Below are 247,276 nucleotides of genomic sequence, written 5' to 3'. Positions count from 1 at the left end.
TCAAATTGCTTCACCTCCTCAATCTGCTGGCCATCTATCACAAACTCATCACTTTTGAAAATGTTATGTTTTTTTTTGTTACAGATAAGCGCGGTAGGTTTAAACTAGATGATGTGCTGTTACCAATGGAGAAACACGCAAGTCCTACTTGGGCATGTTGAGTGAAGTTGCTGAGACAATTTATTTTGCAATGTACATAGACGTTGAAGCAGAATGACATAAAATGTCTACAAAAGACAAACTATTTAATCAGATGGACAATCAGATAAAAGTTGAATCTCATATAAACTTCTCCGTAGTCCACTTGCCCATCGTACATAGTCTAGTTATTACATTTATACATAAAACACCAATTTGTATTAATTTATGCACAATTGATAGGTTTTCCATGTTTGATATTTTCAGTCACCATACTCCATCTCTTTGCTAGCTCCCCAAGTGGACTACTGACTTTGGATTGCGAGAAAAATGCTTAACGCGGCCGTCTATGGAAAGCCGTCCGGTTTTCTGGCCTACTAAAATTAGCAATATTGTAATGCATCTTTAAGTGTAACTGGCTTGTGATTGGTCGTCAAGATCTCGTGATAATATAAATTCCCTCGGGCACGTGCCATTACCCCTAACTATACAGTTTGCACAACTAGCTGTGGAATTTACTTCGCTTTGTGTTGGCGCGAAAATTTACCTCTCACTTGGTTCATGGAAGTACGCATGCTTGGTGCTTGAGGTTAGATTGGATTGATAACAAATAGATGTCGAGTATGATGCACAGTGTGTGTTAATAGACTACCCCGTAGTCCACTTGCCCATTGTGCATACTCTGGATATTGTATTTAAGCTTAAAACTCTGATTTAATTAATGTGTGCACAATTGATAGATTTTCACATCTGATCAGTCACCCTACTCCCTGTGTTTGTTAGCTTCCCAAGTGGACTACTGACATTGCCTTGCGGTTAAGATTTTTAACACGGGACTCTATGGAGAGTTAGGCCAATTTCTGGCCTAACTAAAGAAAGGAGTCAGTCAACGAAATAAGCAAGTCGGCCATCATAGACCATGTGTCCGGGCATGTGCCACAGCAAAATCATTTGATTGATTGGGAGAGAGCAAAAGTTATTGACAAAGACTCTGGCAAGAAAACCAAATGGATCACACAAGTCATGTGGATTAGAAAACGGAGGGACAACGTCATCAACCGCGATGAAGGGACATACTCACTGAATCGTGTATACGAGTAACACGAACTGGACACTGGAAATGAGATTAGGATTGTTGCTGGTTTATCGCATTACTGATGAAGTCTTCGATCGGAACGTGAGTAAATTATTGGACTTGTTAAACATAATTTACCAATAGTATAGAATTGTACACTGTTCAGCACAGTTAAGCTTACCATCATTGGGTCTGAATCTGAATTCCTGTTAAGTGTTTTTATCTTTTGAAGATGAAGTGTTTTATATACTTAGCATTACAGGGATTGGACTGAAGTGACTGAAGCAGAAACAAGAAATGTCTTTAAAAAAGACAATGCCTCCAAGATACCAGTGGGCACCTTTTGTTATTAGTTAAGGAGACACTTATAATGCTAGCTTTAAGGTAACGCTATTAGATATAGATTTTTGTCTGATTGAAATATGTGAGTCCATTCTGTCCTGATTACAAGACTGAAAATTTTATTTTAATCGGATATTCGGTTACCAAAATATGGCCTGTCAAAATGCCGCGAAACCAAGAAGTTGGCAACAAATTTCCTTTATTTTTGTTATGCAATGTTGTCAGGTAGGCCTTATTTTCTAATTATATATGCAAGAATTATACAAAGTGAAATGTTCAGATCGGCTACAAAATAATATATAAAACCCATGGATGCCTTTGGCAAATTTCCATTTGCATAATTAATTAGGGCCCTAATCAACTTTTCTAATAAGTGGCCCTAATTGATTATGCAAATTGAAATTTGTCAAAACGCAACCGTAATTTTGTAGTATAGTGTGTGTTCTACCCATGTACCATGCCTCAGTACCATAGCTCTTTTAATTGTATCTGAAATCTTTACTTTGCATAATTCATGCATGTAATTAGAAAATCATCTGGCAAATGGACTTGTCAAAAATATAGAAAATAAAAAGAATTACCAAAATTTACAATTTACAATGAATTTACAATTTTATAAAAAGAAAGTTGTTGCCAATGTTTTGTTTTGGTTTCGCTCCATTTTGACAGGCAATATCTCGAGAACCGAATGTAATCTACAGGGCATAAGCTTTAACATATTATTTAAATAGAAAGAAAATCTAAATTTGTGCATTAGCTAATAGGGCCACGGTCACCTAAAGCCATCTTGCAATCTTGCAGATAATTCTGATGTATGAAATAAGACCTTCAAACTTTCAGATATGAAGAGTTCCAGATGCAGGCAGCCGTTTCTGTTTTCTTTTTTAAATATAGGCCTAAGTTGTATCAAGAGTCATTTCTCGTGGAATTTTTAACTGAAAATTACGATTGTAACGTTTCAGAATAACAAATTTTCGTATCAGATTCTTTTATGCTTGTTTATTACATTTTGTATTCAGGACTAAAATAATATTAATATTATTATATTTAGGGGGGTCTTTTCATAGGCCATTACCTTTTTGTATATGTAATTGAATAAAAAATCAAAAACATTATCATGATTATTGTTTTGTTTTGTTTCCTTCATTTGTGCTTTGTCTTGCATGGGAAGGGCCAATATCAACACCTTGTTTGTAAGAAGTATTGTGTGGGGAAAGATGATTCTTGCATTTTATTTTTTATTTTTATCTTAACAAACAAAAAGCAAATTTCTTAGTCATAGTCTTGAAACGGTCATGGGTATACATGCAAAAATATTGCAACACAGTACTCAGTAGAAAGTAAAAAAACTGACATACATACCACTAACATGACCAACCACGCATGGGAATTGGGGAAGCAAATACTTGAAAACGAATTATTTCGAATTATATCAACGCAATAAAATTGCAATACTTCAGTACATGTATTTGAACAGCAATGAAGCCGGCCATAGGCGCGGCTAGGCGTATCATACCATACATAGCAGTTCAAATGCATCATGATCATGATTGTGGCCTAGTCGAGCTAGGCCTGCATGACTCGCCGCGGCACAAAAATACCTCCAATTTTGCACAAAACAATCAATGATGTCAAATTATCACATCCAAAGTGTCGCCATGAACGTCAGCTTCAACTTCTCCAGCCAAAGTTTTTGCATTAATAATCAGGTTTCATGTAATCATGAAATAACCTTGTTTGATGTGTATTCCCATTGCCACAGCATAACGGTTTTCCAACTTGTCTTCTACGATAAAACTGCTGAAGAGCGCTGAGGCTACAACCTATAATTAAAGACCGAATTAAAAAAAGACTAGTTTGCGTCTGACGTCATGACAAAGGCGCGCCGTGATTGGTTGCTGACCTGCGCAGTATGGCATTTTTGGTCTGGTTGACAGGACGCCATACGCAAGCTAGTCTTTTTTAATTCAGTTTTCAATTATACAACATATGAGCTTGAAAAATATTCTAATGCAAAATTTATGAACTTGATAGACCCACGCCATTGGCGCCACGTGCTAGATGTTTCTAGAATCCCTATAGAATAAGATTAATTTTAATGCTAATTTATTGCACATGCTGAGGAAGCGTGATTACCTTTTTGAACATTCGGAAATGGCGATAGGCGAATTTATGTATGGCGCAGAGAGGTGCGGGATATATATTGGGCTCTCAATATTGGGCGGAAATTAATAGAGTACTTGTCAGAAAATAATATGTACAATCGGCCTACATGCCGAGCAATGTGCGGCATTTTAGGTGTCAATTTCAAAGCAAACTACCTCCTGCGGAGGCAGAAAAATTAAAAACAGACCATTCACGGAAAGCGATAATAAAACATACGTCACTTTTTATATTTACGATGTTGCCACATTTTCGACTTATAGAGGTTCTTTTAACAGTCATAACTATCTAGTTATGAGGTACAGGGGTATAGAACGGAGGCATGGGACATGATCGATGAATATAATTATGAGATTCTCATTGCATACACAGTACGGGGACTTTGCATGTTGGTCCGATAGCTGTATCGTTTTAATCTATGGCGTCAGGCTGACAACTTTGATATGCAACACATTGCGGGAAGTTGAAAAGTGGTTAGCCTTACCTAAGAAAAAAATGTTTGATTGGCATTTAAAAAATAGGGTAGGTAGGTAGGAATTTCTTTTTACACACGATTTTAAAGCTGTATATTACGTTTGATAAAGGCCTTTGAACTATCCTTCTTCTTTTTTTGAATTTTATTTTTTTAATCGTTTTTTTTTCCAAATTCTAATGGAACGATTTTTTGCAATCGAGCAACAACTGTATGTTGCCATACAATACACAACAGCGCCCGCAAAAGCCATGTAGTCACCAGATTTCTGTTTGCAAATAGAGGGCTTATTTATTATGACTGAAAAGTCCCAGTTGAAAAATTAATGCTGTAATTGATTAAATTAGACACCATTTTGACTTACTTCAGCAAAGAAAGTGAATCAAATTGATGTCTTATACGACTAATTATTTTGTAGAAAATTGACAAATTTATTTTTTCAGTGAACCCTATAACTCTGACTTATATCATTATAATATTCCTACTTCGGAGTTGATTTACCTCGAATAAATTGTTTAGGATAAAAAAATATCATCATTTGTAAATTATAGATCAATTCTAATTCTTTAGTTGAAACTAACTGGCAACAAAAATCAACTTAAGTCTTTAGCAATCACGATAATCAAGTATTTGAAATTGATATTTCTATGCAAAGACACCTTCATGTTTACTGTCGGTTGCTGGATACTAGAGTTGTAAACGTTCAAGATTGTATCAAGACTTTTGGGACACTCTGTACCTATTACTATTATTCAATATGAAAAGTTTGAACCGAGCAACTGTCCCCTATTTGTTTGTTTGTTTGTTTTTTATTTGGCAAGATCATTAGAATACAAAAACAAATGATAGAGACAGAAAAAGCATTACAAACACATCAATGTGACAAATTAATTAAAGCTTAATTTATTCAGCCACAAAAACATTTGGGATCAGGACACACAGACAAAAAAAGATAAGCTGAAGCCGGATAACCCATTAAGCCCACAGAAAAGGCAAGCTTATTTCCGATGGGGTCCAAGAAAAGATGAGAGAACAAATGGGAAACAAACAAAATGCCTATAGTGAAATCTGACATCTCTTGAGTGAGAGTTGCTGGCCAGATGATGTTTGATACATTGTTTGAATGCAGAATTGGTAGGCAATCCCTTGATGGGAGTGCATTCCAGTTGAAAATGCCTTTTACCCTAGGAACAATGAAATTAGTTTCCCTTGATTTGGTTCCATAAGAGTGAGCATTTTATGTTCCAGTGAAATACTGATGAAGGTAAAAGTTCACTTTTACAATGGTAGATGTTAAAGGCTTGATTAATCCTCAGGTGTTTAACGCTGTCACAAACTTTCAACAGATACACAAGGTTTAGCTCATGTTGCCCAATGTGATTTCTGGAAGAAAGTTTCAGGATGTAACGAGCAACCTTATTTTGAGTCATTTGCAGTTTATTTTTACAACAGTAATCCATGTTTGATTGAGAATGTGAGAATGCTGGTAGAGGAACTTGAGGCGACCAGAAACTGTTTTGATGACAGAGTTATCCATGCTTTCACAGATAATGTATTGTCTATTTAAACACCAAGATAGTTGACACTGGCCTGAGGTTTGATAACATGACCATCATAGGCAACGCAGAAGTCAGAAACTTTCTTAAACGTCGCCTTGATACCAAAGAGTATACACTCTGTCTTGCCAACGTGAAGAGACAGTTTATTGTTGACCAACCACTGATTACAGGATTTAAGACCAGAGACAAGCATATCAGCAACAGGATTCGGGTCTTTGTCATATACAATGATAACACTGTCGTCCGCATAGAGCAGCAACTTGCTCTGCACTGAAATCAACATGTCGTAGCTGTAACACAACTACAACAAGGGGTACAGCAACGCATAGGTTAAAGTTTGGAGAGATGATTTTATTCCATCAATGCAGACACAGATATGACTGAAAGCAACCAGAGCTGATGCCCATAGCTTCAAGCTTATTACATAATATACTATGGTTGATACTATCGAATGCTTTCTGGACATCCAGATACATCATTCCAACATAATTTCCTTGAGAAATTTGGTATTTGACAAAGTCGGTTAAGTATATAAAGCAAGTCTCTGTTGACAATCCTGGCTGAAAACCAGAATGATATTCAAAATAAGATCTTTACCAGTGGACTTCGGTTGTATATATAAATGCGCATATATAAATGCGCACGTGACATCTACAAGTCGCCATACCGTATTAAACGATATAAGGTACCCGGATGTACATAAACTCCCCGTGCAAAAGTATAGGGGAAAATGACAGGTCGCAAGGAAAATTGCTTTTGCAAAATAGTGGCATTGATTGCAAAGGGTAAAATAACTAGACCCGAAAGATAAACTCTTTATTAACGTTTTCCATCAAAAAAAAAAAAAAATTAACTACGGAAAAGCTAGATATAGCTGATTTACAAACTTATATTTCATAATTTCCGTGCTAAATGGGCGTGCCAATTGGCCATATCTATGACGTAGTGCTGGTTTCATACTATCATGCTGCTTGCCGCCGAGCGGCGTGACACACGCGCATTGTAGACAAACAGACACAATCAAGACTTGTGAATGGCTGATAAGTCATGCCTCTTGTCGCAACGGCATGAAAGTATGAAAGGGTACATGATTGGCTTTAAGGTCAGAACTGTGCAGGCGGCGGATGACTTGATCGAGCCGGACTTGTGAAACCGCCCGGCCGTATGGCATTTTCCAATATAGTCGGTTAATTTTGTGGGGTTCATTATCGAACCCCAACGGTTTTAGCTTGTATTTATATTATTTATCAACATAGGCCTATTTGTTTGTGATATTTCAAGCGTTTTAAAATTTCAAAATAATCCCATTCAATTACACGGTTGACGATGAAAATTTACTGAATTTAGAGAATGCAATGCGGCCACCACCTGGAACTGTGGTCGCAATTTCAGTGATTGACAGTGAGGTAACACGAACATGGCACTGGCCTTCTGGTCACGTGCGCATTTATATATGCGCATTTATATAACAACCGAAGTCCACTGTTTACGTGTCAAATAATCCTCAACCTGTACATAAACACTCTTTTCCAAGATCTTTGAAACATATTTAGAACACTCACTGGACGGTAGTTACCAACATCGAATTTACTCGAAAAAAAACACACGACTGGATGAAATTCTCCCTGTTTCATTGCATACGGGAAGTGCCCATATTTTGGGGTGTTAATTTTTGTATTTTCATACCCAAACACTCATTTTACGAATTACAGCAATTGGAAAAATACCGACTTTTCCATTAAAAACCCAGATAGATATAATGTTGATCAGTGTCTCATTCTTGGGAAAAGGTAGTCTATGTCCTTTGAAGTGATGCAACCAATATTATGAAACCCGAGTCATAAAAGGAATAATTTTTGTCACAACATTAATCACGTTTTTTACAATTCAAAACATTGTTGCTCAAACTGGTCATTTGCTTCTTTTCAGTTTAAACGAAAATCAGATATTGCGCCCAGCAATTATTTCAGGTCTTGAAGCTGTTGATTTGGCTTTACCAAATCACTTAAAGCCATATTATAACATTTTCATACAAAATAGATTAGTATTTCTTTGCCACAAAATGTTAGCTTTTACTGTCAGATATATCCCCTTTTAATTTTGAGCCGAACAACTAAGGCAAAGAAAGAAAATTGGAATTCACTACCAACGCCGATACGTATCACTCCTTCGGTCGTGTTATGGTACGATCCTTTGTTGTGTAGATCACCGTACCGCGCGGCATGTACGTACTGTGTTATGAACATCGCGTATACATGCGTTTGACTAATATTACCATCGTAATAATAAAACGACGGTTCCTGCGTTTTATTCAAAATCTCGGATTTTGACAAAACTACAACACTACGGTCTTGATATTTGCAGGGTATGTTGGTAAAGTGCAATAATCGTGTAAAAAACCCAGAATTTTGAAAACTATTGAGGGCGTCCTCCTCAGCAAATGTTATAATATGGCTTTAATTGTTTTCCAAAAGTATGGAGGCTCTCCTTATCGTAGCCGTGACAAAATTTAGAATTAGGATTAAATGAATTGCTTTTTAGTCTTCGTCATTGAACACTTCATTGAGCATGCTCTTGTTTGCAACTACCCATTCTTCAAATGTCTTGGTTCCAGGATCCAGATGTCGGGTGAGAGCCAGGTTTAATTCATAGTTTCCACTTTGGTAGAAGTCAAATAGTCCCGCCAATTCATCTGCACCAGGGAAGCCCAGCCGAGAAAATTGCTCGAGGTCGGTCTAGGTCGAAAAAAAAATGTAGATAGATAAATGAATAGGTAAGCCTAGATAGATAAATAACATAAGTAAATAAACTGTACATTAATTAACAACCCAAGCAAGGTCGATGTTCAACAACACATATTTCGATGTTATTATATTGTCGCAAGATCCAGATTAAGACTTACAAGTCGACAAATAATACAAGCCTACATTAATGGCCCAAAGATGCATCAAAGATGCGCATGCATCTATACATCTATCATTGTCACTGACGTAGAATGAATATTTGTTTTTCATCCCCACCCGCTTCAATTTCTGTGATTTTTCAGATTATTATTATTATTATGTTTTTAGATTTGTCAAGAAAAGACTTTGAATGGTTCAGGAACACTTAGTTTATTAGAATTAAGAACCACCTTCTCAAGGTGGGTAACAACGATGATATGTGGTTAACAACGACGATGATTAAATTATTATCATTATCATCATCATCATCGTCGCCGCTAATATCGGCACTGCTATGGGGTAATTGGAGAGCCTTTAAGGGTCCGTAATCCGATCGACAGCCTCACCCCCATTTTTATTTATCTAAACAGAGATGTTGGTATAAAAAAGCTCATATTTTTCTCATCATCTGCTTATGCTGTGAACAAAAACGTAGTGATTTGTGGTTACCACACCGGAAGTGAAAGAAATATCCCATGGGGCATTGTTATACACGTTTCTGCTTCCAATATCAAAACCGCTGCAGCAATGCAACTCGAAATTTGGAAACGAGTTGTAAAATCAATCTAAGGTCGTGTTCACATATAAATTATTTACCCGGGACCCGAGTTAATCCGGGTTGTACCCGGGTCCCGGGTTGAAAAAAATTCTGTTCACACTATAACCACTCTCATGAAGAAAATTGACCCGGGTTGATTATTTTGGCTAAAGCCTACTGGAAAATGCAGGCGTGTACATATTCTGTCATTGACTATTACTGGTATAATAACAGGCTCCCGGCCTAATTATGCTCATTTTTTATTTTATTTTCTAATTTCACCTTATGTAATCTTAGTTACTTCTTGTAGCTGTTTTGGGTTAAAAACTCACAAAAATAATTGTTACTTCTTGATTCGATAATACTAGTAATTTGTTTGCATGAAATAACTTTCTTATCTCAGGAATAGATGTTTATTGATTTTATTGCCAAATAACTGAATCATTCTTTTCCCAGTGTAGACAGAAACAATAGAAAGGGAATGATAATGGTTGTGTTTACTTCTAGTAATGCGGGTCAAACAGTGAATTTCTGTTCACACTACAATTGACCCGGGTCATACCCGGGTTTGACCCGGGTTTTAACCTGCTCATTCCTAGGTTGAAAAATATTGACCCGGGTCGATTTTTTTGAGGTTTTTTCCTGTTCACACTTATAATCAACCCGGGTCTAACCCGGGTTATACCCGGGACCCAGGGCAAAACAGGCATAGTGTGAACACGTCCTTAGATAGAAAATAGAACATGAAAAATCGGACCACGCCTCTTTAAGGGAGGTGAAATGAGCGTGAACCTGGTTTGGATGCAGAGGGAGTGTGCCTGTAACAGACACAGCCACCAGAAAAGGACCAGCTCAGATCGCGCGCCAAATAAGTTTGCAGTCCAGAAATTTCATTTTTTTCTCAGCCTTGCAAAAAATAGGCAGAGGTGGCAATCGAACCCGGGACCTGTGTGTTGTAAAACCTACTGCGTTACCACTGAGCCAACTGACAATTAGCTATGAGAAGTTTGATAGTAATCCTTGATATTGCTGAATAGAATAAATCAATACTGATAGGTCTATTTATCTAATATACGATGCTATTCAAATTGGCCTATAAACTAGGAATATAATGTGAAATGACAATCAATCGATCAATCAATCAAGTTGTCAAGTTATCAACAATCAATAATAAACCGACGTAGGTCTATCATGGAATATTACTAACTAGGCCTACTAACTAATATACCAAATAAATAAAGTCAATAAATAAGTCAGTAAATAAATAAATAGGCATAGGCCTAAATAAATAAATAAATACATAATGCAGAATGCAGTTAGTATTTTAGTTGCAAAATTCAAACATTCTATTCACACATTCTATTATAATTTTCTGCTATACACGCAAAGGACCTGTACCTTTAATATGTCCGCGCCTAATCAATAATGAGTCTTTCACCATGCTCACACACCATGTTAAACTATTGTATCCCTGTATAGTATTATCTACTGACCAAGTCCTAACAAGTCAATGAAATGGATGCTATAACGTACCCAATCAAGCGAACATATCAAGGTCATATCAGGGCGTTATACAAAGAATGGTCAAAGGTCAACGTTTCCAAAGAAGTATAGTAATAGATGTAGACACAAGCTTTCGTGCGGGAAACATAAACACATAGTCGTCAGTCGTGTGGTTTTTATGAGATTTGATACGGCGCTGAAGTCTATGGCCCAAAATCAGTACCAGACCCGGTTACCAGACGGCAATGTGTGTGTTGTTACAAGGAATACAAACTCATTTTAACAATAAGTGAACCACATAGAGGAATACGACATCTATCGTGAGCCAATCTGCATTCTGTTGCCTGCAAAAGCCGACGATCAGGTAAAAATTCTAAAAGCAGCGTGACTAGATATTTGCGTTAATTTCAAGATACGTGTAAAACGCATTGAAAACGCCAAATTGCAGTCATAAAATATATAATATTAGTAAATCACCCAATCGAATGTTAACGTAGGTATGTGGAAAAGAACTGCAATAACAATAACAAACTATGTGCCCAAAGAGTTGTCTTTGGCATGTCGCTTTTTTGGAATATCACCAAAAATATCAAATTTTGGAAAAACGCCCCAAAATTTAAAACAAACAAGAACCTTCCAAAATAAATATATATTAGCACTCGGCGGCCCAGTCACTACCTGCCGCTGTGATTTGGGGTAACTCATTGCTTCCCCTCTCTAGATACCGGTACTTCAAGGTCGCTCATACCCCAGCCCTTAAAGACCACGGACCTGTTTATTAGGCACAACATCCTTTTTGGTCCTATAGTGCTATCGGTGCCCGAAGAGATACCGATGGCACTATTTTTCGTACCCTGAACATTTGTACAGTACATTCGTTTTTTTATTTAAATGAAAAACAACAACACAATGCATATGTTAATTATTATGCTTGATACAATGTATTACATCTCCAGGGGGTGATTTTAAGAGTCATCGGTACCTAACCGGGCACCGATAATTCTATAGGACCAAATTCGATGTGGTGCCTTCCCAGCAAACACAAAAACGTTTTAAAAACGTTTTAAATAAGTTATATTTTGGCTTTTGGTTTAGATAAAAACGTTTTAATAACATTAAAATGTCGGGTTATATAAAGGTCATGATAACGTTTTAAAACGTTTTGTATGAAAACACACTACAACAATATTTTCAAATGTGTTCAAAAAATGTTATTGTAAACTATTTTTGCAAACGTTTTTGCCAAATATTGTGTCAATACTTAAATAACATTATGTTAAATTATTTGACCCCAGCAAACACAGAAATGTTCTTAAATTGTTTTTTTCAAAACCTTTTAATAACATTTAAATGTCGGGTTATTAAAGGTCATGAAAACGTTTTTAAAACGTTATTGAAAATGTTTTGGGCAAACATTTTTCGCAAAATATTTTTTCAACCCCAAAATAACATTGTTTAGAATGTTTTGTATCAAGTTTTCAAGAATGTTTTTGGAATGTTATTAAAACGTTTTTATACCCTTTATATAACCCGACATTTAAACGTTTTCTGTAAAACATTTTTGTTTGCTGAGCAGTAAATTATCAAAAATGTTTTTAAGGTTATGAAAACGTTTTATACTCTTAATATACCCTTTATATAACCCGACATTTAAACGTTTTCTGACAACCTTTTATAACCTTTTGCGAATGATGTCGAAAACGTTTTGTGTTTGCTGGGTTAGTCTGCACTTGTTTAGAACACTAACCTTTGAAGGGCGAAATACTTTGGGTGCCAAATGCCTACTCAATATGTTAGCCATTCGTTTAACAGTGATCTTGTCTCCTGCGAATGGAATAATCCTGCCGTAATATCGGTCTGGACATCGAAAGATAGAGGAAACAGCTTTGCCGGCCTCTGAAGCAGCTAGCAATCCGAAAGGTGTATCGATTGGTATTGCTGAAATCGAGGAAATACTAAGGTAAGGAAAGGACAGTGGCGATGCAAACAGGTTTTCATTCATGCGGCATTTGCAATTACAATGATTACGAGAAGAGTCAAAATAATGTCACATTACTTTGCAAAACGCATCACATGTGTAGGCTCTCATTCCAATTTAATCTTAATCCAAATGCACCATTTTCTGCATTGCTCATAAATTATATAACTGTGTAATGGTCCTTATCCCATAAGAGGCAAACGCGGTTAAAGTGAATGAAGACCTGAAAAAACTCTAGATGTGGTCGTACTTCTGCAATGTTTTGCTTTGTTGGTTTTTGTTTTGTTTCATTTTAAGCATATCGTCATAAAAATACATCCAATCTAATTTTGCCGTAATTGATTGTTGAAATGTCTGCTGGACCATCTGGTCATCTGGTGATATATGTATTTTTTGACTTCTATATGTTTATCATAAGATTTGTCAGAGCAACCGCCATTATAAAACCTACCAAGGGCAAAAGAACCATCATGTTGAAGCTTTGGTTTCAACGGACCCGCGAGCAGATTCTCCATGTAGAACGAATAACGAACACTTGTGCAACGTATTTCAGATTCTAACATGTATTTTTCGATTTCAGCTTTGCCTGCTATGAGCGGATTTTGGTCTGTTGTGCTTTGAAACAAACTGAAGATCAGATGCTGAATACCAGACTCTATGCATGCATCTACAAGAGCCTTGCCCTGAAAAAAGACAGAATTATTATCTACAAAGTATCTCGTACATATTAAAAAAGATTATTTATTAGCTATACATATAGCTCTCAGAAGTGCGTGTATGACGTTAGAATGAGCTGTCAAATTATGTTCCCAACCACGGATCAGTGATTCGGGAGAGTATTAGATACCTTTCGTTTGAAGCAAATCGGACATTCTCATAATACATCAATTTATATTTTCTTTATATCCCATTGTTTTTTCAATAATCAATATATGATTAATGAGCTATTAGATAATAAGCATTTATGCAAATTAGAACTAATTGCAAAAACCAAATTTGAACTGAGCCAATGTGCGGGGCTTGATCCTTTGAGATATTATATTTTTTGTATTCAATTCTGTATTTATTTAAAGAAATAATTTGCTTGGCGGGTATCGCTGATAAAAAACGATATGAAATCTGGTTGTTACGTGTTACACCTGATGTTATTAACCATACCTGTTTTACTTCACGATTTTTGTCTCGATGGTCATCGTAAATTGTGACACCAAAAACACCATAGCAACCCGACAAGGCGTCCAGAAGCGTGGAAGGATCGTCCAAACTCGCATTCACCACTTCAGCACCTGAAATAGTGTAATGATGTTGGTATTACCCCTGTATTGCCGAGTGTTAATAATATGTTTTTATTTTGACTAGCATGACTAGGGGAACCCATGATTTCGGGGGCCGGACCCCCAACGAAAGCCGGTCGAGTGCAGATCCTTCGGAACACGCTCCCTAACCCTAACCCTAACTAACCTCATCGTGACATCATCCAAGCAGCAAAGTTCATTTCCCATTGAAAAGCGTTACCCGACGGATTGCAGCCGACCATTCTGAACGCTGACGCAGCCGCTGAACAAAAACAACTCAATTGTGATAATTACATATTAATTCATTGAACAAATAAAAAGGCTACCAAAGTTCGTTTCTGTGTTATGGTTATCACTTGGTAAAGTATTCAATCAAATGACCATAAAAAGGTTTATATAATTAGTGACTCTAAACACAAATGGAAAAAGTAAAGTAAACGTATGTTACCGAATGCAACATATATGGGCAAACTTATTGAACAAATCTGATTTGATCGCGAAACCGCGAGTAAAACAATCGATGTACTTTAAATTTTGAGCAGAATTTTGCCTGGGATCCGCGGGAACTTGGTCCCAAACACCAGGCGCGTGCGAGATCATAGGGGCAATACCGGGTCAATGTTTTGTACTAAAAGTGAATAACATCATGTAGGACCTGAAATGGCCGCTAAATGCGCCTATTGTCTAGACCTAAGATACATACACTTAAATCGTGACGCACCAAGTGAGAGTCCCACTTTCGCGTCAACAAAAGGCGCAGTACTATTATACGCTCGTAGCTGTGTAGCAATCACAAGCCAGATCCAGTTAAAGATGTGGATAATCTATGTGCACAACGATGTTTTATATAAAATGTAAAAGCCAGAGTAGGCTATGCACAACGGGCAGGTGGGCTACGGAGAAGTCTACTCAGAGACGGCCACAGACGGTTTGTGAGTGGTTCTAAGTTCTTGGTCAACTCGGGTGCTGAATCTGAATCTTTTATGTGTACTTTGATCCAAAAATAAAACGAATCAAATCAAATAAATAATAAACGAGGGTGTACAATTCCAAAGCATATGCAAATAATCTCTTCAGCTTAAGTTGTTACAAACTTACCTAGATCCGCGAGTTGCTGTGCTTTCTCGCCATTTGGATTTCTAGTAACTGCTCTCACTTTGAATGATTTGGGATCGTTCAAAAGTGCCCTTGCAACTGAGCCTCCCTGGGTACCAGTAGCACCAAATACAGCAATCAGTTTAACCATGTTGAATTTATCCTTTAATGGCAGCGATGGAACTACACAACGTTACAGTTGGATTTGTAGTCGAATAAAATGGGCGTTACAGAGCTTGCATGAATGCAGAGTTTGGCGTAACATCGCGGACTTTGTTCAGTCATAAACATAATGAGTAATATTATCAGTAATAATATGAGCTAGTTAAACTATGTAAACAGGCGTATGTATAAAGTTGGATGAAATATTATTTATATTTAGTTAAATGAAACATAAAAGCAAATTGTTGTTGTATCAACGAAGCAACATCCCATCATGCCACAATATGTGACTGGACACCACGAATCAGCCGTAAAGTCGGCCCCGGTCAATTTTGTTTTATTTCGTGTTTAGAAAATATGTATCATATGGTTGAAATGGTATATCATTTGACTTCAAACGATATGGTTTGTTGAACTCTGTTCCTTCAAGTCAGAGCTACTCCTGACGAAAGCTTGACAGTTCTAAACTTGTCCGACGACGAACCCGCTAAAAACCCACTAATTATATTAATTTAGATAGTGAAAATTGATATTTTGGCTGCTTCGACCAACAATACCTCGTTGTGTGTAGATTATTCATTATTTAGACGAATTGTCTTTTAACAGGCGTGACATGCGCATGCCGCATACCTTGGCTGATGATATATGATTGATGAGTACAACCTGATTGTAGTGCAGGGCGATGTATTCAAAAATAATAATAATCTTTTGCTATGGTAGTCATGGTAGTTAATCCTGTTACACCATCACCATGATCACTTCTTCGACGAATTGCCTTTTAACAGACGTGACATGCGCATGCCGCATACCTTAGCTGAACATGTCATAAGTCCTAAGAGCATCCATATAAGACATTCTCGTGTACTGAAAACTGTGTACTTAGTAAAAGCATTGAATTTGAAATTCACAAGTCAGATTGATGACCTTGAAGCTGCCATAGTATGAGATCGATCATTGACCAATAACGAAGATATAAATACTAGAGAAAACAAAATGCTTTGATCAACGTCAAAACAGCAATCGACATTGCGTCAATTGAATCTGACCCTCATTTTGACATTTTCTTTCTAATTCAGTCGCAATTAACCTAATAAAGGGTTCACAAAAAATAACTCCCCCCCTAAAATGACAAGACATTTCTTTGCATAACTTGACATACATTTCGTTGATTTGAAAAATCTAAAAACCTGTGAATAAAGGAATCATTTTCATACCCTCCCAAAGTTCTTTTCTTAAAGAATCTTTTTGTTTTGGCCAAAAAAAATCACATTTTCCAAAATTGATGCTTTCAGAAAAAGTTGCACTTTTCCACATCCTATACATTTAATGTACAAAAACATTCTCGATATCAATGTTTTGATTGATTTAATGGTGTTTTTGTTTTCTTTAAATTTTATGTATACGATTACCCAGTCACCCATGCAATCATCTTGCAGTATAAAACAATGACTAATTGACATGTACGGGGTTTTTCTAGAAGATTTTATTGAGCCGGTGTTTCAAAAATGGTAAAATCAATTTAGGAGTTACAAAACGTTTCTTTGCATAACTTAACATTCATTTTGTTGATTTGAACAATTTAAAAACCCGTGAATAGAGGCATCTTTTTGCTACCCTACCAAAGTTATCTGTTCTCAAAATCTTTTTGTTTTGGTCAAAAAGAATCACATTTTTCAAAAATGATGCTTTAAAAAAAGCTGCGCTTTTCAACATCCCATACATGTAATGTACAAAACTTTCTCGGTATTAATGTTACGATTTATTTAATTGGTTTTTTTCCTTCACCTTTTTGTCTCTGAACTCTTAGTCACCCATGCAACGATCACGTAGTGCAAAAAAAATGATTTGTTGAAGCGAATTTTGACATAAATGAGGATGTTGAAAAGTGCAACTTTTTCTGAAAGCATCATTTTAAGAAAACGTGATTATTTTTGGCCAAAACAAAAAGATTTTCAGCCGAAAGAATGTTGGGAGGGTAGAAAAACAATTCCTTTATTCACAAGTTTTTAAATTTTTCAAATCCACGAAATGTATGTCAAGTTATGCAAAAAAATATTTTGTAATTTTAGGGGGGAGTTATTTTTTGTGAACCCTTTATATTTGAAAAGGTCAATGCACATTTTGTTGCCTTCCCATTCATTGCGATAGTGTATATATGTCACACACCGTCGACGTCCTATACGATAAATATAAATTTAATACTCCGTTGGTGAGCGACGGGCGAGTGGTAGTGAGCGACAGGCGAGTGGTATTTCACTGAACGCAAGAAAAGGAGTTCTATCTGATTGGCTAGCAATCGATCGCTTAGGTCGCTCAGTAGTCAACTACAAACTCATGCATTCAATTCGATTGAAATCGATTATTCTATTATTGACGAAGATAAAGAGCGTGATAGTGTGTCAATAATGTACATTGTATTGCACCTGGTTTTACCAGCATTCCTTTATAAAATAATTTTCTCAAAGAGTTGAATATTATCAACATTTTTACCCAGGATTTCAAATTTTTACCCGCAAATTGCAGTTAAACATATCCACAGCAAAATACCGGTCCTCACTAATTAGTACATTTAATTTCCAGTTAGTACATTTAAACGAAACCTGTGATTTACGTGACAACAAATAAAATTTTCTTACAATAGAAATATCATATGGGATACTGATATGGTAGGCCGCAACCGCCACAACGTGGAGCTGCTACGCGTAGCTGACTTTTTGTTCCGTGGAGCCAAATTGACCAATCATGTTAGAGTTTTTCATTACTCGGAGGTAAAACTGACCAATCAAGTACGACTTACTCATTACGTGAAGCGAATTTAGTCATTAAGAATTTGCCAGACGAGCTTCACGTAGTTGCAAGATATCCTCGGTCACGATAGTTATGATTCAAAAAGTAATTTATGAAAAGTACGAACCGACTTATTATTAAGATGGACATGCACTCACAAGAAACTCATACAGTATTGTACACAACTATATAGCTAGGCAAAGTGGTGGTAAACCATGCACACAATTCTGCGATCTGCAGTGTATCGCCGGGAGCTGATTTGTACATCTTGCGCGGCGTGGCCTGCGGAATTCGACCTTCAGCAAACCAGTTCGGATTTACTTTATATACTAGTAGTAGGCCATACATACTGTAGTTACGGTACTGCCCGTTTTCCTATGTATACACAATACTCAGTGCGCTCACCATTGACGCGTGACCTAGTGTATGTTAGAAGTATTATGCCATTGCCTATATGACGTCACTGTGTAAAAAATAACCAGTCAATATTTAAAGTATTCTCTGAAATTCTAGAAAATATAGTTTAGTAACATTTCCTAAATTTTTAGCTAATTTAGTTGTTTGGAAATATTGGTACTTTTGTGTTTTAGGAAGGATATGTAAACGACAGATAACACCAAAAAATATGAACAAATTATTTCTAAACCGTGTTAAGTCTGCAAACCATTATGCTTCTCATTTTCAAGAACGCTGGTTAACAATAAGCAGACTATTGTCTCATTTCGTAAACAAAAGCCCAGACAGTATTGTTACCTTGCGTTCGCTTTATAATCATTCACCCAACTGAAACTATAATACCAGCTCATTGTTCATTGCACAGGTAAAACAGACTCAAGTGCAGTGTGTATTTAACCAGAGAAGATCTGATGTAACATAGTTGAGCTGTTTTCATTGAGTGTTATCTTGGTTTAATAGCTTTTAATGGGGTTTAAGTCCTTCAAAGGTCGTGGCGAATTCTATTGTAGACATGACTGCATCATGATTATTTTAAAGTCAACAACATTCAACAATATGATCACCGTGATAGTATGACAGTATCAGTACCGTGGGTGTCAGTGATCCTGGACTGACACAGTAGACAAATAAACAAACACGCCACACACATGGCACATGCATGCAAGGTAACATTGACTATACACTAATCAAACAATGGTATTGATCCTGTACAACTGTTTGTGGTTTATTTACATTCGATTCATTTAAAATCCACATAGTAAACATTAATTTTGGCAAGAGTTTTTCTCTCTGGAACGATGATGCATCAACTGGCTCCGCGTAATGAAAAGATCTAACATGATTGGTCAATTTAGCTCCGCGAAGCGAAAAGTAAGCTACGCGTAGCAGCTCCACGTTGTAGCGGTTACGGCCAGCCATATACTGATCATGCGAAAATCGTAAAACATAGAATAGAAACAGTGTGGCCGGCTCTCAAAATCTCAAATTGTATGCATAGCCTGAGTCGCACGGCCTATCTCGAACAAAATAGCTCAAAATCACCATGCGTAGTTGTTGAAAAACGTGAGGATTTATCGTACTACCACGGCAATTTTTAATACGAAGATATAGGGATGATGACGGTGTGTGTCAAGCAGGTATAATATGTTTAAGTCTACCATGTGGTTCAATTTAGTTTTAACATTTTGTCGTAGTGGTATGAAAATTATACGGTTTGATTAGTATTTTTGGGGATTTGCCATTTGGTCTAATACCATTTGGGCTAATATCCAGTTCGTCTACATCCATTTCGTCTAAACCCATTAGGTCTATAACAACTACGTCCAATAATCATTTGGTCCTTTAACCATTTGGTCCGACAACCATTTGGTCCGATAACCATTTAGTCTAATAATCAATAAGTCTAAAACCATTTAGTCTAACAACCATTTAGTCTAATAGCCATTTGGTCTATAACCAATAGGTCTAATAGCCATTTGGTCTAATACCCATTTGGTCTACAAACCATTTAGTCTTACAAGCATTTAGTTTATTAATAAATAGACGAAATGGTATTAGACTAACTGGTTATTAGACCATACGAGTATTAAACTTAACGATTATTAGACCAAACGGTTATTAGACCAAATGGTTATTAAAGAAATATTAGACCAAATGGTTATTAGACTATATGGTTAGTAGACATACCGGTTATTAGACCAAACAATATTAGACTAAATGGCTATTAGACTATATGATTATTAGACTAAGTGGCAATTAGCCTTTCTGGTAATAGACCAATTGAATATAGACTAAACGGGAATTAGACGAAATGGTATTAGACCAAATGGCAATGGACCGTATTTTTGAATTGAAGCAAACACAGTGAACTAAAAATATCATATGACCTCACAAATATCTTATATTACGTCTAATCTTTCGCCACATGGAGTGCGAATTTCAAACGGGGTTAAATGAATTTGTAACTCTATAGAATAAGGTGTATTTTAATAAAATAAAACACATTTCAAAAATATCAACATTTAAATGTAGAACAGTGTGTGTATTTTAATACACTATTTAATACACAATGAGTATATTTTAATATCAATTAAAACAGCACGCAGACATTACACAATAAATTGGAGGTCGTCGGACATTGGACATTGAATACTGGAAATCATCAAAATCTGATGTTTATCAGACGACAACAAACATGCTTAAAGTTGAAATGAAGTTTAGATAAATAAAAATAAAAGAGGTAGTGTGAAAGATACTGGCATTTTAAAACTAATCTTGATAAAGCAATGTGTCGTTATAGCAACATAAGGCTGGCCATTTGTCTTGTGCTTCTTGTGGTATAGGTTCACAAAGGTAAATATTTTAGGTGATCTTAATAATTACGATAATTTGTGTTAAATTTGGCCCCAAAATAGTGAGTTTTGGTACATCGATGGGTACAAATTTCTTGAAAAATTGGTATATTGATGGGTCCACTTATAAATTCTCAGCGGCATACCTCTACTCAAAGTACCCCCTGTGGCCTGATATTGAAGACAAAATAAGATATTTTACATCAAACTGTAATTTCTTTTTTCAAGTAGAGAAATTAGCTACATGCACCTGAATGGGGTTTCAACTTTGTCATTACATTAGTGCTTTTTCCCTCGTTATTTGCCAAATTTCATTTCAAAAATACCTAATGACTTATCCTGCACTTTTAAAGGGGCATTTCGTGATCCACAGCCTCATCCCCCACTTTTCTCAAAAAAGTTGAGATTTTTATATCACTGGAAACCTCTGGCTACATAATGTTTATGTACAAAATATTTCTTGCAGATTAATTCGTTTTGCAAAAAGATCGGGAAATGTGAATTTCGTTCTGGTGCACCAGAACGAAATTACAACGCATTGTCTATGGAGCAGTGTAATACACATAATCATGCATAACTCGCAAACGCAAAATCGGAATCAACTGAACATTTGGGAATAGGCTTTTTTCGTGGATATGTACTGAAAAATGTCATAAAAAGAGGATGCTAGGATCACGAAACACTCCTTTAAGTACTATATACACAATTGTTTTTCACACTTTCGCTGGTATCACTGAATGGGCCATTAACAATTAAATTCAACACATGCCCCTCTGATGAACATATCCTACTCAGGACAATATCCATGAGGTGTAAATGAAGCTAAATGGAGTGGCAACAGATAATTTAAAGCTATAATAATTAGTACTTGTTTTAGTTATTGATTAATAGTTTCATCTTTAGATTATAGTCACTTTATAGTAGCCGTGCACATATTCCTTATAATATTTTCCTTCACCCCAACCGTTACCAATTACATGTACACATGAAGGAGTGAACGTGAGTACTTGGATAGATCTTGCAGGCGGGTAAATAAGTTTTACATTTTTGCTTTTTAAAATTGAATCGATATTGAACCTTTTTATTGTGAATATTAGCAGCCTAAGGACGAATATGTGACATTTAATGATCTTTTAATGAGCTATGTTGACTACTTACATAAGCCCTTGATAGAAAAATATATCACCCTTCATTAAAAGGGCATTTCGTGATCCACAGCGTCATCCCCCCACTTTTCTCAAAACAAGTTGAGATTTTTATATCACTGGAAACCTCTGGCTACATAATGTTTATGTACAAAATATTTCTTGCAGATTAATTCGTTTAGCAAAGATATCGTGAAATTTGAATTTCGTTGTGGTGCACCAGAACGAAATTACAACGCATTGTCTATGGAGCAGTGTAATACACATAATCATGCATAACCCGCGAACGCAAAATCGGAATCAACCGAAATTTTGGGAATAGGGTTTTTTCGTGGATATCTACTGAAAAATGATATAAATAGAGGATGCTAGGATCACGAAATACTCCTTTAACAGGTGTATTGTTCCATATCGCTTGTCTGTAAGCTCATGAAATGGAACAATCCATTTTTTAATGTGGGATGTTTTTCTACCATTAGTCCTGACTTTCCAAGGATTCATTAATAGCGTCTTTGTTTGCTTTCACCCATTCTTCAAAAGATGGCATTCCTGGATCCAAGTGCCAGGTAAGCTTAAGATTTCTATCTGGATTTCCACGACGGTAGAAATCAAACATGGCGGCTAAATCATCCGCACCAGGGAATCCTAGTCTGCTGTACTGGTCAAGGGGCATCTACACGGATAAAATAAAATTCATTAGCATTAATCATATCGATATACAGCGTCTGTCGCAAAATAACAAATTTTGAACTTATTATACAATAATTTTTGACAAGAAAGGGTTTTTTTGTCAGAAGGTATGTATCAACTATATAATGTCATCTTTTATAATTGGTTGGGAGGTTTCGTTTTAAGATTCAACACAATTACAGCTTCATGTCGTTTTTTTACTTGTAGTGTTCTGAGGGGATTTCCCTTATACATAAAATTAAACACAATATTTATGATTAAATAGGTGAGCATGGTTAAACACAATATATTAAATTGCAATTCAGGTGAAAAATAAATTGTGATGTTCATTTTAATCATGCTAACAAAAGTCAACTATTAATCTACCTTAATTTTTTCAATCAATTACTAGTCGGATAAACTCAAAAGTAGTTCACATTGTAATGCAATTCAGTCTAAAGAGGTGTGACTCGATCGACAGCCTCATCCCACATTTTGTGTTCATCAAAACTGAGATTTTGATAAGAACGCTCACATTTTTCTCATTACCACAACTCAAAATTTGGTTCCATATTGTTTTAATGATAGTCATCAATGTAAGATAGAAAACAGAACATAAAATATTGGACCACGCCCGGATGATTTCTGGACAGTTTACTGTCACGCCAATAATTAGTAGCTCTATGTAAATCGCACTCGTTGGGATACACCCAACATGTGCTATAACATAATACACATGGATGTATCCTGGATTAAGTCCAAAATGAGAAACACTCATGGACTTCATTGATATTCAAAATAAGAAATGGGTCATACTTCATGTTTTTGTATCATATTTTGTGACACAAGCTGCAGTTCAAACTATACAAGAATCATGACGTGATTCATGTGATTAGCATCTTTATCCCTTACTTATATTCGTGTATTGTATGCATTTAAAGTTTATATGTTCCCATTTGCTAATCTAGGTTCGCCACTGTTTCTTAACACTATTTCGTTCTGTTTTCTATCTTACTTCGCCCATTAAAACAATATATTTGACCAACTACAGTGTCCTTAAATACAAACATGATGTTACATAAACAAAAGATACATAAACTTTTAAAAAACTTAAAAAATGCTAATGTATGTGCAAAAAGAGGTTAACAGTTTTGTGTTCCTCTGTTCTTCTTTTCTTTTTATTCTTGTTCAATGTTTTAAAAATAAAAACTATGCCAAGACAAAAACCCAAACAACTTCTTTTATTCAACAATTTATACTCACATCAGTTGCTTTGAATTTCTTTGGAGAAAGGTATTTGTTAAGAATTTTGGCATATTCAGCAACGGTTTTCTTATCTCCTGTCAAACCTATTGCTCTCCCTAAGTATTTGGTTGGACAACGGAAAATTGCGGCAACGGCTTGTCCCGCAGCAGAGCTAGAGACCATATCCATAGGTTGGTCACCCATTGGTATGACTGATAAAAATAGACAACAACAATAATAATATAATAATAATAATAATAATAAAATAACAATAATAATAATAATAATAATAATAATAATAATAATAATAATAATAATAATAATAATAATAATAATGATATAATAATAATAATAATAATAATAATAATAATAATAATAATAATACTACTACTAATAATAATACTAATATAATAATAATAATAATAATAATAATAATAATAATAATAATAATAATAATAATAATATAGATAATAATATTAATAGTTTTTTTGATAATAGAATGGGTGGCGCTCTTGCAAAGTACCATCCAAAATGTCAATACTCTTCGTTTATAACCATGATAACAGTCACCAAAAGACTTGGGCAATTGTAGGGTCATGCTTTTCACTCAATTTTTGTAGGGCAAAATGCTCTGGGGTAAGACCGACCATCGCCATGCTAACACGTCTAGGGGTGAGGCTTGTGAATCGCCCGGGTGAATCGCAACGACGTTTTGTTTTTTGATAATTTCAGTTTTACCGTTATTTTTCATTTAAGAACAAGATCCCGCAAAATCGGCATGCTAGTCGAGATGTTAGTATAAGATTTTAACCGGAATCTCTTTTTGGCTTAAATGCATTCATTTTTGAAAATTCAATTTGTGTGTGTAGTGTACCTTCGTGAAGACGCCATATGGGATTGTTTGTACTTAGTTGTATGGTAAAATATTGCTGCCATTTTTATACAGCACAGAAGGACACAATTTTAAAAAGTGATCTTGACTTTCAATCTAAAATTATAATTATTTGAAGTTGACACATTACTTAGAAGTTATTGATAAGCTAAAGTAAGAAAATAAACAAATTCTTACCAAGTTGATATCCTCCGTCATATTGCCTCTGTGGCTTCATCATGCCAATTATATTTTCCATATAGAAAGAATATCTGACACTAGTACACGGCACCCCAGATTCAAACATATATTTCTCAATTACGCCTTTAGCGTCAAAGTGAGGACACTTAACACCGATGGCATCTTCAACATTTTCCAGCAGACTGAAGACGAGATGCTTCACCCCAGCAGCTTTACAGGCATCAACTAAGTCTTTCCCCTATGTAAATAATAATAAAATCCCGTATCAGTAAAAGTAGATTGATTTTGTCTTTATGGCGTGATGGAAGTAAGAGTTTGAAAGAGCAATGAGTTGGTGGGATTTAGAAAAGTTTAAACCTTTAGAACTTTATTAAATTAATCAAGATTGGCTTTGGTGAAATACAGGCTATAGTAAAAAGGATTATGTAATTTAGAAAATAGTATTAGGCAAACATGCAACTTATTGCACTTATTGATTGTATAGAATTTTACTTGGTCGTCAAGGTTATTTCGTAATCTACTACATAAGCTTTGTTTCAATAAAATCGGTGGTCTACAAGCGAAGATATGGTCAATTATGCAATGTAGTCTTAAAACAGTTTGGGCCACTGTTGTGTCCTTGTGTCGAATCCTGAACCATCTGGTCAGTGATCTTAAATTTGGTAATTATAAATTAAACAATGGGGCATAGCGTTTGAGCCCGAACTAGTAAAGAAACCAAGATAAGTATTTCTGCCAGCCAAGATGTTACCGATTCCACTTCTTATAACATTGTTGCCATGATCTCGGTTATTTGTTTCTAACAAGAGATATTGCTATCGTATTCTTTTTATAGTAACAGTCCGTATACTTATTATGCATGGTGATATTAATAAGTATGTACCTTTGCCTAAAGCATAAATCAGTCCAGGACAGTTTCAAATATGGAACATAAGCTCAGTACAAATAATCATAATAATATAATGTTTATGCAATTATTTTTTCTATGCCAATGGTTTTGTATAATCCCGATGTCCATTCATGTTTCAATTGAATTAATGATGGAAGTTAAATTATAAATTAAACAAAGAATGTATCGTACCTGTTGAATTTCGCGATCGGAATTCATATGTTCCCAGGAATTAGTAACGCCGAAGACACCATGGCATCCTTCCACAGCACTGGACAGAGTAGAAGCGTCATCAAGGCTAGCTTGTACTACCTCCACACCTATGGGTAAAGAACATTATGTTTATCTCTGTTTATTTGTTTGCTACATTAGTATGATTAGTTCCGTCCGTAAGAAAAGCATAGAAAATCCATGGTCCAGACCGATGCAAACTGTACAAGCCAGTCCAGTCTATAGCCGGGTGGGGCTTCGTAGTGTAAGACAACATATAGAGGACTAATAGCAAGACATAGAAAAAAGCAAAGAAGGCTAATCCCAAAAATCAAACAACAATTTTCGTCGATAAGATAAGATATTTGAAAATAATTGTAATTTCTAAGCTGTCCAACGATTATGACGTCTCCATACTTGGTTGTTTCGTTATCACAAGTATGTATATTTGGCGAGGGTAAAGCGTACGTAAAGAAAAGATGTTCAATTATACTCACCTAATGCTGCTAGAGCTTTAGCTTTCGGACTTTCTGCATTTCTTGTCACAGCTCGCACTGTAAAGTTCTTCTTGTCCTTTAACAGAGCCCTGAGCACAGATCCGCCCTGTGTTCCGGTAGCTCCAAAAACTACGACAACATTAGCCATGATTAATTCTAATTCTGTATCAAAATGAAGTAAATCTATTATTTTGTTAAATTGAGTAAATCATATACTGATTTCTCGTGTTGACACACCTCGTGTGGATGGAAGTATGCTTCCAGACAGACAGGGCGAAATGGACTTTGATCCGAACAAGACTTGCATGTTATCTATATCAAGTGTGAACTCCGCATAATAAGCAAATACCTGTCGATGATTTGGCGATTTATGCTACTAGTTTATGCTGATAACATCACTTGAGTATGTTTATAAACACACACTCTTCTTCACGTCACAAAAAGTAACTACTCCCAGGTAGCTACCCCTTTTAGAAGCCCACAAATAAAGAATGAAATGTTCGAGCTGAAATACTGAAAACTACACGTAGGAGCTCAAATTTTTTGCTCATTTGTATACCTCACTTGTGTCAATAATAGTTCTCAACTTGTTTCCATGGTAACGATATTGGGACAATTGGCACAAACGATGATCAAATTATGCAGACCATAACAGGGCCTTGTTTCTATTATTCAGTTAGTATCGGATATAAGTGGCAGTGTGAACGAGCGTCGGAAATAGTTCTATCGGACACAATGTGCCTTTATATCCGACGATTTATTGCCGAAGCCGATTATAGTCCGGTAATAGTAATTACGTCAGTGTAGACAGCACTCTTGGGCTGTCGGGGATAACTGTGACCTTTCACCTTGGTACATGAAGAATGTATAACCAAAGCCGGCTTCTCAGTGCCTCTTTTAGACGAGAAGAGCTGCATTAGTCATATAATATAAGAGCAGCAGAGGTGTTCTCTACAAGGTTTTAATGTGCATCCCCCCAGGACTCTACCAAACCAACTTTTTTAGTTTCCTTTTATGGTCCGACACATTCAAGATGTTAACAAAAAATATTTCCCGGCACTCCGGTCATATTCAAGGTTAAAGGTCAACACAGTGGTCAAATTTCAAAGTTGCTCAAATCTAGTTAAGAAGCACACCAAATTATTTCTCTCATTGCAAGGATTCAGAAAAAGTATAGTTTGACCTACCTGCGACATGCCGTTCTTGAGTTATAAGCAAAAAGGTCAAATTTGGGGTGGTGGTCAGTTTTTTTGGCCACACAGGGGCCAAAAATTCAAAATGCTCCGATTTGAACGAAATTGGAATTCTTGTTTACCAAATAATTTAAATTCCCAAAATCTAATTAATATTGCAAATGAAATTAGAAAAGGGTTTTAAAAAGTACAAGAAATTGACGTGATGCATTTCAACTTACCGATATTTGACACCTACAATAACTGAGAAGGTGTTCTAATGAATTTGAATGCGTCCCAAATTGAGACGCTGTAATACTAAAGTACTATATTTTAGTTTTAAATTCTCTATCTGGTTCCACTTTGGCAATAACATCTGTATGAAACAAAAGGCATGTTTATGGACATTTACACCAACAATTCAAAAGCTGTATTTGTATTGTCAGACATTGAACCTTTTCAAGTGCCATTGTCGTAGCTAAGCTCTTCTCGGCGGAAGTTGTTGTCGATAGCCTTGTATCTACCCATCTACATTTGAAAGTGTGGTATACACCGTTACAAAAAAAACCTGGGGATTATAGTTATCTGCAGAGCAGAGCGGTGAAATATTCTCGACCGATAATATAAAAGACGAGTCATGGTGTGATGAATTGCCACACGCAGGCTTTTCACACTTAAAATTTGATGTCAAACTACAACGTAATGGGTAGTCTAACGATACGTGTATATTCAGACATAGCCTAGGTCTTGATTCAGAACATTTCTACTACGGTAGGTTTCTCCAGTTTTCTAGAATTTTTAACTTTAATCTCTTGATTTTCAGTTTCTGTACAACAGAGAAACTAAAACAGAACTTCAAAAGGCCCATTGTTATATTTTTCATAACTATATTGCAATGCGAACATAATGTCATGATACATTTTGAACCCCATCCTTAAGGTTACAGGACCATTTCTGCGTCAATGGATTCACTCTATAATTATAAAAAACATTTGATAAATCAAAGAGTCCTTGGAGTAAAAGATTGTAGTGTAATGATTGACAGAAACAATTTCAATCAATTTTGATCACAAAACAAACGTTTTATATCAAAACCCAGAAAAAGAATAAGGCCATATAATTATTGAAATATCTTTTGTTAATTTAGAATGATGTCATGAAGTCGTAAAATGTACGGTCAAATTCCAAGAACCACAACCAAATATTGCGACGCAGATATTTCCCGACTTATGCAGTTTTATCATCTTATCGGTGTCTTCATTATTTGTTTGAGATCTTACTCACACGTTCATGCTTTCTTGATGTGCCCTGAGTAATTCAATTTGATCATTTATCTTTGTTTACAATTTCAAGCTATTTCATGCGAGATATGAAGGATGGAAAACCTCCGAGTTCAAGTAATCACGCAAGAGTTTGTGTATAAACACATTGATGTCAATTAAGTGGATCAGTGCAGAAAGAACCCTGTTGCCTGGAGAAAGTGAGTGATTGGTGAAAGCAGCATCATATTGGAATTTGTCACCTGTGTAAGGATTTTATACGCAAAGGATATATAAATTCAAGTCAAGAGTGGACTTCGCTGAACAGTGATCTTTGCAGGACAAGTGAATCAGGATATGCACTAGTCGTCCAGAACATTGATTGCAACAGAACTTTGTAATCAACAACAAGAAGGATGCTGCTGGATAAGTAACAGCCCTAAACAGTGTATGTTATATGTAATTTTGTTTATTTGCAAAAATAATTGTTAAATCATACTTTACTTTTCATTAATGATTCAGATATTGTTAACTTAATCAAAGCTTTGTTATGCATTCCTAAGTGATTATGGGTAAAAGGTGTTTTTGGCTTTGAGTCATTAACGACTCGTAACACTACGAGTCATAAAAAATTATTTTATTATTTTTATTTAAAAAAACACAACAAGAACGATTTTTACCAAAATGTCAACCAATTTGGTGAAGTTGGTAAAAATTAAAAGTTTCCTTCTAGATATTTATAGGCCTATCCAGTTTTTGAAAAAGGTTTTTATCTGCATTTTCACAAAATCTGAGCATTTTATACCAAACTTTGACGTCACAGATGGATTCGCTAAGTGTTTGCCATTCTTAATATGTATACTTTTATATCATACTTTAGACCAACAATTTAGCAGTTATGAGGCCCAAAAGTTTTCAAAATTAAGATTAACCTTAACTGCAACGTTATGAATACTGCGTAACCTTAATCTCGCAAGGAAAAGTAAATCTATAATACGATGCGCCTCCAGCGGTTGCTCTTGCCAGTCAAATATTTGACCTCCAAGGTCGACATCGCCGTTCTAGTCACCATTTAATTTTCACGCGATTGTCATGATAATGTTGAAAGCAGTTCCACGAAGGTTACCATGTGATCAATAGATAGCAAATGAATCTACTATAATTGTTAATTGCTGTTTTACATGTTTTAGTGATGTGATGTGCCCTCAGTAATTTAATTTAATTATTTAACTTTGTTTACAAGCTGAAAGTATGTCATGAGAAATAGGAGACCAGGGGAAGCACCTTGGAAGTGATCATGCAAGAGTTTGTGTGTTACGACATGTTTTAGGGGGAAAGCCTTAAATGCTGTAAACAAAGTGAATCAGAGTTATTAATATCATAGGGGACTTTCCGTATTGCTCAATGTTCAGAGTATTGCACCATAGAGAAAAACACACAGGAAGTGATGTAATGAGAAAGGTTAATGTGTATAATTAATCTTGAGAAATCCCAAGCTTGCATCATCAGTGAAGATGTGAATGAAATAATGGTTTATTAATAGATTTCTGGTGTATACAAATCTGGAGGCTTGAATTTGAACTTTACAGAATGTCATGGGAGATTGTAAACTCCACATGTGTGTGATAAAGAAACCTGTTCCCTGGAGAAAGAGAGAATGGTGAAAGAAACACCATTTTTGGAGAAAGCAGCGCGAAGGAGATATATTTTGGAGAAAGCAGTGCAAGAAGATAAGTAATAGGAGAAAGCAGCATCATTTTTGTGTGAGGATTTCATACGCAAGGATATTTATAAATGCAAGTGTACACTGGACTTCGCTGATTTTCAAGAAGACCGCTGGTTAAGTACTGATAGAATAAAACTGATTGTGTGATTTTATTGAATATGCAATATTGTTGTTATATGTACCAGTTATACTTTGTTTTCAATGAAAGACTTAGATGTTGTTAGCTTAATCAAACAGTATATTTGTGTTGTGCATTCGTGTGAGTTCGGGTAAAAGGTGATTTTGGCCTTGAGTCCAGTACGACTCGTAACAGTGTGCAATCATTAACACCATGTAGCATCATTATTATTGACATTTAAACACAAAATGTCATGTATTCGTAATATACGCGGGCTTTAGATGTCGACTTTCACCATGGTGCACTGTGTATTTCGGCCACTCCCCAGCAAACTCTGGAGACGCACCGAATTGCATTTGCGGTTCTTTTCTACCATAATTTTTGTCTTTGTGTCCACTTAGTTTGGGAATATTGAGCGAAAGCACAAAACAAAAGTAATTAAATTAAAATTCAACACTACTTGTCTATTTCGCTTACCGGGAGCGCTTTCAAGGAACTTCCTCGTCGTCAGCCGATGTTGTTAGCTCTGATGTTTTCTTGGAAACGGCTGGAGACCAACCTGATCAGGTGACTTCACACTTGATGATGTCACCGAAGTGGGAAGTTTCCTGCCCCTGGTGACGCTGGGTTTGATCTAATTCCAATCCCGTGTCTCGGTTCAATGAAGGTCCTTGCTTCTTGATCTGGATAGCTTCCAGTACCCTCCTGGGAAATTCTTATGTTTCTTTCTCCAGTACTACGTTGTCCCAGCCTATTTGATGCATGTTTTGCTCGCTTTTACATGTTTTTGTACTGACGATTTGGAGCCAGCGGCTTTAGACTTGTGTTCCACAAGTCTCTTTTCCAGCTTCCTGTCCGTCTCTCCGATGTATGTGGCGTGACAATCTGCACATGCAATTTTGTAGACTGTTCCCGACTGTTTCAACTTCGGGGAGACTAAGGTCTGACGTAATCATGGTAATGTCTGATGTTGTTTAAATGCAGTAGGAACATTTGCTGTATTAAACACTCTACGTAGTCTTTCAGAGGTGCCTTCAGTGTAAGGTAAGGTGACAGTGAAGGCGGACACAGTTTCCTGTGAGTTGGATTTATTTTTCTTTTCGCGAGTGCGTAAGAAGGTCCAATCTCTGTATCCACAACTACGGAGCGCTGACTTGATGTGCGATACCTCCTCTTCCTTATCCGAAGGATTCGTCACTATTTCATCAACGTTCTGACCACACTTAATTTGATGAAAATTCTTGATTTTAAAAGTATATAAAAAGTACAATAATATACAATTTACTTCATTTTTGGCTGAAGATGTTTTAAATAATATGTTGCATAATAGTTTTCAAAACTAAATTGGGGACTTGGTTAACAAAAATTATGCGCGATGTTAAAGTGTCCCATGGAAAACATGTCGAGTAGCAGTAATTAGCAATAAGGTTATGGTTACTCATCTCATACATTTTTTGTCTATATAGTTTAGTGCGCCAAATAACATTGAAATAATTGTGTTAATCATAATATAAATGAATTACATATCAAAATCAATTTGGCTGGCTGGATGAAATTACATGTCATCAATAAAATGATACTAGGAATTCAGTGATGTCAAAGAAATATTTGATATGTATAAATTCAACATTTCTGTTTTTATTAAATGGTTCCTGTGAAGTTGACATAGTCACACGCGGAGGCGCCCTTTGCTATATTGCTAAGTTGTCTAATTTAGCAAACGCCTGTCCGTCCGTCAGCACACGGTGTTCATGGAGCGCCGCTTGATTAATATCGGATTTTTGTGTCCCTGCATTCTAAATCAATGCAAAACGTTGTACTTAAGAGAGGTCGGTTTATAGCGTTTAAGAATATTGCCGTGCGATTTGCAGGATATGTATTTGTTTCTAATAAATGCGCAAATCATCACAGCTGGGTTCAATAGTGCATGTTTTGTGAAATAAGTGCGTGATTTCCACTAGGGCCTTGAGCTGAGTGCCACCGATTTATCAAAGGCTTCTTGCAGATTTGAGGTTATAGAGTGTAGAAACGCAGTTTGTTAATAACCTAACAGGATAACTAAAGAGATCTTATCTCGAAAATGATCGTAGCAGATGTATATTTGGTTGCTTTATAAATACCATCTTGACAATACCGACAGAAAGGAAGTATCACAAAAATAGGAACAACTGAAAATCTGTGCCTCATCATTACAATCCGATTTGTAGATACTTGCATCTTGTCTACACCACCTAGCTGAGGGAGGAGACAATTGTGCTATTCCTACATAAATCGGATGCAAGTACTCAATGTTTTGCTTAAGATGCATTCATCACCAATAACCGTACTGTTGTAGCGCCGATCGACGTATCTTTCTTGTTTAGACTACTTGCATTGGCAATTACTATTCCATAAGATGCTGGAATATGCATTTAGCAATTCATCTTGGTGATCTTCAGTATTAATAACCAATCCAGGTTAAAAATATCTGAAACGGATGTTGCTGAGTACGGGCTGACAAAAAGTCAGTTCGTGCACATTGTTTGCTAGCACACTGGAATATTTTGTGCAGGCATTTACAGCGGAGAGAAATTCTCCTTTTAACAAATTTTCTAGTAGAAGTCGTGATAGACCTAAAGAAAAGGAAAGACCAAAGAAAAAGGAGCAGTCTAAATCAAAACCATCTAAAGAAGAAAGCAGCACTAGTGGCACTAGTAGACCAAAGCGACGGCGTTTAGAAAGAATGGGCGTCTATCCAGAAGGACAGGATGGATGTCCAAACTGTTATAAGTGTCTTCTTATAGTCTTTAACATTATATTAGGGGTAAGCATGAGACGTTTTCTAGTTATGCATGAAATATTATGTTAAGTTTTAAGTGTCTGGCACAGTAATCTTTATTGTGTTTGAAATGTGTTTATTTTAATCGAATACATACTAAAGTCCTATAGTGGTATACTATCTGTAGCTTTGGTCCCACTTTTGCAATCACTTTTTTGTGATTATATATATTTGTGGTTAAAAAACAAACCTTTACGAAATGCTTGAGTATTTGTAAGTTGGTTGGTTTGTACAAACATGTTATTTAAAGTGAAACAATACGGCTAACCTACTAACAGATCACATTTTTGACAAGGTCACTTAAAAATTATAGTGCTTTGCATAAACTAATTTGGGTCCGTATGCATAAAACAAGCTAGACTAGACTTGGAGAGGGACTCTTTTACCCTTTTTCCCTCCTCAACGCTAGCAAAGTACAAACATTAATATGCAGCCGTTAAGCTACATTATTTGCCCGTAACAGTATCTACAATTATCATGATTATACCAAAAAGTTCCTTCTTCGTATATAGGAATAATCTCCATACTTAGCCAGGTCTAAAGATAGACTTGGTGAAACTTGTTTTGTGTAAAGGAATTTTGCAGTTTATTCATTCCGTTTGATAAAAGACTCATATACAACAACAGTCAAGTGTCCTGCGAATGTGAACACTTTTAACATCTAGCGAAAAGATCTAGCACACCAGCATAATTGCCTGATAATATTTTATTTGTTTTGTTACCTTGTTGCTGTGTGCGCGCATTTGCATCATTTTTTATTAAGAAGCTCTAATCATAACTAATACGACTATATAATACACTGTCAGCATAATGAAATAAAGCTGATTAAAGATTTGTCCATATAAATACAACTTTACATAGCTGTATTCTGTTGTTTCATAATGTGTTGTTTTGATGCAGTGTGTTGATGAACTATTGCATTAGTCAACACGTCTCAATAATAATCATCTTGTGTGTACAAATGACAACATAACGACACATGCCTAATTCCTTTTGTTAACATAAAATTGATATCATCTTAGATATTGTTATTAATAATATATAGGAACAGCACTGTAGCTCACATCATTATTAAAATCTACAGGCATTCCTTTGAAGAAAATATATGAAATGCGATGTTAAACGTACCCCAACAAAATTTTAAAGTGCAAAATATATGCACACATTGGCCAGAGGATTTGAAACATCGCTGAAAAAAGAAGAATTTAGCAAACTGTAAGTTGAACATCTGTCCAATATCTTGTCGCTTTCACATTACGTACTGGATGGCAATGTCTTTTTCGCATGAAATAAGAAAGATTATGCTAATCAGTGGGATGAAAGGTGATACCTACCTGTGGTTACAAAGCTTACAATGGCGCAATCATGGAAAACCGTTTGAACGCAGAGACGAAGAAACTTTAGTCCATAAAATATCCAGATGCCTTAACAACGGTAGCCAAATAGCCAAATTGTTTTTTGAAAATAGGTGTGTCGGGTGGGAGAAATTACCAGCCTAGAAGACAAAAGTCCTTCTGGTCACGTGGCTAACACATAAGGCAAAGGATGGTCTCGAATCACTCCAAATGAGCTTCTTGCGTGGTTATTACGTGTTTTTTACGCGTGACCTTTTTATTGCAACTGAAAGTCCCCAAACACCTTCCATCCCATTGATTAGCCTAATCATGAAGGTAATAGTACCTTCATGGCCTAATCCCACTTATTTCATACAAAGAACATTTCAATCTAGCAGATACTGTAAAATCGACAGGGGATAATGGGTGAATGTTCAGCTTACAGTTTGCCGAATTCTTCCCCTTTCTGCGGTGTTGCAATACTTTTGTAATTGTCTACACTCTTAAACCTTGTCAGTTGACCAATGATTTAATTCCAATAGACTTGATGTACTACAAGACTATAAAATGTAATTTCCATTGACATATTTCATTGATGGAAGCAACGATGACGAGGATAATTACATTAGATGAAAAGATTTGAAATGTTGTCTTAATTTGTCTTTGAAATTCTTAAAAGTCATTACCCATTAATTTAAATCTCTACTACCTTCATGCTCAGATACTCAGTGTATGTTTCCATATATTATTCTTGACCAAATTATTGCAGTGATAAATCTTGTCAGTTGATCAATGATCTGACTGAAATAGACTTGATGTACAAGGCTATGTAGCTACGTGTTATCGATATATTTCTTTGACGGTAATAACAGATGACAAACATATTACATTTGATTAAAAAGAATGCATTTGAAATGAATAAGAGTTTTACTTCAATCCCTCATTTCAAATTATCGGTTTTGGTTTCTCTTTTGTTCAGATATCAAAACTCAAGGGATTAGAAAACTGGAGATGAACTGGTCTGCAATCATAACACTATTGTGCTGGGAGGACACAGTAGGGTACATAACCATACGTATATAGTGGCCTATTGGGCTAAGCATAATTATTATCGGATATCTACCACCGCGGGCGGTAGTTGATGCTCTATTCTGTCGTAGGTGGCATACTTTCATATCACCGTATAATAATAGCCCGAGTTCTACAGTCCCGCGGCCTAAAAACCATGTGCGTATATTGAGGGGAAGGGCTTTGTTTGTTTTTTATGAAACATTAACGATTCAGAATGATGGAGATGATATGATTATGAATTAGTTTATTGTCCCGGTAAGCACAACTCATACCCTCTTACCTAGGCTCCTCTCTCCCCCACCTATTATAACCAACTCTTCCCTAGCCCAAGTCTTCTTCCTCCTCCTTGCCTCCCCTTACATTCGATATCTCCTCTACCCTACTTTTGAATCCAGAAAAATACAGAACTAGTTTTTTTTTGGATTAAAAAATATTATCCTGTTTTGCCAAATGAAACATAACTAAATCCTACTCCTTTAATTAGTCCTAACTGGCATTGAAAGTAAAATTTTAATATTTGGTCAATTTTTGGCAATAAGGGCAAAAAACATGCATTTTAGGGTGTTTTCGACCTTTTTCACATTTCCAATCTTTTTCATAACCAATTAGCAAACATAACATATAATATTAAAATTATGAGCTAACTCTTACTCCATACTCAAGATTTTGAATGCTTAGACCTGTGCCAAGTCTTACAATTTTGTGACTACAATTGTAAGAAAACATGCAAAATTGCATGTTTTTGGACCAATTGCAAAAATATTAAAATTTGACTTTTATTGCCAGTTAGGACTAACTAAAGGATTAGGATTTAGCTATGTTTCATTTGGCAAAACAGGATAATATATTTTTAATCCCAAAAAATTAGTTCTGTATTTTTCTGAAATGGGGAGTAAACACTATTCTACCACTACCACCACTCTCGAGCTCTCCTTACCTTCCCGTTCCACTTCCAATGCTCTCTCCCATCTGTTTCTCTTTCGCCCCTCCCTCCCCCCCCCACACCCCCGGCTTTCCCCCCCCCCATCTCTCTCTCTTCTCATTTCCGGGCTAATTTCTTCGAGCAATAAATATCTCAGTGGAATGGAATAAAAGTCTACCTAGTCTATACTGTACTGGAAGTGATATAGCTTCAATCGATCAATCTTCAATCGATCCCCATGTATACGATATGCATATGAATAGACACTTGAGTAGGCTTCAAGCGTGTATTCTTTTATAATCTGGGTTGAAATATTTCGATGGTCTATATTTGGTCACCGAGATATAAGCTATGGCTAATTTGGAAATCGAACCCACGCTTTTAAATGTATAGATTGACTTGTTCGACTTATCTGCCCGTGAATATTGCACTGCGAAATTTAAATATTTCTTTTGTATACTTAGATCAGGTAACTACAGGTGATAATCTTCCTCACACGTTTATATAACAAACTGAAATGAAAATCGAATCTCCTTGCTACAAATTTTAAGTTACTAGCAAAGGGTAGGAACAAAGATATCGATAATCATGTCAGTCAAGGACTTAGGCAGGATAATAGGAAACCATGTGACCGAAACTAAAAGCAAAACTAAAACTCAATATTTGAAATGAGGGATACTCATAAAAATACTTATAAGTCATTATTACTATTTGAAATTGGAACAAATCCGAGATAATCAGTAGGTCTATATGTTTACACGATGGCTTTACCCATCATGGCCATCATTATGAATTCAGAAGATTAAACCTACTATGCATTACAAAATATTGAACTTGTTGACTGTATAGATCAAATAAGAGGATTAGACGAGATATACGACCCTCCCTCATTAATCGTATGTAGTCTTTATCCAATTAACTAGACACAGTAATCCGCTTTAAGAGAGATTTAGCACCAGCTGATTATATATCCATAGATTGAAGTTGGACAGACCATGCAGTGGTTGCTTGTTTGTTGCTTGTTTTTGAGCACTTCTCGATTGTCTGATTTATATTTTTAGTGTTTATGAGTTATTGCTTATCGTATAAAATCTTTTGTTGAGGGCGTAAGGTTTGTCCTTTGAAATACTTTAAACGACGATGTAAAAGAATTGATTTATTTTAGGATTTAAGAAAATAATGAAATGACCGAAATTAAAAAAAGTACACATGAACAGGGGTTGATATTTCAAATACCAGCCAAGGTAGGAAAAAACAGGTCATTTTGCATATTTCTCTTGCTGTATTCTTTTACATAAATAAAGAAACAGTTTCGAATTCAAAAATAAATAATAGTGTTTTCTTTGTGGTTGATCACGAAAGATCTCCAGCTGACGCTTTTGCTAGTAAAGAAAACTATCAATGCCACTTTCGATTCAAATACTAAGCGGGCAAATCTCTACAAAATCATCAAGTAATCACCCAATACAGCAAAATCAAAAGTAGTTTACTCATCAGGATTCAAATAGGAAAATGTGCAAAATCTTAAAATCAATCACATATTACAATATTATTCCAAGATAAATTCAATCAAGAACAATTTGATAATGGTGCTTTCAATCTTTCTACACCAAGTAGAAAAGAAAAAACGTAACATGCGCACGTCCTCACATATTAACGAGAGCAAATATATATTGCGAGTAATATCTGATATGGGATTTACAAGTGTTGAGAGGTTCGGAGTGTATTGCCATTGGCGTATGTATAACACAGTATCAAAAGTCGAGACTTCTTGATATGCTTTAGGTCTTATAAAATTATAAATCCAAGAAACAGTCATGATCCAATTATCTGGCGAAGTAATATATAGGGACGAAAGCCATTGTTTTCTTCGGTTTGAGGGATTTGTGTATTCAAGATAAGTTGAAAGTCAAAAAGCCATATTATTTATAAAATTGTACACACCCAAACAATATATCTAACTGTTTAAATACATCATACAAATGAAAGTATGGAACAACAGATGAAGTCCTAAAAACTGTAAAAGCATAGATATTCCAAGCAATGTTGAAGTAATATCTGGATTTATGATTATATCAGGATCTGACAAAAGTTCTACTGATCACGCCCGGACTCTAACAATGGTACAAAATGAGTTATGGACTGGCTTCCCATAAATCTAAATAATCACCGAACCCATGTTTTTGTAAAACAAAAGAACTTGATTAGTCCAGCAGTAGAAGTAGATCAAAGACAAGTTACCAAAGTCTCCGATAGCACCATAAAAGATAATAATGTTTGCTTGAGTGTACATTCTTATTCGACCAAAACTAGTTTTACTCGTGAATCCCTCCTGTGAATGTAACATCCCTGTAATGGATTAATCGTGCATCCTGCAAAGTATACATGTGTTATAGGGCATCCAAAGGTTGGGAAGAGCGTCTCACAAACTTTCCACATGATGTTAGTTTTATTACAAAACCAGACCATACGTAAAAATGTCTCTTGATAACTTACCTTGACATATCATTAATCTCAATTCAAAAACATTTTACAGAATGGAGGTGATTAGTTAGTTTATTTACAATGAGTAAGTCAGAACAACTAATGTTCTCCGCAGTAAAAACAATTACGTTTTCTTACGTAGTATTTTAATGAAAGTGATAATATAAAACAAGAGTAAATTGGCATTTAGTCGTAGAATATGTCTATTTGTCTATATTTATTAAATATGTTTTTCGTAATTGACAGATTCACAGTTCACTGACCAAAATCAAATATCATAATATGACGATGGAGGTAAAAAGACTCTGACGAACATCAAGTATTAATACCATCTGAAAATGAGATGATTCAAAACAATTTATAAAGAACTCATCTTAAGTTATAATTATACAAATTAAAGCAAACAAATGATTAAACAGTGTTTGTTTGATATCACAGTATAGTGAATAGTTATAATATAATAGAGAGGCGGCAAAACCAAGAAATTATGAGATTATGAGAGGCAGTAACTAGATTTTAGATACCTGATGTTTAGCTTCTATAATTTCTTTTGGCAAACTATTCCATAGCCTAGGACCAAGTGTTAGAACATCAGTGATTTAATGGATATCAGTACGATAATTCTCTTTCTTTCTGGTATTATAATTGTGAATCGACTTCATATTTATGAACAAGTTGTCAAATGATCTTGGTAATAAACTCATATGATATTTGTACATAAATATACCCAGTTCTTTATTAAATACTTGACATATATTAAGTAAATTGTACTTATCGAACAGTGGTTTGGTGTGGCATATGCAAAGATACGAACTATTTGTTATATTTCTAACTGCTCTTTTTTTGGAGCTTCACAATTCTGTTTAAATTATAGTTATTACCGGAACCCCAAAATATTATATGTACTGGATGGGATTAAAAGTACCCCAACAAAATTAGTATGCGAAAAATGTATGCACACACTGGTCAACATAGCCAAAGGTATTGCAACATCGCTGAAGAAAGTAGAATTCGGCAAAATGAAAGTTGAAGATTCATCCAATATTCTGTCGATTTCACATTACGTACTGGATGGCAATTTTACTTATTTCTTTTGCTGTATTCTTTTACATAAATTAAGAAACAGTTTAAAAAAGGTAAATTTCATAAATAAATAACAATGTGTTCTTTGCTGTCGATTAAGAAAGATCTTAAGCTGACGCTCTTGCTAGTAAACAAAACTATCAATGCCACTTTAGGTCCAAACACTAAGCGGGAAAATCTCTACAAAATCATCAAGCAATCACCCAAAAACAGCAAAATATAAAATAATTTGCTCATCAGGATTAAAATAGGAAAATGTGCAAAATCTTAAAATCAATCACATATATTATTCCAAGATAAATTCAATCAAGAACAATTTGATAATGGTGCTTTCAATCTTTCTACACCAAGTAGAAAAGAAAAACGTAACATGCGCACGTCCTCACATAACGAGAGCAAATATATATTGCGAGTAATATCTGATATGGGATTTACAAGTGTTGAGAGGTTCGGAATGTATTGCTATTGGTGTATGTATAACACAGTATCAAAGGTCGGGACTTCTTGATATCCTTAAGGGCCTATTAAATTATAAATGAAAAGAATACAGTCATGATCTAATTATCTGACGAAGTAATATATAGGAACGAAGGCCAGTTATGGATCTATTATTTTCTTTTTCGGTTTGAGGATTTGTGTATTTAAGACAAGTTTGGACACAAACCAATATTATTTATAAAATTGTACATACCCAAACCATATATCTAAATGTTTAAATACACAATACATCATAAAAATGAAAGTATGGAACAACAGATAAAGTCCTAAAACTGTAGAAGCATAGACATTCCAAGCAATGTTGAAGTATCTGGATTATATCAGGTTCTGACAAAAGTTCTGCTGATCACGGTCGGACTCTAACAATGGTACAAAATGAGTTATGGACTGGCTTCCCATAAATCTAAATAATCATCGAATAAAACGAAAGAACTTGATCAGTCCAGGAGAAGAAGTAGATCAAAGACAAGTTACCAATGCCCTACAAGTATTGCTCATATTTCAAGTCTCTGATAGCACCATAAAAGATAATAATGTTTGCTTGAGTGTACATTCTTATTCGACTAAAACTAGTTTTACTCGTGAATCCCTCCTGTGAACGTGATATTCCCGTAATGGATTAATCGTGCATCCTGCAAAGTACACATGTATTATAGGGCATCCAAAGGTTGGGAAGAGCGTCTCACAAACTTTCCACATGACGATAGTTACTTAGTTTTATCACAAAACCAGACCATACGGCAAAAATGTCTCTTGATAACTTACCTTGACATAACTGAATATTTTCCTCCGGACTGTTGCTGATAAATAAATGAAGAGATTTCATATTTCCAGTCCAAAAAAAAACCAGTACTCACTGTGGACGTTTCGAAGTGTTGAGAAAGAAGTCTGCTAGACTTCGAAACGTCCACAGTGAGTACTGTTTTTTTGGAACTAGAAATATAAAATTTCTTCATTTATTTACCATGACATATTATTAAAAATTATCGAGTCAAAACAATTCTACAGAATCAAGGTAATTAATAAGTTTATTTACAATGAGCAAGTGAAAACAACTAATATTCTCCGCAGAAAAAAACCCCAATTACGATTGCGTTTTCTTATGTAGTATTGGAATGGAAGTAATTATATATAACAAGAGTAAATTGATACTTAGTCGTAGAATATGTCCATTTATTAAATATGTTCAACGTAATTGACAGATTCAAAGTTGACTGACCAAAATCAAATGTTACAATATTGTAAACTTTCACGAAGATGGAGGTAAAAAGACTCTGACGAACAACAAGTATTAACACCATCTAAAAGGCGATCCAATACTAACCACACGGGAGCACTGCTTGGCATGTTGGTTAATCATTTTCACACGGAAGATTAAAAATGGAAATTCAAAATTTCGGAATTAAGTTATGGAAACTATTCAGATAAAGCACTAGACTCGATACTCTCGATTGATATTGTAGACTGAGATTGATATTAAATATTCTTAATTGCGTAGGTTAAACCTGTTAAACCTATGTTATACATATACTAATTTCAAGCAGGAAAAGATTTACGACTATTAAAGAAATATTTGTAAGGTGGTAAGAGTGGAGCGTGCCTTTCTACGCAATATGATATTTAGCGGCATTAGTGCTTCACCCCATTAAGTGAGTGCTCGTCAGTAGAAGGAATTTTGAAATTAAGCCAGACTCATGGCTAAATTGGGCATGACCATTAAGATTAGGATGGGGGATATATAAATGGGTAAATTGATAGATAGGGAGGCTCTATTAATCCGGGGCTGTGAAACAAACGAGCAATCCATGCAGAGTATATAGCAATGGAGGTTCCGGAAGGATGTGCTTACTGTGTTAAATGCTTGCTCTACATGCTTAACGCCATTCTTGTGGTAAGTCTAACAGGTCGTATCAATTGTAGCTATTAATAATATATAAATTTACTTGTGGGATCATTTATTATTTCTATGTTTATAGTGATATTTTTTTAAATAAATTTCTGCAACCTTGCATATTGGTACTACACAAGTCTGTAGGTACATTGTAGGTCGTGATTTGATAGAATGTGCATTGTGATTATTGGTATCAGCTTATAATTGCAATGCGATCATCTTTAATTTCGTGAAAGGAAGTTTTAAATTACGATTTATTGTGAATAATGTCAATATAATACAACCCCTTATTAGAGGGCTATACTATGGACATATTTTTTGTACTTAATTAATAGACACAATAGTTAGTTGACGTCAAGTGCGAGCATGTAGATAATTGTCTATTGAGTCTTAAATCGTTTTACTTTACATTTTCTCGATCTAATCATTTTCAAGCAATTACTATACAATTGTATTAATAGACAGAAACAAAGTCACCAAGTTAAGGTTAATAGTGCTTCGTTTTACAATGCGCTATATCACTAATATAAGTCAAGTGAATATGGTCATACTTAATATGCGCACACACTCTTTTCAGTATGTATACCCATAGAACATCACCGTAAGATTCACACTCGTCCCGACACCCTCATGCACCATCTGCATCAAACACACCCCATAGTGTGTCGATCCTACTCTCACCGCACATACAACCCACACACCCCTACACACCCCCACACCCCCACACACCCCTACATACCGGAGGACCGTTCTCAGGAAGGCGCGTTATATAAACATTGCAGTTTGAATGCCATGTATACAAAAGGAGTATTTCGTGATCCTAGCATCCTCTTTTTAGTAGATATCCACGAAAAAAGCTTATTCCCAAAATTTCACTTGATTCTGATTTTGCGTTCACGAGTTATGCATGATTATGTGTATTACACTGCTCCATAGACAATGTGTTGTAATTTCGTTCTGGTATACCAGAACGAAATTCAAATTTCATGATATCTTTACCAAACAAATTAATCTGCAAGAATTGTTTTGTACATAAACATTATGTAGCCAGAGGTTTCCAGTGATATAAAAATCTCAACTTTTTTGAGAAAAGTGGGGGGATGATGCTGTGGATCACGAAATACCCTTTTAATCAATTATGTCAAGCGAATGTGGACAGATATATTAGCACACCCCAACACTTACGAAACTCACACCAAAAGACCTCCACTTTACATATCGTAGCGCCCCATGCAGTGGAGTTGCGTTTTCAGGAAAGCAAACATTAACTAAATAAGTACATTATGTTATTCAAATATATTAAGCGGGTGTGGATATACGTATGAGCACACAGACACCCATACCACTCGTGAATTTATCCCACCTACCTCACCTAACCCCACACCTACCCGCCTACTTTCCCAAATTGTCATACAATTGTTAGTTTTTTATGTAGTGGAGATCCGTCCCAGGTAAATGCACATTAGATAACAAAACTTAGTAGGAGACAATCAAAAGTGCAGAACATTTAATATTCACAAACTTGCGACAAACTTTGGTCTTAATAATGAATTAATTGTTTTATTATCCCGAATTCAAGTTGTCGTAATAATATAGCCTACATCTTTGAATTACGTTTGTCATCATCAGACTGAGGTGAACCCAGAATGAATAGTTGTACTTTTACAATTACTGTAGTATATACATGAACCACACCGTATGTCACGCGCACCACGGGTTAATTATTTCCCAGCATACCACAGACCCTGTCTACTTGACGTGAATCACAGTAGTTGTCCAACGTATTCGTCATGTATAGGCTAATGGCTATGTTCATGTCATTAGCATATTCTACAATGTATACAACAGAAACTATATTGTATATTAATTAAGGCATGGGATTTACGTGATTAAAAGAGCTAGACATAATTTAGAAGTGTTTAAGTATTTTTTGTTGAAATTGATTACATAGATAATCTTCAAAAGTTAATTATGAATGCTTCCATTGTTTTCTTAACCTTTCATAAATGACGGGTTTAATTCCCAATCCGCTGCTAGTGTTGTCTATATCCTCATATCTCATTTTCTTTATCAAAAATGCCTTCAGCAAAAGTATTATCAGTGTTCGGCCTAAATAGATGGATGTAAAAGAGCCATGTCATTTGTGTAATAGGATAAGCGTAACTTGATGGCTGGATTGTAAATGGTATAAGTACACATGCACAAGTGTTAGGAATGCCACAGACAAAGCTGCCAAAGGCTGTTTGTGTCTATAATTAGGCCTATCGACATACAGAGAAAGGTATATATTGCTGAGTTTGAATGGGAATGTATATTGAAATGTTTAGACAAAATGCCTATTTAGAGTGCATGGTGAGGTAACAGCAGTGATCACAAAGACACGGACATATCAATGTGTAAGAAGACCATCAGTCGCCAATTAGTTTAGTCTTGCTAGCCGTCAACATGGGGGCCAGAGAAGGATGTGTATGGTGTATGACTGGTGTATTGTACATCTGCAACACAATACTATGGGTAAGAGATATCCACCATTAAATCACTGCTTTCATCTTGATTGTTTTAGTTACACAATTAATATATCTTTCATCATCAGCAGACAAATGTTTAATTTCTTTAGTGTTATCATGTATCATTTTGAAGTATTGTGAACTCCATTACCCAGAGTTTCTTGGAGAGATTTCTCAGCATGGTATAACACTATTGCTGGCAAACATAAGGATGTGTGAATACAATGTATCAAGTTCCACCATCATGAGTCTGGCTATTCAATCATCCATCACTAAAGTTAGAAAGTGTATGAAGTTTCGACAACAAAACCAAGATGATTGTAATAGATGATGATGATCACCTCAGGAAAAATCTGGTAACCAGAGATATACCTCGTGGTTAGGATATGCCAAATATAAAAAGACGTTACGGTAATAGCTGACAGAGGTTGGCTATTTTACTTCTACTGTGGCATCTCGCTAAATGCCATTACTTCAAACATCATTGATCTCTTCAGACATTACATGGCATTTTACTTGGGTCGTCTCGAGTGTCTTAGAGACCAGATTAGACAAGTCACGCTTTGCCAACGGTAGATAGATAGATACAGAACAAGGCCTGGGATAGATACCGTCGTTGCAACTATGGTATAAAATAAAATATCTCAATCGAATCATTATTGTAGATGTAGAATTCACTCAATAATCAGCATCATGTGGATCGAGAAGATATCGTGACGACAGAGTGACGACTATTTCATCATTTGTGGCAATTTCCTCTCAGTTTGCACCCATAAACTTTCAAAAGTTGAGTATTAGTCAACCGGATTGTATATAACAGCCGTGATGGGATTAGAAGATGCCGGTGAAGGATGTATATTTTGTATAAAGTGTCTTCTAACTTTATTCAATGTAATACTAGGGGTAAGTTCAATAATAGCATATTGTGATACTCAAATGTATCAAGATTTATTGTTTCACTTCCTTTGTGCATACTCTGCAAATAACTCAACTGCTGAGTAAAAAGGGAATAGAGCAAGAAAATGAGTGATTTGAACTTAATGTGGAATAAATTGTACTCATAATGAGTAAAATATAATCAATATTGAGTTCCATTTGGGTATAATTTTGTTGCTTTGTTCCCGTTTTACTGAACATGGAGCAATTGTTGCTATTTTCTATTTTATTTAGAGCGTACTTTTTGTCCTCTCAGTTTTGGTGGTACTAATAAAAGTAACAACTTAAAGTACCAGGCTATCTTTTTGTAATTTAGGAAATAAGTAAATTAGCAACTTGAGTGATGTAACCCAATTTTGTGTTTGCCCAAAAATGTATTGAACTGAAAATGTAATTATTTGCTTAATGGATTTCAGTAATGGGCAATATTTTATGTGAAAATCGCAAGAGGAATTTAGATGGTGATGCCACTATTCTGCAATTTTGAAACAAAAATTGTAGATCGTCACACACAGTTTAATTAAAATTTCGTGTATGATGGTAACCAAAATGATACACTGATGATTCAGCCATTTTTGGTTTTTAATTTTGAGTTTGTGAGTTCTGATCTGTGTTCCAATTTGTTTCAACGCAAAGATACTAATTAAAGAAGCTATAACAAATCACTGAATTATGATTCAGAAGCCCCTATTTAGTGCTCACCGGATATTTTGGTAAACTATTTTTGGAAATAATGTACAGATAGTCAGATACATACATTTTGCAGGATTTTTCTCGTATTGTTGCACGTAATTTGCAACCTTGGTGCAAGCCAATTTAGTATGCGCTGATATTTACAAAGCCGTTTAAAACATTTTTCCAAATATTGAATTCTTTTATTCATTTGAAGTAATTGAAAGTAAATAATAAGATCTGAGCTATGGAAAAAATTTAGATCTGAATTATTATTACTATTTTATTTAATTATTATTTTCAAATACACTTTTTAAATGTTGTTTTTAGCCAACTTGAACACGACACCTTTTCAATTCATTTGCAATTTATCTAGTAAATGAACGCAAATTGTTTGAATAAGTTGAAAAGTTCATGACGTAATTATATTGTTTACCAATATGATTTAATTACACGTGAGATGCGTCATATTAAAATAAACTTTAACCGAATTATGAGAGTTTGAAATAGCACTACACTATGGCCCAGCAATGTGTATAAATAAATGTGATACTTGGTAGGTCGAATGGTGCCTCAGGCGATATGGACGTATACGCTTCACTCTGTCATGTCTCTAGTAACTTACGATACGAACGACTGATAATCCCCAGTAATCATCTTTCACTCTTCCTTATTATTCTGGATATTAACTTCCTGTTACAAAAACTGTATAGCATCTATCATGTCTATCAAACTATCAAATCTGTTCTCCTTCAGACAATGGCCAACATGATTTGGTATCTTCTTACCTTAGGGTTTGGTGTGTAAACTTGAAATCCGTTAAATTGAATACACACTTAAGATTACTATACCAGTAATGACGAGATGGTCTTTCATTTTCACTAATGATGATTAAAAAGTTTGGTAAACCTTCCCGCAATTAGGCTATCTTGTCTGTGAAGTATTTCAAGCAATCTATGAAGACATAATGAATGTTAAAGTAAGTCAGTGGCAATAGCATTGCGGAAAGAATCATTCCCATCATTACTAGATTCTATAGGCACAAAACTTACCTTACCAGTAAATTTTGTCACTTATGTTTCGTTTTGAAAACGTCCTTATTTGGTGTGTATTTTCTGTTTTGCCATAAAACCAGTTTTACCTGAAAAACAACAATACCTGACTGTAAAATATAGAAAATCCACTGATGAGTAGAAAAAAGATTCGCCCACCAACTCTGTATAAAGGTATACATTGAAATTGAAAATAAAGTAATAATCAAATGTTGCGTCCCTTACAATGGTCATTTACACTGGTCTGGACATTGAGAACCAAAGCACTGCAGGCTTAGTCTTTAACAAGGTATTTAGGGGCACACTATTTGATTTCCAGGGGAGGCATGGGGGTTATTTGGGGGAAAACAAAATCCATTTCGCCCCACTGATGAGTAAAAAAACAAAATTTTGCCCCAGCCAACTCTGTATAACTACAAGGTATAAAGGTATACAATACTGTTGTATTCTGATACGCTAATATTTGTGCGGTAAAACTTACAGATTTCGTTGTGGTGCACTAAATATAATAACTATTCGTATTTTGCACTTTGTTGGTATTTGATACTTGTATGTTGCAATGTTAGCGCAGTATGGTATCTATGTGTTGCACGGACCAGGGATATGAGACACACAGATTTGATATTTTGGCGCTGCTCGTTACCTTGTGTTGTACTTCTGACGTTGTATCTGTGGTTTGTTAACTACAATGTGATGCTGAGCTTGGATTGTGGTATTTTCCCCATGAAGTCTATTGAATTCCTTCGATATTTATACTTACTAGTCAGATGACATCAGAGCAGTATATCCACGATGTATTTGTACTTAAACAGTATACTTAGGTTATATTTATAAATGTGCTTTTATTAATACGCACGTGACTCATGGGCATGACATACCAAGACCAGCAAGCGTGACAAAATCCTCATGCATTGATCACTATACAGAAAAGCATAGGAACTCTGTAGATAAATATCATCAAATTTAAGTATTAATTGAATAGTAAAATTATGACACATGAGGGATTCCAAATTTGTAATATGTTATCAAAAACAACATTTTGAAAGTATTTGACGACGGAAAAAAATTCAACGACAGAAACGTTTACAATATAGCCACAAAGTTGAACAAAATAGACAATTTAGCTGCACAGTAGTCTCGTGTTGTTCCGCCTTTGCATTCAGATGTATAGGAAAAGCGCCCGCTTCAGAAGGTCACTTCGTGGAGGTGGTCACGTGCGTATTTATAAAACCGCATTTATAAATATAACCGAAGTACACTGTAAAATTTAAAGAGTATTATAGAAAAATTGATACATTTCCCAGTTTCATAAGTATAAAAACACACCTCCAGGTGGTGTATGACGTGCAGTCCCTAAATTCAGTAAATTTTCATCGTCAACCGTGTAATTGAATGGGATTATTTTGAAATTTTAAAACGCTTGAAATATCACAAACAAATAGGCCTATGTTGATAAATAATATAAATACAAGCTAAAACCGTTGGGGTTCGATAATGAACCCCACAAAACTAACCGAGTATATGGAAAATGCCATACGGCCGGGCGGTTTCATGAGTTGCCGGCTCGATCATGTCATCCGCCGCCTGCACACCTCTATACCATATAAGTACCAGTATGAGAAGCATATGTAACTGGCTGATTAATATCCTTATCATCATCATCAGTCGGCTGCGGAGCAGGCGACTACAAGCTTTCTCCAACTAATGCGATCTTGGGCAAGCGAAACAATTTTGTTTGGCTGCAGCATCCCTTCAGTATCTCCCAGGAGGTGCTGGACATACTGTAAGTACAGTGTGCGCGGCCGTCCCGGTTTCCTTTTCCCATGTGGTGGAATATAAAGCGCATATTCTTTCACAGGCTCGCCATCTTCAAGACGCAGTATATGGCCGAGAAATTTGAGTTGATGAATCTTGACTCTGGCAACCAGTGGAGTGGTGTTGGTCAGGTTGTAGATGGTTTCGTTTGGAATCCGATCCACACGCTTGATGTTTAACAGGACTCTGTAGCAAGATGTTGCAAATGCATTGATCTTGTTTTCCATGTCCTTGGTAATTACCCATGACTCGCACCCGTACAGAAAGACAGTAACACACGTTGTCTGAAACAGCTTGATTTTTGTTTCGATTGGCAGGGACGGGCTTCTCCAAAGGCGTTCCAGTTTCCAGAAAGCTGCCCAGGCTAGTGCTTTTCTTCTTTTAGGTCTCCAACACTAGAGCCCATCTTGGAACCCAAATACCTGAAGTCTGTGACATGGTTGATGGTACTACCATAGACTTCAAGTGCTGGTTGGGCGTTACAGTTTGCAGTCATATATTCTGTCTTAGGTGCGCTGATTACAAGGCCTAGATCTGCTGCTGCAGTTGCACTCCTAGTAAGCTGTGACTGGGCCCGGTCTATGGAAGATTCCAGCAGGACAATATCATCAGCAAAATCCAGGTCATTCAGCATCTTGGCAGGATACCTGCATGACCGACGTGGGTAGGTAACAATTCCAGAGTCAATTCCAGAAGTTGATTTCATCAGAAGGTAGTCTACCAGGATAATAAACAGGAATGGTGCCAACACATCACCCTGAAGCACTCCAGTTGTTACTTGGAAAGGCTCTGAGATACTGCCATCTACCATAACGGCACTATTGGAGTCTTTGTAGAGCACCTGGATGGCATTGACCACAACCTTTGGTATTCCATAATGCCGCAGCACTGAAAACATGACGGACCTGTTGATGGAGTCGAAGGCTTTTTTGAAGTCCACAAAAGTGACTGTTAAGGGAAGTTGGTACTCCTTGAAGCCTTCCATGATCCTCCTCAAAATGTGTATTTGCTGAGCACAGCTGCGACCAGATCTAAAGCCAGCCTGGTTGCTTCTCAGTAAAGGATCAATGTGGGGTCGGATCCTGTTCAGAAGGATCTTGTTGTACACTTTTGCGGCAATGGACATAAGCGAAATACCACGGTAGTTTGTCATGAGAGAGAGGTCACCTTTCTTTGGTAGAGGAATGATTACATTCGTAACCCATTGACGTGGTGGTGTCAGCGTTGAGAATACTTCCATACAGAATTCGAGAATCATATCAATCATGCTATCCCCTCCTCCCTGAAGTGCTTCTGCCGCGGAGGTGGTCACGTGCGTATTTATAAAAGCGCATTTATAAATATAACCGAAGTACACTGTTAAATTAAACAAAACATTGACACATTTCCCAGTTTCATAAGTATAAAAACACCCTCTATACCATATAAGATAGTTTAATCACTAGCATGAGATGCATGCAACTTGCTGATTAATATCCTTCTATTTAATAGGTAAGCGAGATACACGGGCTTCGTTCTACCACAAAAGATTGCTGAGAATATAAATGAAGATAATGAAAAGCGTGTCTGTATAATATTTATATAGAATGAATTTGCAACGGCTAACATTTGAGACTGATTGTACCCTATGCAATTGCCGAGTGTTGTGAAAACATACATTAGATATCGAGAGCTCAGTGCCAGGTCTATACAAATATATTACATAATAATTATACAAAGATAATCATGGTAAGCATCCACAGTATCTTCAATTCAGACATGAGATGAGAAGAGTATCTTGGTTTTGATGTACTCCATGAAAGTATCTAATAGGACGGAATGTAATTCCAGGGCTTAGAGCCAGTCTACAATCCGATGTTTCTCATTTATTGGAAAAATTAAACAGCCATTTCTACCTTTTAAAGACTTTGGCGACAGAAGTGACCGACTCAGAATATAACACAATGCATTATCCAGGGCGTTAACTGGGTTTTTGTTTTGGGAAACAAGTAACATTGGATTTTGGACATAGCCACTTCTGGCGCTAAGCCCTAGTATGTTCCACATGGAGACTTTCCCGGAGTCCATTAAAACCAAGATACTCATGTGTGGAACCATACACATAGTGGGTGATTACCATGTCTACCTTGTACAATTTTCGCTGCAATGATGTTACCTTAAAGCATGTTTAAAGCATCACTCTAAATGATGTAAATAATAAATAATGTTCAGTGGTACACTTCAGCCAACAAGGGAACCATATTCAACTGCCTGATTAATATACCAATACTCAGAATGCGATATAGCGGGCTTTACATAAATAAAAACTTGATGAAAAGCGCCTGTGAACCTTCTTTTCAAATCGTACACATGTCTTACCAGATTTTACTCACTAACAAGGCATGTCCAGTTCTATACCATCGCGTATACCAGTAATCTCAGTTTACAGTAGCCATGTGAAGTCAGTAACCCATAATTGATTTATTAACCCAATAGAAGTTGTTCGTTATTCATTTCCTATTGATTTCCTATGGCGTTCATCATGCAGCACACAGCTGCTTTCATATGTTTCAATTACAATCGAGACATTATATCCAGTGTTAGGTATATACATTGTATATTTCTTAAATGTACACTGAAGTTTTAGTCATATTCGTTTTTGTACCAAATAAAAGTGGCAAAGAAACCAGTGCCCCCGGTCACGACAGGCAGTTGGTACATTGCGATCCGTTGTTACATTTCGCCAAATGCCAGTAAAAGAGTTCTGATTTATGGTCTTTTTAAAACCAAATTTATTTGGCTCACTTTAGCACTAAGAAAAGCACATTTTTGAGCGCACTTTCCCTAAGTAATTCTGGGAGAGGATTAATGGGATGGCTTTTAATGTACCGACGTTCTTAAAAAAAAATCTTTTGGACGTCGGTACATTTCCGATTTTATGTCCCTCCCTGGTCTCGAAATATCCAACCAAATGTATGCGATTTTCACCGGATTTTCTGATGAAATTTTAACCCACCAAGTTTTAAAGAGTCCAACAATTGATTTGACTGAAACATATGGTGGGTTCACCCACCATAATTGTCGACTGTAATGGTTAGCGTTACCCCCGGAAAGGGCGGTGGGTTAACAATGGTGTCACTACAATGAGCGCAAAGGATGGATCTACGATTAGTTTGAGTCATTTGGCATTTTGGGTGAAAACACAAGTGTTTCTATATGCTGTATGAAAAATGGGTGGGTAAGACGAGAGTTAATGCACTGATACGGCACTGTCAAAGGCATAATAAACATAATGATAACGTAATAAATACACCTATACAGATTTTTTTTAATAGACAGCTACAGTCTCTCCATAAAATATGTTATTTTTTTAAATAAAAGAATATGCATGTAAATCATATTATGTTGCCTGTACATGGTTAGAGGCGTAACGAAAGGCGGGGTTACTGTACTCTCAAAATTGATGTATAAGTTGAAGTTCTCTTGCTTCATTATGGAATAAGATGGATTCAGTGATTAGTATGCTGCGTTATTGTGTTTAGGAGTAAGCTTCCATGGGTAATAATTAGGTTAATTTAGTGCACATAGAGGGCGAGAACGTGTGGTTTCACGTAAGTGGTTCATTACGGTGTAAACATTTGGACTTCTGGAATTATTATACAGCGACAGACTATATACGGATGCTTTCAAAGTCCTTGACCGAATTTTCCTGCATAAAAAATGCTCAAATGGCAAATAATTTTAGCCATAATGCCTTTTGGTCTGAATCTTGATACACACATTTGTGAAAAATCGTTAGATTATTGTTAATCGAAACAAATGCACTAAATTCACGCGAGTACATACATGCCTACCACAATGTCCTTGAGATTGTTTTGAATTGGATACTTCCACAATGAACCAATTACAAAAAGTGAAAAGGAAAAAAATTTCTGTTAAAAGGTTACCTAGAGCTGGTATTATCGGTTTCTTTTGTCGCTTTTGATGTGGAAAATTTGGTGTTTTTTTTATTTGTTTTGTTTGCGTTCAATCTTATGGTCTTGCTTTGTTTTTCATGCCCCTTACTACTTTTTATGTAATGTATTTTATTATTATTAATATTATTATTAATCAACACTTATATGGCGCTCTAACAAAGAGCACAGCGCCTTACAAAATATACAGGCAAAAATGAAGCAAGAAATAAATACAACCAACATTAGTACAAATGTGTTTTAAGCAAACGCTTGAAAGCAGGCACATACACCGCCTCCCTCAACTGGATAGGCAACTCATTCCATTTTAATAAGATTACTCACTTATTTGAAGTATGCACTATTATTATATTTAATGTGTCTTATGATATACACACATGTATATTTTTGGCGAGTAACAACAATGAATCAAAAAATTAAATAATAACGACAGATCTGGTCTGCATACATGTGATATCAGGAATTATTTTGTTCGTATTGATTTAGCATTGTGTCAAATCGTTTCAGAACACTCATACCTTAGCATTGTACGGTCAAGTGGAATTGGAAAACAGAATGTCATGTGTGCATCTTCTATCATGTCAATCAACGAGATCGCACAACCTGCACATTAGGAAAAGTGACCGGCTGCTTGTGTACACTCGAAATAACACAGTATTTAGTATGTTGAAAGATAAACCTCGTACATGGGTTTCTTTCACGGTATACCATCTATTCTAATGATGAGAGTACAGAATAGTATTGCATTTTGTATAGTAACTTCAAGAACTTGAAAGCTGAGCGTAATAGATGGAAAATTATATTAATGTAGTACAAGGTATGATTATGTTATTGGCACCTTTATCAATAGGAATATTTGCATAGTGTTTGTTATGAACGAAATATGATTATAAATTGAATAAAGATTCCCATTACAATTGGTGACAACCCCCCGAAACAACTTTCACCGAAAGTCTCTGGTGTTCATTGTGCGCAGAGTGTTCAGGGCTGATCGTAGAACGTTGAGTCCTTTCTCGATCTCTTTCACCTATGTCACACGGATATACAGATTCGCTAAATAAGAATTTTAAGGTAGAAAAATATTTTAAGTCTATAACCCAACGCTACCTTGGTAAGATAAGGATTATACTTTGTTAAATGACTTCACGATCTCGAAAGCTGAGCGCAAAAAGAGGAGATATATGAACAAACGATTACATACGTTGAATGAAGATTCCATACAAATGGTGACAAACCCCGAAAAACAACTTTCCGCGAAGTTCTCTGGTGTTCATTGCCGTCAAAGACATTGTGCCCAGAGTGCTAGAGTAGCTGTGATTTGACCCTTAAATATAAGAGCTTTATGCTAGAAGATTACGCGTTTTACGTGTTTTAGGAAGTCTGTAACCCTACGCTGCAATGCTAAGAAAATGATTATTTTGTTAAGTGACCGAATGCTTGTGTATATACACTCGAAATAATACATATAGCTTTAGCATGTTTCTTTCACGGTTCATCATCTTCTATAAATAGAGAATATAGAATAGTATTACATTTATAAAGTAACTTCGCGATCTCGAAAGCTGAGCGCAATACATGATATCTTTGCATACTGTTTGATATGAACACAGTCGAATGAAGATTTCCATTAGAAATGGCGACCAAACCCCGAAACAACTTTCATCGAAGGTACATTGCCGTCAAGCTCATTGTGCGCAGACCGCGCATGCAGCTGTAATTTGACCTCTCAAGCACCTTTGGGTCCTTTCTCCCCCTTTTAGGTCACAAGAATCTAATGATTTCTGGAGCTGTAAGATAGAAGAATACACTCAAGTGCTTTACAGGAAATCTTTAACCCCACGCTGCCTTGTTAAGACAAGGATTATTTTGCAAAGTTTAAACATTAAATCTTTAATGGTCCTTAAGTAAGTGCTCGACTTAATAGAAATGCACCAGGGAAAATTAAATGAAATCTGCCTGTGGCGGGAAAGCAAATGACATCATTTCATCGCATGCTCATTTGGAGCATAAACCTGACGTCACAGACTACACGTTTGCACTGTAACGCCTGCCTATTTGTGTAATGTCCCCGCGGCTGTCATTGATAGAACATTGAGTTTGTAAAGAAATGCCGATTGCTGTCGAATTATGATATGATACCAGGTCAGTGTTTGTGGGACTTTCATACAAAATCCAAATTTGTTATTGAACATCCCTGGTCGAAGATCAATGGAAGGCGATAATAGAAAAGAGATAGTGGTACTATTCGCCAAAATAAAGGACTTTATTTATTTTCCTTTAAATGATTAGCGTCGAAAAGTTTATAAAAGGGTATTTATTATGTAATGTATTACATGTATAACGTTACTCATAAAACAATGTGTGCATTGTTTGGAAATCATTTTAACAGACTTACAACATAGTTCTTTGCTGCATTCATAATATGTGGATCTTTGATTAATACAAAGTATGCATATATGCCTACATCATATAATATGCGGAACTAAATGCTTTGGGAGTTAGCTAAAAGCAAGGATCTAAACCAGACATGACAGGGATAGGTGAAGAAGCACGTACATATAAATTACGGCCAATTGAATACTCTGGCTGATTGAATCCGTAGCAAACATTGCGTCTGAGCCGGTATAACAATGTTTTACCATGAATATTGAATTATTTACATCTCTAGATATTGGCATTTTTGTGGCAATTTTCAAAAATTATTGTTAATCCCCAGATGATAGGTGAATACGCTAATACTTGCTCGTCTTCCGGCCGGGCGGGTCCGTCTTACGGTTGCTTGATAGCTCGTATTTAGCCCTGGGCGTACAAGCTAGAAGTTGGGTGATGAAGACGGTGGGCGCCATTTGAATCAAGGGACCACTTCTTATACCAATAACTATGATACTAGTACCATGACTGTGAATCTAATAAGCATATCAGTTTATAGAAAAGAGATTATGGGAGGATTATCAAATAGAAATTTCAAATGTATGGTATAATCCTGGAGTATAATGTAAGGCAAAAATGTTTCAAGGATAGATCAAATCCTGTTTTGCTGTCTCTATTTTCTTTTCAACATAACGCGGATATCATATCACAAAGATAAAGTGCTCAAGCAAACACAGTTTATAATGCTACTATGTACAAAACAAATTACATTAAGTGATTACCACTGTACGTAAATGTCATAATAATAAAGTGTTTGTCATCGATAAAGATGCTCAACTATTTAAATCTCTTTCGGTAGATGCGGCCGACTGAAGGCATGAGGTTAATTTCATATACATAGAAAGATAAAACGTGAAATTTACAATAACGAAAATGGGTCTTGTGAAATCTTATTTAGGTTATGGCGTACAATTAAATCTGAGGGATTTAACTTGGTCAGAATGCGATATGAAGCGTAATTATATTTTCATGTTATTGATTGATATATATTGGGTAGTTGAATAATACAGGGTGTGTATGAGTAGGCCTATAGATGAAATAACAAATATTTATACAATACAACAAGATAAGTAAAATGATCCCCGATGCAAATGAAACTTTCAATGAAAATGAATATGGAATGAATAGTAGAATTTGATCAGAACTATAAATTGTGGGATATGCTGTGACGACGGGAGTTCATTACAATTAGTAAGTTTTTAACGGGTTCGCCGTCGGCGAACAAGTTTGGAACGGTCAAGCTTCCGTTAGGAGTAGCTCTGACTTCTTCAGGACAATAACTACATAAGCGCTGAAAAGAACCATTCACTGACAACTGCTTATCAACAGTGAACAAACAAACCTCGCCTATCTGCTAATGTAATGTAAAGGTTTTTGGTGGCTCTGGAAAGAGCAGTTTTGCAAAGAGTTTGCAAGAAAGTAGGTTGCCCCGTACCTCGTTATGTGATTATTAAAGAAACAGGCTACCCCTTGCCTATGAGGTCGGTGAACATAAAGACTGACGTCAGATGATCACTTGACTCAGAACTGTTTTACCATTTTGTTTACAGAGTAGCTTCTACGCCATCATATTGTAGGTTTTCAACCTGATGGGTAAATGACGAGAGGTAAATGCTTTCCTTTTGGTCCTTTTAGATCAATCTCTCCGTACAGGTATCAAATTCCAATTCGACCCGTCCTTCAGAGCCTCCCTTCACCTGGAAATCAACACATATACCCTCATTGTATTTAATTATGACATATAAAGCGATTGGTGATTCGGTGAATGCATTTATATAGGCCAGTTCAGTCGTCGTCAATTGAATAGGTCAATATCATATAGCTAATTATGTACCTCATGTTTACCATTAATACTTACAATGTAACCTGTCAGACGATATAATAGACTTCGTGTATTATCCCTATGAACATAACTAGAGTACCTACACATTATTCCAAAGTCATACCGTATTCCCTTTGTACCTTTGAAGGGTTATTCGGAAATATAAAGAAGTTAAATTTATCGCCAATGAACCAATTAAAGCGATTCATAAATATATAAATATATTTAATCTTTTATATTCTAACCTAGAAACACAATTGTTTGTAGCCTACTTTACGGTAGATCAGATTGAAAATATGTTATAATTTGTTTTACAAATGACGCTTTGTTTATCAAAATCAACTTAAAGTGCCTTCAGCACCTGCACCATTGTACACATACCGACACGATCTAGAAAATAATCTTGGGACCTTGTTAGCGCACATCAGAGCTAACGGCATTCATCACTATTGTACACTTGATAAATAATGGGACGAGGAGTGGGCAAATCTAAAGGTTGGCAACTGCTTTGGGCTGTTTAATGAATTGAAGTGAAGGGATTCAAGTGTTTTGTTGTTGTTAATGACCTACATAATAATATACATTGTATCTTAATATTGCAATCTTGGAAGAAAATTGTGGAATACTTTTAAAATTATTTAATCACATCATCCATTCATTCCACGACTGTGCTGTGACCTGTCCAGAACTTAAAAGCTTATACATTTTGTGCTTCATAATAGTGTGTGGTTTGTATCATTTTTATTCAAAGACGGCAGCAGTGTGGGTTTACCATCTTCAGCGTATCCCCAAATTATTATTATTGCATGCGTTCTTATTCTTGTTTGTGCTCTTGCTGTCGCTACTGGACTACTGCTATAATACTTATATGAAAATCACTGAATTGCATACCATTCCCAAAATCGCCGGGACAGTGTATCATTCACTTTATGTGATTGTACTTCCTATGATTGTATGCCGCTGTAAAGATTCCTAAGGCATTGGTAGCAAATCTCTCCAAAACCGAGACCCATATTCTTGATTGAAAATGTGCCACGATTGGAATAATCATTATGTTATTCTGAGAGTAAGAAAGAAGACCAATACTGAGCAACAACGATGCAACCATTGCATTATGTTACATGCTTTTAGTATTAAAACAATATTAACAATTAATAATAAGAGGAATTTAAGGGGGTACTACACCACTGGCCAATTTTGTGCCTATTTTTGCATTTTTCTCAAATATTATAGTACATTGGTGACAAGTAAGATATGTATATTATAGGGGCAAGGGCTACAACTACTGTACTGAAAATTCAGCCACTCAAAGCAAGTAGTTATTGATTTATTGATCAAATAATTTGGTTTTCCCTAATATTTGACTGTAACTCCACAACTGTTGTCTGTGCTAAAATAAAATGTACAGTGCAGTAGTTGTATACATGTATAAACATTACAAATATGCCAAAAAATCAGGTTTGAAAAAAAAAAAAAGATCTGTTGTTCCTAAATCGTTTTTCTTGTGCACCATTTAGAGGTTATTTTACGTTTGGCGATTGAGAAATCCCTCTATTTTAGTATTTGTTATTATTATTATTATTATTATTATTATTTGTGGGATAGGCTTTTACGACGGGAATTCATAACAATTAGTGGGTTTTTAGCGGGTTCGCCGTCGGACAAGTTTAGAACTGTCAAGCTTTCGTCAGGAGTAGCTCTGACTTCTTCAGGACAAAGTACCTAAGATTGAGACATGTAGACCGCCCTTGTCTACTGATGACTCTGAAAAGAGTCGTTCACTGAAGACTGCCCCTTGTCAACAGAGAACAAGCAGATCTCGCCTATCTGCTAATATAAAGGTTTTGGTGGCTCTGAAAAGAGCCGTTTGCTGAAGACTGCCCCTTGTCTACAGAAACAAGCAGATCTCGCCTATCTGCTGATTTTGTAAGTTTTGGTGGCTCTGAAAAGAGCCGTTTGCTGAAGACTGTCCCTTGTCAACAGAAACAAGCAGATCTCACCTATCTGCAGATTTTGTAAGTTTTGGTGGCTCTGAAAAGAGCCGTTTGCTGAAACAAAACGTACAAAATCAGCAGATAGGCGAGATCTGCTTGTTTCTGTAGACAAGGGGCAGTCTTCAGCAAACGGCTCTTTTCAGAGCCACCAAAACCTTTATATTAGCAGATAGGCGAGATCTGCTTGTTCTCTGTTGACAAGGTGCAGTCTTCAGTGAACGACTCTTTTCAGAGTCATCAGTAGACAAGGGACGGTCTACATTTCTCAATCTTAGGTACTTTGTCCTGAAGAAGTCAGAGCTACTCCTGACGAAAGCTTGACAGTTCTAAACTTGTCCGACGGCGAACCCGCTAAAAACCCACTAATTATTATTATTATTATTATTATTATTATTATTATTATTATTATTATTAGTAGTAGTAGTAGTAGTAGTAGTAGTAGTAGTAGTAGTAGTAGTAGTCGTAGTCGTAGTCGTAGTCGTAGTCGTAGTAGTAGTAGTAGTAGTAGTAGTAGTAGTAGAAGAAGTAGTAGTAGTAGTAGTATATGTGCTTTGGTGAATTAATATGAATATGAATATTCTAAATATTTTAATTTGTTACAAACAATATATTAATTATCTCATCAATATAAAAACCATTCCGCCATTAATTTCTGTCTCTCTTACTCAGTTCAGGGATGTGTGTCACATCCCTGCTCAGTTCTGTCACTTGCAATATAACATTCTTCTTCTTTTATAACATACCAATAACATGACAAAGCAGGCTTCCGGTGTCGAACATGAAGCTTACAATACTAGACATGAAATATTAGACAGTCTGCGAGACAGCATCAAAGGATTAACTTATCTTTTTGCTAGCGTGTTTTAATTCAACTCAATCTTTCATCAGATATTAGTTGACCTTTCATATTAAATATTACCGGAACTTAAAAGCCTACATACAACATAATATACCCATATAGGAAAAACGAATCGGGCGTATCGAGGATGGCAACAAACATAAAATAATGATAAATTCACATCAACAACCTCATATTTATAACAACTGCATAGAGATCATGCAATGTTTACAAATTAGACGCGTATTCACGATGACAGACGTCACTTAACAGTTGCACTTGTAAACAAGGTGTGACTGGCAACGCCAGCTTATTAAATACTTATTTCAAAGAATGTCATACGCGAAATTGATATGATGAAAATATTGTGAACAATTATTGTCGGTCACTACCATTGGTGATTTCAACCATATATCCCATGTAGGATAAATCTGTTAATTTACGAGAGTATCCAGTGCAATGTTACTGGAGTACAGCGCAGCACTGCAAACCCGTGGGTGTTAAGTGATTGTATTCAGAGGATAACATTGTGTGCTGTATTTTGTCCTTAATTAAATCACGAACGATATCCCAGATCCATGTACATATGAAATATATGAGACGCAACTGAAGCGTAAAAATTAATTTAAATGTTAAGCATGTTAAACTAGCAGAGCTTTTCTTCGTTATAGATAGTCATTATGCAAAGTTAGTTTTAAATATTTTAAGGTTTGGGTACAGAATTGGCAAATAAACAATTTTGAAACAGAGCAAAATCTCCCCTTCAGATTCATCAAAACCATACTGAGAACACCACTGGGCATTACGTTTAAATTATGAAATGAGTAGAAACATTTGACGTGGCTAGAATTCGATATTAAAGCTAGCTAATTCGACAAGGTGTTGTAGACTGCTGCGCATTAATGTGTGGTAATGCGAGTTCAAGCCCCGGCGCAGTCACGTAAGTTTGTTCTAGAGGAAAATTAGAGCTAGATGGTAATTTCCCTGTACGCCACACACCGACACCGCCTGGCTAATAATTATTTGGTGCAGAAGGGACACTAAAATGAATACACGGGATCGATACACGTGAATTGCTATGCACGATTTTGATATCAGACGAAAATCTTCTGATACCGGGTTAGAAAATGATGAATATCTCCGTCATGATTTTTTTCTCAAGAAACCAGATTTGGTCTCATAAACTTGGAAATACGTGTTGAACAGATATGATAGTCGCTAGAATGCGCTTTGAAAATTGGCCGTGCGCTTTGAACTCAAAATTTGACCATTTTATATTGCGTTGGTCCTGTTATGGACTACAGCGTGCAGCGTGTAGTACAGCTGCACTCACTGTAGGCAGTATAAAAGTCGATGTCCATTGACCTTAATGGGGTATACAAGCTTAATCACGCACAACCAAGATCGATTACCCGGCTATTGTGAGTAGCCTTAGTTATGTCCCTCGACTAATTATTAGTTTAAAAAGAGCTTTAAAGGTTTGAACTAAATGGCTAATCGTGGCTGTGGATTTAACCTACCATGGCGATTCCTGCCATGAAGATATAGGGTCGATGACACTGTGCGCCAGGTAATCGAAGCAAGCAAGTCAGTCACAATAGAGTGCTTTTGAACTGATTTAACTGGCTTACACACGTAGAAGTATAAGCGTTGGTGTCAGAATCTACCAACGACGTAAACTCTTACTCTAAACTAAAACGTTTAATTCTGATCTTATTTTGACTTCAACATTTTTAATTGTTGGAATCTTCCACAGCCCGGGCCCAGGCGCAGCTTACTAGGACTGCAACTGCAGCAGCAGATCTAGGCCTTGTCATCAGCGCACATAAGACAGAATATATGACTGCAAACTGTAACGCCTAACCAGCACTTGAAGTCTATGGTAGTACCATCAACCATGTCACAGACTTTAAGTACTTGGGTTCCAAGATGGGCTCTAGTGCTGGAGACCTAAAAAGAAGAAAAGCACTAGCCTGGGCAGCTTTCTTGAAACTGGAACGCCTTTGGAGAAGCCCATCCTGCCAATCGAAACAGAAATCAAGCTGTTTGAGACAACTTGTGTTACTGTCTTTCTGTACGGGTGTGAGTCATGGGTAATCACCAAGGACATGGAAAACAAAATCAATGCCTTTGCAACATCTTGCTACAGAGTCATGTTAAACATCAAGCGTGTGGATCGGATTCCAAATGAAACCATCTACAATCTGACCAACACCACTCCACTGGTTGCCAGAGTCAAGATTCATCAACTAAAATTTTCGGCCATATACTGCGTCTTGAAGACGACGAGCCTGTGAAAGAATATGTCCTTTATATTCCACCACATGGGAAGAGGAAACCGGGACGGCTGCGCACACTGTACTTACAGTATGTCCAGCACCTCCTGGGAGATACTGAAGGGATGTTGCAGCCAAACAAATTTGTTTCGCTTGCCCAAGATCGCAATAGTTGGAGAAAGCTTGTAGTCGCCTGCTCCGCAGCCGACTGATGATGATGATGAAAACAGTCATTTTAAAGAAAAGTTGAACAATGATGGCGCTATTTATCTAATATCTTGTTTGCATCTTTACAAGGGGTAGACACTTGTACAATAGTATTAGACCATTAGAAAAAAGACCAACAAATGGCAAGAAAAATTTCAAACAACTTTTTATCATGAAGTATAAGGAATAACCCTTATTATTTGGCTAATTTGATTTTAAAATATACTAAGATAGCGCCCTCAACTGGCACACAAATGTATAGTTTCTAGAATACAAATTACCACAAAAAGCAGAAAAAGGTGAATAATTTGATATAGAAACAAAAATCTTTGTTTAAAATAGCTAAAAAATATATGTGTATATTAGTGTGATAGCTGTTGGTATTGTCCACGTCTAGAATTGTACATTATATAATGTTTTGTTAGAAAAAATAATAAACGATTTCATCAAACAACCGATTCGCAAGATGCTGTCAACTACCAAATCGCAATAGTTTAAAATAAGTGCTAACATTAAAGCGACTTGGGATAATTGCGGGACCATTCTTTGCACTCATATTAAGGATAACAATATCAAACTACTGTCCCCGCGTATAGGATGAGATAGTAAGGGTGCGTGGTGGGTTGGATTCTGCAGCTTCAGCATAATTTAATCTACGGGCTATTGATTTCAAACTTGTTATTTTGATTAGAATAGTGATTTCCTTTCATATTTAGCAAAAATAATTGTGTGCAAATTGCAAGTTTCTAAGATATTTTAGCCGGAAGGAAAATGACATGTATTTTATGTGTTTTGGAGAGCGTACTCCCATAATGACATCATATGCCTAAAGACATGATATGAAGACTGTACCTATTTTGGTATCAATTGATAGAGGAGACACATAGCTATATGTTGATATCAAAAACAGCGCGAAAGTTACCGTGATACTAATTATACGATCGTTTGCTTATTTTTGCTTCATATATTCCACAGTGTGCTGGAGCGGGAATCCTAGGTTTTGCACTATGGCTTCGGTACAACTCTGGTTACTTTCAAGACCTACCGGACGTAGAAAATACCAGTTTTGAAGCTTTTTACATAGGATGTTATATACTCATGGGTGCTGGTGGCGTCATCATGCTTGTAGGAATATTGGGTTGTTGTGGTGCATGTAAAGAAAGCATGTGTTTATTAGTCGTGGTAAGTAAACTTGTTCATACAAGAGACAGTTCGGAAATACCATTCCAATATCCATCCACGTGTTATCTTTCCGGCAAGTGCTTGTGCAGCGCCTCCTTGCACAAATATTCCGCCAGATAAACTCACCGACAATAGAGAATTAAATAACGAGATTAAATTTGGCTAGCAAGTTTTAAACATTAACCTGAAGGAAATCAGTATATAGACTAACTGCAAAATTGCAGACCGTGAGTATTCACCTTTTCGATAAAACCCCATAATCCCCAAACACCTCTGATGTCGTCACTCCGATGCGCACATTGTTACTGCGCACTTCACGATTTGACGACATCCCATGCCTACCACGCAAAGGTTTATGGGATTTACCAAAAAGGTGAATTAAATATTCTGTAGTTAATATCTATAATTGAAGACCGAATTAAAAAGACTAGTTTGCTTCTAACGTCAGGACAAAGGCGTGGCGTGATTGGTTGCTGACCTGCGCAGTACGGCATTTTAAATTCAGTCTTCAATTATAATCTTGTATGCAAAAGATAGTGTGTCCCAGATAAACGTCTGCTAAGTATATTTTATAGATAAATCAAGAATTAAAGATAATTGCATAAACACGAAATTCCTCAAATTTATACTATTTACACCACAACTTTTGAATAAATAACAGCTTCACCATATTTTTATTGACAGTATTTCGTTATCCTTTTCGTCATTTTCTGCGGGGAGATTGGAGGCAGCGTGTGGTGCTATTTATTACGGGACGACCTAGGGACTACACTGACAGACGAAATTGATAAATGGGTTACAGAAAAGTACAAAGACGATGCATCAATACAGTTAGCGGTAGATAACATTCAAAAATATGTAAGTGATGGATAATAGGTTTCAGTGTTGACAGCACAGAACGTAACAAATATGTATGGATATACTCATAATCATTTCGATTTCAGATCTCAGTTAAAATGTTCATTGTTATTTTGATACCTTTGATATTCTCATTCGGAATAAAGATCAAATTATATACTAATACATTTACGGTGTGCAAAAAAACTTCCTTTAAGTAACCATGCATGATGTCTGACAACATAATTGAAAATAACAATTCGTTCATGAAGCTTATATATGTCAGCCAAACTTTAAAGTATGATAACCTAAGTTGGTAAAATGTATGTTACTCTCTCGAAAGACCGGCATATAAATTAATATAAACCACAGAAAACAGGTTATATTATTTTCTTCTAAATCATGTTGGCCTTTATCTGGCTTTAAAAGCTTTAGGCTGGCCCTTGATCAGCTTTAAGACCATTAATAGTACACATCTCTTTATATGTTCATTCTTTTGGAACTGGTAGGAAGTAATTACATACCTACGGCAGGTGTACTAATGAGGTAACGAAGCACCAATGACGTGTGGTGTTCCTATAACATGTTTTCGTTAGTTAAAATTATGGAAAATTTCTCGGCTGTTTATTTTAGACTACATAAGTATAACGCGTTAACATCAATTAGAGAATATGTGTTTTGATAACTGTTCATCTGGTTGCATTCAAGCAATTTATATACGTACATAAGAGATCAAAGCATACATCAAAGTCGATTTCTAGTACACCTGTCTGGTAAACTAGAGTAAATGAGTTCAAGTTATGAATATCATAATAAACTGATTACGATTTCACAGCACAAGAAATGTAATAAGTCTCTCTTTACTTTATGATGAATCACTGACGTGCTTTCGGAATTATAATAGTCGTAAGTCTACTTTCTATTTACATGAAGTAGAATACATTTTCCAAATGTTTGGGTAAAACTTGAATATATCCGGCCCGGAAGGTACGAAAGTTAAATGATTTTCCACTCCATAGTAATGACCCCCCCCAAAAAAAAAAACAACAACAACAACACAAAAACCCTTGCGCTCTGTTCCCTTAAATCATGTAAATAGACCATATAACCCATGTCAGAACTAATATTCGATATTTCCCTGATACCAGCCCGAAAAGACTATGTACATGTAATTGTATTGTAAAAGGTTTACAAAGATTCACTACCAAAATTAATGTACTTATTTAAGACTAAGCATCCCATTACATGACCAATCTATATATAATAAATGTTGTGCGTGCCTTAACCGGTAAATTGTTGGACAATCTACAGACTAAAATAATAAGACATGGTGTCCGTTGGTGTCCTATATTTTGTACGTGCCCTAACCAGTAAATTGTTGGGCAATCTACAGACTAACAATTAGACATGATGGCCCTTGGATAATTGCACCTGCGCATATCAACATATTTGACCAAAAAACAACTCTACTTACCAGGAAATCAAGTCTACCAAAAACATAAACATTCAGGCTAACAAACCGAATCTCTCAAGGTGAAATAGAATAGAGGTTTTTCTTTGACTTTTACTGTAAATCGTAATGCATTAATTTGTAATTTAATATTATTCTTTTTTTTTTTTTCAGTTACAATGCTGCGGCGCACATGGGCCACATGATTACCCTGATTCAGGACAAAAAGTTCCAGAATCCTGTGGTAGAAACTGTACGGTGGCAGTAGGGGTATGTACAGAAGAAGAGGCCATACGAGAAGTGGTAGGTTGTCGCTGTAAATGATATACTACTATAGTGTACAATGTTCTACTTACCAAGTAGTTTTACAGCTACATACAATTCCAATATTACCAGGCACAATTTTCCAGCACACCAAACAATGTACTACGATTGCAAAACACCTAATTTCTCTGACAAATTGGTTCTCGGCTGACAATAGTTTTGGAGACCACTATTAAGCGGGTCCTATTTAGTCGGGCTAGATGAATTGTAGAATAACATATTCTGTTATTTCTCCATGCCTTCGAATGTCTAGTTTATTTAATTACCCTCGGATATCTTGTTTAATTAATTACAATAATAATAATTATAATTAATAATAATAATAATCAGCTTTCAGCTGCGAGTTTGTTTGAAAAAACCATGAATAATAATAACAAAAACAAAAACAACAACAACAAAAACAGCAATAACAACAACAATAATAATAACATTGCAACACCATTGTAAAATAGCCTATTTAACAAGTGTGAGAGCAATGTAATTGTTCCACTCGTTGCGATAACCATATAAAGCACCCCTTCTAATGCGTGAGCAGTGTTATATTTTTTTCCTGACAATACTAGAGCAATAGTCTACTTAATAAGTACAAGAGTAATGTAATTTTACTACTCCTTACAATACCAATGCAACATAGCCTACTTAACAAGTGCGTGAGCAATGTAATTTTTCCACTCACTGCAATACAAATGTAATATAGCCTACTTAACAAGTGCGTAAGCAATGCAATTTTACCACTCCTTGCAATACCAATGCAATATAGCCTACTTAACAAGTGCGTGAGCAATGTAATTTCATCCACTCCTTGCAATACCAATGCAATATAGCCTACTTAACAAGTGCGTGAGCAATGTAATTTTATCACTCCTTACAATACCAATGCAACATAGCCTATTTAACAAGTGCGTGAGCAATGTAATTGTACCAACCCTTGCAATACCAATGTAAAATATCCTACTTAACAAGTGCGTGAGCAATGTAATTTTACCATTCCTTGCAATTCTAATGCAATATAGCCTACTTAACAAGTGCGTGAGCAATGTAATTTTACCACTCCTTGCAATACCAATGCAACATAGCCTACTGAACAAGTGCGTGAGCAATGTAATTTTACCATTCCTTGCAATTCCAATGTAACATAGCCTACTTAACAAGTGCGTGAGCAATGTAATTTTACGCCTACTTGCAATACCAATTGCAACATGGCCTACTTAACAAGTGCGTGAGCAATGTAATTTTACCATTCCTTGCAATTCCAATGTAACATAGCCTACTTAACAAGTGCGTGAGCAATGTAATTTTACGCCTACTTGCAATACCAATTGCAACATAGCCTACTTAACAAGTGCGTGAGCAATGTAATTTTACCATTCCTTGCAATACCAATGTAACATAGCCTACTTAACAAGTGCGTGAGCAATGTACTGTTACCATTCCTTGCAATTCCAATGTAACATAGCCTACTTAACAAGTGCGTGAGCAATGTAATTTTACGCCTACTTGCAATACCAATTGCAACATAGCCTACTTAACAAGTGCGTGAGCAATGTAATTTTACCACTCCTTACAATTCCAATGTAACATAGCCTACTTAACAAGTGCGTGAGCAATGTAATTTTACGCCTACTTGCAATACCAATTGCAACATAGCCTACTTAACAAGTGCGTGAGCAATGTAATTTTACCATTCCTTGCAATTCCAATGTAACATAGCCTACTTAACAAGTGCGTGAGTAATGTAATTTTACGCCTACTTGCAATACCAATTGCAACATAGCCTACTTAACAAGTGCGTGAGCAATGTAATTTTACCACTCCTTGCAATACCAATGCAACATAGCCTACTTAACAAGTGTGTGAGCAATGTAATTTTTCCACTCATTGCAATACCAATGTAACATATCGTAGCCTACTTCATGTACTTAAAGTTCTAATAGCGTTGGCCAAGCTAACTGGCCAGTTTGTGTAGTAACTAATACCAGCAATTACTAAATGTTTATACTAGGCACAATTTTCCAGCACACTAAACAATGTACTAAGGTTGCAAAACACCTAATTTCTGTGACAAATTGGTTCTCGGCTGACAATAGTTTTGGAGAGCACTATTAAGCGGGTCCTATTTAGTCGGGCTAGATGCATTGTAGAATAACATATTCTGTTATTTTTCCATGCCTTCGAATGTCTTGTTTAATTAATTACCCTCGTATATCTTGTTTAATTAATTACAATAATAATAATTATAATTAATAATAATAATAATCAGCTTTTAGATGCGAGTTTGTTTGAAAAAACCATGAATAATAACAACAACAACAACAACAACAACAACAACAACAACAACAACAACAACAACAATAATAACAACAATAATAACAACAATAATAACATTGCAACACCATCGTAAAATACTAGTAGCCTATTTAACAAGTGTGAGAGCAATGTAATTGTTCCACTCGTTGCGATAACCATGTAAAACACCCTTCTAATGCGTGAACAGTGTTATATTTTTTTCCTGACAATACCAGAGCAATAGTCTACTTAATAAGTACAAGAGTAATGTAATTTTACTACTCCTTACAATACCAATGCAACATAGCCTACTTTACAAGTGTGTGAGCAATGTAATTTTACCATTCCTTGCAAAACCAATGTAACATAGCCTACTTAACAAGTGCGTGAGCAATGTAATTTTACCACTCCTTGCAATACCAATGCAACATAGCCTACTGAACAAGTGCGTGAGCAATGTAATTTTACCATTCCTTGCAAAACCAATGTAACATAGCCTACTTAACAAGTGCGTGAGCAATGTAATTTTACCACTCCTTGCAATACCAATGCAACATAGCCTACTTAACAAGTGTGTGAGCAATGTAATTTTACCATTCCTTGCAAAACCAATGTAACATAGCCTACTTAACAAGTGCGTGAGCAATGTAATTTTACCACTCCTTGCAATACCAATGCAACATAGCCTACTGAACAAGTGCGTGAGCAATGTAATTTTTCCACTCCTTACAATACCAATGCAACATAGCCTACTTAACAAGTGCGTGAGCAATGTAATTTTACCATTCCTTACAATACCAATGTAACATAGCCTACTTAACAAGTGCGTGAGCAATGCAATTTTACCACCCCTTGCAATACCAATGTAAAATAGCCTACTTAACAAGTGCGTGAGCAATGTAATTTTACCACTCCTTACAATACCAATGTAACATAGCCTACTTAACAAGTGCGTGAGCAATATAATTTTACGCCTACTTGCAATACCAATTGCAACATAGCCTACTGAACAAGTGCGTGGGCAATGTAATTTTACCACTCCTTACAATACCAATGGAACATAGCCTACTTAACAAGTGCGTAAGCAATGCAATTTTACCACCCCTTGCAATACCAATGTAAAATAGCCTACTTAACAAGTACGTGAGCAATGTAATTTTACCACTCCTTACAATACCAATGCAACATAGCCTACTTAACAAGTGTGTGAGCAATGTAATTTTACCACCCCTTGCAATACCAATGCAACATGGCCTACTTAACAAGTGTGTGAGCAATGTAATTTTACCACTCCTTGCAAAACCAATGTAACATAGCCTACTAAACAAGTGCGACAGCAATGTAATTTTACCATTCCTTGCAATTCCAATGTAACATAGCCTACTTAACAAGTGCGTGAGCAATGTAATTTTACGCCTACTTGCAATACCAATTGCAACATAGCCTACTTAACAAGTGCGTGAGCAATGTAATTTTACGCCTACTTGCAATACCAATGCAACATGGCCTACTTAACAAGTGCGTGAGCAATGTAATTTTACCATTCCTTGCAATTCCAATGTAACATAGCCTACTTAACAAGTGCGTGAGCAATGTAATTTTACGCCTACTTGCAATACCAATTGCAACATAGCCTACTTAACAAGTGCGTGAGCAATGTAATTTTACGCCTACTTGCAATACCAATGCAACATGGCCTACTTAACAAGTGCGTGAGCAATGTAATTTTCTTGTCTTGTAACACATTGATTGAAATCCAGTATGTATAAAAGTCCACTTGTAACAAATTCATTGCTGGAGAGTGACTTTTGAAAAAAATAAATGGGCTTAATCAAGGAAAGTGTGTGGTTTATATTACATAGCAGTATGCTTATCAACATTATACATACCTGTGTGCTTTATTTTGTATTATCATACTAGTGGTAATCTCATTCCAACATTGTTGTGTTTGTATATGATTTAAAAAACCTCCCAAGTCCAGCAGTTAAAATGAACCCCCACAAAGTTCCTGAAATGCTAATCGTCATACCTAATACAGTTTAACCCACTCATTTGCACGTAAAACTTACCATATTCACTAGGTAAATCTAACTGTAGGAATTAAAATGATACACAGGTTTTTTTCTCAAAATCACTTCCCATGGACTTGGATGGGTTTTGAATTCATGTATTCAATTTCTTGTTAAGTTTGCTATGTTCCATTGTTATTGCAAGGAGTGGTAAAATATCATTGCTCACACATTTGTTATGAAGGCTATGTTTATTGGTATTGTACGGAGTGGTAAAATTACATTGCTTATGCACTTGTTAAGTAGGCTATGTATAATTGCAAAGAGTGGTGAAATTATATGACATAATTATGTGAGTAATTTCTGCTGTCTTACCGTTTTGAATTGTGCAAATTACCATAACTAGCAAACAAGTGCGAAATCAATGTAATTTTACCGCTGTTTGCAAATTTGCAACACCATTGTAAAATAGCCTTATTAACAGTGCGAGAGCAATCTAATTGTACCACTCACTGCGATAACCATGTAAAACACCACTACTAATGCGTTCGCAATACCAATGAAACATAACCTACTTAACAAGTGCGTGAGCAATGTACTGTTACCACTCCTTGCAATACCAATGTAAAATGGACTACTTAACAATATTGCGAGCGCAATGTAATTTTACCACTCCTTGCAATACCAATGCAACATAACACAATACTTAACAAGGGCGAGAGCAATGTAATGTTGCAACTCCTTACATTACCAGTGTAAAATTCTTTAGTAGCCTACTCAACAATTGCGAGAGCAATGTAATGTTATCATTCCTTGAAAGTGCGAGAGCAATGTAATTTTACGCTTCCTTGTAATACCAATATAACATAGCCTACTTAACAAGTGCATGATCAATGTAATTTTACCATTCCTTGCAATACCAATGTAAAATAGACTACTCAACAATTGCGAGAGCAATGTAATTTTATCATTCCTTGAAATTCCATTGAAAAATACCCTACATTACAAGTTCGTAAGCAATATAATACCACTCCTTGCAATACAAGTGCGTGAGTAATTACATTGCTTACGCACTTGTTAAATATAGGCTAATGTACATTAGTATGGCAAGGATTGGTAAAATTACATTGCTCATGCACTTGTTAAGTAGGCTACCCAGCAAAACACAAAAACGTTTTAAAAACGTTTTAATAAGTTATATTTTGGCTTTTGGTTTTACATAAAAACGTTTTAATAACATTAAAATGTCGGGTTATATAAAGGTCATGAAAACGTTTTAAAACGTTTTGTATGAAAACACACTACAACAATATTTTAAAAATGTTTTCAAAAATGTTATTGTAAACTATTTTTGCAAACATTCTTTGCAAAATATTTTGTCAACACTTAAATAACATTATGTTAAAACATTTGCACTCAGCAAACACAGAAATGTTCTTAAAATGTTTTTTTTTTTTTCAAAACGTTTTAATAACATTTAAATGTCGGGTTATATAAAGGTCATAAAAACGTTTTTAAAACGTTATTGCAAATATTTTGGGCAAACATTTTCGCAAAATATTTTTCAACCCCAAAATAACATTCTGTTTAGAATGTTTTGTATCAAGTTTTCAAGAATGTTTTTGGAATGTTATTAAAACGATTTTATACCCTTTATATAACCCGACATTTAAACGTTTTCTGTAAAACATTTTTGTTTGCTGAGCAGTAGATTATCAAAAAAACGTTTTTTTAAGGTTATGAAAACGTTTTATACTCTTAATATACCCTTTATATAACCCGACATTTAAACGTTTCCTGACAACCTTTTATAACCTTTTGCGAATCATGTCGAAAACGTTTTGTGTTTGCTGGGTATGTATAATTACAGAGTGGTAAAATTATATGCCATATGTGAGTAATGTAATTTTTACCATTCCTTGCAATACCAATGTAACATAGCCTACTTAACAAGTGCGTGAGCAATGTAATTTTACCACTCTTTGCAATTTCCATTGTAAAAAACGAGTTCAATTTAATTTTGCTCTAAATACACTAAGCTATCCCACTACTGATCATTTCTAATGTTTACTTTTTATTTGACCAACAGGGTTGCCAAGACAAAATAACGTCACTGGTAATGCAGAATTTGATGGTTCTTGCAGGAGTATGTATAGCTGTAGCATTAGCACAAGTAAGAGCAAACACCTTATATATACACACGTACACATCTCATTTATTAAAATAGTAGAATACATCAAAATAATGAATAAGCTACCTCCCGTAAAAGTTAGTGTATTTTTTAAATCAAACTGAGGGCGACGGAGAAGACAAACTGGAAGAAACTGATAGAATTGCAAAATGAGGAAAATAAATTAAAGAAAAGACGAAAAGAATTAAGGCAGCCAAATTAGATGGACCACGTAGCCCAAGATAGAAAGAGACAATGATTGACAATCTAAGAAAGATAAATGTAAAAAACTAAACCAAAGAATGTATTAGCAATGTGTAAAACAGGCACATTGACTATTTCTGACTTGACCGAGGAACATGAGGGACTGGGAAATGACACTTAATAAAAATTGCTTTAAAAAGGAATGGGGCGCCAATGGGAGCTTTGATGTGACGTGCTGAAACGTAACCGTTTGGGTAAATAGGCCGCATCTTTAGTGATGTGATAACTTTATTCTGTTAAAGATATGGTTATTGTTGTTTGTTTTGTTTCAGATCCTAGCTATGGTGTTAGCGATCATCCTTTGTCGATATATCTGGCTTGATGAGCATTATGACTACGAATCGTGTTCAACCATTTGAACAACGACCATAACAAGAACAATTCCATGTTGTTTATTTTGTCTGTAATTAGTTGGAACACTCTTCCAATTCTCGAACATTATGACTCTTTTATTTCAATTGAAACTCTGCCGGTGGTATTGAAAATGTAACAGATTTCAATGATGTTCATGAATTAGGGACTTGAACGTTTGTATATTAATTTATAAAGATATTGGGATTTTTTAAATGTACATATTTGCCAAACAAAATAAGAAAATGGTATGCTCAAGATAACTGCCAACAAACGTTTTTTCAGGTAACAAATAGCGTGTTTATATTAAATATACCGTAGAGGCCCAGTTTTGAGCACATCGTTTAAGACAGGTCTTACACATTATATATACCAGTCTCGGTCCTAGCCTTCTTGTGCTCCTTCATCTGTAACTAAACATAATGTCGAAGGAGCACACGCATGCTAGGACCGAGACTACGTACGGTACATTCCCGATACGACTGGTGTTTTAGTGATTAGTTTCCAGACAATTTTGTGACCGCGCAGAATTTATATACGCCAAAGTACCGTATTATCTGCTCCCACTATAAACACCAAAATATTTGCACATGAATTAGGTATACCCCATTACAGCTTTTCACGGAACAGGGTTTATACTCAAGGTATATAGCCTTCCAGGTGTTGGTCGGAATTTCCGATTAGTTTTAACTGGGTTGAATTATTTATGTTCATTCCTTCCTTTCAACATTGTACTAAGTTATTATTGCTGCATGCGACAATGACCCGCCTAATTGAAGGCAAATTAACAACAACAAAACATCACAGCAGAATAATGATGAGTTATATATAGCTATTAAGCGATCAAAGGTGATGCAAGATTTTTTTTAAGGATGTTATACTAATTCTTTATGTAAGTAATATCGCCGACGTTGTTTTCTGTTATTTGAGTCGTCATATTAAAGGTAAAGGTACTTCAGTTTATACTTCAGAGCAACAAATAAGGTGTCAAAATTAGCATAAAATGCTATAAGTGTATTGGTTTGCTCAAAACCTTTTTTTTTTTACTCATCGCTACTTTTTTTTAAAGTGTACATTGTAACAATACATATTTGCGTTCTCTTAGGTGAAATTGAAGTACTACCTTGACAGACAACATCCCAGGGCGTATATGCCTTGATAGACTATGTCAAGTGACAAATAAAATGAGTCACGAAATAAGAGGGAGTCTGACGGTGTATTAATGGTGAGAAACATATTTCTAATGAATTTTTATACGAGTTCTAGTGGATAGTGTGTCATGTTAACATAGGTTGGTCCTCAACCAACCGTAGTGCTATGCAAATTCGTTGTAGTTATATCGGTTCTGGTTTTGTGGCCTCAGTAATCTCACTATGTATCGTCATATGCTCTTTGAAGGAAGGGAAAACAAGACGAAAGTTGATCCATTTAGATATGGAAATTGCAATATCAATCGTTTCATTAGCACAACTGATTATGTTGTGTATGAAGTATGAACTAGGTAATATTTTATACCAGTAGGACTGTAAATAAATGTATAGTAAGTTCTGTAACGTAGCAATAAACCTTTATGTGAATTGACAGGTTTGTATACTTTTTGTATTGTTAGCTATTTAATATTTGAAATAGGGAAATATTTCTATTGTTTCATTGTATAGATCTTTTTAAAATATCACTATCATCTTTGTAGGCGTATCTCTGTATTGTTACAAGTCGTGTTACATGGTATTATTGGTGGTAGTGGTATTTGCAGAACAGGCGAGGATATAAAGACCTTGTCTTAACATTATGATAAAAAGATAAAAAAATCCTCAAAAGCTTAGTGCTTTTAAAAGTGCTCAATTGTAATCCATATTACATTCGCTCATGCAATCAGTAATATCATACGAAAAATGAGCACCAAGCAATAATGGGTTATTCTAGTTGAAATCCAAACACCCCCATGGAAAACGTGACATTAATCTTCCACACAAGGAGTATTATGAGGGTACCTGAATGAGCGACTCCATTTGAAATCTACACCCCCTGTGTGGATGATTAAAATCTTGTTTTCCACACGAGTATAGATTTCAACTGGAATAACCAATGTACTTTGTTGATTTCAAAAAAGTGTAAATATTTGTAAATATTTCAAACATTTTATTACATCCATATCTTGTGATAAAATTTGAATTTAATGTAGATCAATAAATAAAGACATCTTGTCAATAACATAACGGTGTGGCTGGTTTCGAGCTACTAAAACTCATGAAAATGTGTGGTTAGCGTCCAGTGAAGATTACACTACAAACATTTTGCACACATTTACTCAACCTTTTGTAACTATGTAACAATTCAATATTGTTGAGTTAATTTTGCTGTAGAGGATTACTAAAGATGTGGCATGTAGTTCATATTTGATCAACAACTGAAATATAGCATATTCACTGAAAGCTTTATCCAACTTTTTGCAGTGTATATCACCAATTAGAACCTACAAAACTACTTTAGTTTCTCTGACCATGAAATTCCTTAGCCATGTCCTTCTTTAAACATCTAGAATGAAGGTTTATTGGTATTTTCATACCCTTTCCAGATTTTTGACAGTCTTTACGGGCCAATCCTATTACACTCAATAATATATAGCACACAATTCATATACAGAATATCATAGCAAAATATTTATTCATTACCTGGAAGCAAACAGTTGGAAAATAAGAGAGTACATGTTTTATGCAAATTGAGTACATATCTGAGTAAACATTTCATGTAATTAGTATAAAATGTATGAAACATTTGGATTCTTTATAAATTGCACAAAAGCAACAACATAATGGACTTATTTGGGAATGTTCATTACAACACATCATTTTTCAGTGTTATATTATGCTACATGCAATAAAGTACCATTCAATGTACTTCAATTAAAAATTAATTCATATTAACCTCATCTTTTCTGCAGCTAATAAGATCTGCAGAAATATAATATTTTATATAAACGTTCTTGTAAATTACGGTAAGTGTCAATTACTTAAACCAATGTCTACAGTCCACTATTCTTGTTTCATAACAAGTCTGGGTAACAATTGTAGGGTGCAAATATATAACAAATTTCTTGGTGTGTATCATTTTAGCCCACTTCAGTTTAGTGGCATATCGACTGCTCAGTGTCAGAAGTGGGTAAGTGCAACAGCTGTCCTGTAATTATTTGACAATTAACACGCAGTATTATTTTGTAAATTAAATCTAATACTGGAACTAAAATTTGCAACTCACTTTGCTAAGTTGCGTCCGAAAACTCCGGACTTCGTCAGGCATCTGATTGATGATGTTGTGATGCCGTCAGGTGTTGTGTTAGTTCCAGTATTAGATTTAATTTACAAAATAATGTTTTGAACTACTGGATGAATAATCTACACCAAGATAACACACAGTATATTGTACTCGCCTACATATGACAGCTTTGCCCCTACATACTCCTGGCACTGAGCAGTCGATATACTGATCGTTTCAGTTTCAGTTTTATACCAGGCAACATGTTTGGATGGACTATAAGGCTGGGATGCTTTATTAATCAGACATTGAATGAAAAAAAAAAGACTTTGCATAAGAAATAAAAGCAAAGATGTGATGTGATTGGTTGCTGTCCTGCACAGTACAGCATTTTCCAAAACTAACTATAATCCGGTCAATTGCACACCATAATCAAGTTGTATTTTGATTCAAATAAGGTGAAAAAGAAGATACACATTGCAACATTTGTCCAACGTCTCCCCGTCCACCCATACAACACTGCTGGTAAAACAATATCTGGATGCCACTTGAAAGGTTCTGTAGTGCACTAAAAATTGCCTTTGTTACAGGTGTGTTAGTCTGAATCTCCCATTTTTTTTAATGCATTGATACCCTATCAATAAAAAAAGGAATAGATAAGGTTCTTGCATTTTTTAGACATTTTGTTTGCTTTTGGACTACTAAACTTTGTGTTCTTTTCATAGTATTGGTAGTTACAATATGTGGACTGTGAAAGCTCTCAGATTATCAAACATTTGGAGTAACATATACAAACAGCTTCCACAGTTACTTTGCATTCTATCATACTTAAAGTCAAGTTAAACGACTCAATGCATTAATGTTGTATTGATGCTGTATCATGTCTTGCTTGAAGTATGATGCAATCATTCATCATCAATTCTAAAGTTTGCATTTTTGCAGCCTTTTAATCTGGTTGACTACAGAAGATGTAATAAAATCTTGTAAGGATGTTACTTCATCTTTTCTGGGTTGACAGAGTATAATACAACTCTTTTTTGAGATATTAACATTGCTGCAGCTGTACGTACATATTTTTCACTCTTAATAGGTTTTGAATGACAGGCCTACTACAGGCCAGATTGACAACAGCGGTTATAAGATCATTATCAGAACTATACTGGAATGAGGATGATTACAATAAAACCATATCAAATATTATGTATCTCTCAAGATAATATAACACAATATTATAACACAATATAGATAAAAATATACACATGAAAAATAGTTTCTAATTCATACCACAACATTTGAAATATTGCAAAAAGAAAATATATCTCAAATTTTCCATTTCATGTCTAAATGTAACAACCTTTTTCTGTAAACTACTTTTGAGCTTTGGCTTGGAGGAATTATTCATTTGTTTAGATCAACACTCGTGGATCTTTTAGATATAGAAAATATATCAATAAAGAACAAAATTACATAAGCCTCAGAAAGTCCTATGCCATGATTCTGATCATTTTTAGTACACTACTTTTTGACTAATTGGACAAGCTAATTCTTCAGACAATTTTAAGGCAAGATTGGTGTTGAGCATGCTTGATTTGTCACTGCTCAACATTTCATAAACCAAGTTAGGAAAAAATACAGATACTGTAATTTGTACTTACTTAAAGGCCCATCAGCAATTCACTCTTTCGGAAAATCGTAAAAATCTCGTTTTGCATCTTGTTAGTAACATAGATGTGCTTACATTGCCTGCTGGTGGTTAAGCCAAAAGCCGCATATTAAAGAATAGTACATTTTATATGAAACTGCAATTTCTCTACTTAAGTAGATAAATTAGCTACATGCATATGAATGGGGCTTCAACTTTGGTAATACTGCTGTTTTCCTTGTTTTTTGCTAAATTTTTCATTTCAAAAATATCCAATAACCATTTTATTGATTTATCCTTCACTTGTAAGCAATTTATATACAAGTTCAAAGTGTAAACAAAAATTGTTTACACTTTCGCTGGGATCACTGAATGGGCCTTTAACCAATATGTTTCATTCACAGTGAGTACTGTTACTTTTGTAGGTCAGCTATTTCCATTTCATTACTCCAGCTTGGCAATCTCCTCAAAGTATGCTCCCAGAAGTTTGGTCTGCAAGCAGAAAACAAGAAAATATCCATTTTATGCTCTTTGCAATACTCAGGTGGGTAAAACGAACCAATGACATATATGATCTTATCAAGTTGAATGAGTTGTTTGTTGCTAATATAGATTTTACAGCCAATAATAGCGCTCAACTTCATTGTGTTTTATTGTTCTGAGCAACACTAACATAACATGACCATATCTTTGGAACTGTAGGTCCAATTGTGATTGTGTTTTCATCAAATTAAAGCTCCTAAAATTAATTTAATGAACCTAAAAACTGAATTTTGCTTAACAAACGAATCATTTTGCTTGATTGCATTACATATTTTTGCTGATGAGTGTCACACCCATGTGTAATCGCCGTTAAACGGAGATGCAATTTAGGACTATACAAACATGGTCATCTGAATCCAAACTGAAGGACGTTTTCCACCATTTTGTTTGTGTATTTTAGTGTGTATGGATTTTACTAGCAACTGCTGACATTATATCTCATGTACGATAGAGGACGTAATTTGCAAATACATTAGACATGTCCTTTCAATCACCCATTTCAGAGTGGTCCATGGTTTAAATGTAAAGTGCGAGTGTGTGTTCTCATTTGCAAGCAAACACACCACACATATAAATGTGTTACAGTAATATTGCAAACTTACCCCATTTTGGTAGTTAGAGATGTTAAACTTTTCATTCTGGGAATGTGCCCCATCATCGCAGGCTCCTACAGGCAAGAGCATGACATTCTTTCCTGTTGCATTCTGTAGGATCAAGGTCACTGGAATGCTGCCACCTTCACGGGTCATATCTGGTTCAACCCCATGAACTACAAACACAAAGTAAGTATGGGTATTACAACATATTGGTGACATATTGTTATCAACATCAATCAGAACTGGATGTAGCAAGGTTTGGAATTAGAAGTATACTAGTATCTTAATAAGAATTTCAAAGTGAAAGTAAATGTTTAGATTATCATGACGTATAGATCACACCAAAGGACAATTATGTGCAAATATTTAAAGTATGTTTAAGTTTAGAGGTGCAGTAATAAATGCTGATCTAAAGTCAAACCAATAAACAATGACCAATTCAGAAATGCACAGCTCCGTACAAAAATGTCAAAGCTGTGACTGCATTAACTGACAATGCTTAACTAGGCTTAACAAACATGGGTATATTGCCATGGCAGACATCATGATAGTGTTTATTCGATATTAACTCACTAGTTAATTAGTAATTAGAAATTTTAAAAGGGGGCATATTAGCTAGTAATTTTCTTACACACTCTATGTACCTATGTTTGTCATGTGAGGGAAAACAGACAGATAGAATTTGGACTAGTTAGTGTCTCTATGAACATTCACTCTAAAACACACAAAATTCTAGTATAATTTAGAAAAACATGTGTGCAAATTGGTACCATAACAAAACTTCAGACTTCCAAATATTTCTGTGCATTGTTAAATTCTTAACTGACACTCCATGCACCTGATTAAATATTAAGCACATTTTGAAATAAAGACTTGACAAAAAACTTGGATAACTTGAGAGGTTATTCATCATCATTCAAGCATCAACATTAATTAATATTCATAAATAATTTGCATGAGGGATTGGTTTATACCTCTTTTAGTAGCATTTATTCCAGCTTGGAAGTGAGGATGGTTAAAATCAGTGACCCAACTTGCTGCCCCTTCATCATGAGTGATTCTGTATATTTAGCAACATGAATTTAATGTAAATAAATGAAAGATGTTTGAAAAGAAAAATATTAACCATCTTTTTTAAATGTTATGGTCAATATGTCAGTTATCATGATGAGAGTGAACTGTTTCCCTCACAGGTCACTAACAATCATTTTACCTTTGAATATATCATTTCGACCATAACAGTGATCAAAATGGTTAATATTGATTTTTCTGTCATTAACCCATACATAAATCTTTGAATTGATAAATCACATGTCATTGGTCAGTTATGAGGATGTACATTGTACACTTTGTCAAAATTTTGAGCAAACTGCAGAGCTGCCAACATTGCAACATGTAAATGCAGAAGATTTCTGTGAAGTAGCTTAGGATGTGGCGCTCTCGCACCAAGGGAGGCGGGCCTGCGTGGGATCAGCACCCCCGAAAGCTCCTGGATGTTAGCTTTTTGAGACCCTTAAAAATGCCTTTCCAAGGCTGCTCAAACTTTTTTTTGCAAAATGACGGGACAGAGGGCGTATAATTGATTTTGTTTTGATTTTTTAGCCAGATGGCTGTAAATGAAGAAGATTTAGCCAGATGGCTGCAAATGCAGAAGATTTAATATGTTTTGCAGAAGACAGAAGATTGTCAGCAAATGAGGAAGTCTTCTGCAGGATCAAGAAGGGTTGGCAGCTGATAGCATAAACTGATAGCATATAAATCCTCTAAATTGACCCCTCAAATGATGTCCTCTTATGTACCGCATGTTGTGGCTTGGTGGCTGACAATGATGGATTTATCAAGCTTTTATAATTTATGTATGAGTTATGATTGACAGTGATATGCAGTTTGTATATGTTACTTCAATGTCACATAGCCAGACTGCATTTTATGTTCTCTATGGTGTGGATGTTAACCAGAGGTGATATTTTGACTGGTTTTGTTCCAACAGGTATGCTGATGGGATATATATACTGATCAGGATACAGCTTCTTGTATGCCAAACTATCTTTTAAAACAAATTCTGGAAAAATTAGCTTTCACAAATACCATGGGAGGAAAGCTATTGAATAAATACCATTGGATAAAACCAGTCATAACATCGTCCTCCACCAGAGACACAGGGTATGACATACCAGCTTTAGTTGCTTTGATTCCAGCTTGGTAATGAGGGTGACTGAAATCAGTCATCCAAGGTTCACCACCATGATACATGTATGCACTGTGAAAAATTGCAATAGATTCAGGTGTACAAGAAATTAAACTTATCTTTAATATAAAATCTGCAAAATTATCTAAATCTATGAATCTTCACACCCATGGCTATTTAATAAAAAAGGTCAAGAAAATATCAATTGTTTGCTTGTCCACAGAGGTAAGGTCGTTCACTTTGATTATCTTTTTTCTTTAAAATAATTTTTTTACCACAGCCAAAAAAGCTATAATTATCCATAATATACAATTTCAGTCAAATTTGAATGTTGATATTCTAAATCTGCCATATTGGATTGTCTCCCACAGGGGCCAAAAAAGTATACCTCCAGCATTATTTGGCAAAAGCTCAAAATCAAAAATGATTGCCACCTGTAAGTTTGAGAATTACAACGGTTTGCGCATGCAGTGCTTAGTGCATGCATACCCATCACACCACATTACAGGCATCAGTCTATTGGATGCATGGTGGAATACTTTATTTCCTCCCTGAGTATCGGGCAAACATGGCACAGTTCAGAACCTCTATTCTGTCCTTTTTGAGAATAGTAGGCCTACCAAATGCTAATTATGTGGGTGTGTTTGTTGGTAGTTATTATAGAAGTTCAAGTACATATTCCAACAAGGATCTGTGCTCCATATATCCCATTCACTATCTGTTTCCTACACTATTCACATACAAATGCCCAAGTCCACTACCTCATTGGGCAGGAAAAACCTCCTATGTGCTTTTGAACAACAAAACTGCCAACAGGTTACATAGGAGGTTTTGCTTTAAACATGTTCAGGGGCCAATGACACATGTTTTTCCTGCCCAGCGACGACTATTTGTTTTAGCACCCAAATGATACAAAGCTGTAACCTGGTCATTATTAGTGACTAAAAAGAAAACCTAAGATGTGGATCAATATATTACTCTATTCACAAGTAGAGAATTGCTGGAGTTTCTATTTGTCCCAATGTGAAAACAGTCTTATCAATGGAACCTACATGGTATCTTACAAAGATAGGAATCAATTTATCCAATTGGGGGTTCTTCTCCTGAGTAAACTAACATATATTTATATTAGAATCTTACTTGAGTTTGTTTGGTGATTTCCTGTCTTTGTGGATTTGCTCTAAGTACTTGACAACCAATGCCTCAATCTCAGCAGGCTTCTGATCCGGCACGATACGCATTGAGAACTTTCCTACCACTTTCCGTGGGATCACTGTTTTGGCACCTGCGCCATCAAATGCTCCCTCGATACCTTTAAAATTTGCCCAGAAAAATGACAGCATCAGCAATATTCAAATTAATGTTCATACACATTAGTAATATCACACAGCAGTTATTCAAACATGAACACAAATAATTGAGTACAGTAGGGAGATTTCATGATCAAGGATTTGTGTTCACATATCAAAACATAGAGGTAATATTTGTTTTTGTGTTACACACCTGCTTAACACGTCATACCGTCACGCATGACTCGGTATATTGTGAGGTCGTAAAATCACACTCACCGCCTAAGCCACAATATTATGAGTTGTGCATAAGGTGATAGCACAATCTTGGGTAAGGGAAATAAACAATATATTTACTTCATAAACATTAAAAATGATTACTCCTCATAAACAGTTTTAAAATCACCCACAACTTTCATGGTGAATAATTGAATACCTTTCTCATGCCATGGCACCATCTTGCAATGTACAGGGAAAGGAAATGCCCAGATGTGAGCTGTGTAGTTCTTGCAGATTCTTAACGTACAATTTCTCTTTATCAGGAATTCTTTATTACATTTGCTTGATTCCAATCAATGAAATAACTGTAATTTCAAATTTCTTGATAATGTAAAATATATAATGAGCAGCAATGGCAATCATAATACCGGACATAAGAATTTATATGTTTTTGAATAAAAAAGAGAATTTAACTCTCATCCGCTTTTAGGACCAGCAATGAAGCGATATTGAGGCAACAGACTTTTGTAATTTTGAACTCAGGAGATGTAATAATTGCTATAGACCCTATTTATGAACGCTCTCTTACCATGGATGGATAGTGATGGGTAACGCCATCTATGCTGTAACAGCTTGGCCTTGGAATCATGGAGTAGTTTGCCAGTGCCAATCTCTCCCTTGTAGGCATCCTGTAACATGAAAGGAGAACAAGCACACAAGTTAATAACAAGTTACAAGAGCAAAGGGAACCACCTTTATTGATCCCTGCTACTATCACAAATGTGGTTATGATCCCATGTCATGGAAGCAAGGTGTAGCCTCTTGAGCGCACCTTGTCATGCAAAGATGTTGATAATTAGGAATGCCTTCCATAGTAACGCTAAATAGTCTGTGGGCTGGTAGAGCTAATAGACTAACAACAAAACCCCCTTCTTTTTTCAAATTTCCTTTACTCTTTCTCTAATTTGTTCCTGAATGGAATTTCTCCGATGCTAGAACATGGTGGAAGTGTACAAATTAAAGTCAACAGAGCCGGTAGAAGCATTTAAATTTAGGGGGATGCGCAAATAGTGTTCTGGTTTTAGTGGACCAAACATTTGTGCCTGAAGCATGCAAAAATGTAGGTAAATTTTGTATCTATTAGGATTTTTAGGTGGGGATGTCCACGATGGAAAAGTTTAGGAGGGGTCATGTTCCCCCTGTTTCTCTTGCCTATGAAAGTTAAAATGACTTAAAAAAAAAAATATCACACATCAGTCAGAGCTAACCTTTACTGCAATTAGACACACACTTTTGATTTGCTAAAGTCTTTGGTTTTTTTATACCTTCTGGCAAACAGGTTGTCATATTTACAGTAATACATAATTATGGATAAACAGAAGAATAGATAAGTACACAGAAAAGCAGTCCTTCATGTTTATCTCAGGTTTCACTTGCTCTTGAAATATAATATCTGTCATGACGTCTCATTATCAATATAATCAAGTCCAGAACATTTGATATTAATATCTTTAGCTTTACGTTTGAAACACTATGATGACATACAAACATAATTTCTTTAAATTTCCTACAACTAATCTTACCAGACTAAAATCAATTGGACCATACAACTTTTCTTCCTCTGGAGTAAGTTCAGCCACCGAGTCATATACACCAGGTACTTTGATGCGTCCATTCTCATCAACAAGACTGCCTAGAAGAGCTATCAGATCTGCCATGCCTTCATGACTATAGGAAAACAAAATCAAAGCCGTAATTTGTATGTATAAAACATTGATATGCTCAAAGACAACTACTTTCCATTCAATTTTCCTTGTGGTCTGTGTCTATTATTGAAATCTGACCTTAAAAATTTGGGCTAGATTATATTGTCCTACCACAAGGGTGTTAACTTAATGCTTGAATAAATTCTGAGAACTCAAATCAAGACCAGACTAATAAATCAAGGCTAAAGCAATAGCTATTTAAACTGACTGAACCCCTAGAAGGTGCAGAGATCTGGTTTATGTTTTCAGGGTCAAATTTTGGACAGGCAGTTTTGGTTGAAAAGGCACTTGTCAAATCCTGGCTAAGACCCTGCCTACCACACAAACCATCCTAAAATTTTAGCCCTTTCTGGCCCTTTTCCACATCGATAGATTGAAAAATTAATTTTAACTTGATATTAATATCTCTTTCTTTGGCTTAAATATCAGGATTGACCTCATTCAAAACGTGATAGTTCTTTTATTCATTATTAGATCAGTTGTGATTTAAAGTAGCTTATGGAGTTTCACAACATCCCACTAGTCATACTTATTGGAGAATAAGTCTCATACAATAGTGGGCTTCCACTGTAACAAACCTACAACTACTTTATATCAACTTTTTTGCCTACTTACACTGATCCGCCATACACACCAGAGTGTAAATCTCTTGCAGAGCATTCCACCTCAGCAAAGAAGTAGCAGATGCCTCTATAGGGGAAACAAATCATGACACAAACATTTGATTACATTATATAAATTAAAACGGGGAAAAAACTTGGACAGACCTTCCAAATCTAAGATCAAATAATAATTGGCAAACATTTTACACTGTATACCAAAATGGTTGATCGATTCTTTCTTTTATGATATTTTCATCCTTCATCCTTTTGTTTGAAACTTCTTCCTCTAGTCGTCCTGTACCTCATTGTTGAGTATTATTGCATGGGCTTTACATTCATAGCTAACCAATGAAACTATGCACAATCCTGAAACCTAAGATTAATTGCGATATCAGAACCAGGGGTGGCCCTTCTCTTTTTGAATAGCTCCGACACTTAACATGCACACGGATGACTCCTTGAAGATATTCTATATTACATAAAAAGCAAAGCTCTCCAATTTATTCACCATATTCACTTACCTTAGTCCATATGTGATACAAGGTTTGGTTGTGCCTAGCCAATAGTTGTCAGATATGCATACATAGTCAACATCCTAAACAGAATGAAAATAGTCAACATTACTTGTCATCTCTGCATTTCTAACCACACTGATTTACAGGAAGGATACACAGAGTATTTAAACTTGCAAATTCTCTACTTGTGGATATGGTCAAAAACTGTATGGAGGATTTGGAAGACAAATGCCTGTAGAGTTAGACATGGCAGAATAAACAACCATCTCTTGAAAACTAGGGAATGAAAAAAACAAGACCTGTAAAACTGTATAACCCTGGCATAACATTACATGCAATATTTATTACACAATAGGGAGATATATAGTCTGTATATCTACCTCGAGTCACCGGCACTAGCTTTGAAGTTCCGCTTGTGTTGCATTGGCTTAGCGTTGTTTCTTGTGTGTACATACGCACCAGTTTGATCGTGTGCATAAAAGTATGTACACGCACCAAGTCACGCTAAGCTAACACAGAACACTCTGAACTTCAAAACTAGTGCTGGTGACTCAAGGTAGATATATAGACTATAGTCAGATGTTTTTTACGGGTAGCAGCTTCTTCATTTTCATCTTAACACATTTTAACTTGTGAAAGATAACATAATATAGTTCTAGTATAAGGTAAGTTTTCCCATACCAATTTATCCTGCCCATGAACATATAAAATGATCATCTCAATGTAGCCAGTGTCGGTGCCTGTGTGTAAACAATTTCTATCCTATATTATCTTTTATGCTAAGATGAGAACAAAAATCATGCTCATTAATATTATGACACTGAAGTTACCATAGGAGATGCATTTACTTCTTTAAGCTCAAGAGATAGGACCTAATATGAATGAGGTTATAACAACAAATTCGACCTCTTGTCATTTCTATATCAATTTATACCTTAAAGAATGTGTCCTTCTTCTTGTTGATGAGCTCTTCCAATCCTTCTGATCCGGACTCTTCCATACCTTCAAAGCAGAACTGTAATGTTGAATGAAAAAGTTGTTTACAGTACTACATGTACATGATTATTGGAAATACTTGTAATATTCTTAATGTTTCTACACTCGCCAGCAGAGATAAACTCAGAAAGTTGCATCTGAAATCACCTGTCACTCAAAGTAGAAACCTGCTATGATTGGCCGTGATGATTGACCCAGTACATTATTGGATCTGGGTCACCATACCTGTGACATCCTTTGAGTGCAGAAACTTGTCATGCTCTAGAGAGTTTATCTCTTCCAGCACCTGTAAGGCATATTTCCATTCACTTCATGTACCAATCAAAAAACTTATTTTGAATTTCTTGTGGTTGCTGCACATCTTTTCAGCATACTTCATTTTGGCATTTCCCTTGACAAGTTTTTAAAGAAATAATTTCTACTAAACAATGGTGCTTGGTCAAAAACATCCTTATTGTAATCATTATTATTTGATTATTTGATCTAAATGTAACTTAATTGTTTCAAGTGATTTGCCACATTTGGACTGTGGAAAGGAACAACTAATTTCATTATCATCAAATGGGAAAAGTCTTGATCAAGAACATTTTGTTAGCATTAACATTTTGGTGGATGCGGAATAAAATTCCATACTAAAAACAAAATCAATGGAACTTTTCATACTCTCTAATTAATATTAGTTTATGCAAATAACATAATAAATCAAATTATATTATCAAGTCTGGTACAAACCCCAAGGAAAAAAGTTCAGGTATAACCTTTGATTTTATCATTAGTATTCACCTTAATATTGATGGGAATGTCCCTTTTCAGAGTTTGGTAAGCTTCTATTGCATTGATCCAGCATAGCACTGGACCTTTGTCATCCGTTGAGCCACGCCCATATAGTTTGCCATCTTTTTCGGTGAGGACAAATGGTTCAGTATCCCAGCCATCGGACTGAAGAAAAGAAAAATTAATGTTGCAAATTGGTAAGAAACTAAAAATAAATCAAAGTATAATTATACAGAGCCACAATATTATTCAGAGCAGGTCAAATATTTTGCTTAAAAGAATGCAATGCAACGTTGATCAAATTGGTTTACCTATAATTTGATCAGCTTGTAATCAGCAGTAATTGTTATGCTTTTACCATTAATGCCAAAAAGCAAACCCATGTTAAGAGTGATATAGTTGAATCGCAACATATATTTTAGAGAAAAGTTTCATTATTTGCCAAAATTGGAATTTACATGTAACATGATCAAAATGAATGAGTCTAATGCTGTTAATATTGATTCTGAGTTATTGTATGTATATGGTCAATTCCAGCCAAAGCGGGCCAAAATTCTCTCTGGGGGCCATTTTGAAAATGTTTTCCTTTTCAATTCTAGACTTATCAAATGAGACGATCATGTCTAGTGAATCATCAGGTGGAAGTGCCATCGGATTGAAAAATAACTTTTCTTGCTAGACCAAATAAAGTGTTAAATGCGCATATGCATGTTACCCATTTAATTCAAGCATTTTTCACCTGTTGTACGCCATAAAATTTCACTTTCTTTAATATCTTTCAATATTTTATGTGTGACTCATATACACTAGAAATCGGTGAAGACTTTGAACGTAAAATAGAATTTTATTACATATATCTACAAAGAAATATTTTGGTTATTACAAATTTTAAGAAAGAACCAGGTGTACAGTTAAGATTGTGTCAATTCTTGAACTCTTTCCAAAGTGGCTGTCATTTAACATTACTGTATTATTTCGAAAGATTAGAATAAATGCTTCATATAAATATAAAGTTAGATTTTGTATCTCGTCGCAGGATGAGGATCTCGGATGGATTCGTGGGTAACAGCGTCTGGAAAATAGCAATTCCTATTAATTTTTTAAAATAAAAATAAAAAATACTTTTCCGTATGTCAATAATTCAGGCTGCAATGGCACTAAAATGAATTTTAATCAACAAACAAACTACATGGAATATTTAGAATGGATCATTATAGCATTTTGGGTATAAAAATTTTGAGAATAATGAAGTTGCCAAATTCAAATAGACAGAGCAAACAGTTTTATATTATTATTTTAGTAAAATCATTCCATATTTTCATGCAGCAATATTCTATTAACTCGTGTTTGACAGTTCCTATGAACTAAAAAACTATCAATACATTGTTAACTATAATTTAAGGAGGGATTCGTGGGTAACCAAAATGTTCGTGGGTAACACATATTGGAATGTATGTATTGGTAAGCGGCAAAATAGAAAATATTACAGAAGGTTGGAAACCACCATGCGGTTATTCATCCATTGTGCCCGGTGTCGTCACTTAACATTCAAAGGCGTAACGCATGATCGTTCCCTAAGTCAAAAATACCCCCCTATTTTGCGCGGTTTCAAGAACATTTTCGTCATTTTTACCCTATTTTACACAAAACGGGTACAAATTAGCCTTAAAAAATACCCCTATTTTTTGCATTTCAAGTACACTTTTACAAAAGTACCCCTTTTTTAACATTTCAAGAACACACACAAAAACACTTGTTCCGATTCATTATCTTTTCTGAGGAGAACTGGTTTTTTTAAAATATATAAATGAGGAAAATAACAGAAAAATATATACAAATACATCTAGTGTGTGTTTTTTATGATACAGTTATCAACAATGAAATCTTTGCTCCCGTTTTTTTTTGTTATTGTTTTGTTTTGTTTTTGCAAAATAAAGCTTGAATGTGACCAATACATAAACTGACTGACAAAAATTACGAACTCTGGCATTTGCCACAAATTCCCGGGATGAATTCCCTCACTCAAACCACTATATCATCCCCCAAAACCTCAAATGAAATAGTTAGCGATTTGCGGTTTTCGCCCTGCTGACTACAACTTCAGAAGGTTCAGAAGGAACAATTCCTTTATGATCAGGTGCCATTTCGAAGAGTTTGTGGCCCGGTTTGTGGGTACCAGTTTGTCAAGGCTCCGGAGGCCGGGCGCGTCATTCATAAAGCCGATGAAAAAAGTCCCATGGGATCAGTGGCCAAACTGGGTAAGTCCCCAGTGACGTAATCGGTGTAAGCGTGTTGCTGAATATTTAGGCCGGGATATTAGGAAGGCAAAAAAGTTTCACAAAAGTGAAATCCGGGAGTAAATTGAGCGAGAAATGGTACGATTTCTTGGGATTTCAACATTATCATGATTCACAAAAATATACCCTATGGTTTAATATCGAGTACAAAGTAGTCAAAAAAAACCCTATTTTTAAACATCGCGAACATAAAATGTTCGCGAACATAGTTTAAAAATAACCCCTTTTTTCGCAAAATTGGGAACGATCATGCGTACACATAGTCAATGTTAAGTGACGACACCGGGCCATTGTGTTTCAATGATTCCCGTTTCTCTAACCAATTGCATTTACCCAAAAATGGTAATTTAGGATAATCAATCAAAACTTCATGATACAGCTTCAGTACCTTCAAGAGGACGCTATTAAACAGGACTGTTTTGGAACCTATTTCGCATGTTTTCAAAATGTTAAGATGCATAAGAAACATATAATTTACGAGTAAATCCTTGGATTAAGTGGGTAACGCCGAATTGTGGGTAAAGCTATAAGTACTATAGTACTGTTTGGGGTTTATGCGTTTCTTAGGTGTATAAACTGTAAGTACTGTCAAAATTATAGCATACCCATGGCTTGAATATGTGCTGATTTAAACTTAAAATAAACAATCTCCTTATTTTTCAAGGTTAGCATCTATTCGGGATTTGTGGGTAACAAAAGTTTAAACCGTCGTAGATTCTTTTTTAAAGCGGTGAACGTATTTTTACGATTTACAATTTTAAGCGCTTGTCAAACTAAATTCAGTGTCCAAAGTTATTAAATGTTAATTTAAGTTATGGCAATTATATTTGCTGGACTCGTGGGTAACAGTTGATACGTGGGTAACGTCAAATTTGATTTTATGGAATTTTATGGGTAAAATGTATTTGCATAAAATAATCACTTGGACCTCAGAATTATAGAACGAAACTTCGTTTCATGATATAGTCATTTATGGCATATTCACTTAACATTTTTCAGAACGATCATTTTATTTTTTGATACGCTGGTAACAAAATTATTAGCCAAAGTGACTTAATGGCCTCTAGAGTCCACAAACTTTGGTGGAATTCAATCGCTTTTACATATGATGAGAGATCATGCAAACGCTCTTTCTAACGGTAATAATTTCATTTTGATTGAAGGACATTCAATGACATATATGGTGCTTTATCTTTGAATTCGTGGGTAACGCCAATTCATTTAAGCTATCATAACTTGTCCCCTGGTATGACTTGCTAGTAAAGGCCTATATGCACAAAGAGAGCACATTGAACGTGACATGATATGCTCCATCAATAACGTGATTTCCTTTATTAATGACATTTTAACGTGGAAAGTTAACATAGAGAGAATTTTGTCCCGCTTTCGCTGGAATTGACCATATATATGATATGATTATATAAAAACAGGTGATACATATAAATTATGATTTACTTAGTTTTAAAGTTAGAGAATCAACCATAATTTTGTTTGGACACTTACTTTGACATTTTTAATATAAGAATCTGAATGGATAATGAACAATATTCAAAATTGAAAATTGTTGACAATAGACTCATTCCTCTTGCATTTGTTTTGACCGTGTATGCAAATTAAGAATCATTACCAATTTTGCTGGTTGAACATCAAGATGTCCATAAATGCAGACAGTTTTCTTCTTTGGGTCGTTACCAAGGTAACCCAGTATGACTGGTGGAAGCGGAATTTCTGATCCATCTGGTTGTTTTTGCATTCCAACCTCCTCCAAAGTAACTACACCACCTAAATCAGTCAACATCTATAAAAAATAAATGCATTTATTTATTTCCTTATCCTCACTAGTCTAAACTAGAATTACGAGGTTCATAAGATCAGAAAGAAGACCGGCATATTTGTTTTAAAAATTGAGGTTTTAGCTCAGATTTGCCCACTACACCATGGTCATCCAAGTACCCAAAACCTTTTAGTTAAGCCCAAGTTTAACTTCCAAAATATTGACTTTTCAAAACTTTAGTCACTATTGCATGTATTAGGAACATCCCCCCAGCTGAAGACCGAAGGTTTTGGTTACAACATTAGGGATTCCATCCACCGAAAAGTGAGTTTTTCTGGTTGACCAGATTTAGTTATTCATAATTTACATATGTACAGAAAACACCTTATTAAAAACACTGTACTGACCACATAATCTGAAGCTAAATCAGAACATGTCATGCATTTGACCATTTGTACAAGTTTGTACAAGTGGCCAGAGGTGGCTTTGGGCTCAAGCTCCATGGATTAACACCAGAAAAGTTTAAAAAATCAGCCTATCTAGGCACATTTCAGCAACTTTTGGAATGCTCCAAGCCCCTGGGGTCCAAGGTTAACTTCCAGCAAATGTATTTTTAAATTCAGTTTAATTAGAAGGTTTTTTTTATTTTTATTTTTTATTTATAACATTCGGCGAAACGCCAGGCTAAACCCAATATTGACAAGCAATAAATTGAAGGGATGCCTATACATGAATAACATCAAAAACAAACATAGTTTGTAGTTCCAATTTATACCTTAGCAACAATCTCAACCATCCTTCTGACCTCTGACCTTGTCTCAGGCCATGTTGATACACTTTTGACAGCAACTGCATCAGCAAGGCGCTTGATGTACTTTCCCTCATTTTCATCAACCAACCTGAAGCAAAACATGTATGGTACAATTGTAATATAATGATCAAATCAAAACTTTGAGCTACATTATGTAAACTTTCCAAACAGCATGCCAAAATTAGAATATTAAGAATATGGCCTTTATATTCCACCACATAGGAAGAGGAAACTGGGATGGCTGCCCACACAGTATTTGTAGTACGTCCAGCACTTCCTGGGAGATACTGAAGGGATGCTGCCGCCAAACAAAATTGTTTCGCTTGCCCAAGATCGCAACAGCTGGAGAAAGCTTGTAGTCACTCCACAAGCGACTGATGATGATGATACCAAAATTGCTTTCCCCCTCCCTCCTCACCCTGGCAAAAAAAGCCCCCCCCTTTGCACAAGCCAAAACTTGCACACCTTCAAAAGTCAATATATGTGCAATAATTACAGTTAGGAAGGGTAAAATGGGAGACGGGCATGGGATTTTATGGTAAGCCAAAAATGGGGGGGGGGGAATTATTTGGCACCCATTTTATATGGGTCAGGTTTTCAATAAGATCATCTAAATAGGCATAAGAAGAAAGTACAGAAATGTTCTAAAATGATTTTAAATTTTTTTTTTGGCTTGCCAACAAGTCTTGCCCCTTGGGCTCACTATTATTGCACCTAGCCCATAATAATAATATTAAAAAACAAATTATAAACATAACCTTAAGGGGGTACTACACCCATGCCCAATTTTGTGCCTATTTTTATGTTTTTCTCACAAATTATAGCGCATCGGTGATAAGTAAGATATGTATATTATAGTAGGGATGACCAGCACATGAACCCACTCCTTTGGACACCTTTTATGTTTACCATGCAAGAATGAACACATACACAATATGAATGGAGCTATACACACAGTAGTACCTCATATTAGCCTGTTTGTAATTTTGGCAAAAACACGTTTTGATAAAGTCCAAATATGCACCCTAAATATCCATCAATAAATCTATAACTTGGCCAATCACTTAACAGGAAGTTCCCATCTACTGTAGCCAACTTTATGATTTGAGATACCCATAGTTTTCCTCCCACAGTATAAAAGAGTGATTTTAATGTAAATTTTCACCAAATTCCAAGATATATTAGGTGAGTAAAGTTTTTGTATACTATACTATATATATTTATCTAATTCCATGTGCAGTTTCATAAAATTTCATTACTATTTAGGGGTGCATATTGGGTGATGAAATTAAATAAAAATTTAGACCCTCTTTAATCGGATTCAGAATTATGCAGTACCGTAGGCCTATGCACAATGTACTCTGCAATGACCATGGTAATATCTTAAAATTGCACATGAAATTGGTTCAATATTGTTATTATAATATACAAAACTTGACTCATCCAATATAACTTGGAATTTAGAGAAAATTTGCAGTAAAATCAAATTTTGATGCAGATATACTGTAGCTTTCACTTCAGCTAGCGGTCTAGTTCATATGCCTAACACTCCATGGGAAACTGAACACATGGATGAGTCTCATGTGTAAAAAATTTATCACCAAATTTTGACAACTTGTTATTTAAGTAAAAAAACATGTAAAATTAAGTTCTGTAGTGACAAATTTTTATGCAAGGTTTCCGAATTTTGCACTTTCTTGGGCCTTGGATGCAAAATTCGGAAACCTCGCACAAAAAAATCGTCACTACAAATCAACTTTATTACATGTTTTGTGACTTAAATAACAAGCTGTCAAAATTTGGTGATACATTTTTTGGGTCAAATTTGTTCACAATTTTTCTTCCATGACTACCATCTTGGATTTGTACAAAGAAATATAGAACAAAAAGGCTATTTCACAAGACCAGATCTCCGAATGCATTTATGAAAACCCGTATTTATAAATGATTTCTTCTTGTAAGTATTTGTATAAATCATGTAATCCATTTTCAAGGGTTACAGAAAAGGTGTTTTTTTTATTGATGGTTGCATGGGTGCCTGAAGGATCGGAGACAGAAAGGTGAAGGAAAAAAAAAAAGAATTTAACCTTAACATGAATATCGAGAACATTTATTTGTAATGTGGTAAAGTGCAATTTTTTCTGAAAGTATCATTTTTGGAAAATGTGATTATTTTTGACCAAAAATATTGTGTTTGCAAATGAAAAAACTTTAGGAGGGTTAAAAAACGATTCCTCTATTCACAGCTTTTTGAATTTTCCAAATCGACAAAATGTATGTCAAGTTATGTTTTGTAATTCTAGGGGGGGGGGAGTTAATTCTTTTGAACCCTGTAAAACCAACTTGAGAACACACAATCGTCGGTCATTTCTAAAAATGAATCGCTTTTGCAGAAAACTGAATCGCATGCATGATCAGTGTACAAAATCGCTGTCGTATGCGCATAATTCGCTGTTTTTTAAAAGCGACATGATTGTAGGCCTCGTGCAGTTGTAAACAACAAGGATTCTGTCTAGCATGAGTATAAACTCAGCTTTACAAAATGACTAATTTACATTTTGGTACAAAAGGCCGTGTTCATGTACCGTTACTCAGCCAAACATGGGAATGTTAAGGGATATCCTATCTTCACATGTTAATTTTCTCTACCAGCAGAGATACAAACAGCGAACGTCTACTACGCCAATAACGCTGCACTATAATAAAATGCAGAAACCTTTGACGAGCGCGACGTGATGTTGCAAATTCGGAGCTACCAACAACGCGAACGGCGCACAGTTCATTCATAAATTTCCACTCGGCAACAGCAGATTGCCTCAGCAGCCAATCAGAGACAAGTGCGTCCAACGCAGTTAATACGCGATGTATACTTAAAATACGCGCTCGTTAAAGGTTTACTGCATTTGATTTTAGTCACTATTTTGACTTTCCTATTCCATGTATTCGGCGAGGATGACATTCACATTGACCATTGTCTTGACAATTTTGACACGTCTGACTTTGACATCATGTTTTCACTCGTATGTAATGTATAATTATTAATTATGCTTAACTTACTTGAACAGTTTAGTGAGAAATTCATCTGCCATCTTCACTGAGATCCTTTTTCTTTTATTGGGTTAAATTAGGCTGAAAATTAGGATTTTAGGTAAGCTTACAAATTTTACAGGAAGTATTGCCACATCCAAAGAAGCTCGTGACATCCGTTAAAGACAGCCGTCTCCCTTTAAACAGATTATGGGCGCACACCATATAGGGCACACACCACTAAATAATCGTCCCATTGAAATACACGGGAAAATACAAGAAAGTAAGTTTGTTTTTCTACCCCATGTAACAACATTTTTAATATTTTGATCAAACCAGTGTCTTAAATAAAGATTAAACTTTTATTTAAATTTAATTTTTTTTTCTAGTTTAGACAAATTTAAAAGATACGAACTCCTGAACAGCGCCATCCCGAATTTCAGCCGACACGCTCGCCTCCTTACCAGTTCCGGCCATGATATTGTTCCGAGGGCCTATTACCCATGCACATTCGATTCAGAAAATTTTCTGAACAGATATGTAATGTTGAGCTCCTATTCTATCTTTTTATCAAAACAACCAAGAGTCACTCAAATTTGGTTCCCTCAGGACGCCGATATATTTCGCATAGGTGCTATTTTTTACCGGAACTATGAAGGGTTACACCAAATGCGGAAGGATTTGGTGTAGTGCACCCTTATAAGAAAAAATATTTTTGATATTCTTTATTTTTGGAATCAGTGGTCAACATCCTAAAAAAGTGTAATTGCTTTTATCGCTAGTCACTCCAAAGTTATAAAACAGGGCTCCAAACAAGCTGGGACTGAGTGAAAATATGATACTTTTCGCAATTTTCAGCATTCAAGGGCCAGAGCAACATTTGGACCATGTTAAACTGTATTTATAATCTCATTAACATCAGGAAAGTGACTTTGTTTACAAAAATATATGTACAATCACAAATTTAACATGACCGAAAAGCGACATATGTGATCATTTCACCCCCCCCCCACTCTTAGATCATGCATAATATAAAGACGTGTCAATAGGCATATGCCTTAAGTTTGGGGGGGGTGTTATGGTTAGATAGAACGGTAATTTGACACTCTAGAATGTTAAATTTCCAAGTTGCGTGTATTATTTTGCAAGATCTAAAATTAAGAAACCCATCATTAGAATTAATTGATAAATTTCTCTCTTGGGAATTGAACATTTGGTCATGAGATAAAAATGCCGTTATTTTGTCATCATTAGGCCATAATATAGTATGCTTTGACTTTAAATGTCTATTGAGACCCAATTAAAGTTTCAGTGATTATTTTCAAAACGGTTATAATTGAGTTTTGATCTTATAATTACATTTTGCATCAAAATAATTCCAAAGATGTTTAATTTTTTCAGCACCGAGATAACCAAAAGTGACCACTTCTATGATATTGGGGCCAAAATAGCTCAATTTCAAGCACGGTCTTAAATTGTCAATTCGACGGGAACTTGCGTTTTGAAGCTAATTTCTCGTGCGTTTAAGAATGAAATCGCGTATTTGTAGACGGAAATAGAAAAACAGACTTTTTTTCTTTGCAAAGACATCAGTTTCAGTCAAAAATCTCAACTTTTGGCACTTAAAATCAGGTATTAATCATGTACATAGCATTTAAAAATGAGTCTTCGAAGGGCACACACCACTAAATAATCGTCCCATTGAAATACACGGGAAAATACAAGAAAGTAAGTTTGTTTTTCTACCCCATGTAACAACATTTTTAATATTTTGATCAAACCAGTGTCTTAAATAAAGATTAAACTTTTATTTAAATTTAATTTTTTGGGACAAGTTAAGACAAACTTAAAAGATACGAACTCCTGAACAGCGCCATCCCGAATTTCAGCCGACACGCTCGCCTCCTTACCAGTCCCGGCCATGATATTGTTCCGAGGGCCTATTACCCATGCACATTCGATTCAGAAAATTTTCTGAACAGATATGTAATGTTGAGCTCCTATTCTATCTTCTTTATCAAAACAACCAAGAGTCACTCAAATTTGGTTCCCTCGGGACGCCGATATATTTCGCATAGGTGCTATTTTTTACCGGAACTATGAAGGGTTACACCAAATGCGGAAGGATTTGGTGTAGTGCACCCTATACAGCGTCCCATTGAAACAAATGTGAAAACACGCCTTAAGTTCTTGGTAAGGGAATGATCCATACAACCCCCCCCCCCCCCCAATGTTGACGTCTGTATGTGCATGGGTTTCTGACCAAATTAACCTCATTTTGGCAATTTTAGCCTAAAAAATGTAAATTTTGCCCTCTTCGGGCGAATTTATCCACTTTTGCACCATATTTCACAAGTTTAGCTTCAATATGGCAATAGGCCCTACCTCTTGATGAAACAATTTTTTTTTTTTTTTATGAGGGAAATCATCTTCTAATATAAATAACAAAAGAAAAGACAAATTGGTATTTTCTAGGAAATTAATGTTACTATAAATTATATAAGCCCATGTAGGCCTACAAACCATTAGGGATTTCGCGAGTGCCCCCCGGCCCCGTGTCCCCAAGACAGACTTGGGAAATGGGCTATAAAATTGGGACTTTTTGTCCAGTCATGATTGTTGGAAATCCAGACTTTTTAAGTTTTATTATGTGTCCGAAGGTGAAAACACCCAGCAGAAGTAAAATATCAGAAATCTTCAATGTGAGAGGCACATTTTGACAATTCCGAGGCTTTAAGGGCTCGGATAGCAACGTATAATTTTTTTTCTGGGACATGAGTACATCAGACATATCTAATTGCATTCTGAATCCTTCTGAATATCAAATGCTTTAAATTAATGCTTTATCATGTTTTGAGGCATGGCGACAGGAAAACCACAATCAGATTGACACATGAGAGGTTATACTGAATTGCAAATCGTCCAGTCTGAAGTGGATCAATGCTGGTGTCCCACAAGGATCCATCCTTGGTCCCCTCCTGTTTATAATAATTATTCATTGATGACATCTCTCAGAGGCTGACAAATACTTCCATCTTGTATGCTGACGATGTTACCCTGATGAACTTTATCGAGTCTAGACTACAGACAAGCTGCTGCTGCATCTCTCAACAAAAACCTATAGAGATCGAAATATGGGCCTCTACAGGGAATATACCGGTACTTTTTGGAGCAGCTAAATGCCAATCCATCACAGTTTCCAACCGCAGAGACTCTGTCGGCAGTCATCCTCTAGCCTCCAATTATTTAGTACAAAGCTCTCAGAGGCAGATAGTGTGGAACTTCTTGGTTTCACCCTCAGTAGAGATTTATCTTGGAACGCTCTTATAACTAAGATGGCAAAGACCGCGGCCCAGCGCACTGGTCTCCTCCGCCGTGCTGCACCCTACTTGGTGCCTGATCAGAGAGGCATAATTTATAAGAGTATGGTCAGATCTAAGATGGAGTATGCCCGGGGGAGTATGCCTTGTATGCCTAACCTTGTTAGTCATGAGCGCTCTTTCATTCCATCTACAGCCCGCACATGGAATGCACTTCCGCCTCACAGGCCTGGAATTGTGAAACGGACCAGCTTCAAAAAAGGAGGTTAATAGCTATCTAGGCGCCAACCCGTCAGCTTTATCGTAATGATATGTCTTGACATAAATTAGAAAACAAAAACACAAAAAAAAACCCACCAACAAAATGTATGTAAAATTAGAGTCTACAAATTAATACTTTTTGTTGCCTTTTGGCAACTTTTTATTTTTTTCTGATTTTTATTTTTATTACAGTTTGACTTTTCAGTTTTGAAATCTTGGGTATTAAAAAAAATGAACAAAAAAATGTCCCGTATTCTTTTTTTGTTGTAAACAGACCTGTCCCTGTGTTATATGCTGGCTACGAAAAGGAGCTTGTGTCGCGTGACAAACATCATGCTATACTATTCAGTAATCCCAGCGAAGGTGTAAAAAATTAAAATTGTTTATAAATTCCCTAAGAGTGAAAGATAAGTCGTTAAAATTGTCATTGGGTATTTGTGCTATGATAACTTTGCAGAGGCCATAAAAACGAAGAAAAAACAACAGTATCGACAAAGTTGATGCCCCATTAAATACATGTTAAATACATTTTCTACTTATGTATAGAAATTACAAATTCATGTAAAATGTCCCATTTTATCTTACACGGCTTTCAGCTTAAAGTGGAAGCCCCACTTTTGGTTCAAGTTCCTTGGGGAATGAATCAAGGTTAAAATTTATCCATGTAAATTCTTTTCTGTCTGTCATCAAAGTAACAGGTGTATTGTGAGTTCTTCTGTGGAGAACTAGCCAAGCGGGGCTACCTGTTTAACCACTTCCAGATGAGAGGCGATGATGAGTTTTGTGGTATGAGCTTTGCCCTGATAGCTCGAAGTTGAACGGTCTGCAAATGGCACAGTATCTCTCTATGGCTATTCAACTCAGCAAAATCAATGGTCAGCCTTATTAAATAAAGAAACTCAAAAAAGACATTTTCGCATATTTTATACTTTTTATTTTTCAATTCATTTTTATCTTTTGGTACATTGGACTTTTCCATAAAGGGCAAATCAAATGGATATTTAGCCTAGTCTGGAATTCTGAAATTCCATTGAGGGGTATCATAGAGGTTTTCTAGAAATACCCAAATAAAAAGTTAAAAAAATAAATATTTGGATTTTTTCAATTGACTACCAAAAAAGGTCTGGAATTACATTTAAGGCATGCCGTATAGGATTTCTAGATTCACACAAATAAAAATGTATGAATTCGCCAATTGACCAAAATATTTGATGCATTTATTGTCAACCAAAGGCAAAACTCGGACTGAAGAACCAGACAAGCCAATATGCCAAGCAAATACAGAATAAATAAACTTGGATTCTGGGGGGTTAGGTTACGATTTATTTTTGGAATAGACCATTATAACATTTGACAGACCGAGGATTGCAGCGATCCAAAGCTTGCAGAAAACCATTGACAAAATACAGGGTGCTCAAAAACTCAACAAATCGCAAAAATTAATTAAATGTTGAAATCAACTCGCATTTAGTTTTTAGCTATATTTTTTCGTTGCTTATTTAATTTCTATGCAATTAGCAAACATTAAAATAAGGAGAAACGATCTAATGACAGAACTAATTATGTAGTACAGTTACAAAGCTCATTCACGACTGTGTGTAAAATAAGCCTGTTTTTATATGCCTTCCTTTCGGATTGCCCTCGATTTAACCATGCAGATTAAAAGATCACAACGTGCGCTTTCCTGAGAATGGATCTTCCACATTTTCATTGTAACTTCTATCATGATGAATGACATAACAATTAACATGCATAATGACGTTTTCAAAATTTATTCCAGCTTGGCCATTTCTTCGAAGTACGCTCCCAAAAGTTTGACCTGTAAAAAAAGGAAGACAAATAAACCACGGTTATTAATATGCTTCAATTTACACAAATAGGCCTAAAGAAAAAACGCTGAAAAGGAGGGAAATGATGAAAAAACAAGGCACGCATTGAATAAAATATACCATAAAACATAGAACTAAGAAGCTCTAAGACAAACAGTATTAGAAGATAAGAGGGGTGGGTAATTTTTAGTATATCGTCTACTACGCTAGTTGCCCAAGTAATTTTTTTGTAATTTTGAGAATTAACAAAGTATAAAATGCATGGTTCAAGCATGCATTTAAACACCAATCTTTGCACAAGAACAAATGACAATGATACAAACTAAAGGAGAATAATCCGAAATAATTAGGGTGATAACATAACCGATGCATGTTTGAAAAATTGTTGGTACTTTGTCTCAGAATTACAAAAAATGAGTTAGGCAATTATCGTAGCAGGGTGACGATATGAAAATTTAATATGAGAGAAAAATGGTAAACCAAATATAAGCTGATGCAGTTACAAACATGTAGTAGTTACTAGTTAATGTGTGTGATACCGATTGCCTTTCTTACCCCATTCATGTAATTTGATATATTAAATTTCTCATTCTGTGAGTGAGCGCCGTCATCACAAGCTCCGATTGGTAAAAGCAGCACATTTTTGTTGATTGCATTCTGAAACATTAATGTGACTGGTATGCTACATCCTTCACGCGTCATGTCGGGCTCAACACCATAAACTAGGATTTAAAAAATGAAGAATGAATAAATATATCATGAATTTTAAACGACTGGGGTACGTCGGTATGGATGGCGGAAAGCTTCAAAATACGCCTAAGAATACGCCTAAGAATACGCCTAAGAATACGCCTAACCTTAGACGTCTAAGATGCATTCTTAGGCGTCTAAGATGCAATCTTAGGCGTCTAAGAAATTCGCGGTAGACTTAAATCAACGAATCACAGGACTAGAAATCCCAAACAACCAATCATCTTAGGCGTATTCAATTATTGACCAATGAAATCTTTTGACGCCTAAGATTTTACACGCCTAAGAATTCTTACACGTCTAAGATTGACCATTTGACCGTGACTAGTGGTGGACGGTATCGCAAATTCGATCAAAACGTACAACGGACGCTGTGCGTTAGAGAATTTTTCGAACAATGGCTGGGTGGTGTGTTTTTAATAAACTCATTTTCTCTCCTTAGCCACCCGGGTCAATCCCAAAGAGAAAGGGGTGATGGGGTGGGAGGGGGATAGGGTACATGTTCTCCCACCTTTCGGCACAATGGCCCATTGTTTTGTTCTTTTCAGCCACTTTTTGAAAATTCAGGCGGAACAATGTATTTTACATAATAGGCTTTTTTTTCATTTGAACATAATCTAGCAGTTGATGTTGTTGTTGCAAACTGATAAAACTTAAATTTGTTTTAAATATTTTGTTTTTCTGATGACTTGCAGTTAATGTAAGATTTTTATTTGTGTGGCTATAGTGTAAATGATGATGATGATAATGATGATGATGATGATGGTGTTGTTGTTGTTGTTGTTGTTGTTGTTGTTGATGATGATGATGATGATGATGATGATGATGATGATGATGATGGATAATACAAATGATGTCAGATGATTATTAGAGTCGTGGTGGTGATGATGATGGCAGTGATGAGGGATTAAATTTAGTATGAAATTTTCACCTCCCCCGCACTCCACCCAGTCAATGTTGTTTTGATACTGAGATAGGAACGGACTAGTATTGGCTCCAACATTGATTAGGGGAGGGGTTGCAAGCAATATGAAACATTGATGATGTTTGCCACTCATGTTACTTGTGATGTTTAAACAAAGAGCACGTGTCGATGGTGTCAACCTGCTCACTTTTCATGTATGTTTTTTCTTAACACGTATGCTATGATTGAGCCAAAATACACAGTTAAGAGACCTCGATACCTCCATTCAACAAGAAAGTTAACCTGACGGTGTAGGGTATGATGCGTTTATATCCAATACGTTCAGAGGTCAAGTTATTATTGCACACACATTATAAGGTCAACCAACTATGTCTTTATAATTCGAACAGCGTGTGACATATTTTCGCCAACTTCGGGCCCCCAGGCCAAGGCCAAATCGTGTTTTATAATTGAAGAGATCAGATATGCATAATTTCAGTCTGCAAAGTGCAAGAAGACAAGAGGTCAAATTTTCTATGTTAAAAATAGAATCATGGAGGTATATAAATATATGCTAGGCATGTTTGTTCCTCTTTGTTGTTTGTGTATTAATTTTTATCATCATCATCATCATCATCATCATCATCATCATCATCATCATCATCATCATCATATCATCATCGTCGTCGTCGTCGTCGTCGCCGTCATCATGCTCATCAACATTAATACCTGACTACTACTAGCCACACCAAAACAGCACACCAAACCAACGAAAATAAAATCAAACCAATTAATCAATGTTGCTGCAAGTCCTCAGAGAAAATCACATTGGTGATACCGTCCATCACTAAAATATCAATCTTAGACGTGTAAGAATTCTTAGGCGTGTAAAATCTTAGGCGTCTAAGATTTCATTGGTCAATAATTGAATACGCCTAAGATGATTGGTTGTTTGGGATTTCTGGTCCTGTGATTCGTTGATTTAAGTCTACCGCGAATTTCTTAGACGCCTAAGATTGTATCTTAGACGCCTAAGAATGCATCTTAGACGTCTAAGATTGCATCTTAGACGTCTAAGGTTAGGCGTATTCTTAGGCGTATTCTTAGGCGTGTTTTGAAGGTTTCCGCCATCCATACGTCGGGGTGTGTAACGATGAGTGCTTGTTTGTGGGTATGGTATATTGTATTCTCTAAATGTAAAAGAGGCGTTTGGTAAATAAATGCGTGACCACACTTGCACTTTACTGAGAGCATATCGCTTCATTAACTTGATTCTCATATTTTTTCAAGCTTTTATAATTATCATAATGTATTAATTCCTGAGTTTTCATATTGAGATGAATTGATTTTATTCCTAGTTATAATGAAAATAGAACGATGGTGTAGATTATTTTGATATGATTAGATTCTCAACCAGTTGAATAAATCACATTATTATTGGTCAATTTAAAAACCTTTTGGTGGAATTGCAGTTAAATATATGTGTTGAAAGAATATGATAATTGTATCTTAGTGGATTGAAATTCCAGTTAGTGTATTGAAAACAAAAACTGACGACAAATTGAATTTTCTTGTGTTGGCAACGTTGAAGAGGGCAATGAGCATGGGCAGATCGTAAAAATAAGTAATTTCAGAAATGCCACATTCGTAATGGGGGAAGGATCGTGTATTTATTTTTTTATCGTATAGGGTGGTGTGCTAAGCCTGAGTCGATCGGCCTATCTCGAACAAACTCGCCATGTGTGGCCGTTGAAGAACTAGTGGATTCGCCCTACTATCATGGTAATTTTTGACACGAAAATATACATGTAGGGATGATGACGCTGTGCAGGGTATGATATAATTATTACCGGCTTTAATTGCTTTGATTCCAGCTTGGTAGTGAGGGTGATTAAAATCAGTCATCCAGGATTCACCACCGTGGAACATGTACGCACTGCAAAGATATTTGTTTAATATTAACAGTATTCAAGACTATTCAAGATCATCGAAGTCAATTATCCACACCAACTCTTACTTTCAATGATAAAAACAGTAATTGAGGGATGGACTAACCTCTAATAACCGAACAGCAGACTTGTTTCGAGTCATGACTCTTGCTTCAATACAAAACAGCAGACGTGACTCGACTCGATTTTTTTTCAATTTTGATCATAAGAAGTTAATTTTACATGGTAAGAAATGGAATTTTAAAACTTTTTGAAAAATATTGAAATAAAAAGTATACCAATGCATTGATATGAATGTGTACAAGGGGGAAAACATTAGTGATCAAAACCATAAAAATCTTAATATCAGGAGGGCCAGCCAACATCGGGGTGGGGACAAAACTTCTCAAGGGGCTATTAGCAGTGGGTGCTCGCTGCTGCTATTCCACCTAGATAGGGGCTGACCTATACATATCAATATAAGTTCGCATTTGTAATATAAACTGAGGCATCAAAAGTATAGGTGCAAAAATCTAAAACGGGGTCAGCCTACCCTATGCTATGTATGCACAAGCTGTGAATATTTATCTATGAGGTCTACTTAATTAAATACATACATGTACAAATGGTTTCTTACTTGAGTTTGTTGGGTGAATTTCTACCTTGGTGAACGTTCTCTAGATATTTTACCACCAACGATTCCACGTTTTTGAGAGTTTGATTAGGTACGAGACGAATTGAGAATTTTCCTGTGACTTTACGTGGGATCACTGTTTTGGCTCCTGCTCCATCAAATGCTCCCTCGATGCCTGCGTTCAAAAATATCAAAACAGGTATTCATTTACTTCCAAGCAATTTCTTCACTCGTCGTTTCTTGCCAAAGAGGAAACAGAGGACTGGCTTAAAGGGGAAAAAACGTTGGCCAGTCGCATGCACTTATTCTGAATAAAATGTAACTTTACACCGGGGTTTACCCGGGGGGCACTTCAATATGAAATGGATATAGGTGTAGGGCTGGCACTTTCGCACTAAGGGGCATTCGGTTAGAGCAAAATGTAAAAAATATGGGGTCATCGGGTGAGAGCATGATTTTTGGCATTCAGTGAGAGCAAAATGTAAAAAATATGAGGTCATTGGGTGAGAACATGACCTTTTTTTTAAAAGGAATCTTTGCTTGAGAGCCGAAAAAGCGCCACAGAAACCTCGAAAATCGAATTTCTAGTTCTAAATGGCTTCAAATTTCTTTGTTTTTTCAAAATAAGTAACAAAATCAGTGATAAATGAAAGATGCTGTTCAAATTGAACTTGTAAGGGTCTTTGGGTGACAGATCAAATGGAAAAATAGGGGGTCTTCGGGTGACAGAGCATGTGTTCGTAAAAAATATGGGGTCTTTGGGTGACAGCGATGCTTCAAAGGGGGTCTTAACAGCCCTACATACGCGTCACCTCCAAAGTGGGAGGCCCCCCCCGGGGGGGGGGGGGTTACACCACCTGCTCCTGAAGGTCACCTGAATCATTTTGCATTGAGGGATATGATGCAATAAAATCCCTGTCTAGTGGGTGAATGTCACTAATCTGGCCTCATAAAAATAATGTTACTGGATTAAATGGACTTAAACATGCTACATTTCCAGATGTGTTGCTTCCACTTCCACGGGCGATTGGTATTTCACCAAACGCAAGAAAAGGAGTCCTATCTGATTGGCTAGAAATCGATCGCTAGATCGCTCAGTGGTAAAGTACAAACTCAAAATGTATTCAATTCTATTGAAATCAATATTCTATTATTGACACAAATAAAGAATGCTTACATATGCATTGTGTTATAGACTTGTGATTTAATATTCTATACAAGCACATGGATCTTAGCTGAATGGGCTAAACGTGTTCATGTATATACATGTAATTGTAATTCTCAAACAGTTAAATATATCACAATTTTGATGAACGATTTAAAAATCGTTACGGATAAAATGCAGTAAAATATATCCACAGCAAACAGCAATCGCCGCTAATTAGTGTATTGCATTTCAAGTTAGTGTATTGGAAACAAAACCTGGGTTTTACCTGACAACAAATCGAATTTTCTTGTAATAGCAACATCATAATTATGGAGTACTGAGCATGCGCAAATCGTAATAATGTGTAGAATAGAAACTCTGTGGTATCTCACATGATAGTCATATCGTGTAAATGGTATGCTTAGCCTGAGTCGCTCGGCCTATCTCGGACAAAATCGCCATGCGTAGCTGTTGAAAAACGAGAGGATTCGCCGTACTATCATGGCAATTTTTGACACGAAGATATAGGGATGATGACGCTGTGTCCCGATTCTAGAAACTTACCATGAATTGAAAGTGACGGATGACGCCATCTATGCTGTAGTAATTTCTCTTTGGAATCATGGAGAAGTTTGTCAGTACCGATTTCCTTCTTGTACGTGTCCTGTCAAAATAAAAACAAAATAGGACACATCGTTTCTATTATCATAAGCCTACCAGTGGGAATTACAGATAATCAAAAATACAAAATGAGTGCTAATGAAATTGAAGATTGAAATAAAGATTATAATACATTAAATGAAATTAAATGGTTGTAAAGTAACTCAGTTATAGGGGAACATGTCGCGGTATAATTACAATCTCACCAAACTGAAATCGATGGGACCATAGAGTTTTTCTTCCTCTGGAGTAAGTTCAGCCACTGAGTCATATACACCAGGTACTTTGATGCGTCCATTCTCATCAACAAGACTGCCTAGAAGAGCTATCAGATCTGCCATGCCTTCATGACTATAGGAAAACAAAATGGTGCAGCCCTGGTAGGTATTTATTTAAATAACTCAATAACATTTGTTGAAGAAAGTAAACAAAAATGGAAGTTACATATGATTAAATATAATTATGCAAATTTTTTTTATCAAAAGGCAATGCGAAATGCATGCTTTTTTGAATGGCCAAATTTAATACTACCTTTTTCAAAAAAAGGAAAGACAACAACAACAACAAGTAATATACAACGACAAACGATACCAAAATAAACACCGTATCGAAAAGCAGAAGAAAATTTCAGTATAAGTGCGTGGAACCCCATGCACGAATGATTGGGCTTTCGTTGTATTAGACGCATGCATGGATTTATCGTTTGATTGAATTACAAATTAATCAACTTATTAAATTAGTTAAAATAATTAACAATTAATTAATTTTATTATTATTTAATTTATTTGTTTTTTCTAAATACTCCCATGCATTTCACACGGCATAAGCTTTGATCAGCTGATAGATAGATGGTCGATACCCTAATTTAATATGCAGGGCTTTGCACCTGTGTTGCATACCGACACATTCCTCTCTAGACGTAGCACTGAGAAAAGTTATTAGTGGTATTCCGAAAAAGAATAAAGTGCCTCACATCGAGCTTGATTTTTTGTGTGTGAGTGTGTGAAGGACCTAATAAAAAGTTATTTATGGCCTACTCATTATAATACCGCAACAATATAGGTAATAAAACTAAAAGTAGGCCTATATCTTTCAAATTATTTCGTTCCCGGGATATCGTTACGCGCTTAACGACAATAAGTGATGTGGTGGAGATTTGTTGCGCAACATTTTTGACCAAAATCTTGTCATGGAATAATTGGTAGGAAAAGGCACTATCTCATTAGCATGAGCTGCATTGTTATTTAAATAGCGTATTGTTATTTAAATTTGGCCTCAGCTCGTATAGATGGCGCTAGTCATGGCATGCAGACGGAGCCTGTTCGAACCAGTGGAAGTGTACAGGCATGTTTAATTGATGCATAAATCACCGTTCTGTATATAGGTATAAGCTGGTATATTTTGTACACGATTTCTTTATACAACAATGGGGGCAATATTAAATGTATTAAGTTTATAAAATGTGACAGTGACGTGCCTTTTTTATTGTCTGTAGTGCAGAGCTCCGCCGACTGAAGCAGCTTGAAGCTATAGATGGTGCCAGCGTGGCCATCCCTGGCTGCATAGTAGAATTCAATTCCAATAATATTGAATTATATCAGATTCATTTCAAGCAAACACCATTGGTCTGCTTTTGAAAAGAAATGTTAATTCCCAAAGATATATAATCGAGTATCACAATGTCATTATATTATGTCAAAACAGCCGTAGATCTTAAAATGGTCAAGGACATTGGTTACGTAATTTCCACAACGGCGTTTGGTGATAGACCTATGAATAAGGGATGAAGTGGTCTTCATTTCTGATCGGTCAGATGTGGTGTAAAAGATTTTGACTTGAAATACCTACTTGTATTTCATACCTTCTCGAATTTCCATCGCATTATTGACAACAAGTCCTAATTTCGACATTTGCTATTGTAAAAAGTCATTCCCTTCTCAAATTAGCAGACTTTCAATAAAAAACATATCTCTGGTGCCTAATGGAAATACCAGTCCGCCATTACGGGTGCAGAGGTCAGTGGTCTCAGCTCTTAAAGCGGGCGCACTTTCAAGCTTGGTACTCGCATTGAACAGACAAAGTTCGCATACTGAATGGCGGCTTTATTTGTCAACCGTAATTAACATGATCAAGGGGTCGAACATAACCGATTCATAACCGATCAATAACTGGACTCATTTTCTACCAAGCAAACCAGCGGGATTTGTCATTGCTTTGCGTGTTTAATAGAACAACCGTGAGTTAAGTGTCACCCCCTTGATCTTGTTTCAAACTTTCGTAATGAATCGGCTGCCTTGGGATAAAGCAGTCGCTTTCTTGTGTTTCTGGCAGATTTACTGCTGCACTGTAGGCCTACTATTGTCGCATGTTTCACGAATTTATCAACCAAAATGATGAAGTCATGGTCAATAGATCTCAATCTTGAAGAATGAAGAAGTTTTGCCAGAAAAAGGTAAGTCCCTTTCATAAAATGTTTGTATTATGCCGAGTGGTTTTACAGTACTCTGCCGAGCCTACATGGGTGAGCAACGGGACCCCGGGAACGGGACCTACAGAAACCCCCGGCAGAGACCCCAACTGGTGCATGTTAGAATGTTGGGCAGAAATTTACACTAAGTAAGCCTTGCATTTGGTATAAAATACACTTTAAACAAATTTACACGGCAGAGGCTTACATAGGCCAATATACAAGAATAAATCTGGGCCCATGGTACGGCAGATGGAATTTGTGATGAACATTGAACACTAGTTCGCAAGGCAAACTTAAAAAACGGGCAAACAGACACATCATTTATCGGTATGACATTTTCGTTATTGGTGATGCCCTACGGTATGGGTTCCCTGTACTAATTGAACACGGCCTAATTGCGCCAAACTGCTATACGGATAGGACTAATTGTGCAATGTTGTAAAAATACATGTAGTTCGGACTCGGACGGTTATTCACAGATTTAAATGCAGGTTTAAAGATAAAACATGCATAATATTAATGATAGGCCTACAATGCACGGGTTGTATGAGATTCTAGGTCTACAATGAAATAAATGCAATTCATGATGTATAATGAATTTATCGTTTAGGTTATTTGCACGTTTGCATTCCAACTTGCTTACTTGCTTTTCCATCTTATGTTAACCAAAACAAGGCTAACATAAACAACCTGTACCTGTACGTGCTGAATCTCCTTGAATTTACATTCTCTCTTTTTGCCAAATGTTCCCAACATGCATGCAACCAAAACCAGCTTGCAATGTGGAGCTTTAAACTCCTTGTTAGTAAACAACAAAAACTAACCCATACACGTGGGGTTTGGCATTTTGATTCCAAAAATACCAGTCACTTGTTATTGATATTATTACTTAGTGGGCAAATTGAAACAAACCCTGGCCCTCAAGTTTTGGAGTACAAATGTGGCGTTTGCCAGTCAGAGGTTGGTAATGATGCTCAAGCGTTAATCTGTGACAAGTGTAACTTCTGGTGTCACACCGAGTGTGTTGGTTTATCTGATCAAAATTATAATGACCTGATGAACACATCTGGTAGTTTTTCCTGGGTGTGCTATCAATGTGGCTGTCCAAATTTTGATAGCTCTCTTTTTGGAACCAGATCCATAGAGTTGTCAAATCCATTCTCAACACTAAGTGATTCTATCATTGACATTCCAGGTGGTGATTACCCCAAAACATCCACCCCAACTGATACAAACCATGAGCAACAATTCAGGAGTTTTTCTCCTCCCAAAAACCGTAGCAACAAAATCAAGACAATGATTATAAACTGTAATGGGCTGAAAGGTCAAAAGAAACAGGCAGCCTTTCGTGCCTCAGTGGATCATCACAATCCTGATATCATCCTGGGCTGTGAGTCAAAAATCAGTCAAGATATGGCTACATATTCCATATTCCCAGACAATTACGCCATTTACAGGAAAGATAGAGACTCAAACGGGGGAGGCGTATTTATTGCTGTCAGAGACACTCTCATAACTGCTGACATACCAGACTTAGACTCAAACTGTGAAGTAGTGTGGGCAAGCTTACAGTTTTCAGACACCAAATCACTGTATATTGCCAGCTACTATGGCCCACAAACTAACAAAGCTAAATCCCTTGAAGAATTAGCCAAGTCCTTGTCTACTGTGTACTCTAAACAGAGATCTAAGCTCCCAAATGTCATCATCGGGGGCGATTTCAACTTCGCTGACATAAATTGGGATTCATGGACAACCACCAACCCAAAAACAGCTAGTGAACACAGAAGCTTCTTGAGCTTTTTACTTGAAAACTCACTCTCCCAACTTGTCACAAAGGTCACTAGACCTATATCCAATAGTATATTGGATTTGATCACCACCACAAATCCACACTTGGTGAGCAACATCATTGTGAGCTCAGGTATATCGGACCACGATATAGTCACCTTTGACATAAACATGAAACCAAAATACCAGGTTAAACCACCCAGGAAAATTTATAACTTCCTGAAAGCTGATGAAAGTGTTTTAAATGAAAAGGTAGCAGCATTCACACAGGAGTTTCTTGCATCAAATCCCTCTCTAAATACTGTGGACACAAACTGGGAGAAAATAAGAAATTGCTTGTATGAAATCATGAATGACCATGTCCCATGGAAAATGAGTAATGGGAAACGTCATCTCCCTTGGATCACTCGTGACATCAAGCGATGCATGCGGAAAAGAGACACTCTCTACAGCAAGGCACGTAAACATCCAAGTGACCAATCCTGGAGAACATTCCGCCAATATCGGAACAAAGTGACCTCATTGGTTCACAACGCACACCAAGAATACGTCAACAACATCATTGGTGCCAACATTGTAGAGAAACCAAAATCCTTCTGGTCATACGTGAAGCTCATGCGAACTGAAAATCTTGGAGTACCAACACTCAGAACTGACACAAAACTCTGCACAACTGACAAAGATAAAGCTGAAGCTCTCAACACACACTTCAAATCTGTCTTCACTTGTGAACCAAAGACCAACATACCTGATAAGGGGATCTCACCTCATCCATCAATATCGGTGCTCACCATAGGCTTGGAGGGAGTGGAAAACAACTTTCATCACTGAACCCAACCAAGGCTTGTGGACCAGATGAACTGCCTGCCAAGCTCTTGAAGATGGTCGCACATGAACTAGCACCTGCACTCAGATTTCTTTTTCACCAATCCTACACCCTGGGCTGCGTACCAACCCAATGGAAACAAGCTCTGGTCACCGGTATACACAAGAAAGGTCTAAAATCCGACCCTGCAAATTACAGACCCATTTCACTTACTTGCCTGTGTTGCAAAATAATGGAACACATTGTACTCAGCCATGTTTCCAAGCATCTCAACGCAAATAACATCTTGCTTGACTCTCAACACGGGTTTAGGGAGAGGCTGTCAACGGTAACACAACTAATTACATCTTGCCATGACTGGTCTTACACTCTCCAAAATCGCGGCCAAGCTGACGTAGTGTTGCTAGACTTTAGCAAGGCGTTTGATAAAGTTCCACATCATCGTTTATCCGCCAAACTAAACTTCTACGGCATCAGAGGTCCGACTTTGGAATGGGTCAACTCCTTTCTGCACAACAGAGTACAAGCTGTGTCAGTAAACGGTTCTCACTCCAGCTGGGGCAATGTTACATCAGGTGTACCCCAAGGATCGGTACTTGGACCAGCCCTCTTCCTGTTGTACATTAATGATATCCAAGAGAAGATCCAGTCAAGTATGCGCCTGTTTGCAGACGACAGTATTGTGTATCGGGAGATTAAGAGCGAAGAAGACCATCGCATCCTGCAGAGAGATCTTGAAGTCCTCGCTGACTGGTCGTCCACCTGGCTTATGCAGTTTAACATCAGCAAGTGTGCCATTCTCTCCATCACCAAGAAACGCAAACCAAGCATCTTCCAATATAACATCCTTGGACAGCCACTTGTGAGAGCAGACCAGCACGAGTATCTCGGCGTTACCATCTCGCATGGGTGGAAGCTCTATAGTCCGAAGGTTCTTTATTCCGACGGTTCTTTAGTCCGAAGGTTCTTTAATCCGACGGTTCTTTATTACGAAGGTTCTTTATTCCGACGGTTCTTTATTTCGAAGGTTCTATAGTCCGAATTTTAAAAAAGGTTCCCTAATCCGAATATTAAAAGAGGTTCTTTAATCCGAATTTTAAAAACGGTTCTCTAGTCCGAATATGAAAATAGGCTCTATAGTACGAATTTAAAAAAAGGTTCTCTAGTCCGAATATAGAAATAGGTTCTCTAATCCGAATTTGAAAAAAGGTTCTCTGGTCCGAAATTGCAAAACGGTTCTATATTCCGAAACGGATACCGTGTTCTTTAGTCCGAATTGGTAAACGGGTTCTATAGTCCGAATTTGATTTTTATCATTTGTTTCAGTGTCAAATCATCACTTGTTAAATACAAATCCGCTGAAACTCAACATGGTTGGTTTCTCTGGATATTTTCTGTAGCGTACATTGACGTTCACCTTTATTCTGGTGATATTTTCTTCATTTTTATCCGTTTTTCATTCCATTATAATATTATATACTAGTAATACTATACGATGTATTCGGGCATTGTCGAGTTCAAATTTTCATAGCGCCATCCCGCCATGTAAATGCTGCGGCTGTTTCATTTAAACAAATTAGTTTACAGAATAGTTAAAGTAGGCCTATAGTTTTATCTTGCGATTGGGGGGGCGTGCCCGGGGTGTAAAATATTTCAATGTACGGGTAGTCTTGTGATTAAATGATCATCATTTTCGACCAGTTCTCCACCCTGCCCTGAAAACCCGTTTCTGGAATTTTTCAATCCGAGGGTCTACTTCATTAAAAAATTGTGTTATACAACTTTTAGTAGCGTCATCTCGTTTGCCATACTGCTTTAGTATTATCTAGCTAGTGGGCGTAGTATATGTTAATGTTTTAAAAATTCGGACTATAGAACCTTTTTACTGATTCGGACTAAAGAATACGGTATCCGTTTCGGACTATAGAACCGTTTTACAATTTCGGACTACAGAACCCTTTTTTGAATTCGGATTATAGAGCCTATTTCTATATTCGGACTATAGAACCCTTTTTAAAATTCGGACTATAGAGCCTATTTCTATATTCGGACTATAGAACCCTTTTTCAAATTCGGACTATAGAGACTTTTTTCATATTCGGACTAGAGAACCGGTTTTAAAATTCGGACTATAGAACCTTCGACATAAAGAACCGTCGGAATAAAGAACCTCTTTTCAATTTTTTTTCGGACTAGAGAACCTCTTTTTAAATTCGGACTAACGAATGCTATGAACACGTGTTCGGACTAGGGAACCTTCGGACTAAAGAACCTTCGGATTATAGAACCTTCGGATTATAGAGCAGTCCCCCTCGCATGATCTCCAATGGAGCGACCACTGCAGTAAAATCACCAAGAAAGCGAGTCGCACCTTGGGTTTGCTACGCCGCACCTTATCTCCCTGTAATCAAGACGTCAAAGCCAGAGCCTACCAGGCGCTTGTACGCCCTCAGCTTGACTACGCCGCTGAAGCCTGGAACCCGTATACCATCACTGTAGTTAATCGCATTGAGCAAGTTCAGCGAGCTGCAGCACGGTTTGTCTTCAGAGACTTCAGAAGAACTACATCTGTGTCAAGCTTGATCAACACCTTGGGCTGGGACCAACTTCATACCAGGCGCCTGGCATCACAGCTGACCATGTTCTATAAGATCCAACATGGCCTGGTCAACATACAACTGCCGCACATTATCCAACCAGCAACCTACATAGGTAGACACGACCATCAATTGAAATATTCCATACCAGAAGCCACCATAGACTGCTACAAATATGCATACTATCCTAGAGCCGTAAGATTGTGGAACCAACTACCATCAGCGACAGTGTTAGCACCATCTTTAGCCACTTTCAAGGAAGCCGCCCTACCAGCTGTGAGGGGGATGAAGGTACCTGTTGGCTCAAGACTCCTGTAAACCACCACAGCAAGTATGTTTTATCCCGCACCCTAAGTTTTTCGTTTGGTATGGTCGTTACTTTTTCTTCACCTACACTTTTCTGCACTTTGCCTGTTGACGTCACTTCTGCACCATCCTAGTATAGCTTTTAAAGCTGCAAAAGGATTCACCTTTGAAGATTGAAGATTAGGACCCCGTAATAAGCTGGGGAAATTCAAAACAGACATCCCGGGACAGACTCAGTCTTCGCACTGGCAAAGTCTATGGAAACCAGACATTGGCACCAATTTATTAGGCCAAATAAAAAAATAAACATGTTTCACGTCCCCTCCCGCTTCCTTTTTGAGGTTTCCTCGATCAAATATTTTTTATTTTTTGAAATTCAGTTATAACTTTTCAAAAAATATGTCTAGGAAGTTAAGATGCTTTCTATAGTCTTGTTAAGATACAAGAAACATTTTAGGAAGGTTTTGTGATCATTAGAGGGGGTGTAACTCTCAGAACAACAAATAAAAAAGGGCCTCCTCCTTTTTCCAGGCATTATTGTATATGCTAAAACAGCTCTAAGTATGGGTATTTACACCAATTTTGTGATAAAAAATAGAAAATAAAAAGCCCCCTCTTCCTGCTTTTTTTCGAAAACCCGGACGTGAAACATGTTTTATTTTTTACTTGGCCTTACATGATAAAATAGCGGATGAATATAAGGCCCTATAGGCCTACACCGGTCTACACTGCCGATGCAAAAACTCATGTAAATATTGAGTGCAAAGCGGTGCAAAAGAGATGCATAATGTACTGAAAATCTGACGATATATCCGGGCGATATAATAAAAATGAACTTAACATTCTTGTACCATGGCCTGTACACATCAGAAAATGAACAGAAACATATATATATATATGTAGGCTTATAAACAAATGATCATATTTCTATTTTGCATATATTTTAGATTCATCCAATGACAGCGATATACATGAATTGCACTATTCAGAGAACATTCATGGAAGAAACTTGGAGTATTAATTATTGTCTGCATGGATCCAAGTATAATCAAGAAATCAGGGAAGAAAAGGTAAGCCAGTGCAAAGAGATATTTCATTATGACTGCCCCAGGTGGACCGTCCACAAGGGAGTAAATCGACCCCAATGGTAAACATGGTAAAAATATTTTGAGGTAGTGAGTTTGACATGGGTTTTGTTTTAGATCTACTCGTTATTCGAACTCTTAGACCTACAAGTCGTTTTGTATGCCTGTTTTGTAGGTTTAGATCCGATATTACAGGAGGGAATGATATGCCTTAGCCTGAGTATTTTATACCTCATAATGAGATTTGATGTCATCTGCTGCCTGTTGATTTTCTAACAATAAGCATAAGTGACAATGCCGTAGGCCTAAACATTATTTTCAAGGTCTACACCCATGCATTCGTCCTTTTGCCGGACCAGATAAAAAGTAAATACATTTAAACGAAATTGATTGGATACTATTCTTCCAAGACGAAGAGAAAGTTTAGTTGTCATCGAATCACTCTGTACTTATTCAATCCTGTGTAACTGTTTCATTTATTATATCGTTTAATTTAAGAGAATTGTTTATTTTGTTACCTGCTACTATAAATGTTATTAATTATTACAGGTAAATAACGTGGCCATTTATACTTTTAAAATCGGACTTTATAGGCCCCACTCTTGGAAATGTGTCCGATAAAAATCTTTGATTTTTGTGTATCAATATACAACTATATTTTGTACTTACACGGATCCGCCATATACTCCAGAATGCAGATCTCTAGCTGCACATTCTATTTCAACGAAGAAGTATGCAATGCCCCTATGTAAAGTTTAAAAGGTAAAATAAAATTTAAAACGATGTATTATCAATTATAATTTGTTACGATTCAAATTGCCATGTTCCAATATTTATCCAATATTTATCCTTAAATAATTATTAGAATTTGAATATAGCTTATGATAGCTATCTAATTTTATTACTCCATAGAATAATCTATGTAAATGGAAAAGCTCTTGAATTGGATCAGTGTGGTGTGTGTATATATCCTTTTTCGGGAAGGGGTGGGGGTCCAAGTGGAAGAACGTGCATCATTTGGCCCTGTTTTACTGTGATAATTAAAAAAAATCAATTGTACACTATTTTAGCTCAAAATTAAGGTGAAAATTTGTGTTAACAGGCCAATTTTCAATTTTACATTATTTTTGTGTAAAATAAGATTGAAAGTTTGTGTTTACCAGTCACATTCGAATTTCACATTGGGAACGAGGAGGGTAGAGGGGTTGAAATTTCATTTTGGATGGTGGTTTTATAAGACCACACTGAATACCATGTTCACTTACCTTAGTCCATATGTGATACAAGGTTTGGTTGTGCCTAGCCAATAGTTGTCAGATATGCATACATAGTCAACATCCTAATGAAAGCAATGAAATTGGGGAAAAAGTTCGTGATAAGCAACAATATTTTTATACTGCTATCTGCATAATTTTTACATTAATTTGTCAAAATGTGTCGTTTAAAAACTCAATTGAAAAGTATAATGTACCGAAAAGAAGGTGTCTTTCTTGTTATGTATGAGCTCCTCCAATCCTTCTGATCCGGACTCTTCCATACCTTCAAAGCAAAACTGTATCATAGAAAAACAAATCAAATAATTTCAGTTTAAAATGAGGTAAAAATACAAAATACAATTGCTACAAGGGGTATTCTATGATCGCTCTTTCTCAGTATTAACATTAAAATGATGATATAATTTTTCTGTTTAAAAACCTAAGACAATAAACCTCCAACGCATACAATATCTGTGATTGCATTCACTCAAAAGATTCAAACACCAAGGAATTTACAGCGTAGATCCATGCCATGAATCATTCGGTGTGGGGAATTGCTAATTTGGATATAAAAACACTTACCTTAATATTGATGGGAATGTCCCTTTTCAGAGTTTGGTAAGCTTCTATTGCATTGATCCAGCATAGCACTGGACCTTTGTCATCCGTTGAGCCACGCCCATATAGTTTGCCATCTTTTTTGGTTAAGACAAATGGCTCGGTATCCCAGCCATCAGACTGTAAGTAAAATTGTCACATAATATGGCTGTAGCAATAGTTGAAATGTCTGGAATGTTTAGGATTGATCAGTGATTTATTTAATAAATGAACAACTGAATTACAAAAATGAGCGACCTATAGCGCATTCCGAGTACATCCTAGCATCTTAAAATATTTATAAGCATATTTTGATTTACACCTCTGGTCCAATTTACAATGTAACACATTGTTACGTTCGATCAAAATAGCTCATTATGTAAGGAAAGATGCAGTTTTGAAAGTTGCACTTTGGTTCAACGAACTCTCACAAAGCATACATTCTGGTGCATAATGTAATGTAAGTTCTGCATGCTTTGTGAGAGTTGAATGGACCGAAGTGCAGACTCCACGGGCAGACTCTTACGGCATTTTTCATACGCAACAATGTATGAAATTGTTAGTTATTGGAGATGTGTTAAACAAAATCAGCTATCGAAAACTTTTCAAAATGGTTAATTTCTTAAAAAGAAAATCGATTTATTTTGAGAAAGTAATAGGAGACATTTAGAACTTGTCAACCCTTTATAAGTGCTACATATTCACCAATTTTGCTGGTTGAACATCAAGATGTCCATAAATGCAGACAGTATTCTTCTTTGGATCGTTACCAAGGTAACCCAGTATCACCGGTGGTAGTGGAATTTCTGATCCATCTGGTTGTTTTTGCATTCCAACCTCTTCCAAAGTAACTACACCACCTAAATCGGTCAACATCTGAAGGCACATAAATTAACGTAATAGTTTTAAAAGTAATTGTGCCATCATGACAGGGATTACTCACTGAACTCGATTAATCATGTTTAGCTGAAATGGTCGTTATTTGCTATGATGGGTCTGCTTTCGGAACAAAGTACTCTTCTACACAAAACACAGTACACATGGCTCTGAAAAGAGCCGTGCAAATTGTCCAAATTGTGTTCCCTTTTTATGGGGGTGGGGTGCAGGGGCGTAGTGGGCCCGGTCCCCCTGGATCCACTCCTGATCCGAGTTTAATGGTGCGACGATTTCTTATTTTCTAACTGGGGATATGGCAATGTAGGCATATGTGAATTGCAGCCATGCGCCATTCATGCATATAAGTTCCGTATCGTTGATATTGTCAAACTTGTTTCAAAAAGAATATTACCTTAGCAGTGGTTTCAACCATTCTTCGGACCTCTGACCTTGTCTCGGGCCAGGTTGATACACTTTTGATAGCTACGGCATCAGCAAGACGCTTGACATACTTGTCTTCATTTTCATCAACCAACCTGAAGCATTAAACAAAATGTTAGATCGTTTTGGAACAGGATTTTATAAGAAACCGTTATACCGCACCGTTAACATATTAAATTGATGGTAAATTTTAGGAGTTTGGTTACCCACGCTCGTTGTTGAAGAGCGTTAAAATAATCATGTTAATTGTACCACTATTGACACTGACGTTTCGTTGTCTACTCCCGGTGTCTACTATACCTCAGTTTTAGGAGCACAATTAAACCGACTCCTCATAAAGACGATGGGTCGACTTTTTCAAGAAAAATAGTGTAAGGTTATATAGATTGTCGTATTGCACTCTCGTGGGGGTGGTTCTTCCAAAAATCGTACGGGGATGTGACACGCAGACTTTTGGATACTGACTTTCAATCTACTTTTTGTAATTTTTTGCTATCCAATGATCAGTATACCAATTTTCAACAAAGCACCCGAATTTATACTAATTGGGTGCTTTTATGGGCATTTTTGTCATTATTATGTTTTGATGGATCCAAGTGTGTGAAAATATTGGATCTAACACATAGATAGTGATAAAATTGGATTCTTTACGCCCAATATTTATCGGTCTCGCTATGAGTTTTGAAATATAGGACTCGACTACGTCTCGTCCAATATTATAAAACTCATAGCTCGACCAATAAATATGGGCTCAATCAATCCACTTTTATATCATTATTATGTTTTCATGAATCCAAGTGTGAGAAAATATTAGATCCGAAACATAATAATGATAAAATTGGATGCTTTACGCCCAATATTTATATGGGCTCAATCGATCCAATTTTATATCAAAATGCGCCCAATACAATAGTGAGCGCATTGGTCTCCACTTAAAACCCACCCATCGATCTACAAATCACTGAAAAGGTACCGTGGCACATCCATTCCCTGTAGGCCTATACCTTCAACCAGGGAGACCTACCGGGATTGTACTTATCTCACCTTGAAGTACATAACACACATAAATAGCGTACTCACTATTACAACTCATAGCCCAATCAAATTAAGGGATCTGGAATGAGCGTTTTGAGCGTTTCGACAGTATTTTTTATGGAACATGAGAGCACCTCAGACGTATCGAATTGCATTCTGAATACGAAACATGTCTTTCTGATATCAAATAATTTTCATTTTTGAAAATCACGATATAATACAAATTTTATGACAAATTATAAAAATTTGATATTTTTCAAATTTTTGATATATAACAGTCCTCGAAGTAAATTTTATAAATCTAATGATATATTCTTAAAGTGTATGTAGCTGGGAGGAAAAAGCCGACGATCAATTGAAAATTTTGACCTTTCATATTGAAGATATGGATTTTTCCCCAAAAGACCTAATTTTTTTGGTGTTTTGGGAAAAAAAATCCATATCTTCAATACGAAAGGTCAAAATTTTCAATTGATCGTCGGTTTTTCATCCCAGCTACATACACTTTAAGTATAAATCATTAGATTTATAAAGTTTACTTCGAGTACTGTTAAATATTAAAAATATCAATTTTTAATGATTTGCCATAAAATGTGTATTACATTGCGAATTTCAAAAATCAAAATTATTTGATATCAGAATGACATTCTTCGTATTCAGAATGCAATTCGATATGTCTGATGTGCTCTAATGTCCCACAATAAATACTGTCCAAACGTTCATACCCCCACCCTTAAGGAATCACCTACCACTAATTGCAACAGAAACCATTTAATCACCCTTCATTTCAGAAAAGTATATTTTAAGGACATTAATAAAAGTCCAAGTAGTGGAAGAGTGCCTAATTTGCATAAATCCAAAAATGGCCGCTTATGCAGGGCTGGCAAATTTCAAATTTGGTCTATTGTGATGCAAGCAAGACGTTGGTATAGGCCAAGTTTTAAACAAGATTTGACCAACTTTGAATTTTCACCCCTTTATAAGCGGCCATGTTGGATATATGCAAATTAGGCACGGTTCCACTACTTGGAAGTTTTGATATTTTCTTTAATATACTTTTCTTAAATGAATAGTGATTAAATGGTTTCTCTTACAATTAGTGGTGGGTTAAGCCCTGATTTTCCTTAATTTGTTTGGCCTAATAGCTATAGACCTATGTATAATCTAGACTTACTGAATTAGTGTTGAATCTAATGCTATAGTAGTCATCAACATGATCAAATGGCCAAAAGATAAATGACGGACTATTAAACCGAATAATCGCAATTGTCAGTCGGTACAAGTATAATGCCAGAAGTATAACAAATACAATATGCTACCAGTAGTGATATCTCATGGTTGAATCTATATGATCTATACCTCAGAATCAAATTACCTTATCGGTATCGGTATATATGCCAGATTTATATTTGAGCTTAATAATCAGTGATAACAACTTACCGAAAGAAATCTGCGAGAAATTCATTTGCCATTTTAAACAGCTATAGCTACGTTAAAGCTATGTTCATTATACTTCATTTGCTTTCAGGAAAGACCTTTGTTGTTTAGTATTGCCAAGGGTATTGTCTTGACATAACCTTGCATCGCGGTGCAAAGTACATCCGTTACAGGTCAATGCCTAGATCCATATCATAAACGGCCTTCAAAGAAGAGAATTTCCTTTAAAAAGGAAGGTGCGGATTTTTTTTCTATCCCAGCATTTTTTTATACTACAATGTATTTTTTATTTGGATGATACGCGCTGTTTAGAATATTTAAAAATATCACAAGGTACTGTTTCAATTTATTTGTATCATTATAGGGTTATAAATATGGGTGACCTAGGCCTATACAGGCCTACATGTAGTTGAGACTTTTGGTTCTTCCAATACTGTCAGATTTTGAAATTATACCGTCTTTCAAGGTGGATATTTAATAGCCATCAAGAACCCCCAACCTTGACTGAATCTTGTACCTTGCTCCAATTTAAGTTGCATCCATCAAATGCAAAGTTGTTATTTTGTTAATTTTGATTGTGTCATTTTCACATGACTTAAAGACCCATTCATGATCCCAACGCAAGTGTAAAAAAATTTAAATTGTTTATAAATTGCTTAAAAGTGAAGGATAAGTCATTCAAATTGTCATTTGGTATTTTTGAAATGACAAATTTGGCAAAAAACGAAGAAAACAGCAGTTCTGACGAAGTTGAAGTCCCATTCAAATACATGTAGCTAACTTAGATACTGTCAGTATCTAAATTACAGATTCGTGTAAAATGTCTTGTTTTGTCTTAAATACATGGCTTTCGGCTGAACCACTCGCAGGCTATGTTAGCACATCTATAACAATGACAATGGTACCAAAATCTGAATTTTGATGATTTTTACGGTCGTCCGGATGAGCAAATCACTGAATGGGCCTTTAATTAATGTATCTAGAATGACATGGTGTTCTACATATACTCTTTTGTTTTCATATTAGATAGATTATATTTCCATTTGCAATCCATCATAATGATCATTTATATCATGTAAACTTATTTCTATCAAATTATTATAAACATATCATGGTTTAGCTTTAATTTGAAAGGTACTTAAATTACATTAGTATCTCATTGATGAATACACCTGTGTCTTTTGCTTTTCAAGTTTAAAAGTACTTTAAATGTTTATCTCTTTATTGTTTATTGCATCAATTCGATGGAAGTTTTAAGTTGTGTATACTTAAGCAAATTCAAGGGATTTCTCCCAAAAAGACCTTAAATTTGTAGGTGTTTTTGTGAAAAAATGTATGTCTTCAATACGAAAGGTCAAAATTTCATATGCGGCTTTTCCTTCCAGCTATATACACTTTAAGTATATATCATTAGATATGTCAAAATATATAAAAAAATACAAAGTTTTAAAACTTTGCCATGTATTATATGCTCCCACAAAAAAGTACTGTGCAAAAGTGATTATGTATCTTTAAGATTTGTCATTGAGTAAAGGCTTAGTAACCATTTATATAAAAATGGTATAAAAACGTTTTAATAACATTCAAAAACATTTTTGAAAACTTGATGCAAAACATTCTAAATAGAATGTTATTTAAGTGTTGTCAAAATATGTTGCAAAATGTTTGCCAAAAATATTTTACAATAACGTTTTAAAAACGTTTTCCTGATCTTTATATAGGGCCTAACCCGACATTTAAATGTTAGCTACATTTATAGGTGCTGGCCAAGGTTTCCGTCTTTGCTATATCTGTAGATATTCCGTCAGCAGAAATGACATGACCAAGATATTGGACCTGCCGTTGAAAGAGATGGCATTTCGATGGCTTCAGTTTCAGCACATACTCCTGTAGTCATCAAAACACGGCATCTAGACGCTGAAGGTGCTCCTCGAAGGAGGCAGAATAGTCGGTGATATCATCCAGGTCGGGATCCAGGTACACCAGACATTCCTTAAGATTCATGTCGCTTATGCAGCATTCTATGAGGCGTTGAAATGTTGCCGGAGCGTTAGTAAGGCCAAAGAACATCCGGTTGCATTCATAAAACCCTAGCGGAGCGGTGAACGCCGACTTCGCCTTATTCTCCTTAGCCATCTCGATTTGCCAGTATCCAGTGACGAAAACCAACGGGCGCCATGGAGTGCACATGTAACGTGTCCTCGATCCGGGGAAGAGGAAAATTAACCTTGATGGTCTTCCGATTCAGCTCGCGAAAATCAATACAGACGCGAAGAAGAAATCCATCTTTATCCTGAACTATAGGGTCCACAAGTTATAAGTTCCCCCTTAATACCTTTTTTCATAAATCGAAAAATATTTTACGAAATGTAAAAGTGTAAAAAGGTATGTAGCCTTATTTGTTTTACACATGTGGACCAAATTATAGTGTCACACGTCATTGCGTTCAGTCAAAATGGTTCATTATGTAAAAAGAGACTGTTTTTAACGTTGTTAAAAGTGGCATCTGAGTCCATAAGAGTCAACTCTCAAACAATACAATAGTCAGGCCTATTCATGTGTTTGTTAAGGAAAACCTGACTGTTATGGACTCAGGTGCAATTTTTAAAACGGTCTATTTTTTTACACAATTAGCCACTGTGGCTGAACGCAATGACGTGTGACGCCATAAAAAGGTCCACATGTGTAAAACAAATGAGGCTACATCAAACCTTTTACAATTTTACATTTTGTAAAATATTTTTCGATTTATTTTAAAAAGTATTAGGGGGAACTTATAAGTTGTGGACCCTTTAGTAGGATTCCGATATAAGAGAGACATACGGGCTGTGTGAATGCCGGGTGGCACCTGCAGCAACCATGTCCGAAGATGTTGTCGGACCTCATGGTATTTTGCCGGTGGAATGCGCCTGTGTCGCAGTTTGAAGGTGTTGAATCAGTCATCATGGTCATGCGAATATTATGTCGGTTGGAGCTGAGCTGACCAATATAATGCTAAAAAGTAAGCATTAAAATGAGCAGAAATTTGCATAACTGTGGCTAAATTTGGATTGGTCATGAATAGTAATATCAAATTCTGCAAATCCTAATTTCAACCATCATAGCTGTCGCTAAGAACTGAGTCGCTCTTGCGAAGAAAAAATGACGTTTTCTTGCGGCGAATTTAGTACATATCTCTATGGGGATTTATTTGGTGGTGTGATATCTCATACGTTGTGAGAAGACAGTCTCCCATTTGCAGAGAAGTGCTGCTTCTGTTCCTGACCCAGGTCTATCTTATTCAGATGTACAGCTTGGTTGCCATGTTTTGGGGGTGTTGATACTGTCTAAACAGTCTTGTCATTTGTTGACGTTGTAGTCGTCTCACTTGGAAGATCACGGGGTATCCCAGACGTACTGCAACCCGGGACTGCAACTTGCTGTAGTGCTGTTGATGCATATGTGCTGTCAGAAGGTGTACAGTTTCTGCAAACTGTGCAATGTTGTTATTTTGAATAGGCTTGTTTTTTTTTCAATCTCTCCAATTGGCCTTCTGCTCCAGACTGAGGGTGCCTACGAGGCCGATAAGAGTTTTGTTGTACCGCTCACACTGACCATGCATTTCCCATTGGGTGGTAAGGCGTCGTCCTACTTTTCGTAATGCCTTTAAGGTGGTACAAGTCGGCGATGACTTTGGAAGTAATGTTCCGTCCCTGGTCGGAATGCAGACGAGTTAACACCAGAGAGATAAACATTTAAAGTACTTTCAAACTTGAAAAGCAAAAGACACATTTGTCAGTAGCGGCATTATGGGAGGGGAGGTGCCCCCGGTGCAATTCAAAACTACGAACATTTTCAGCTTTTGCGGCAATTTTGCGCAAAATTGGTTGATTTTGCCCACCCCCTCAAATTCAATTGTCTGCAATGGTGTGTTCACGAGATGAGATATTAGTTACCTTTCACATTAAAGCTAAACCATGATCTGTTCAGAATAGTTTGAAAATACAAAATTAAATTTACTACTTGATCATGATGATGGATTGCAAATGGAAATATAATTTAATATGAAACCAAAAGCGTACACGCAGAATACAATATAATTTTAGATAAATCATGTGAAAATGACACCATGAACAAAATAATAACTTAGCATGTGATGGAAGCAAGTTATATTGGAAGAAGGTACAAGATTCAGTCAAGTTGCGGCGGGGGGATTCTTTACGGCTATTACATATACAATCTACAAACATTGATGTCTTTTACTTTACTTCTCCTTGTAATACCATTGTAAAATATTTAACTTATGGTCAGGTCGGGTTTCGCACTGGACGAAACTTGAAGAACAGTCATTCAACGTTAAAAGTATAACACATAAGCTCATAAACAGTAAAACACAACTTTTAATACATCATTCAATATAATACTTTTTGTCTCATCAAATTCTAAACGTTAGCAAGTCCGTGAGCAATGTAATTTTACCACTCCTTGTAATTATAACCTACTAACAAGTGCGTAACGAATATTATTCTACCACTGCTTGCAATACAAATGTAACATAACCTACTTAACAAGTGCGTGGGTAATGTAATTTTACCACTCACAGCAATACCAATGTAACATAACCTATTTAACAAGTGTGTGAGCAATGTGATTCTACTACTCCTTGAAGAGGTTGTAAAAATTATATATAAGCAATATAATTTTACAACTTCTGTCAATACCAATGAAATGGTTTTTTTTTTTTTGTATTTTTGAAATTTAGATATTTATATCTAGTTCTTAAAAAACATTTTTGCCCAAGAATGTTTTTGTTACGTTACAAAAAAAAAAACCACCGTTTTTTAATTTTCTCCAAAATTGAGCATTTTTGCGCAAATTTGACATCACAGATGGATTTTTACAGATGTAATTTTACCACTCTTTGCAATACCAATGTAATATAGCTTACTTATAGCAAGTGCGATAGTAATGTAATTTTACCACTGTTTGCAATACCAATGTAAAGCAACTTTCTCCGTTCGTGAGCAATAATAATTTTACCACTCTTTGCAATACCAATGTATCATAGCCTACTTAACAAGTGCGTGAGCAATGTAATTTTACCACTCCTTGCAATACCAATGCACCATAGCCTACTTAACAAGTGCGAGAGCAATGTAATTTTACCATTCCTTACAATGCCAATGTATCATAGCCTACTTAACAAGTGCGTGAGCAATGTAATTTTACCACTCCTTGCAATACCAATGCACCATAGCCTACTTAACAAGTGCGAGAGCAATGTAATTTTACCACTCCTTACAATACCAATGTATCATAGCCTACTTAACAAGTGCGTGAGCAATGTAATTTTACCACTCCTTGCAATGCCAATGTAACATAACCTACTTAACAAGTACGTGAGCAATGTAATTTTACCATTCCTTACAATGCCAATGTATCATAGCCTAAGTTAACAAGTTCGTGGGAAATGTAATTTTACCACTCCTTACAATACCAATGCAACATGGCCTACTTAACAAGTGCGTGAGCAATGTAATTTTACCACCCCTTGCAATACCAATGTAACATAACCTACTTAACAAGTGCGTGGGTAATGTAATGTACACCTCCTTGCAATACCAATGTAAATACTTAACAAGTTTGTGAACAATTTAATTTTATAAGTGCGTGAGAGCATTGTAATTTTACCACTATTTTAAATATATGACCTACTCAACAAGCATGAGCAAAGAACAAGAACAAATTGCTCAGTATTTTTTTACTCTTTGCAATGCAAATGTAACATAGCTTACTTAGCAAGGGCGATAGTAATGCAATATTACCACTGTTTGCAATACCAATGTAAAGCAGCTTACTTAACAAGTTCGTGAGCAATATAACACTCATTGCAATACCTATGTGAGATAAGCAACGTAACCCTTTTCATAATAATTTTAACCACAAAACACTCAAAACGTAAAGTCGTTTTAAAACTACTCCAGCTTGCCCACTTCTTCGAAGTACGCTCCCAAAAGTTTGACCTGAAAAAGGCAGATAAAGAATGAATAACCTAGATTACGCAACATAAAGAAAATAATAAGGTTACTTGGATAAGTTTAATTTTTTAATTTCAACTTGAAAAGAACAAGAGAAGAAGTGCTGAATAGAGGGGAAACAAAGAAAAGAGAAAACAAATCAGCTGACAGCAACAGAATGACTGCATAAAACCATGAAAGAAGGCTAAGGGTGAACCATAAACATTATTAAAGCAGAATAAGAAGAGGGAATACCGGGAGGCAATAAACGTTAAAAATGGATTTGCACATTGTTAGCGTATAGAACATTTAAAGCCATATTGTATCATTTCCATAAAAAATAGATTAGTATTTCTTTTCCAAAACTACAAGTCTTGATTTTTGCAAGGTAGGCTTACGATAGTATAATAAAGTACATTACAATCGTGTAAAAACAGAATTTAGAGGGCGTCCTCCTTAGTAAATGTTACAAATATGGCTTTAATATACCGCTTTGTTTTCTTACCCCATTCATGTAATTTGATATATTAAATTTCTCATTCTGCGAGTGAGCGCCGTCATCACTAGCTCCGATTGGTAAAAGCATGACATTTTTGTTGATTGCATTCTGAAACATTAATGCAACTGGTATAGTGTAGTCACCAGAGGGGGTTCCCATGCACCGAGTGCTTTTTTTTCTAACTTACATTTTTGTAATCCTGAAGGTGTCTAGTAAATGAATTTTGATGTTCCCAAAATTAAATATTGTCCCATGGGGTTCATTTGGCGGCCATCTTGGATTCCGACAAAATTCAATTAAATTGACATAACTTTTGAACTAGACATCATAGGAAGACAAATGACCCCATTTTTCGGGATAATGTGGACATGAGCAACCAATTAAAAGGGTTATTTTCATAATTTAAACATGTTGGATACATTAAAATTCAAAACATTATGTCCCATGGCGTTCATTTGGCGGCCATCTTGGATTCCGACAAAATTAAATGAAATTGACATAACTTTTGAACTAGACATCATAGGAAGACAAATGACCCCCATTTTTCGGGATAATGTGGACATGAGCAATCAATTAAAAGGGTTATTTTCATGATTTAAACATGTTGGATACATTAAAATGCAAAATATTACTAAAAATAGTATCTTCAAGGCATACTCGTCTGTATATAGGAGCTCTTTTTGGTACATTGAGAAGGATATTTTTATGTTATTGATTTATTTACTATTTTCTCTTCTAGGTGCATGACTTAACTTATTATTAGCTAGAACTGGTGTTAGTGAACTAAATATCGTAGCATAGTTATAGTGAAGTGGTGGATAATCATGCCAAAACGCAAGGGTGATAAAGGTACCGAGTCAGACTCACTGCAGAAACGTCCACCTGTAAATTGTATTTTGCATGTGAGTGGTATTGAGCATCTAGATTATACACCGCTCAGTAAAGTAAGGGGCTCCGCCACTGACAAGCTGGCTCAGCTACGTGACATTTGCGACAAAAGACACACTGAACCTCATGATTCACCCTATCGCATGGATGATGTCTCTAATCACATTCCGGAGAGTCTTGCTGGTGTAGATTTATATAGAAATAATTGGATATCATCGAGGCTGCTACCAAAACTTTACTGAAAATCAATATCGTTTGAAATGTAGTGCTAATGAAGCTTCAACATCACAATCCTCTCGTAACCGTAAATTACAATTATCAACTGTCATGCGACTGTTCCCTCCACAATGTATCTTTTGTGAAAGACTGGAAATGAAAGTGTCTGGAAAGACTGAGAGATGCATCAAATTCCCAGCATTCAAGGACAAAGGCGGAGCATTTAAGGAGCCTAATTGGAAACAGATTGAGCCTAGGACTACATCGTCTACATAGCATGGTGCAAGGTGAGGACCTGTTTGCAAGAGAGGCGAATTTCCACTATTCCTGTCGCGATTCTTTCAACACGCAGTACACAACTTACCTGCGTGATGAAGCGAAAGCGACAATTGAAACAGAGCAGGATCGTAAAGTTGCTGCACATCTGCTGGCATTCACTGTTGTCCTTGATTTCATTCAAGACCGAGTTGTTGGGCAGAAGGAGGTTAAGTTACTTACATCGCTGAATCTTCTGTATAATCATACAAGAGTTTGAAAGAAGTGGCTTCCCCAATCTAGAGTACAGAAGTGACAAGCTGAAGGTCCGACTTGAGAACCATGATATTCATGACTCGATCACCTTTGCCAAGTTTTATCCGGGTGACAAAGGCTATATCACCTACAACCTGGTCTACGGCGCCATCATCTCTGTCGCAGACGCGGTGACTTCTTCATATAAGCTGGGGTTCAAAGATAAGTATAAGGATGTGGCCCTGTTTCTTCTACCAAGCACATGCTGCACTAGTATCGGGCACCTCTATAGAAGCAAACAACTCACCACTATCTTCAGTAAGCTGGGTCACTGTGAGACATGCAACTTCGCCTTAGGAACCAGAGACAGTGCTGGCTAAGGTTTCCACATAATACTCCGCAGATCATTATCAGCAAGGGAAACGACGTGTTTCATCTTGTATGGGACAATCTAAACAAAACAATGACGAATATCCATGGCTAGAATGTTGTGAACAGCACTGGTGGGATAATGATACAAGATGTGAAACCCGGGTTTGATACCACTAACCAGGATCGAACTCTCCCTCTCTACGCGCGGAGCAAGGTGCGCTCCCTAAAGGTAGATACACCCGAGACCATGGCTCCTGATCCTGTTCACATCTGTGGAAGCTATTGGGAGAAGCAACCTGTCCCAGGGTTTGGTGGCTGATCTCATTACCAGTGGCTGCCTACGTAGTGTATTGACAGGGAAGGCATATGCAAAAGCACTGTTCTGCCTCTAAACAGTCGGTGAAGCCGGTGAAGCGCTTGTTAATTAAGCGATTCATTGAGGAGGAGAACGTTGAAGTCACCAACCCCAAGACCTTGCTGAATCTTGTACAGACATGTACTCCTCGTGACACCCTCGACCTCGCTTTACAGGACCCCTCCACTTTTACCATGATTGTGAAGTATGTCACATATGAAGACAAGGACATACTCCTGTCCCACTTGGATGGTGAAGGGGTGATGGATAGGGGTGAAATAGTCGATAGTTGACTTTCTTTGGGGTTTCACACCGGTAGCTGAGAGGATCAAGAAGCCACCAAACCCTGGGACAGGCTGCTTCTCCCCACTGCTTCCCGTGTAAATGACCAGACACGATATTCTTTGAGATGCATGTTGAGTACATTTCGCTATTTATCATGGGCGGAGTGAACACGGTTCCCTCAGGAAATTTGGGCCCGACTTGACTACAGATATGAACAGAAGCCATGGTCTCGGGTATATCTACGCTCGTAGAGAGGGAGAGTCCGATATCCTGGTTAGTAGTGGTATCAAACCCGGGTTTCACATCTTGTATCATTATCCCACCAGTGCTGTTCACCACGTTTGGCCCATGAATATTTGTCATTGTTTTGTTTAGATTGTCCCATTCGAGATGAAACACATCCTTTCCCTCGCTGGTAATGATCTGCAGAGTAAGAGATGTGGAAACCTCATCAAGATCCTTGGCCAGCACTGTCTCAAGTTCCAAGGCGAAGTTATATGTCTCAGTGTCACAGTTATATCCAGCTTAGGCAATAGAAACAAATTAGTTCGATCTTTCGATCGACCATCGATGTTTGGTCGATCCTTATTATTTATGAAATAAATAAATTTACTATTGCTAATTGTAATAAAATAGTAATCTGTGCCTGTAGCGATATTGACCAATGTGAATTTAGCGTTAATTCCGATTAATTAGTTGATAGTTCATTAATAACAAGCATCGAAGCAGCATCGACGGTCGATCAGTGGCGGCGCCAGGAAATTTTTTCGGGGGGCATTAGGGGGCAAAGTGAATTTCAGGGGGCAAAATCAACAAAGTTTGCGCAAAATTACCGTAAAAAGTGAAAATTTTCGTAATTTTGGGTTTTTCTGGGGGGCAACAGGGGGCAAGAGTTCTGACTGGGGGGGGCATTTGCCCCCCCATGCCCCCCCGTGGCGCCGCCACTGCGGTCGATCCAAAGATCGAACATATTTGTTTCTGGTGCCTTACTGAGAATAGCGGCAAGTTGTTTGCTTCTGTAGAGGTGCCGGATGATAGTGCAGAGCAGTATGTGCTTTGGTAGTTTCCAATCACCGCGTCTGCGGCAGAGATGCTGCCGCTGTAGACCAGGTTGTTGGTGATATACCCTTTGTCACCTAGATGAAATTTGGCATAGGCGATCGAGTCATGGATAATGTGGTTCTCAAGTAGGACCTTCAGCTTCTCATTCGCCTCTCTTGCAAAGCGGTCCTCACCTAGCACCATGCTATGTAGACGATGTATGTAGTCCTAGTTCTAGTGCCAGAGGCTCAATCTGTTTCCAAGTAGGCTCCTTAAATGCTCCGTATTTGTCCTTGAATACTGGGAATTTGATGCGTCTCTCAGTCTTTCCAGACACTCTAATTTCCAGTAAAAAGATACATTGTGTGGGGTACAGTCGCATGACAGTTGATAATTGTAATTTACGGTTACGAGAGGATTGCGATGTCGAAGCTTCATTAGCACTACATTTCAAACGATATTGATTTTCAGTAAAGTTTTGGTAGCAGCCTCGATGATATCCAATTGTTTCTATATAAATCTACACCAGCAAGACTCTCCGGAATGTGATTACAGACATCATCCATGCGATAGGGTGAATCATGAGGTTCAATGTGTCTTTTGTCGCAAATGTCATGTAGTTGAGCCAGCTTGTCAGTGGCGGAGCCCCTTACTTTACTGAGCGGTGTATAATCTAGATGCTCAATACCACTCACATGCAAAATACAATTTACAGGTGGACGTTTCTGCAGTGAGTCTGACTCGGTACCTTTATCACCCTTGCGTTTTGGCATGATATTATCCACCACTTCACTATAACTATGCTACGATATTTAGTTCACTAACACCAGTTCTAGCTAATAATAAGTTAAGTCATGCACCTAGAAGAGAAAATAGTAAATAAATCAATAACATCAAAATATCCTTCTCAATGTACCAAAAAGAGCTCCTATTATATACAGACGAGTATGCCTTGCAGATACTATTTTTAGTAATATTTTGCATTTTAATGTATCCAACATGTTTAAATCATGAAAATAACCCTTTTAATTGGTTGCTCATGTCCACATTATCCCGAAAAATGGGGTCATTTGTGTTCCTATGATGTCTAGTTCAAAAGTTATGTCAATTTAATTGAATTTTGTCGGAATCCAAGATGGCCGCCAAATGAACCCCATGGGACAATATTTAATTTTGGGAACATCAAAATTCATTTACTAGACACCTTCAGAATTACACAAATGTAAGTTAGAAAAAAAAAAGCACTCGGTGCATGGGAACCCCCTCTGGTGACTACACAATTCCTTATTTTCTAATTCGTTCCTCAAACGCTAATAAATTATTTTCATTGCCGCCTTCGCTCTTATTTGCGACCCCGCACCCCGCACCCCGCACACCATTCTGAAATAGAAACATTAAGCATAATGACAATACGTATAGTGGAAATCCGAACTTCGGTGCAAGCGATGGGCAGACCCACGAACATGAAAGAGTCCCTGCTGATTGTAGTCAGCTCAGTAAAAGGATACAGGGACTTACCGGTCTCCTATGATACACCAACCTATGATCTACGCTCCTTTCTTCCCAGCATATCTTCAACTCCCAGTCTTACCACCAAACTTGTTCCATGTAGGCCTACACTTCTTGTATCACGTGTATCGGCATATCTTGACCATGATGCCTCGGGTTTCCAAATTTGTTTCCTCTCCTGATTCTCTGCACTCCGATAACATCTTCCGACACGGGGGATCCTCTTATCCAATTCATATTATCTGTAACGAGATTCTTAGATCACGGTATAATCTATAAATTCAAAATAATTTGCAAGAAAATATTTTCATTCGAAAAGTAAACGAACGGTCTACTCTGCTTGCTGCGAATTCGGTCAGTGAACACGCCTGTTCACCAGCATCTCAGCCCTCGCTAATATGCATTCATATTCAAATAACCCGCTCACGCTTGACCAATAAAAATACATTTATTTTCTAATTCGTTCCTCAAACGCTAATAAATTATTTTCATTGCCGCCTTCGCTCTTATTTGCGACCCCGCACCCCGCACCCCGCACACCATTCTGAAATAGAAACATTAAGCATAATGACAATACGTATAGTGGAAATCCGAACTTCGGTGCAAGCGATGGGCAGACCCACGCGCTCACCCACTTCAGGCACTAAAGAACGGGCAGTAGATACAGTTTTCCGTACTTGAGACTAAGTTAGCCATTTTATTATATTATTAATATTTGCATATCTATTACAAAACTTCATTGGATTCAACATTTTTACCTAAGATACTTTCTTATTTCTTTCAACAATACAATACATCTCTTCTGTACTACAAACCCAAATTTAAGGAAACAGACAGCCTGTTCTCCATGGAGTCTTTGATATAGCCATCCTTGGCAGTCTCTGAGCGCCAGCGTCCGTGCTTCTTAAATAACCTGTCTGGGACCCCAAGAGAAGCTGCTGCCGATGCTCCACCGGTTTCTCAGACTGTGTAGACCAAAATGCTTGGGGTCTACACCTATAGAACGTAGCGCGTCTTTGAACAATTCAAGGCATCTAGAATATGAAAGATGATTATTACCAGCTCTCAATCTGTATGTATTAACAGCTTTACAGAAATTTAAAGGTCTAATAAGAAAACCTTCGTCTGATTCGTCATTTAATTGCGCAATACTACAGTACTTTCTTAGCATACTTACAGGGCATGTTAATGAATTCGTTGCAGCCACAAGCACATTTGCCCCTTGTCTGTAAATATCAGTTTTGCTTTTAACAATGAAGATGTTAGCATGTGAATCATATATCTGAACATCGCACCTGCGTATATTAATTAATTCTTCATGACGCAGAAAACCTGCATAGGACAAAAGTATCATAGTACACAAGCGAATATCCATTAAATTATCTGAATTTCCAAACTTATTAACAATTGCCTTCAGAATTTCTGGAGTAATCGGTTCCTTCTTTACTATGGGTTTGACTAACCTTCTCTTTAATCCTTGAAGCACATTATGTAAGAATTTACTATCACATGGATTTCGATTGCATTCTGGTAAACAATCGTGACGCCATTTTATACTGTAGAATGTTGCCTCTATTCTGGAATATGGAGCTTTCTCATTGTATAAATGAATGAAGTAACGACTAATGTCATTGATATCTGCAGGTATTGAGGTTACCTTATTCTGTTCACACCAATTCTCCCATGCGGAAAATGTTTTATCATATTTATAAGCAGTACTAGATGCCCTGGAGGCTTTCAGAATCTCACTCAATGTCGACTTGTATTGTTTATCTTCTTCGTCTCTGTAACATTAAAAGAGAAAACAAAATGCGAATCCCTTCTTTAACACCTTTCACTGCTTCTCATCGATATGGTATGATTTGATACCCGAGATCTTACCAATACTGAGATCATCCTTCACATATTTTTCCCTGCCATTGCCACTCGGCTCCTTGGTATTGCTATGCAGCTTCTCTACTATACAGTATGCTATATCAGCTTATTACCATGCGGTTAAGCTACCTATCTATTATCATTGCACCTCCTTACCGTGCAGAAAGTCTGATACAAAGCACTTCAGATTTTAGCAATGGGGATCCAAAAATTGATTTCTTATTCCTCCCTTGCACAAACACTCCCTTGGGGTCTGAAAACTTCATGACGTACTTAACCAGTTTACTGAACGAGCTATGCTGAGAGAAAAGTAGAGGCCAGAACGGTGCTGAAGGCCATGCCGGAATGACCAACGTACCTTCTGCATGACATGATCTTAAATGCCTCAAGACATCCCCGACAAGATAAGTGGGTGGAACTAGCCAATTGTTTTCGGCTCTCCAATCACACGCAAATGCATCTACATGCTGGACGCATGGGGTCCAATATTTAGAATTGAACTTTGGAAGCCTAGTATTAAGCTCATCGGCAAATCGATCAACCGTATGTGGTCCCCATATATTGTCTATAAACTGAAAAAATTGTGGTGAGACTCCCCAGTCATCAAAATCTATCTCTCGGCTGATTTCATCAGCGCGTGCATTTTGGTCTCTAGGAACCCATTGTACTTCCAAACTGATGCAATGCTGCATACAAAACTCAAAAATATTCAAGCTTAACTGTAAAAGCTCTTCTACCATGCTACCTTTGTTCACTACTGAAACAACTCCTTTGTTATCTGTAAATAGTTTCACTACTTTACCGGATAAGTTCGGTGCAAATGCTTGCAAAGATAAGAATACCGCCTTTAACTCTCTCCAAGTGGAGCTTTTCAATTGTTCATCTGAATCCCAATTCCGTTGTGAAATCATCTCACCAGAACAACTTGTGGACCATGCACCGCAACCTATACTACTTGCATCTGTATAAACGAGAACATTTGGAATAGAATATTCAAACAACATACGTTTGTTCATTTTCTGTACTCTAGCTTTCCAGAACACCAACTCTTCTATCACTTTGCTCGTACTACTTATTCTATATATATGGTCCCAGTATATTCTGTTTGCTATCTCTAGATGTAAAAATCTTGATTTTAGCTGTGAAACCCCTCCTACAACTGGGCCAAGTGATATTATCTTGCCTGTTACAGAGGCCAATTTACGAGCACAAACTAAAGGAAACCGTTTCTGCACGTCAACTATAGAATTCAGAAGGTCTTGAATTCTCCTGTCTGTTATCTTAATAGAGCATTCGGCTGAATCCCATTCTAATCCCAGCCATGTCAGATATTGTGTTGGTTTCCAGACTGATTTTTCAACGTTAGGCACTAACCCGGCTGCTATGAGATCATTCTTTACCTTCTCTGAGATCTTACCACAAAGCTCCTCTGACTGAGCCCTACACCAACCGTCATCTAAGTAGAGAACTACAAAGAATCCTTGTTTACGCCAGTGTTTCACTAAAGGTCTTAAGCATTTTGTAAACAAAAATGGCGCCGTTGAACAGCCAAATGGGAGAACGAGGAAGGAGTAATATTTTGTACAACCACCCTCTGACCATGCAAAACTTAGATACTTGCAATGATCAGGGTATATTTCTATGTGATGATATCCAGATTTCAGGTCAAACGAAAATAAAAAATCGCCTTTCTCTAAAAATGACGCTGCTACTTTCCAATCTTCAAACTTGATTTTATCTTTCCATAGGAACTGATTCACATACCTTAGGTCTAAAATCAAACGTTTCTTACCAGATTTTTGAACCGAAACTGAGAGTGGGTTCACTACTAAGGGGATTTCATTGCATTCGGATATCAACCCTTTATCCAAAAGCTCTGCAATAGCTTGAGAAACAAATTCCGAATTTTGAAATGCTGACTTATTGTTCTTTAACACATTCCTTGGTGGAGTAGATATAAGAGGAAGTTTGTATCCGTTACTAATTATGTCTAATACAACTGGGTTTGCACCAATATTCTTCCAAAAGCCAATAGCTGCCTTTAATCTACCTTTTACGATAGGTTCATCGTTACCTTGCTCATAGTCATAATAATTCTCAACGTAAAAATCCATATCGTACCCAAAGTTCGAAGTTTCTTGATCGGTACTCTCACCAAACAAAGGATCTGTAAAATATATACCAAGCACGAAGCCGTGTTATTGTTATTTAAAATTATTACTTCGCATAATTATTACAATTCTACATACTTGTGTAACGCTACATTTCAAGCATCTCCTCTTTTAATTTACCTTGGGACAAAATGTTACTTCCACTGATTGGAGGTGCCAGCATTGTCTCCTTTTGTGGCGTTGAACCCCTGCTGTGCGCACCCTCTCCTCCAATGTCCTGTTTTTCCACAGTTGAAACAGATGTCCGTTTGTTTAGGACCATATCCCCATCTGGTTGTGGTGTTTGCTGGATACCCAGCATAATGTCTACGGTTGTATTGTAGGCCACGAAAAAGATCAGACCCAGTACTATGCATGCCATCCACTGGAAATGCCACGCCCTGCCCATGCTGCCGCTGACGCTTTGCTGGGGCCGTATTGGTTTTGTTACCCCGCTTCTTACGCACTGCTCTTGCTTGGGCTTGTCTAATCCTTTTCTCATCATCGGAATCGCTTGCGAGGTCATCACTGAGGTACTCATCCACTGCAGCCCAACCTAATCAAACCATTGAAACAAAATTCAATAGAAAAAAGAACACGCTTCAGCGTCTTTGCTGAATAACGCTTGTTAATCGGGAACTATTGAAAACATAGTATCGATTGAATACATTATAACGCCTGATCCAAACTGATCTGTGTTTGGCTCATTGAACCATTCTCGTTCATTATGAAATACCATCATTACTGGGTATTATAATAACTAGTATTAATAGTTCTATCGATCCTATCGCTTTGCGATAATACAGCATTCACAATTGCGAAACTATACGGATACGGACATAAAGCATTTTATTTATGTTTTAATTACTAACCTGCGGCACTTTTATCAGCAATTCTGATTAACTTATTTCGTTTCTTCAACGATGCCACCGCTTCCTTAACTAACGGTGTAGCGCTAACGCTGTCACCTTGATCCAGAGACTTCTCTGCCCTCTCTAGCTTTTCTAGAACCCCTGCGTTAAAATCAAACTGCGATTTATTGCCTTTAAAGTTGAGAGTAAGCTCTGACGCTCTCTTTATCTGCAATACCTGCTCCTCTGTATTTTCTTGTTTCTTACTCGTCTCCTGTCGCAAACTGTTTAGCGATGAATCCAAATAGCCCTTAAAGTCGTGAAGAGCCTCTTTAATAGTATCCCCCACAAGCTTGAGAGATACTGGCTTATCCTTGGTAGGAACTTGTGAACTTGTTCCAGCCGAGCTATCTTTTTCTGACATCTTTCTATGGCTATCACTACACACAACGAACGGTCTACTCTGCTTGCTGCGAATTCGGTCAGTGAACACGCCTGTTCACCAGCATCTCAGCCCTCGCTAATATGCATTCATATTCAAATAACCCGCTCACGCTTGACCAATAAAAATACATTTCACGCGTCATATCGGGCTCAACACCATGAACTAGGATTTAAGAAAATGAGGAAGAATAAAATATCATTAATTATAACAAACGGGATGCGTGCGTGGGAGAGTGTTTGTTTGTGAGGGAGTGGGGGTGTTGGGGTGTGTGGTGGGATGGAGATGGCGTGATGTCGGTTTAGAAGAGATACACTCTAAATTACAAGGATTTAAAAAAATCCTTAAGACTGTAGTTAGGGACCAATCAATTTTAGATTTAAAATTAATCTTATAGATTTGAATTTTAAATCTTAAAGATTTAATTTTAAATCTTAAAGATTTAATTTTAAATCTTAAAGATTTAATTTTAAATCTAGCACTTGATTGGTCCCTAATCACAGTCCCTTGGGATTTATTTTGAATCCTTGAAATTTAGAGTGTATGATATGTCCGATTATAAATATTACATTTGACGCATATTGACGATCATTGCAGAATTTGTAACTTTCATACTCAAAAAGTCAAATTTCCTCGAAGCTACATCTCCTTATTACGGATCTCGCTGTTACACATCCATTGTCGGCGATTTTGTACGTAAACGTCACTTTCATGTCTCGTAAAACGATTAGTACGACCTCCCTAGCGTAGCATGGATTTTAGTGTGAGGGGGTAAAGCCAAAATTTCATCCCTATTTGTCAATTTTTGTCACACTTTTTGTCATTTTAAGGGCTCTTTTATACCGTCCCCATTTTCTTCCTGAAAAAAAATCTGTGAGGGGCAATTCCCCCCCTGCTCCCACTGGATACGCCGCTGCCTAGTAGTAGGCCTATACATGTAGATTAAATTGAAATTTCAAGTATATGCCCTATTATGATTACGCAGTGGTGGTACCAGAAATTTGAGAGGGGGGGGGGCATGATGAGAAGTCAAATTTATCACGTACCCACGTACCCATTCCCCATTCATTCCCGTGTATATGACATACCTGCTTTAGTTGCTTTGATTCCAGCTTGATAATGAGGGTGATTAAAATCAGTCACCCAGGCGTCTCCACCGTTAACCATGTAAGCACTGTAAGATATTGGTTTATAAACAGGATTCAAGAATATTCAAGATAAAGTCAATTATCCACGACCCAACTCATACTTAAACAATGATAAAAAACTAATGGAATAAACTTCTCAGACTTGTCGTCAAGTCTTGCCCCGGGTACTGACTCTTGATTCAATAAATATAGATGTAACTCGACTCGATTAACATGATTAAGTTTCTCAATTTTCCCAATGGAAATTGTTCAGTGACTCAACTTGACTCCTCAAACTTGAAAAAGCTCGAATGACTCCACGTGAATTTTCGTGACTCGACTAGGCATACAAGTCTGCACCAGCGTGAAACAGTGGATGCTCACTGCCACTATATGAGTAGGGGTTGACGTAACTATATACCATGTATGCATCATTAAATGAACTATGAGGCCGAGTTAATACATAATAGTGTATGTCTTATGGTTTCAGGTGTATGTAGGCCTATATGGTGAACAATAAAAAGTTTCTTACTTGAGTTTGTTGGGTGAATTTCTGCCTTGGTGAACCTTTTCTAGATACTTAAGCACCAACGACTCTACGTTTTTGAGAGTTTGATTAGGTACGAGACGAATTGAGAATTTTCCTGTGACTTTACGTGGGATCACTGTTTTGGCTCCTGCCCCATCAAATGCTCCCTCGATGCCTGCGTTCAAAATGTTAAAAAAGGGTATCAAGTGAGAAACTCAATTCGGTCACCGCAGTTTGCAAAAGAGGGCTAATAACAGAGCAGTGATTTAACTTCATGTAAGTCTCCATGTAAATATTGCGATTTTAGAAACCTACCATGAATTGAAAGTGATGGATGACGCCATCTATGCTGCAGTAGTTTTTCTTTGGATTCGTGGAGTAGTTTGCTTGTGCCGATTTGCTGTTTATAGGTGTCCTGTCAAAATAGGAATAGGACAAATATGTTGCTATAATGGCGCTGGGGTTTCCATGTAATCAGAAATGCAAAATGAGAACTAGTCTTCAGGGTCTATCAGAATGATTGGTACCCGTCAATATCCAGTGACCAAGACTGCCACATCAAAATGCAGCATAACATCCACCTTATTTGTAGATTTATGTAACAAAAGGTTATACAATTATTAATTGTAGTTGTATCAAGATGATCTAATTTTGAATTGGAAAGAAACATACAACAAAGGTGATGGGTACCAATCATTTTGATACACCCTGTATACTACTAATATAATTGCTAATGAAATAATTGGATAAAGGTAGTGTCATCCATGCAATGTCACGGATATATGTTTCAATCTTACCAGACTGAAATCGATGGGCTCATACAACTTTCCTTCCTCTGGGGTAAGCTCTGCCACAGAGCTATATATGCCAGGTACTTTGATGCGTCCATTCTCATCAACAAGGCTGTCCAGAAGAGCTATCAGATCTGTCATGCTTTCAAAACTGCAACACAATGTTATGTTTACTAAGCATATTGCATTAGTTTATAACAACAGAATTAAAAACAACAAAATTATACAGGCAAAGGTATATACCCAATACAATCTCAGGGAGGTAAATAACAGGTTAACTGGCTGGGCCAATGCTCACCGAGTAAATTCAACCTGCCCATTGGCCAAAAAGTGCCCACCCAGTAAATATTTTTACCCCCTAAATATGGGCACCAAACACTGGCTAATCGTAAAATTATATTATAATTTCAAACCTAATTTAGACCAAAATTGATGGTTAAAATTCAAGTTTCCTTGACAGGAAGTTGTTTCAAGATAATCAAAATGCAATATCAAATTTATTACATATAGTCCTATTAATTTTATTGGTTTATTAACACATTAACCTCATGGTAAAACATTAAAACCTTACGATAGATTTGTGGCGAATAAACATTATTTCCATTCGTCAAATAAATGGTTCAGGGGGTAAAATTTAAAATAAAGGATTGATAAAAAGATGAAATTATACATAATAATCTGATAATAAAGCAGTCAACTAATATTGCAATGTATGAATGTGTAAAGATAGGAGAAATAACAAAAAGAGAGGCTGCAAGAAAATGGAGAGACGGGGAGAGGAAAAGAGAGGGGGAGAGAAAGAGAGAGGGAGAGAAAGAGAGGGGGGAGGGAAAGCGAGAGAGAGAGAGAGAGAGATTAGGAAGAGAAAAGGATACTATAGTGGCAAGAGGGAGAGACAGTCTCTTAAGGTGGGGAGAATGAAATTTATTTTGCTTCATATTATCTACAAAATTATGTTCATAGCACATCTCACGACACAGCTATCTTAAAATGAAATATAAATTTGATTTATTGTTACACTACAAATCATAATAAAAGCTTTTATCGAGTTTGAATCCTGCTTTATGTAAAGCAAGTATACAAGAAACTCATATACAAGATAAAAGCTATTATAGCTTGGTGCTTTCTTTGGTGAAAAACATGCTAAATATTGTCATGTTCGAGTGACAATTAAACACGTATCAACTACAGGGTGATTAAAAATAAGTGAACTAGCGCAAAGAATCGATTAACTTTACGTTAGAACCAAGTTGAACTTTCCAATTGTTGAAAATTTCTTTAAATGCTGTACTCAATGTACTCATACGACATTCCGTTTTTGAGTTATGACACAAAAACGAAATTTAGATGAAATATTTTGCATTCGGTAGAGACATGTCTCTGCCGAATGCAAAATATTTCATCTAAATTTCGTTTTTGTCTCATAACTCAAAAATGGAATGTCGTATGAGCTTCTCATTGCACACGATTTGAGAGTGGATTATATGCTTTGGAATCATAACAAAATTGTTGATAAAGAAATTGGTTTCTTTAGGAAGTGGTCACTGGAATCACCCCTATGCTAAAATACACACATTTCGCAATTATAGCTCTAAACTGCTCTAAAATGTCGTTTTTGTCCCATAACTCAAAAACAGAATGTTGTATGATCTTCATATTTCACAGGATTTGGAGGTAGACCATGTACTTAGGAATCATAATACAATTGTTGATAAAGAAATTGGTTGGTTCAGGAGTGGACACTGAAACACCCCATACCCTAACATACACGCATTTAATGAAATTTTTATGCTATATCTCAAAACCGAGAAATCGTATCGCGGCTCTAAGGTGCATGATTCCGAGTTGTTTAATTTATTTTTGAAATTAATATTTAAAGTTCACCTTCATAGCACTTGTCAGATAGGTGAACGAACGTTACAAAACAGAAAAATGAGTTTTAATTAAACATTAAAACCGCATGTACGTTAAGATTGTAAGGAAGTCAATAATAAACTACGACTATCTTCAGTAGATAGCATTAACTTGTTTTTGACATGATGTAACAACTATCTTCAGCAGATTTGTGCTTCACATTTTTGTGTATGGAGTGTGTTTATAATGTGGGGGGGGTGCGTGCGAGGTGTTGGGCGTGGGATGTATGTGAGGTAGGGCGGAGGGAGTTTGTAGGACTATTATAAGATCACATTTAAATCGGAAAGTATTTCATTTGGGGGCTTTTGGGAAAGAAAGAAAGAAATAATTTAATTAATTAATCAAACGTAGAGAAAGAAAGGAAGAAAGAAAGACAGAAAAAATAAATCAAAAATGTATACTTCATGTATTTATAATAAACAAATATTTTCACCGGGTTCACCGTCGCAAATAATAAATGAAACAGAAAAAGTAATACCGCCTGGGAATCGAACCCAGGACCTCATGTTTATAAGACCTATGCCTTAACCACTCGGCCACGTGAGCTTCGTGATTAAGCTGCTTGCAATTTGAACATATAAGCGGTCACTTCAACCTTTTTCCACGTTCATGTTTTTATTTATGTCAAATGTCTTTCGTTCATTCATTCATTCATTCATTCATTCATTTTTCTTTCCTTCTTTCTTTTCTTTTTTTTCTTTCCTTTTTCTTTATTTCTTTATTTCTTTCTTTCTTTCTTTCTTTCTTTCTTTCTTTCTTTCTTTCTTTCTTTCTTTCTTTCTTTCTTTCTTTCTTTCTTTCTTTATTTTTAATACAAAGAAAGAAAAAAAAAGAAGCATTGAAAATAATGAATGCATAATTTAGCGATGATTCACGCAATTAAAACACGAATAGTCAAAGGGTGTAAAGTGTAAACCCATAATGGTAATCTGTAATGGTAAACTGCTGCATTGAATAGCGTGCATACTGAGCAGTTTGCCCTGCATTGATATTAATATATACGTATAGATATTTATTTCAATTCAAAATGGCAAACTGTTAACAAATGTCATAAATGCGATCAATTTGTCATTCCTTTTGTATTCAAACATTCTCAATTGGTGTAGCCAAGGTAAACGAACGTCAGGCTCCATGAGATACGGCCTAAAAACCATAAAATGTGGATTTTGGACCATTTTGTCATTATGGTAAACTGATCCACTTTGCCATTTGCACTATGCAGCTTTACACTTTCCCCGATACCTGACTACTATAAAAGACCAAAACTGATTACTTCGATTGCGAAATGGCAGCGTGGCGCAACGGCTTAGTCCTTCGACTGGTAATCTTTTTGACTATTCATTGATGCGAATGGTTCGAGTCCCCGTGGTGGTCGAATTTTTTCTTTAAGTGTATTCAATTGTTGTTTTCTTTTTTCTTTTTTTTCTCACCGCAAAAGCGTATCTTATTAAAAATAATATTCAGAAATGAGTTGTTTCAAATTGTTACATCACAATCTTTCTGATTCGTGCGGATAAGCCTATACTCAGCAAACGCAAGTTTTACAGAAAACATTTACATGTTGGATTATATTATAAAGGGTACAGAACGTTTTAATAAAATTCAAAAACATTTTGGAAAACATGCTGCAAAACATTGTAATATTTTTTTAAAACTATATTTGTAGTGTTTTTGAATTATGAGACAAACACGAGATTTTAGTCATAATTACGAAATGTGTGTAATTTAGCATAGGAGGTGTTTTCAGTGACCCTTCCCTAAATAATCCAACATCTTTATCAACAATTTTATTGTGATTCAAAGGGATATTATATACTCCCAAATCGTGTGCAATATGACGCTCATACAACATTTTGTTTTTAAGTTATGGGACAAAAATAACATTTTAGAGCAGTTTAGAGCCATAATTACGAAACGTGTGTTGTTTAGCATAGGGGGTGGTTTCAGTGACCACTCCCTAAATAAAACAATTTCTTTATTAACAATTTTGTTATGATTTCAAAGCATATAATCCACTCTCAAATCGTGTGCAATATGAAGCTCATACGACATTCCGTTTTTGAGTTATGACACAAAAACGAAATTTAGATGAAATATTTTGCATTCGGTAGAGACAATCAACGAAAAAAGTCTTGAAACGCTTGCGTGTAAATAACGGAAAACTGTCACCCCTCTCCCCGTGCAATGTTGAGAAATACCAAAGTCTTCAGCGGTTTCCCAATGTGTTCCAACATTGATTGATGGGGAGAGGGAAATAAATCATTGTTGTAGATGTCATGCTTGTTCCCAGGCAAAATATACGTCATTTCCATGATCATATGAAATTCTGCACGGAATTTCGACAGAGTGTACCAAGCGTTCCAAGGACTTTTTTCGTAGATTGTCTCTGCCGAATGCAAAATATTTCATCTAAATTTCGTTTTTGTCTCATAACTCAAAATGGAATGTCGTATGAGCTTCTCATTGCACACGATTTGAGAGTGGATTATATGCTTTGGAATCATAACAAAATTGTTGATAAAGAAATTGGTTTCTTTAGGAAGTGGTCACTGGAATCACCCCCTATGCTAAAATACACACATTTCGCAATTATAGCTCTAAACTGCTCTAAAATGTCGTTTTTGTCCCATAACTCAAAAACAGAATGTTGTATGATCTTCATATTTCACAGGATTTGGAGGTAGACCATGTACTTAGGAATCATAATACAATTGTTGATAAAGAAATTTGTTGGTTCAGGGAGTGGACACTGAAACACCCCATACCCTAACATACACGCATTTAATGAAATTTTTATGCTATATCTCAAAACCGAGAAATCGTATCGCGGCTCTAAGGTGCATGATTCCGAGTTGTTTAATTTATTTTTGAAATTAATATTTAAAGTTCACCTTCATAGCACTTGTCAGATAGGTGAACGAACGTTACAAAACAGAAAAATGAGTTTTAATTAAACATTAAAACCGCATGTACGTTAAGATTGTAAGGAAGTCAATAATAAACTACGACTATCTTCAGTAGATAGCATTAACTTGTTTTTGACATGATGTAACAACTATCTTCAGCAGATTTGTGCTTCACATTTTTGTGTATGGGGTGTGTGTATAATGTGGGGGGTGCGTGCGAGGTGTTGGGCGTGGGATGTATGTGAGGTAGGGCGGAGGAGTTTGTAGGACTATTATAAGATCACATTTAAATCGGAAAGTATTTCATTTGGGGGCTTTTGGGAAAGAAAGAAAGAAATAATTTAATTAATTAATCAAACGTAGAGAAAGAAAGGAAGAAAGAAAGACAGAAAAAATAAATCAAAAATGTATACTTCATGTATTTATAATAAACAAATATTTTCACCGGGTTCACCGTCGCAAATAATAAATGAAACAGAAAAAGTAATACCGCCTGGGAATCGAACCCAGGACCTCATGTTTACAAGACCTATGCCTTAACCACTCGGCCACGTGAGCTTCGTGATTAAGCTGCTTGCAATTTGAACATATAAGCGGTCACTTCAACCTTTTTCCACGTTCATGTTTTTATTTATGTCAAATGTCTTTCGTTCATTCATTCATTCATTCATTCATTCATTTTTCTTTCCTTCTTTCTTTCTTTTTTCTTTCTTTTCTTTTTTCTTTCTTTCTTTCTTTCTTTCTTTCTTTCTTTCTTTCTTTCTTTCTTTCTTTCTTTCTTTCTTTATTTTTAATACAAAGAAAGAAAAAAAAAGCATTGAAAATAATGAATGCATAATTTAGCGATGATTCACGCAATTAAAACACGAATAGTCAAAGGGTGTAAAGTGTAAACCCATAATGGTAATCTGTAATGGTAAACTGCTGCATTGAATAGCGTGCATACTGAGCAGTTTGCCCTGCATTGATATTAATATATACGTATAGATATTTATTTCAATTCAAAATGGCAAACTGTTAACAAATGTCATAAATGCGATCAATTTGTCATTCCTTTTGTATTCAAACATTCTCAATTGGTGTAGCCAAGGTAAACGAACGTCAGGCTCCATGAGATACGGCCTAAAAACCATAAAATGTGGATTTTGGACCATTTTGTCATTATGGTAAACTGATCCACTTTGCCATTTGCACTATGCAGCTTTACACTTTCCCCGATACCTGACTACTATAAAAGACCAAAACTGATTACTTCGATTGCGAAATGGCAGCGTGGCGCAACGGCTTAGTCCTTCGACTGGTAATCTTTTGACTATTCATTGATGCGAATGGTTCGAGTCCCCGTGGTGGTCGAATTTTTTCTTTAAGTGTATTCAATTGTTGTTTTCTTTTTTTTTTTTCTCACCGCAAAAGCGTATCTTATTAAAAATAATATTCAGAAATGAGTTGTTTCAAATTGTTACATCACAATCTTTCTGATTCGTTCGGATAAGCCTATACTCAGCAAACGCAAGTTTTACAGAAAACATTTACATGTTGGATTATATTATAAAGGGTACAGAACGTTTTAATAAAATTCAAAAACATTTTGGAAAACATGCTGCAAAACATTGTAATATTTTTTTAAAACTATATTTGTAGTGTTTTTGAATTATGAGACAAACACGAGATTTTAGTCATAATTACGAAATGTGTGTAATTTAGCATAGGAGGTGTTTTCAGTGACCATTCCTAAATAATCCAACATCTTTATCAACAATTTTATTGTGATTCAAAGGGATATTATATACTCCCAAATCGTGTGCAATATGACGCTCATACAACATTTTGTTTTTTAAGTTATGGGACAAAAATGACATTTTAGAGCAGTTTAGAGCCATAATTACGAAACGTGTGTTGTTTTAGCATAGGGGGAGTGGTTTCAGTGACCACTCCTAAATAAAACAATTTCTTTATTAACAATTTTGTTATGATTTCAAAATAATCCACTCTCAAATCGTGTGCAATATGAAGCTCATACGACATTCCGTTTTTGAGTTATGACACAAAAAAACGAAATTTAGATTTGAGAATTATATTTGAATTCAAAATTGTTGATAAAGAAATTGTCTTTTAGGAAGTGTCACCGAATCACCCCTCATGCTAAAAACACACATTTCGCAATTATAGCTCTAAACTGCTTCTAAAATGTCGTTTTTGTCCCATAACTCAAAAACAGAATGTTGTATGATCTTCATATTTCACAGGATTTGGAGGTAGACTCATGTACTTAGGAATCATAAGACAATGGTTGATAAAGAAATTGGTTGGTTCAGGGCGTGGACACTGAAACACCCCATACTCTAACATACACGCATTTAATGAAATTTTTATGCTATATCTCAAAACCGAGAAATCGTATCGCGGCTCTAAGGTGCATGATTCCGAGTTGTTTAATTTATTTTTGAAATTAATATTTAAAGTTCACCTTCATAGCACTTGTCAGATAGGTGAACGAACGTTACAAAACAGAAAAATGAGTTTTAATTAAACATTAAAACCGCATGTACGTTAAGATTGTAAGGAAGTCAATAATAAACTACGACTATCTTCAGTAGATAGCATTAACTTGTTTTTGACATGATGTAACAACTATCTTCAGCAGATTTGTGCTTCACATTTTTGTGTATGGGGTGTGTGTATAATGTGGGGGGGGGGTGCGTGCGAGGTGTTGGGCGTGGGATGTATGTGAGGTAGGGCGGAGGGAGTTTGTAGGACTATTATAAGATCACATTTAAATCGGAAAGTATTTCATTTGGGGGCTTTTGGGAAAGAAAGAAAGAAATAATTTAATTAATTAATCAAACGTAGAGAAAGAAAGGAAGAAAGAAAGACAGAAAAAATAAATCAAAAATGTATACTTCATGTATTTATAATAAACAAATATTTTCACCGGGTTCACCGTCGCAAATAATAAATGAAACAGAAAAGTAATACCGCCTGGGAATCGAACCCAGGACCTCATGTTTACAAGACCTATGCCTTAACCACTCGGCCACGTGAGCTTCGTGATTAAGCTGCTTGCAATTTGAACATATAAGCGGTCACTTCAACCTTTTTCCACGTTCATGTTTTTATTTATGTCAAATGTCTTTCGTTCATTCATTCATTCATTCATTCATTCATTTTTCTTTCCTTCTTTCTTTCTTTTTTCTTTCCTTTTTTCTTTATTTCTTTCTTTCTTTCTTTCTTTCTTTCTTTCTTTCTTTCTTTCTTTCTTTCTTTCTTTATTTCTTTATTTTTAATACAAAGAAAGAAAAAAAAGAAGCATTGAAAATAATGAATGCATAATTTAGCGATGATTCACGCAATTAAAACACGAATAGTCAAAGGGTGTAAAGTGTAAACCCATAATGGTAATCTGTAATGGTAAACTGCTGCATTGAATAGCGTGCATACTGAGCAGTTTGCCCTGCATTGATATTAATATATACGTATAGATATTTATTTCAATTCAAAATGGCAAACTGTTAACAAATGTCATAAATGCGATCAATTTGTCATTCCTTTTGTATTCAAACATTCTCAATTGGTGTAGCCAAGGTAAACGAACGTCAGGCTCCATGAGATACGGCCTAAAAACCATAAAATGTGGATTTTGGACCATTTTGTCATTATGGTAAACTGATCCACTTTGCCATTTGCACTATGCAGCTTTACACTTTCCCCGATACCTGACTACTATAAAAGACCAAAACTGATTACTTCGATTGCGAAATGGCAGCGTGGCGCAACGGCTTAGTCCTTCGACTGGTAATCTTTTGACTATTCATTGATGCGAATGGTTCGAGTCCCCGTGGTGGTCGAATTTTTTTTCTTTAAGTGTATTCAATTGTTGTTTTCTTTTTTCTTTTTTTTCTCACCGCAAAAGCGTATCTTATTAAAAATAATATTCAGAAATGAGTTGTTTCAAATTGTTACATCACAATCTTTCTGATTCGTTCGGATAAGCCTATACTCAGCAAACGCAAGTTTTACAGAAAACATTTACATGTTGGATTATATTATAAAGGGTACAGAACGTTTTAATAAAATTCAAAAACATTTTGGAAAACATGCTGCAAAACATTGTAATATTTTTTAAAACTATATTTGTAGTGTTTTTGAATTATGATACAAACACGAGATTTTAGTCATAATTACGAAATGTGTGTAATTTAGCATAGGAGGTGTTTTCAGTGACCATTCCTAAATAATCAACATCTTTATCAACAATTTTATTGTGATTCAAAGGGATATTATATACTCCCAAATCGTGTGCAATATGACGCTCATACAACATTTTGTTTTTAAGTTATGGGACAAAAATAACATTTTAGAGCAGTTTAGAGCCATAATTACGAAACGTGTGTTGTTTAGCATAGGGGGTGGTTTCAGTGACCACTCCCTAAATAAAACAATTTCTTTATTAACAATTTTGTTATGATTTCAAAGCATATAATCCACTCTCAAATCGTGTGCAATATGAAGCTCATACGACATTCCGTTTTTGAGTTATGACACAAAAACGAAATTTAGATGAAATATTTTGCATTCGGTAGAGACAATCAACGAAAAAGTCTTGAAACGCTTGCGTGTAAATAACGGAAAACTGTCACCCCTCTCCCCGTGCAATGTTGAGAAATACCAAAGTCTTCAGCGGTTTCCCAATGTGTTCCAACATTGATTGATGGGGAGAGGGAAGGTAAATCATTGTTGTAGATGTCATGCTTGTTCCCAGGCAAAATATACGTCATTTCCATGATCATATGAAATTCTGCACGGAATTTCGACAGAGTGTACCAAGCGTTCCAAGGACTTTTTTCGTAGATTGTCTCTGCCGAATGCAAAATATTTCATCTAAATTTCGTTTTTGTCTCATAACTCAAAATGGAATGTCGTATGAGCTTCTCATTGCACACGATTTGAGAGTGGATTATATGCTTTGGAATCATAACAAAATTGTTGATAAAGAAATTGGTTTCTTTAGGAAGTGGTCACTGGAATCACCCCTATGCTAAAATACACACATTTCGCAATTATAGCTCTAAACTGCTCTAAAATGTCGTTTTTGTCCCATAACTCAAAAACAGAATGTTGTATGATCTTCATATTTCACAGGATTTGGAGGTAGACCATGTACTTAGGAATCATAATACAATTGTTGATAAAGAAATTGGTTGGTTCAGGGAGTGGACACTGAAACACCCCATACCCTAACATACACGCATTTAATGAAATTTTTATGCTATATCTCAAAACCGAGAAATCGTATCGCGGCTCTAAGGTGCATGATTCCGAGTTGTTTAATTTATTTCTGAAATTAATATTTAAAGTTCACCTTCATAGCACTTGTCAGATAGGTGAACGAACGTTACAAAACAGAAAAATGAGTTTTAATTAAACATTAAAACCGCATGTACGTTAAGATTGTAAGGAAGTCAATAATAAACTACGACTATCTTCAGTAGATAGCATTAACTTGTTTTTGACATGATGTAACAACTATCTTCAGCAGATTTGTGCTTCACATTTTTGTGTATGGGGGTGTGTATAATGTGGGGGGTGCGTGCGAGGTGTTGGGCGTGGGATGTATGTGAGGTAGGGCGGAGGGAGTTTGTAGGACTATTATAAGATCACATTTAAATCGGAAAGTATTTCATTTGGGGGCTTTTGGGAAAGAAAGAAAGAAATAATTTAATTAATTAATCAAACGTAGAGAAAGAAAGGAAGAAAGAAAGAAAGAAAAAATAAATCAAAAATGTATACTTCATGTATTTATAATAAACAAATATTTTCACCGGGTTCACCGTCGCAAATAATAAATGAAACAGAAAAAGTAATACCGCCTGGGAATCGAACCCAGGACCTCATGTTTACAAGACCTATGCCTTAACCACTCGGCCACGTGAGCTTCGTGATTAAGCTGCTTGCAATTTGAACATATAAGCGGTCACTTCAACCTTTTTCCACGTTCATGTTTTTATTTATGTCAAATGTCTTTCGTTCATTCATTCATTCATTCATTCATTCATTTTTCTTTCCTTCTTTCTTTCTTTTTTCTTTCCTTTTTTCTTTCTTTCTTTCTTTCTTTCTTTCTTTCTTTCTTTCTTTCTTTCTTTCTTTCTTTCTTTATTTATTTTTAATACAAAGAAAGAAAAAAAAGAAGCATTGAAAATAATGAATGCATAATTTAGCGATGATTCACGCAATTAAAACACGAATAGTCAAAGGGTGTAAAGTGTAAACCCATAATGGTAATCTGTAATGGTAAACTGCTGCATTGAATAGCGTGCATACTGAGCAGTTTGCCCTGCATTGATATTAATATATACGTATAGATATTTATTTCAATTCAAAATGGCAAACTGTTAACAAATGTCATAAATGCGATCAATTTGTCATTCCTTTTGTATTCAAACATTCTCAATTGGTGTAGCCAAGGTAAACGAACGTCAGGCTCCATGAGATACGGCCTAAAAACCATAAAATGTGGATTTTGGACCATTTTGTCATTATGGTAAACTGATCCACTTTGCCATTTGCACTATGCAGCTTTACACTTTCCCCGATACCTGACTACTATAAAAGACCAAAACTGATTACTTCGATTGCGAAATGGCAGCGTGGCGCAACGGCTTAGTCCTTCGACTGGTAATCTTTTGACTATTCATTGATGCGAATGGTTCGAGTCCCCGTGGTGGTCGAATTTTTTTCTTTAAGTGTATTCAATTGTTGTTTTCTTTTTTCTTTTTTTTCTCACCGCAAAAGCGTATCTTATTAAAAATAATATTCAGAAATGAGTTGTTTCAAATTGTTACATCACAATCTTTCTGATTCGTTCGGATAAGCCTATACTCAGCAAACGCAAGTTTTACAGAAAACATTTACATGTTGGATTATATTATAAAGGGTACAGAACGTTTTAATAAAATTCAAAAACATTTTGGAAAACATGCTGCAAAACATTGTAATATTTTTTAAAACTATATTTGTAGTGTTTTTGAATTATGAGACAAACACGAGATTTTAGTCATAATTACGAAATGTGTGTAATTTAGCATAGGAGGTGTTTTCAGTGACCATTCCTAAATAATCAACATCTTTATCAACAATTTTATTGTGATTCAAAGGGATATTATATACTCCCAAATCGTGTGCAATATGACGCTCATACAACATTTTGTTTTTAAGTTATGGGACAAAAATGACATTTTAGAGCAGTTTAGAGCCATAATTACGAAACGTTGTTGTTTAGCATCGGAGAGAGTTTCATGTCTCTGCCGAATGCAAAATTTATTTCATCTAAATTTTGTTTTTATGATTTCAAAATGGAATGTCGTATGAGCTCTCAAATCATTGCAATATGATTTGAGAGTGGATTATATGTTTTTGAGAATCAAAACAAAATTGTTGATAAAGAAATATTTTGAAGTGGTCACTGAATCACCCTGCCTATGCTAAAATACACACATTTCGCAATTATAGCTCTAAACTGTTTCTAAAATGTCGTTTTTGTCCCATAACTCAAAAACAGAATGTTGTATGATCTTCATATTTCACAGGATTTGGAGGTAGACTCATGTACTTAGGAATCATAATACAATTGTTGATAAAGAAATTGGTTGGTTCAGGAGTGGACACTGAAACACCCCATACCCTAACATACACGCATTTAATGAAATTTTTATGCTATATCTCAAAACCGAGAAATCGTATCGCGGCTCTAAGGTGCATGATTCCGAGTTGTTTAATTTATTTTTGAAATTAATATTTAAAGTTCACCTTCATAGCACTTGTCAGATAGGTGAACGAACGTTACAAAACAGAAAAATGAGTTTTAATTAAACATTAAAACCGCATGTACGTTAAGATTGTAAGGAAGTCAATAATAAACTACGACTATCTTCAGTAGATAGCATTAACTTGTTTTTGACATGATGTAACAACTATCTTCAGCAGATTTGTGCTTCACATTTTTTTGTATGGGGTGTGTGTATAATGTGGGGGGGGTGCGTGCGAGGTGTTGGGCGTGGGATGTATGTGAGGTAGGGCGGAGGGAGTTTGTAGGACTATTATAAGATCACATTTAAATCGGAAAGTATTTCATTTGGGGGCTTTTGGGAAAGAAAGAAAGAAATAATTTAATTAATTAATCAAACGTAGAGAAAGAAAGGAAGAAAGAAAGACAGAAAAAATAAATAAAAAATGTATACTTCATGTATTTATAATAAACAAATATTTTCACCGGGTTCACCGTCGCAAATAATAAATGAAACAGAAAAAGTAATACCGCCTGGGAATCGAACCCAGGACCTCATGTTTACAAGACCTATGCCTTAACCACTCGGCCACGTGAGCTTCGTGATTAAGCTGCTTGCAATTTGAACATATAAGCGGTCACTTCAACCTTTTTCCACGTTCATGTTTTTATTTATGTCAAATGTCTTTCGTTCATTCATTCATTCATTCATTCATTCATTCATTCATTTTTCTTTCTTTCTTTCTTTCTTTTTTCTTTCTTTTCTTTTTTTTTCTTTCTTTCTTTCTTTCTTTTTTCTTTCTTTCTTTCTTTCTTTCTTTCTTTATTTTTAATACAAAGAAAGAAAAAAAGAAGCATTGAAAATAATGAATGCATAATTTAGCGATGATTCACGCAATTAAAACACGAATAGTCAAAGGGTGTAAAGTGTAAACCCATAATGGTAATCTGTAATGGTAAACTGCTGCATTGAATAGCGTGCATACTGAGCAGTTTGCCCTGCATTGATATTAATATATACGTATAGATATTTATTTCAATTCAAAATGGCAAACTGTTAACAAATGTCATAAATGCGATCAATTTGTCATTCCTTTTGTATTCAAACATTCTCAATTGGTGTAGCCAAGGTAAACGAACGTCAGGCTCCATGAGATACGGCCTAAAAGCATAAAATGTGGATTTTGGACCATTTTGTCATTATGGTAAACTGATCCACTTTGCCATTTGCACTATGCAGCTTTACACTTTCCCCGATACCTGACTACTATAAAAGACCAAAACTGATTACTTCGATTGCGAAATGGCAGCGTGGCGCAACGGCTTAGTCCTTCGACTGGTAATCTTTTGACTATTCATTGATGCGAATGGTTCGAGTCCCCGTGGTGGTCGAATTTTTTTCTTTAAGTGTATTCAATAATTGTTGTTTTCTTTTTTCTTTTTTTTCTCACCGCAAAAGCGTATCTTATTAAAAATAATATTCAGAAATGAGTTGTTTCAAATTGTTACATCACAATCTTTCTGATTCGTTCGGATAAGCCTATACTCAGCAAACGCAAGTTTTACAGAAAACATTTACATGTTGGATTATATTATAAAGGGTACAGAACGTTTTAATAAAATTCAAAAACATTTTGGAAAACATGCTGCAAAACATTGTAATATTTTTTAAAACTATATTTGTAGTGTTTTTGAATTATGAGACAAACACGAGATTTTAGTCATAATTACGAAATGTGTGTAATTTAGCATAGGAGGTGTTTTCAGTTACCATTCCCTAAATAACCCAACATCTTTATCAACAATTTTATTGTGATTCAAAGGGATATTATATACTCCCAAATCGTGTGCAATATGACGCTCATACAACATTTTGTTTTTAAGTTATGGGACCAAAATGACATTTTAGAGCAGTTTAGAGCCATAATTACGAAACGTGTGTTGTTTAGCATAGAAATTAGTTTTCAGTGACCACTAAAACCTAAATAAAACAATTTCTTTATTAACAATTTTGTTATGATTCTCGAATGCAAAATATTTCATCTAAATTTCTGCTTTTGTCTCATAACTCAAAAATGAATGTCAATATGAGCTTCGACATTGCACACGATTTGAGAGATTATATGCTTTGGAATCATAACAAAATTGTTGATAAAGAAATTGGTTGCTTTTAGGAAGTGGTCACTGAATCACCCCTATGCTAAAAACACATTTCGCAATTATAGCTCTAAACTGTTCTAAAATGTCGTTTTTGTCCCATAACTCAAAAACAGAATGTTGTATGATCTTCATATTTCACAGGATTTGGAGGTAGACCATGTACTTAGGAATCATAATACAATTGTTGATAAAGAAATTGGTTGGTTCAGGAGTGGACACTGAAACACCCCATACCCTAACATACACGCATTTAATGAAATTTTTATGCTATATCTCAAAACCGAGAAATCGTATCGCGGCTCTAAGGTGCATGATTCCGAGTTGTTTAATTTATTTTTGAAATTAATATTTAAAGTTCACCTTCATAGCACTTGTCAGATAGGTGAACGAACGTTACAAAACAGAAAAATGAGTTTTAATTAAACATTAAAACCGCATGTACGTTAAGATTGTAAGGAAGTCAATAATAAACTACGACTATCTTCAGTAGATAGCATTAACTTGTTTTTGACATGATGTAACAACTATCTTCAGCAGATTTGTGCTTCACATTTTTGTGTATGGGGGTGTGTATAATGTGGGGGGTGCGTGCGAGGTGTTGGGCGTGGGATGTATGTGAGGTAGGGCGGAGGGAGTTTGTAGGACTATTATAAGATCACATTTAAATCGGAAAGTATTTCATTTGGGGCTTTTGGGAAAGAAAGAAAGAAATAATTTAATTAATTAATCAAACGTAGAGAAAGAAAGGAAGAAAGAAAGACAGAAAAATAAATCAAAATGTATACTTCATGTATTTATAATAAACAAATATTTTCACCGGGTTCACCGTCGCAAATAATAAATGAAACAGAAAAAGTAATACCGCCTGGGAATCGAACCCAGGACCTCATGTTTACAAGACCTATGCCTTAACCACTCGGCCACGTGAGCTTCGTGATTAAGCTGCTTGCAATTTGAACATAATAAGCGGTCACTTCAACCTTTTTCCACGTTCATGTTTTTATTTATGTCAAATGTCTTTCGTTCATTCATTCATTCATTCATTCATTCATTTTTCTTTCCTTCTTTCTTTCTTTTTTCTTTCCTTTTTTCTTTCTTTCTTTCTTTCTTTCTTTTTTTTTTTTTTTCTTTCTTTCTTTCTTTTTTTTTTTCTTTCTTTCTTTCTTTCTTTCTTTCTTTCTTTATTTATTTTAATACAAAGAAAGAAAAAAGAAGCATTGAAAATAATGAATGCATAATTTAGCGATGATTCACGCAATTAAAACACGAATAGTCAAAGGGTGTAAAGTGTAAACCCATAATGGTAATCTGTAATGGTAAACTGCTGCATTGAATAGCGTGCATACTGAGCAGTTTGCCCTGCATTGATATTAATATATACGTATAGATATTTATTTCAATTCAAAATGGCAAACTGTTAACAAATGTCATAAATGCGATCAATTTGTCATTCCTTTTGTATTCAAACATTCTCAATTGGTGTAGCCAAGGTAAACGAACGTCAGGCTCCATGAGATACGGCCTAAAAACCATAAAATGTGGATTTTGGACCATTTTGTCATTATGGTAAACTGATCCACTTTGCCATTTGCACTATGCAGCTTTACACTTTCCCCGATACCTGACTACTATAAAAGACCAAAACTGATTACTTCGATTGCGAAATGGCAGCGTGGCGCAACGGCTTAGTCCTTCGACTGGTAATCTTTTGACTATTCATTGATGCGAATGGTTCGAGTCCCCGTGGTGGTCGAATTTTTTTCTTTAAGTGTATTCAATTGTTGTTTTTTTTTCTTTTTTTCTCACCGCAAAAGCGTATCTTATTAAAAATAATATTCAGAAATGAGTTGTTTCAAATTGTTACATCACAATCTTTCTGATTCGTTCGGATAAGCCTATACTCAGCAAACGCAAGTTTTACAGAAAACATTTACATGTTGGATTATATTATAAAGGGTACAGAACGTTTTAATAAAATTCAAAAACATTTTGGAAAACATGCTGCAAAACATTGTAATATTTTTTTAAAACTATATTTGTAGTGTTTTTGAATTATGAGACAAACACGAGATTTTAGTCATAATTACGAAATGTGTGTAATTTAGCATAGGAGGTGTTTTCAGTGACCATTCCCTAAATAATCCAACATCTTTATCAACAATTTTATTGTGATTCAAAGGGATATTATATACTCCCAAATCGTGTGCAATATGACGCTCATACAACATTTTGTTTTTAAGTTATGGGACAAAAATGACATTTTAGAGCAGTTTAGAGCCATAATTACGAAACGTGTGTTGTTTAGCATAGGGGGTGGTTTCAGTGACCACTCCCTAAATAAAACAATTTCTTTATTAACAATTTTGTTATGATTTCAAAGCATATAATCCACTCTCAAATCGTGTGCAATATGAAGCTCATACGACATTCCGTTTTTGAGTTATGACACAAAAACGAAATTTAGATGAAATATTTTGCATTCGGTAGAGACAATCAACGAAAAAAGTCTTGAAACGCTTGCGTGTAAATAACGGAAAACTGTCACCCCCTCTCCCCGTGCAATGTTGAGAAATACCAAAGTCTTCAGCGGTTTCCCAATGTGTTCCAACATTGATTGATGGGGAGAGGGAAGGGTAAATCATTGTTGTAGATGTCATGCTTGTTCCCAGGCAAAATATACGTCATTTCCATGATCATATGAAATTCTGCACGGAATTTCGACAGAGTGTACCAAGCGTTCCAAGGACTTTTTTCGTAGATTGCAGGTACCAGTGATGTTCACCCCCTGCATAAACAAAGACAGGTATATCATAATTGGAACCAGCAAACAACAGCTGCATTTTTTAGCTCGAATTTAAGACCTCATTCGTTGAAATTGTTCAAGAAATAAAGACACGCCGATCCAAAACGCCAAGGAAGATGCCAATATAAAAGTTGCAGTTTGCTCCATTACATGCCCTATTGATTTGTACCCAAAGCGTTCGAGAACAAGAGAACTAACGTCATGCTTCCATTGATTAGTAAAACTAAATTAGTAGCGTTGTGCTTTCATTGATTATAAAAGTGTAACTTTTTGCTTCTTCATTAGAATTAAGGTCACCGTTTCTTTAATTCCCTACCAATTTCAACAAAAAGGTCTTACATCAGAGATAAAGAGTACAGGTATTGTCTGCTTGTTTTAATTTGGACCTATTTGTCTTTATTTAGGATACATAGGGTGAACACAACTGGTCCATTCTTTGGCTTAATGTATAATCATGTATTTGAATGAGAGCACTTAACATCATGAACATACACAATGCGCAATAAAGACACCAGAATCTGAAACCGACTTAAACGTATACTCCAACTCATGTTTTTCTATTCCCAATATATCCAACTGGCTGAATATTCTGTAATTCACTCCACTTCAATTTGCACGCATTACCTTTTTTGTCATAAAATCAAAACGGTTGCTAAGTCCGTCATTTTTGCACACAAGGTCATTGTCATTTATAACAGTTTAAGGGGGTACTACACCCATTGCATTGTTTTTGCATTTTTTTGCATTTTGTAAAGAAATGAGAAAAAGAAATTGGACAAAGTGGTATGCAAAATGAAGGGGCAAATCTTCTCGTTCAATTGGTGGCATCAGTATCAATGACGCGTACATGCTTCTAATGGTATAAGCCAAAAAGTGGTACATCACTGATGTTTTAAATTCACTTCATTTTGGAAAGCTTACTATCAACGGATTTGGTTAAAATTTTGGATATGTGTTGCTAACACATTAGGGAAATAATGTTGATATGTAAAATGGGAATAAGTGGTCCCTGATTTCTTTTATGACTTCATGAACTTGGTGCTCCACAACTATCAAAAAACGAACCGGTTAAAATGCTTCTATTTTCAATGTTGAGCTATATTTTGTATTTTGAACTTGCGACACTATTTCACTGAAACTTAATTAAACCATAGGTAACAGGTTATCACAACCACACTACAGCAATGTTGAAAAAGATTGTATTTTTTGTCACCTATACCACCATATTAGGTAGTTTTCCGTAAGCTTCATTTTTGTGATTTTGGTAACTATTTTATATTTATTTGCCCAATCCATCTCAACTAGGCAATCTAAATTGTACTCACCATTTACATCCCAAGGTATTTTAGTATATCCACCTCACACATTTCCATTATATATCCAGTAACAGACAAAATATCAAAATTGATGCCTCATTATGACATGTATGATATCACAGACTATCACATGTATGCCTGAATTTGACCTGAACCAATTGACCTATAACCTGACCTTTGATGACCTTATAGCCTTTTTTAATCTCTTTTCCTAACAACACATTATGGAAAATACATACATGGTGTAGTATTAAATTGTCTATGTGGAAGAGATTAGGCCTATTTAATTTATTCAGTGTTATAATCAGTGAGTACATTTCTATAGATAGTATAACAAAGGATTTAATGTATTCTATTCATGTATTCTACTTGGACATGTTCAATAGAATAAATTATGGTTTGTTATGAAACACACATCTCAGTTACTAGGTTACAGTAAACAAAAAATATATAGGGCTAAAAATGATTTTCTAAAATGGTTTAAAATCACTTTGTAGGTAGAGATATTTTATAAGTTTAGGACATGAGATGATGAACATATTTATGTAGTTCATAGATTTGCAAGAAAAAAAAGAAGAGGGGTACTGATTAAAATCAGGGTATTATTCCCCCTTAAATATAAAGAATTCAGCCTGGTTCCAAAATAAAGATGGCTTCTGTGACTCGCCCTGTACAACAGATGTCATGTCAACTATCAAAGTGTATGGTGTTTAAAATAATGTTCAAATGTTCATGATCTCAAGGGTAGGCTATATAAACAGTGCAACGCTACCAAAATTTATATTTGTAACAAACAATTGTATATTATGTACTTACACAGATCCGCCATACACTCCAGAATGCAGGTCTCTAGCTGCACATTCTATTTCAAGGAAGAAGTAGGCAGAGCCCCTAAAGTAAAATAAATCAGTTCGATATACACTATTGAAAATGGCCCGTTTTTAAGTTTGCATGATTTTTTTTTATTTCACAGCAATCTTCCTTTAAAAAAAAACACTTAAATTTCACATAATTATATCTTCAATACAGGAATTTCTTTTTCAGTGTGTCTCGAAAATGACCGTAAAACTATATAATACAGGATGTATCGAAAATGACCATTAACTTGTAGTTTTAAGGTTTAAAGTTAACCCGCTAGTTGAGTAAACGGGAGCGGTTAGTAAACGGGAGAGGTTGATTTTAACTTTATCCCAACAAACATAAAACATTAATGTTAGAAGAGTTTGCAAGAAAACGTTTCAATTTCGGGTTATAATGAGTATAAAACATGTAAGCAACTTGTTTCAAAGTTGCAGCAAAACATTTTAAGCGAGCCCGTGTTGTTAATAGCTAGGCCTACAATATAGCCAGGATTTATTTGCGGGGGCCGCAGAATTTCATAAATGTGGACTTTCAAAGTTCCACTAAAGTGGGCTCACCCACCCTAACATTTAATCTTTTCGGGCTATACTGAACAGTTGAACGACTCTGTTGGCTACATTTTAACATTCCCTTTGAAAAGTTGACTTTTTTGCAAAACTATCACCCAATGACCCCCCTTTCATCAGCTTACACCCAATGATCCCCCGAAATGGCTTCAAGGCCTTTGCTTTGACCAAGTTTCCAAATGGGGACACAGACGGCTGCACGGCGCGCGACACAACGGTGCTTCGTGGCCATTCAAAAAGGTGGCGGCAAAAACTTAGAGTGTACCCCCTTCCCACATTCCTGTATCCGCCACTGTTTCAGAGAAGCAGTCAGTCACGTATATGCCCAGACAAACAAGTGGTATGTCTATGCGTATATGTACATAGGCCTACGCGCGGTAAGCCAACATTAAGTGCGTCCATACCATGCGCCGCAATGCGCGTGAAACTGAACCATATACTCCAGAATGCAGATCTCTAGCTGCACATTCTATTTCAACGAAGAAGTATGCAATGCCTCTATGTAAAGTTTAAAACGTAAAATAAAATTTAAAACGATGTATTAGGCCTATCATTCATAATTTGTTACGATTCAAATTGCCATGTTCAAATATTTATCCAATATTGATCCTTAAATAATTATTAGAATTTGAACATAGCTTATGATAGCTATCTAATTTTATTACTCCATAGAATAATCTACGTAAATGGAAAAGCTCTTGAATTGGATCAGTGTGGTCTGTGTAGGCCTATATATCCTTTTTCGGGAAGGAAAAAGTTCTTCCAAGTGAGAGAACGTGCATCATTTTGGCCCTGTTTTACTGTGATAATTAAAAAAAAAATCAATTGTGCACTATTTTAGCTCAAAATTAAGGTGAAAATTTGTGTTAACAGGCCAATTTTCAATTGTACATTATTTTTGCGTAAAATAAGATTGATATTGTGTGTTTACCAGTCACATTCGAATTTCACATTGGGAACGAGGAGGATAGAGGGGTTGAAATTTCAATTTGGATGGTGGTTTTATAAGACCACACTGAATACCATGTTCACTTACCGCAATCCGTATGTGATACAAGGTTTGGTTGTGCCTAGCCAATAGTTGTCAGATATGCATACATAGTCAACATCCTAAAGAAAGCAATGAAATTGGGGAAAAAGTTCGTGATAAGCAACAATATTTTTATACTGCTATCTGCATAATGTTTACATTATTTTGTAAAAATGCGTCGTTTAAAAACTCAATTGAAAAGTATAATGTACCGAAAAGAAGGTGTCCTTCTTGTTATGGATGAGCTCCTCCAATCCTTCTGATCCGGACTCTTCCATACCTTCAAAGCAAAACTGTATCATAGAAAAACAAATCAAATAGGCTAATTTCAGTTTAAAATGAGGTAAAAATACAATTGTTACAAGGGGTATTCTATGATCGCTCTTTCTCAGTATTAACATTAAAATGATGATATAATTTTTCTGTTTTAAAACCTAAGACAATAAACCTAGTTAACCTCCAACGCATACAATATCTGTGATTGCATTCACTCAAAAGATTCAAACACCAAGGAATTTACAGCGTAGATCCATGCCATGAATCATTCGGTCTGGGGAATTGCTAATTTGGATATATTAAAAACACTTACCTTAATATTGATGGGAATGTCCCTTTTCAGAGTTTGGTAAGCTTCTATTGCATTGATCCAGCATAGCACTGGACCTTTGTCATCCGTTGAGCCACGCCCATATAGTTTGCCATCTTTTTTGGTTAGGACAAATGGCTCGGTATCCCAGCCATCAGACTGTAAGTAAAATTGTCACATAATATGGCTGTAGCAATAGTTGAAATGTCTGGAATGTTTAGGATTGATCAGTGATTGATTTAATAAATGAACAACTGAATTACAAAAATGTGTGACCTATAGTGCATTCCGAGTACATCCTAGCATCTTAAAATATTTATAAGCATATTTTGATTTACACCTCTGGTCCACTTTACAATGTAACACATTGTTACGTTCGATCAAAATAGCTCATTATGTAAGGAAAGATGCAGTTTTGAAAGTTGCACTTTGGTTCAACGAATTCTCACAAAGCATACATTCTGGTGCAGAATGTAATGTAAATTCTGCATGCTTTGTGAGAGTTGAATGGACCGAAGTGCAGACTCCCGGGCAGACTCTTACGGCATTTTTCATACGCAACAATGTATGACATTGTTAGCTATCGAAAACTTTTCAAACTGGTTAATTTCTTGAAAAGAAAATCGATTTATTTTGAGACAGTAATAGGAGAAATTTAGAACTTGTCAACCCTTTATAAGTGCTACATATTCACCAATTTTGCTGGTTGAACATCAAGATGTCCATAAATGCAGACAGTATTCTTCTTTGGATCGTTACCAAGGTAACCCAGTATCACCGGTGGTAGTGGAATTTCTGATCCATCTGGTTGTTTTTGCATTCCAACCTCTTCCAAAGTAACTACACCACCTAAATCGGTCAACATCTGAAGGCACATAAATTAACGTAATAGTTTTAAAAGTAATTGTGCCATCATGACAGGGATTACTCACTGAACTCGATTTAATCATGTTTAGCTGAAATGGTCGTTATTTGCTATGATGGGTCTGCTTTCGGAACAAAGTACTCTTCTACACAAAACACAGTACACATGGCTCTGAACAGAGCCGTGCAAATTGTCCAAATTGTGTTCCCTTTTTATGGGGGTGGGGTGGAGGCCGGAGGGGGGTAGTAGGCCCGGGCCCCCTGGACCCACTCCTGATCCGAGTTTAATGGTGCGACGATTTCTTATTTTCTAATTGGGGATATGCCAATGTAGGCCTATGTGAATTGCAGCCATGCGCCATTCATGCATATTTATAAGTTCCGTATCGTTGATATTGTCAAACTTGTTTCAAAAAGAATATTACCTTAGCAGTGGTTTCAACCATTCTTCGGACCTCTGACCTTGTCTCGGGCCAGGTTGATACACTTTTGATAGCTACGGCATCAGCAAGACGCTTGACATACTTGTCTTCATTTTCATCAACCAACCTGAAGCATGAAACAAAATGTTAGATCGTTTTGGAACAGGATTTTATAAGAAACCGTTATACCGCACCGTTAACATATTAAATTGATGGTAAATTTGAGGAGTTTGGTTACCCACGCACGTTGTTGAAGAGCGTTAAAATAATCATGTTAATTGTACCACTATTGACACTGACGTTTCGTTGTCTACTCCCGGTATCTACCAGGGCGTAACCAGACCTGACCTTCCGGGGGGCAAGATTGAAACATTTCCAAATTTTTGACCAAAAGTTGTATTATTTATGTGCGCATCGCGAGCGGCTTGCCGCGAAGTGATAAACGGGTGGGGTCCAGGGGCCCGCGTTAGGGCCCCTGGTGGGGTCCAGGGGCAAAGCCCCGGCGGGGATCAAGGGGGTGGAGCCCCCTGAAGCTCATGTTTTTTGGTTACGCCACTGGTATCTACTATACCTCAGTTTTATGAGCACAATTAAACCGATTCCTCGTAAAGACGATGGGTTGACTTTTTCAAGAAAAATAGTGTAAGGTTATATAGATTAGATTGTGAAATGGCGGACATTGCACTCTCGTGGGGGTGGTTCTTCCAAAAATCGTACGGGGATGTGACACGCAGACTTTTGGATACTGACTTTCTATATAATCTACTTTTTGCTATTTTTTGCTATCCATCAGTATACCAATTTTCAACAAAGCACCCAAATTTACACTAATTGGGTGCTTTTATGGGCATTTTTGTCATTATTATGTTTTGATGGATCCAAGTGTGTGAAAATATTGGATCCGAAACATAATAATGTTAAAATTAGATGCTTTACGCCCAATATTTATATGGGCTCAATCGATCCAATTTTATATCAAAATGCGCCCAATAGTGAGCGCATTGGTCTCCACTTAAAACCCACCATCGATCTACAAATCACTGAAAGGGTACCCCCAAACCGGGGATTTGTTATTTGGCTAGTTAGCATTTGGCTAGTTAAATTCAAAATCAATAGAGGGCGTCCTATTTTGGCTAGTTAAATGTTGGTCGCTCAGGCTAGTTAAATTTTTGTCCCTCAGGCTAGTTAAAATTTTGTGTGTCATTTTTTTGTCGGTCAGGCTAGTTAAATTTTTGTCCCTCAGGCTAGTTAAAATTTTGTCCCTTAGGCTAGTTAAATTTTTGTCAGTCAGGCTAGTTAAATTTTTTTCCCTCAGGCTAGTTAAATTTGTGTCCCTTAGGCTAGTTAAATTTTAGTCCCTCAGGCTAGTTAAAATGTTGTCCCTCCGGCTAGTTAAATTTTAGTCTCTCAGGCTAGTTAAATCAGATGAACATTTATAAAATTGCTTTGTACCATCCATATAGAATTGAGTATGATAACACAAAAGCTGAGGTGAGCATGGTGAGGCCAGCATGGTCTTGACACCATGATAATGGGATTTGCGGACTAAAAAGGAGAAAGGACTTGGGGAGTTTCATTACTAGGAGTTACAGTGTCTGTCAAAATGATCTCATCTCTTGTGGCAAATTCATTAACCCCCATTCAATAAATATAGCTCAAAGTTGACCTCAAGTTGAAGAGTATGGGATTTTTACCCAACAGACTCAAAGGTCATTGTATGCTGTACAAGTATATTGGGGTTAAAGAACAGAGCATGTGTGACTAGCTCATGTGATTTGTGTTATAGATTTGTGGTATTAATTGTTTTAAGGGCAGTGTAATGGGAGCGAACATGGACCTTTTCGAGCATCATTATTTCTGAATTGTATGTCCAAAGTATATAAAACTATACATTTTTGGAAAGGAAATGAGTCAAGGAATCCCATGGTGACGTCAGATTTTTCAAAAATCTCGAGTTTTGAAAAATCACAAAAATCACTTTTTACCCCAATTTTTTGTGACAACTTAAAAAAAAAATCCGTTCGGAATAAAAAAATTTCAGTTAGCTTTTTATGAAGAAGAGACATGAACTTAGGGAAGGTTTTTTTATTTTTCTTGAAATTCGTCTCTTTTATCGAAATATTGAAAAAAACATGTGAAAAAGGCAATTTTGTCACTTTATTCAGCTAAAATTGCACATAATGGTGTATATTTTTGTTTAAAACAAATATTTTGAAAAAATGAGAAAACCTTCCCTAGACTTTGATGTACTCTAAACGATAGTGCAAAAATTTTACCTTTTGCTTGCATATTTTTCGAGTTATCTTGTCACAAAAATCGTGCAATATTGTCAAAAGTGAACTATGAGAAATCGACGTTTTAGTAAAAAATGTCAAAATTATGCACAAAATGTCCTTATATTTTAAAACGGCAAGACTTTCACGCTTGTAAAAGCTGTATATGGTGCATGGTCTAAATATGCATCTTTTTGCACCAATGAATTTATAATGTCTGCTTTTAGTGCGCCAAAATTCAAAATAATTAAAAAATCTAAGTGGCATTTTGACTGCAAATTTTGTTTTGTTTATACCGCATTTGCCGGCGTTAACAACATACCGAATGCGCCTTGACTGCGTTGGACATACGCGCAGAGTTGCGCCGCGTCACGCGACGCGAATCGCGCGCGTAATCACAATATTTCGCATTCGCGCATTTCTGACTCATTATTTCCCGCCAATTTACTAAGCTGTCTTGAGCCATGTGACTTTTTAGAGTTGAAAAGAGTGAAATAAAGCAAGCAAAAATACGTGTAAATATTAACCAGTTGTATTTAATCAGTTTCAAGTGAAAGAATACATCTTAGTGTTGATAAATATCAAGAAATCTCAAATTCGGGCGTGGACGAATGAGTCTTCCATTACTCTGGCCTTAACAGCCCTGGCTGCTAAACCCTTGTCCCAAGGATGTCTGTGTTTATATTTATCATTTCAGCTTGTCATATTATGTTTCAAGACAGGATATTTCTGATAGTGGAGGGGTATTGTGTTGAATGTTGGATCTGTAACCATGGTAACGGTGAACAGAAAATTCTGGAGTTAGTCAATTATCGAGGTCAATTAGACATGAAATTGCAGAAGTTTGAATGATTAGTCTGATATATATATATTTCTTTTACACAAAATGTTAGGGGCTGTGCAATAATTAAAGCCCCGGGAGAGTTTAAAAGGGGGGGGGGGGGTGGCAAACTGATTTTCCTGGTTTTTTAAGTGTTTTTGTGTATTTGCCTAATTTTGAAATGGTTTTTAGCGTATATCATTATCAGTTATGTTTCATAATAGTGTTTTACTTCTGTACATTATAAAAGATTTCTGTTTTCATTTTGGTATTTTATATTTTCCCGTTTATTTTGGGATGGAAATCATTGCTTTGTACATGTGTAATGTTTTTAACTATTTTAATTATGCTATGTGTGTATTTTAAAGGTTTTGATTGTTTTTGTATTTCTTAAGGTTGATTTGTTTTGTATAGCGATTCGTCCTTTAAAGTCGCTTTATAAATGCCGTTAATAATAATAATAATAATGTGGGAAGCAATTTTTGGCAAGCAGAAGGAGTAGAGAGGAAACAATTTTAGCACACTTTCATGGGACACCTTTTAAATAAAAATGCTCTAAACGGCTCATGAAAACACAACAGTACAGACACGCTTGGGCTAAAAAAAATAATAAAAAAAAATTCTTGTCTGAGTTTTCAAAAAAAAAAATGGAGAAGGAACTTTTTCAGAGACCCCCTCCTCCAAATATTATAGTAATAAACTGAAATGCATAATTTCATTAAATTTGCATTATATAATTTGGTAGGCCAATAACAATATCACTTTAGGCCTAATAAAGGTGGAGGAGGGAGATGATGAAGAAGAAACAGAGTAAGATTATATATGTTTTCTTATGTCCACCATAAACAAAAGAAATTGAAATATGGATTAGCTTTTCTGTGTCCATGATTTCAACTTTCCACTGCCAATAATCCACAAAAAACCAATTTGAAACAACACAAATCCTGTGAGGTACTACTTCTAGTGGGGGTGATAAGACCTTGCAAAATTTCAAACATGCTCATCTATAGAACAAATGTCCGGGCACATGTCTCTATTTGTAATGTTTGTAAGTTCTTGACCTTTTAATCCCGGCTTTTAATGTGTTAGGTGTAAAAACTCATACTTTAAAACTTGAGGTCAAATTGTGAGTTATGCTTGTTACATGCAGGTTTTTATCAAACTATGCACTTAAGACCATTTTGGGTTTATTTTTAGTGTTAGACACTTTGAGCACGGAGCGTCCTTGGGTATACAGAAACTCATACTCCACAACTTGAGTTTGCATTTTAAGCAATTACTGATGTATGAGGTTATTGAACTATGCCAATAAAAATGAGGCTGGTTTGCTTCCAAAGACTTGAAACAAGTCTAGCGCTTATCGAAGAAAACAAGTCTACACCATGACATTGGAAGTATAGGCATAAAAATGCAGTGCAACTCCTCAATCTTGGGAGCTCTACATAATTTACTCATTTTAGCCTGAGAATCTTTGGCATTTTGGTATGTTGGTTTATGCAGGTTTATGCAGTTTTAACTAGCCTGGGGGCCAAAATTTAACTAGCTTGAGAGACCAAAATTTAACTAGCTTGAGAGACCAAAATTTAACTAGCTTGAGAGACCAAAATTTAACTAGCTTGAGAGACCAAAATTTAACTAGCTTGATGGACAAAAATTTAACTAGCCTGAGCAACAAAATTTTAACTAGCCTAAAGGACAAAATTTAACTAGCCTGAGCGACAGAAATTTAACTAGCCTAAGGGACAAAATTTAACTAGCCTGAGCGACAAAAATTTAACTAGCCTGAGAGACAAAATTTTAACTAGCCTCAATGACAAAATTTTAACTAGCCTGAGGGACAAATATTTAACTAGCCTAAGGGACAAAATTTTAACTAGCCTGGGTGACCAACATTTAACTAGCCAAAATAGGACGCCCTCTATTGATTTTGAATTTAACTAGCCAAATGCTAACTAGCCAAATAGTTATCCCCCCCCAAACCGTGGCACATCCATTCCCTGTAGGCCTGCCTATACCTTCAACCAGGGAGACCTACCGGGATTGTACTTATCTCACCTTGAAGTACATAACACACATATGTGATGCGATCAAGCAAAATCAGTCGGAACTCGGAAATATTGATTTTGAGATATAGCCAAACAAAGGCAATATTTCCTTTTGTTTCCTATTGTTTTGGAAGCGCTTTAATTGCTCATATCTTTGGAACTGGATGTTCAATTTCAATGGGGGTTTCTGCAAAATCCAGCTTTGTAAATCCTTTTTACTATCCTATAAGAAACTGAAAATTTATTAGGCCCCTAACAGTCAATTTTGAGTTTCCGGTCACATAATTTCTGAAAACAAGTGAGGTAACTTTTTCATTATTCATTATTCATTATTTTTCTGCCTTTCATTATATGACCAACATGCATGTAAAATGTGTTGTTACTTGCCGCTCACTCACATGAAGATGGATGTTTAGCCCATGATATTCAAAAGTATATTAAAAAGAGTCTGCAAGGTTGACAACAAAATGCATGTTTTGATTTTGATTTTTCCACAAAAAATAAAGGGATATTCATCAATTTTGTTGCAAATATAACCAGTTTTTGTCGGTATTTTTGGAAAATCACAATAATGAATTCAAGTGAGGGCCAGAAAATGAAGTGAGGGAGGGTGACGGGAAACTCAAAATCGACTTTCCTTGGCCTTATTGCCGAGTTCCGACTGATTTTGCTTGATCGCATCACATATAGCGTACTCACTATAACAACTCATAGCCCAATCAAATTAAGGAATCACCTAACACTAATTGCAACAGAAACCATTTAATCACCATTCATTTCAGAAAAGTATATTTAAGGACATTAATAAAAGTAGTGGAAGAGTGCCTAATTTGCATAAATCCAAAAATGGCCGCTTATGGTCTATTGTGATGCAAGCAAGACGTTGGTATAGGCCTAGTTTTAAACAAGATTTGACCAACTTTGAATTTTCACCCCTTTATAAGCGGCCATGTTGGATATATGCAAATTAGGCACGGTTCCACTACTTGGAAGTTTTGATATTTTCTTTAATATACTTTTCTTAAATGAATAGTGATTAAATGGTTTCTCTTACAATTAGTGGTGGGTTAAGCTAAAGCCAAGAATTTTCTGCTTTACAAATGCTAAATTCCGCTTTTCTCCGCTTTGTAATTTTAGCACATTTCTGACATAATAAAATTTCACCAGAATCTTACCTTTACTGTAGTCGCCCTTCAAACTGAATTGAAGGACAGGCGTTGTACGGTAAATCTATGACGGATTTTACTTTATTTTGATGAATTTTGAAGACCATTTCATTTAGTATTTTATTTATTTATTTTCAGTTGTATTTTTTTTTCTTTTTCTAGGTCGATTTTGCTTATTTTTTATATTTTTTTCTCAGAAATGCGTTTTCCGCTTTACCTCCGAATTCCGCGATTTTCCGCTTTAGGTTAAGCCCTGATTTTCCTTAATTTGTTTGGCCTAATACCGGGGCCTAATATCTATAGACCTATGTATAATCTAGACTTACTGAATTAGTATTGAATCTAATGCTATATAGTAGCCATCAACATGATCAAATGGCCAAAAGATAAATGACGGACTATTAAACCGAATAATCGCAATTGTCAGTAGGTAAGAACACGGTCATGTCAGAAATTAATATTTTGTTCTGGGTCCGATATTCGGACTAGGTACAAGTATAATGCCAGAAGTATAACAAATACAATATGCTACCAGTAGGCCTAGTGATATCTCATGGTTGAATCTATATGATCTATACAGAATCAAATTACCTTATCGGTATCGGTATATAGGCCTATACCGTATGTCAGATTTATATTTGAGCTTAATAATCAGTGATAACAACTTACCGAAAGAATTCTGCGAGAAATTCATTTGCCATTTTAAACAGCTATAGCTACGTTAAAGCTATGTTCATTATAGTTCATTTGCTCTCAGGAAAGACCTTTGTTGTTTATTGCCAAGGGTATTGCGGGGGGTATTGTCTTGACATAACCTTGCATCGCGGTACAAAGTACATCCGTTACAGGTCAATTCCTAGATCCATATCATAAACGGCCTTCAAAGAAGAGAATTTCCTTTAAAAAGGTAGGTGCGGATTTTTTTTTCTATCCCAGCATTTTTTTTTTTATACTACAATGTATTTTTTATTTGGATGATACGCGCTGTTTAGAATATTTAAAAATATCACAAGGTACTTTTTCAATTTATTTGTATCATTATAGGGTTATAAATATGGGTGACCTTGGCCTATATAGGCCTACATGTAGTTGAGACTTTTGGTTGTTCCAATACTGTCAGATTTTGAAATTATACCGTCTTTCAAGGTGGATATTTAATAGCCATCAAGAACCCCCAACCTTGACTGAATCTTGTACCTTGCTCCAATTTAATTAAGTTGCATCCATCAAATGCAAAGTTGTTATTTTGTTAATTTTGATTGTGTCATTTTCATATGACTTCAAGACCCATTCATGATCCCAATGCAAGTGTAAAAAAATTAAAATTGTTTATAAATTGCTTAAAAGTGAAGGATAAGTCATTCAAATTGTCATTTGGTATTTTTGAAATGACAAATTTGGCAAAAAACAAGAAAACAGCAGTTCTGACGAAGTTGAAGCCCCATTCAAATACATGTAGCTAACTAATAGATACTGTCTGTATCTAAATTACAGATTCGTGTAAAATGTCGTGTTTTGTCTTAAATTATGGCTTTCGGCTGAACCACTCGCAGGCTATGTTAGCACATCTATAACAATGACAAAGGTACCAAAATCTGAATTTTGATGATTTTTACGGTCGTCCGGATGAGCAAATCACTGAACGGGCCTTTAATTAATGTATGTAGAATGATATGGTGTTATACATGTACTCTTTTGTTTTCATATCAGATTATATTTCCATTTGCAATCCATCATAATGATCATTTATATCATGTAAACTTATTTCTATCAAATTATTATAAACATATCATGGTTTAGCTTTAATTTGAAAGGTACTTAAATTAAATGAGTATCTCATTGATGAACACACCTGTGTCTTTTGCTTTTCAAGTTTAAAAGTACGTTAAATGTTTATCTCTTTATTGTTTATTGCCTCAATTCGATGGAGGTTTTAAGCTGAGTATACTTTAGCAAATTCAAGGGATTTCTCCCAAAAAGACCTTAAATTTTTAGGTGTTTTTGTGAAAAAATGTATGTTTCAATACGAAAGGTTAAAAGTTTCATATGCGGCTTTTCCTTCCAGCTATATACACTTTAAGTATATATCATTATATATGTCAAAATATATAAAAAATACAAAGTTTTAAAACTTTGCCATGAAATTTGTATTATATGCTCTCATGTCCCACAAAAAAGTACTGTGCAAAAGTGATTATGTATTTTTAAGATTTGTCATTGAGTAAACTCTTTATATAAAAATGGTATAAAAACGTTTTAATAACATTCAAAAACATTTTTGAAAACTTGATGCAAAACATTCTGTCAAAATATGTTGCAAAATGTTTGCCAAAAATATTTTACAATAACGTTTTAAAAACGTTTTCCTGATCTTTATATAACCCGACATTTAAATGTTAGCTACATTTATAGGTGCTGGCCAAGGCTTCCGTCTTTGCTATATCTGTATATATTCCGTCAGCAGAAATGACATGACCAAGATATTGGACCTGCCGTTGAAAGAGATGGCATTTCGATGGCTTTAGTTTCAGCACATACTCCTGTAGTCATCAAAACACGGCATCTAGACGCTGAAGGTGCTCCTAGAAGGAGGCAGAATAGTCGGTGATATCATCCAGGTACACCAGACATTCCTTAAGATTCATGTTGTTTATGCAGCATTCTATGAGGCGTTGAAATGTTGCCGGAGCGTTAGTAAGGCCAAAGAACATCCGGTTGCATTCATAAAACCCCAGCGGAGCGGTGAACGCTGACTTCGCCTTATTCTCCTTAGCCATCTCGATTTGCCAGTATCCAGTGACGAAAACCAACGGGCGCCATGGAGTGCATGTAACGTGTCCTCGATCCGGGGAAGAGGAAAATTAACCTTGATGGTCTTCCGATTCAGCTCGCGAAAATCAATACAGACGCGAAGAAATCCATCTTTATCCGGAACTATAGGGTCCACAAGTTATAAGTTCCCCCTTAATACCTTTTTCATAAATCGAAAAATATTTTACGAAATGTAAAAGTGTAAAAAGGTATGTGTAGCCTTATTTGTTTTACACATGTGGACGAAATTATAGTGTCACACGTCATTGCGTTCAGTCAAAATGGTTCATTTGTTCTGCTTAGTTCTTCATGAATGTATTAAAGAGGGTGGGTGGGGGTGGTTGTATGTATGAAATTGTTTTTTATTAGATAAATTATGAAACTTAGGCTATTAGGTTAAGGGGGTGTTTGTTCAGTCCTTTTGGCCTTCTGAGCATCTCCTCATTCAAATGTGTATGTTTTGCTGTTATTGTATTGTTGTATTTTGAATGAAATAAAGATTGATTGACTGAGAGACTGTTTTTAACGTTGTTAAAAGTGGCACCTGAGTCCATGTGAGTCAACTCTCAAACAATACAGTAGGTCAGGCCTATTCATGTGTTTGTTAAGGAAAACCTGACTGTTATGGACTCAGGTGCAATTTTTAAAACGGTCTCTTTTTTTACACAATTAACCACTGTGACTGAACGCAATGACGTGTGACGCTATAAAAAGGTCTACATGTGTAAAACAAATGATGCTACACCAAACGTTTTACAATTTTACATTTTGTAAAATATTTTTCGATTTATTTTAAAAAGTATTAGGGGAACTTATAAGTTGTAGACCTTTAGTAGGATTCCGATATAAGAGAGACACGGGCTGTGTGAATGCCGGGTGGCACCTGCAGCAACCATGTCCGAAGATGTTGTCGGACCTCATCGTATTTTGCCGGTGGAATGCGCATGTGTCGCAGTTCTTCTTCTCCTTCTTCTCGGATACTGCTTAACGTCCCAAGTGGAATAAGGCAAGCAGGAATTTGCGCATGCGTGTGATTTTCTTAGTCTCTTATGTTGCTTTCCTTTGCTTTGAAGAAGCTGTGAAGCCTTGAATTGTTCAGTGCTGGTGATTTCAGTTATGTTGTGTGGGAGGTCATTCCAGTCTCTCACAGTTCTCGGCACATATGAGTACTTGTAAATGTCGGTGCGTGTTTGGTGCTGGGTGAATGATCGTGAATTTGATCGCCGAGTAAGCCGTTGAGCCGGTAACAAATACGAGTGAACTGGCAGTGCCAGGTGGCCCCCTAATGATTTGTGCAAGATGGATAAGCGTTGAATCTTCCTGCGTGTCGACAGCATCTCCCAATCAAGTTCCTTCATCATGTCCGACACACTAGATTTCCAATCGTAATTATTGGAAACCATACGCGCTGCACGTCTTTGTATCTTGCCAACCTTCTTTATCTGTTCAGCGGTGTGGGTCCCAGACCCCAGAACAATATTCTAGGGTGGGTCTCACAAGTGCCTTATAGGCAGCTACCTTGGTGTCTTTGGTGCATGAACTAAGGTTCCTGCGTATAAACCCTAAAGTTTTATTTGCGGAGTTCACGGTTCTGTCAATGTGGGTATTCCATTTTAGATCCTGGGTGATATCCACGGCTAAGTATGTGTGAGATGAAGTCTCTTGAAGTACTGAGCCCCCGAGAGTGTACTGAGTAACTAAGCTTGACTTTGAAGCCGGTATGCGTAGCACATAACATTTTGCAATATTGAAAGACATTTTCCATTTCTTTTGCCAAGAAGACAATGTGTTGAGGTCTTCTTGCAATGACATAGAATCAGTTTGTGAGTGTATGGATTTATAAATAATACAATCATCCGCAAATAAGCGGGTGGTACACTGGAGTTCATCAGGCAAGTCATTGATATAGGCAAGGAACATCAGCGGGCCTAAAACAGTGCCCTGGGGTACCCTGGACTCAACACTGACCCATTTGGAATGTTCCCCACCCACAATGACTCGCTGACTACGTCCAGTAAGAAAGGCAGATAACTACATGTTTAGCTTACCACTTATGCCATAATGGGATAATTTGAGTAACAATCTGTTGTGCGGAACGACATCAAATGCCTTCGAAAAATCCATTATGACGGCATCTGTTTGAACACGATTATTGTGTGATAAACTGAGATCATGTATAGTTTGAATTAATTGAGTCTCACATGAGTGCTTTTGTCTGAAACCGCGTTGTTGGTCAGTTAATATATGATGCTTATCAAAGTAATTCATTATGTGAGAATGTATGACATGTTCAAGAACTTTCGAACACACTGATGTGAGCGACACAGGCCTGTAATTTCCAGGCTTTGTGCGCTCCCCCTTCTTATATATAGGGGTAACATTCGCCAGTTTCCAGTCCCCAGGGAGCTGGCTTGTGTCAATTGATTTCTGAAAAAAAGTCTCCACCTAGCCAGATGTTCCCGGCGTATGAGTTCTTTATCTTAGATAGTGAGTTTCTCAATTCCTGTAGGTACTCAAGTTTCTTTTTATCAGGGGGGCGGTAAAAAGCACCAATGAGCAGCGGTTTCGATCCAACAATTTGGATCTGGGTCCATCCCAGCTCACAGTCTGTGTCAAGATCAACACGGTGGGCACAGACAAGGTCATTTCTAAGCGCTATTAAAACCCCTCCGTATGAGTCCTTTCTATCCTTTCGGATGATGGTATAATTTTCAGGGAATAATTCTCTGCTACCAATAGATGGGTTCAGCCATGTTTCCGTTCCAGTTTGAAGGTGTTGAATCAGTCATCATGGTCATGCGAATATTATGTCGGTTGGAGCTGAGATGACCAATGTGCTCATACGTTGTGAGAAGACAGTCTCCCATTTGCCGAGAAGTGCTGCTTCTGTTCCTGACCCAGGTCTATCTTATTCAGATGTACAGCTTGGTTGCCATGTTTTGGGGGTGTTGATACTGTCTAAACAGTCTTGTTATTTGTTTTGTTGACGCTGTAGTCGTCTCACTTGGAAGATCACGGGGTATCCCAGACGTACTGCAACCCGGGACTGCAACTTGCTGTAGTGCTGTTCATGCATATGTGCTGTCAGAAGGTGTGCAGTTTCTGCAAACTGTGCAATGTTGTTATTTTGAATAGGCTGTTTTTGCAATCTCTCCAATTGGCCTTCTGCTCCAGACTGAGGGTGCCTACGAAGCCGATAAGAGTTCTGTTGTACCGCTCATACTAACCATGCATTTGCCATTGGGTGGTAAGGCGTCGTCCTACTTTTTGTAATGCCTTTAAGGTGGTACAAGTCGGCGATGACTTTGGAAGTAATGTTCCGTCCTGGTCGGAATGCAGACGAGTTAACACCAGAGAGATAAACATTTAATTAGTACTTTTAAACTTGAAAAGCAAAAGACACATTTGTCAGTGGCGGCATTACGGGAGGGGGAGGTGCCCCCGGTGAAATCCAAACCTACGAAAATTTTCACCTTTTGCGGCAATTTTGCGCAAAATTGGTTGATTTTGCCCACCCCCTCAAATTCAATTGCCTGCAATGGTGTGTTCACGAGACTAAAAGCTAAACCATGATCTGTTCAGAATAATTTGAAAAAAAAAAAATTAAATTTACTACTTGATCATGATGATGGATTGCAAATGGAAATATAATTTAATATGAAACCAAAAGCGTACACGCAGAATACAATCACAATATAATTTTAGATAAATTAATTAAATCATGTGAAAATGACACCATGAACAAAATAATAACTTAGCATTTGATGGAAGCAAGTTATATTGGAAGAATATTCAAGATTCAGTCAAGGTGCGGCGGGGGATTCTTTACGGCTATTGCATATACAATCTACAAACATTGATGTCATTTACTTTACCTCTCCTTGCAATACCATTGTAAAATATTTAACTCAAGGTCAGGCCGGGTTTCGCACTGGACGAAACTTGAAGAACAGTCATTCAACGTTAAAAGTATAACACATAAGCTCATATACAGTAAAACACAACTTTTAATACGGTACATCATTCAATATAATAATTCCACTCCTTGCAATTATAACCTACTTAAGAAGTGCGTAACGAATATTATTCTACCACTCCTTGCAATACAAATGTAACATAACGTACTTAACAAGTGCGTGGGTAATGTAATTTCACCACTCTTTGCAATACCAATGTAACATAGCATATCTAACAAGTGTGTGAGCAATGTGATTCTACTACTCCTTGAAGAGGTTGTAAAAATTATATAATAAGCAATATAATTTTACAACATCTGTCAATACCAATGAAATGGTTTTTGAATTTTTTTTTGTATTTTTGAAATTTAGATATTTATATCTAGTTCTTAAAAATTAATTAAAACCACCGTTTTTTTATTTTCTCCAAAACTGAGCATTTTTGCGCATATTTGACATCACAGATGGATTTTTACAGATGTAATTTTACCACTCTTTGCAATACCAATGTAATATAGCTTACTTATAGCAAGTGCGATAGTAATGTAATTTTACCACTGTTTGCAATACCAATGTAAAGCAACTTTCTTCGTTCGTGAGCAATAATAATTTTACCACTCTTTGCAATACCAATGTATCATAGCCTACTTAACAAGTGCGTGAGCAATGTAATTTTACCACTCCTTGCAATACCAATGCACCATAGCCTACTTAACAAGTGCGAGAGCAATGTAATTTTACCACTCCTTGCAATACCAATGTATCATAGCCTACTTAACAAGTGCGTGAGCAATGCAATTTTACCACTCCTTGCAATACCAATGCACCATAGCCTACTTAACAAGTGCGAGAGCAATGTAATTTTACCATTCCTTACAATGCCAATGTATCATAGCCTACTTAACAAGTGCGAGAGCAATGTAATTTTACCATTCCTTACAATACCAATGTATCATAGCCTACTTAACAAGTGCGTGAGCAATGTAATTTTACCACTCCTTGCAATACCAATGCACCATAGCCTACTAAACAAGTGCGTGAGCAATGTAATTTTACCATTCCTTGCAATTCCAATGTAACATAGCCTACTTAACAAGTGCGTGAGCAATGTAATTTTTCCACTCATTGCAATACCAATGCACCATAGCCTACTAAACAAGTGCGAGAGCAATGCAATTTTACCATTCCTTGCAATACCAATGCAACATAGCTTACTTAACAAGTGCGTGAGCAATGTAATTTTACCACCCCTTGCAATACCAATGTAACATAGCCTACTTAACAAGTGCGAGAGCAATGTAATTTTTCCACTCATTGCAATACCAATGTAACATAGCCTACTAAACAAGTGCGTGAGCAATGTAATTTTACCACTCCTTGCAATACCAATGCACCATAGCCTACTTAACAAGTGCGAGAGCAATGTAATTTTACCACTCCTTGCAATACCAATGTATCATAGCCTACTTAACAAGTGCGTGAGCAATGCAATTTTACCACTCCTTGCAATACCAATGCACCATAGCCTACTTAACAAGTGCGAGAGCAATGTAATTTTACCATTCCTTACAATGCCAATGTATCATAGCCTACTTAACAAGTGCGAGAGCAATGTAATTTTACCATTCCTTACAATACCAATGTATCATAGCCTACTTAACAAGTGCGTGAGCAATGTAATTTTACCACTCCTTGCAATACCAATGCACCATAGCCTACTAAACAAGTGCGTGAGCAATGTAATTTTACCACTCCTTGCAATACCAATGCAACATAGCCTACTTAACAAGTGCGTGAGCAATGTAATTGTACCACCCCTTGCAATACCAATGCAACATAGCCTACTAAACATGTACGGGAGCAATGTAATTTTACCACTCCTTGCAATACCAATGTATCATAGCCTACTTAACAAGTGCGTGAGCAATGTAATTTTACCACTCCTTGCAATACCAATGCACCATAGCCTACTTAACAAGTGCGAGAGCAATGTAATTTTACCACCCCTTGCAATACCAATGTAACATAGCCTACTTAACAAGTGCGAGAGCAATGTAATTGTACCACCCCTTGCAATACCAATGCAACATAGCCTACTAAACATGTACGGGAGCAATGTAATTTTACCACTCCTTGCAATACCAATGTATCATAGCCTACTTAACAAGTGTGTGAGCAATGTAATTTTACCACTCCTTGCAATACCAATGCACCATAGCCTACTTAACAAGTGCGAGAGCAATGTAATTTTACCACCCCTTGCAATACCAATGCAACATAGCCTACTTAACAAGTGCGAGAGCAATGTAATTGTACCACCCCTTGCAATACCAATGCAACATAGCCTACTAAACATGTACGGGAGCAATGTAATTTTACCACTCCTTGCAATACCAATGTATCATAGCCTACTTAACAAGTGCGTGAGCAATGTAATTTTACCACTCCTTGCAATACCAATGCACCATAGCCTACTTAACAAGTGCGAGAGCAATGTAATTTTACCACCCCTTGCAATACCAATGCAACATAGCCTACTTAACAAGTGCGAGAGCAATGTAATTGTACCACCCCTTGCAATACCAATGCAACATAGCCTACTAAACAAGTACGGGAGCAATGTAATTTTACCACTCCTTGCAATACCAATGTATCATAGCCTACTTAACAAGTGCGTGAGCAATGTAATTTTACCACTCCTTGCAATACCAATGCACCATAGCCTACTTAACAAGTGCGAGAGCAATGTAATTTTACCACCCCTTGCAATACCAATGCACCATAGCCTACTAAACAAGTTCGTGAGCAATGTAATTTTACCACCCCTTGCAATACCAATGCAACATAGCTTACTTAACAAGTGCGTGAGCAATGCAATTTTACCATTCCTTGCAATTCCAATGTAACATAGCCTACTTAACAAGTGCGTGAGCAATGTAATTTTACCATTCCTTGCAATTCCAATGTAACATAGCCTACTTAACAAGTGCGAGAGCAATGTAATTTTTCCACTCATTGCAATACCAATGTAACATAGCCTACTAAACAAGTGCGTGAGCAATGTAATTGTACCAACCCTTGCAATACCAATGCAACATAGCCTACTTAACAAGTGCGTGAGCAATGTAATTTTACCACCCCTTGCAATACCAATGTAACATAGCCTACTTAACAAGTGCGTGAGCAATGTAATTTTACCACCCCTTGCAATACCAATGCACCATAGCCTACTAAACAAGTTCGTGAGCAATGTAATTGTACCACCCCTTGCAATACCAATGCAACATGGCCTACTTAACAAGTGCGTGAGCAATGTAATTGTACCACCCCTTGCAATACCAATGTAACATAGCCTACTTAACAAGTGCGTGAGCAATGTAATTTTACCACCCCTTGCAATACCAATGCACCATAGCCTACTAAACAAGTTCGTGAGCAATGTAATTTTACCACTCCTTGCAATACCAATGCAACATAGCTTACTTAACAAGTGCGTGAGCAATGTAATTGTACCACCCCTTGCAATACCAATGTAACATAACCTACTTAACAAGTGCGTGGGTAATGTAATGTAATGTACGCCTCCTTGCAATACCACGTGCGTGAGAGCATTGTAATTTTACCACTCCTTCCATTTTAATTATATAACCTACTCATGAGCATGAGCAAAGAGCAAGAGCAAATTGCTCAGTATTTTTTTACTCTTTGCAATGCAAATGTAACATAGCTTACTTAGCAAGGGCGATAGTAATGCAATTTTACCACTGTTTGCAATACCAATGTAAAGCAGCTTACTTAACAAGTTCGTGAGCAATATAACTTTACCACTCATTGCAATACCAATGTGAGATAAGCAACGTAACCCCTTTCATAAGAATTTTAACCACAAAACACTCAAAACGTAAAGTCGTTTTAAAACTACTCCAGCTTGCCCACTTCTTCGAAGTACGCTCCCAAAAGTTTGACCTGAAAAAAGCAGATAAAGAATGAATAACCTAGATTACGCAACATAAACAAAATAATAAGGTTACTTGGATAAGTTTAATTTTTAAAATTTTAATTTGAAAAGAACAAGAGAAGAAGTGCTGAATAGAGGGGAAACAAAGAAAAGAGAAAACAAATCAGCTGACAGCAACAGAATGACTACATAAAACCAGGAAAGAAGGCTAATAAGGTGACCCATAAACATGATTAAAGCAGAATAAGAATAAGTACATTACAATCGTGTAAAAACAGAATTTTGAGGGCGTCGTCCTTAGTAAATGTTACAAATATGGCTTTAATATACCGCTTTGTTTTCTTACCCCATTCATGTAATTTGATATATTAAATTTCTCATTCTGTGAGTGAGCGCCGTCATCACTAGCTCCGATTGGTAGAAGCATGACATTTTTGTTGATTGCATTCTGAAACATTAATGCAACTGGTATACTAATTCCTTCACGCGTCATATCGGGCTCAATACCATGAACTAGGATTTAAGAAAATGAGGAAGAATAAAATATCATTAATTAATTATAACAAACGGGATGTGTGTGTGGGAGAGTGTTTTTTGTGAGGGGGGGGGGTGTTGGGGTGTGTGGTGGGATGGAGATGGCGTGATGTCGGTTTAGAAGAGATATGATATGTCCGATTTATAAATATTACATTTGACGCATATTGACGATCATTGCAGAATTTGTAACTTTCATACTCAAAAAGTCAAATTTCCTCGATGGATCATGCTACATCTTCTTACAGAGGATGATTTAAGCACTTCCCAGCACTCCACTGGGGTCAACTTGCGGTTAGCAGCTGTGTGAGTGAACATGACACCACTGCCCGGGACCACTGCATAAACGTGTATGGTTAAATTTGAATTTGGACTGATATATTTACAATAAAAACACATTGAAAATGTCGGTCGATTTCACATTTTATGTTATCTACAGAAGGTGTGAATTATCCTTCATGCATACATCACTTTAGATCTTAAATCGACTAAGTAATAATGGCACACGGGCAATTCTAAAACAACATCTTTTGCACAGACTTCAATGGGATTTGAGAAGTTAAGTGGCAGTTGAAACTCGCGTGATAACACTTTTACAGTGCATGATGGGGCTTCCTCAAATCATCCTCTGATCTCCTTATTACGGATCTCGCTGTTACGCATCCATTGTCGGCGATTTTGTACGTAAACGTCACTTTCATGTCTCGTAAAACGATTAGTACGACCTCCCTAGTAGCAGTAGCGTAGCATGGATTTTAGCGTGAGGGGGTAAAGCCAAAATTTCATCCCCATTTGTCAATTTTTGTCACACTGTTTGTCATTTTAAGGGCTCTTGTATACCGTCCCCATTTTCTTCCTGAAAAAAATCTGTGAGGGGCAATTCCCCCTGCTCCCACTGGATACGCCGCTGCCAAGTAGTATACATGTAGATGAAATTGAAATTTCAAATCTATACCCTAGGCTATTATGATTACGCAGTGGCGGTACCAGAAATTTGAGAGGGGGGGGGGCATGATAAGAAGTCAAATTTATCACGTACCCACGTCGGGACCCACGTACCCATTCCCCATTCATTCCCGTGTATATGACATACCTGCTTTAGTTGCTTTGATTCCAGCTTGATAATGAGGGTGATTAAAATCAGTCACCCAGGCGTCTCCACCGTTGACCATGTAAGCACTGTAAGATATTGGTTTATAAACAGGATTCAGGAATATTCAAGATAAAGTCAATTATCCACGACCCAACTCATACTTAATACTCATGATAAAAAACTAATGGAATAAACCTCTCAGACTTGTAGTCGAGTCCTGTCCCGGGTACTGACTCTTGATTCAATAAAAATTGATGTAACTCGACTCGATTAACATGATTAAGTTTCTCAATTTTCCCCATGGAAATTGTTCAGTGACTCAACTTGACTCCTCAAACTTGAAAAAAGCTCAAATGACTCCACGTGAATTTTCGTGACTCGACTAGGCATACAAGTCTGCACCAGCGTGAAACAGTGGATGCTCACTGCCACTATGAGTAGGGGTTGACGTAACTATACCATGTATGCATCATTAAATGAACTATGAGGCCGAGTTAATACATAATAGTGTATGTCTTATGGTTTAAGGTGTATGTATTATATGGTTAACAATAAATAGTTTCTTACTTGAGTTTGTTGGGTGAATTTCTGCCTTGTTGAACTTTCTCTAGATACTTAAGCACCAACGACTCTACGTTTTTGAGAGTTTGATTAGGTACGAGACGAATTGAGAATTTTCCCGTGACTTTACGTGGGATCACTGTTTTGGCTCCTGCCCCATCAAATGCTCCCTCGATGCCTGCGTTCAAAATATTAAAAAAAGGGTATCAAGTTAGAAACTTTTTTTTTATCTTTCCACAAAGTTAGAAACTTAATTCGGTCAGTTTGCCAAAGAGGGCTAATAACAGAGCAGTGATTTAACTGCATGTAAGTCTCCATGTAAATATTGCGATTTAGAAACCTACCATGAATTGAAAGTGATGGATGACGCCATCTATGCTGCAGTAGTTTTTCTTTGGATTCGTGGAGTAGTTTGCTTGTGCCGATTTGCTGTTTATAGGTGTCCTGTCAAAATAAGTACAAAATAGGACAAATATGTTGCTATAATGACGCTGGGGTCTCCATGTAATCAGAAATACAAAATGAGTACTACAGTCTACAGGGTCTATCAGAATGATTGGTACCCATCAATAATCCAGTGACCAAGACTGCCACATCAAAAAGCAGCATGCCATCCACCTTATTTTGTAGATTTATGTAACAAAATAATACTAATATTATTGCTAATGAAATAATTGGATAAAGGTAGTGTCATCCATGCAATGTCACGGATATAGGTTTCAATCTTACCAGACTGAAATCGATGGGCTCATACAACTTTTCTTCCTCTGGGGTAAGCTCTGCCACAGAGTCATATATGCCAGGTACTTTGATGCGTCCATTCTCATCAACAAGGCTGCCTAGAAGAGCTATCAGATCTGTCATGCTTTCAAAACTGCAACACAATGTTATGTTTGCTAAGCATATTGCATTAGTTTATAACAATTGTAACAAAAGTATCGTAACAGAATTAAAAACAAATTATACAGGCAAAGGTATATACTCAATACAATCTCAGGGAGGTAAATAACAGGTTAACTGGCTGGGCAAATGCTCACCGAGTAAATTCAACCTGCCCATTGGCCAAAAAGTGCCCACCCAGTAAATATTTTTACCCCCTAAATATGGGCACCAAACACTGGCTAATCGTAAAATTATATTATAATTTCAAACCAAATTTAGACCAAAATTGATGGTTCAAATTCAAGGTTCCTTGACAGGAAGTTGTTTCAAGATAATCAAAATGCAATATTACATTTATTACATATAGTCCTATTAATTTTATTGGTTTAATTAACATGATTAACACATTAACCTAATGGTAAAACATTAAAACCTTACGATAGGTATGTGGCGAATAAATATTATTAAAATAAAAGAAAAAGCTTTTCCAGTCGTCAAATAAATGGTTCAGGGGTAAAATTAAAAATAAAGGATTGATAAAAAGATGAAATTATACATAATAATCTGATAATAAAGCAGTCAACTAATATTGCAATGTATGAATGTGTAAAGATAGAGAAATGACAAAAAGAGAGGCTGCAAGAAAATGGAGAGACGGGGAGAGGGAAAGAGACGGGGAGAGAGAGAGAGAGAGAGAGAGAGAGAGAGAGAGGGAGAGAGAGAGAGAGAGAGAGAGGGGAGGGAGAGAGAGAGATTAGGAAGAAAAAATGATAATATAGTGACAAGAGGGGGGAGACAGTCTCTTAAGGTGGGGAGAATGAAATCTATTTTGCTTCATATTATCTACAAAATTATGTCCAGTTCATAGCACATCTCACGACATCTTAAAAATGAAATATAAATTTGATTTATTGTTGCACTACAAATCATAATAAAAGCTTTTATCGAGTTTGAATCCTGCTTTATGTAAAGCAAGTATACAAGAAACTCATATACAAGATAAAAGCTATTATAGCTTGGTGCTTTCTTTGGTGAAAAATTTGCTAAATATTGTCATGTTCGAGTGACAATTAAACACGTATGAACTACAGGGTGATTAAAAATAAGTGAACTAGCGCAAAGAATCGATTAAATTTACGTTAGAACCAAGTTGAACTTTCCAATTGTTGAAAATTTCTTTAAATGCTGTACTCATTGGACACCTTGTGTGAAAAAAATGAAGTGAATCGCAACTATTGTTTTATTTTACGAGTCTTAAAGCCAAAGAATTCAGGTACCAGTAATGTCCACCCCCTGTATAATCAAAGACAGGTATATCATAATTGGAACCAGCAACCAACAGCTGCATTTTTTTAGCTCGAATTTAAGGCCTCATTCGTTGAAATTGTTCAAGAAATAAAGACACGCCGATCCAAAACGCCAAGGAAGATGCCAATTTAAAAGTTGCAGTTTGCTCCATTACATGCCCTATTGATTTGTACCCAAAGCGTTCGCGAACAAGAGAACTAACGTCATGCTTCTATTGATTAGTAAAACTAAATTAGTAGCGTTGTGCTTTCATTGATTATAAAAGGTCAACCTTTGATTTTGCTTCTTCATTAGGATTAAGGTCACCGTTTCTTTAATTCCCTACCAATTTTAACAAATAAGGTCTTACATCAGAGCTAAAGAGTACAGGTATTGTCTGCTTGTTTTAATTTGGACCTATTTGTCTTTATTTAGGATACATAGGGTGAACACAACTTGTCCCTTAATTCTTTGGCTTAATGTATAATCATGTATTTGAATGAGAGCACTCAACATCATGAACATACACAATGCGCAATAAAGACACCAGAATCTGAAACCGACTTAAACGTATACTCCAACTCATGTTTTTCTATTCCCAATATATCCAACTGGCTGAATACCGTATTCTGTAATTCACTCCACTTCAATTTACACGCATTACCTTTTTTGTCATAAAATCAAAACGGTTTCTAAGTCCGTCATTTTTGCACACAAGGTCATTGTCATTTATATAACAGTTTAAATATAAAGAATTCAGCCTGGTTCCAAAATAAAGATGGCTTCTTTGCCCTATTGCACTTTTGTGACTCGCCCTGTACAACAGATGTCATGTCAACTATCAAAGTGTATGGTGTTAAAAATAATGTTCAAACGTTCATGATCTCAAGGGTAGGCTATATAAACAGTACAACGCTACCCAAATTTTACATTTGTAACAAACAATTGTATATTATGTACTTACACAGATCCACCATACACTCCAGAATGCAGGTCTCTAGCTGCACATTCTATTTCAAGGAAGAAGTAGGCAGAGCCCCTAAAGTAAAATAAATCAGTTCGATATACACTATTGAAAATGGCCCGTTTTTAAGTTTGCATGATTTTTTATTTCACAGCAATCTTCCTTTAAAATTTCACATATATCTTTAATACAGGAATTTCTTTTTCAGTGTGTCTCGAAAATGACCGTAAAACTATATAATACAGATGCATCGAAAATTACCATTAACTTGTAGTTTTAAGGTTTAAAGGTAATAATAATAAAAAAACAAACAAAAAAACAGAAACAGTCTGTAAAAAAGGATATCAATCATAATGTGTTACGTTTAAAATAGTCAAATTAACATTATTATGTGTTCATCCTTAAATAGATTTTAATTATTGATAATACTTTTATGGACTAATGTACGTAAATCAAAGCTTTCGAATTTGTTCACAATGTTCACTTATAGGCACCACGTTCAATTTGGTCCTATAGAACTATCGGTGCCCGGTTAGGTACCGATGACGCTCCCTGGAGATATAATAAATTGTATCAATCATAATAAATAAAGAGTTCCATTGTGTTATTGTTTTTAATTTAAATAAAAAACAAATGCACTGTACAAATGTTCAGGATACGATAAAAAGTGTCATCGGTACCTCTTCGGGCACCGATAGCGCTATAGGACCAAAAAAAAACAACCCACATTGTGCCTTACCTTAGTCCATATGTGATACAAGGTTTGGTTGTGCCTAGCCAATAGTTGTCAGATATGCATACATAGTCAACATCCTTTAAAAAGTAATGAAAAGGGAGAAAGGTTTAATCAACCATTGTTAATGAAAACGATGCATGCAATTTCTGTTATGCGATTGTTTAATAACGGAATTAAAAAATACAATGTACCGCGAAGAAGGTATCCTTTTTATTGTTAATGAGGTCTTCCAATCCTTCTGAATCACTCTCCTCCATACCTTCAAAGCAGAACTGTATTATAGAAAAAAAAAATAAACAAAGAAACTATTAATTAAGAAAGAAGAAATTAATATCATAAAAATTTAATAAAAATACACAACACATTTGTTACTATTTATGGATGTCTTCTCTCAATAACATTGAAATTAAAACAATTACATGACGTTCCTGTTATACTTGCCCCCTGACTATTAATGAAAAGAAAAAAATCTGGAGGGCAAAGGAGAAGAAAGGGGGCGAAGGAGCCCCTTTTCCACAAAAACTCACCACGATCATGTTCCAAAATAGTGTAAAATACAAATGTTTTGCGCCCTACGCGCGTACATCGTCCCAACAAAGCCTTTTTTTGAAAGCTCGAAGACATGTACACTCTCTAAAATCAAAACCGGTATATATATGGTATGATACAACTGTAATTTTGAATTTGTTTGTTTCCCCCGAAGTTTTATCTTTCCTCCTGACTAAGAAAGCTGGCTACGCCCCTGCCTTAACCAATCATTGCAGCGCTCAGCAAGCGTGGCGATAAGAGGCACATAATACATGTAGCTATAACTTCTAAACTCGCGCACAAAATAACGCGAAATGACAATGTTGTTGCCAAAATGAGGCGAGTAAAGAGTAAATAACAAGGGATGATAAGGGGCTTGATGAATACCCTCTTCAGGCAGGCGTATGTGGAGATGATTTTCTTGTCTTTAGTAACAACTGATATTAGGCCTATTTGGCGGTGAAAGCAGCGGACTGTTGGTATGCGTATTTATCATTTATATTATCATTTATTACAATGGACCGCAACCTAAAGGTTAGTTGTATTAATGCCCATTAGGTTGCCGAAAGAAATTTAGCCCGGACCGTCGAGTACTGACGGACCATGATGACTGGGGGTTATACCAGTATCCCCCAGCCTTCACTGACCTCGCTTCTGAAAACACTCACCTTAATATTGACGGGAATGTCCCTTTTCAGAGTTTGGTAAGCTTCTATTGCATTGATCCAGCATAGCACTGGACCTTTGTCATCCGTTGAGCCACGCCCATAAAGTTTGCCATCTTTTTTGGTTAAGACAAATGGCTCGGTATCCCAGCCATCAGACTGTAAGTAAAATTGTGTCTCTTTAGTAACAGTATTACTGGCGGCAATAGTAGTAGTTGAAATGTCTGGAATGCTTCGGACTGATGCTATTAAGGACTGATGTACGCAGGATCATTTTGGCGGGAAACTTTTAAAATAAAAAAAACCAAATATATTATGAAAGAACGCATTTTTAATGAAAGGGATTCAACCGGAATTCAAAAGAAACACACATTTTTGAAACAGGTCCAAAACACCATTTTGCCATATTTCCCACGCCAAAATTACCGATTTTCATTTTCGTCACCCTCATAACAAAACTGCCTAAGTCATTATTACATGTTTCTCATTTGCAATTTTGATTTTCTGAGTAATAAACCCATAATTAATCAAATTTCCAGCCATATTCTTCATTAACTTGTGGCATGCATCTCTTTTGATGTATTCCTCAAGTTAATGAAGAATGCGGCTGGAAATTTTTTTTATTAATTATGGGTTTATTACTCAGAAAATCAAAATTGCAAAGTTCATTCTACAAATCATATACTTTGAAAACTTGTTTGTTTTATTGTTGTGAATGAGTTATGTACGGGTATGTACGTTTTGCAAAAGTGTTGTTGTTTCAGCCCTCTTTACAACATAACTCAAGAACCACAGGACCTACAAAAGTATATCTGATATAGTAATTCTTCTACACACTCGCTATGAAATGTTCAATGCAATTTTTGGCAAAGGTCACTACCATGCTGTGAACTTTCAAATCGCAACAGTTTAAAATAGCTGCTAACCTTAAACACTTATTATTGTTCTTGAGTAAAATTACTTTCTCAAATTTCCCTTATTTGCAAAATATGGACCGAAATAGGTCAAAATTTGCATATTTTAAAGTTTTATCCGAAATATTAACTACTATTTTGTCTCCGGGTTAATAATGTGTAAATTTTATTATTTGAAAATGTAAGCGTAACTGTAAGCTAAACTAAAGTTTTTAGGTTAAGACCTTTTCATGGGTAAAAATGGGTAATTTTGTCAAAATTTCGAAGATACAGTGGAATACCATTCAACACTCCAAAATGTATACGTTCATATATTTATGTTTGTTTCATTAAAAGGTAAAGCGAAATTAAAGTTTACAAATTTCCCGCCAAACGTGCTGGGTGCGCCCTTAATAAGTGTACAATTGAATAACACTAGAAAACGAGCGAACCGATAGGAGTTTCCTTTTCCGACACATACAAATCTCCCAGCCGATTTTTGACCCCTTTGTTTGCTGAAGAATATTTTTTATTCTAAAACCACCTCGTTACGGTAGAGATTTGAAATACCCTTAACCCTACACATTTTACAATTTTTCTAAAATTATTCGCAATTAGAGTGTTATGACCTTTTTGGGATATCCTGTATAGCATAAGTACGACATATTCACCAATTTTGCTGGTTGAACATCAAGATGTCCATAAATGCAGACAGTCTTCTTATTTGGGTCGTTACCAAGGTAACCCAGTATCACTGGTGGAAACGGAATTTCTGATCCATCTTGTTGTTTTTGCATTCCAACATCCTCCAAAGTAATTACACCACCTAAATCGGTCAACATCTGAATGCACAAGGATTATGTATGAGTTAAATAATGTAAAACGATTCCAAATATGAATGTTGCCTGTACATTTGTACATAGTCAGAATTTGTCAAAAATGGTTAAAAGGGTTAAATTTATGAAAGTAAAGGCTAAACTTGTCCCCACTTGTATACTCAAATAATATTGTTCCAAACGGTTATGACAAGAATGTAGGTCAATACAAATGTAGGTCAGTCCAATATCTGCAATATAGTTGATATTTATTATTATAAATATTACAACATCCTATTGATTCTACATTATGTTATGTATGTCAAGATTCCATCCATGAAACAGTTAATACTAACCTTAGTCATGTAGTAGTCGTAAGACGAAAATGTGTTCAATTCGGTGGTAACACACTAAAGTTCCTAACACAGCCAAATCCGACTAAATCCAAAAAGGAAAACCGCTGCGCATGCATCCAACGTGACACGCCCGGAATGGCTGGCCGGACCAGCGAAACCCACGTGACTACCGGTCGGTGATCCTGTGGTTGGCACGCGAGGGGTTTAAGGTTTGAGTCCCGGGGTACCAAGTGACTTCTTTGTTCAGCTTATCTCTATTTTCGTTTCTTCTTTCCTTTTTAATAGCAAAAAACCTTTGGGGCGTTAGGGTGGACGAAGTCCATGGGCCCCGAGGGTTCAGGGGCCCCAAAGCAAAAGAGAAAATGAAATAAGCGCTGATTAAACAGATGCTAAAAGCAGGGCCGAACTTACCTGGGTTAGGCCAAAATTTTGAGGCCCCAAACTCACCGTGAAGAAGGCACGTGGGGCCTACTATAAGATCGGCAGTGGTGGCAGAAGCATTGCAAATTAGAGGGAGATAAGCATAATTTTGTTCCGATCTTACTAGGACATTTGAGCGCGAAATAAATTTTTAATTGCAGACGATTTTAGCCCAAAATGAAGGTGAATTTTGCTATGTGAAGACCTGAGCGCAAAACGACCGTAAGTCCATTTGGCCCCTGAACATGTATACACTAAAGTTACGTATAGTTTCTTATAGGCCTATTTTGATAATGTTTAATACATATTCAGGTGCCAAAAACAGATCTTTCACAACCTTTCATAAGGTTTTGCCCCTGAACATGTATTACACATTATCAAACCCTAAGAAACTATATGTAACTTTAGTGTATACATGTTGGGGGGGGCAAGTAGACTTACGGTCTTCTTGCGCTCAGGTCTTCATGTAAAGGGCTAGATATGCACGAAGTGCGCAATGTGCAATTTCGGTCCAAAACATGGTGTTGTCGGGCTAAAAGGAACACGCACAGGGCAATTTTGGGGCCCTCTGGCCCAATGGTAAATCCGGCCCTGCTAAAAGGGCCCCGCTCTGTTTCTTTCTTGTCCATGGGCTTCCGAGGCTCTTGATACGCCCCTGCAATAGGGCCCATCGCGGGCAAACAAGCTTGACCACGTTTTATAGCAATTTCGACCGCGTTTATCGTTTTCATTAGCAACTTTTGAAAATGCACCAAATTTCATTTACTGGTATCAATCTTTGGCAATTTAGAGTGTTTGGTAGCAAATATGGTATCAAATTGGAGCTAACAAGATTCTGCACACGACACGATCAGTTCAAGAATGTCAAGCAAGATCAGACTTTGGTGTAGGACGGGTTGGATAAGTGCGAACTTCTTTTGTCTTGTGTTTAGTTTGGGGTAGCAGCGTAGCCTGCCAGGACGTTCACTTCGGGTAGATCACGAGGTCAAAGGTCATGGATTACGAGGTCAAAAATGGCGGTATTTTAATCACACTTGCTCATTTATATTCATGACCTCGTGAATATTCTAATTAATCACGCCTACCTCATTAATCTTCATATGTGCTAATTAGCCACACCCTTCTCATTGATATTCATGTCCCAGTGACCGTTGTGACCGTTGAACTCATGACCCTTGACCCGGAAAAGACACAGGTTGACCTTTGACGTCACCATCCGTGATCTTTAACCGCGTGGCCCGGAAGTGACTTCGTGACATTTAACATCGTGATTCATAAGTGAACGTCCTGGAAGACTACCCTACTACTGTTTGGAGATACTTTAGTATATGCCAATCTTATAACTGTCCATATTAATGTTTAAAAGTATTTCGTTACTATGGATGCAAATTCAGCGGACACTTTTTAAAAAGAAAGTTACCTTAGCGATAGTCTCAACCATCCTTCGGACTTCTGACCTTGTCTCAGGCCATACTGACACACTTTTGATAGCTACTGCATCAGCAAGACGCTTGATGTACTTGTCTTCATTTTCATCAACCAACCTGAAGCGTGAACGTTAGATTTTTTAGTACTTTATTTTTGTGGCAAACAGTGGCGTGGCTAGGGGTTGCGGGCGCCTGGGGACAAGGATACACAATGGCGCCCCCAGCTCTTGAAAAAATTGCGATTGATTTTTCAAATAATCATTTGTGCCAAATGCGGAAGGATTTAGTGGCGTGCTGCCTTTTAAGCTGTCCAGCTCTGGTGCAGGCAACATATCACCAAATCCTTCCGCAGTTTTTGTAGGCCTAACCCTTCATAGTCCCGGTAAAAATAGCGCCTATGCGAAATATATCAGAATTCCGAGGGAACCGAATTTGAGTGACCCTTGAATGTTTTGACCAAAACGATAGACTAGTAGCTCAACATTAAAAATCTGTTCAGAAAATGTTCCGACTCGAATGTGCATGGACGATGATAGCTAATGATGGCTTTTCTTAATTTTAGGTCTTGCTACAATAATACACCCAACTTGAAAATTGAACATTTTAAAGTGTCAAAATGACGTTCCATCTACCCATACCCTCAAACCTTAGAAAGCGCCCTCATACCCTAATTTAGACATTTATAAAAACAGCAGTTTCCAAAACATACGGATGCAGCTATTCTTATGCAACTTTAATGGAGCACCAATAAAACATGTTAGAGACTGGAATCAGTTTAAACCTTTCTCGTTACCCAAAAGGCTAGAGCAAATATTGTACCGTCCAAAAAGGATTGTCAAGATGCAAGTCTTACGAAATGGCATTTCCTGAAAGACGTAAAGGTTTGTCGAAATTGGCCTACTTGGGCCAGCTTGGCGTAGACCGGGGATGGGGGTAGTGCGAGCCATTAACCCTCTCCTATTATGGGTCGTTGTCGAGTTCCTATGGGAAGATCATTTAAAACAAACAAACAAACACCAATATCAATAGAATAAGGCATAGAATAATATTTTTATGCAGAATTACAATTTTCAGACTCCCTCAGGCCCCCCCTGTCCAAATATGTTTTTGGCCGGCATCACGTACCTCATTTTTTGGCCGATTTCAATTTAAAAAGTGTCAAAATGCTCAGGAGATCATCCTACATTAAATAAGTTGGAGCCCTAATGAATCTGACAACGTCATAGTTGTATAACCTAGTTACTAATCTTAATTTACGTGCCACCAAAATATGAAAAACATCGGGTAGAAAAACAAAACTATTACTTGCATGTATATTTATTACATATTTCAATGGGACTTAATTTAGTGGTATGCGCCCCGCAGATCTTACACAAGGTCACGTGCTTTTCCTCATTTAGTGCGATCGGAGGCGACTCAAATTATAGCCTATCCGATGGATGGTACACAAACAGTGACAAACTTAACAACTTACCGAAAAAAATCTCTGAGAAATTCACTTGCCATTTTAAAAAGCTACACTAGAATGCTGCGAAAGGATTACCCATTTCCCTTTGTTGTTAATATAGTAGTACAGCAATATGTATCTGTAGTCATTGGCGGTATTCTCTGCCTGACTACTACTACTACTACTACCAGCAGCTGAGCAGTCTGCTGCCAAGCGTATTGCACATACAAGTGACATGACCCTCAAAGGTCGCACTTGTATTTAGATCTAGATATTGTTACTATGAATAGAATTCCCTTTAAAAAGGAAGACTACTTCCTAAACATTTCCAGTTTATAATGTGTATTTTATCTGACAGTTTGGGTAAAATGTTGTACAATGTTAAAACAAGTAGCGGTAAAGGTACATAAAAATTTATATTGTGTATCTAACATGTAATTTACCATATGTTAACAAAAAGGTTGTTTATACAGAGCTTTTAGTCCCTTTTTTGGGGAACATTTTTGAGAACCAAAACTGTTTTGTTAAGGCCGTATAAAATTAATGTTTTGGTTCTCGTCCAGAGGATTTTCATGAATTGATGAGGGAGGGAGGTGTTTTTTTTTTTTTTTTTTTTTCAATGTAAAATTAGCATTGTCGGTAGTTTTCGGTCTTCTCCAACAGTGCTCGAGGAAACGATGAGGCCCTTTTTTTTTTTTTTTCAAATGTGAGATTCTGAGGGATAAACCCCTAGAGTACCACAAAAAGACTTGGAAGTGATGCTTGTTCTCTAATAAACTTATTTATATGTATGAAAATTTCATAAATCATTCCAAAGTCTACAAAAATTGAAAAATCTAAAAAAAAAAAAAAAATCTGACAAATCCCAGTAATTGAGGAGGGAGGGGACGAGAACCAAAATATTAATTTTACACGGCCTAAAAGGGCATTTCGTGATCCACAGCCTCATATCCCCCCACTTTTTTCAAAAGAAGTTGAGATTTTTATATGGCTACATAATGTTAATGTAACAAAGATTTCTTGCAGATTAAGGGGGTACTAACCATTGCATTTTTTTTTTTTGCCTTTTGTGAAGAAATGAGAAAAAAATTGGACAAAGTAGTATGCAAAATGAAGGGACAAATCTTCTTGGTCTATTGGTGGCATCGGTATCAATGTAGCTTACATGCTTTTAGAGGTAGAAGCCAAAAGGTGGTACATCACCGATGTTTTAAATTCACTTCATTTTGGAAAGCTTACAATCAATAACGGATTTCGTTAAAATTTTGGATACATGTTGCTAACGCATTAGAAAAATAATGTTGATATGTAAAATGGGAATAAGTGGTTTTTGATGACTTCATGAACTTTTTCAGTACTCCACACATCCACATCAACAAACGAACTGATTAAAATGCTTCTATTTTCAATGTTGAGCTATATTTTGTATTTTTAACTAGCGACATTATTGGCACTGAAACCTAATTAAGGCACATAAAAAGTTTCCACAACCAAACTACAGTTATGTTGAAAAATATTGCATTTCTCTTCACCTATACCATCAGATTAGGTAGTTTTTCATAAGCTTCATTTTTGTGATTTTGGTACCAATTTTACCTAAATTTATCCAATTCATTTCAACTAGACAATCTAAATTGTACTCATCATTTACATCCATTCCCAAGAAATGTTATTCTGTCCATAATAGCATTATATATCTAGTAAAAGACAAACTAGACCAAATATCAAAATTGATGCCTCATTATAGCTATGTTGATATATCACATGTTGTTCAAAATGAATGCCTAAATTTGACCTCATACAGGTGACCTATAACCTGACCTATGATGACCTATATCTCTTTTCCAAACAACACATGACAGGGCCTATTATAGTTTTCAATTTGCTATACCATTCATTGTGGAAGAGATATTTTAGCAAGCCTGGTTAAGCACAGTCTGAAGATGTTATAACAAAAGATAAAATTTATTGTATTCAAGTACTACTTGTCTTGATTAGAATAAATTATGTTTTGTTATGAATTACACATACTGAGTTACTATAATCCCATAGTAACAGGTAAACAAAAAAATATATAGGGCAAAAATTATATACTAAAATGTTTTAAAAGCACTTTGTAGGTAGAGATATTTTATAAGTTCAGGACATGAGGTGATGAACATATTTATGTACTTCATAAATTTGCAAGAAAAAAACGAAATTACAACAGTGGCCTATGGAGCAGTGTAAATACACATAATCTTGCAAATAAGCCTTTTTCGTGAATATCTACTGAAAAATGTCATAAAAAGTGGATGCTAGGATCACGAAATCCTCCTTTAACGATATATTGATTGTGGAACGTTAATTTTGAAATCTACACTACCTATATTATTTCTCAACTTTCTATTTATTTATTTATTTATTTATTATTATATTTATTTATTGTAACGGTGATGGAAATAATCCCGAGACACAATAAATAATATACACAGGATGGAAACTTGAAGATATATACGATGTTATGCTCCGGCTTTAATATAATATTAATAATGTAGAAACGATGAAGATGGATGCAATATTATAAATATATTTAATGAATATGATGACGATTGAATTGATGTTAACAAGTTGGATGCCTGAATGGAAGTTTTGATGTTTATCAGTTGGTGGCTAAGATGGAAGTGAAGTAAAATTATCTAAGGGACAAGCTCACCAGAAAAACACTTGGAAACCAACTTTTAATAACCCTAACTAAACTAAGCATTTACATTATGACAAATCTTAACAATACATAACCTGATAAAGAGATAAAACTTTCTCATGAATAATTCATAAGCAGGTCACCTACCATCTTAAGCTAAAAGATAAGTGGCAATAAATTCCACCGCACTTAACTAATTGGGATGACAATACACACTCATATGAAAAGAATCACTTAAGTGTACTTAACATAAAACTTCTAACAAAGAAAGGCAATAAACAATGAAGACATAAACATTTGAAGTACTCATAAACTTGAGAATCAAAGGATGCAGCGTGTTCATTATCAATGCATGAGGTGAATGACCTTTTCAAATTAAAGATAAACCATGATCTATTAAAAACATTTCAAAGACAATAATGATTACGATGGAAAATAATTTAACTTGATGATGATTATGATCGATTAATTACAGCATACAACAGATGGAAATATAATTTGATATGAAACCAAAGCCTATATTAATTAAGAATGATACAATCAAAATAAACAAAATAATAAACATGGTAAATAATGATATTACCTTAAGCTCCTAACATTTCAAACCCTACCCTTATTATTAAAACCAACCATTCTGATGCCGGTTACATTATTCTACCATTTGATTTTCACTACAAATTGAAGCTATTTGTAAACAAACGAGGTTTTTCGCCATCGATGCGTCCGACTGAGAGGCAATGCGCTTGTTTAACATAACAGCCTGTTATGCACTATTGCATATAGTCAGTTTGAGATCAATAATTTTCGTTAGCCCCTCCGTGGCGTTATCGATTAGCGCGCCGGAGGCTCAAACTCGACTATGTAATAGTTTTGAGCTGGAAAACGGGGTCGAGTCCCTATGTGGTCCAATTCCATTATTTTCTTTTTTTCTCACTTTCTTCATTTTTCTGTCTTCTTTCTTGTTCAGGAGATATCATCCAAGGATAATTTAAAAAATTGAAAATTTGGAAAATGCCATAGGAAAATTGCCGCAAAACGGCTGCTCCCATCAGTCCTCCTATATTGGTTGCCCCCCCCCCCGTGTATTCATTTCAGTGTCTCTTTGCTGTATAGTGTAATTATTGTAATTATTAACCGGGCGATGTCGGTGTGCGACAGAGGGTGTCAATATAGGCCTACGTGTCGCGTTTGAAAAACAGCGAATCATGCGCATGTTCAGCAGGCAAATACGACGGCGATTTAGTACACTGATCATGCGTGCGATTCAGGTTTCTGCAAAAGCGATTGAGTATAAATGCATCTTTAGAAATGACCGGCGATTGTGTGTTCTCAAGTGGGTTTTATCATGTTAATTAGTGACCTGACACACATTTGTATTGGTTCGATCAAGCATTGAAATGCTGTCATTTTGTGTACTGGATCGTTCAAGCATCTCCAACAAATTTTTCAATGTAAGTGCCTCTGGCCCTAGTAGAAGTAAAAAACGGATACTATCATGGCCAGAGTTCTAGGGCTATAGAGCGGGCGAGCGCCAAACAACAAGCTTCCGTTTTTTTTGGAGAACAACACTGTTAAGACGAAGAAGAAACCCGCCCGGAGCCCGCCCTACTCATTATTTCATTGTACTTATTGCAATTGCCTCCACACATTACGTAATCAACACAAAGCTTTTGTGAGGACTAGTGAGTGGATAAGAAATTGACAGCGGAGGATACGAACGACACACAAAAAATCTTTCCTGTGTGGCTTTTCACCCTTTTTTAAACTTGGTCCCATTTATGAAAGTTTTTAAAGACCCATACGAAGTCATCTATAGGCTACTTGTTGGTTTTCTTAGTTGTCAATGTTTATTTTGTAGAGCAAATGAATTAATGTTCGTGCGTAATTGAAGTTTTTTTCCGTATAGACGTTATAATGTATTTTGTAGCAAATACTCACTTTGTTAAATTCTTCATCGTCATGTGCGATTCTGCGCCTTATGTACAGATGTAGGGCCTATATGTAGCAGGTTGACACACAGTCAATTTGCTAAGTATATATAATACTCTACTACTCTTTATGATCACGCAATATAATAAAACATAAACCTTGAAATGTTTTTGATAATACATACGGTAGCCTACGTCATATTGCACCGCTTTCGAACAGTCTTAAACCTATAAGAGTACATTGTTGCATGTAAAAATTAGGACTCATTCTTCATGTTAATACTACTTTACTAAATGGGACCAAGTTTAAAAAAGGGTGAAAAGCCACACAGGAAAGATTTTTAAACTTTGGCCGCTTTTACGTTTTGAAACGTTTTTGGTAGATATTAATTCTTTTTTTGAGGTAAAAAATATTGCGCGCTAAGTGGTTCTTTGTAGCCATGCGAGGTGAACTAGTTGGATATCCATATTTCGCGGTTAATGGTGCTTTTAGACTTGCGGGGCAAACTAGTTGGATATCCATATTTCGGGGTGAGTGGTTTTTGAAGCTCCGAGGGCAAACTAGTTGGATATCCATATTTCGCGGTTAGCGGTTCTTTGTAACCCTGCGGGGCAAACTAGTTGGATATCCATAATTAGCAGTTAGCGGTTTTAACGACCCGTAACCACCCCAATCAGCTGCATACCGCATCCAGCTATTTTATTTATCAAAATACTAGTTTTTAATGCTATGGGGTTAACAGAATTATTAAAACAATTAATAGCTGAACCCAATAGTTCAGCCAAGGACTGGAAACGACATATTGATGACTTTATATAGAGTGTATTCAATAAACCCAAGGCGGAACGAGAGTTGCTAAGTAACCGCTATCCGAACCATAAACACACATGCATGATCAGACAACGAGTATTCAATTTCCTCATAGCATCCCACGTTGTTCACACGTCAGTCGAATTTGGCGGTGTTGGTTTGTTAGCCCTCCAAGTTATAACATCGTTCACTTTGTGTTGAACATTGTATGTGAGCCAGCCTCGCTGTAATAACATAAAGATCAGTCTGATCAGTGTGATATCACAGAGCAGACCCTTGAGAGGGCACTTGGCTCATTTGCATGGCAGTCGGACTCTCCATTGTATTTGATCATTTGTGTATGGAGTGCAATGGCGACCCGTCATTGTATTTGTTCATGTGTGTATGGAGAGCCACTCTTGGAGCCCATGGGACTTAGGCTAGGTCCTCAGGTAGAGTCAGACGCTGTATGTACTAGAAACGACCATTCTTGATTCTGCGTTCATTCAATGTTAGCATTAAATTTGTATTGCCCGGCGGCCCCGCGTAATTAGTCTTTGTCAAAGACGACTCACAATCCTTGCCGAGGGGGGGAGCGGCGAAGCCGCGACAGCTCGCTGCGAAGCGGCGAGCACCAGCTCGCCGCGAAGCGGCGAGAGCGAACCGGTCGCCGCGAAGCGGCGACACATGTTGGTAGTTCGCGGGTAGTAATCAGTTTTCCAGTCTGTAACACAGACTACGCGTAATGGAAAAACCTGAATTTGTTATATAAAAAGAAATGAAAATTAAAAAGGCAAGGTTCCACCTGAGTACATATTAAATGGGTGTAGAATTTGTTTTCAAATATATATATGAATTTAGACAAACATACGGGATATAATGAACCTTTGACATGACGCCATGATGACATGATTTTATTAGTCGTTTTATATATCACCTATACCGTGTATCATAATACCAGTATTTGTAATTTTATATTATATAGAACTAATATTTTGCATCATAAATGCGCAGTTCATATGCACAGACGATTACTAATCTTCACGACTTCAAAATAACATGTTACAAAGCAGGTAATAGGTGCTGGCCTTGTCCTATTGTACTTGTTCATTTGTGTATGGAAAGCTCACTGACCTGTTAATAGAGGTCAATGGAATAGCTTCTTTATGGGGCACCTCTCCATCGGTTTCAGGGCGCAGTTCATTGAACTCAGCGGGATTCTATTGCAAGTGCTTTTATATTATTACAAAACGGATCGTGGTTATTGCCTTGACAAACCTAATACATAATTCATACCAGGGATGAATAAATCCAGGGGTGCGGACATTTCATTGGTCGCAAACCACCGGGATTCGATACAAGTTTGCGTTGTAAATGAATGCTTGAATAAGAGTGTCATCCCCTTGGCGCGATATTTGATTTCTGAATATACTCAAGTTGCCGTTGAAAATGCCTAAAAATCATCAAGATATTGCAATACTGTCTAAAGTGATGTAAAATTGTGGCAAATTTGTAAATGAGCTAGTATTAGTGATTTATCGCACATAATTTCTGCGTAGCGTGGAGAATCATTTACATAGGATTTTGGAGAAAAAATGTGATAATTTTAGGGAAATATAGAATGGCGGAAGAAAGAAATAAAACATTTTCCTGGAATGTGTAGACCATACTCTTTCTGTTCCATTTGATTTCTATACTGAAATAATTCTTAAAATGAAGTTGATGGATGATTTTAGTTGGCATTTCTAGAACGTAAACATGTAGGCAGATAGTAGAGAGGGCACTCTATTCACGAGATTTCTTTTCCAACGCCAAAATAGCACGAATTTTGGTGGGTTGCGAGTGAAGAGTGTCCGCACTATCGATGGACTACGTAACTGTTCAATAGGTTTTTGTAAATGAGCTAGTATTAGTGGGTAAGCTGTACATCTCTTTTGCATTGTTAAGACAACCACGCTAGGTTTTTCGATCAACGTACTATGCGTGTTTGGTCAAGCGAGGATAATTTGTAAAGCAGCAAGTAATGGTGAGGATGTTGCCCTTTTTAACTACTTCTGACTTTTGATTTAGCCCAAAATGAATCAATAAAATCAAGCCTGAATAAAATCGTGTATAAGATATTTGTGGGGATATTTGGGCGCTATTACAACAATTTAAATAAATGGGCACTTCTGGGTTGGATATATTATAGACTCTATAGAATTTAAGTATGATATATTTTCGATGGTAAATATATTTTCACTTTCAAAGTTTGTAGTTTTCATAATTGCAATTTCTTAATATTATATAAAAGGTGAGAATAAGACTATAAATGTAAGAGTATGGGATAATTTTGATTGTTAATAAATGCGAAACGCCGGCGGTAGACATCAGCAATATCAGGGATTGCCGCGATTCTTGCAGTAGCTTTCAGTTTATGAATAGAATACAATAGTGGATACAATAGCGGATACAATAGCGGAACAATAGAGCTCTCTTACGGGCAAATAAACCTCGTCGCGTTTTGCTAAATTTCACTTCTTCTTTTTCATGAACTAACCGTTATTTTTTTAAACTTGTGGCAAAACTTCGACCGAAGTTTTTAATAAATATAAATTTAATACTCCGTTGGTGAGCGACGGGCGAGTGGTATTTCACCGAACGCAAGAAAAGGAGTTCTATCTGATTGGCTAGCAATCGATCGCTTAGGTCGCTTAGTAGTCAACTACAAACTCAAAACTGAGCAAGGTATTCAATTCGATTGAAATCGATATTCTATTATTGACGTAGATAAAGAGAGTGATAGTGTGTCAATAATGTACATTGTATTGCACCTTGATTCTACATGCATTCCTTTATATAAATATTTTCTCAAAGAGTTGAAATGATCACAATTTTTACCCAGGATTTCAAAAGTTTACCGCAAAATTGCAGTTAAACATATCCACAGCAAAATACCGGTCCTCACTAATTAGTGCATTTAATTTCCAGTTAGTGTAATTAAGATAAAACCTGTGATTTATCTGACAACAAATAAAATTTTCTTGCAATAGAAATATCATATGGGATACTGATATGGTAGGCCGCAACCGCCACAACGTGGAGCTGCTACGCGTAGCTGACTTTTTGCTCCGTGGAGCCAAATTAGCTCAAATTGACCAATCAATGATCATGTTAGAGTTTTTCATTACTCGGAGGTAAAACTGACCAATCAAGTACGACTGAAGCGACATTACGTGAAGCGAATTTATTCATTAAGAATTTGCCAGACGAGCGTCACGTAGTTGCAAGATATCCTCGGTCACGAAAGTTATGATTCAAAAAGTAGTTTATGAAAAGTACGAACCGACTTATTATTAAGATGGACATGCACTCATAAGAAACTCATACCGGGACTCATACAGTATTGTACATAACTATATAGCTAGGCAGAGTGGTGGTAAACCATGCACACAGTTCTGCGATCTGCAGTGTATCGCCGGGAGCTAATTTGTATAACTTGCGCGGTGTGGCCTGCGGAATTCGACCTTCAGCAAACTGCAAACCAGTTCGGATTTACTTTATATACTAGTAGTAGGCCATACATACTGTAGTTACTGTCCGTTTTCCTATACACAATACTCAGTGCGCTCACCATTGACGCGTGACCTCTACAAATAGTGTATGTTAGAAGTATAGGCCATTGCCTAGTTGACGTCACGGTGTAAAAAATAACCGGCCAATATTTAAAGTATTCTCTGAAATTCTAGAAAATATAGTTTTGTAACATGTCCTAAATTTTTAGCTAATTTAGGTGTTATATTGGTACTTTTGTACCAAAAAATATGATATTTAAAGTATTCTCTGAAATTCTAGAAAATATAGTTTTGTAACATGTCCTAAATTTTTAGCTAATTTAGGTGAAATATTGGTACTTTTGTACCAAAAAATATGAAGAAATTATTTCGAAACCGTGTTAAGTCATTAAGCTTCTCATTTTCAAGAACGCTGGTTAACAATAAGCAGACTATTGTCTCATTTCGTAAACAAAAGCCCACAGTATTGTTACCTTGCGCTCGCATTATAATCGTTCACCCAACTGAAACTATAATACCAGCTCATTGCTCATTGCACAGGTAAAACAGACACAAGTGCAGTGTGTATTTAACCAGAGAAGATCTGATGTAACATAGTTGAGCTGTTTTCATTGAGTGTTATCTTGGTTTAATAGCTTTCAAAGGTCGTGGTGAGTTCTACTGTAGACATGACTGCATCATGATTATTTTAAAGTCAACAACATTTAACAATATGATCACCGTGATAGTATATGAGAGTATCAGTACCGTGGGTGTCAGTGATCCTGGCCTGACACAGTAGACAAACAAACAAACAAACAAACACGCCACACACATGACACATGCATGCAAGGTAACATTGACTATACACTAATCAAACAATGGTATTGATCCTGTACAACTGGTCGTGGTTTATTTACAATCGATTCATTTAAAATCCCCATAGTAAACATTAATTTTGGCAAGAGTTTTTCTCTCTGGAACGAGGATGCATCCACTGGCTCCGCGTAATGAAAAGATCTAACATGATTGGTCAATTTAGCTCCGCGAAGCGAAAAGTAAGCTACGCGTAGCAGCTCCACGTTGTGGCGGTTACGGCCAGCCATATATTGATCATGCGAAAATCGTAAAACATAGAATAGAAACAGTGTGAAACAAATTGTATGCTTAGCCTGAGTCGCACGGCCTATCTCGAACAAAATCACCATGCGTAGTTGTTGAAAAACGTGAGGATTCATCGTACTATCACGGCAATTTTTAACACGAAGATATAGGGATGATGACGGTGTGCGACACGCTGATTTTTAGTTGCCAATCATGAATTGCTGCAACGTTTTATTATTTTACTGCATGGCATTCCGCAAGCACCATGACAAATTATGCCGTATTTTTCCAAAGAACATCTCATATGAAGTAAGCTGAATGCGATCTGTACTTTTGTAACATTCCGATCGCTTTTGATCACTATTAGGTGATCAAAAGCGATCGGAATGTTACAAAAGTACAGATCGCATTCAGCTTACTTCATATGAGATGTTCTTTGGAAAAATACGGCGAATTTGCTTGAAAACACGTGAGTCCATGTTGTGTAAACATAATTAGCATGGACACAAATGAAATTACGATGCAATACAATGCAATTTGAATGCGCACCAGATCTATAGAAATAACGTTGCCCGGTTTTATGCAGAATTAGACCACGTCTGACCACACCACTCCACGCCATACATAAATTCTGCCAGTCACATTTCCCCAATATGAAATTTTTATAAAGTAAAATTTTAATTTTAATTTTAGTTCATTAAAGTTTGACAGAGGCGGGGTTCGAACTCACGGCGCACTACTTCGTGTGTCAGTACATTTCCATGGTCAGTAAAATACTATAGAGGAACCCAGACATAGACCGTAAGGTACTAATTTCGAGGAGCATAACAAGCACCAAATTGGTGTCGTATGACCTTTGACATGCATGCATTCTTTTGTCGAGAGTTGACATGGTCTTTCAATTTGTGCCGAGTGTCCTTGGCAGACTTGACTATGCTTCAGTGGTCATGAAAGGATTCAATAGATAACCTCTGAGCTCCTCTGCCCCACTAATCCCCAGCTATTGTCTGAAATTGCTCCTCGGAAAATATATTATAACAACTCAGTCCTCAAATGATAGTCATATAACGACCAAAAGATAAATGACTGACTATCATTGAGGACTGAGTTCCGCAGTGTAAGAGGAACCTACCATTTTTCTTGTATAAACGTTCGATGTTTTGATCAAGTATGTGAATAATCGACATTAGACCCTTAATGTTTTTTCAGGAAATAAAAGATTAGATTACCATAAAAACGAAACAGTAATCTTCGGTTGGGTCTAATGTAATATTCACATAGATTTTTCAACGTTTTTCTATCCTTATTCTTGCTCAATTAAAAAATATTTTGGCGTATATAAAATTGAAATAAAATTCTCTGCCTCTTAAACGACATCAAATGTGCTACAATTGGGTATCACGAATCGTTTTATATGATGTGCAGTTAATATTCATATTTTCTTTTATACAGAGGATGCTTCAGTTTTGACAGGAAAAACATTTTCTTGAAAACCCTCTCACTCGGTTATTTTAAAAAGGTTACCACGCTTCCGTAGAATGTGCAATAAATTAGCATTAACATTTTTCTTATTCTAACAGCAAGCGTTTCTAGAATGCAGTATGGCGAAATGTGGTGTAACGTCTGACGGGGCCGCCAGGGTGATACTAATTTAATGCTTTTAAAAGGTATTTCTAGTATAATGGCTCTCCATACACAAATGAACAAACACAATAGAGGGGTCATTCTGCCATGCTTTAGGAGAAGTGTCACCCTTCTGGCCTAGGTCTAGACAATAGACGGATTAGCGGCCATTTTGTTTCTACATGATGTTATTCACGTGTCGATATACTTTAGTACACAAATATATAGGTTAACAGGTTTACAATTTTAAAATTATATTTTGAGTATACAATATATTCTGTAGTAAATCGATGAAATGACGCACACCGACATCGCCTGGCTAATAATTATTTGGTGCAGCAGAGATACTAACATAAATACCCGGGATCGATACTCGTGAATTGCTATGCACGATTTTGATATCAGACGAAAATCTTCGGATACCGGGGTGGACAATGATGAATATCTCCCGTAAATGATTTTGTCTCAAGAAACCAGATCTGGTCTCATACACTTGAAAATACGTGTTGAACAGATATGATAGTCGTTAGTTTGCGTCTTGAGAGAAGGCCGTGCGTCTTGAACTCAAAATCTGACCAAAATTCTAATTTTATATTGCGTTGGTCCTGTATGGACTATACCCCTGCCCCACTTGTTGTGATCCCGTACGTAGAGGGACTCGCAGATAAAGCCAATAGAATCTTCCAAAAACACGGTATAGCGACAGCCATGACACAATACCACACAGTGTCGACACCCTGTATTATAAAGATTTTCCCTGCACTTTGAGTATTAAAATACTCCGTTGGTGAGCGACGGGCGATTGGACGCAATTCGATAAAAATCAATATTCTATTATTGACGCAGATATCCATAGTGCCTGGATAGCTCTCGATATAGTGCATTGTATTATAGACCTGTGATTTAATATTCTATAGAGCACGTGGATCTGATTTTAATTCTCAAACAGTTGAATATATCACAATTTTAATGTACGATTTAAAAATCGTGATGTATAAAATGCAGTAAACTATATGCGTATAACGACAACAGCAATCGCCTATTAGTGTATTGAATTTCCAGTTAGTGTATTGAAAACAAAACCTGGGTTTTACCTGACAACAAATCGAATTTTCTTGGAATGGCAACACCATATGGGGTACTGAGCAGGCGCAAATCGTAAAAACGTGTAGAATAGAAACTCTGTGGTATCTCATATCGTGTGAATGATATGCCTAGCCTGAGTCGCTCGCCCTATCTCGAACAAAATCGCCATGCGTAGCTTTTAAAAAACGAGAGGATTCGCCGTACTATCACGGCAATTTTTGACACGAAGATATAGGGATGATGACGCTGTGTACCACTCTCCGTAAAATGCTAGTGCATTCGAAAGACAAAGTTAACCCACTCAGCACCACTGATTGTGTGTACAAGATCCCATGCGCAAACTGAAAACACTAGATGTCAGTGAGACGGGCCGCAAATTTGAAACGAGAATTAGTAGACCCTTAGTGAGCACCAAAAAGAAACTGCCATGCCGGGGTGTCTAAGACCAAAACGAACTACACTCGTAAAACCCGTAAGTAATCGACGAGTGAGAAGTCTAAGTCGGATCTATCCGGCAATTGCGAATCATGCGGGCCAGCAAAATCATGCCATCAAATGGGAGAATGCTAAAATCCTTGGTAAAGAGTGCGATACAAATACAAGAAGAATCAAAGAATTTGGATCAGAAGAAGAGGATGTCATGAACAGAGACGAGGGGCACACTTCCTTAGTCACGTGTATGATCCTCCCTAGGCTGATGATACACTCTCTTCATTCGAGATCCGTCCAACCGGAAGTAAGGATCTACAACCATCATTCGGATGATGCCTACAGGCCATGATAGGCGAAACCGTCAATAGTGAGTTAAAGTTTTGTTTTGCTTAAGGGGGTACTACACCCCTGGCCAATTTTGTGCCTATTTTTGCTTTTTTTTCAAAACTTATAGCACATTGGTGACAAGTAAGATATGCATATTATAGGGGCAAGGACTACAACTACTGTAATGAAAATTCAACAACTCAAAGCAAGTAGTTATTGATTTATTGATCAAATATTGGTTTCCCCTCATTTTAGACTGTAACTCCACAACTGTTGTCTGTGCTGAAATAAAATTTCCAGTGCAGTAGTTGTAGCCCTTGCCCCTATAATATACATATCTTACTTGTCCCCAATGCGCTATAATGTTTGAGAAAAATGCAAAAATAGGCACAAAATTGGGCAGGGGTGTAGTACCCCCTTAAAGGAAATCTTTTATAATATTTCTGCTTGCCGGTTATTGGTTAAGATTTACAAACCATTTACATCATTGCCATTCATCTCCGATTGGAAATGGGTGAGCCCACGTGTTAAGATATGGTGGTTAACATGGTCATAATCCAAAGCATATAATTTTCTATGGGCAGAGCGGTCACTAAGCTAGGACCTACTGTGTTTTTGAAGTATATAGCTGATAGCTTGATATAATTAAAAGGATATTAGAATGGATGGCGGATGATTAATACGGGAAGATGTTTGGTAACTAGGTAACCTGTGATGGTAAGTTCCTCTATTGTGTGGACGCTTCTTTCCAGTTTCTGGTTCATTTGCTTTTGTGATCATCCGTTTTAATGCCACTCCCGCACGCAGTATTTATTTATCAAACCTTGTTCAATACCATTTCTACAATTAAAAAATCGGAGAAGAATTACTTCCACTCTGCTCAGAAACGGTCACCCAAATGTCTCATCATTATTGCATTGTATCGTTCAGTGTGGTACTTGTAGTGTGATATTTAATTACAAAAAAAACACAATATTCAATTTACTATGATTTTTCTGCGTATCATGAGTGACCTAGCTGAGACCGTCGTTTCTATATTGTCAGAGGGTGGATATAGTAAACAATACTTGAATCAAAATCAATTTTACATAATACGAACGTAATGAATATAAACATTGATGTTTTTATAACGGTAAAATAGACGATAGAATCATGTTAAACGTTGCTTGACTGACATTGTCTGTTTTACGGGTATCTATGAATTATTATGTTGCTGTAATTCAATGCTTATTAATATATATATGAAAATCACAAAAATGAACTTTGATGACAAGAGGACTCGAACCATGTCACAGTCGAACACTGTATAGGTCTTAAACTCGATCCTCGCCACTAGATGCTGTCATAGCTCAGTGGTAGAGCGCGGCGATTAGTAATGCCGAGGTCTTTGGTTCGAGTCCTCCTGTCAGCAAAGTTCATTTTTGTGATTTTCATGCTACGCTACGATTTGTTCAAATTTCTTTCATCTTTGTATTTATTTGTCGAGCAAATCAGCTTGTAGGGTTCTTTACTTCACAAATTTCTTACGCAAAATGTATATTTACGGTACAAATTCCTTAAAATATCGTCACTTCACACATTAAACAGTCTGACATGCATTAGAGGCTAGTTGACCAGTCAAAGCTGAAGTAGTGAGTATTGCTCTGGAATCTCTGAAGCCACAAAATTTGAAAGATTGATATTCTACAATCCTACATATTATATTCACGGATATCTGCTATTATTAGGCCAAAAAAAAGGTTCGTCTCAAAGCTTGCGCGCGCGTTTGTAAAATCCCACGATTTGACAAAAAACAAATGCGGACATTTTTTTTTATTTCAAAAAAAAAATTTTTAAAGTTCGGCGAAAATCGGACTTTTTTTCTCAAAATACCATGAAAAGTCGGGAATAATAATAAATAAAAAAAAAATCGCATTTCGCATTTGTTTTTAAATTTCTCGTGAGCTTTGAGACAAACCTTTTTTTTGGCCTTATCGCGTTATAGTAGTTTGAAACGTAATGTTATTTGCCATTAGCTACTCTATAAAGCAGGCGTTGCAAGAAAATGTTTGCACAATGTACCAAATGATATTGTTCAGTATACCATTCGATATGCTAACTAGAGCTTCGAATAAATGTCAACAAACGCTATACACGAATGTATTACTAGTTCGTAATGGTAGATACCTGAGTGTTGGCCGAATTTTCAATTTCAGCAAGTTCTCTACCACCGCAAAATAATTTTAAGACAGTTCGACGGAATTTATCATATTTGAGGCAGTAAATTATAGGATTGATGCACATATTGCACATCACGAATACCATAACAAAATGATGAAAAACGCTTTGAAAGCTGTAGTATCCTCCCAGGTTGAAATAAAAGAACACAATGGCATCCGGAGACCAACAGATGATGAAGCAAATTCCTACCATAAATAGAGTTATGGTAACATTTTTCTTCGCTCGGGAGAAACTTGCAACTTGCACTTGATCGGAGTTAACACGCTTACGAAGAGCTAGCCATATACTTGCATAAGAACCAATGATTATGAATAAGGGTATAAAGTATTCAAGAAAGAAAACATACGATCCGACGAACTTTTGAGCCGCTTTATTTGGCCAAGCAAACAGACACTGACGATCTTCTGCGATGTGGTGAACAGTTGGTAGATATACTTGTAAGACAAATCCTATCGCCCACACGATCATGCAATACAGTTTGGCGCGTAATTTAGTAAAAGCCGATTTGTGCTTTATCGGGCGACAGATTGCAAAATATCGTTCTAGAGATAATAGAGTAAGATTGAATGTCGAAGCGTAGCTTAAAGACCAAAATGGGAATTCAGATATCCAAATGTAACAAACTACAGAGAACCAGTTTGATGATCTGACGGCAATGCCAGAAGCGAATTTTAAAATAACGAATACCACAGATGTGCACAAGTCGATGATAGATTGATTTAGAATCAATGTACTCGTAACGGATCCAAAAACCCTTTTCTCAAACAAGAAAACGAAACAAACTAGTCCATTGCCGCAAATACCAAGGGAACCGATACACCCAAATATGATTGGTAAAACAACGTCACTTTTTGAGGAAGGTAGTTGGGGTTCTTCGGTTACAAGCGTGAAAGATTCATTTGTCATGTTTGTAGTTGCTGCTTGATCCATTACGATTACTGATACTACATACGCGTTGTAGTGGCACTTCCCTGGTCTGATCAATTATTCGCTTACTGCTGCCACTGAATGCAGTAGTGCGTACCTGTATTTCGATTTAACCCGGAATATAAAGCTATTGGTTCACATTTCTATCAACTGCGCATTCGTAAAAGAAAGGACTGAATTAAAATAGTAAATCAAATCAGTTGATATTTCCCTGGATAATTATAATGTGTCCGGATAGAGTTACACAAGAGTTGAGTTGCACAATGTCTCAGACAATTTATTCTTGAGTGCTTGATTATTATGCTACATGTGGATTCGTTATCAGCAAATCCAGACCGGAACTCACCAGATCGCACATATCTGGTTTCGTCGCCGGGCTCAGTGCCTTATTTTGTGATCTCAGCATCCTCTCTTTATTACATTTTCAGTAGATATCCACGAAAAAAGTATATTTCCACATTTTAGTTGAATCCGATTTTGTATTTTCGAGTTATGCATGATTATGTACATTGCATTGTTCATCCATAGGCCACTTTGTGTAATTTCGTTCTGGTACACAAGAACGTAATTCAAATTGTACGATATTTTTGCAAAACGAAGTAATCTGCAAGAAAGATTTTATACATAAACATTATGTAGCCAGAGCTTTCCTGTTATACAAATATCTTAACTTTTTGGAGAAAAATTGGAGATAAGGCTGTGGATCACGAAAATTATGCTCCTTTAAGATAACGATTTAAAGATTGATCCTTGGGACATAGCAATTGCTATTGCAATATACCTAAAAAACACACAACGTTTACAGAAAAGGTTTAAATGTCGTGTTATATAAGGGGTATAAAAACTTTTAATAACATTCATAAAACACTTTTGAAAACGTGGTTCAAAACATTCTTAAGTCCGTATACATTCCTCGAGTCAGTAAAGTAAAATCAAATTCGAGATGTTTTTCAAAAGCTGTTAATTTTTGCAGAAATCTGTTATGCTAATTGGATTCCTTGCACCATTTCCATTCTGAAAATGTATGCTTTTATATACTTTATCTCATCATTAAATTTAGAGATACAATGAAAAACAGTATCTGAATTACTGACTCGAGGAAGGTATACAGACTATAAAAGGATGTTTACAACTGTCGACAAAATATTTGTCAAAATATTTTACAATAACGTATTAAAAACGTATTCATAATCTTTATATAACCCAACATTAGTTACATTTTTGTGTTTGCTGGGTAGGAGCTATTTGTACTAAACCTTAGCAAGTGAAAGCTACATCATTTATTCCGTCATGTCTGCACCACGTTAAGTTACATTCATATACTACCTAGTATTAATACATTTTGTACGCTGCAACAACCTTCAAATGGTAATACATTGATTTCCATACATTTCAGCCACAACCGCTATTATCTGCTAAATACTATTGCAAAGTTAATAATATGTGGCGATTAAAATGCTATATACGGTGAAATTGATTTGCATTAAAATTTAAAAAGGAGTTTATTAGTTTTATCATCAAGTCTTCAATTGAATGCCTGTTAATGGCTTCTCTTTCCGTTTTGCGGCAAAGCATAGGGTTTTTCAGTTCATTAGCTGCCAAAGCCTTAATACATTTGCATTGCTTTGAATAATGGAATCTTAATGAGAAATTTAATAAAATAACCTATTTTGATTAAGAGACTAAATCGTATTTGCAAATTGTGCAGAAACAAGTCAACGCGTTTCTCCATGCGAAGGGGGTGTATGGTGGTGTGGGTGTGGGTGTGGGGGGGGGGCGAAATTATCCATGTGTTGGTTTCGTAACAAGAGAGAAAATAATGACGCAAAATGTTAAGGGAGGTGTTATGAGCGAACCGTGGTTTAGATTCCAGAGGGAGGGTGCCTGTAAGAGGCACAGCCATCAGAAAATGAATAACTGAGATCGCGCGCCAAATAAACTTACTGTAATTTTCCAAGTCTTTAAAAAAATAGACATAGGTGGGAATCGAACCCGGCACCTTCCGGTTCTGAATCAACAGATAGTATCACTAAGCCAACTTCCTATCTGCAATAAAACCTGTAATATTAATTCTTGATAATGTTTCACGGAAAAATCAATACTAATGTACGATGTCATTCAAACTCTAATAGAAGTCCCACAACTAAAGTAGCAATCGATAAATCTGCTCACTCAATCATCAAATAATCAATCGAAAAATAAATAAATAAATAAATAAATAAATAAATAAATAAATAATACAAAAAGACATTATAAATTAGTTTTTCTAGGACCTACGCTGGAAAAATAAATCAGCGCATAAGAAAAAGAAACAGACGCTCGGATTCGAACAAGGGACACTGAGAACAGCAACTAAGAAACCACAATGCCTTAGACCACTCGGCCATAGAAGCACACAGTCTTCTCCTTGTCAAAAATATATATTAACCTTTAACGTTGCGCAATATTGGCACATGACACGGGCACATGTCTGTGGGTAAAGATACTGCATGATAGAAAGGCGTGCAAAGGATCTATCCCTGAAGTTAATGGTCATTGACATGTAACCAATTTTTTTGTATACCAGCTACACTCAACACTCAACCTATACAAAGAAGTATATTTTTAGGCGTTGACGCAATCATGAATGCGGGAAGTATAAAACCATAGTCGCCACTCGTGCACTTGTTTGAGTCCACAGGTATTCCGGAAACAGCATTCAACCCCGAATTCAGAGGTCGATTTTGGGTTGTTACATGTAAATACAAACTAAATATATCATGAAAAAACCCACCAAGAGGACTACGATACTTATTCAGAGCCAATCTACATTCTGTTATTTACAAAAGCCGACGGTCAAAGTAAAATTATAAAAGGAGCAAGACCAGATATCAACGTTAAATCACGGTAAGCCTAAAATCACATCGAAAAAAAAAAAATGCAGTCACAAAATTTATAATATTACTAAATCACCACAACGAATTGTAACGTAGGTATGCAGAAAAGAGTTGTATTAGCAATAACAAAGTATGTGCAAAAGATTTGTCTTTGGCATGTCGCTTTTTTTGAAATATCATAAAAATATGAAATTTTGGAAAAACGCCCCAAAATTTAAAACAAACACGAACCTTCCAAAATAAATATATATTAGCACTCGGCGGCCCAGTCACTACCTGTCGCTGTGATTTGGGGTAACTCGTTGCTTCCCTTCTCTAGATACCTGTACTTCAAGGTCGCTCATACCCCAGCCCTTAAGACAACAAGGAGTCGTCATTTTAATTGTTTGTAAAGAACTATGTTTTTGTGTTGTTTGCAAATAACATTCACTTTATAAAATAACCGTTAATGTGATCGACAGCAATTAAAAACAAGATGTGTACTTAATTGGTAGCACAATTGGATCTTTTGAGACTTTGCTTTTCTTTCAATTTAATTAAATTTCAAATCTATATTTGGTATTTATACAACGTGTTTTTGTAATACGAAAATGGAATGTTTTATTGAAATTGCAAATATGATTTTGATCCAATATAAAATAGAATTGGCTTCGAATATTGCCATTGAAACTGTAATTATTGTTTCTTGGGCAGTGCCAAAAAGCTTACCTGCTTAAAGCCACATTATAACATTTCCATAAGAAATAGAATTGTATTTTTTTTGTGTAAAATGTTGGTTTGTACTGTCAGATATGTCCTCTTTTAATTTGGGCTCAAACAGACGAGACAATACAAAGAAAATCGTTATTTAATACCAGCGCATAATGTCGCCAATGCGAGCCATTCATTCGAACGTGATTCGTGTCGGTCACGACTGCCCGCATGCCATGTGTTATGCACATTGTGTACGCGTTAGACTAATATTTCCATCGTAATATTAATAATAACCGTCTTATCAAGACAAAAATTATAGCACCACAAGTCTTGGTTATGTTGGTTTACTAAAGTACATAACAATCTTGTAAAAAAACCCATATTTTTGGAAAATATTGAGGGCGTTCTCCTCAGCAAATGTTATAATATGGATTTAATTAAATTTAAAGTAGAGGGGCTGGATCAAACTTCGTGCTCCTTTTTATTGGGCTGTTTGGTTCAAAATTAAGGCAAAAGTTTATCACAGATTATTCAAAAGCAGGAGGGCTTATACGATATTGCATATACAGACTGTTCCTATTTCCATCTCTGACGTCCATTAAATATTTTCACTAAATGTGGGTGCAACCAGCTGAGATAATTTGGTTGAAAATAAAGAATATACAAAAAATTCACAAATCAATAGTAATATCTTTGTGGAAAATGGCCGTTAGCTTAGCGAAGTCTAAAATAGTTAACAACTAAATAAACCTATTGGAAATAACCTTTAGCGGTGTAAAGACTAAATCATTATAAAATGTGTTTTATACCGGGAAATGTGTGAACTCTACAACAGTTCAATAACGAAAGTCGCTGACCACTATGACCCAAGACACATAGAAACGTGCGCAATCCCTGAATCAACATACATCTCGATTAATCATTGCAACCAGGATTAGCTTTACCAAGTTTTCGCAAGGGATGCCTTCAAAATTCAACAGCCGGAAGAAATATAACGCGGTTCAAACAACCGGATCTGCCAGGGCGCCGACAGGTAAGGGGAAAGTTGCCCCTTGCCCGCTGCCTACGCCACTGCCACCGTTGTTGTGCTAAGCCAATGCATTCCGAAAGGGCGTTATTCTGAATTGAGAAAAACGGACGTTATCCCAAAAATTGGGTTGGCGTACGGATTAGCGTTAGGCTTAGGGTTATTATTAGGGTTTTGTTCAATGCAGAATAACATCCCTTTTGTTCAATTTGCTCTCATGCTCAATGCCCACCCATTCTATTTACATGTTTTGAGAGACAGTCAATGAAATTGAAGCCATTATTCTTAACAATAAGGGAAATCTACTGCCTTAACGACAATTAAACCCGGTATTTAAACTATTGCTTTAGCATCACGTAGCAACTGAAATATTACGTTTACTTTGGATACACAACACTACTCCCCATTCCAGATAAATACAGCACTAATTTTTTGGGATTAAAAAAAATATGATCAAGTTCTGCAAAATAATACATAGCTAAATCCTAATCCTTTAGTTAGTCCTAACTGGCAATAAAAGTGAAATTTTAATATTTGGCCAATTTCTTGAAAAAAGAGCCAAAAACATGCATTTTTGTCATGTTTTCTGACAATCGAGTCACAAAATCAAAGACTTGGAACAAGTCTAAGCATTCAAAATCTTGAGTAGATGCCGCAATTTTGCTCTAATTCCCACTTTTTTGTGTTACTATAATTAAATAATGGGATATAAAAATGAAACATGTCTTTTCCAATAACGAGAATGCATAAACCGAAATTCGTCTTAGTACAAGTCTTTGAGCTTGATTGTCACAGCATACACCCTAAAAACGCATGTTTTTGGCCCTTATTTCCAAAAATTGGCCAAATATTAAAATTTTACTTTTATTGCCAGTTAGGACTAAGGCCAAAAAAATATTCCTGGCAATCACAGCTTTCATTTTTCCCATTTAGCCCTCCCCAACCATGCCAACAATATTTTGCCATCAATCAACATCAATATAGAGAACCAAGCATGACAAGTAGTATGGTCTGGGATTTTGTACTCCAGCCCGATTTTGTTATCCAAGTTAAACTTTATATGGTAAGGTTGAAATACATTCATACACTCCTATATATATCAAAGCAGCCAATCAGAAAAGTGGTAGAGAAGTATGCGGAGTACATTGATTGTGTATAATGTGCAATCCGCTTACTATGCGTAGTGCTTTCGTACGCTATCGCATAGATTTTCCGGGCGGGTTGATGCATTTATATTTGGTCCTATTTGCCAACATTTTTAGTGATAGTTTTGTTATAAAAACAGCAAAAATCACATGTTTTTTTTCTTCTCGGGTATGAAATACTACTCAAATATTGAACGCGTTTCATTTGTTGCTTGAGAAAATTAGACTAAATAATGCACTTGCGCTATACGCATCAACATCAGCGCGCATGTGCAATATTTTTGTCTAATTTCTCCCCCAACAAGTTATACACGTTCATTAACCTTTAATTAAAGTTGACACAAGTACAAAATGTAAGCTGAATGTCGTATTCTCTGGGCAAACAAACACCTTTTTTTTGGCCTAACCAGTATTGAAGATTCTGCACGTACGAAGTGAACGGGCGAACAACGTAGAAAATGCCCGTTTTACAATATTTAAATTTAAATATTTGTAAAACGGACAGTCAAGGATATTGAACAGACGAAGGAAAGTCTATCTATTAGGCCTAATATGATATATTGTGTTTGTAAGAAATTGCTATAATAAAGCAACAATGAGGTGTGCAAATTTGACTTCACTATACGTGTGGTTTATACGTGGAGATCATTCATTGGAATGTTTGTGAGATCAGCCGTTTAGAAAAAGAGATTGCGATTTGCATCTTTGATGCAAGCGAAATTTGAACTTCGAAATTGACAGTTTTGTTCGGCGTCACGCGGTTCATGCAACGTGACTACTTTTTCCCATGAAAAAGTATCGTTTTGTCATGTTAATCCAAAATTGCCTGTGGCAATGGCGTCCCAGTAACACAATGAAGGTTGTCGACAATTGAGAACAAATAACCGGGCAAATTGAATATCGGGTGGTGAGAGACGGCTGTTTTTATTAGGTTTTGAGTTTGTTTAAAAAAACCACGTGCTTCGTGCTTGATAATTGTTTTTCTAACATATAAGACAAGATATCAAGCTTTAGAAGACCTTAAATAAAATGTTACTAAGCAGTTCATAAGTGCTGGCCTTGTCCCATAACTGTATTTTTGTGTCAGTTCCTGAAGAACTGACACCTTCTCCTACAGGTTTGACGACCACGTGACAAATCGAATCTGTGACGTCAATATCAATATCGATATCAATTTAAGGCTGTTCTAGTTAAATTACATACCCATTGGCATATACTCCCTCTGAAATAATGGCCCAAAAATAGCTGTTCCATTTAATTTACATACTCCCTCTGAAAAAAAATGGCTGTTCCATCCCCCTGAGAAATCAACATTTCCCTCTGCCTGTGCACTTAGTCCATGAATTGATCCTGATTTGCATTGTCGTATAGAGTTATTTTTGATGTTACTATTGTTTAACTAAATGAAGCATACTTTTGCTTTTATCTTTCTTTGTCCTTTATTAATTATAAATTAGGTGACTTAATTAATACAATTCTTTGTTTCAGCGACCCTGGGGTAAACAGACAAACAAAAACATGGGTCAAAATCTCTGTGAAAATTTCTGTGAAGATTGAACAAAAAGTACCCAAATCCCTACGTTTTATATCTCCCTGTGTTATAGACAAATTTTATACGTCACATTTAAAATCATTTAAAACGACTTATAAATTGCCTTATGCTATAATGGGTCTTATACATTTGCATTGTGTGAACTTTGTTTTTAAATGCCTTTGGCTTCCAGGTTAGTTTCTCGGAGCTGGTGAGGTGTATTGGGTGGTAACTTGGTAGGGTGGTGGTAAGTGGCTGCCCTAAGACTTGATGCCATTTTTGGCGCAAAATATGCAAATTAGGTAGCTAATTTGCATATTTTTTTTTTTTTGCCATTTCGAAGAACTGGTGAGGCGTATAGGGATGTAACTTGATGAGGTTGTGGTAAGCGGCAGTCGTAAGATCCGATGCGATTTTTGTCGCAAGATATGCAAATTAGTCACCACATTTGCCTATGTTTTTATTTGTCGAAATGCTTTTGGCCATTTTTCGGAACTGGTGAGGCATATAGAAATGTAATTTGGTGGGGTGATGGTAAGAGTAGTCTTAAGAACAGATGCTATTTTTGTCACAAAATATGCCAATCAGCATCCTCATTTCCTTTTTTTCTATTTTTAAAAACACTTTATGCCATTTTTCGGAACTGGTAGGGGGTATATAGATGTAACTTGGTAGGGTGGTGGTTAAGGGGCAGTCTCAAGATCCCACGTGATTTTTGTCGCAAAATATTCAAATTAGCGACCTCATTTGCATATTTGTTTATTTAAAAAAAGGCTTTTTGCCATTTTTTGGAACTGGTGAGGCGTATAGAGATTTAACTTGGTGGGATGGCGGTAAGGGGCAGTCTTAAGATCCCATGTAATTTTTGTCGCAAAATATGCAAATTAGCTGCCTCATTTGCATATTTTTTATTTTTAAAAACGTTTTTAGCTAGAATAGAAGGCTGACGCGGCGCCAAAACATTAACTACCACTAAATGTTCCTGTCAGTGTTGCACTGCAAAACTTCTCATGCAATTCCATCTTTAACATTACATTCAAATAATAATTACATTGTAAATTGGAAATGACACCAATTTTTTCAGGAATTCTTGTTTCATTTATGTATGGAGAGCTTCTTTTGATGCAGCACTACTCAATCGGTTTCGGGGTCAATTTCATTGAACTCAGCGGGTTGCTATTTGAAGTGTGGACATTTCATCACTCGCAAACCACCAGGATTTGATATAGGTTTGCGTTGTAAATGAACTCGTGAATAAAATTGTCATACCCTTGGTAGTGGTTTACGTTCAGACGTTATAGAGTCATCAACGGGCCTGCTATGGATAATATTACTTATTTTTTATAGTTCCCATACACACCAGGCAAATTGTTTCATTCAACTAAGATTCAATTAAGAGCTATTAAGAATAAAACCGAACATGTACGGTCATTTCTTCGTTCGGTTAATATTTGCTTCATTCAAACAAGCAAAATAGGTTGTTTGGATTAACTGTTTCGAATAAGAAATTTTGTAGTGTGTACGCACACTTCATCGAATGAAGCAAATTGATGCATAGAAATACTATACTTTACTTTTCGGTAAATTAATGTTAAAAATAACTAACACCCAGCTTGTGTGCCTGAATGCAAATTATATTTAGAATTTAAAGATACCATCTTAATGTATATTTGCTTATTGAAATCATTCATCATTCTGGATTCCTGACGCTGATGTTGTATTTCATCTTTGACTATTTAAAACAAAAAGATTTCTATGACTTTAGGCCATCTTAATTTAATAGCTAATGCGGATTTTTTTTAATTCAATTTATTTTATCTGTCGGATGAACTTTTGACAAGAACAGACCACCTTTCATCTCTTAAGAATGTATAACTGTGGTCAAGATGAAGAATTTTGAAGAAAATGAAGAAAAGCGGGCGATTTATTACTGCGCACAGGGGATTTAAGACAAATTTCATCATCCACACCCATTTTGCACTCCAAATAAAGTTATTGGTGTTTACTTCCTCTGATCTAAGTTAGTCTTAACCTACTGTGAACGCATCTGTGTCTTCAGTTAAGTCCCTTTCAGTGACCCCAGCGGAAAAAAATTAATCAAATTGTTGATACATTGTTTCAAAGTGAAGGATAAGTCATTTAATTTGTCATTTGGTATTTTTGAAATGACAAATTTGGCAAAAAACGAAGAAAATAGCAGTATTGACAAAGTTGAAGCAAATACATGTAGCTTATTTATATATATACTGTCAGTATAATGCCTTATTTTGTCTGAATTATTCGGCTTTCAGCTGCACCACTAGCAGGCTATGACAATGACAAAGGTACCAAAATCTGAATTTGGATGAATTTTACGATCATCCGGATGAGCAAATCTCTGAATTAACCTTTAAGTGCAATTTTATTATTAAATAATTAAGGTTAACTGAATTTTTAGATAATTGCTTTCATAATAGCCTGGTCCAAAAAGCTAAAGTGGACGGCCTTGGCTTTAGTATAGAACATTTTCATTTGCCGTATTTTATGCATTAACTCTTGATTAACTATTAATTTGATGAAGAAGTGACGATTTATTTTCAAATAATGCAAAATAAACGCAAGGGCAGTATGTATACAATGTCAACATGGGATTATACTGACTCGATCAGATAATTATGCATGCAGTTTGAATAGCCAGTTTAGGGTCTCACCTGTATGTATACATGATTGTGTTGTTTGCAATTTAGGTATATGCCTTTTTAGATATCAGTTCATTCGGCCGTTTCAAGTTATGAGTTTCAGTATTGGTTTTGATTTTGGTCACGTGGTTTCCTATTATCCTGCCTAAGCTCTTGACTAACGTCATTACATATATCTTTACCTGTACCATTTGTTAAAAACTTTAAAAAAAGTTGTAGAAAACAGTTTCGTTTTTCATTTCAGTTTGTAACATAATCATGCAAACATATCAGGTTTAAAATTACCTCGATCAAAGTATACAAAAGAAGGCGACACTGGGGAGGTGATAATATAGGTGAGTGGAGAAGGTAAGAAGTATGGGTAAGAGGCTAGGTAAGAGGTATGTGTTGTGCTTTCCGGGTACAATAAACTAATTCATAATAAAATCATCTCCATCATGCATCCCTTATGTCTCATACAAACAAACAAACAAACCAAACGCTTATATTTCTAGCACCCATGCCTCATGTCCTCGCGTGATTGATATCCGATACATTGTCTTCATTCAATTAAAACACAAAGGCGGATATATATCCGATAATAAGCTTAGCACAATCATGACAATAGGCTATTCTATACTTCCGGAAATTTCTTACTCTATCACTGAGCGAAAAGCGGTTGACCAATGAGGAAGTGTCGTTTTTGCCAACGCATCAAAAATCGCTCTACCTCAATCGCTGTCGTTCAGTGATGTGGAATAAATTCAGCTTTAGATGTTATGATTGTAGACAAGTTCTGTCCCTCTTCTTAATCCCTTGGTTTCTGAACAAAAGAGAAACTAAGAATCAGAACTTGAAACGAGGGATTCCGTTGAACACTGGTTTCGGATTTCATTGTTATTTTGAAGCGTTAGCCTATATGTATTTTACGTTTCGTAAGTCATACATTTCTGGGAGTGTCTAAATTTTACGGTCCGCAATTCGCGAGGAGTGCAGCTTCCTTGACAATGTTCTTGGGCGTTACAAACCTTTTAGATTCCAAACAGACCCTCATTTCAAATCTTTAGTTTTGGTTTCTCTTTTGTTCAGAAACCAAAAATCAAGGGATTAAAAAGTAGAGCAGATCTGGTCTGCAATCATAGCACTATTATGCTGGGAGGACACAGTATAGGGTATATAACCAGAAGTATACAATAGCCTATTGTGCTAACATAATTATTATCATGATTGATATCGGAAATCTATCCTCGCGGACGACAATTGATGCTCTCTGTGGTGGCATATTACACTCCGAGTTCTAGGCCTAGAAATCATTTGTTTGTTTGTTTGTATGAAACATATACGATTCATGGAGATGATTTTATTATGAAATAGTTTATTATTCCCGTTAAGCACAACTCATACCTCTTACCTAGGCTCCCCTCTCCCCCACTTACATAACCTCCTCTTCCCCAAGTGTCTCCTTCTCCCCCTCCTCGCTTCCCCTATATTCGATATCTCCTCTATCTCGAGCTCTCCTCCGCTTCCCTTTTCACTTCCAATGCTCTCTCCTATCTGTTTCCCTTTCTCCATGCCTTTACATCCCCACACACTCTCTCTTTTCCCCCACACAAACTCTCTTTCCCCCTCTATCTTCTCACTTTCATTAGCTTATATTGGAAGTCATATATACCGTAATAGCCTTCCATTGATTCTGGTACATGGGATTAAGGACATGGATCGATTTTGTTTATAACACTTTAGTCGCCGCTTTTGAAATGTCGCGAGTTTGTTTATAACAACTCAGTCGCCGCTTTTGTAATGTCGAATGCAAATATTTCGATGGTCTATATATGTTTTCATAAATTTTTTTAAAAACAAAGTCCACGTTTTTCTATAAAAACGTTGAAAATAAGCCTTTAAATCACAAAAGGTCCGATTATGAGCCTGTCGCACCCCAATGCACTTGTGCGGGGCCACAGTGTCGCCCTTCCCTCGTATCAATGTCCATCTCCCTATTTTGCTTCCTCCTGCCCCCCCCCATGATCAGTCTCCCCACTCCCTCTCTCCTCTCGAGTTCTTCTCTTTCTCGTCTGTCCGTCCCTCCCTCTCCTCTCTTTCTTCTTCACCCCTCCCACTCTCACTTGTTCAGTCTCAAGTATCTCCCTCCCTCCCTCCCCCTCCCTTGCGAAATTTATCAGTATGATCCATGACTGAAAATAAGCTCTGCAAAAATAAACATTTAAAATAAACCCAAGTCTTGCATATAGGCCCAACCAATTATCAGATTAGCTTGCCATTGGTACGAATGAATAGAATACATTATCTTTGCTCCAATGCAAAATTTTTGTATTGCATTTCAATATAAAACATGATTACCAAATCACCACTTGTATGCGCCTCATTGGGAGATATTTGACTATTTTAGACGCTCGTTTCATCGCCAATATGAAAGACTTTTGCTTATAACTTGGCAACATGGTTAGTATATATTTCAATGCAAGACTATTTTTACGAGCTACTTACGTCTAGGCGTAAGTGCATATACACCAAACACAAGTCAATTGAAGCCGTATAATTTACCGCGAATTTAGGACCGTAAAATTTAGACTCTTCTTTTGTCTAGATTAGCACCCAACCGCACATATCAAGGTTTTTTTGTCAAAAATCAATATAACTTACCAAATCGAAAACTGAAATTCACGAGCTTCAAATTTTCAGTAACTAACAAAAGGCTAGAATAAAAGATTGGTCACACCTGGGAGACTACCACTTCAGAATAACAATGACTTACAAAAACGGATACGGATACGGAAACAGAAACTGAAAAGATAAAACGACGGTTAGAGTAGGTAACTGACACAAATGTTCAGTTTTTAACAAAAGGTAGAAACAATGAGTTCGATATCTTGTGAGTCAAGTGGTTAGGCAGGATAATAGGAAACCACGTGACCAAAACCAAAACCAAAACTAAAACTAAACATTTGAAATGACCGAGTGTCACTCGTCTAGGGGTCTGTTTTTTCATTTTGTATTAGTCAATTGTAAAAAGCAAGAGATTGTGTGAGTTGAGCTATAAACTGGACTTCGTTTATTGTTTGGCGTTTCAATGTATCTAATTTGAAAGTGGATAGTAATTAAGGGTGCTATCACACTCATATCTGTCAATAAAGGTTGGAGATGGAGAAAATCTATATAATATAAAGAACACATAAGTAGACCAAATTGAAGTTAGCATAAAATATGATTTGGTCACTTCAGATGGCTTAAATTGAAGCTGACATAAGGACAAAATATTAAAAATTATGTAAAATGACAACAACAAACATATGCACCACTCCAACAAAAATCGTTGCTTGGTTTTAGCACAGAATAGATTAGAACAGATAAGAACTGTAATCAAATTTTAATGTTTTTCTTAGAAATTGCCCGTGTGTAGGCCTATAGAAAAAATAACTAGAAGCATATTAAACCTCCTATGGAAATGACACTTGGTAATTGAACACCAAGGAAAGTAATTTGAAAGCAAGTGACAAAAAGTGGTTGAGTGTCTTTATTTTTTAACTTCCAGCTCTCAGATGGAAGTTAAAGGTCATTTCATACAGATGGTCTTCAAGCATATTCTTAAGACTATATTAGATATAACAGTATAAATTGGATGCTGGGATAAGTTTTTAAATGATAAAATGCATTTTTATAACTGGTTATCTCGATATTTGATAGTGTTATATTGTTTCACTTATAATCTGCTAGCATAATCATAACACTTGCAAGTGGGAGATACATTACACACATATTTTCATTTAAAGTTTTTAGGACGTTTAACAGATTCCGGTTTCCATAATATTGGTTCTGAGGATAGCTACACAAATCTGGAAAAGGGATCAATTGTTTTTTCTTAAATGTTTTTGTATTTGTTTCTTTCTTAGCATAATACTACACGGAGCATCGCGCTCGATGTGTGTACACATAAGCTGACATCTACGGTAGATGTTAGCAAGCAGTCGATCGACGAACTCTGAATAAAACCGGGTCGACCCGGTTTTAATATAAAAAGTTAAATATTACTGTTCTTAAAGCACTTCAGGCTTAGTCTTTTACGTGGTATTTTAGTACACCACTGGGCATTATAATTATGCAAAAAGTAGAAATCCGAGTAAAATTGAGGGCGTCGCTGTGAAGCAAATCACACATTATGGCTTTAAATACGGTTGACAACAATCTAATATGATACAAACAATCTTTATCAATATTATTGTCAGCTAGAAACACGTTATCCTTCACTGTTCCTATTCCTTACAATGTATTTTAAGTAGTTCCCAAGCAATTGCTGAAGGTTGCTAGGCATTACTGAATCTAGTCTTCTGAATATATATATATTAATTTAAGTAGTTCTTTATCTAATTTCACCATCACTCCAAGATATTCAAGGCCGTCACATTGATGAAAGATAATTACGAATATAGAGTCCATTCGTGTCTCCAATACAATTTCCTGAGTTTCCTATCCATCGTTTTCATTGAATCTTTCACTCATTAAAGCAATACTATTTAATAATGATTTGTACAATATTGAAATTTATTTATTTATTTATTTATTTATTTATTTATTTATTTATTTATTTATTTATTTATTTATTTATTTATTATTTAACCTGGGGTGTCCCATCAATGCACTGGCACTGTTCTCCCTTGGTTCCCAGGTGAAATTAACCGATATATTCCAATAGTACAAAATGTGATAATGGGTCGCACTTTTAGCTATTTTTAGTCAGATCCAATCTAAAGATCTGATAAGGTATTAATCAACTTCCCATTGCAGGAAACAGAGAAACTATCAACTGAATTTAGCTTCCTTTTGGTACCAAATAAGATGGCCCAGTCTTACCAAGATGAAGGGAGAGCTTGTTATCAATCATCCATTGCCTGCAAGAGAGCTCAATTTATCAGCGATTTTTTTATCTTGATCAGAAACAAGCAAGGCACTGTCATCAGTGTATTAAAGTGATTTGCAGTCGACACTGATGGGCATGTCATTTACATAGCAGAGAAAGAGGAGTGGACCAAGGATACTGCCTTGCGGAACTCCGCATGATAAATCAAGTGAGGCAGAATCAACCTGGTTAATATTGACAATGTGCCTCCTCCCAGTTAAATAAGATCTAAACCACTCAACTGAGGACACTCCCAATGCCTCTTATTTGTTTCAAAAGAATGACATGGTCAACAGTGTCGAAAGCCTTTTGAAGATGAATCAAAACCATACCAGTAATACATTAAACCGATTCTAATTAGAAACAACAGGAGTAATTGAAATTTAAGCACGATATGATGAAAAAACGAAAATGACCAAGTTGGTGTTTTACATCGTGTAACGGTCATTCTTGGTGCTTGCAATTCAAAATAAATACAACATTCACAGCATAAAATGGCCCCAGCAACCGGTAGACTGTATCCTACTCGCTCATCTATCTACTCAGAGACAAATATCACTCTGATTATATTCCAAATGCTTTAACCTATAATAGACTATCAATTACCACACTTCGGCAAACCATTTGCGTAGCCAATGCTCATATATCAGTTCGTTTTGTAACAGCAGTTTTTGGTGTTGATCAATCACAATGTGTCAATTATCGATGGAAACAGACATATTGGTGGACAATCCCTTTTGTATTTTGTTGTTTTTTACCTGAAACAAATAGGGCCTATAATTGAAATATAAATAGACATAACTGAGTTTGATTTGTATTCAGTTGAACATTATATGACTACTATTTACAGATACGGCTCATTTTGTCAATGATTGAACCATATTTCATGGTAGTGAGAGGAGCAGAGACGTGGATGGTCATGTTTATCAAAGAGTACCATTGGTCATTCACTTGTCGTTGAATACGATGAGCGCCATCCACACATTATTCTTCGGAGTGTAAACAAGGAGTGGGCGGCGCTCAATAGTCTAAAGTAGTCTTCCAATATCCCGTAAGAGGGATACACACATATTTTCATTCAAATGTTTTTACCGTTTCCGGTTTCGATATTATTGGTTCTGAGGTTACCTAAAATACAAAATTTTTGAAATAGTATCAATACACTTGCAAACAATTTTGTTCTTGATTTATGTATCTGTTTAGGGCCTAGTATGACCAACCGGCTTGCAAAGTCGAGGAAGAACCAGGGCTAAGTTCTCGTTGCAGTGTTGCAAAGGAACAATCAGTTTCAAAATGCTCAAAATATTGCACCTACATCATCAGACGCATTTCAATCCTTCCACGCAAGTTAGTTAATACGGTACCTATGCTGCACGCTGCCACCATGAGCGCCATCCACACCGTCAGTATTCTTCGGAGTTTACACAAGGGGTGACGCTCTATAAGTATGTTACTAGTAAGTAGTCTTCCTATGACTACTAAAGTATTAGAAACGAACAGGTACAGGATAAATTTACGTATATGCTATTATACAAATAACTGGATCAGAAATGATTCGCGCTGATGTAAATTATAACAAATTAAACACGGGAGCAAAGAGATTAGGCTGGAGCGGAATTCGAACCAGCGACCGCGCATGTGGGAACAACAACAACAACAGTAGGGTTGAATACCCATCAGAAATGTAATTTGTCAAGAGATAATCCCTCGTTTCAAAGTTTTGGTGCCTTTTTCTCTTTTGTTCAGAAACCAAAAATCAGCGGATTAAAAAGAAGGGCAGAACTTGTCTAAAGCTAAATTTATACTACATGCGCGACAGCGATTGGCTTTACCCAAAGAGGAAGAGCGATTTTTGCCCGGGGCTTCTTGTTGCGTTGAGAAAACTACTTCATTGGGCAAATATCAACCGCTTTTCGCTCAGTGATAGAGTAATAAATTAAACTTTAGTGTAGAGAAGACCATAAGGAAATTCCTTGCTAGAAATTGCTACCCAACACTCAAACTCAATATTTGAAACGACCGACTGTGATAGGACAAAACGTAGCAGGATTAGGACTGGTTGAATAACTTTTAATAATTTGGACATAACGCATTTCCTTCGGGCGACCAAAAATACAAGGATATGAGGATAAAAAAAGGATATTTTACGAGGTTAATGCGCTACAAACTAGATCAAAGATAAAAGCAAATTGGTACATGAGTAAAATTTTCAAAATGCTCAAATTGCAAAAAGAAATACAAAATGCATACTTTGCCATATCTAAGGAGTCTAGGTTTCATGTTATAACCATGAACTGTTAAGGTTATAAACTGTATAGGATACTTAATAGGGTTGTTGAACTTTGACAAATGATTCTAGAATCCGACTTCTCAGATAGAGGAAACTATACCTCTTTTGTATTGATTTGTAAAGGCGAATAATTTGATATTATTTTTTTTATTCAATTTGGAGCATTTTGAAAATTTGACCCATTTAATTTGTGCATTGTTAATACCCTTTGACCTATTTTGACCTTTACCTTATTAAGCAGGTATCCTGGAGATACACGTCCATTGATATTTTTATTCCTTGGGACCCATACAACATGTGATATTTAATAACTTGATTAAGCATTTAAAAAATGTGATCACCTTGTGTGACCTTTGACCTCAATAACTCAATTTGCTCAAGGGTGCCCTAGTGACGCCCAGCAGCATCTAAAACAACATACCCTCCTCTATTACTTGAAACAACACAATTGCATTAGTAGCCAACTTCACGGCAATACTGGGTCGTCAATGATCTCCATCTTCGACTATAATGTCCTTTTGCAATTTCCTTGTTAAACAATAGCAACCATACTCATGATACTTGAGCACTGTTATGTTTTCAAAGACGAAATGAAATCCGGTAAACATGATTAGCTTCGTGACGATCAAATTAGTTTGCGTGCATGATCAAATGTAATAAAAGGGGAAAAGTAAAGAGTCATCCTCCTGATTGTTACAGATTCGAGTTAATATGTCATTTGGGGATCGACAGTAAGCCTAGTTTCTTAGTCTTAGTATGGATGATAATCTTTCTGTCGTGTTTCAATCCTTTGTGGGTTTTTTGTAATGTCAAAGTGTAATTGGACTGTTGACTTTATATTCTAATCACGATTAATACTTCGTTGAAGGGTTTTCAAAATAAGTTTGGTCTTGCTCTGTTTCTGGTTTAATGAATAACAGTAAGATGTTGTGGGGTCATTTTATTATCATGACGATATATCTTCCGTATGATAATTAATATCAGAAAAGTAAATTTTGCCTTTGGTAATAAATTAAAGACCTAGATAGCTTCGTGCAGTTTTCGTCACTGACAAATGTGCACTATTTTCCCTTTGGTACCGTTTGAACTGTCAACATCCTCTGCGGCTTCGCTAAATGACTGCGGCCTTCATATCGAATTTGTAAGCATGAATGAATGTAATTTGTTTCCTCCGGTGTCTTGACACTACAATAATGACCCAAAGGTGAATGTTGTAAGATTCATAGACTTGCTTAATGATACAGATACAATGATGTCATGTCTGATAAAGACAAGATTTTCATTCGTGTTTCGTAAGGAGTATGAAGGCCGGAGATGAAGAGAGCGACATTGCTATGCGTTGTATATCTATGTTTTAAGTATATTGGTATAGGAATTCCATCCGTAAACCAAGATAAACAACAAACAAATCAGCAAAACGAAGTAAAAAACACACACTTTTACAAAACAAAATAAAAAAGAGCGAAACGGTTTTGAAAGTACTTTCATTGTGGACGTTTTGTACTGTTCAGATTTATCAGGCTTGTACGGTGAAGATCAAAACTGATCTCTTTGTTCCATTTGACCGAAGCCAGTTAAGCTTTTGAACACAAGTCACCAGGGACACGTAGAAGAGATAACGGACGCTTTAAATAGATGCCATGGTAAATTACAATAACAACTTGCAAAATAGTTGGTTATTTCTCAATGGACAATTAATAGTAATCCACGATGCAGTCATTATACAAACAAAGGTGGTATTTCCGGATGTTAGAAATATAAAAATGAATTTGCCATAAAATTTGCATTATATGGCGAACTTCCCAAAATCTGGCTTATTTGATATCAGAAGGACATTCCTTGTATTCAAAATGTAAATTGGTGTGGCCAATGTGCTTTCTGGTCCCACAAAAAATACTGTGCAAACGTTGCTACCCGATTCCTTAACACAAGAGACAAGAAAAATAGCTACATGTACAGTTATGGAAAAGTTTGAGCACATAACATGTGAGTGACACACATGTATGTGAGAGAAGCTGATACTCTATGAAATGTTGTTTAAAAAAAGCCCCGAGTTCTTTTGAGGCAAATGTCCACGTGAAAAGGGTATTCCTAACATTATTTAGATTGGACCACATAGCTGGAAAAGCAAACCAGCATAAAGTTTTGAAAGGCATCTGTTTTGGCCGTGATTGCCTGTTTCAAACTGAGATCTTCATGTCGTACATTTACACCTACAAAAATAAAGACATGAGTACTAAATAGACATGAACATGCAAAACATATAGATAAATGGATCCTTCTGTGGTTGAATTTGATGAGTACTAAAGTACAGAGTCTTTCCTCATAATGACTGTTCCCCCTCCGTTTACATAATATCAGCCTTGTGGCACAAGTTTATTCCATTTTCTAACTACATTACGTGTGTCCGTATGATTATATAATAGATGTGTTTCCTTGCGTTGTAGCCGTAAATAAGGACGGTTGAAACTATCAATGCGCACAACTTTACCTTTTATCATTTTCTTATTACATTGAAAGTATTACGTGAATAATATAATACCAGCGAGAAATTGGAGGGATATTTTATCTTTCAGTTTTCCACCCTTGGGCTCAGCCTTCGGACAATATAAGCCAATGTAATAGGTTCTAGAAATCTTAGTTTAAGTGAAGTATTTCACTACAAAGCAAAAAACGTGATCGTTGCAACACAAAAAGGTATTTGAGCAGAATTCAGGCCTTGATGTGATCTTCGAGCAAATCCATCAACGCATATTCACGAGTTCTTTATTCGATTCATGTGAATTTATGTTGTACGACACTTGGAGCGCATGGGTTGAATTTGTTCGTGGCGTTGAATTAACGTGTTTTAATGAAGCTCGGAATTTATTGTTCATGTCATTTCCCTTGTCCACTAATATCGATTACAGTGTAGAATGTGCATGTCATGTCATGGCGCCACTTGGCTTACTGAATAAATGCTAATTTTGTGTTTCATATGAGGATTCAGGGAAGAAGCTGATTTTTTTTAATGATGAATATCAAAATATGGAAAACAATAAATATCAATTTTGCATTAAGACATGATGAAAAACCCCTTTATTCTTATGAATATGATAAAAACTTAATGGAAATCGAAATTAGGATCCGGATTGACGAGATTATTATTTTTACTAGACTGTAATGGATCTATTACAAGTTTCTCCAAAATTGTTCATTTATTAAATATGCAATTTAATATGCACTCAAAACAAAAAACTCAACCCATCGAAACGATTATAGATGGTCAGATATATCGGGAACTGAAATATATAGCAAAAACTTATTTAATGTATATAAAGCGCAGCTTTCTCCTGCGCATTTTGATACCTCTTTTGTTGCTCTACGATATCATTTGGTCGAGTTATGGGCGCTTCAGTGGCTTCAAGTCGGATTTTGAAAGTTAGTGGTCATTAGATTGACAAGGTTACTGCTACTCTTAGATATATCATCAAATGGATTTTACACAGAGCAGAGTTTTTTGGGCGCCTTTTGGAACCAAAGTCTTCAAAATGTCATTTATATCCAGCACTTTGGGTGAATTTGCACATTCGATTCATATTATAAGTTATCCAGCAAGGATCCATTAGTGCAAATTGATTGATATCGTGATAGAGCCGATAAGATGAACCACATCATGTTCCAACATTTTCAATAACGAAGACATAAATATAAAGCAAGAATCATTACTTAACACAATTATAACCAGTCACCAGACTTATTTATTGAATTTTATTTATTTCTACCCTGTAATATAGCCATCTTCTTTGTTCCATTATCCATTGTATTTCTTTTGTCTGATCAACTGTCGATTATATTAAGTAATGTGGACAGGGCAACATAATCGTGGTCATGTCAAGATCGGGGGGGGGGGGGGGGCACCTAACACAAATGACCATACGGGTATATGCTTCCCCGAAAAGACATCCTTTTTGGATTTCGCATGCAGATCCGAAAGACCTCTTATATTAAAACCAAAATAGAGCTCCGAAAGACCCATGATTGTTCATAATTTCAGCTCTAAAAGACCCCAAAATGGCTCATTCCACATATTTATGTTTTTTCAGGCGATTTTCAACCAGAAAGCTAAGAAAGACACTTGATTTTGACTGTTCGCAGCTCCAAAAGACTCCCTTTTACCGGTACCAAAGACCCACCACCTCAAAATTATCGTAAAATATATTGTGCAAACATTTTTTGCCAGATATTTTGTCAACACTTAAATGACATAATGTTAGAATATTTGCAGTAACTTATCAAAAAACGTTTTTGAGTGTTGTGAGGGAATAAGTTCAATCTATTCAACCAGATTCACGTACCTTGGAGCAACCAACGTTGCGGCCAGTACCACTGACCTTCAGCTGGGTTGTGAATCTGGTTGAATAGATTGAACTTATTCCCTCATTGTATGATTCCCAGATGATTGAGAGTATTCACAACAAGTTTTTGAGTGTTATGAAAACGTTTTATACCTTTATATAACCCGACATTTAAACGTTTTCTGGCAACCTTTTCTAACCTTTTGTGAATGATGTCGAAAATGTTTTGTGGTTGCTGGGGAGGTACCCATGTAAATTTGCTATGGGTATTAGCTTAATTCCCAGCTATTGTTCCCATGCACCCAAATGATGTATTTTTCTAACCCATTTCTTCGTAATACTCAAAGTCCCTAGTACACAAATTTTGTTGTTCCCAAAATAAAATATTGTCCCATGGGTGGGGAAAGGTCATTAAACTTTACAAGGGTCAAATTTCAAACTTCATCAAATTGTGTCGAAAACATAACTAATGTATTTCTCTGGTCACAATGATTCAGAAAATGTATAGTTTTACCTATCTAGGATGTACCGTTCTTGAGTTATTACCAAAAAGGTCGAGGTCAAGCGTTGACCCCTAAATGGTCAAAATTTTACACTTCGTAAATCTTCGTTTTGAATAATGATGCTAGTTAGCAACATGTGATGATGTTTCATTTTCTATGTACACATCAAAACATGTCAAGTTCAATGGGTTTATGAAACATCCTACATGTTGTTATCTAGCATTGCTTAAGATCATGGGAAAACCATAAGATAAAACAATAGCTTTTCCATTTTGTCTTCGGGAAAATGAATAAACCATTACAACAAATTAATTTGTTTGGCCCTCTCGGAAGAGCTTGACCCCTTCGGGGTCTCGCCTTCCCAGCGACTAACATGCTTATTATACCTCAACAACTAAGTCAAGACACCGGTTTCTCGCCCTTTATCTAACACATAGGCAGTTGTTGTTTCCATTAGTAAGGATGTAATGGCAATTTGCGTCTGGTACAAGAGCAGAGGCGCATTTGCGATATCTTTGCAAAAAAAAAAAAAAAACCCAAAAACAAAGCAAATCAACATTGTCGTGCCCATTACTCTATTTTGCAGCACTTATAATAATGCCACGAAATTTCTTATGACAATAGTTTGGGTCAACATAAAACCACATTAAGAATAGAAAAGAATTATTTGAAGGGAATAAATGCAACTGTCAAGAGTTGTGTATTTACAGCTGATGCATGATAATGTTGAGTGTACTATCGAATTCAAATGCAGATTAAGCTGTTAAAACAAGCATTTGTAGTCTTACGAAAATTAATTAATTCTTGCAAATCAGAAACTCACCCTGAACCATCACATTATCAACAAAAAAAAAACCTTTGTACTAATGTGCTCATGAAAAAAAATTAAGTGATGTGTATGAAAATGTCCAAATTTAAAAACAAAATTAACAGTGTTTATGTTAAGGGGGTACTACACCCCTGCCTAATTTTGTGCCTATTTTTGCATTTTTCTCAAAAATTATAGAGCATTGGTGACAATTAAGATATGTATATTATAGGGGCAAGGACTACAACTGCTACACTGGAAAGTTTATTTCAGCACAAACAACAGTTGTGGATTTACAGTCAAAAATGAGGGATAACCAATATTTGATCAATAAATCAATAACTACTTGCCTTGAGTTGCTGAATTTTCAGTGCCGTAGTTGTAGTCCTTGCCCCTATAATATACATATCTTACTATAAATTTTGGGAAAAAACCCAAAAATAAGCAAAAAAATTGACTAGGGGTGTAGTACCCCCTTAAGTCAAGACTGTTGTTGTGTTGGACATAAAAACAAGTTAGAGCTAGTGTTTCTATTATTCATTCACTCTCTTCCTTACAAATGCACATACACGTGTAACATTGTGTAAAATTGTTGTGATCAAAGAGAAAAGTGATAAGCTGCGGTCTATTTAGATAAAACAAAATAAATTAATTTTAATCAGCAATTCAAAATTCTTCGTTCAAATTAATTAGCAATAATATAATAACTTCGTCTAACTGCGCCCTAATATTATACGCGTTGCAGCTGGGCATTGGCGTGGGAGCAAAATCGTCTAAATCTTTCTACATGGATTCACAATGGCACAGAGCATGCCTATTTTGAACTGATGGCATTATATATAAAGTACAGTATAAATGTTTTAATAGAGAGTGACAGAGGTTAAAAGCAATGTTTTATATTTCTCAAAAGTGTCCACGCTTGACCAGGTAATCCCTAGTTGAATCAAATCATCTTGACAAAAAGTGTCATAAATTAAAGCCATTTGCAGCAAAGATAAGTGTTTGACAGTAATCGTCACCAATAAAAATGACACAATTCTAAGCGAGATATTAATTTAGAAAAATGCAATATTCATTGCTTTCAGCCATTTACATTTATCATAGAAATTGAGCAATCAATATGATGCGATATTAGCAATGAAATTGTCACCGCTGCAGATTGTTTTGTATTTGTTTGCTTGCGTGTCTGATGAACTGACGCATCTGCACACGTTTGAATGTTGTTGCTTTTCATTTCCTGAAGTTGCCTTGTATACATAAGAATAAATGCTGTGCAACAGGCTTCTTCGTCAATTATTCAGGCAAATGGCGTAAACTCTTTATTTTCAATTGACATACACCTTTAGAAATCTTAGCATAATGTGCAAGAATACACATCTTATCAAAGTTTGAAACCTAGCTCAAAAGTATAAAATATTTTCAATTTAATGCTTCATAGAGCTAATTGGGCAGGAATTGTATGAGTATTTTGCCGCCTTTAAAATATTTGGTTGATTACAAATGAAAGGAGTCTCTTTGAATATGCACTTATCTTATACGAACCAATCAGGGAATGAATTAATTACAAAAAAACCTGCAGCAGTCTATTTTACGTTTATGCACAGGCATAAACCTTTACACACTTAACAGGAAAATTGATGACCATTACATAATCGGTACTACGGTAATATAACGACACACTGATAACAGGTGTTTAATGGAGCGATTGGTCAATATATTTTGGCAATGGCACTGCCAGTATCATCAACAGATTTGATACATATGTATTATTACCTTGCACCATGCAGTCACAATATACGTTGTCATATAGGCTATATCCCACCGATAATACTAGGTCAAAATGATGCTACTACTAGGATGTTTGTCATCTTTTCCCCGGAAATGTTTATTTTGCCTTTCCTGACCAAGAAACCTGACTACGCCGGGCGCCCCTGGTACTAATTTGAAACAATGTACGCATATCTTAAACTTACGAAGGGATGAGGTGTACCAACGATCAACCATATCCACTGAAAATGTTCTCGTTTTTATATAGAAGAATAAAGCTGAAGAGGACAATATTTGACATAGTACATAAGTTTGAAAAAATCCATATCCTAAACCATAAAGCTAGGGCTTTAAGAATGAGGGAAATTAGAGGGTAAATATAAAAGTATTATATTCATTTACAGATACAAGTCGCTGGGTAGCAAATGTTCTCAGTACAGATCCAAATAAGTAAAATTAGGTACTCACTAGAAATATTTCGATTCCTATCAGGAATCTTGTTCGCTCTGGTTTGGTGAGTGGTACTTTTTCTAGTTGTTATCGGCAATCTTTGTGACTGATCTTGATGACGTCACATGGGTTGCTTGCCGATTGATGATCTGATCGTAGATTCGATCAAGTCTGTACGCCCCCTCGTCCTTGTTCATGGTGGTGTTGCCTCTGCTCCTAATCCAGATGGCCTCTTTGAGCCAACGGGTTGTTTTGTTAGCCTCTTGGTCGATGACTTTGGCCTCCTCCCACCCAATCACGTGATTATTAGTTGCTGTGTGTTCAGCTATGGCTGATTTGTAAGTTTCTGTGGTTGACGCCTTCCTCTGTGCTCTGGTGAAAGTTTTCTCACTAGCTTTATCTGCTTCCGATTTATGTTCGTTTAGTCTCGTAGACAAAAGGCGACCCGTTACTCCTATGTATGTTTTTGGGCAGCTCTTACACGGAATTTCATAAACCGCATCGGCTGTCTGGAGCGGGTCTCCACTCACCAAACCAGAGTGAACAAGATTCCTGATAGGAATCGAAATATTTCTAGTGAATACCTAATTTTACTTATTTGGATCTGTACTGAGAACAGTTGCTAACCAGTGATTTATGAACGATCCTGATGAATTTGTTCGGTTTGGCCCTGGAGCAAGATGGCCAACCTCCGAGGGCACATCCGCACATGTCCCCCGCGCACAAAGAAAATCAAAAATACCCCAAACTATTATTTTTCCATCGTGTAAAATAGACACAAAGCAAATATTCCGCGGTTGTTATCCTAACAAAATAAATATAGGCAAGTAGAAAAACAACGTAAAAGCCGGGCAAAAGAGCAGAAGTTTTTAAGTAGGATTTCACCTTGAATTTTACCTTATTTCAATTGATTATTTCCTGTTTCTCTGATATATCGGTGCGGTTGAAGTATACTTTTTGAGTACCATCTGTGCGATTAAGGTATATTTTCCCCCAACTTTTCTGTTTCTGGATATGATACTCTCAGTTTCTAGATACGCGCGTATTGCGTCTGGCAGTAAAAAGACCAATTATTATATTTTTTCTACTTTCTACGTGGGTGATATACAATTTAAAGTGACCCCCAGGATCAGTGTCTATGAGTTAATTGAAAGATTTTAAGATATCAATGTTCAGAATATCATAAAATATTATTGACCTGTTCAAAATATTTGTCCGTAATTGTATACGGAAATTGTATAGAAGACATTCGTACTGTTTCAAATAAGGAGGGCGCTGTTAATGTTATTTTTTTCCTGTAAAGTTAATCAAGATATGACCCGAGGAAACCTGGAAATGGTAGGTGGATGTGTATCTGCTGGACAGAAAAAACATCGTGTGTATTTTCACTGTTATCTATTTCGCAAATAGGTAAAGTGACAAAAGTTCTAACTGTTCATTAGTTAATGTGTTTTATAAACCCTGCAGAGTGAAGATAAAAATACACTAGTAAAATTTATCATTTTGTTTATGTTCCCAGTTTGTAGAAGAAATTAGGAGAAAAGTACAATTAGCCTTTTTGAACATGTTTGAAAAAGGTCGGTTCTGCGAACTTATTATTTTTCAAATGTACCATGACGTATATAAATAACAAACTAAACACATTCGGAGCCGAGAACAGGTCTTTGCCCTATTTAATATATACAAATCAAGTTGTTGAGTCATCAAAGATTCTAGTTTAATAAGTGTATATTTATCATAAGTGCTTACCCAGCCTAAATATAAAAATACATGTACACATTACAATTGTTTTAAGTATAATTATAACGACTTCTCTTGTAAATCAAAGGTAGAGAAACGGGGGGAAAATGCAGGCGTAAATAAATATCAATCAACCACAACACACCCTGATGCATAATGTTCCGTGTAGCAATTTCAAAAATTAATTGTTTTCATACTCAATAGTCATAGTCGCTTGTGGCCTAAACAGCTTACACGTCGCCACTTTGACGCGAGTTCCATTTACATTTGTCTTAAACCAAGGTACCGTGTCTTCCATATGGGATATTCTTTATTTATTTTACACAGAGATGATGAGACATCGAGGGAGAATAAAACATGTCATACATTTAGAAATCGACAGATTTACATTTAATACGGAATTCAGCAATTCATGTCTAGAAGCTTCTACAAAAGGGTCAGAGTGTTTTATTTGGGACTGTAGCACGTCAATCAGCTCCTCGCGGGTTGTCTTGTTATTTTCACAGCTGCCCTGTCATTGTTTTCAGAGGAAGAAGCCCCCTCGTCACTTCGGAAATCTGTCAAAGGGTCGCTAGATCGATTTCGTAAGCGCAAGAACAAACCACTTGATCTTTGCACAGATATGTGCAAATTTGATTCATTCTATTGTACAGACGTCGTCGGATGCAGTTACAGGTGATAACATTGCTGAAATAGTTTCATATGCAAATTGTGACATTGATTTGGTGAAAACAAGTTGTCACTGTCGTAATATTTCAACTGATGTTAATTAATTGATTTATCCTTTCCTCGGTACTCGGGTGTCTTGTGGTACTGGAAATGTCTTTGATTTAATGCACTGCTTTAAAACTGGTATTATATTTTCTTGTTAAAGCCATTTCTTTAATGAAAAGGGCATAATATAAAGCCCTACTAATACGAATGAAAACAGAAAAGCTGTCAAAGCCTTAACTCATTATTTTTTTTAAATAGTGCTGAAAAACGAAAAATTCTAATTTAAATCTCAGTTTCAATAAATTCGTAATAGCATCAACAAGCTTGACACTGCAATAGTACTTTCATTCAATCAACTTAATTTAGATATCCGAAGTACAATGGTAAAGTTGCAACAAACACACAATTAAACAAACAATAGCAAAAATGAAGGAAAACAGATTTTTTACAATAAACACTAATTAGACTTATGCATAGGTTTCAAACTACGTGTACTTCCATTGTAGTGCTAAATTAAACTTAAATAATATTTTTATATCATAACAATCTCAATTGCATGATATTGAAGTCAACAGTTTTTGTTAAATGAACTTTATAGACACATAATTATTGTTATGATCACAAAGACCCACTGTTTGTATAAGTTAACCAAATTTGAATTGTTAATGTAAAGTATAGTATGATTCTTGTTTTTGATTATAAAGTTCTGTTCTGGCCAACTGATGTCCAGTAAAGACCACTGTTAACTTTTTAACAATTAAGGCACCAGTTATTATTTACCCCTGTATATCCTAAACCAAAACAGACATTTCATAATTAGAGCCACTACCTTTTATCTTATTCGTTAAATTGTTTCAATTTCAAGAAATAAAGACACAACGAGCTAAAACCTAAGGAAGATGCAAACTCAAAAGTTGCAGTTTGCTCCATTGCACGCCTTATTGATAATGTACGCAAAGCGTTCTTGAACAAGAAAACAAGCACCGTGCTTACCATTGATTAGCATATTAAAACTAGCGCCGGGCGCTCCATTGCTTAGAGCTTACACGTTATTATTATTATTATTATTTATTCTTTCTTTATTGAGGGTTATACTGCTTCAGTGACAAGCACTGCTTTTCAAGCAGGCCCTCATTGATACATGTTATATAGCAACAAAATATATTACGATACACAATATTTACAAAGTATCATACAGTATTTACAATGTATTTACAATATATTACAAATAAGTATAATGGTATCATCAACTACAAGATAATTATAAATACCATGATTCAAAATACAGAAATACAATAATTATATTTATATACAAAAATCAAGCAAGTAAATGAATAAAATATAGATAAAGACAGGCCTAAATTTCTTTAATTTTTGATTGAAATTGCCATCTTTGATCAAGTTTAACCCACTGCAATGTATTCATTAAATCATTAGTTGTGTCCTTATATCTGCTGAGAGAATTATTCTAGCTAAATTATTATGAAGTACCTGAAGCCTATTATGGTACTCTACACTAAAATTTGACCAGACCATGCTTCCATAATCAAAGTGGGGAATAACAAGAGCATTGGATAACATTACAGTGGTTTTGTATGGAAGGAAATATTTTATACGTTTTATTATGCCAGTTCTTTTGGAAATAATTTTACTAACATTATCGACATGAGCTGACCAAGACAGCTTGCTATCAAATTTCACACCTAGATATTTAAACTCATCTACTCTTTCAATATCATTGTTGTTATATATTAAATGTACATTGTTGAACTTTTCAAGCATTTTGTTTGTACCAAAGATCATAAACTTAGTCTTTTCAACATTTAAAGTGAGTTTGTTTACTTTGAACCATTCAGCTACCCTACTTAGACATGACTCCATTTGAATTTTAAGATCAGATTCATTTTTAGCTTTACACATTAAAGAGGTATCATCTGCATACATTACAGTTTTACATTCAGACACAGCATTAGGTAAACAGTTAACAAAAATTATAAACAGTAAAGGACCTAAAATTGAGCCCTGAGGAATACCAATATCAATTGGCCTAAAGTCAGAAAAAGTTGAGTTAACATTAACAGTTTGTTCTCTGTTGTTTAAGTATGATTTAAACCATAATAATTCATCCCCACATACCCCATATTGTTTAAGTTTCCTAATCAGAATATCATGATTTACAGTATCAAATGCTTTCTTTAAGTCTATAAATAAAACGCCTGTAGCATAACCTGTATCCATATTCTTTAAAATGTAATCTTGAACATCTAGAAGGGTTGTTGTTGTGGAATGATTCGGACGAAATCCTGATTGAGCATTTGATAATAGTCCTACATTACTCATATATTCATATAATTGATCATGAACAGCTCTTTCAATGATCTTTGATACAATTGGTAATACAGAGATAGGTCTATAGTTACTAACATTAGTTTTATCACCCGATTTAAATATTGGAGTTACTTTAGCCTTCTTCCATGCATCAGGAAAAGTAGACCCATTCAAAGACAGGTTGCAAATATGAACAAGGCATTTTGAGATGAAAGGCGCAGCCAACTTTAATAACCTTACATTGAATGGATCTAATCCGGACGATTTACAATTTGCATTTTACTTATTTGTTTAAGAACAAATTCATTAGATATTGCTCTAAAACTAAATTTGTTTACACTATGATTTTGATGAGAACATACAGTATTACAAGTGCATACATAATTATCATTGCTATTATTAAATTTACTCCCAAGTTCATTACCTATAGAAGTGAAAAACTCATTGAACTCATTTGCCATATCCTTTTTGTTACCTGAGTAATTACCATTCTTTTTAACAACTGCTGTAGGTATACTTGATGTTTTGTTTGGTATATTTTTCTTAATTGCTTTCCAAAGATTTTTACTATTATTTATGTTGTTATTTATAGCCTCGTTACAATAACTCTTTTTCAGTGAATATTTCATATTGTTTACTTTATTTCTAAGAGACTTTGCTTTACTCCAATCTTCAGCATTATTTGTCGTATGTGCTTTTGAAAAATAGTAGTCCCTATCTTTACTTAGTCTCCCAAATTCACTGTTCACCCATTCAGGTAAACAACCTTTAACTTTCTTTTCCTTAAATGGTGCATGCTTGTCACAGGCAGCATTGAATGAAGACTGCCATTCATTAAGTATTCATCAATATAATCTACTTCATTGAAGTTTTTGAAACACCTGGATCTTACAATTTTTGTTTGGTGGAAGTTTCAACTTATTACATTTTCTTACAGCATATATTAATGAATGATCACTAAGACCTAAACTATGAACACCAGATGAGATTATAAGTTCTGGTTTTGATACAAATATTAAGTCAATTTTTGTTTTACTAGTTTCGGTTATTCTTGTATAATCTGTTATAATTTGTTTCATATTAGAATTGTTTGCCAACCTTGTCACTTTTCTTAAATTACCAATTTTAACCTGATCTAAATTAAAGTCTCCTAAAATATATACATCATCATATAAATCATTACATTTCTTAAATATATCATCAAGATTATCAAGAAAATCAACAGTACAGTCTGGTGGGCGATAAATACTGCCAACTAAAATAGGCTTTGTATTGGTTAAATTAAGTTCAATAAAAATACCTTCAATATCATTATCATATAAATCCTCATTTTGTTTTGACAAAATACTGTTTTTAATATAACATAAAACTCCACCCCGTATTTTACCATTTTGTCTATCAAGTCTATAAGTATTGTAACCATCTATTTCTACTTCTGAGTCATCAACATCCTTATCTAACCAAGTCTCATTAATACATAACACATCAATAGCATTGTCATTCAAAAGGAAGTTAACCTCATCAACTTTGTGGATTAAACCCTGGATATTTAAATGAGCTATTTTAAGACCCTTCCTAATCTTACACTTTAAATCAATAAAACCCTCATTAAGAGGAAGTTCATCATTAGCAAGTTTGTGAAAACAATTCTTACAATACCAATAATTATTTTGCTTAACATCATTGTCATCAACACATCTAAAGTGAAAATCAAGTGTACAATTATTACAAGTTACATAAAGATCATTTTGTAAGATTTTTCTTACACACTCACCACAAAAATCATTTTCAGTTTTCTTACAAATTTTGGCATTCTCTACAGTTTTTAAAGTTACAGTTCTTTTTTTTAACTTTTATCACTCACAGTTTGCATATTTAGAGTTTCTTTATCAGTTCTATCCTTTACCTGCTCCTCCAATGAGATGTTACAACACAAAAATCCTGGTGAAATACACTACTGAGACAAGAGTTACTTTGGATTTCGTCACTTCCCTGGGTTTTAGATCACCGTTTCTTTAAAGCTCAACCAATTTCAACAAACGAGGTCTTAAAACGAGGTCTTAAATCAGAGCTAAATGGTACAGGTACTGGCTGCTTTTAATAGTGACATATTTGTCTTGATTTATATCTGTGGTTGAACATACCTGGTACCTTAATTCTTTTCCCGGTTGTATCCTTTGCATTACAAATCCCTTGCACAGATGACAATTTGGAAAACGGTGCTGCAAATAATTCACCTTTTATTCACTTTCTTCAGAAAAAAGGCACCCATACACTCTATTTTGACTTTCATTGTTTCATAAACCAGACTTCAGCAAGTCGACAGCAGAATATATTCTATTTTTGAGTAAGATGCACACTTAATGTTTATGAGTTCAATGGTAAGAATATGTGACGTGTCATGTCAAAAGCAGACACTTTTGGGCAGGATCGTAAATGGAGAAATAGCCAAAAATCTGCCCGGGTGATTTTTTCACAATTTGGGTTTGTTGCGAATTTGTGATGTTATTAATGTTAAAAATATTGTCTGATAGTTTCAGACCGGAATATAACTGGCATTTTGTATTTTGTGAGACATTTTTCAAGGTAATTCCTACTCTCAACATTGTCAATAATATTTTGAAAGGCCGATATCTCAATTTCCAATTTTATAATACCATAACTTACGAACTCATTATCTTCGTTATGGAGCAAAATATCTCTATATTTAAGATATGTAAAAACCTCAAAATTTATAACCTGCCCAAAAGTGTCTGATTTTGACATGATACGTCACATATTTTCATGAGGTAAAATATGGAGTGTTCCATTTAACGACGCTTTGTCGAGTTGAATGGAACAGTTCATATTTCATCAAATGGAAATATTCTTTCCATTGAATGAATAAAAACATTCAACATTTGTTTTATATAACTCATAAATAAGTTCTCTTGCTTCCACTTAATTTTTACGATATAAAATAAAATAATCAATATTAGTTGGCCAATCAAATGTCAAGAAACTTTGTATGAGTTATATAAATTAAGCTATATACTCAAACAACAAACATTTCCTGTAGTAGCCAGTTTATAGTTGTCCCGGATAGTTGTATATTCAGCATCTTTGTTTTATTTTGAATATCAAGTAGGGACCCATTAGTCATCCTGATTTGAGTTAATGATATAAAGGCGAACCACATGAACCACATGCTGATAAGATTTCAATAATGAAGACATATTAATCAAAAGAATCAGAACATCCCATAAACCAGTCAGCAGATTTATTTATTAAATGAACATTGAAGTCGTTATTTCTATTTATAGCCTAAATAGGCAGTTGTCGTTTCTATTAAGAAATCCGTAATGGCAATTTGCTTACTTGCTTAAGGTGTCCTCGAACTACAACAGCACGCCAAACCCTTCTGTCCTGCATGGCCGTTCCCAAATCCATAACATCCAGTCCAGTGTCCTGTTTCAATACATCCACGTATGTTAGAGGGGATCTGCCAGGTTTTCTGTTTCCATGTTTTAGTGTCCAATGGATCAGCTTGGCTACAGGCTCATTTTTGCTTCTGTATGCATGCCCAGCGAAACGTGTCCTCCTCTCTCTGATCTTCTGTGAAAGTTTCGGTAGGTCCCCATACAGCTCTTTGTTTGTGATGTGCTGCTTCCAAGTGATGTTGTAAACTGCTCTAAGCATTCTTGTGTAGCAACCATCAAGTTCTTTACATAATCTGGGAGACATGGTCCATGCTTCACATCCATAGGTTAGTACAGATTCGACGGTAGCAGAAAATAAACGAGTCTTGAATTTCCTTGGGAGAGTTGACCTCCAGATTTTGTTGATGGCAATTTGGATTTGGTACAAAAGCGGAGGCACATTATAATTGTGAGAAAGTTTTACGATCAATTGGACTATTGAACTAACCTTTACAAACAAACCGCTTTCCATACTCATTATTCTATGTTTGTTCTAAATAATGTCACGCGATATATCTTATGACAAAAATGTTGGTCAATAGAATAAAAAACAGAGCAGAACGGCTTCTTGTTTGTAAAAAACACAACTTTATGTTACGAGGATAAATGCAGCTGGCAATATTTGTATTTATACAGCTGTAGCATGATAATGTTAAATGCACTTAAGATTATCATGGTTATCCGAATTGTATTAATTGAACTGCAGATTAAGCTGTTAAAACAAGCAAACAACTTTATGTTCTTACTATGAATAAATTAATCCTTCTCATGCTTGTCAACAAGTAAGCACTAACCATTCACATTATCACAAAACGTTATACTAATGTTCTTATTAATAAAAACAACGAAGAGATGTCTTTGAGATGTCACAAAATTGGTATAAAATTTTAAAAACCATAAGAAAAAAAGCAAGTAGAGTGTTTATGGTAAAGTAGTCAACCTTTGCACCAATTATTCTTTCATTCTCTGTCTACATATAATTTGAAATGTGGTGATATAATGCAAGTGTTGAAAATGTTCGTCATGTGTAACATTGTTGATCTTTCTATGATCAAAGAGAAAAATAGACGATAGAATAGAAAATAGACGGCAGTAATTTAAAATCCTACCCTTAAAATACTTCACAATAATAACAATTCTAAATTTAACTTCATCCAACTGCGCCCGACGACCCAAACTTTTCCATATGGAGTCACAATTTACCGGAGCCTGCCTCTGTTGAACTGATAGCAGTTTATGAAATTACTGTTGTGTAATAAAAAGGTTAACATAAATTTACTTATATCTCTCCAATGTGTCCTGTTTTACAAGGAAATCCCAGTTGAATCACTCCAACTTGACAAAAAGTGTCATAAATTACAACAATTTGCAGCAAAGAAGATCAGTGTTTGACATTAATCGTCACCTCATGAAATAAAAATGACAAATTCTAAGCGAGAGAATAATTAAGATAAATACAATATTCATTGCTATGAGCCATTATGCCGTGACATTATCAATGAAATTGTCGGCCTACATTTTCTGTTTTGTTTTTGCTTGCTTCATGAACTCAAATACTTAATGCTGTAGTGTTTTTATTTTGCTACAATACCCTTTTATAGATGAATATCTATGAATTTGTAGCTTCAAGCTGTACCTTTATCTTTATCTAGGTTGAGTAATAAAAAGATCTGCGATTATCATCAATAATACGTTTTGTGTGCTTCTCGTACCCATGTAGCTGAGTACCGCCGTATGATGTTATACCTCATCACCTTTGTGCAATTTGCTCCGCTTTACATATTTAATTTACCATATAATAATAACAATGACAGTAAATACTTAGTAACAGGCTTTTTCATCAGCCCAGGTGCTAAGGTAAATGGTGTTAATAATTTGCTAGTATTAGACGGACACATAAGTCAATTTGTTAATTTTTGCAGAAAACAATAAGTACTTCCAAGCAGGTTGGTAAAATAGAGCGACTGATCATGTCAGTGTATTTGTACATTTCTCTGTGCCAGTATCGTCAACAAAACTTTTTAAAATGTATGAACAATTTACGTTGTTGTACACTTTATGTATAACCAATTTACGTTGTTGTACACTCTACTTAAAATGAGCTATAAACATGACAATATCATTACTTTCATCGACTCTTATGTATTACGATACTGTGAATATAAATACATAGATTTCAAATAATGCATAAATTATATTTATTTACAGAAATCAAACTTTTTGAAAACATTAAATAACTGTCAAATGTTGATTATAAGAATTTATGATTTTTTCATGACATGTATTGTATAAATATCAAAGTAAACACATACGGAATATGTCATTGCCCTG

General features: G+C 36.0%; 10 protein-coding genes across 14 annotated transcripts; 1 reads left to right on the top strand and 9 right to left on the bottom strand.

Annotated features, from left to right (window-relative positions):
* Positions 1–8,286: 8,286 nt before the first annotated feature.
* Positions 8,287–15,251, bottom strand: LOC140152041 (nmrA-like family domain-containing protein 1). Its single transcript, XM_072174342.1, has 5 exons — positions 15,104–15,251; positions 13,869–13,996; positions 13,162–13,393; positions 12,480–12,670; positions 8,287–8,484 (listed from the first exon to the last, which is right to left on the bottom strand). The coding sequence occupies exons 1-5, from the start codon at positions 15,249–15,251 to the stop codon at positions 8,287–8,289; spliced, it is 897 nt and encodes a 298-aa protein (XP_072030443.1).
* Positions 15,252–22,374: 7,123 nt separating this feature from the next.
* Positions 22,375–26,731, bottom strand: LOC140152040 (nmrA-like family domain-containing protein 1). Its single transcript, XM_072174341.1, has 5 exons — positions 26,584–26,731; positions 26,069–26,196; positions 24,985–25,225; positions 23,934–24,127; positions 22,375–22,674 (listed from the first exon to the last, which is right to left on the bottom strand). The coding sequence occupies exons 1-5, from the start codon at positions 26,729–26,731 to the stop codon at positions 22,477–22,479; spliced, it is 909 nt and encodes a 302-aa protein (XP_072030442.1). The 3' UTR covers positions 22,375–22,476.
* A 5,881-nt stretch (positions 26,732–32,612) lies between these two features.
* LOC140152753 (CD9 antigen-like) lies at positions 32,613–76,873 on the top strand. Of its 4 annotated transcripts, none has more exons than XM_072175235.1 (6): positions 32,613–33,661; positions 64,437–64,643; positions 65,328–65,501; positions 67,105–67,233; positions 73,639–73,722; positions 74,256–76,873. In XM_072175235.1, exons 1-6 carry the CDS (start codon positions 33,581–33,583, stop codon positions 74,340–74,342), a joined length of 762 nt encoding a protein of 253 aa, XP_072031336.1. In that variant the 5' UTR covers positions 32,613–33,580; the 3' UTR covers positions 74,343–76,873. The 4 variants fall into 4 exon arrangements, with proteins under 4 accessions (XP_072031336.1, XP_072031339.1, XP_072031338.1 ...); XM_072175238.1 differs by lacking the exon at positions 32,613–33,661 and adding an exon at positions 42,860–42,959; XM_072175237.1 differs by lacking the exon at positions 32,613–33,661 and adding an exon at positions 45,178–45,473.
* A 99-nt stretch (positions 76,874–76,972) lies between these two features.
* Positions 76,973–96,820, bottom strand: LOC140152751 (cytosolic non-specific dipeptidase-like). Of its 2 annotated transcripts, none has more exons than XM_072175232.1 (13): positions 96,656–96,820; positions 93,563–93,686; positions 92,641–92,811; positions 88,726–88,881; positions 87,881–87,961; positions 86,953–87,026; positions 86,445–86,519; positions 85,647–85,791; positions 84,653–84,752; positions 83,696–83,867; positions 82,542–82,627; positions 80,374–80,540; positions 76,973–79,720 (listed from the first exon to the last, which is right to left on the bottom strand). In XM_072175232.1, the coding sequence occupies exons 1-13, from the start codon at positions 96,685–96,687 to the stop codon at positions 79,673–79,675; spliced, it is 1,431 nt and encodes a 476-aa protein (XP_072031333.1). In that variant the 5' UTR covers positions 96,688–96,820; the 3' UTR covers positions 76,973–79,672. The 2 variants fall into 2 exon arrangements, with proteins under 2 accessions (XP_072031333.1, XP_072031334.1); XM_072175233.1 differs by lacking the exon at positions 82,542–82,627 and adding an exon at positions 81,342–81,427.
* Positions 96,821–100,339: 3,519 nt separating this feature from the next.
* LOC140152752 (cytosolic non-specific dipeptidase-like) lies at positions 100,340–122,933 on the bottom strand. Its single transcript, XM_072175234.1, has 13 exons — positions 122,779–122,933; positions 120,275–120,398; positions 119,692–119,862; positions 118,972–119,127; positions 118,605–118,685; positions 118,399–118,472; positions 117,803–117,877; positions 108,265–108,409; positions 107,963–108,062; positions 106,255–106,426; positions 105,540–105,625; positions 102,591–102,757; positions 100,340–102,025 (listed from the first exon to the last, which is right to left on the bottom strand). The coding sequence occupies exons 1-13, from the start codon at positions 122,808–122,810 to the stop codon at positions 101,978–101,980; spliced, it is 1,431 nt and encodes a 476-aa protein (XP_072031335.1). The 5' UTR covers positions 122,811–122,933; the 3' UTR covers positions 100,340–101,977.
* A 5,337-nt stretch (positions 122,934–128,270) lies between these two features.
* On the bottom strand, positions 128,271–172,514 carry LOC140152755 (cytosolic non-specific dipeptidase-like). The gene is made up of 14 exons (XM_072175239.1): positions 172,393–172,514; positions 165,423–165,546; positions 164,828–164,998; positions 164,137–164,292; positions 163,760–163,840; positions 163,554–163,627; positions 161,907–161,981; positions 142,218–142,362; positions 141,736–141,835; positions 141,424–141,595; positions 140,853–140,938; positions 139,899–139,929; positions 129,277–129,412; positions 128,271–128,777 (listed from the first exon to the last, which is right to left on the bottom strand). The coding sequence occupies exons 1-14, from the start codon at positions 172,422–172,424 to the stop codon at positions 128,730–128,732; spliced, it is 1,431 nt and encodes a 476-aa protein (XP_072031340.1). The 5' UTR covers positions 172,425–172,514; the 3' UTR covers positions 128,271–128,729.
* On the bottom strand, positions 135,219–138,435 carry LOC140151664 (uncharacterized). Its single transcript, XM_072173999.1, is given in 3 exon segments — positions 135,219–135,403; positions 135,405–136,230; positions 136,595–138,435. Coding segments are annotated over 3 exon segments (2,817 nt in total). The 3' UTR covers positions 135,219–135,253.
* LOC140151663 (uncharacterized) lies at positions 136,942–139,746 on the bottom strand. Its single transcript, XM_072173998.1, has 4 exons — positions 139,344–139,746; positions 138,613–139,027; positions 138,396–138,488; positions 136,942–137,282 (listed from the first exon to the last, which is right to left on the bottom strand). The coding sequence occupies exons 1-2, from the start codon at positions 139,744–139,746 to the stop codon at positions 138,627–138,629; spliced, it is 804 nt and encodes a 267-aa protein (XP_072030099.1). The 3' UTR covers positions 136,942–137,282; positions 138,396–138,488; positions 138,613–138,626.
* Positions 172,515–181,551: 9,037 nt separating the features above from the next.
* LOC140152750 (cytosolic non-specific dipeptidase-like) lies at positions 181,552–195,249 on the bottom strand. The gene is made up of 13 exons (XM_072175231.1): positions 195,084–195,249; positions 193,603–193,726; positions 191,263–191,433; positions 189,702–189,857; positions 188,697–188,777; positions 188,509–188,582; positions 187,770–187,844; positions 185,366–185,510; positions 184,981–185,080; positions 184,643–184,814; positions 184,076–184,161; positions 182,795–182,961; positions 181,552–182,456 (listed from the first exon to the last, which is right to left on the bottom strand). The coding sequence occupies exons 1-13, from the start codon at positions 195,113–195,115 to the stop codon at positions 182,409–182,411; spliced, it is 1,431 nt and encodes a 476-aa protein (XP_072031332.1). The 5' UTR covers positions 195,116–195,249; the 3' UTR covers positions 181,552–182,408.
* Positions 195,250–210,707: 15,458 nt separating this feature from the next.
* LOC140152039 (galanin receptor 2b-like) lies at positions 210,708–211,741 on the bottom strand. The gene has a single exon (XM_072174340.1). The coding sequence runs from the start codon at positions 211,710–211,712 to the stop codon at positions 210,708–210,710; it is 1,005 nt and encodes a 334-aa protein (XP_072030441.1). The 5' UTR covers positions 211,713–211,741.
* Between the last annotated feature and the right edge of the window lie 35,535 nt (positions 211,742–247,276).

The sequence above is a fragment of the Amphiura filiformis genome, chromosome 5 (genome assembly GCF_039555335.1).
Source record: "Amphiura filiformis chromosome 5, Afil_fr2py, whole genome shotgun sequence".
Classification (NCBI taxonomy): domain Eukaryota; kingdom Metazoa; phylum Echinodermata; class Ophiuroidea; order Amphilepidida; family Amphiuridae; genus Amphiura; species Amphiura filiformis.
The sequence above is the reverse complement of the archived record's forward strand: the minus strand, read 5'-3'. Positions and strand labels throughout refer to the sequence as shown.

Excerpts from the sequence above, each read along its gene's own strand:
- LOC140152041 (XM_072174342.1), bottom strand. The coding sequence starts at position 15,251 with ATGGTTAAACTGATTGCTGTATTTGGTGCTACTGGTACCCAGGGAGGC. Across the intron at positions 13,997-15,103 it reads ACAGCAACTCGCGGATCTAG|GTGCTGAAGTGGTGAATGCG; the intron begins GTAAGTTTGTAA and ends ACACTATTTCAG. Across the intron at positions 12,671-13,161 it reads TGATGGTTCTTTTGCCCTTG|CAATACCAATCGATACACCT; the intron begins GTAGGTTTTATA and ends CCTCGATTTCAG.
- LOC140152040 (XM_072174341.1), bottom strand. The coding sequence starts at position 26,731 with ATGGCTAATGTTGTCGTAGTTTTTGGAGCTACCGGAACACAGGGCGGA. Across the intron at positions 26,197-26,583 it reads TAAAGCTCTAGCAGCATTAG|GTGTGGAGGTAGTACAAGCT; the intron begins GTGAGTATAATT and ends CTTTACCCATAG. Across the intron at positions 25,226-26,068 it reads CCGATCGCGAAATTCAACAG|GGGAAAGACTTAGTTGATGC; the intron begins GTACGATACATT and ends TTATTTACATAG.
- LOC140152753 (XM_072175235.1), top strand. The coding sequence starts at position 33,581 with ATGGGCGTCTATCCAGAAGGACAGGATGGATGTCCAAACTGTTATAAG. Across the intron at positions 65,502-67,104 it reads TAGATAACATTCAAAAATAT|TTACAATGCTGCGGCGCACA; the intron begins GTAAGTGATGGA and ends TTTTTTTTTCAG. Across the intron at positions 67,234-73,638 it reads AAGAGGCCATACGAGAAGTG|GGTTGCCAAGACAAAATAAC; the intron begins GTAGGTTGTCGC and ends TTTGACCAACAG.
- LOC140152751 (XM_072175232.1), bottom strand. The coding sequence starts at position 96,687 with ATGGCAGATGAATTTCTCACTAAACTGTTCAA. Across the intron at positions 88,882-92,640 it reads ATGTTCAACCAGCAAAATTG|TCCGATGGCTGGGATACTGA; the intron begins GTAATGATTCTT and ends TCTTTTCTTCAG. Across the intron at positions 85,792-86,444 it reads GGTGTGTATGGCGGATCAGT|TCATGAAGGCATGGCAGATC; the intron begins GTAAGTAGGCAA and ends GTTTTCCTATAG.
- LOC140152752 (XM_072175234.1), bottom strand. The coding sequence starts at position 122,810 with ATGGCAAATGAATTTCTCGCAGATTTCTTTCG. Across the intron at positions 108,410-117,802 it reads GGAGTATATGGCGGATCCGT|TCATGAAGGCATGGCAGATC; the intron begins GTAAGTACAAAA and ends GTTTTCCTATAG. Across the intron at positions 102,758-105,539 it reads AATCAAAGCAATTAAAGCCG|TTTATGGTGTTGAGCCCGAC; the intron begins GTAATAATTATA and ends TTTAAATCCTAG.
- LOC140151663 (XM_072173998.1), bottom strand. The coding sequence starts at position 139,746 with ATGTCAGAAAAAGATAGCTCGGCTGGAACAAGTTCACAAGTTCCTACC. Across the intron at positions 139,028-139,343 it reads TGCTGATAAAAGTGCCGCAG|GTTGGGCTGCAGTGGATGAG; the intron begins GTTAGTAATTAA and ends TGGTTTGATTAG.
- LOC140152755 (XM_072175239.1), bottom strand. The coding sequence starts at position 172,424 with ATGGCAAATGAATTTCTCGCAGAATTCTTTCG. Across the intron at positions 165,547-172,392 it reads TTTCTCGCAGAATTCTTTCG|GTTGGTTGATGAAAATGAAG; the intron begins GTAAGTTGTTAT and ends TTCATGCTTCAG. Across the intron at positions 142,363-161,906 it reads GGAGTGTATGGCGGATCTGT|TTTTGAAAGCATGACAGATC; the intron begins GTAAGTACATAA and ends ATTGTGTTGCAG.
- LOC140152750 (XM_072175231.1), bottom strand. The coding sequence starts at position 195,115 with ATGGCAAGTGAATTTCTCAGAGATTTTTTTCG. Across the intron at positions 189,858-191,262 it reads ATGTTCAACCAGCAAAATTG|TCTGATGGCTGGGATACCGA; the intron begins GTGAATATGTCG and ends TTTTACTTACAG. Across the intron at positions 184,162-184,642 it reads AATTCACCCAACAAACTCAA|TGCTTACATGGTCAACGGTG; the intron begins GTAAGAAACTAT and ends AATATCTTACAG.
- LOC140152039 (XM_072174340.1), bottom strand. The coding sequence starts at position 211,712 with ATGGATCAAGCAGCAACTACAAACATGACAAATGAATCTTTCACGCTT.